Genomic DNA, 263,558 nt, shown 5'->3' with positions numbered 1-263,558 from the left:
CCTGCACTTTTCAGTTGTTAGTGCATTGAGAATGTGCTGGTCCCCTCACTCATCTGCAGGAGATGTCCTTGGGATGGCTTCTATCAGAAAGCCTGGTTAAAAATGAGGCACATGAAGAGGATTAAGGTGGACTCGGACACCTCCCTTTTTAATATATCAAAGCCCTGACAGAGTATATATCTGTTCCTTTAACATAGCTGGGAAGATGCAGCCCAGAGGCAGACTATGCAGGGAAACTTTCAAGCCAACAGGAATCTAATCATATGTATTTATGTTCCTGCTCTTACTTGTCTCAGCTGTACGTTTATTGATGTAGTTTCACAGGAGTGCAGAGCTTTGCTGATGTATGTCATTGTCTACCGCTGTCAACCAAATCTCACTGTGAAGCACAGGCCATTGGGTAAGGAGGGACGTGTGGTAATTCTGGTCCATCTTGCAGCCATCCACAGTGACTAGAAATACTTACGAGTGCAAAGCATAGATTTTCACAGTGCCTCACAGCAAATAGAAAAAGTGCTGCTGTTCTCTATAAATATTTCCAGGTGATATAACAGGGTTGCACACAAAGCGAGGCCCATGGGCTACTTCCAGGAACATTCATGAGATCAGATTAGCTGGTAGGACTTGCTGGATTTTGGGATATTTCCTTATCCAGCCAGCCTGGATACGAAGATTTTTATGGGAGATGACTGTGATGCTGCTGCACAGGTATTAGTTCCCTGTCTGTTTTGGGTGAAGGAGCCTAGGTGTGTAATGCTGAAAACAGGAGGAGGAGATGACTTCATAAGCTCTGTTTCCCCATGTGCAAAATTAGTTGTGCAAAACACTAAAAATACATTTTGTTTACCTGTACACAGTTGTCAGGGAGGATGATAAACTCAGGTAATTTAGTTATAGGTGGACCGAGTGGCCCTTTGCAAGATCTTGGATATTTAGATTATTTAACTGAATTCTTTACTCTTTTTGTTCATTACAAGGCATGAGAATGTCTGGAAGAACCAATGTTTGCATTTGGTCACAATCAAATAGAGGAAGGAACCATCCGAGAATATCAATGGGCAGCAAACCTTACAGAGTTTATAGTATGAGCTTGTCAAAACGACTCTGTGAGGAATTCTGACAGTCTACAAGTTTTGAACAGGAAGAATTTTCATTGCTTTAAACCATCCCAGAGTTGTTTGTATTGAGGAATATGGTTTTTTTCTTTGGATGGTTTAGAATTTTCTGGGGTTTGCCTCTCCATCCAGGAAGTAAAGGAGGAGGGAAAACCCCCAAACTTGGTGCAAAATCCTTTCTCTGTGTTTGGTTTCTCTTGGAAAACAATACCAACCAGTTAGAATGCGGTGGGAGGACAGCTCTCTGGAGAGGCAGGATGGGGTTTCACGAAATTTCTACCAGATTTAAAAGCCGAGGTTGGAAACAAGCCCATGGAAGGCAGCGAGACCATCATGATGTCTTTCCCAGCATAAACAAACTGGGAACTGATGTATTTGCAAAACTGCATGACATATCCAAAAGCAAACTTATAACACTGCTTTTCCTCTCTTGCACCAAGAAACCACCTTCACCATGTTCCAGCATCATCTTTAGGGAAAATGGGGGGTCTCTAGTTGAGGCAGGGGGGTACCTCATTGCCCTGTGCTTCACCAGCAGTGTGTTGGGGGAGCAGGAGCTGCTCTCTGCCTGTGTTTGTTCGTGCTGCTCATCTGTGATACAGTCACCTACGGCAGTCCCTAACAACAGGCTGAGAAGTTGAAACAGGCACCAGAGGCAAGAGAGGGTTGTAACTGCTGGTTTAATGCCTCTTTTGTAGTCTTTTCTGCCCGTATTAAAGGTATCTGTTTAATACCAAGTGATGACTGCCCCAACTGTCACTCTCTGGGAGATATTGTGTCTCGGTGCCTTCCTGGGCTTTTCAGGCAATCACATGGTGGCATATGGCGATGATAAACAAATGCCTTTAAAGATTCTCCGCGTTGCTATTGAAGTGCCGATCCTGCTGGACGCGTGACCCATCAGACAGTGGAACAGGGAGAGCTTTTCACCTAGCACTGTCATTCTCACAGCCAGGAGCTTTTGTGTGGCTCAGAGCTGTGGTAGAGCCCCAGACAATGGGAAAACGATGTTTTAATAATAACCCTTTCTGCAATCGACCTGCTGCTGATGGGAGCTGCCAGGAAGGGCCCTGAGGCTTAGAGCTGGAAAAAGACCAGGTTTTTTTTCTGGATCTTGGTTGCACAGCAAGTGCTGCTCATCAGAAATAATGCTTGGCTGGGGATGGAAGAAGCTGGGGAATGAGGAAGAGAGCCAGATCCTGGGCTTGGAATGAATTAATACTCATGATGCGGGTGAGAGGGTACTGGACTTCTTCCCCAGCTACCCAAACGGGCCTGCGAAGAAATGAGATCAGGCCTTTCCTTGTGCCAAGTTTAGCTATTGCCATTGATGATGAGGTGGCAGGATTATTCCCAAACCTTGGGCCTGTTAACAAGCATAAGCTAAATCTTCATTTAGTGGAGAGAATTGGTTCATAATGCTAAAGCTGATGGGATAAGTCAGAGCTAAAAGTGGGGCATTAGTTATTCCTCAGTGCACATGACAGCTGTTACCACCACATAGGTGATGGACACAGGACCTTCATGCAGCCTGGTGTGGGGACCCAGCTGTGTATTAGACCCCAAGAAATTACCCGTGTTACTTTGTCTCTTGCCCATGAGTGAAAACATCCCCTATTTCCCTACCCTGCCATAGCTATAAAGCAACCAGTGAAGAAAATCGCTGCAGTTCTGTATGTCTAAAGGGTAAAAAACAACTCTTGAGAAGCAAGCAAGCTCGAAGGTGTGAGACACTGTCTTGCCAGGGTTCAAAAACACCAGTGAAGAGGGAGATGGCAACCTTTGGCCGATTTGCATGATGCTCCTTGCATGCACAATTCAAGGCATCCCATGGCTCTGCTGAGGAGAGTAGGGTAGCGGGAAGAAGATGGATCAGATATCTTTTTCATTATTAATATAACCATAAAATATCTTACAAATAATACCATGTGTAGACATTTTCATAACTAATGCTGAGACCTAAGAGAAACATAGCTTGTGTAAGCAAGTAGGTGCTGTTAAGCATGGGGATGCCTGGCTGGTTGGACAGGAGACAGAGGGATGGAGACTTCAGATTTGTTGTGCAATGGAGGCACATTAGGTAGGGACAAGCTCAGAAAGATGTAAGTTAAGGTGCTGGACCACACCAAGTGCACGTGAAGGCTCCTGCTCCAGCTTGGATTTTCTTCATTCAGCACCCTGCCTGTTTTCTTCTCTTAATTTCCTCTCTCTTTCTCATTTCCTCCTCCTCAGATTAGTTATCACTGCAGCTCCCCTAGCATCTTCTCTCCCTTCCCATCATGAAGAACTTTTCAAGAAAGGCTCAGAGCCCTGCTAGGATTTCTGTGCTGTTTTTGTCCTTTTTATACCCCCCCAGTTCACCTAGGAGATGGGCTGCAGAACGGACAGGTCACTAGCAGTGCTTTTTCTTGGCAGCAATGAATCTCTTCTCGTTCAGTTCTCCCTTCACAAAGCACGAGTCAGCTTCAGAGACAAGCTTTCCGTTTCTGTGTATGTGATAGTTTTTAGAGTAAATCTCAAATGTGCGAGTGTGTTTGATTTATTGCAACGTCTTAAAAGGGATCTCATGCCTTTACCTTATCTTTCCCTTCAAAATTAACTCTGTTAGCATGGCCCTGCTGTTGGGGGCTTGTATGGTTCTCTGGGGGAGAAAAGAGATGTTATTAGTTGCATTATGTATTGCAGGCACACCTTTGAGGCTATGCAGCCCGCAAGGATTACATACTTCAAAACAGTGAAATTAATTCTGATTTTAAAATAACATTGTGTTAAAGTGGAAATGGAAAGGGTTTGCTTTCTTCTTTTGAGGCAGCTTTTGTGGGGGAAGGTAGGAGAGAGGAGGGAGTGAATGGAGTCAGTCCTCTGTTTCAGCTAGTCCAGAGTAATATCTCATTCTTATAAATATTTCAGCAGTTCTCAGCTACTCTGAGAGTATTACGTTTTGGCCAGGTAGTCCAGATTTATATGGGATGTAACATCAATTAATTTGCAGCCACTGTCATCTATATTATGTCACCTACTCAATCATAGATGCAGTGGAGCTCCTGGCCCAGGGCTCCAGCGTCTTCTTTCCAAGGCAAGCCGCAAGTCACTTCTAAATCTTTCAAACCTCTTTCCCTTTCCAGTTGGTTTGGGGATTAACTTCTCATCTGAAAGCCCTTTCCTGTGCTGTGAGATCTCATTTTGGTTTCTGGTATGTAAAGTCCATTTACTTACTGAAAGAAATGCAGTGTATGTTCTGGTGATTTTCATGAATTCGCTTTGAAAAATAAAATAAAATAAAAAAATAGCCTTTTAGTAAAACCCATTTTGGTAGGTAGGTAACAGGTGGAGGACTCAGTTCCTCTGTCCCTGGGTGAGGTAGTGGTACCTGGAAGATGGGTAGAGGGTGCTTTGGAGATGATATTGTTAATGAGAACATGTTCTTGGAAGACTAGGATGTGTCCTGCCAGGAACGGCCCAAAACAAGGACCACTGTGTTGTGTATAGTGCATTTTATTTGCTTTCTCCTGCATTAAATGCAGGAATGTGTTTGGCTGAAGGATGTCTCCCAGTGATAATTCCAAGTGTCTTAAAAGTTTTAATTCGAAGGCATGGAGAGAGGGGAAAAAAAACCCAAAAAACCTGTCCTTTCTTCCTGTTCCTCGCTGTTGCAAATGTGTTCACCTGGCTTTGTTTCAGTTGTTGTTGGTTCTTGTTATGCCTTTTCCTGTGTGAGCAGAAACTTCTCCCATATTTGAGATCTTGGCTGCTGGAAGTTGCCAAGTTGCTATCCCCCACTACTATTTATTTTTGATAAAGCAAATTGAGCTCCTCTTAGCCTGTCACAGCAAGGTATTTTCCCTTTGCATCTGGTATTTTTTTTGTAATTCTCTCCAGCACAATCTCTAAGGGCTTCTCAGAACCTTTGAAAAAAGTATTTGTGAAAGCTGTTATCAGCACGCTAGCATCAGTCTGTGCAGTCTGAAGTTACAAGCCACATTCTCCATCCCTTTTGCATATGACTAAAGACTGTATAAGACACTACTGACTATATCCTTCTCTGGGAGCTCACAGTCAGTTATTTTATTAGGCAGTAACTTCCCTTTTTTGTGTCTGTGCATTGCCTTCTTTTCTTGTTCTCACTGCACAGAGACTCCCTGGCACTTCTCTGAAGCTTTCCACCCACAGTTCAGAGGTAGATCTGTCCTACTTTGTTTGTTCCCTGATGCACACCTCTGTGTTTACCTCTATTAAGGTGTTTGGTTTGAACAGGGCCAGCATACCAGGAGGTCTGCAAAGCTTTGTGGGACCTCCTGCTGAATTTCTCTATGCTGCTCGGCCAGCTATTGTGTTGCCTGCAGGTCTTAGTGGCAGGGTTTTTACACTGCCTTGCTGAACAGCAACGGAAAGGCTGACTGGCATTGGGCAATACCAGTCTCCCTGGAACCCTACAGAAATTGGTCTTTTTGGATGCTAATTTCCCCACACTTCCATCTGTCCAGTTTTATGATTTCAGCTCTTTGATTTATTCCGTTTTCCTTTCTCAGTCTAAGATTGCTTTATGGCAATTGTGGAGAAAGTGGGGTGAAGTAGGGTGAGAAAAGCCAGGTAATGAGGGGGATGAATAGGGAAAATGACAGATTTGCAGGTGCCAGGCACGAATCTGTGTGTGCCTATGTGTACGTATTACAATGCAGAGCAGAAAAGCCTGAAGTCTCCTTTAGCACAGCCTGTAATCCTATTAGAAGGATTACTCTGTTGTCCTAGGCTATCTGATCATGGTAAGAACTCATTTAGGTCAGCTGTTTAGGAAATTTACACACACAAGGAAAAAAAAAATTAAATAAGCCTCTTGCTCTATTTCATAGGGATCGACAAGCTCCTGTCAGACTTTCTCTATGCTACTGATTACATCCCTGCTCTTGTAGTTTCTCTGCATCCCTCTTAAACCCTCATGTAAATGACTTGCTTTCAGGTTTTTACTTCTAACAGCAGATGTTGGATAGACGGCATGGTAGCTAGACCCTAGGTATTTCCACCTTGAAAGGATTAGAATTTTGAACACTAAAGTACTTTGGTTTTTTGCCCTCCTGCTGTGTGTTTGTGCACGTTATAACTTTGAGAGTAAGGGTATGGGCAAGCCTGATTTGTGGGCAGAACTTAAAGAAAGCTAAATCTAGTCTGGCAGGGCCCCAATCAGTTTAATCCCTGGTCTGCTGATTATCAGCAATGTTATAATTTAATTTGAAACCTCTGTATTTAGAAGGTCGGTGAAGCACTACCATGCTTTCATTTATGGAGGGAGAAAGCAGGGTGGCAGTTGGTACAACTGCCTGTCTCCGTCAGTGCTCCAGCAAAGCCAGGTATTAAACAGAGGAAAGCTTAAAACAAGCAACCAAACGAAACAGCTGGACAAAGAAAAGTTATTATGCAGCCAGGTAGGAGACCCTTCATGTTAAGAAAAGCATGGTTGTTGCCTTCACCTCCTGAACTGGAATAAAGCCATGGCCATCCTGAGCTTTGAATTGTATTTCACAGCCCTCTCACACAAACACCCCCTCCCCTCCAGTCTTTGTTGCAGAGCTGGGAGAGAAGTGTGTGTCAAAATCTCAACTTTTGCTGCCAAAACACAGCACTCACAAGCTCTGTTGAGTTGTTCCTTTCCATCCAGAAGGAAATGTTGCCAATTCAAAGGTATGAATCCCTGGTTTTACCCAGCATTTTGGTAAATTAAGCTCTGCAGCATCTCCAGTTAGAGGAATCTGCCTGAAGTCTGACAGGGCTTTGAGGAGATCCACCTGGCTGGCAGGTCAGTGTTGATGATGCCTACCCAAGCTACCATACACTCCGTAATCCCAGTCTTTTCTGCAGGAAGCAACTAGATCAATCATGCAACATATATTTGTGAAGTGGAGACCCTTCCAGAAAGCATCAGATATAGTGTGAATGTGCTGCCATGGACTGAACATCTGGTCTGGCATATATAGGCTACGTCTGGAGCAAGCTCTCTCTTCCTCAAGCATCTTGCCTCTCCGTGTCCCTCAGTGTATGGATCTTATTGAGAGTCAGCTAGGGGTTTGTCCAAAGTTTTCTACTCCTCCCATGCTGGTATGAGAGCAGGTTGAGATCTTGTCAAAGTTACTCTCCTCTTAAACTGGCATAGGGGTTTGGAGTAGAAGTGTGTTTGGCAAGGTGAAGGGAAGTGAAAGACTTCTGTGAGCATGGAAGTCAAGGTGCCAAGGTATATCGGTAGGTTTTCTTCATTTGGGAGGTGTCAGAGTATGGTGGCAGGTATTTCTTGTTTGTACTGGCAAGCAGCGCCCTTCTGGAGAACCTTTAAGGCATCCTGGTACACAGGATTTGCAGCGGAAGGGGTGGCCTCCCCCATCCCATCATCTTTTTTTACTTGGCAGCTGTTAAGTCTTGTGAACTGTTGGATATCTGGGAGATTCTTACACCATCCTTGGTGTTTTCAAGCTATCAAAGCTAGGATAGCAACCTCCTTTCGTCATTTCCTTCACCTCCTCACTTGGGTCTCTTTTGCTGGATTTATTCTGGTTCAAGGGTACATTAGAGGATCATTGTTAATTCATGCCCAGCCAACACATCTTCTTTTAGCTAACCTTTCTGCTTGCTTTAAGAGTGGAGGTTTTTACTGCCAGATACCTGCTCCCTCCTCCGTGTTTCCAGTGGAGTGCTGGTGACATCCAGTGTCTAGTTTGGCTTATCACTGGCACGCATGTGTGTCCTATGCCAACATCCCCAGGGGATGCTATAGATATAAAGACTAGCTTTCCCCCTCAGCTAGTCTGCATTTGAATGAGGAATCACGCACCATGTCGGAGGTGTTTGTGACATCTGTAATTCGCACACGAAGAGAAAGGAACCTTTGAGGCCAGAGCTCCCAGGAAAAGCTGCCTTTAAAAGAAGAGGCAACTGTGTACAAAGAGAAATGAGAATGGAGAAACAAATCACAGCTTCCATTGGAGATAATGAAAATCTCAGATAGTAACACAACGTGCAACTTACTGAGGCCAAGAGCGGTCCTGTCTCTCTGTTCCCCAGAGAAAGGCTTAGCAGTTTGTAATACTCACAGGGTCACTGCTTGCATTCCCTCTCTGAAATCAACACTGGCCTTGCAGGAAAAAGGCTGGAAAAAAGGTGCAGAAGAAAAGCCAAGGGCCAGTGGCACAAGCAGTTCTCCATTCACTGCTTTGTTGCTCACTGGGGCACATATAGAGGGACTACATTTTCACAGGTTGGCAGTGAAAGAGGCAAGTTCCCATGACCCAGAAGATGAGCTCTCAGTTGAGACTCACACTGGCAAGAAGGACTTTGATGAAGCACTGATGGTGGAAGCACTGATGATACAAGCCAGCTCCAAGTACTCCAGAGGTGCAGCACAGGGTCAAGGCAATATTTGTCCTCATCCACACTTTCCACCCCACTTAGTTAACTGGGGCAAACACAGGATGTGCCTCTGAGGTTTCTTCCTATGAAGATTCCTGAAGCTGCAGTGTTGTTCCCTAAGAGTAAATAGAAGCCCTGGTTGCTTGGGTCATTAAACTCAGGACAAAGCACCAAGGAGTAATTTGCTACCACTGAGCTAGGAGAGAGAGCAAATGGATCTTTCCAACCCTAAATGCTGTGATTTTCCTCACTATTCATTTCCTTAGAGAAATCCATCCCCAAAGGTAGTTGCTGCTTCCATAGCTGTGTGCCCAGCCTTGGGGGCAGAACATGCTACTGCTCTCTATCCCAGCGTCTTCTCTCTCGTTTCACACATGCTATTAGAAAGTAGCCCTTCTTTAGCAGAGCTCGAGAGCCCAAGTTTGGTGTGAGTGCAAGCGAAGCCTCTAAATGTTAGCTTTATATTCCAGAATTTTACAGATATCCAAACTAGAAATGGTGGAACTAGACTTCAAAGAAACAGAACTTTGCTGCACATTAATGAACTTGGGTTGAACTGTGCTTCTCCTTGTTTTGAACAAACCTTGAGATTTAGACAGATGTTTTGGTCACTGAAGGGAGTGAAGGGGCCCTGGACTGAGCTGCCAAGCTCACTTGCTGCAGGACCTATTCTGTGACCACCTCACAAGTGGTCCTGTTCTCTCAGACACTTTCTTGTGCAAGAAGTATAGAGGAGTAATATGCTGTCCTGCCCAAGGCCAGAGGCAGCTGCCTCCCAGTAGGATAGTTTCCCTGTCATCTAGCTCTGATGATCTTAGTTTATACTGTTTGTTTTCTTTAATTGAATATTTTATAAATTAACATGATTTCCGCATAGTGTTTATCTTTCTCTCTGTGAGTCTTTATGGCCAAGATAGCCTGGAGTAGGCTAATTAAAACACTGAACCATGACTGTGCCCCCAGCTAAAGAGTAAGAAGACCATATAATGTATGTGATGTTGATACAGATCTGGGAGCTGGTGAAGCAGAGCACCAGAGGATCTGTCTGTGCCCATCAGTCTTACTTAAGAAGCCTTTTCTATTCATTGCTGTTGAGGCCTGTCTCTTCTCTGCCTTAAGTGGATGCTAAGATTAGGAGCCTCTGGGTGAACATCATCCTTCCAGATACCGGTGCTGCCAACAGTGCAGGCAGGTACTTCTGCAGATGTTAGTAGAAACCTCTCAAAATGCAGAGAAAAGCTGTACACGGTTACTGCCTGGAAGGACTTTTCCTCTGCACTTTATTGGTGAGCGTTGCCATAAGAAGCAGCTGCAGTTGTCTTCCTGCCCCTTAAGAGGAGTTGCTGAAAATGGCATGTTCATCCTTATCTCACTAACCACAGACAAGGCTGAACTGTAGCTTTTCTAACCCTACGTGCATTGAAGAACCAGGGGGAGGGCTGCCACGGTGGGGCTGGAGGCATAGGAGTTAAGTCTCCTATGTTCAGCTCTGAGGCAGTCTTAAAGGGACTTTTCAGACGACTGCCTCCATCCTTTACAGGCCTTTTTTTCACCATTGTTCTTTCAAGATAAAGAACTTGGCTCTGTAAAGGAGTAAGCCAAGTACTGTTTTATTGCCACCAGCTGAATAGTAAAAAGCCAAGTACAACCCATTTGCTGTTGTGCAGCGGTTAAAATGCAGCTCAGTATTTTGCATTCCAAGACATTCTGCCTCATCCTTTTTCATAGATTCCCTCACAAGCAGTAAAAATATCTTGCAAACAACTTACTCCCAACCACAAAAGCCCCCATGTAAAAATGCTGGTGCTCAATTACAGAGGGGAAGAAACTGCACAACAGCAGCTACAAGGATCCTTGTTTAATATAAATGAGGAAATCGCTTTCCACATCTGTAAAGACATTTTAATGTTAACCTCAAACCGCAAGCTGGTTACCTGCACAAGCAAATTCCTATCATAGCCAGGCTGGTGCTAATGCCTTAAGTCCTTATGCTGTATATCTGTTAGTATCTGGCTTCTCGATTACATAACCAGACACAGGGTCCAGAGTAGGTGGCTATCAAAGCTTGTTTTGATGAATTAGTTCTCTTCCTTTCTGTCTGTGGTCATCTTTACCTTTGTAACCCACGTTCCTGCGCTGAATGTTGTCATTGTGGCAGCAAGCACCTTCCTCTGTAGGACAGCAAGCCATGCTCTACATTCACACTTGCGTTGAGAGGATAGACAAATTGGGGGCCTGGAGGAGATTGGAGGCAGAAGATCTGCAGGGAAGCAAGTAGACACTGCTGGGACAGATGCCCTGAACCTAACTTCTACAAAGCTTTAAACTTGGAACAAGAGAAGCCAACCAGAGCTGTGATGGATGAACAGTTTCCACTGAATCAGGGCAGTGGAAGCAGCTCTATTTAAACATATTCCTTCCCCTTTACAGTGCCCTTAGTGTCTCTCTTGAAGAATCTTAACATAGATTGATAAGTACAAATCTGTTCTCTCACAATACCCTCTTTTCTCATTTGGCTTAATGTCCAGTGACAATCCAGTGTATTTACTATATATTCCAGTGACTACAAGTGATTCTCCTTGTAAAAGCAGTAAATCCAGTCCCCTTTCCTGCTTGTTCTTTCTCTCGACCATTTCTGTATAACAGTTTGAGCTGAATTTTCATTACCTCTGACTGCTAGAGTTGTGGTCTCTGCAGAATGGCTTCCCCAACCCATGTAAGCTCTCTGCCAATATTAGCTAGCTGTTCTCAGACTTAAAAGCCCTCTGGTTCCAAACATTTTCAGTATCCCTGGCTCAACACTCATTCAGGCCAGAGCTCACCTTGTCAGCACCAAAAGCAACCTAATACTCATTGTCTTAATTGGACCCCATTCTCTGCTTTAGAAAAAACTAACCTTCTAAGATGCCACCAGTGCCACCACCTGTGAGCGAGGCTAATGGTAGGAAAATAAGATCACCAGGCTGTTTTCAGATATTTTTTTCTACATGAGGGACTTGAAATGCTTTTGTAGTTTTACAATTCATGTAAAAGAAAGAGGAAGAAATGGAATAGTGACTGTAAACAGGGAAATGGCAGTTCAGTTCCTCACAGCGTGAACCCAGCAAGACATATTTCTGATTGTTGTGCTTCTTGTAGGGACTCTGAGAGCCAGCAGGACAGGGCTTATGGGACCAAGTCCCTTCTCCAGTGGGAGCAGAGGTAGTCAGGATGTCTTCATGAAGTGTGTGGAGATAACTGCTGAGCCCCTCAGACTCTATTCAACCCCAAAGTTTTGGCTGTAGCTGCATCAAGTAAGGGTTAAAGCTGTTGGTAAGATCTCAACCTCTTTGGTGTTCACTGCTTCCTTGCTCAGACGGGGAAAGTTTGGGCAATCTTGCTGTGATGTCGTCATTAACATACATTCATTTCAAATTAATTAAAAGTGAAGATGAGATTCCCAAACTCATTTAACTTCCTAAGCTTGGTTCTCCAGGGACTGATAGTGGAAAAACAGCTGGGGACCTAACATGCCCTTTAGAAGGGGCTAAAATGCAGTAAATCCTGGTTATATCAAAGGGAACGGAAATGCAAAGTAGATCCCCATTTGGAAAGAGGTTTATTTTCCCCGAGCATTTTCCCCATTCTGTTTTTCCATACTAGAACTTTCTTGTCCAGGGAGGTTGGAAGATATTTGTAGCCTTGATTGTTTAAATATTAATCTGTAGTTTAAGATTCATTTGTGTGTGTGAAAGAGGAAGACAAGTGCAATGAAAAAATTTCACAAATGTACTGTCTGTCTGCTGGATAGAGCTGCTTCAGAGTGTGCAGTGATGTTAGTCAAAGCCAGAGATGTTATATGCTTTGACAGGACCAGTCTATTATGGGTTTCAGAAGGACTAACCTGCAGCAGCCCCACAATATTAGATGGGGTGCATGGGGACTGAGTTTGCCTAAAATCATTCATTATTGTTCCTAACCTGGAAAAACTCTTCTGAGCTGAAAGTCTTCACAGAAGTGATATCTGTGTTACATAAGAGGAGGGTGTTTTATCCATAAAGAGAAGAAGCAGAGGTCAGGCTGAGAGGGTGGGCTCCCAAGGTGCTAGCTCTGAAGAAAGACATGTAAGCACACTTTACTCTGCAAATGAAATGTGTGAATTGAGAGTTATGTAAATCTAGAGTAAAACTCTGTTCTTTCCTTCTCCAAATAGCGCTCCACGTAGCTCGTTATTATTTTGAAGCAATTTTGCTCTCTGATGATTCAGTGAGGAAAGCTGCTGAAACAAAACAGAAGCGGATTGCAGAATAGTTAATATTGCAGAACAGCATAGAAGGTACACACAATATTTAATTTTGGGGTCTCATCCTTGTTTAAGGCAGTTAATCCTCATTGAACCAGAGAAGAGTTGCAGTATCTGTGAACTTAGCTGTTTACTTATGCTCAGGCACTAAATATGGAGGATACATAATAAACTACTTGCAAACAAGCTCAGTCCAAAAAGGTAAAAATTCATTAACAGGTTGGTGTAAACATTTGAATAATGAATAAATAAGAGAGAGATGACAATTTATGTCAAGGAGCAAATTTTTTTCACTACATGCTTACACTTCTTCCCTTAATTGGCGTTTTCCACTAGGTAGAAGGTAGGACTGGAGAGCCAAGACCATGAACTTGAGGTCTGTGATGTCCCACTGGCAGTGGTTTTGGAGGTAGGCTTTTCAACTAAGTACAGCAAGAGGGTGTTGCTCTGGCAGCATCGGTCTGATGCCATATAATGTGATGGAGCTGTACTGAAGCTCTGTATAAGGAAGTTTTCATAGCACCTGCCCACAGTTTGCTTGGCTACATCCCACAGAAATCTCACTTTTACACAGAGCATTTGTGGGTCTGCAGTTCTTCTAAGTAGACATGAATGATGGAGAGACCAAGTGTTTCCTCAGAGAGCAGCAAGTTAGTTAATGGCTCCAAAGCACATTACCATAGCAATGAGCTGATGTATTAGAAATCACTTCAAGCCAGATCCTATCCATGTGCCATGGACCTTGCGTATACGAGCACACTTTTCCTCATCTGTAGTGAATATGGTACATCCTTAGATGAAATTGTTATTCAGACCTTTAAGAAGAGTGGGCATAGAAACCACGCTCCTGAAGTGTTTAAAATAAACCCTGCGGCTACTGCATGTCTGAGCTGTGCATCTAAATAGGTTCTGGGGAGGCCTCTAGGGCTTTGGAGGATCCTTTCCAAAGGGATATGAGTCATATACAACTTAATCATTTAGATACTGATTGTTTGCTTATGAGTACTTCTCCTTTTTCTGTAAATCGAGTTGACTTTTTTGGGGAAAGGCAAGGGTTGGCTTTGCTGTGAGATGTAACTGGTCCATACCTGCTTGTTAAAACAGAGCTGTTCTTTCTTGTATCTCTGAGAATCACTAGTAGACTTTGCTTCCTGCGATGGAAGTGGCTTCCATTTAAGACAACTCATGAGGTGCATAGAGACTGAGGGAAGGGAAAAGTAGAGAGGAAGCGTGTCCTAATTTTGGCTGCTAAATGGATTTATGCATCTGTTTGAATGAGAGCACAAATTTGCTGATCAGATTCACTATTTCCCTGGTTTAACTGCATCATCCTCCCGCTCAGCTGTTGCATGTTGCTGAGGGAGTTAGGAAGGTTCACAGGCATTACGTCTCCTTTGAATATTTGTGTTTCATTCTGCCCTACTTATGATATTTTCCTTGGAAATAACTTTATTTCCACTGAGTAGGCTTTTGCTTTTGCCTTCTCTGTTTAACAAACATTAATTTTATACTCTCTATGAATCCTGTGGAGAATGCCAGTCCACCTGAAGTTTGAGGTGACTTGAAAATTGTGTTAATGAGCAGTTGCCTTCCGTTCACCTGCACAGCTAGAACTTCCAGACAATTTCTTGAGACCAAATATATCACAATGCCTGATTCTACTTATTCCAAATAAAAGTAGGCTCCTTTTTCAAAGCTAAAGGGGGCTTGGAAATATTCCTGAAATGTAAGAAGGAATAGATCAAACTAAAATCTAGATTTCTGTTTTGGGTAAGCTGAACTGGGAACATACTAGAAAAAGGGAGAGAAAAAAGCAGTGCCAAAAGGCAGTGGGATCATCTGAAAACTGGCAGCTGGGTCCAGAGGCTTCTCCAGAAGGCAAACTTCAGGGGAATAAGAAACAAAGTAGCCACACTGCAATTAGAGGGAACCCTGAGAACCTGCTTGAGGCTCTAAAGGATGAGGCTCATCGCATGTCTCAGTTTTCATCTCTTGCGACTAAGATTTACCACACTGACGTTTTCATCTCTTGAGATGAAGCTGTCTGCACTTTTAGACCTCCAGGACCTTCTGTACCTTTTATCTTTGATTTGATTCCATCTTGTCTTTCTAGCAGCCTTTGATTTCCCAAGTGAATTAAAGTTCCAAATGTCATATATCCGAGGACTGGCATAAATGGGAGTTTAAAAGGACTCATTTTGGAGCAGTAGGAACCACATGCATCCAGCATTGAACAGCTCCCAGATGTTGCAGCTTCATTTGATTGCTGAAATCAGAGATGTTGGGAATGGATTTCATCTGAAAGTCTGATCTCCTAAACTAAAAGGCATAGGACAGCATTTGCTCATCCCCTGGAGATGCTGCCAGAAGTCTGTCTCTGATTAGCAATGTTAATGGAGTATTAACATAAGCCACGCCAGCTAGGGAAACTGTAGAACACATTATCATCAGGAGAGCCAGCTGTGTAAAGGCATGTAAAGATGATAATAAATGTACTTTGTGACTTGGGGAGCCGGCTGCTGAACTGCTCCATCACCTAATCCAGAAGGAGCAGAGCAGGGATGGACAAGTCAGCCTGCTGTCCTCCATGACATCTTACCAAAGAGGGATAGAGCAGGGAAAAAGTAGAACAGATGTTACCTTCATAGGAACAGGAAGATGAAGGGGGCTTTACAGCTGAGTCAAGACTTTTGCTGTCGCAGGCTGAGTACTTTTGGCTCAGCTCCATCTTTCTGTTGTTTAGGATCTTGCCTTTTGCAACTTATATGGAAGATTAATCCAGGGTCTAAATATTGTGATGACACTGATTTCCACTCTAAACATCTCCAGTGATACTTTGTACTATTTGTTCTTGTTTTGGTTTTCCCCCCCTTGGCTCAGACTCTGTGAATAGTCTGGTTTGGGAGTAAAGCTTGGAGATACTGTAAAGCTATTCATTTATGTTATTGCCTTGGATCCCTCATAGCAACACATTGGCCATACACGTCCTACAAATCCTCACATGCTTGCCCCATCACATCCCTCACGGTGTTAATATTTCCAGCTGAACAAAGTCTGTTTCTCTGAGTTTTGCTTGAAATCCAGAAACTTCAACTGGGCAGACTTGGTACATCAGCTCCTTCATCTATAAACTGTGATGCTTTCTACTTTGCCGTGTGAAGAGAGCAGTGAGCTCTAGATCAGTAATACAGAGCAATAGAGCAAAATGTTTATGCTTTAATGTCACAGGACCTACAGACACTTTGCAAGGTGGTGCTAAATCCTACTGGCACATGCTTGTTTGCATAGATTCCTGATGGAGCTACACATTTCACCCATTGACCTTTTTGACATTTTCCTGGTTTCCCTCCTGTAGGAGCACTTCAGCAGTAAAGTGCCATACTCTGCTGAGCAAACTTGGCATCTCGTCAAGCTGACTTATTTGGTATGTATTTACACTTGTAGACTTTAGTACTCTCCTGGCAATTGAGCTTCCTTCCTGCCTACATAAATATGATTTCATTATTAGCTTTGTTTAGTTGTTGTTCTGCATCTGCGTGCTTCCCTTTCCAAAGCTGCCAAAGAGAATTGCAGGTGTTGATCTTGATTTGCGCCTGAAGCATCCTGAACTCTCTGCCTCACCTGCCAACTCTAATAATGAGCAGAACTCTTGACCTCCTACCTAAAACAAACAATAAAAACTCTCCCCAATATTTTTTTACATTGAGGAGACTGTACGTTCTGTTACAACTAAGGGCCTGTGTTTTCATTTGGTTTTGCTTAGAAAAAAGCATCGTTTCTCTCAAAGGTACCTTTCCGCCTTTTCCATCTTGTACTTAGACCTATAATGTTTACACAAGGCACAATATAAGCCAGAGAAGCTGCCTTTGCACAAATGGTCCCAAAGTATGTGGGATTTATCTTGTTTAAGTTCTTGTGAGCTGCAGGAGAAGGTGCTATGAGCATGATCTGGACAGGAAATAAAGATCTTATTCCCACTATAAATTCTGCCAGTTCGAGCAGGTCATATGAAAGGTCTCATGCAACTGAGGAAAGCTGTATGGAAGGTGGCATTCACTGCATGTTCAGCCTTTCCTGGGCAGGAATACTGCAGGTGACTGTCACTTTGAATGACTGTTCTAGATTTCCTTGTAAGATTTTTACGGTTTTCCTGCAGATTTCTTGGAATTAATTTCTACTTTGAGTCCCAGAGCTATGTTTGAATCAAAGCATTTCTGCTAGAGAAAAAAAACCACAAATCTCACTTTACCAGGCTGGGACCTGGCTCTGTAGCGTATAGAGAAGCTGCTGGAATAAGGGTAGATTTGCTTCTCTCCTGGGTAGGGGCCGACAGGAAAGGTTTCATGAGATGGAGGAGAGCCTAAGAAAGAAAGTGAAACCAAGCAGTCAATTTGCTAGCTGCAGGCTTTGATCTGGGCTGTCTGCAAACAGAATTGCAGCTCTGTGATTAGATGTACATGCTCATTATGTGCTGTACTCTCCAAGCCGGCATTGTACATACAGCACAATGTATTCTGCTTCTTTCTGCCCAAATATCTTTTTTCATCTATATTGCATTAAGACCTTGAGGCCTATCATTGGGGAGAGGAGAAAAAATACAATTTTCTTATTGTACAACGCATTTCATTCCCGGCTGCTGTATTAAATTTATTCCTATTTGAAGTGGTGTCTGCAAGTATAAATCATTTAAGTTTATATGTTTTTGTTGCTGTGGCAACTGTTTGACTAATTGAATTCCAAAGTGTCTCTCTCTATTTCAAAGCCATGATAAAGGGCACACATATTTTTAGCAGCAGGAGTCCGAAATGGGGGGGAAGGACAGGCAGCCTTCTCAGAATGACATGTCCTCAAACCTCCTGTGTGCAGCAGGACCTTTGGCAACTGGTGGCTAGAACAGCAAGGGCTGTGGAGGAGTCACAGCTACCTGCAAGTTTTCCCCTGTAAGAAATGCGTTAAGGCCTTAGTAAGATGGAGAAGACAGGGAAGACCAATGACTGAGGCATTGGGAAGGTCGTGTTTCACCTCTGTGTCTGTTTTCCTCATCAGTCCTTAGTGGCCCTGACCTGCCAGAGTACTTCATGATTATAAACAAGCCAAAGTTATTATAAGTCCCATCTTCTTTCTACAGGAACTACATGTGAGCTCTTGGGTCTTGTCTGCTAGATGGGATCATGCATGTATTCCCAAGGGATTTCTTGCCCTGTCAGTTTTTAGGAGAAAGATAGAACAGTAGGAAATACTGGTGTGTCCTGAATCTGCCCAGGGTGACTTGCAGGGACAATTTCTATGCTGCTCTTTCATCCAGCTGCAAAGTAGAGTTAGATGTCCTCCTAGAGTGAGGCAGGAGGACAGAAACACTAATGCTTAACTTTTGCAAGGGAATTTGTCCCAGGAGGATGGAAGGAGCACTTCATTTGCAAGCAGAAATTTCCAGGCAAGGAACCAGCCTGCCTGTGTTATTCACAGCTTGTTCTGGCCACTTCTGTTAGCCTAGAGAGAGCTTGGTTTTGTGTTAATTATGTAGGTGTTTATTACAGCCACAAAATGTTAATAGACAGCCTAATGGAAATCATGCTGACTAATGAGAAGCTCCTGAATACCTGCTGCTTTTCTCTGGGAATAACAGCAGCCACAGTTCAACAGGACCCCATTCCTGACCTGTACTTTTACCTTGTGATTACATCCTGCTGTTAAACTTCTGTCTGTCTGTCTCTCTCTGCAACCTGGGAGGGGGAAGACCAGGACCTCACCCTTTCCTCCACCCAAAATGGATGCAGGAGTCTGCTTGCCTCTCCTGCTTTCTAAAGGGTAATTTGTGAAGGGTTTTATGGAGCTTGAAAAGGTTAACTGTGTGCACCTAAGCTGACCCAGGGTGGCTGTAGCAGGAAGGAAGTACAGGGAACCCTAAGCAATCCAGTCCTTCCTTCACCCGCTTGTTCGCAAAGATGCTCTTTGGTCTGGGGCATGTGCCTGTAGACTGAAAGCCCGGTTACAGGCAACCTCAACTGCTCTTTATTTTGGTGTGGTTTTTTTCCCAGCTCATATGCTCCTCCAGCCACTGTATGTTCATGTAATCACCTCATCTCAGGTAGGCAAAGACAAATAGCAACAGATACTGGAGAGTGGAAAGAACAAGGTGACTCTTAGGGAACTCGGTCTTATTGTGAGGGTTTCTTTTTTCTTCTTTGTTGTATTTTTAATGAATTTCCAGGGGTTTCTATCACATAAATGCTTTAACACAATAATAAAAGGGAACCCTGTCCATCAGGATGCCTGGCCAGAACTAATGTGGCTTCAATGCATATCATCAGCTTCTGGTTTGTTATTCTGATGTAGGGAAAGGAAAGGGAGCTGTGTTTGGTGAGGGGTGAGAATGCAGCCTCGTTTAGGGGCTCAGAAAACAGCAGGAAAAGCTAGCTAGTGCAGCATTTATGGGGAGAAGAACAGGGTCTTGTTGAACAAGAGTTGGAGTAGGCAGAAGAGTGGGTTGGAGGAGTGGAGTATATGCGTGCGGTGGGTTGGGAGGGGTGTTACACTGGAAGACTGTTGGTGAGAAGGTGGGTGTGTACTGGATTAAGTGGGTCATGTGTAGGCTTATGGGAGAATAATGGGTTTGGCTATGACCAAGGGATGCTTGTGTGTACAACTGCTAGAGGAAATGACCTGGATGAAGGCATTGAGTGCACCCTTAGCAAGTTTGCAGGTGACACTAAGCTGGGTGGAAGCGTGGATCTGATGGAGGATAGGGAGGCTCTGCAAAGGGACCTGAACAGGCTGGACCACTGGGCTGAGACCAACGGCATGAGGTTTAACAAGGCCAAATGCCGGGTACTGCACTTGGTGGATAACAACCCTATGCAGTGCTACAGACTAGGAGAAGTCTGGCTAGAAAGCTGCCTGGAGGAGAAGGACCTGGAGGTGTTGCTTGACAGCCGACTGAACATGAGCCAGCAGTGTGCCCAGGTGGCCAATAAGGCCAATGGCATCTTGGCTTGGATCAGAAACGGAGTGACCAGCAGGTCCAGGGAGGTTATTCTCCCTCTGTACTGGTGAGGCCGCACCTTGAGTACTGTGTTCACTTCTGGGCCCCTCACCACAAGAAGGATGTTGAGGCTCTGGAGTGTGTCCAGAGAAAAGCAACGAAGCTGGTGAGGGGGCTGGAGAACAAGTCTTATGAGGAACGGCTGAGAGAGCTGGAGTTATTTAGCCTGGAAAGGAGGTTGTGGAGAGGAGGGAGCTGGCCTCTTCTCCCAAGTGACAGAGGACAGGACAAGAGGGAATGGCCTCAAACTCCACCGGGGGAGGTTCAGGCTGGACATCAGGAAAAATTTTTTTACAGAAAGGGTCATTGGGCACTGGAATGGCTGCCCAGGGAGGTGGTTGAGTCACCTTCCCTGGAGGTGTTTAAGGGGTGGGTGGATGAGGTGCTGAGGGTCATGGTTTAGGGAATGTTAGGAATTGTTGGACTCAACAACCCAGTGGGTCCCTTCCAACCTAGTGATTCTATGATTCTATGAAAGCACACACCTCTGATTTCCACAGGGGAGCAAAGGTCTACCTTAGCAAAAAGAAATTCCAGCTCACCAACCAAAGAACAACGAACAAACCAATGAAATAAAACCAAAAAAATTTCATCTCAGGAGGCCAAGTCCATTGGAGATATTGGAAAGCATAATGGAAGCTGCGAATGAAATAAGAGACTCTCTTCATAGTGGTAATATTGCAACTCCCAGCTGGGACCAAATTTCACATTTTTTCCCCTGTGGGCAGAAATTTTATGTTTGTGTCTTTGTCTGCCAAAAATAATTAAAAAAAAAAAAAAGGTGGTCTTACTGCTGCAGAAGGAGCCAAACATTTCCCTCGTGGTTTGTCTTAGTGAACAGTTGTGAAAACACCAGATTTCATTGTAAAGGTGGGGTTTCTCAATGGTGAGGAGCTGCAAATGAGGCATGTTGCAGGGTCCATATGGAGTGGCTGGTAGGAACTCAACACCAGGCTCTTGGAAGCATTTCAGAACAGGCTTTTAGGAAACAGAAGAAAAGCTGTTCAAAAGGTTAGCTCTCAGTAATACACAATGCTGTAAAACCAGCATCTGAGCATCTTCTGTTACCTGGGTACTGGTACCCAGATCCTGCCTAGTGATTTTTCTGGCATCTGTTCTCCCTGCCTTTACTTCAGCAGGTTGTGCAGATTGTTTTATGATCAATAAATATCCAGGCAGACACTGTGAAATTCCAATCACAAAAATTTATAACATTAAGGCAGATATTGTATAGCAGGATATAAATAAATAGAAATTGTCAGTCAAATTTCTGGCAGTTGTAGTCTGGTGTCACTTGCAGTAAATTAAGCGTTACTTCACAAATCACCTTTATGATTTTCCTTAGTAAGTGTATCTGTGCAAAAGCTTTTTTTCAACTTGCAATGGTAAATATCCTCTGGTTCCTGTGATTTCAGTTGAAGCCAGTGTTGAGAATCAAGGGGAACGGAGTGACAGCAGTGGATTTTGCTGTAATCCTGAGTCTTGTTCCCAGCCTCAAGATTTGCTCGGAGGAGTTGATTTTAGGTGCTAAGCAATCCAGGCAACAACAAACCAACAACATGACAGGGAAGTGACTGGATCCTTTTAAGTCAAGGAGAGCTTTCTACACCGTAGGAGGGTTGCTTATGTAACGGTTTGGAGACGTGTACTGACAGACAGGAGGAGCAGCATGGACTCCTGCCATCTCTACTAGGAGGAAGTGAACTATGGTTGGTGTAGGCTGTTCCTCAGGGTAGGTGGCAAGAATGAATCAGGTCTTCATTTATTGCAGTTGGGACAACATTTCACCTACAGATTACCATATTTCATTAAAAACCATTAAACTTCATGGCCTGACCAACAAAACACTAGTGCTAAAGCATCACGTGGAGCTTCCTGCACTGTTGAGATAGCTGGAAACGGCAATCATTTTCATCATAGACTTTTATAAATTGAAGTTCAATGTTCAGCATGGAACAAAAAGGAGAGCAGAAGCTGCTAGTGGTAGTTTTGTCCTTTATTTGAGAAGAGAGAACTACATAAACTATGTCAGGAAGGTACAGGTTTACACGCAGTTTCTTCAATCAGTAAATGGAGTTGTTAACATAACACTGAAGATATGATACTTTGAAGAAGACATAGACACATGACCAAGGAATATTTACAGCTCTAACATACAATATATTTATAATTGAGAGAGAGTTTCATGTGCATCTGTGCACGCAGATACCACTGTGTACATGTTGTGCACGCACGCACACATGTAAGTAGGTATAAAAGGCTTTAAAAAAAATTACATAATTCGAGAAATGAGTCTGCCTTTCATTTGCAGCAACTGACTATTTTCAAGGTGGAAACAGTTCTGGTTTGTGGTGGTCTGGAGTGAAGATTTCAGTTTGAAATCTTTGTTCTCCAGTGATTGTTGGCTGAACCTGAAGTAGGTTTCTGGTGTCTGGTACACTGGTGGGATGGTGACAGGAGATGTGTGAGGTGAATGAAAGGGAGGGCAGTGGAGTTGTGGGGAAGAAGGGAGCCTCTGAGGCTGGGGCAGTAATAGAGAGATGAAAAAAAATGACCTTTGGTGATGCCATTAAATCATCCTTTATACTAAACATAAATTATCAACACAGTTCTAAAAAAATAATTTTCTGTTTCATTTCAAGGCTGGGGAGAGAGGAAGGGACAAAGTGGGACAGGAAGGAAGGGAAGTTCTGGGGAAAGTAAGTACCTCAGCACTTTAAAAGGTCCTTTGACCTCACTGCAAATCCTTAGTTTAAAAAGTCTTCTTGCAAGTCTGACTAACACTGTATCAGTCATCCCCTTCCAGGGTAGCAGCACGCTCGATGCACGTGATGTGGCAGGTAGGGGAGAAGCAGGCACCCTACTTTGGCCAATACCCATATCAGGGTTCCTCATCCTCTGAGTTGGAGCCAGTGGAGGTGGGAAGGGCAGGCAGAGATCATAACCACCTTGCTCTCACCAGGTCCTCCCATAATGAGTAGCCTAGGTTGTTCCCAGCAGGGGATAATACTGAGTTTTGAGTTGGAGAAGGGGAGACTGCAGGATGGAGAAGGTTGAGAACCAGCAATTCAGTTGCAAAATGGCAAATAGGATTCAAATGATGCAAAAGAAGCCCCAGACAAAGCAAACACATGGATTGTTGCATGGGGTAAAAAAAAAAAGTCTGCCCAAATAATCAATTCAGCAAACATAACCACAGGATTTGTTTTCTGCTCATGCAGACTTTCAGTGACATTAAGTAAAGTTAAAATAAGCTGGTTTAAATAATAGTAACAACAAAAAGGCCATCAAAATGTCTTTTCTCTGAGGTGTAGCCCCATCCTCCTCTCAGTGCCATCTCACAGCTAGAGTGAGCTGCAGACCAGCACCTTCTAGGGGCCAAGTCTGCCTGCCTGGTTGAAAGGCAGTTCAGCTTCCAGTTTCCTGGAAGACAAGTCCACTTTTGCAGTTTATCTTGAGGGTAGATGTTTTTCCTTGTGGCACGAATGCAAGCATGGTTTCTCTATCTAGTTCATGGAATGCAAGCATGGTTTCTCCACCTAGGCCATCACACTGCTACACAAGCCACTAATGGACAATACTGCTTCAACAGATGTCTTGCAGAAATCGCTGGAGGCAAATGCACAAAGCAGCTCCTAAACAGCACCCTAAACACAGCCTGAAGGCCCAAATTTCTTCATCCAAGGATGTTGAGTATCCCCAACCTTTACCTGAGGAAACTGATTCTTTGTCTAACCCAGAAGAGGCAGAGGAAGCTGTGACACTCACTGAACACTAAATCAATGCCTATCATTAGCCTGCACAAAATTCCTTCATTTCTATTGAAAAAACTTACGTAAAATGTCATTTTGTTAAGACAATGTGGGGACGGGGGATGTAAATTAGTGTACTTATTCATTTATTTTTGTTATGTTTTAAGCCTATCTCTATGAAGCTCTCATGCAAGAAATTGCCTCCCAGTTTAGCTGAAAACTTAAAGGACATTTCTGGGGAGAAAAAAAAAAAGAGGCAGTTCTTCATGGTGGGTGTAGGGACTGAGCAGGGGGGAGTGAGGGGTACTAAAACAATCTCACCTACTTGTACTGAAACCAGAGCCATCAGAAAGCAGGATAAAACCAGTGAAAATTATGGTATTTCTAAGGATTTGAAGCAGAGAAAGTGGGCTTAGAAAAATCTTCAGGACTTGTTTAGATGAGCACACAACATTTTGTAGTGACTCCTTCCTCACATCCATAGTTATTCCCTGACCAGAACTCTCTCCTGCCTCACCACAGCTCACATTGGGCTTGCACTATCCTCACAATTGCTGCACCCTCCCTGAGAAATAAGTCCACACCCACTTCCTCCATCTCCCTGTGTTCCAAAAGGGTTTCCTTGCCCCTTTCCTTACACCATTTACTCTCTCGGCTCCTTGTTAAATCATCTTTGTCATCCCCTGCAAGATCATTTTTTCTTAGTTCCAGATGGCCCCTACACATCAGAAGTCTGGCCTCAATTTTTCATTTTCAGTGTTATTACCAACAAGTTATGAGGTTGTGTGTCTCAAGTACTTTAGAGCCCTCACTCTGAGTGTCAGTCCAAATATCCCATAGTAGTAACTGCCAATTACAGCTGGGGAGTGTGTCGAAGGTGGGATATAGAGGAAACTGCTTCTATGAAGCAGCATGTGTTGGGGCATGGGGAGCCAGAATAATCTGACTTTTCTTCCTCGCAATTTTTCTTGGGATGCAATGCTCCTGCCCAACAGCTTCTCACCACAGTGATGAGGTTCAGGAGATGTTCAGCCCTAATTTGAGAGCATCTCTTCCTTAGTATGATCCAGGAAATCCCAAGTATGAAGGTTGAGCAAGCTGTATATTGAAATACTCACCTTTTTCTGTATGTGAAGTATGACTACTTCTCAGTTTGGAGCGTTGCCTGTTGATGCCTGCTTTTCTCTGCATGGCTCCTCCTCTTTGGCTGACTGTTTTCTGACAATTCTCCATTATATAGTGATGTGGGTTTTTTTTGTGGATTGATGTTAAACTAACTTTCAGAGCCTGTCATTTATACGTTCCCTACTTTGAATTTTCCAGGAGATTTATTTGTTTACCATTTCCCAACAGGAAATTCAGTTGATGGGCAAAGCTGAGTCACAGGAAGCTTCCAATAAAATTAATACTCTGTTTCTAAAGGCCTAGCAGTATAGTATTTCTCCATTTGTAAAACTGCCCCAATACACAGGGAGACAGGAACATTTCACAGTCCAAATAAGTGATGGAGCCTTCATAGGTGGAACACCGGTGCAGGGAGAGTTTGAACAGAGGCTTTAATTCAGAAGGATAAATAATTATCTCTCAAATTGAATTGATTGTTTTGCATTTTAAACCATCCCATCTCTATCAGATCCATTAGACTGGATATTAGGAAGAATTTCTTCCCCAAAAGGATTGTTATCAAGCATTGGAACAGGCTGCCCAGGGAAGTGGTTGAGTCACCATCCCTGGAGGAATTAAAAAGACATGTTGACACAGCACTTAGGGACATGGTTCAGTGGTGGACTTCGCAGTGTTAGGTTAATGGTTAGACTCTACGATCTTAAAAGTCTTTTCCAACCTAAACGATTCTACGATTGCTTGAAAACAAGATACTAACAATTTCACACTAGAAAAAAGAATGGGAGGGAAGAGCGAAGGGCGAGACGGCTGTGTGCTGACCAGTGTGGACATGAGGGCCCCTGCTCCTCTAAAAGCGGGGTTCCTTTTGTGGAAGCGGGGTTCCTTTTGTGGAAGCGGGGTTCCTTTGGGAAGGGGGTTCCTTTGCGAAGCGGAGTTCCTCCGAGAGCCGGGAGGGAGCGGCGCGGGCGGCTCCGGGCGCGGCGGGCGGTGCCGCTGTCCGCGGTGCTGATCCGCAGGGACGCGGCTCCCGGCGTCCGCCGCTCCGCTGAAACCCACGGCTTACTGGGAGCTTCTTAATTACTATTCCCAGGGACTGCACTGTTCTATTCTCGTTGTGAACTTTACTTGCAGCAAACAGGGGGCATGTAAAGAAAAAATACAAAGAAGGGGCACATCAGAAACTTGCTATTGAAAAGGCACAAGACTACAAATCTGTTCTATCACCCAGCCAGGATCTGGTCTCTCTCTTCCTCTCCCAAATCTGCCTCTTATCTTAATTTCAGTTTTCAAGAAAGCCATAAGCCAGGATTTGTTCTGTATTAGCAGAAGAAGGAGAAAAAGGAAATTAAAAGTGAGAGGAGGTTTGCAGGAATGAGAGCTCCTCCTGTCTTGATGGCCAATGTTCTTGGTTGCCAGGGTGAATATTCTGAGTCTTTTCTCATGTACAGCAGTGGATTTTCTTGTATGATAAACTAACCAATGTCTTTTCTGATATATGTTTGGTTTTCTTCTTGTTGCATTTCTCTTCCTCCCTCCTGCTGTTCTGTCCCTAACATCACAGCAAACTTTGGTGCCTTTCAGTATCCAGAGTTTTACTGACTTCAGACAAAGTTGTGGGTGTTCTATCCCTTCAAGGTTTAGCCTGGTGTTGCACAAGGTTTAGTTACACAGGATCAACAATTCAGTCCCTTGCTGATTATTTCTATTGTCTCAATCTAGCTACATAAGAATGAGGCTGGACTCAAACACATCACAGCCGGAATCAATCCCAGCCATCTCTCCAGCAATCAGAACAACCTGCTGGGAGCTGAGTAACAGCTGAGTTCTCCATGAGAGAAATTACAGGCATAAAAACAAAATCAAATAGACTTCTTGTGCTCATTCAACATTTCAAGGCTTATTTATAGGTACTGCTGCATGGCATCTTAAATATTAGGGTTTTTTTAAAAGATGGATCACTCTTGTTGGGGAAAAGATTTTTTTCTCTTTTGTTGCTTTAACTATCTTTGCTCTGGATGAAGAATGGGTGTGACACTGAGTTGCACACCCATTCAGTCCCTGTTATTTCTTCTTTGAGCTGTTTGGATACCCCTGAGATGGATCTTCAACTGTAAAATTGAAGAGATGTGAAGGTCATTCCTCAGAATTGGAGTAGGAACAAGAGAGCTGGGCAGGAAACTACTCATGAAAAGCTGGGGATTCTTGCTGTATGAAGCTGGCAAAGGCCTAGCAGGTGAAGAGATGACCTTGCCGTCTAGGTCCTAGTTGAGTGCCTTCCTTTAAACTGCTCCACTGTATCCCTCTCCCCTTGCTCGTAAGACTTGTTGCCACTAGATGGAAAAGCTGAAAAGAAATCTTACCACTGATGAAAATCCCTACATAAGGAAGATAGTTCCACCCTATTTTTTCACTTTTACTTTCAAGAAGACAGAAGACCAGGGAAGAGAATTTTTTAGATTTTAAGATTTTTAAGAGGGAGAATGTTCTTCCAAAAGGTTCACAGGAGAATTGAACAATGGATCAGCAGTTGTTATAGAGAGGTGAGGCAGAAACGATATGGCTGCCAAGACCAGTGCTCTTTAATGATCTGGGAGAAAAAAAACCCTGAGTAGCTAATAGTATGTTCCTTGGGAACTGTAGTCAGTGAGTCTTGGGTGGGACGAGTGTAGGAACCAGAACCAGAATGAGCTAAAACTTCTCTGTTGCATGCCTTAGACTCAAGTGCTGCATCACCTCTGTGGCACAGACATCTAAGAACCATTGTTGATAGCAGATGGCTGCTGAATAGTGAAAGCAGATGAAAGACTCTGGGCCAGAAGACCTCAAATCTTGACTACAAGTCAGTTCTTGAGATTAAATCAAATCAACCACCTGAGCAGAAGGGAGTCCCACAGCATTGCACAAAGCCAAAATGCTACCAGACATGGAAGGGTTCTTGTAGAAGTCTCCACATCCCTTCCCCCCAACACACATGCACACACACTGACACATATAGCAAAAAAAATATCAAGGTTATGTGTTTCCTGAAATATGGCTGGCTGAATAAATACACTTATAGAGAACTCTTTGTAAAGCAATAGCAGAAAGAGCAACAGATCATCGCTACCATGGGAAATAAAAAGAAAAGTAACCCAACTGCAATTCAGCCAGAATCATTCCAAACCCCAAAGGTTGGCCTCTTTTTTTTTTTCTTTAATGTGTCTGACATTTTATGGCATCAATAATGCAAACAAAGAGGAAATCATATTTGCAGAACACTAATGCACGGATGTCTAAAGCGAAATACAATACTGATTACTTTTTAAACGAAGCCACCAGGTTTTGATGTGCTGTGGTGGTTAAATTGGTCCATCAAATTCCTTCCAAAGCAAATTCCAGTCCAAAGCAACAGCTTGACCTTCTCTGTAACCTTGGGTAGCCTTTTCAGCTGTATTCTGATTGAGGGTAGTAAATGTTAGTTTCAAGCAATATTTCTGATGGGCCTGATTACAGAAATGCCAGGGGCACACAACTCCATATGAAGATGAGGGGAAACTATAGGTATGTCCCCCTTCATAGGCGACCCAAGGCCTTTGACAAATATAACAGTAAGCCTTATATGAAGAGGTGTGAGTGAGAGGGTGGGTGGGCTCTGAAAGAGATTTCTGGAAGTACTATTGAGATTTTGTCCTTAAGGTTAATGGATGTTTGGCACCTAATAGCTCATCTCTTGACTAGAATCTCCTGCATACAATGGCAGAGCAATGTTTGAGTATGAAAATAAATGTATGAACAAGATGTGGCAAGAACACACAAACAAAAATAATCTTCCTTTCCTCTTCCTTTTTTTCTTAGATGCTAGTGGTTTTTTTACAAAGAAGCGCATCTCAGAGATGCATCTTGAGAACCCCAGACAGGATTGTCCCTACTCACACAAGAGTGAAGAAGTTGTTCTGCACCCGCCTAGGAACCCTTGCTGTCTGACCTGCTCTTACAGCAAAAGACTAAAGGGCTTGGGGTCTTGCCTGTGCTTCTGAGTTTACAGTAGGAACATTGATATCAGAAGTTAAGAGAATTCTTTCGCAATGTTCTCTGATTTGCACTGAGTGAACTGCGTGAACCTTAATTCATGCACTTTTGGTTTGGTAGACATAGTGTTCCTGTTGGCTGGTGGGTAAGATTGAATTCTGTCGTCTCACATCAGTTGGGAGTTTGTCTGTCATTTAGTCCTGGATCACGTCTGATCAGAGCACTGTGTGTGGGGATTGTATGTCTTGGAGTTAATCAGTGCAAGCAGCTAATTGCCACTGGTTAACTAGTGCCTTTTAATTAGGACTGTGTTGCTGGGTAGATACATAAAGGGAGTTTGTCATTGGCAAAAAATGTCAGCCTTGTGATGTAAACCTCTTTGGGGAATTTAAAAAAAAAAAAAAAAGAAAAAAAAAAAGAGGACAGGCTGAAGCTACTGTCACTTCAGCACAGTAGAAAATCAGTTTCAGCAGAACTGGCCTGGACGAGGTTAGAGTCACGCTCTGCTGGGGTCAAAAATGATAGCAGCTGCTCCCCGACCCTTTCTCCTGTGCAGAAGGGTGGGACACTGGGTTTCAGCTGGGATTTACAGGAGACACCCCACATGCATTACAATGAGCTTTGCTGTAAAATTCACTGCACAGAGGTTAATCTAGATGTCAACACTGCCTGACAGCAGTGAAATTACTCCGGGGCAGTGCTCCTTCTGAAGTCTTAATATAACAGTCAATTCCATCCTGCCTGCAGGAAATGAAAGTTTTCTGCTTTGTGTGCGGAATCATTCGGCGCAAATTTTCTCACTGTTTGAAGTCCAAACTGTTTGTGGTCTTGGGATTCACCTCACATTAAGACTTTCGCTTCATTTAAAAACTCTGCTAGTCAAGTCCTGAGAACTGCAAGGACAGGAGCTGTGCAGGGAGAAAAAGAAGAGGGCAGGGAGGAAAAAATTTATCTCACCTACCACATCAAAATCAAACAGCTTCACCAGTTCTCTGTGCTCTGAAAAGGGCGTGAATGTAGAAACACAGTTATTTAAGTATCAAGCAGCAAAGATTCAGGAGGTTGAAAGCCAGCAGAGAGCAGGAGAAAGCATGCAAGAAGACACTGGGGCCTCCCAGAGTTACTATTTTCTTTAGAGATATTTCAGTCTTTCCCTGCTGGGACCTTGTCCTAAGCAGCCAGTAGTTCAGCAGTTAAACATCCCCTCAGAACAACTGCTCAAGTTTCAAGCTGTAGGATCAGTCGCTTGTGCTGGGCAGGAGATCAGCTCCCACTGAGGACTCCTGACACTGCAGTAGCTATGGTTAGGCTTGTTGCACCTCCTTTACCCTTGGAGAGAGATGCTACAATTGTGGGACTAGCAGAAGGGAGAAGAAACCAGTGGTCATTCCTCTAGTCTGAAAAGACTTGTCAGGTTGCATCTGTGAGAAACTCAAGCCATTGAGATGAAACCAACCTATCAGCTCGCTTCGCTCAGCCCCTGAAGAAAGCTGTAAGATTGTGTCCTTCTTTCTCTTTAGTTTCTTATATCTTACCACGGTTCAGTTTTTCAAGGTTGTAAGCAATGGGACTCCTATCACTTCTCACTGAGAGCTCTTTCATGGCTCAGTAGTATAGTAGAAGGGAATAACAGGCACAGGAGAGTCAGAATGCTCCTGCATTCCTCTTGGAGCAGCAAATGATGTCTTTGCCTGTGTCATTTATGACGCTGCCAGGAAGAACGGATGTTTTGAAAACATCTGATTTCTCCAGGCTTGAAACACAATATCTGTGATTGTAGGGAGAGAAGTAAAGGGGAAATAAGCAGCTATTTAAAGAAATACTAAATGCATACTGATGTAAGAGACGCCTTTGAGCAGGGGTGGGGATAGCACCTAGATTTTGTCCACTCCTGGAAAGCAGTGCTGAGAGAGCAATTTTCTCATTTTCTATTTTTGATACTCATTTCAAGACGGTACTGTTATGCCAAGTTTTCATGATCTTACCACCCATCACAAAGTCACTGTATCTGAATGGAGAGCAAGTCTTTTGGGTTGTGCCAAAGCATTCCTTAGCCTGCTGAGTCTCCTAGCAGAGCAGCCCTGTTAATACCCATAGCCTTCCAGCTATTAGAGGAGCCATTGCAGCATAGTATCACAGCCAGGACCCCATTTATTCAGCTTGCTTGCCCTCACCATTGTCTTCCGACCAGAGAACGCTTACACTGGGTACAAGCCACGGCTGTAGTGGTTCAGCTGACTCTCAAGTAGATCAGGAAGCAAAGATGGACATACGAAGCACCAAAAATTCAGCTATTTGCTTTACCTTTTCATTAACCATTGAGAGTTACAGTTGGACAAAGGATGTAGATGCTCCCTGGGGGCAGGGAAATGAGAAAGTTTCAGAAAAACTTCTTAAGATGACATGAGGAACAGAATACTGTCTCCACGCAGACAAGCACGTAAAAGCCCGCTGATCAAGTGTTCAGAACTACTTCTGGTTTCATGGGCTCGCAGCAACCTAGGTCTGCATTTTTCAACCCATATCCCGAATTTAAGGGAACTAATGCATTTGACTTCTGGGAAGTAAGAGCCTTTCACACAAAAGGAAACAGCTCATGCAGTATTATACTTCTGTCTGTGGCCTTGAAAATACATCACTTTTCCAGGCCTCCTTTTAGTTGTATTTTCTCATAGGAGAAAAAAAAAAATAAATCAGAACCACAAACCCTAGTGATTTTGTTTTCTGCCTGCATAAGTGGTCCCTTGCATTTATTGGTTTACATCTGCTTTTCAAACCAGTATTTGCCCAGCCTTATGGCTGACTTTTTCTGGAGCTCCAGTACATTGCCATTTGATTTCTGCTTGTATCCAGTGTGCTACTTAAAATTCTGCACCACGCTTCTGAAACCAGTCTCAATTTCTCAGCCCAGGATACTCCCTTGCCTTCTAAAACCAGCCTTTCCCTTTCCTTGGCTTTTTTATTTCCCCATGTATTTTCTCAACTTGCTCCACCCACTCCTGGGGACAAGTGGACAGCTCGAACCTAACAGTGTCTCTCAAGCTAGCAGCCTCTCTAAAGGCATTCCAGGTTTTCCACATTTGTCTATGTAGCATGCGTTCCAGAGTCATCTGTCTGCAGTTCAGCACTCTGTGGACTCAAGGACAGGCCTGAAATGAGGCAGCTCAGGCTCTTTTTCACCCCAAAACCACATGCATTGAGGACCATTTAAAAAGACCAGCTGGGCAAGCTTTGTGGGAGAGAGGATGGACTTTCAGTCTGGCAGATCATTGGGTATCTTCCCTTTGCTACATTTCAGCTTTCATCTTACAACCTGACAGACCAGGGGTGGAAGGAAAAGTAATGTCTGGAGAAGAAAAGACAGGTCATTGGTGAAACCCTAAGGCTGAAGCCACATTTGCTGCCCACAGTTTACCGCCCTGGCACAAAATTCTGCACTGTGCATCAAAATAGTACCTTCACTTCTAAGAAAGGCTCACTTCAGTGATACCCTTGAGTGACCGAGTTGGTGCTAACAATTTCCATTTTTAGGGAGTAGGATGCAGCCAGGACAGGGAAGACCCCATGGCCCCTTCTCAGCAGTGCTCAGACTGGTGTTCCTCTCAGCTCCCCTTCACAAGCCCCTTAAGAAGCCTGCAGATGGAAGAGGCTGTCTGGTGGGAATGTCTGCCTTGACACGCTAGGAATTAGGCCTGGCTTGCCCCAGAGCAAGGTGAGACCTGTCACCATTCATAGGCAGCAGGGATAGCTCTATGCTCTTAGTAGAGATGGGACAATGGGAAGTATCTCTCCTGGAAATGGAGAAGGAGCATGGACTTATTTCTCTGCATCCAAAATCAGCCCCCATGCTCAGATTTATGGCACTCAGATCTGGATCTCCACCACAAATCTGCTCTTCTTCCTCCCCTCACACACAGCACGGCTAGCCCAGACCATGTCTTCCTACAGGGAAGAGCACCATCATCCATGCAGATGGGAAGCTCCACTTCTGGCCCAGGGAAGGTGCTTCTGAAAATGAGGTTTTAGGGTGTTCACCAAGAACTCAGCACAGCTATTTTCCCCCTTTCCCTCCAAAAATGTCATGCCAAAAGGGATGCTGCAGTTTCCATCACATCTTCAAACACAAAACAATCTCCTCCTCCCCCACAACAACCCTCCATCCAGCACCAACAGGCCAAAGGGCATAAAGCAGCAGCAGGAGCCAGGGAGATGTCATGCTGCAGAACTGCATCTTATCCTGCTCCTCTGAGCAATTAGTCACAATTAACTTTGACAAAAGGACCTTTTTCTGAAGCAGTCACTGCCCTTGGTGGGGCCAGCAGTAAAGCAGTCAGAGAGCATGAGCCTTGGTCTCAGCCACTTCACATCTTCTGGGGACCAATCTCCTTGCACCTCATAGAACACTTACTCCCAACCATGTGGCACCAAGGTTCAGTGTCATTCTCAGCTTATGAGCTTGCTTCACTGTCATGACTATATAAAAAGGTGGCAAAAGGGACAGGGTGGTGGTGCTGCAGATGAAGGAAAGGAGGAAAGAAGAAAGGAAATGAGAACGTAACTGCTGTGCAGAATAGTGACAGGGGTATCTCGGGTATCTCATCAGATATGGAAACACAGTGTCTGTAGGTGATACGATGGTGTAAAAGCCCATGACATTGCCCAAAAGCAAAATGAGAGCATGAGAGTGAGAGAGAGAGAGAGGGGTGGATGAAACGGTGGCCTTGCACAATCTGGCACAGTGCCTGGAAGCCACAAAAGCAAGAAGCCATTGGGAACAAGAGATAGGCAACCCCTGGGAAGGGTTTTTCTTGGAGACACTGGGCCACTAACAGCCATCACTTGTTTTCCTCTTGTACAGAATCTCCAGTCCTTTTAGCCAAAGCAACCTTCATGCAAAGGGAGTCAGGCCAGGGTTAACAATCTTTCAACCAATCTTTTTTACTTCCAAAGATGGACGTAAGTAGGCAGATGAGGAAAACTAGATGTCCTTTCCCAAAGGAGCAAGATCTTGCTACTGAGATGTGGCATGGTATGCAGTTCCTGTACGTGGACTCCTGGTGCTGGTCCACACCCTTGTCCCTGACCGTCTTTGATGCCCGTGCTGTGAGCTGCTAGTGCCTGCTCGGTGGCAGTCCGTCTCACTAGCCCAGATCTCTCCAACACGCAGAGGAAGGTTACACCCTTATTCCTAAATGCTTACTGCCCCACCCATCACCTCCCACCTCAAGCTTGCACTGCTCTACACAAGCAGAGAATAAACCCGCAGCCACTGCTGCAACGACAAAACTTCTTGTAGCAGCATCCCCTGACCCCATCAGAAATCATAAGCTAGGTCATGCCAGAACCATGGGTGGGAGGCAGAGATTAGAAAGAGACAAGGAGGATGAAGAGAGCATGAAAAATCTTTCCCTTTCAGTAGCTGGCCATAACTAGCTCTCAGTCAGAGTCACTCATCTCCCCTGGGCATGAATCCCGGCCATGACTACTTCTCTGGCCATGGGGAAGGAGCCAAGATCCCTTCTCCACCTCTTCTTCCCCCATATGTATTCCCTTCCAGGCAAGAGTAGGCTATTTTTGTGCTAGCGGTTGTTGCCTTCTCAAAATTGCCTTGACAATGCCTGTGGCGCCCACTCCCTGCTTCCTGAGAGCAGTTGCCAAGCTGAGATTCCCCTCACCCTTGATTAGCCACAGGAGAAAAATGACCCAGAAAGCTTTTATATTCTCAGCCCGGTATGGAGACAGGATTTAGCGTCTGACTCAGCCTTTTGCCAGGTCAGGATTGTTTCCTGCTCGAGGGTGATGGTCTTTAGGGAGGATACTTCTGTTTCTCTCTCACTGTCCCCACCAACCCCTGTTGCTGCCTGTCATGCTTTTATCCTCATTGAGATGCAAGGCTGGCCGCTGCGGCCATCCGCTGAGCCGTCTGCTCCTGAAGGCACCTTCCCCCCCTTCTCCCGGGGCTGCCTGTGGAGCTATTCTTCAGCCTCTGCATTTCACAACAGCTCAAAGGCAGATGCATCAATCCTTTCAGGGGATGGGGACGTGAGGAGAATGGCAAGGGGCCTGCAGGCAGGTGTTGGTAGGTTCCCAGCCATCTCACAAGCCTCGTCTCCCTTCTAGTTCCCTGCTGGCTTGTGCCTGAGGCTTGGACTGAGGCATGGGGCAGGAATGGGGAAGGGAAGAGGATGAGGAGGAAGAGCACTGGGATAACGCTGACCCCATAGCTATACCCAGCTGGAATGCAGATGTGCTCCCAGCCTTCTGCACACTGCAGCCTTTCCCTCATGAAGGGAGCAGGGATCCAATCCTGTCTGATTAAAGTTTACACCAAGGACCAATTTGGTGCAGACAGCTGAAGGAGGAGAACAATCCCATGGCTGCTAGCAAAGGTGAAAGGTAGGGAGAAAAAGGAGGAGTGTGGATAGTGTGTTGTTCCTCCCATAGTCACTGCCTGTATTGGGCACCCTGGACAAGCAGCACTCCTGTCGTGCACACGAAAATGGGTTGGGGATGATTCAGGACCGGGTCTCCATGACCCCCCCCCTCAACTCCCTCACACAGTCCCTTTGGTCCCACTGCTCTCCCAGTCCTGGGAGCAGCCAGCGTGGGGCAGGAGGGAGGTTTGGGTCTGGCCGGCTCGTGGTCTGTGAGAGGGTGGCTGGTTCCTGGTGTGTGTTTTACCCGTAGGTGCCACAATCCTTTGACTGTGTGTTCGAAAGCCTTGAGTCTATACATTTAAGAATCAGCAAATTAGAAAAACTGTCCTGAAATGTTGGAGGCAGGAAAAAGGCAGGAAGGTAAAAAGGGATGGGGAAGGGCTGAGAGGGACGGAGAGAAAGGGTTGGTAAGAGTTCATCCAGGGGCAATACCCTGGCTTTGTGCCCATCACCTGTGGGCTGGGAAGGAGGCAAGGATGAAAAGGGAGGACTGATTTCACACATTCAGTGCATATCATACAAGCAAGGCAAGGCTTTCCCCCCAGGACTCCTACCCACGATGGCATTGCTGCTATGGACAGTCTAGAGCCCTGCCCAGCAGCCTGAACCATACTTGCAGCAAGGTTACAATTCACTGCTTCATTGCTCAGGGGAAGATACCTTCTCCTTTCTTTCTCTTTTTTTTTTTTTTTAATTCTATATTTTTTTTAGTACTTTTTTCTCCCTTTTTTTGTTTCTGATTTTTTTAAAGTCTCATAATTTTCTGTAACAGCAGCTTCTTTCTGTATTGGTTTGGAAGTTATATATAGAGAGATATCTATAAATATATATAAGCCAAACTGCCTTACAGGTTGTTGTTTTGTGAGATTTTTGTTGGTTCGCTTTTTGTTTTGTTTTTTTCAGTGTTGTATGTGTAGCAGGCACTTGAGTTTATATGAAGATGTTTGCTTGGGAGCTGAGGGGCAAAGGACTTGGGAAGGGGAGAGGGAAGGAAGGAAGGAGGAAAGGAAGGAAGAAAGGAAGGAAGGAACAGGGACTTTCGACAAGTGGCCACTGTTAGCCAAGGATGTCCAGGTAGATTGGTGTGGCCTTGCCCAGAGCATGAAGGATCTTGTAGATCTCTTTGATATTGAGCCGTTGCTGAGGTTCTCTCTGCCAGCAGCCCAACATGATGTCATAAACCTCCTTGGGGCAGACTCGAGGCCTTTCCAAAACTCGGCCTTGGGTAATGCACTCAATGACCTGAAAGAAAGAAAACAAAGAGACATTGCACACCAGTCAAGCAGCTACTTCTTGACTTACATGGTACTGTTTAGTGAATGGGAGTGCTGAGAAGCCAAGAGGTCTGCAGATCCTCAGCACTCACCTGTTTGTGTGGTATTAATGATAATTTTACAGTGAAAAGTTTGTCTCTAGCTGCAGTCTTGCAGTTCCCAAAAACCTGCATTTGACACCTACCTACCTCAACGCACCCTCCAAACAGGAGGCCACTAGTAAATGAAATGAAATATGAAGTTTAAATTTATGATGCAGTATTTCCTGTCAGTTGAAAAAGAAAAAAATGCCTTAATATCCTCAGAGAAAAGTAATCCTTTGCACAGCTGAAATGATACTTTTTCCCTGAAAATCAAGAATCCTTTCCATTGCAAAGCCAAGGAGAATTCTACAAGGGACAGTTCAGAGCATCTTTTCATACCTCCATCTTCAAGGACAACTTTGCCTCATTTTGACATAGCAAAGCATCTGAAAGGATGCAATTCCATGTCAAATCACATCTCTGATGAATAAAAAGAAATTGTGGTACTAACACTTTCTTCTGGGTCAGGTCAGTGCTGCAAATGAGAGAAATGTGAGCTCTCGGATAGAATTAAAGTATCTTCAGAGAGATGCCATTGGAAAGGACGCCCCTAAGTGTCTGTGTTTTGTTCACCAGAAAAATGGACGCAAAGAGAAGGGAGGTATGGTTTGTTAGAGAGCTGCTATTACTGTCTGGCCTCCTTGGTTGGAGTTGATGAGTCCCAGCATTGCAGTGTGCAAGTGACCTGCCACGCTCTGCAGATAAACACAGATCCCAAGCAGTGTGCTGAGGGAAGCCACTCAGCAAGGGGTGTTTGGAATTTATCATTTATGAATAGTAATGGGCTCGCCACACAGCTCAAGGGATACTAATCACCTTGCTGTTTGCATATAAATATAGAGGGGAGAGATTAGGACCTGCTGAAAGCACAGGGAGGAAAACGCACACAGAGAGAAGCCTGCAATGCCATAAAGCTACTGGCAGTGATGACTTGTGGGAGGACATTAGTTATGGTGTCTGACAGGACATCCTGAAGGCGCACAAGAGGCCTGTGCTGGGCCCTTTCTCTCCAGGGCAAAGGAAGGGCACAGACAGGTGTCAATGGTAGGCCTCAAGCTTTCTCTCAAGGTGGTGCCCTGCCTCAGTTGTCTTTTCAAATAGGGTGTCTTCTAGCCTTGAAAAAAAACCTGCTGAAAGTGCTCTCGGGGTATGAGGCCATGCAGATGCCACCGGGGGGAGTGGGCATCCCAACCTTGACAGTGCCTGCACTCAGCAGCAGCAATGCTCAGCCAGCCTGGAGTGATAACACGGTCCAGTCCTGGCAGCCTGGAGCTCAGCACAGGCTCATTTAACCTGCCCCTCCACGGTGCTCTGCAGCCGGGGCCAGGCTGCTGTTGAGACTTGCTTTGCTGTCTCACCATCCAGGAGCTGGTGGACGTGTCAGTACTCCGCAGCTACTCAGGTTCTGCCCACCCCTCCACAAACTGTGAAAAATGAGCCAGATGAGAGTTAATGTAGCTTCTTCCCATCAGAATAGTGTGGTCTAATGTGTAAGTCTTCAGCTCTCAGAAAGAAGTGAATACAGAAAAAGGAGAGGAAAGGGTTAGAGTTTTACACAGATGGTAGAAAAGCCAACACAGCTGTATCTGTGCAGATTTTAGCTAGCCCTCCTCCCTGAAGATTAGGGGTGACTATTTTCATTTCAGTTGCCCTGCAAAGGAAACTGAGGCAGAAAGCACAAGGCCAACTGAGCTGTCATATTCCAGCATGTCTATCACCCATGCACAAGCTGTATGTGCTCATTTGTGTGTGTTTGTATTTACCCTCCCAGGGAAATGCAAGAGCAGCTCATTAAATGGCATGACAAATAACTTCTGTCGCTGTCAATTCCACTGTTTGTGTCTCTAAAATGTTTGCGTGTGCTACTTTGGGATATATAGTCAGGCCCCATTGAGCACACGAATGGGCAAGTATTAGAGCTGTAAAGCAACACCTTGGATTTGCCATCTCTGCAACTAACTTAATTAAGGGATCTGTATCCAGAAAGCAGAAAATGCACATTTCTCATTACAAAAGGTGAAATTTCTGAAATCCATTAGATACACAGTAGGATAAAAATGTGCAAGGTTCCCACACATTGCTATGTCAATGCATCTTGTTCCTCGACTATAATACCCCCTGCTATTCTGAGCAAAAATCTTCCAATGCATTTCTGCTGATGTACTTCAAACTTCAGCTCTGACACTCTGCTAATCCCAGCCAGCCTTCCCTCAACATTTTTACACTACAGCTCTATACTGATGGGCTGCAACTTTTGCTATTCAAAGAAATAACAAGGACAGACCAGTTCCTTGGGTCCCACCCTCAAAGAACTGAGGCAAACCATTTAATAGATATCCCTATAGAAAAAAGCCCCACAGAAATGCCATGTGCTATATAATAGACTTCAAATACTTTCTCATAAACTGAAGATTGCAGTAAGACCCCCAGCTATAAAGTAAGGAGGAAGAAAGCAGAGGAAATGCAGGACATGACAACAGTTTAGATTCCAGCAATAATTCAGGTATCTTCAGTTCTGGCAGCACCCCAAGAGATTATCAGATGTGGCTGTTATGGAGGAATGTCAGGAACTTAAAAGGGAGAGACTGGGAGTGAGACAGTACATGGCTTTGACAGAACCCTTTGATTCCTGCGCCTCAGTTTCCCTAGCTCTTAAGTGGAAATAATGAGACTTCTCCCATGGCTTCGCCTTGGGAGTGCCAAGGTGGGCACCACCTCTCTATGAACTGCTTTGCAAGCAATATGAAAAGGAGACATGGTAAAAAGTACAGTTTCCAGCTGAGGTGTCTCAGTACTGTGGTACCTCTGTGTTTGAGAGCTGAAACCAGGGCTGCTTCCCATATGTGAAGATCTCCCAGAGTATCACCCCAAAGCTCCAGACGTCACTCTCTGTTGTGAACTTCCTGTACATGATGCTCTCCGGAGGCATCCAGCGGATAGGCAGCATAGTGTGTCCTCCAACCTAGGTGAGGGCAAAGACATAAGGAAAACTGAGTCATGAGAGCCCTAAGGAAGCGGTCAGCCCTGATGTTATGTGGACAAACTTAGGGGCTCCCTGAGAGCTGCATCAACAAGGAGCTATTCAAAAAACCTGGGCTGGCTACTGCCTCCCTGACTGCCTATGAGCTTACCCACCAAGCCCACCTGGTTATCATGATGAAAAGTGAAATGTTTCAAGATAAATGACGTCCTCTCCTCCCAAAATAGCTTGTAAAGAAATCAAATGACAAAATGCCAAGAGTGTACTCCAGCCCTACAGTCTGATGAATCAGGAAGCAAGGAAAGGAATAGCGTCCAGCAAAGTATTGTTCTCAGTTTTGCAGGGCCTCAGTGCACTGAGGCACCTACCAGAAATACAGCATGAGGTTTGTTCCTCTTCAGTAAGGTTTTCTAAAACCCATACACAAGCATCTACACGTCATCTAATCACGTGAAATATTTTGTGCTCATAAAACTGTGCTACAGGCCTTTTGAAATAGTGCTTTGAATATGTAAATGACTGCAGGACCGCACTGCAAAAAGGCGGTCTGCTTATAAAGAACAGGCTCTTACAGGCAGGGATATGCCCAGCATTTAACGGAGGGAGGAAAACCAGCCCCATGGGAGAGTTTGGAAACGGAAGAACACAGGGGTGAAGTCCCATTGTATGCCAAGCCAGGCAAAGGCACTTTCTCAGTCAGGATCCACCCTTCTCTAGGACACATGAAATTAGCAGGTATACAGCAGGTTTGAAGGATACATGCAAACAGTTTGAAAGCAGATGGATTTACCTTTGGATTCACTAGAGATTTCTAAACAAGTGTCTCTGAGCAGGACAAGTTTTTCACTGTTCTGTTCTTCTACATAAGAAGCACCATCTGTGGGGAAATAGCTAATTGATAAGAGCAGCCGGTGCTAGAAGCAGTTTGGCTGCAAGTCTCCAGCACTTGTTTCTGCGACTAGTAAAGTGTCCAAGGTTTTAGTAGTGATGAGAAAGAGTGCTTTTGCGGTGCTGTTTGGAAGACTTCTTGTCTCATTACAGATACCAAAAAAAGTAAGTGCTAATAACTTTGTAGTACTGCAACTGAATCGAACAGGCAGAAATCTCTCTGGTCCTATGAAGGATTAGGGGAGAAGGTATCTGATAGGTTTCTGCTATATGTGTGGCTATTCAAAATAATTAGATTGTTGTGCTTGCTTGAATGAAAATGTTTCTTGTACAAACAAAAGCTCTTCTCTGAGTTGCCAGTTTTCCTTAGCTCCCACAGGTTTCTCTGTCTGATTAAGCAGAACTAGCATGTAGAAGGGTCAGTACAAAGACACACTGTAGTGTCTGGAAGCTAGAGGGACAGTGCTAGGGAGGTGTGTTGGAATACAGCGTGAAATAGTTATGATGCTTAGCAGGCTTTCTGCATGGAGGGTGCAGGACAGACTTATCTGGAGTTGAACACAATTTGGACTCGGGCTTGCAGTGTTGTAATCAGAGGTCTGCGGACCAGCCTTTTTTTTCTAAATCTGAAACAGACCCTCCCTCAAAAAAGTGAAAGATCTTTAAAAGTCTCAGGAACATCCTTCTTTCCTAAGTGCTCAGAACTGCGATGCATGAAGAGAAAAAGTTTGTCACAGCTCTACAACTCCTATTTACTCAGCTTGCTTGTCTGAATTCCCAAGAACGTCCTCTCAGAAGGGAAATGGAAATATGCTTTTCTTTGTTTGTTCCTTTGAAATCCTGGCTGCAATTTTAGCTCTTTCCTGCATTCTCAGCTTTTATAAGTTGCTTTTCCTTCTTGTGGAGGTCTCTGAGGAAATGTTATTGACAGAAGAGGACATACATCAAACTTGACTGTTGCAAAAATTGTTTTGTGCTAATGCTTATTTTGTTCTTCTTAAAGTAGCACTAACTCTTCAGCTTTCCAGCAATCTCAGAATGATTATTTATTGCAAAGCTCTCTAGATTTGCAATATCCTGAATCTTGCAGAATCATTTGAGACTACCAGTAGTACAGTGTGTTGAGAAGACTTATTTCCCCTTTGCATAGACCTTACGGCAGTTCAGGATCTATGAACCAGGTCCTCAGCCTACACATACACAAAGAGTATTACAACAGTTTTGCTTAATGGGAGGGCTCTGATTTACACCACTTGAGAATATGGACTTGAAAGCAGAGCAGAGAAACCAGTAGGCCCACCCCAGTTTTAAAAAGCTAAAATAACACTGAGGTCTTTGGTCTCTCCTAGACACATCTTGGTAAAGGACTGATGGTCAAGTGACATACATAGTCAATGGCTGGCCCAAGAACGTGATGACACAGTCTTGGCTTATCTTATATGGTGGAGTCCAGGGACAGCCAAAGCATTAATCTCAGTCCCGTATGTCATATGAGATGTATATTTTACTAAAAATTAATCAAGTAATAAGTAATAATCAAATTACTTTTGAGTGGAAGAAAAAAAACCAAATAATGCTCAGAAACATGTGGATTCCAAAATACAGTTCAGCTATGCTTGTAGGTGAGGAGGTATTCTTTGCATCTCAAACAGTGTGCCACATTTCTGAGCACAAATGTTAAGTCTTGCATTTACTAGCTAACTATAAGCAGAACAGGCATCAATTAAACTGCACCATAAAACCACTCCAATGTCTCGCCTAGTACATAAGGCTGACTATTACATTTTAAAGAATCACCTTTGACTGTCCCTTACTGCTTCTCTCGCAAACTGATTAGGATTAAAATTCCCATTTCACAGATGAGAAAACAGATGCAGGAAGGCAGGGAAAGGCCCTGTTCTGAAGCAGTGTAGCAAATGAACACTAAGTCAAGTTTTCCTGGTCTGCAGCCAGCTGTACCCTGTTATTTGCTGATGTAGCAAAATGATTTAGAGCTGAGCATAGATGGATTGTGCTACTGATGCTATAGGAAGCAGACTGTGTCTAGGGTGACAGAAATCCTTTATATAATGTGTAGTGGCTCTGATCTGTGTTACGCCAGTGTAGATCTGCACATGATTCCCATGGCTACATACTTCTTCTACAGGACTAGCTGTTGCCAAAAGCTTAAGAGCAAAATGATGCTATTAAATCAGGCTAAAAAAAGAAGGGTTCTATTTCTTTCTTTTGCAAAGCGACTTTACATAGCACGTCCTTGGCTCTGGAAAGAACTGTTATCATGTCTTTAGAGAGAAGCCGAAAGCCTCCATTTGCTCAGAGCTGGGTCTGTCAGGTTTCAGAAATTAGTGACCATGCAGGACCGATGCTTGTCAGGAGCATGCTACTTCTGAGTCTTTTCTAAAGCAGTCATGTCATTCTCCCACCCTCCTACCCTGCCTTCCTCCTTTCCCCAAGAGGCCAGGGATGGGGAGCCCAGCTATCATGCAAGCTCATCTTCTAAAGGCCTCTGAGGGTGAAATATCCTCAAACAGTGGCATTGCAACATCTCCTCTGGATGAAGTCCAGAGCCTGGAAGAGGGATTTGCTTTCAAGCAATAAGGCAAGTAAATCCTCTTCTGTTCCTCCCTTTATGTTGTATGATTTTGCCAAGCTCACCCATTCTCCTTGTTACATTAATGCTTCATAGACCTGCAGACTGGCCTCTTTATCCCATTGCCATGGCTGTCTAGCTTTGCTTGACATTTTTAGCTTTCTGACTTTCTCCCCCTAAACCAACTCCTCATGCCAACACTGACACATTATTCCCACTGCTTTGCTCATTCAGTTTGCAGTACTATCTTGGTAATATATAGAGCAACTAGTAAATATTCTCTGAGTGGCCAAAGTTTCCTTCTTCTGCCTCCATTTCAATGAGTAGGTGCAATATCACCTACTCATTTCTGGCTCTTTCTACTGGATAATCCCAAGTGCATGACCTGGTCTACATCCACATTTCTGACACTCCAGTGTACCTGGCCTCTGTTCTGAAGCCTCAATACACATCCAAGGCCATAGACTTGCAAGATAACCAGCCACTCCTTTTGAGCAGCTTATTGCAGTATTAGATATGAACCTTGGGGAGCTGGGGGAGATTCATGAAAGGCCAGCATTAATGGCCATTAGGGAGAGAGATAATTACTTAATGCTAGTAAAGCACTTCGACGATGTAAAGCTATGTAAGTGCTGTGTATGACTAGTATTATAAGGCTCGAGGTTTATCTGCTACCAAGGAAAGCTAGTGTCTAGGGAAAAAATTCTCCTTGTCCCAGCTTTCTGAATGACATCCAGCTGATTAGGAAGGAAAAGGATGACATATTATTCCCAATGAGTTCAACAGTACAGGTGAGTAGCAGTGTCTGGTGAAGGCTGTGCAATATACCCACAGTTTGGGCCACTAACAGAGACAGCATGGAAATCAAAACCAGAGTAGGGCTGAAAAGCCTCATGAGGACTGCGGACTGGTGGGAATCCAGATCCTAACATGTTAAAAGTAGCTCTTGGTGGGCAGCACTGTTTTTCCCCTTCTGGCTCACATACTAGCTCCAGGGATGTAGCCCAAAGCAGCATTCAGAGGGGAGCTATTGAGCCACCCCCTCCATGCTCCCAGCTGAAAGTTTCTTCATAGATGTCAGCTGAGAATGGAATTTGGACTCTGTCATATACTAAGGCTGTGGTTTATTTTCTTTTTTTGTGCAGTTTCCTTCACAACTTTGAAACGAAATAAAAAAATACATTAGTGCTTTTATTTTTCTTGGTCATTTGGCATTTACTTTCTAATAGTCATTAGACAGCTTTCTTCCTGTTTCTGGCATACTTCAGGGAGGTTCTACCCCTGCTCCTGCCTTGAAAAGTCACAAAAAACACTGTAGGACTCTTCATATGGTGCAGCATTATCGGCATTATTTGAATTTCCCTTTAATTCACAGGAAGCTGAGACATTTGAGTTTATACAGAATCACGTAGTAGTAGTGGAGACCTTGCCACAATTTCTCTAGGAAAATGCACTCAGCACTCATGACCTAGGGGTAAGACATGCATTCTCTGATTGCTCTCTCTGTTCCTGGTGCTGTAGGTAGCAATGACCTAGGATTCTCTTTAATTGACTTGGCTGTCAAACCAGGCTGGGCTGCACAAGAACATACATCCTTTAGACCTCAACTCTAGGAGCTGGGTGATCCTAGGAAGATACTTAGCTCTGGACCTTCCCCCAGCAGCCAGATGCATGTCCCCATCAGGACATGTTAGTTCCTGCTGTGGGCAGGATGTGATATTCAGCAGTTCTGGACAGCCTTGTATGAATAGAGCCACAGGTGGCCGGGTCACCTAGGAGGACACAAGGACACAAAACCACAATGCAAGCAAGAGGCAGAAGAAGCTTCTCTGTTTGGCTAAGTTGAACTCTTGGAGAAAAACAAACAACAAACAGAAGTGCTGTAGATCATGCCTTTGTGAGCTGATGTTTGATAGATCAGGTTGGAGGATGAGAAAGTGTCTTCTCGGGGGCGAGGCAAAGGGCAGTACATGCTCATGAGCCTTCAGTGCTGGGTCCAGCAGCATTGAGAAACATTTATCCATCAGACGTGCCAGTATTCTGCCTGTGTAGATTCCTGGGCACCTTTGGAAATGAGAGGGATTAACTCTGTCATGCCCAACAAAGCTGAGCTTTGCTGAACATTAGCTGTGCCACTCTTCATAGTTTTAACTGTTGCCTTACTAGACTTCTAACTGCTCAAGTAGTTTACGTCAGAGTTAGCTGAATTTAGCTGTAAATTGGGATTGGATACAGTTCCCAAGTACTTAATGTGTAATTTCGCTTCAGTTTATCCAGAAAGAAAGGTGCTAGCTATAACTGAGACTGCACCATTGCCAGAATTAGTCTGGCCTCAAAAAAATCCCCAAGATGTTCTCCTGACAGAAAGTCATCATATGTTATGGCCATACTAGGCCCCAGGCTAAGCTTCTTCTAAGTGATTTAAAAGCCATCACTACAAACTCTCAGCACAGCCCTGTCAGGTCTTGTGCCTTTGCTGTCCCTGCTGTCATAGCCAGTGCTGAATGTGAGCTTAAAATCAGTCAACAAAAAACCAAAATGCTTCCACCAAACGTTTTGACTCACTTGGCTTATTGCATCCTCACTATGCAGCACTCTGCACGCATCTGCCCCACCTTCTGGGAATGACAGATCTGATCCTCTCCTAATTCTCACTCTGCACCTAACCTTCTCTTCCCTTGCAGGCTCTGGCAGTGCCACAGCGCGGGGCTTGCTGCTCCCCTGGCACGCCACTGACTGGAGGCATCTCGCAGCAGTTTGCAAGGGATCACACAGGGTTTTCAGAGATGTACAGAGCACACAAAACAACCTGTAGCTGTTTCTCCTTCTTGCCTGGAGCTGTACTGGGTGGCCCAGCCTTGCCCAAAGCAGAGGAGATGCAGGTCGCCTGCTGCTGGAGGAGAAAGAGTTGGACTTACCCTGGAAGAGAGCAATGGGGAAAGGAACACAATGTCCCTATTGGGAGGTGATGTAAGGAGCCAGATGGACTTGCTCAGGAGCAGGAAGGACTGACCAGGCAGGGTTAATGCAAAGCTGAGAAGGGGATGAGACCTTCCTGCTGTCAGTAGGACTGTTTGGCAAGGGACTGTTGGTTCCCCCCAGATGCACATACTGTGTTTAAACATGAGTCCAAAAATAAAACCTGCCATTGACATTGTTTTTCCTTACTTCATTTAACAATCTAGTTGCTTTACGACCTGTAATTCTGAATCACGTTGAAGCAAGCAGTGTAATTGGCAAGCAGGGACAGTGGCCTTTCTCCCCCTTTCCCTCATCTCTGCTCCACCGAGTGTGTTTTAATCCCACGGTTTTCAGCATTCCTAATGAGCCAGTAACAAGCTGCCAATTACTTATGCAAATGAGGGGGGGCAGACATGGAGGGGTGGCTGTAGCTAGAGGTAAATTCTGCTACCTCAAAATGGCCTGAGATAAATCACTGCAGCTCTAAGAGCTGCCTGTACCCAAGAGTCCTCTCAGTTATATTATCTGCCATCTAAAAATGCCAGCGGTAATGCAGAGGATGGTTAAGAAAAGGGAAACAGAGGAGTAATGGCACATATATTTTTAATTATGTTTGCCAATAATCTATTTGGTGTGCTCCTTAACACAGTTCACCCCTCCCCTTCTCTTTCCAGAACCCAAAGCAGCAGCACCCACTGCTAGGAAATGGCTGCAAAACCAACCTGCAGAGGAACATAGGCCATTTTCTCATTCTCCTATAAGTAAATGCTCCAAAAGCCATGACCTCCAGTACCAGGATATAAACTGAGAGGAACACCACCCATGCCTTATTCAGCTGGGGAGATGTGGAAGCACAGCAGCTCTAGTTTGCAAAGCAATAAGAGGTCAGTGAGGCCACCACCATGTCCCAGTAGGTCCTAAGCCCCCATCCTAACAGTTGCTGCTATAGCATTCCAAGGTGACCAGCCTCCTGATCCCCTGGGCTACCTACTGAAAGTTTCCCGTGGCCCAGAATGACAAGAGCCCACACTAGGATCTCAGACAGTAGAGTAAAGTGGCAGCACTGCAGAAGGATTCACTGGTGGGAGACCTAGTGGCTCAGGAGTTCCACTGGCACTGGGCAGCTCTGGAGAGGGGTGCGTGCAGATGGTGGCTTCTGTGGTCTTCTGCACCACAGCCACAACATGGGCACCACATCTGGGTTGTTCAAAAGCTACCAACTAAGCCACCTTTCTCCTGCTCCCTGTACAGATAACAGCATAGGCTGGGAAGGCCACTAAACATATTCAAACTACAGCCACCAGATAGTCAGTTTATCAGGAACCATACGGATTTACCAATTTACCTTCACCAGGCTGGAGATCCTTGTACCACACTACAGCCTTTTTATTAGGGCAGGCCTACTCAGAGACATGCAATACCCACGAAACAGCACAGCTGTCAGCTAGTTCCAACTTCAAAGGGATCTGTAGCCTACAAAGACTGCAAGTATCAACAGAAATTGTCCATGACTGATCTGCATTATCATTTTGCAGTGAGCTGGTAATGCTACAAGAAGTGTTTAATAGCTCAAAAGCTAATCAGATAGAGGCTAAGTTAAAGTATCATGATGCAAGAAATATGTCCATCAGGATTCTGCTCTTCTGGTGATGCAGAGAATGAAAATCAGCTCAGTTTCTGGCTTTGGAAAGTAGGAAGAAGATTTGACCAATAAATCTTAACTTGAGAAACACAGCTTAGGAAATAGGACCACTAAAGCACTCGCATGTGTGATCACACTATGCTAAAATGCTCTCAGATTAGTATCTCATAAACTTACCTTCCACCGTCCCTCTCTCTCTCTCTCTCTCTCTCTCTCTCTCTCTCTGTCCTGACAGTGACTCCCCTCTGGATAACCAATAATGCTCTATCTTTGTCTGCAGTCAGAGCCATTCCTGACTGACAACTATACGTGATTTAAAGAAGGCTCCATTACTTAACTTCAGGATGCTGGATAATCAGTTCAACTGCCTTGGCATTAATCATAATAATACTCAAAATTAAATATGCTAGATTGTTTGGATATCTATTTCTTGTTAATGTCAGATTCACTGAGCATAGGCCTGGCTCCATACAGACAAATTTAATACAACACAGGGTACAGAAACTCCCTATAGAAGTGGTTCCTTTCATTACATGCAGCTGAACTGTGATCTGGCAGCTCCTGCCTGGTTTGTCATTTGTGAAACTGTTGGTTGATCAAGGGACATCTACAGAAATATATAGCTGAGTATGGAGTTTTTAAGGGGTAAGGTTAGATGCTCAGCTCTGCATCTAAAAATCTTAATAGGAACTTTTGTGTCTAAAAACTGGGCAAGCAACCATGAGACTTTTATGCACAATCATGATATAGACATACAAATATCAAAAGTATTTTTAAGATAGAAATCCATTCCTTGCTTTCCTGAAAAATTACAGTACTTCAGATTGGAGCATGAGACCTCAACGCTTTATAAAGACAAAAAAAACTTGCAGCAATAAAACAGCTGGATTGTTCTTTCCAGCCAGCTTCCTGCAGGCCGATTGAGGACCATTCCCAATGGTGTGCTTCCCAATGGTTTACTTGCACTGTCTACGCATTTTGGGTGACAGTGCTTTCCTTCAGGTATGAGTTCTCACCCTCTATCTGAACAGTGGTTTCTCGGCAGGGAAACATCACAGAAACATAGAACAACTTCAGAAGATGCATAGGCTTTCTTTCCTAATGAAGGCAGTGCAGGCACAGATGGCATCTCAGACAAACACGTTGCAAGCCGTGTTAAAATAAAGAGCTCATCATCGGAGGCTGCAGTGTCACACCTACTAATGATGTGATTAAACTCATCAGTGCCGGTGGGAAAGCTGTGCCAGCTCTGGCACTGCTGAATGGAGAGCTGTATTTCACCGCAGAGACAAACCCCACTACCCGCTGATGTGAGTTAGGCCACCACAGAAACATAGCAATTATGTGATGTTAACAGATAAAATTCCTGAGACCTCAATTAGGAGAAGTTGCTCTGGACACGTCCTTTCCATGCACCCCTGTGAAAAAGTGCTGTGGCACGCAAAGAAGGTGACAATGGCCAAAGATAGACAGGCACAGGAGAAGAGAGTAACTGCACCCACCTAAGCATGGCTGCGATCAGGGAGCAGCAGCATTAGGAAGTGGCAGAACTAAAACCAGCGACAGCCAAAATGATGGCACACGCAGCAGCTGAGGCTGGGATTTGGCTGAAAGATTCTGTTGGGAAAAAAAGCTAAATTTGAAAATTTGAAGCAATCAAGCATTGCATCCTCTTCTACTCTATTCTTCCACCTGAGCCTTCCTGTGCAGTGAAGTCTCCTCCAATCTTTTTCAAGTTTTCAGGATGTCCTTGAGTAGGACAGAGTTGCTGGAGTCCCATGCATTTTAACCGCTGTTTTAGAATTCTTCCTCCCTACTTTATGTAGCCAGGAGCATAAATAAATAAGCAAACCCACAAACACAGGAACCTGATTCCCAGATGCCATTAGAGCCCTCAAGCACTTAGTGGCCATCGCAGATATCACTAGCTGCCTTCTGCTCCCCTTCCTGCAGCCAGCCAGATACTCCACCCCAGTGAGCCGCACTGGGACCATTTCATAAATCCAGCCCCCGGCAGGACACATCTGACTGCTTTTGCCATAATACAGGACTGCTTCTAGATGGTCAGCTCTCTGAACCAGGCGAGTTTTCTTAGAGGAGTCTCTAACCACCAGCTCTCCATTAGGGGTAGCCACAAGAGGAAGGACGGAAAGAGAAAGTGAGTCTAAAGAAACCACTAGTGTTCTGCAGTGTCTGATAGGATGAATGACCCCTGCAGACATATGCTGAGCAGACAGGACAGTCCTCAATTATGTCATTGCTGGAGCATTTACTCCAAGGAGAAACGTGACAATAAATGTCGGGCTTAAAGCCTTTGGCTGGTTTCACTGCTTCTGGATGAGCCGCTCTAGTCCAAGAGTGTTAGGTGTGTGTATGCAGCATGTCTGCATATGAAACAGCTTTACAGCCCAAAAACTAGAGCTGAAAAAAACTCTATTAAATTCCATTCTGGCCTCTTTCCTTTGTGAGAGATGGCCCTAAAGGATTTGCTATAGTATTGATGAGTGCCAATCCAAATATCCCAGTGGGCAACCCACAGTCTCCCTCAGGAAATCACAAGCAAATCTTGCCTACATGATGGAAATTTCCTGCTTGCCACACTGATTTTCCCCAGCCTTGTCCCCACTACATTATCCCTGTGCTAACTTCCATGTGTTTCTCTCAATGTTTTCTAACCTTCAGACTCACAGCTTTGTAAATATTTGAAATCAGGCAGCACATCTCCCCACTCCGGCCCTTCTTTTGACAAACTATTTACATACAGTTCTTTCTATCCTCAGTAATCAATTGCTCCACACTGTCTTCATTTCTGTGGCACGTCTCCAGAAGCTGTTGACCTCATGGATACTCTTTGTGGGGCTGAGCCAGGGACATGTAATGAGAGAGTATTTTAAATAATGATTGCTGTAGTGGCTCACTCTTTGCTCTTTGACTTGGGTTTTTACACAGATGACTTCAGAAGAGGCACTTGTTTCACACACACACACTGAAAGCCACAAGCTTGCTGAGGAGCTGCCACAAGTCCCACAAGGGACTATGTTTGGTTTGAAGAGGACAAAGTTTATAAAGACTAAATGCAACATGGCCTGGGGCGGGCACAATCTCACTTTACAGCAGTACTGCTGTATATTGATTAGAACTGGCTCAATGCTTTATTAGCCACCCGAGAGGTGTGATGAGTTGCTACTGGAATTTGTGCGTGATAATCAAAGGCATTTGTCATTCTTCAAAATGCTCTGTGAGTAGGCGTTTGATTTGGGTGCATGTGAAAAACGGAGGATGGCAATCTGGAGCAAGAGGCAGAGAGGTGGAGCTTACTGTTGCCCACCCCTCGTCCCAACCTATGGGTCATCCCCATTAGGGCATCCCACCTGGCCTCACATACACCATCCCATGGGCCAGGACTCAGCGGCTGTGCAGCTCTGCAGCTCAGCAAAGTCCTCCACTGGTGGCAAAGCTCCCCCTGACAAAGACTGAAAAGCAGCAGCCTTTACTGCCATTCAGCCCCAGCTGCCTGGCACACACCGCTCCCTCAAAACCCTCCTGTCTGTTTTGGCTTTCCCACATTTCCTAGACAAACTGCTCTGTTTTTTTATTCTCCCTCTCACTGACAGGTACAAGTGGCCTTGCTGCCCTCTCATTTCACCCCCCCTAGCTTGAATTTTAAACTATTTAACAGCTTTAAATGCTCCTAATGAGGTTTCAGACTGCACTTCACTGCCATCCCTCTGCTTCTCTGACATGGGGAAGAAGAGAGGTTTGGATACCTGTTGCGGACTTCCCTGAGTCGGAGATCTAATTACATGGTAACTGGTGACCTTCTAAGTACAGGGTAATCTGCTGTGTAATACCAGGGTATATTTTCCCAGTACCTCTGTCTTTTCTACTGCAGCCTTTTGGAGAGATGGAAATACGGCTGGTTAAATGGTAATTAATCTGTGAACCACTTGACATTTGCCCAAGCCAGTGAGAAGTAATCAGCAGGAGCCCATTGGCTGTACACAGAGCAAAGGACTGGCTCAGAAGCCACCTCTCTGGGAGTGTTTGGTGTCTCCTGGCCAAAGCAGGGGCTACTTTGGCACCCAGTCTCTCCGGGTGCTTGCTGCCCTAGGGTATGGGCAGCCTTCTCGGAGCCGGATACGGCTGCCGCCTGCCTGTCCTGCATTAGGTGTCGCTTATTCAGAAAGACACATCCCAATGAATCTGCAGGAGGAAGGGGGCACCGGGGGCATGTGGATGCCGAAGCGGAACAGGCACTTGCCCTGTCTTCATTAGCAAGATGGGGCCAGAGGTTTAGAGCAGCTCATCTGTGATGAGTGAGCCATCTGGAGCACTTCCTTACCCTCACTGTGAGGGAGGTGCCTGAGAACAGCATTGATGTTTTCCTATGAAACCATCCAAACCAGCCAGGCGCAGCCCCGGGCATTTACCCTGGAAAACTCCAGGAAAATCAGCCACGAGATCCGCTTTCTCCCTCCCCACCATGAGATGTGCTTTGTTCCCTCCCACACTAAAAGCCTGTCTGACCCCTGGCACCTTTATGGCAATGAAATATATTTGCATACATTTTAGACCTGCTGACATCGTTCCCTCTGGAGAGCTTCAGGTTTTTATAGTAATCACGGTAATGATTTTCAGATTATAGACTAATAAAATATTTTAATTTGTTGGGAACATTAAAGTGGGCACTGTATGATTCTTATGACATTTAAAAAGTGCTTAAAAAAAAAAGGAGGGGTTTCTGAGAGTATTTCTTTTCCAAACAGGAGCACTGAAATAGAAGTAAAAATCCCACACACTGGTACCAAGATCAGATCTGACACCTCCCCTCCACGCCTGTTTCACTTGAATACCTGCCAAGTTAAACAAGCAAACACGGGATTGGCGTCCTAGTTGCAAACCTGTTTTTGCCAAGTGAGCCCTCCTCCTTAGTCACTCTGGTTGTGCTGCAGGGCTGTGACCCAATCTAGGCACATATAAGCCACTGCCTTCTATAGGCTGGGTCACAATTTATGGGTGCTGCAATGGGCAACACAGCATTTTTGCACCTCTGCCTATATTTACTGATTTCTCCTCTCTTGCCCATTCGTTGTGCACTCTGATTAAGTAACCAGACAAGACTGTAAAGCAAATAAGTCACGAGTCTAGATCATCCCATCATTTCTATGGCATGCAATGTACATGGTGCCACAAGGCAGGCTGCTGCACCAGCCCCATTCCTCTGGCTGGGTAGCAACGGCATGGTTTGGGGTGAGCAACAGAGTACACTGAATGAAGCAGGAGCATTTTGGAGGAGGAGTGTCACCCTTGCAGCTTTATGGGTTGACACGGCTGATAGCTCTGTGCTTTGTTTCCTAACCCGTAAAATGGGGCAATGCAATTCACTGACTTCTCAAAGATGCTGTGCAGGTAATGGCTTGTAATAAATAGCACAGAAAAGCCTGCCAGGAAAGGGAAAAATAGTCAAATGTTTAGCTCAGGGTTAGCTATACCTGGCAAAAGAGACAGACGGTTACACAATGAACATTACGGAGAAGAATAGCAAAGAAGTTCCTCTGTTCTGTGAGTACTTTTGCCTTGTACCTCAACTGGATCACACAAGATTAAAGGCAAGTGATTATGTAAAGTCTGTATTACAAGGCAGAGGCAAGTGAGAGCTCAGGCCTCCCCATTATCATTACCTGACCTTGACTGTTCCCTGTCGCAACCTCAGCACTTTTTTGTGGATAGGATTTCTGGGTGGTTATTTTAAGAAAACTGTGTTAAATTTCTTGGTTCTGCGCCAGGTACCTGCTGTTTAACAAACGGGCCATGACTAAGCACAGACTGGAAATTAGAAACATCTACGAGTTAAAGCAATGAGATTGTGGGACTGCCTTCCCTTAGGACCACATTTAATAGTGATGCTTGATTATGAAAAGGATAAATCTGATAAAATCAATGCAACAGGGGACTGGATTTGATGATCTAGGGAATCCCTTTCAGCCATCTCTACACCTAATGAATTTATTTTTTTAAGGGCGAGGGGATGCGGTGTTCTACTGATGGCAAACAACACCAAAGCATGTAGATAACCTGCTGATAGGTAGTGGGTCTCCATCACCAGATTTAAACCACTTCTCATCACCAAGAAGATGGAGCAGGTCTCTCTCCTAGTTCTGCCCATCCTGAACGTACCATACCAAGCAGAGGTGGGTGCAAGAATCCTACCTGCTGCTCTCTTTGCATTTTTGAACTACTGAGGACTTCCAAAATTCACTCTTCTTGAACCAATGCCACAAATGTCACAGCTCAAACATTTCCTATGTACTTCTAATGTACTTACCTGCCTCCCAACACCATAATTGACTACATCCCTTGCAATCTCTTTTTCATGTAAACCCCCTCCGTGAAAATGAGCAGGGATCACCTTTTAGAAACAGGAACCTGAGGCATAGACAGACTAACTGAATTTCCCATGGTGACAGAGGTCATTAGTAGCATGGAAGGGACTTGGAGCCCAGTTCAAGGCTGTTATCTAACTGCTGGACTCTTCTTCTCCATATACTTAACCAGGGTCTCCCTTTCACAACAGAAAAAGCAGAACAGAAAGTATTTTTTGACCCAAAGCATCCCTCTTCTCTGTCAAGCCAAGAGGGCAGAGTTAGGAGTTTCTAAGGGCACAGTGCAAGGTTGTTTCAGAAGAGATGTGCAGAGAAAGTGACTATGTTTCTTCCCCCCCCCCCGATTAGTTTTAATTCTTTAATTCCTATTTGCTAATAAGATAAAACGTTGTGATTTCTGCAAGATCAAATGGCGCAGGATAAGCTAAAGGAGTTTATTAATTAGCACGCTTTCAAGGCTGAGAAAAAATAATAAAAAGAAGCAACAGGTTGTAGATGATATCTATAAATATAACTCAAGCATTATCTGCCATGACATTTTAGCCAAGGGGAGGCTGTCATGTTAGCGCTGGGCATGGCACTCTGATAGTGAATAACAATCATAAATGAGCAGGCAAGTTTTTATCTTTCCAAAATGTGGCTATTCACAGACGCGCTACATTTCTCCAGGGCCTGATCCTGCAAATAATACCAAGGTATGTCACTTCTGAGCATAAGTGCTCCTCTGGCTTCCCCAGGGATTGCTTGGAGCAGCGAGTGCTAAGCCCAGTGGTAAGCAGTTGCAGGATCAGATTCATAGTGTGCCAAGCACTTTGGATGAAAAGAGCTATAAAGAAGTCACATATTATTATGTCACACTGCAAAGGTCAAATCCAGTATTTGTTCTGTCATAAGGACATGATTGAAAGGCAAAAAAATAGTGTCAGGGCACAGGGGAAAATCATTTTTTAAAAACTACCTTCAGGGCCGAGGATACAAAATTACATCAGTGCTTAGAACTAAATTCCCATCCACACCTCGCAATTCAATTTTGCCTCAGAAAGGCATAAACGTAACAAAATCACCTTTCGGTAGCACATCTTCTTATCTGCTGACATATCCCCTGTAAAATCAGCACTATCTAAACTCGGACTCCCATGTGATTCTGGCAACAGTCAGGAACTGCCAGAGTCCTGCTTCACCACAGAACCTAGAAGGGCTTTGCCAGATCCACTCAGCTGCTCAAATCTGCACAGGTATTTGCTTAATCCCCATCACTGCCAGGGCAGAAGGAGTAGCAGTGACCCTGGGAGGAGGCTGGGCAGTGGGACAGCCAATCCTTCATCATCCAGACAGGAGCAGACCCTTCATTTAGCAATGCCATAGGGAGGTTTGGGTAGTTGGACCCCAGTATTTTGTCCCAGTCATGGACACTATGCAAATATTTATCCCCATTTCTCTGGGATTGCTGGTGCAGGAAAGCTACCAAGAAGAGTGTAAGCCATCACATTCCTGCCTTAACTCATGAGGGGTCACAACTGCTCTGCACAGACAGTGTCTTTAGGTGGGTTAGCTCAATACACTTCCAAAACACACTAAAGCAAAGGCTCCAAAACTTTCTGGATCAAGCACTTCCTTGTGTGCCAGCAGCAAAGCCACACAGGATGATCAATTCAATGTTTACCTCTCTCACAGGCTTCTGCAGCCAACCCCCAGAAGCCTTGAAGCTCGCTGGTGGTGGCTTCTGGGACGCTGTGACAGGTGGGGAACCTCGGGTTAAAATGGTCTAGTTTTAGTCCATGCCAATTTGACAGTGTCCAAACAACTGCTGAGAGGACAACACAAGTCAAGGATGGCTCCCGGTGAGCAGTGCATATGCTACCCTGCTTGGAGGCACGGAACAGTTTAGCTGCATGGAGGCAAACGATGCTGCGCTCACCGCCATCAGAGCCAGTGGACAGCCCACGCTCTCCCCTAGTGCAGACACAGCATGAACACCCATCGAGGAAGATTGCACTGAGGAGTTTTGCATTCATCCCTTATTATGTCACTGTACAGACAAGCCCCACAGAGTTGCTAGAACTCTAGTACTAGAAACTAGGGTGCAGGTTTCATCACATACAGGAGCCCCTTTGCTGCCAAATGCACTAGACCCGACCTAGTCCCAAAGCCACTCAACCCCACATGTCATTTCATGCCCAAGCAGCATCAGTTCACCGCTTCCAGCTGTCCCAGGGGTCAAGATCCACTCACTGTTGCAGCTGCCGGCGGTGCCAGTCTCTGTCGCTGCCACGCTGCGCTGAACTGGCCCTTCGGACGCGGCCCTTCCTGACAGTGAATGGGTGAAAACAAGGGAAGGAGACAAACAAAAGAGAAGGGAAGGGTGAGAGAGGGAGGGAGGGATGTGGGGGATGAAGCAAGGGGACAAGAAGGGAAAGGGTATGTCTTTAACTGAACAGTATGTCTTTCACTGCTGTAATATCCCAACACTACACACCCTTTGCTGCAAGGGCACAGGGCAGATGAGACCCCCTGTCCCTGGTCACCACCACCTTGCACCCCACACTGTCACCTGCACCAGTGCAGAGGGAGGGGGAGATGGGCAACAGTCAAATGGGGCTCAGCCTCCTGAAACTCCTTGGACTGTGAAGCCACATCTCTTGGGGGACCCAGAATCCTTCTCCAGACAGGAGAATTCTGAGGAGACATAATCCTCTGTGTCTGGTACTTAAGCATTCTGCTCCTCGCCCATTGCCAGCCTTCCTGGGCACAGTGCAGGGACCCATCTGCCTCTGCCAGCAGAATAAGACCCAGGCCTAACATCTTCACTCAAGCAAGCTCAGACTAGGCAGAGTTAAGGGCATCTTTGGCCGTCTGTCTCAGTGAAGAACATTGTACATCACCTTACACTTCCCCAAAAGTCTTCGGTCCATCTGTACTGCTACAGGTTGGGAAAGAAAGAAAAAAAACTCATCCCACAGCTTCTGATCACCCGCAAACCTGCCACTGCCTGAAAAACTGAAGTTTAGGAGGGGACAAGAGAAGCAAAGTGGTGGAACAGGAAATACAGCACTACTTTTCCCCAAGTATTCAAGTAGGACAGATTTGGGGAATGGGAGGGAGAAGGAGGGAGGACCTCAGTGTGCAAATTAAGAGTGAATGACAAGCATGAGGTCCACCGACTTTCTAGTAAGGTGTTCATGTTCCCATCAGGACAAAAAGGAGACAAAATCCCAAGTCAAAAGGGTCATTGGTGAGCACGGTGGCTTGGGGCAGATTTCTGGGTCTGCTACTTAGGAGCTCAGGCTGACGGCTGTCCAGGGAATACCAAAAATATGGCCTCAGAGTGTGTCCAGTTATCCATCGCCCTGGGTGCCTTCCCACTCTGCACCAAAGGTGAAAATTGAGCTGCTAAATGTAGCCGTAGGCTCATTCTGCTTGGGGAACTGCCCAGTGAACAACTGACACCTCCCTTCCCAAAAATTGGAGGTACAAAATGGGTAGGGTAGAGTCTTAGAAAATTGTTTCATGACGGTTGCTTAAATTGTCTCTACATTACAATGTACAGTTAGGGAAAAAGAAAAGAGAGATCTGCTGCATAAAGCCACATTCTAAAACCAGCTGTGGCAGAGGTACAAACATCGGAAAGAAGCAGAGCAAATGAAGTCATCTGGCAGTGGAAAAAAAAATATCAATATCATATAGTGCAGAACAAAGCAAATTCTACCTCAAACACAGACTTGAAACAGAAACATCTTCCTCTGTCAGATCTATTACCATGCATTTATTCCAATAACAAATAACTAACCCAGAGAGTAACCCAAACCTGATTTATTCCTCCATCTAAGTAAATATGAAGAGACAGCCGAATCTGAATGTAAAAACCACTGATCTCATATGTTTTCTTTGTATATATTGGAAAAAAAGGAGTGGAGTTTCTTCCTTGCTACCAGGGGATGCTGGCAAAGCATTTGGGCTATAGATATTGTATCTTGTCACTAATGACTGCAGGGAACTAAAAGGGATTTGGATTTTTTAATGCTTCACATTAATTGATAATTTGGTCTCAGAATCCACAGTGGAACACAGGATTTGCTATATTGGATCAGTCTAGTCGCCCATAAAATCTGGCATCTTGCCTCTGTGATGCTCAGAAAATCATCATCCAGTGTCTTTGCTTATAAGGTCGATGGCCATTCCTGTAAGGCCATACAACTGAAACAGAAGAAAAGGTCTTTCTGGCCTGCATAGCCTCTTTAAAAACCTGAAATGTGATTTTGGCAGGGCTGCATTACATCTTTTCTTTTTTTTTTTTTTTCAACGCAAGGAAGAAATTCTGTAACTACATTTTCAACAGACGCTGCTGGTTTTCCTCTTTGTCACCACAGCCCAAAGATTAAGAAGGTGAACTTGTGTTTTCAGAGGGCAAAGGAGAACACAACTGAGGCCAGAGGGGGGGGAAGATGCTTTGTATTGAGCAGAACAATATTGATTAGGCAGTGTAAAGATTTCCGTCACTAATTCTATAGCAATCTAATCATGTGTTGCTTGCATAATTGGATGGAGAAGAGAGAGGTGGAATCACTTAAGCGTTCAAAGCTCAACATACACCGAGAAAAGATTCCTATTTTTGTATGTGTGCAATTTTGTGCATCGTTGCCTCTTGATTGTACATTGAACATGCTCTCTTTGACAGCCTAGCCCTAAACAGCCTGTTTATTAAAGACAGCTGCTTGCAAACAGGGGCTTTCTCCATCCAGCTGGCGTGGAGAAGCAGCTCGCTGTGGCTGTGAGAGAGGCAGGACTACGAAACAGAGGGGGACCTGGGGGGAAAGCCTGTGGAAACTCTGACCATGCAGGAATCAGGAGATAAAAAGAAAGGCAATGGTTTCTTTCCATACAAATATCTTAATTAAGGAGGAAGAAGCAGTTATTGGCATCTTAATTTTTCTAGGGAGGTCTTCAGTTTTCCTTGTAGCAGGGCATTTCACGCTAGGGAAGATCTCACTCAAAAAGACACTACTGCACTGCAGAAATCAGAAAGGAAAAAAAAAAAAAAAAGAAAGCAATGTAATTTATCCACTAAACTAGCTTATAACTCTTCTGCCTCCACCTTTTTCACCACTCCTAATGAGGTTTGGGGCTGCTCCCCACCCTTCCCAACCACCTTGTGATCTCATGGCTACCCCCATGGTACAGGAGAGCCCAGACCATGGTCCTGCAGGTGGGAAGGCCACTGGCCAGCTGGGATGCAATGGAGAAATGAGTCTAACAACCTAGAGACAGTGCGGGGGGCTTACACATCCAAGTCTGCCTCCATTTTAAGTGGCAGTGCTCTTTCTGAAGTGTGAATGGTTCACTTCCATGTGCTCAGGAGTGCACACACTGTTTCTGGTCCACTTAGGACTAGAATAATGAAGCTTGCTGGCATATGGATCTTCACTGCCTTCTGCTCTAGCTACAGTTTTAATCAGGCCACAGTGGTAAAACCCAGGAACTATCAATTTTTCTGGCCTGCTCTGTATGAACTCCTTCCTTCTTTCTGGTAACACCAGAGAGGAACAGGTTTAGGATGGATCTGCACCATGGGAGAGTCTCACTAGCTCCAAACTAGGCACTGTGTTCTTTTCCATGTATTTCACAGTTTTCAGGCTAATGGGATGTTCAGAGTAGGGACAGCAGGAGGATGGGAGCACATTGCACGCAGGCAATCTCTAGCAGGTGGCTGAGAACCACACTTGGACAACACAAATTAGAACAGAGGAAAAGAACAGTTTCACAGTCAAGGGGTGGGAAAACCACTCAAGGATGGGTGGGGGGTCACAAGTAGTTTCTCTCGCCTCTCTGGAGCTGTTGGCCGCACCCAGGGAACACTGGAAAAGTCCTGCCATCCCTAGTTAAGTTTTATGGGGAGGGAATCGCTTTGGAGGAAAGGGCTTTTGAAATCCCTGCAGGAAACTCGTTTTCACAGCAGAGGTGAACAGGCTTGGGTAGTCTGGCTACAATGACAAACAATTCCAGCTTCCTGAACTGAATCTCTGACTTCTTAAGCATGGTGCCACTACCCCTCACTGGGGTCCAACAGCTCACTGGTGTCTCCCAGCAATCTCCCCAGCTTCCAGAAAAGCAGAGATCAGCCTGGACAGCTTTTAAGAGCAGACAAAGTCCAGTCAGTGGTGACCCTGATCTGTCAGAGATGCATAGTAGAGCGTATGGAAACAGAAGAGCTCACAGCGTATGTCTCACAATACCTTCCAGTCCTCAGTTAGCGGTAGCACAGAGATTTCCTGAAACAGAGGAGGTATTTTGCGTCTGGCAGCCCCTGATAGATTACTTTGCTCTTACAATTCTGTGCAATCACTTTTTCAACGCATCTCAGCTGTTGGCACCTACCACCTCCTAAGACAAAGAGTCCCACCACTTTACTACCAACTATATACTTTCGTTGGATCCAAACCTGCCATGTACATCACCAGGTGTTTTAGGTCTTGAAAAACTGAACAACAAACAATTCCTCCCTAGCTGGCTACACCTATGAGCTCCACAAATGGAAGATCATGGAGTTAAAACCATCACAAAGCTAAACTGAAAGGCTTTGAACTCACAGCTCTCTGCAGCTCAGTCCAGTGTTTGGCAGAAAGCAAAGCCTCAAACCAAATTCCTGGGAATGGGCCTGAGCTTTGACTGAAAGACCATAACTTTGATTAGCTCTCAGTAAGTTTGTGAGGGTTTGGGTGATTTGGAGGGAACACAATGGAGTTAAGCATGGAGATCAGTGTTTGGGTGGATACTGAGACTATATTAAACAAAAAAAGTGAGTCAAACAACTTGCAACAGCAGTGACATATCCTGAGCAGGAGAAGAGGTGAGCATGGAGGTCAAGTACCATAGCAGGGAGTTTTTATTTCCCCAAAACAAACAGCTCTTTTGTGCTTGTGCTTCAAAGAAGATGTCACCAGATTGTGAGAGCTCTTCACCTGCCACATCCCTCTCATTACTGAAATGAAATAAATGGCAACAGCATGAAAACAACAACTCAAGCAGGAGAAAGACAGGTAGACAGTGAGGAAAAGGGGAGGGGGGAAACAGTGCGGGTGGAGGTCTTGGCAGGGAGGAGAATTAGGGCAATTACCATTTCTGAGAAAATGCCAGAAATACAACACAACCTGATTTCCTCAATTAATTCTTCTGCACTTGAGCTGCTTTGTGTGAAGGGCTCTTACTGCTTCAAACAGGAGGAAGGGGAAAAAAAAAGACTCAACATTTGTTTTTCCCTCAGTGTAGAAATGGGGAAGGTGTTGAGGAAAAATGTCTGTCTAAAACACAAGATGATGCTGTTACATCTTCCTTTCAGGAGATAAGGAACCGTGCCACGAATTCAATTTGCAGAGGTTTTTACAGGAGCCACAGAGATATCAAAGACCAGCACGTTCAATATCACACTGACTTTTCCTGCACACAGAACACACCAGGACAGGCACAGAAACACTTAACCCTCACACCCACATTAGGCGATTCCCTCACCTTCTCTGTTTCCAGCCTTACTGCAAGTCAGGGGAAAATTGGTTCTTTTGCCCCAAACCACCAGTCAAGCCAGTTCTGAGGCACCATGGCATGAACCATCCATACCATCATGGCCCACAGAGGTGCCATCTAGGGGGAACAATGGCAATGAAAATAAGGAAAGAAATAAAAAATCAGGAGTTGGGGTGAGCAGACACATAGGAAGACTATGGTTCTGCCTGACTGGCCCCTCTGTACCAGTACTAGAGGCCTCCAGGTCATTTGAGACTTCTCTGTCCTTACTTATGTAGGCATGATGAAGCAAGACATGTTCTCCAGGATCCCTTAACACAGGAGAAAATTAAAGTACTTTCCACTTCTAAGTCCTTTCCTTAGTGCAACATATATTTACACGTACGAAACCCTCCCAACACCACAGCAGAAGACAATGGAGAGTAGCACACCATAGTCTTCATGTCAGAGAAGAGGCAGAAGAGACAAAAGGCAATGCTCAGCTGCATAGTATGTACGCAGCACTTAAGCGCTGGAAACAGTCCCAATGTTGGAAGTGGAATGTAGCACACACATTGTACCATCTACACAAGATTACACATAACAGTCAGCACAGCCAGGGATGAACTTGCTTCTCCCCACCGACATTGAAACGGAGCCTGAGCACACCGTCTGGGTGCACAGAGCCTGGCTCGCCCTCTGCCCAGAGCCGACTAATCCTACCTACCAGTGTACACCCAGTTTACAGTGAAATCTAAGAGCAGCAGCATTTCCACAGATACCCCTACCACTCCCAGCACGAGTCAGTCTCAGATTTCAGATAAAAATTCAGAAGGAGTTTTCCTTCCTTCTGCCTGATGGCATTCCCCTTCATAGGTGATGGTGCCGAGCCCTCGCACACTCATCACAGACCTCCTTCATGGGGCTGGTCAGCAATTTCCCTCTGCTAGGCTCCATCTCCCACACTGTTAATGTGCCGCCAAGATGGACAGCAAAGCAACAAAATCCGGGGACATATGCAAGTGGGTGTTGTACAGCTGAAGGATACACATGGACATTAAGGAGCCCTGGTAAGGGTGTACAAAAAAATGCCGGTGGGAGAGTATCGCTAAACCTCTGTAGTGAGTTCAAAGCTGCTGGGAACAGAGCACCATTCAATGATGGTTTGATCATTTAGGGACCCTCTATCTAGGAGAGTGTGGGTTAGACTAAATTTATTTTCAATGTATGGCTTGTCTATTAGTCTTATCTACCTTGCTGAATGAGCCTCCAAAAAAGCACCACACAGGCAGTTGCTAAATCTCCGTGATCTATTACTCGCGTGGAAACCTCATTGGAAAAACAACTGACTGTATCCAGGAGAAAGAAAACAATTTCGAACTCCAGAGAAAAACTAAAGTAAGAGACGGTCTAGATGGGAGATGGTCATCAGACAGCAACCTGACAATGGGTACTGAAAATAATGAAGAATATGGGGTTTTCACTAGCCATTTTAAAGAAAGAGAAGAAAGAAACTGTTTACACAGTAAACCCTCATGCTTTGGAGGAGGAGGAAGCTGCCAGAAGGATCCTAGATGTTTTAAAGAACACTGACCTAAGGCCAAAGACATAGCAGAAATGTTGGTTTGGTTCTGATGGTCTAAGGATGCGAGAGGCAAGGTTCATAGGAAAAGGGATTAATCTTTTATTAAACCAACTGATGCTACTGAAGGCAGGGGGAAAGAAAGACAAATAAAGAGCTTAGAGAGGGCTCACATGTCTAAAATTCATTCTTTTTTCCCCCTCCAACAATATTGTATGTTCTAATAAAAGATATTATTTCTTCCTGCAAACCTTGTCTGTCCCAAATCTAAACAATGCTTCAGAGGGGTGAGGACACAGAAACAGGGAACATTTTTTTGTTATTATGTTTAGCTCTGTGTTCCTAGAAATAGGAATATATTTTCAGAGCACTTTGCAAATCCTGCATGTGTCTTTTTTGGACAAGTAAACGTCCTCTGTGCGACGAACTGTGACCTGGAGTACACTCAGAACAGACGCCTGGATGCTCAATCCCTTAGAAGTTTCAAGTCCAGCCCAGCATTTGGGGAAGGATGCCAGAAGCGTAGGACACAGAAGACAGGCACAGAGGGATGTCTTAATGAGGTTTAATACCTACATAAATCCTTCCTCTACACAACATGTGCCTTCGTTGCTGATGTCCCACCCATGTCAGGATATTACCTTGTCAGTTATTAAGGACTGTTGACTACGATTTAAGACTGTTCTCTTCTAAAGATGAAGAAATACTGCCTTTTCCCTGGGCAGCTGCCACATGATTTTGTTTTGGAGTTGAATTACACATTTCGGGGGATGAAAGGAAAAATTTCTGGATTATACTGGAGCATAAGTGAGTTCAGAGCCACAGAAGAGCTCTGAGAGCAACCAAACCCCAGTCTGCTGGTGGAGGGAGCAGATGGGTATCTTATATCCAGCCATGGTGATGCCCCTAGCTCTGGACAGCCTCCTCAGATACCGTGACAACCTCCATCTTCTCAGGCAGCACTGGGCAGGCACCACGTGCCTGACTTGCTGCAGTCTCCATGCCACATTCAGCTTAGCTGAGGCACAACGCCCCTAACCTGCAGTGTCCCACCACCTGCTGTCACAGTCCTGAGTCATACCTAAAAAAATCACTTACTCACACATTTTTTTTTAAAGAAAACAACAAGGAAAATGAAATCCGCCCAAATTTTTTCTCTCCAATATGGATATATTCCATCCTGCCGTCCCACAGAGACCCACATCAAAGATTGCACAGCACATTACACAACACATCACAGAAATGCTTCTTCAGCATCCCTGCCTTTACTCTTCACACAGATGCTGAGCTACTTCTCCCTGTCTCCCCAGTCCTTCCACTTTCTTTCACTTTCTAATCAGATACTACTTCACTTCTCCCCACCACCTACATTTTCCCAACCATCTTCTCTCCATCCTGTCTTGTGGAAAGAAGGTTTAACTGCCACAGCTCATGGGATCTCTACGTGATGCACAAGGAAAAGGATACATCTGTCTTCAGGCAGAACATGGAGAGCCTTACGGAGAGGGGAAACAAGCCTCTCTGCTGCTTTTGTTACGCAAATGTTTATTTTCTGTATCCAAATGTGTAACAGAAAATTAAGCAGTTGACCTTTGTTAAAACACTTTTGCATCTCACAAATGCAGAAGCCAGATGGTGTTCTTTCTTTGTTTGAAGAGATTAAAAATGGGAAAGAAATTAAATGGCTAGGAGCTAATCCTCAGCCTAGAACACACTCACATATCCAGATGCCCAGCTATCCGTGCTCTTGGGCTTGGGCAGGAGCAAACACGGGGACCCAGCAGACTGAAGTGAGTCTGCTTGCAGAGAGCTCCAGACCTGTCACTTTGCTTCAGCTTCAAGGTGGAATCATTCACTGTATTCCCAGAAAATGACAAATTACAATTTCCTATTTGGGTTCTCATATGCTAGGAGGAGAGTGACTGGGTTGTGGCTGGAGGAAGGATGATGGACACTTGGCCCTGGATTTCTGCTCTTTGCTGGGGGAACAGATGGCCTGGATGGGCTTCCCAGCTCTGCCACTGAATCCTGTTGACCAATGTCATGTCACCAATGTAAATACGGGCAATCAGAACATTATTTTGCTGAGACCCTTCTTTAGACTGTAACGAAGGAAACGTCTCCATGCCTGCAGAGCATGGACTTACTCATCAAGAGTTTTTAAAGTACCAAAATCCAGTGAAAACAGAGAAAGGAAAATCAATTAAGAACAAAAGCCTGCGTTGGTCTGAAGCTTAGCTCTTACTCTGGTAAATAGGTGATAACTAATTATTACCTTGGTCATGCACAGCAATTTGTGTTAGCAGAGAAAGGTCAATTAAAAAGTCTTATGACACTGCATGAGATAGCATGGAGCAATCCTCAGCAAAGCATTTTGCACAGACAGGATGAGGTCTACAAGACACCACTACAGAGAAGACAAAAAAATCCCACAACAGTGAAAATGGCCTACAGCGATCTTCTCAATTCTCACATTCTGGGGGCCCTCTCAGTCTTTGCATGGCAATGGCAGCAAATTCTGTCATTGCAGAGAGAGCTCTTGGTGCCACAAGAACACAAGCTTGGCTGGGATTGTTGCAAGCAGTGTGACACTGACTGTGGTTGAGGTAGGTTTATCATGGCTGAAGGAAAGAAGCCAGGCAAGAATGCCAGTAATCTCACAGGCTGCTTCTCATCCTCCCCTGGGCTGTTCTCTTCCCTGCTTGCTCCTTCCTGTAGTTTAAACAGTGATGGGACCATAGCCACCTTTCTCTTAGTTCATCACTGCCCAGGAACTGCACCAAGATCTTTACCCAACGTGGGCTTTTTGCGCTGCTTAGTGAAGTCTGGTTCCCTCACTGGTAATTAAACTTAGTGATAAGCCAATGTCCTGGGCTGGGAGAGGTGATGTGTCTCAGTAGAAATCTGATCACATTTTTCCTTGGCCACAACACAGTAACTCCAGTTGGTGACTGCCTATCACAAAAAGAAAACTTTTCCAATCAGATCAAGACCATAGGTCAAACCTTTCTCAGGCAGCTGATAGAAATCATCCTCAAAGCCAAACATCCATGTTGTAATCAGAAGTAAACCACTCTTAGTCCAAGTACCAGGCTAGAAACCACTGTTCTTTAGCCTGAAAAGCCCTTCCCTGCTGGTGGACGGCCCAGCTACAAACACCTACTTCAGTGTGCTTCAAACTCTGCACATCACAGCTTATCCTGTAGTTGAGGAAGGGCGAGAAACACGCTGTTCCCCCAGGGAGGCTGCTATCCAGTGCAGACAAGGCAGTGCAGACAGGTACAAAAGGAGTGTGCAAGACAAGAGGACAGTGAGAGCACAAATCACAGAAGAAAAGACTGAAAAGTCATCCTGACTGATTGAGTCTGTCCCCAGAGACAAGTGCAGGATTAGCCTCTGCACTAAACCCAGGCATTTTTATCTAGTTGCTTCCTGAACTTCTTTAATGACAGGCTCTCTGCAATGTACCTCTGGAAAATTATTCCATTGTCTAAATGATGACCCTGCTGGAAAAAAGTGTTTTGAGGTTGAACCAAAATTGCCTATTATTTCCTCTTTCATATTTTATGCACTTATCAGTCAGTCTTTCAGCCGCCTTTTCTCTAGGTCCCTGTATTAAGTTTCTTTAATCCAACACCAGAGGTCACAGCCTGCAGTCTTTGTCATTTCTTCAGATTAACTTAAATTTATCAATGTCTTCAAAAAAGAGAGAGAAAAATAGGAAGGAAGGAAGAATGGGATGACTTTGGAGCCATCCTAGAACATGTGACTGTGTGCTGGGGTATCACAGAGAGGTCTCCATGTAGGCACCTGCATGGATGTCTGAACTACAAGCATGCTCAGAACTGAAAAGAGGTAAAGACAGCGGTTTAGGGATGCCTAACGGACATCTGTGCACATGTTTCAATGAGGGAACAACCAAGCGAGAGCAAGAGCTCCAAAACCTGATTTACTGTAACATTTCCTAGTCTCCCTTTGCTCTGAGCATCACACTGCTGCTGGATCTGCCTTACCCTGTAGTAATCAGTGCTGTAGACATCTCTTGACATCCCAAAGTCTCCAATCTTCACCAGCAGGTTGGCTCCGACCAAGCAGTTCCTGGTGGCCAGGTCTCTATGGACAAAGTGCTGGGAGGCAAGGTACACCATTCCAGAGGCGATCTGGCTAGCGATGTGGAGCATCTGGGATAGCCCTAGCTCCCCTTTGGCTTGTCGAGGCTGCCCATCCACGAGGATCATAGCATCTGGGCCATGTGCCCTATAGGGAGGAAGAAGCAAAAAGCATAGAGTTGGGTCTCAAACATGACCAGGAGATAGGAATCCCACACGGTCGCTGTTCCCTTTGGGGTGAGGACTAGCCTTCGACTCTGCACTGCGAGGATGTACACACAGCTCCAGTGGAAAGAAAAAAAGAAAAGCTTAAGAGAATAGGAGGTTGGGGAAACGTTGATAGGTACATGGGTGACACACATCCTTCTCCTATCCGTACTCTATCACAAGCAACCTCTTATGGCCACAGATGGAGATTTACTGTCAGGACAAAGGGACTGTTGGCTTGATGCAACATGGACATTATTCTCTGGTGCAAAACTAATGAGCCTCCAGATATTTACATGTTTGCTGCGGTTAATTATTACATCTTCAAAACCTTCCCAGAGGCAGAGATACCACCCCCTTTCCTTCCGCAGTCAGCATATTCTTGCTACCTAGTCTCTTTATTAATCCCAAACAACCTGCTCTATTTCCTCCAAACACCACATCACCAAACATCCACCCCGATTGATATTAATAAAGCCAATGATCACAGAGACATTTCAGAGGAGCACCAGCAGCTTCATCCCCAGAAAACACCTTTTATACCCCAATCCATCCCAGAGGTAACACAGGTACTGTGAATAGTGAAGGTACGAGCACAGGTACAGAGGTAAGACCAGGATGTCAGCAGCTGCAAAGAACATCTTGGGCAACAAAAGGAAATATTTTGCTGAACAGAGCGCATTGTAAATGCAGAACTTAAGGTCAGTCTTTTTAGTCCCCTTTCAAGCTGTGTACCAAGCCTGCCTTTGCCGTGCTCCCTCTGTGATGTCTCTTCCCCCGGTAGAGCTCACCCTGTGGTGGCGTGTGTGAAAGTGGAACAACAAAATCCCTCATATTTAGGGAAACACAACAGATTTTGCCATGACCTTCCTCCTTGTGACTAAGATACAGTACAGCATTTCCTCCAAGACTTTCATACTGTTCTCTTTGAAATGATTCTTGGCATTTCACCCCGTCATCAGCAGTAACGCCACAGAGAGAGAGCAAACTGCAGTTGCACATACAGAGCTTTCTCTCCTTCTTGATGTGGGACTGAACAACCCACAACAAGATCTAATTATTTTCCTTCCTTTGTCTTCGTTTCCTAACTGCTCTGTTGGGCTTGAGGGTGCACCATTAGCACCCAGGCATTTGGGGTTCAACCGATAGTTTTACAAACACCCCTCTCTTCAGGTACCTCCTGCTGCCCTACCACTGGAAACATGGTTCTGAAGTTCCACTCCTGGTAGAAAGGACAGCTGGAAGATGAAAGGAAGTTCAAAAACAAGTGCAGAGGAGCCAGGAGTGGTCTTTGGGAGCCAAGAGTAGGTGATGCTGCAGTGAATGTGGGATGAGCTGGCTGGGAGCAGCACTGTGGGTGGCAGGGCTGCTGGAGGCATCTTAGAGACTCATGGGCATGGTGGGAGCAGTAGCACACTGGAAGAACTGCTGAGGGCAAGGAGGAGCTGCAGAACAGTGTATACAGAAACGACTGCTTGACATCTTATTTAAAGAGCCCACTTGATGGGTTTACCCTATAAAATTAGCTGTTGGTGGCAACTGATGTTGACAGCAGGTGAAGTTGAGCCAGGACTGAGCAGGTTAGCCAAAACCAGCAAAGCAACAGAAACAATAGCTTCTAAAACTGTGCTGGGCAGTTTGTAGCAGTTATGCTTTGCAGTTATACCATATTTAGCTGCAGCTGATATCTGTTGTCATCAAAGGTAAACATTCCTATGTGAGAAGGGAAGTATATGTTACTGTCTCATTACTGCCACCTTTTTCAAATACTAACAAAAGGTCTGTGAAGGAACGGGTTATGTTTAAAAAATGGTCAGCCAACACCTTTATTTCACTGGCTCTTTGTACATCCTACAATATAGGACACATCTCACTATATCCTATATAAAACCTACACCTCCCTCCTTCCCCTTCTCCATTCTACGTGGTCATAGTCGGGAAGAAAGATGTATCAACATATTTACAAGGTTAAGAGGAGGGATATTAGTACATTCAGCTGCGTCAAGAATTCTACAGGGAATACGAGAGGGGTCTGCCCCTCTCTTCTTGGAGAAATTGTTTAATTCAGCTTTAAACAAAGGTCATAAAATTGTGTGGAACCCATGATAAAGAACTGCTGGAGGTTTTTTTTTATTATGGAGTGATGAAGGCTTTTTCCAACACGGGGAAGAAAATAACCCCTCTGGCTTCCTCTGCTGAAACGCCTCTTTCTGTCCCAACACAGTCTGACTGTGGGTCTGCTCACAAAGGATAATAGACACAAAGACATTAGAACTATGCAACTTTTCTGACAAAATCTATTGTCCTTCTGAGTTAACAGCAAATGGCAACAACTTCCTATGGAATGCAAAGAGCGTCAGTAATAGCAAATATCCCTCCTTCAAATTCACTGCTGTCACAGACAGAAAACAAAAGCTAGAAAACTGGTGATGGAAGGAAAGGGAAAAACCAACGGAGATATTTGGCCAGCAGAGATAGAAGGTGGTTCTGTGTGCCAGGAGAGCTCTCAGTCTTGCCATGCACACAACCTGAAGGCAGTCTCCAGTCCCTGCATTTACTGGTCGTAGGGATGCCACGTTCTCTGAAGAGTAATGTCTGTATTTCTTCACAGCAGGATCTTTTCACTACCCCTTTCCTAATAGCCAGAAAACCATGATCACAGTCACCACTGGTAAGTTGTTGCACCACCAGTAATGCTCTTATGTGCAGGGCCTCTGGGAGGTGGGTAGAAACATCGCAATACAATCCACCTCATGCCCATCTGGTAGGTGTTAATCCTACTTCTCCCCTTGCCACATCAGTTAATTTTACAGACCAGTAAAATACTCTTTTTTCTGGGAAGCCCACAAAAGTCTAAGAATACTTAGGGGAATTTATTTATTGTGCTTTTCTCTACGAAACTGTGTCTAAAGTGAGCCTCTTCCATTTTACTGCTTTTCCAATTTCTGCAATTAAACTGGGAAAAGTCCATGTAAGAGTCTCTTACAGACTCCCAGTGTCTTTGGCCTCCAGTGCCTGGGAGCCAACATCCTCTGCTGTAGGCTGGGTGAATCATGCCACAATAAAACCTGCTGCTTGCTGAGGGATGCCAGGCATGCCTACACCACCAGCCCTCTCTAATACCCTTGTAACTCCTGTCCCTCAGAATTTACCACTAGCAGACAGCTCACAAAAAAAGCCCAAGTCTCTCTTTCCACACGCTCCCTACGGCATTGTGAGTTTCTGTTTGCTGAGTATAAGCTCCTTTGTCCCCAACGCCAGCTTTCTTTGGGATACAAAGGGGTTTCACAGCCTAGAACATACCAATACACAGAGAAGGGAGCTCATAGCTGCTTGCTCTGTAGCTGCATGAGAATGAAAAGCTGGCAGCTAAATGCAGCTGGAGGTTGCAATCCCAGGGACCACACATCTGGAAAGTTTATTTTCCTTCACAAAAGCCAAAGATAATATAACAACAAGCTTTCTTCTCCAGTGACACCAGGACAGGCCCTGGCCTCCCAGGGCATGAGTCCTTCTCAAATATGTCCCAGGGCAGGGCTGGGATGTGGGGATGAGGGGGTGCACAGCATCAGCATATGAGCATTAGGACCGCGCTATTGCGTGAAGCTGTTATGCAAGGCACTGGCAGTGGGCATGAGACATCGCTCTGAGACAGCCGGAGAGCCTGGTTTGGGAGGTCAATTACAGCGGAGAGGGAGGCTACGTCTCAGCTGTAATGTCTTCCTCTGCTAAGGAGAATAATGTTGCTGGTTCTGCCAGGAAAAAAAGATGGCTCAACTTTGTGCTCTTCCTTCTCAAGTACTTCAAAACCACTTTTTTAGACTGCCTTCTTCCAGTCGTGAGGCTGAGGCACTATCCTTAAAACTGCATCTCCAATCTGCACTAAAGCATTTCAGTCCAACACATGGTTCCATACCACTAGGCAGAGTTCAGTCTGCTGCTCTGCGAGACCACCAGATCCCTGCAAGAGAGGGTACCGCAAAAGAGGGTCCCAGGGTAACCAGGGCTTCTCCCCCTTCAACGTGGGTATGAAGAGCTCTGCAAAGCTAATGTATCATCAGCCCTTACTTCCAAAGGATGTCATCGATCCAGAGCATTAGTCGGGGACTGAGCTATAAAGTCATATTCAATCTACCCACAGCTATGCTAAAATGAGAAGGGAAACCAATGCGGGGATGTTCCCAGCTCAACCACTGCCTGGCAACTGACCAAAGGGAGCTGCAGACAGGTTGGAACTGCTCGCCGAGAAAAGAAGAAACCTTTGAGTTCTTCCCTCTTCTGGTGTAGGTGATCGGTTAGAAATTAAATCCTCAGAGAAGGATCTGTGTTTCCTGGTTAGAAACTGACTGCAAAGGTGGAAAAATCATTACTGAGTGTATCCCAACCCCAGATCTAGGCCTGCTGTGCTCAAGCTTCTTGTTCCTGCTGCAATCATGTTCACACTTAGCAGTCAAAACAGGGAAATATCAAGGGTCCAATTTTCTAAATACTGGGAAATAAAACTACTAATTATTTCAAAAGGTAAGTACCACTCCACTTCCACACAGGTTGCAGAGTGTAATTTCTTTATCATGGGAGAACAGCACCGCAAACATCCTTCACAGTTGCTCCCTGCCCCTTGCCGCTGGCAGATTCAGGGCACATAAACGATCTGCCTCTTGCTGATGAAATGGTTGAATGATGACTGGGAAGGGGGGCTCAGCAATTTGGGTCTCTCTAGAGACAGAGAAGGCAATTAGCACACTTTGTTAGGCCTCGCTTAGCATGGCGTCACAGGTTAGGATATTTTGTACCTTAGTCAGCATCTCTGCCTGATGAGGACAGACTTCACAGGTACTGCCTGAGGTCCTCCAGCCTTTCTCAGCTCTCTTCTGAGTACAGGAACGAGAACCAGAGATCAGATTGGACCAGGATACCAATCATACCTAGGACTCTTGGAAGTTTCTCAAAGGAATATTTTGGTTCTGCTGCTATTAAAGCAGAAGTTAGGTGACAAGTGGAGCAATCACTAGTGGCTTTTCTGCTTCAGCAGGACATGGCTTTGTTAGGGGCATGGGACTCGGAGCTGCTGACAGCCATGGCTTCACACTCTGCCCGCACAAGGCAGAGAGGGATGGCAGCCACGCTTCCCGCAGCTTCAAAATTGCTGGGGCAGAAGAAGAAAAGTCTGGTTTTCATAGCCTGAGACTACGTAAGAGGAAACATTGGTGTAGGCCTAAAAAACCACCAAATCTAGTGAGGACCATCACGTCCTACAAGCTGCCCCTGGAACAACCAACTCTTGTTACACAGCCCACCGGCATCCAGTAAGGTCACTGGTGCACCACAGATCTATAACAAGCCACACTGAGACCGCAGAGCACATACAGAGCATCGCCCATGCCCTCCTTTGCACATACCTCAGGAACTTGTTCAGGTCCCCATGCTTCATGTACTCGAAGACCATGATGAGCGGGTCACCATCACCACACACACCATAAAACTTGACGATGTGCTCATGCTGCAGGTTGGTGAGCAGCTCTGCTTCCCTCTGGAAATCCTTGCGGGCTGCCAAGGTGGGGTCTTTCAGCGCCTGAAAGAAGGGGCACAGATACACAAAGGGTGGGCTCAGGTTGGGGTACAAGCCAGAATAAACTGGTCACAGCACTGCAGAGGAGCTAATGAGGAAGAGATGGGCCCACTTGCATTGGCAAGGCTGGTTGTGGGTGCCAGTGGCACCAGCTTGGCATTTTGCTCATGTAGTTACCAGCCCAGCGGGTTCCCCAACTCATTTCCCAGGCAGCAGCAAACATGCCTCAGAGGGTAATAGCTTCCAATTATTCCCAGCTTGGGTAGGATTTGTACTGGCGACCTAGGGGTGGATGGCTTCATATCTCATTATTATTAAATTCCTGAGCCAGCCAGTCCTTGCTATCTGTCTTTTATTTTGAAATAGCTGACTGCACTGCCTTTATTCAGAAGATGGATTTGCCTGGCTGTGCAGTTATTGTGTGGATTTTTCAAACTGCCTCTGAAGAAGGACACTGTCAAGTCTTTTCTCATAATTTTTAAAATCATGTTTTTATTCCCTGCTGTTTAGAACAGCTCCCTTGGCAGACTGATGCTGAAATCCGTATCCTTATTGAGAATATCTCATCCTCCACATTGCCATGGCAGGGTAGCTTGCAGGCTCCAGGCTCTGTGTACCAGCCCAATGTCACCGAATTGCTACAAAGATGATGTTGTGGGTGCAGACAGCGACTGGGGAGGGTTCCCCACAGCTGGAGGCCACTGGTCCAGGCATGATCATGCAGTTGTATCAGAGAGGAGTTTGAAAGCAGAATGTTGTCATCCCAGGGTATCATGGGAGGGCTCTTCCATGAGCACTTTGTAAAAAAAGTTGAAGTCTGGAACATTTGACAAGATGGGATGGGCAGGAGATACAGCATGGTCTTTGCAAAGATTTAAGGAAATAAAGAGGTAATTCTGGTTTTGAGTTGCTGAGTCTCAGTTATATTCCTTTCATCCTCCACTGTTTAGTATCAGTTTTGGCTTTAACTGTGCAGCCTGACAGGAGTCAAAAAGGATTCAAGGCAACTTGTTCCAGTTATTCCCAGATTCAACCTGGTTCCCCCTCGGTGGTGGGTGACACTAGATAGCTCTCCCCTTACCTACACACAAATACACTTACACCCTTATCCCCGTGCTTGACAAGAGAGGTTGCATCAACAGGTGCAGGCTCCAATTTATGTCCGAAAAGGGATGTTAAACATCAGAATGCTGTGCATAAATGAAGAGGCAGAGCACACTGCTACTGCAATTCCAATCATCCATGGCACTACTGGGTGCAAAGTAGTGAGCTCTCCAGAGGAGATGCTTTTCCTCTTGGAAAAGATGTACTGCAAAGTTTTTACCCAAGCCTTAGGACACTGCTTCATCTCCTTCTACCCCCAAATGGCTAATCACATGGCATAATTTTATTTTAATTCTATGTCCTCTGGGATAGCTAGACTAGAGATACTTAGATGGATGTTAGTTACATGGTGCAGATGGCGAAGCATCCATCCTTATCTCAGGCACCCAATTATTTTTAGTCACTTAATATCTTCATAATGTTGATGCTATGCTATTTTTTCCACAGGAGAACAGTCCCTTTCCCCATCATTCTTTTCTTCCCCTTTTTCCTTTGTAGTTGCATGTAATATTTCAAGCTTTACTGAGTTTAGGTTTCCTCTCCTTCACACACAATCATTTCTACAAGGTGTCAGGACTGTAAGTCTGTAAATATCACACACCACCAACAAAAAAAATATTAACCCCCCCACATTACTAAGATTGCACATCCAAGCATTTAGAAACGAGGGAAAAAGGAACTGGAAGTGGCAGAATAGGGAACGAAGACCAGGATCAGAGGAAGGGGCAGACGTATCAGCAAAACCACTGAAATGCCTTTCCTAGGAAGGTTTGGAGTAGATTGTATTCATACGTCTATCACACGATTCCTACGTGACAGCTGGCAAGTCACTCATCATCTGCAGGTTGCAGCTGTTGTCACAAAGTGACAGTTGTTCCAATATTGCCAAGGAAATCCCCTCTCATGTGGCAAAAGGGTCAGGTCTGCACAAGTGTCACACGTTTGTTGCTGCAGCAGGGCTCAGTGTGAGTCTGGTACCTGCTGTCCACAGGGCTGGAAATGCATGTCAGTAACTCCATCTTCCACCTAACTGGATCCTTTCAGCTCAGTCTCCCTGCTTCTCCATCTGCCCTCTACAACGTGAGGATAATACAACCCCAGCACCTCACTGGGAGGTTGTGAAAAAGAATACACTCATATCTAGGGAGCTCTCAGACACAGGAGTGATCATCAAAATGAAGCAGCCCATAGAGAAATGAAGAATACGTGTTGGGAGGACACGTCCTGAACACCGGCCCCTCCAGCATTTCTAGTACTTGACTTTGTAACCTCAACACTCTTCACCGAGTACAGTTTGCGTGCATTGCTTATGATGTTTTTAGAAGCAAGCTGAATAAAACAGGAAGCTTGTCCATGCCATCACATCAAAATTCAACTCATTTGTGGAGCTGCAGTCTTTAGATCCGCTGAAAATCTGAGTTCATTTAACTGAGTGAGTAACATAGCCACTTTCTTTGGCCTGGGGAGGGAGTTCCTGCAAGCACAGCAGAGGCAGACTCCAGGCTGCGGACTGAGCTGCTCCAAACAGCGTGTCCTGCTCCTGCCCTCCGCTGCAGTGGCCGGGGAGGTAGTTCTCAACCTCCGTCGGGAGCATGAGATCTTCAGGAAATGCAGCCAAATCTCAACCTAATATGTAAAGACTTTCTTTCTTTCCATTTCCCCTCACACCCCTAAGACTTATAATATGGCCCAAATTAGAGGGATTTTTCCCTGCCTCCCCTCAGAGCTGGCAAGAAGCCAGATTTCAAGGCCCTGCTCCAAAGCTGGATCTGTATGATCTTGCAGGATGAAAAGCACTCTGGAGATGTAAGCTCATAGTAGCAATTAACAGAAACAAGTTCGGATGCTGTTTCTGCCTACATGCAAATGATACTCAGCAGAGACTTGAGAGGCAGGATCGCATAAGGGATGGCTGACACTGATAGGCAGGTACCAGCCATATAATCAGGCAATTAGTCATACGAGTAGCTGTGCTACCTCAGCTTTAACCAATCTCAGAGGTGAAAGGTGCAATCTTGCAGTTCACTCAAGAGCATAAGGGGACAAAACCGGCTTGAACTGCCAATGATTAAAACAACTTTCAAGTAACTGGATGCCTCCAGCATCCTGGAGAGAGTGTTGGAACCTTTTTTTCATGTACAGTGTCAGTTCCAATGCAGGTCGTCTTCCAAGGAGTTAGAAGGCATCAATTAACTCCCAGGGATTAGACGACATATATTTGCTAACCGGTACCACTTGAGAGGAGAGTGCTTTTCTGCAGTGAGTGGTCTCTTCTGCCCAGAGCGACACTAATGGGGCACAGCTCACATGAGGGCCCTCTCAAGGATGCAAACAGCACAAGCCAAGCTGAACTTGTGCTGGCTCAAAATCACCAAAACAGGAGCAATCTGTGTCTAGGCAAGCAGTAGCTGAGTGGATTTGAGCTGGGTTGCTTCGCCCATCTTGCAGCAAATTGATCCTAGAAAATTGGTTAGTCGTGCTTAGTTTTTAAGTGCTCTTTTTTTGCGGAGGCCTTTTGTTTCAGCTTCTGCACGTTCCACAGAGAGGTAAAATCCAAAGAGAGAAGAGGCCCTGTCCCTCACAGAGGGAAGGTAGACTCCACACTGCGCTGCTGCAGCTGCACGGGAGCTTACGGCTTCCAGACCAGCTTCTCCTCCCCAACTGTCTCCTGGCCGCCTCAGCAGGAAGAGAGGCTTTGGCATTGGTGAGGATACACGACCTTGAAGCGAAACACTGAAACTTTGTGTGACTAAGTGGATTTACCGCAACCTCCGGCATCAGATAAATCTCCGCCCCTGGCCCCCAGCCCTCCTCTGCTTCCCTTTCCCACACAAGCTCATCCAGCCTTGCATTGCCGGCCAGACCCTCCCCTACTCTCTGCCATTTGCCCTTGGGGTTTACCTTCACTGCCACCAGCATTTTGTCGTTGGTGGGGCTGAGGTTGTAACACTCGGCCAAGAACACCTTCCCAAAGGCACCTTCTCCCAGCTCCCTCTTCAAAACGATGTCTCTCCTCTTAATATGCTGGACATCTGTTGGAGGGAGGGGAGGAAGAGGGAGACGGTTGAGGAAAGAATGAATCAGGGTTAATTCAGGGAATGGAAAACAACTAATTCAATTTTCTAGCAAGTTGCAAAGGATCTGAAATTGCTTTGCAAAAATATCTACAGGGATCTTTTTACCCACCCACGGTACGCAGTCATCTCTGGGATGGAGCTAGTCTCATGCAAAACATCTGCAAGGAAAGCACTTGAGGTTTATCACATTTTCACTAAAAGCTCATGGCAACCTGGTTCTCAGGGAGAGGAACATTTGGGGCAAAATCTTGTTACAAAGACCTCTCTTTGGAATGTTTCTGGAAACAATTCATCTCCCGCAAAGCACAGCAAAGGTCAAATGCTTCCAGTGCCAGGCTAGGTGAGATTAGAAGGTCTTATTGAGTTTTGCATGTCAATTGGATCAGTTTAAACCCAAACTCAGGCAGGTTTTTGAGGCTAAACCTTGGCAAGTTAGAGCATTCCCAAGGGAAGCAGCACCACATACACCTCTGGGCATGTGCAGGAGCTGTCTGGACAAGCAAAGCACTGCCCTGCAGCAAGACTATGACCCTGCAGCCATCTCCTAAGCATGTTCCAGCAGAAACAAGGTCATCCCAGGATAAAGTCACTGGCGCAACAAACTCAACCCATTAGTTTCAATGATCCTTTCCACTGACATTTACAATGGTGACGACTGACAGAGAATAGCAACTGAGGTTTCAGGAAGGATCAAAAGAGCAACAGCTATTAATTTAACAAAGGTACAGAGGCCTATGAAGATTGTTCTGCTCAGCTAACAGGGTCATTCATAAGGGCTAGATCTACCCACATACTAGGTTAGATAAGTGACTAGCGGGATCTCCACAAACGACGGGTCATTATTAAACGTCACTGTTTGCTTGAAGAGCTTGGTGGTCTCATATTCTCCTTCGGGGACAACACCAGGGCACAGCTACTTGTTGCCAAACCTCTAAGCACCATTCTAGCATCACAGAACCCATACAGCTCCCCTGCCAATACAACGCGGCCTTTTTAATGCCTGGAATGAATTTTGGAAGCAGCTAGAGATGTACAGCCACCATAGCTTTTTCTGGAGGCACATTACTGAGGACTTTTTCTCTCCTAAACTGCCCTTCACTGGAGCTTACTGCCTCCCTTGAGAACTGTGGTACCAGAGACAACCGCCAGCTTCAGCCAGATGGTCATGGCAGGGCAGTGAGAGTTACACACTCTTCTACAGTGCTTGGTGAGCAATAGCTGATGCATTAGATGTCTCCTCAGCAGAAACATTATTTAAGACAGTGCCCTCTTCCCACTCCTACCCTGGGGCATTCACAACTTGGCTTTGTGTGTGCTTGCTCACAAGCTGGACTGCTTTTGAGTCTCGTCTCTCTCTTCTATGTGCCACAGGAGCTGCACAGGTATACACCTTTCAGCTCAAATGCATTTCCCTTGGGGCACCGCAGATGAAGGAAGTGGAGGTTCAAATTGGCTGCAGGAAAGCACATAACAGCAACCACAACTTGCCACCATCTCATATCACCCAGACACCCAAGTAAGCACTCGCATAGACCCTAGACAGCGTATGTCCCACAACAACACAAGTACCATTTAATGCATAAAAAAGTCAATGGATTGGATGACTAAGATCCTAATGGCTTTCATACAATTAAGTTTTCTAATTAGGACATCACAGGCAGGTTTAAGGAGCTGCCATCTCTGGCCCTTTTTATTGTTTGGGAAGATGGATGCTGCAAGACTGCAAAAGCAATGGGCCTCATAATGAATGATACCTCTACAGAGAATACACGTTGACCTTTTCATTAATTGTTCAGTAGACTGAAAACTATTAGTTACCAATGTTAATAATATTAGTAACATTAAGGCACAGGACAGTAGGTACATCCACAATGACTTTGGTTTTAAACCTGCAGTGACAGCCAGGGAGAACAAATCACATGTGGACCTTGCCTTCTTCACCTGGTTTAGCTGAGTGTTTAAGGAGTAACTTGAGTAATCTGAAATACTATGTGTTGAAATGTTAAGTGATGCACTTGGGTTAGAGAAGTCCTAATCTAAGAAAAGCTCAAACGACACCAATTTACTTAACAAGCGTAGAGGAAAAGGGTTCTTTCCTCTTTCCATTGGCAAGCATTTCTATAGCACTCATCACTACAGTATCTAGGATATGTTGTATTGACAAACCATGTATTTGCATTCTTGGTCTTCTGAATAGCAGCAGTCAAAAACACTGCAGGGAAATGATCTTGCATTAAGATGAGCCCAAGGACACTTTAAAAAATTCAGAATCCCAACAGAAATGTAGCAATCCAGTTGCCCCATTTGACGTGAGACAAAGTTAAAAAGGAAACTGTCTCAGAATAACCAGTGATACTATTTGAGATTATTTACACTTCTGATGAGTAAGTGGTAACACCATGAGAACTGAAGCAAACCTCTTTCTGAACTCCCCAGGGTCTTGCTTGAAATTTTCAGCTCCAAATTTTTCCTCCCAACAACATCTTAATAAATGATGAGACGTTCCTGAGAGCTGGCATCCAGACTGTATAATTATGTCTACATTACTAAAATAATATCCCATCTGTCTTCAAGACCAGATTTCACAGCAAGTTGTTAGGGTCACCTGAGAAGCTTCAGAGGAAATTTATATAAAGAATTTAAGGAGATATTGTAGCAGACCGAGTTGAAATGAAGGAAAAGCAATTCTTTTGAAGTAGTGGACTCGCATAGCACTACTGGATTTAAAGTAAACTTGGATGGCTACTAAAAAAAAAGAGTTCATTAAGTTAAGCTGTTTGACAGAAACTGGACAATCTTAATGTAGAGTCAGAAAAACACTTTTGCTGATCATAATTTTTCTCAACAGCAAATATCCACAAATTTTGCTCCATAGTATTTTAAGCACAAATAGAATAATAAGTGAGTTAAAATAAATTGCTTTTTTGCATGCCTTAGGCTTAAAATACTGAAGTTTACATCAAATTCTTCCATTCATGGTGAGAACAACACTATGATTAATTCCACATTACTGTTAAATATGGGCTTTAAACATAAAGCAATGACAAACCACCCTGGTACTGTGTGAATGGCTGTGTTATTGTGCTAACCTTGCATCTCTTTGCTCATCTGTCCTGGCTGTAACTCATAAGGAAGGCCGAGTAGCCATGAAAGATGCTGTGCTGCAAGGGCACCTGGGAGGTTCATCTGCATAAATCTGTTTACCTCCTCCTGGAGAAAGCCGAGCCCTGTCTGATAAACAGCTGGTGTTTATTTGTTTTAGGCAGACAGTGGTGTGCTAATCTGTCTCCGCTGTGTTGCAGTCAGCCCTACCGACAAGGTGTATGCAAACTGTCTTCCCAGAAGTATCACACACTTGTTTTTTTTTCTCCCCTCTGTACCATTAACTTATAAAAACAAGCCAACAAGACAATTCAAAAGGAGTATATGTGCAAGAGCCACAGCAAGACCTGACAGGAAAATAACCAGACTTGACAGCATGATGGGAATTCATTCAAGGCCGTGTTGTATCTACAGGAAGGATGTGAGTGCACAACACTGAAGTAACGCCAGTTTTAAATGAAATATCTTGCAGTCCTTGTTTTGGGATTACTATGTCACTGCACGACACAGAAGAAGAGTTGGACAGATCCCCCACCTTCCTTCTTGTCCATCAAGCTTTGACACACAGAGAACATGTTTTAAGCTCTTGCCTTCACTGTTGTTCTGAATAACACATGAACCACACCAAAAAATATCTGACCTGCAGCTGGTTGGAAGTGCCCCACGACTTCAGTTGAATGATGGTAGTACGTGGGTAAGCTAGAGCACTAACAAGAGGGTAAGACTGGGACACTGCACTCACCTTTACAAACTGCCTCCAGAGCAGAAAGTTTTCATTTTCTCTGGATGAGCCAAGGCAGAAGGGTTGCAGCTCTGGATCTGTGACAGGATCTTACCCAACCTCCTCTGAATCTTTTGCAGGATGGCTGACTTGATCTGTACTTAAAGTGCACTCAGTCAGAAAAGTGGCTGTCTAAACCCAGCAACTTCTTCCTCCTTGTATTCGTTCCCATGTGTCCCTTAGTCATGTCTGCTTCTCTCCTCAACACATATTCCAGTTTGCTAACCGTGCAAACACAGCACAGCCATGGGATACAGGGGAAGAAGAGGGAACAAGGTTAATTCTGCTTTTCTCATACATCAATCTACCATGTTGCGATGGGTCATGTCTGCATTGGCCCTTGGTTTAAACTCCGGAAAATACAGAACTTTTTTGCTTAAATCACTGATTCAATGGCTCTTCATCCATCTTTTACACTCATATTGCAGAATCTCTCTTGCTTGTGACAAGGTCAAGGCAAAAAGACCCAGACTCAACTTCCCAGTCCCAGGTAGAGCATATACAGCTGGTAACAGACTGTGCGCAATGAAAACACCCTTCTTCTAATAACCACCACATTTCAATCACATGAACAGAAAGCAGAAAGTTGCAGGGCTACATTTCATGAATCTAATTTGCCAATTATTGTCTCATTTCCAAATGAGTCCTGGGGGTCAGATGAAGAAGAGATAGGTTCAGTGGCACTGCAAATTCTGCATTTCAGATTCCCATCACAGCCAGCATCCTTAAAACCATGGTTTGATAATACTCCTGAAACCTGGATGCACATGATTGTGTTTGGACACAGATGACTACAGTGGGAGGTAAATGGACAAATCAAACTCCAAACAGAATAAACCACGGGCAGTGCCAGTACCTAATTTACAACAAAATGCAAAACTTCAGCTGGATCATTTACACCAGGTCTAAAATTAATTCCTCACATCTCCTTCTTTCAAACTGCCGAACAGCAGTCTGTCTGGTTGCTGCATTTCTAGCAGGTTTTCTGTCCTTGGACACTTAATTCACAAACAACATGTAGCTCACTGGGGAAACAGTGCAGAATTATGGAAATATCTCTTTTTATTTTTGCCACCTTTTAACCAGCAGCTTTCTCTTCCTGCCTGGAAAAGACCAGTATCAATTTTCTATTGGTTTCTTCTCCTCCACACATGTGGCTCTGTTTTCCCTAGAGGTAGGTCCTTTCCTGCACCTCTCCATCACCAAATTCTTCCTCTCTTAGCTTTGTCGTGTCATGGGATTTCTTCTCTCTTTTTCTACTTTTCTATTTCTTGCTCCTCTTGCTGTTCAATCCCTGGTTTTAAACTGACTTCTTTTAGATGTGTTTCTAGGGTCTGATCTGAGTCTGATCCTGGGCTTTTTGTGGTAATGGCCTTGATTTTCATAAGCTTCTAAAGCCTCATTTGCATCAACAGGACTTTGTAAATGATAACAACACTGACATTATTCAGTAGTGGCTGAGTCATTTGCTATAACAACTAACTTATGCCAAAGTATTGTCTCTTCTTTCTTTATTCATGTTGCCCTCAAAAAGGTAGCTTAATTCTTAGTCAATATGATTCATTCATTTCTTTCCTGACTCATTGCTAAAATAATTCTTATGAATAAATCCTGTATAACTTCCCTGCTCTGCGACAATTAAAATGAAATAAACAAAGCTTACAATTTACACTGGGAATCTCATCATTAAGACAAGCAACTACCAAACAGAGTGCCTTTCATGTCAAGCAGTCAATTGCAACCTGGATGTCAACCAAATGTATTGATGAGTTACCCTATGTACCTGATCAAAGGGAAGTGTGCAGATAGGGTAGGACCAGATCAAAAAGCCTTGCCACTGGAGGGCTGATAAGTCATTCTCTCGCATTGTCTTGTCTTGTAGTGAGAGAAGATAATGTATAGGCTAGCTGCACAAAGTCTGAGTTTCCCTCCTGGCCAGGTGCAAATCCATCAAAGTCAACGAAGAATATTGATTTAAATGGTGGACTGCTGTGAAGTACACATAAACAAAGGGAGAATCAGTCCCACATCCTTTAAAGAAATGAAGACACAAACAGACTGTTTCTTATCTCTGAGTATGGACTCTGAGTAGCTAGCCCTCCACTTCCACCACTTCTGGTGACTTGTCTCCCAGCTCTGACGTAAGCCACCTCTGCAAAAAGGCAGCTCGGTGCTGTGCCCAGACACCGGTTCTTTGCCAAGTTCTTCTGTTAAAGCACCTTTCAAGGACTCAGATACAAGAGAACTGTGATTATAAGGACCAAGCAGATTTGACATTCAAAAATACCTCACATCATGGAGGTTTATGTAAAGCATATCTGAATCTCTGGGAACAAGCACAATCCTTGGCTGACCCGCCTGGGCTCCAACACATGGGTACACCAGGGTCCTTCCCACACACTTTGTAGACCCGTGGACAAAAACATTTCACTCAGACCTTTCTCTTCACTTTGAGGGCAGTCTTTAAATCTTACTAGTTCTGCATGACAGCTTTCACAGTCACTCGTGTGTGTCAACACAGCAAAAATAGTTACATAGAGACCTTCTCGCATCTTCCATCCACCTCTCCTTTGGCCTTGATGAAACAACCTGAAATGCAAAGGATGCTCTCCCTTTTACTGTTACTCTTCTGTCTGCATCACTTCTCAGGTTTTTCCATCTCCAGCAAACCAATATGTGTCATTGGCTTCACAGCCTCTCTTCAGACTATTTCTAATCTCTTGTACCCTACCAAGATGCTGGCAACTTTCTGCCAGACAGCCCCTGGTGCCTGACGATATAATACATTATCAAACAGTCATCCTTCACAAAGACCTTAAAAGAAAACTACTTTATTTTTCTGCAGTTCTTTGCATTTTCTTACCACCCCTTTCATTCCTTGGGAGCACATTTAGTTGGACGATCTGGCCTAAAAAAATTATCCAGAAATACCAATCTGCAGTAGGAGCTGAGGTTCAATGTAATCTAGCTCAAGGAAACAGAAGAGCTAGTTCTTCTTCAAGCCAGATCTCTGATGCTTTGAAAACACCTTACATCCACCACTTCCAAGCATACCTTTTGCAATGAGGACATCATCAGCTCCTCCAGCTTTTGCTGTTGCAAGAGCAAGTGGAAAGGAAGCCCTGACCCGAAGGGCTGCTTTCACTCGCCAGCTAACTCCAGGCAGTTTTGATTCAAGGGAGAGCTGCAGTTCTGCAAAACAGCCCTTAAGTTCCACAGAGTGATTTGATTAGTGACAGAGAGCAACTGGATTAGCACCTGCTGAGCTACCATAACTTGAGCTGCTGCATCTCTGCTGCAGCACTAGCTCCGATCTCAGCCGCACGGCAACAGTCAGCAACGGCATTCTACAGGTACAATGCTCTCAGAGCTAAAGGAGACTGTAAAATGAGTGTATGCGTAAGGGGGCTGACAGATAGGCAAAGCACAATCACCCCTTAAACCAACAATTCATCAGATGCCCGCCCAGAGCCTTCCAGACTCCCTCGCCACATCATGCTGAAAACTATTTGGAAGCAGGTGACATTTGATTTGAGTTTAAACTCAAATCAAAGCAAACTCTCATTTTCTTCATGAAATAATCTGAAAAAAATAATTATGTTAGAACGTGTTTGGCGCTACAGAAATGCTTTTTAAGCAAGAAGTTCTGTCTCAGCTTAAACCATCTGACACTCCTATAAAAATAAAACATGTTTTCAAGCTCTTCTCATCCATTTCAGTTCCATAAATCTGAGTACAAACCACTTAGTAATTATTTTATGAAGAGAGCAATATAAAGCGTCGCATGGCTACTGGCTGCTGAGCAGCTTCATCTGGGATGCCCAACACTGCAGAGTCCTGCAGAAGCACAACCATCCTGGGGAGATCCTAAAGTAGATGAACTACAGCAAAACGAAGGCTCCTGTGCAACAACCCCAGCAAATATTTGGTGATGACTGGAGCAACAAGGAAGCCTCCAGCACATCTGGGCCTTGCACGGCATCTACCACCTCCTCCTTCTGCTGGACTGTGACACTGAAATTAACACAACCTGAGAGTTCATTGTATCAACAGGATCATTCCTTGATCCAAGAAGATAAATCCCTTAACCTATGCTGTTGTCAATGGTTAAAATATCCTTTTTTCTGGAGAATGGGAAGATTTCCCAAAGGAAATCTAGAGATCACGAGGCTCCTTGAAGCCACTGGGGTTGGGGTTCGGGAACAGGCATATAGCAGTAAGTAGGTTCCCAAATGCACCCCAATCCAGTCTCTGCCTCCGTCCAACTGCTTATGCCCAAGGCACATGTCAAGATCCCGTCAGGTTAGGACAGACCTGCTGGCACCCTTTGCTGCTGTCACTTCTATAAAGCCTGGGTGCAGGTTCACCCCACGCCCCCATGCCTCTGTACACACCAATTCCTCCTCAGCTGGCTCGCAGGGGGACACAAAATGCTGCTGATGGCAACAAAACCTCCTTAAAATCCAAGACAAACTACTTTAAAAACAACCAATGATTCCCATCATCTCCAGCACCTTCTCAAATAATTTTTGGCTGATGCTAGGCTGCAAAGCCAAACCACCTACCTCTCCAGCTTCAGAAGTCTGTCTCCTCAGACATCCAGCACCAACTTCACATCCAGAGAGGACACTCAAGCTCTGCCTTTAGTGAACAAGGGTTAACTACACAACTGGGCTCTTCTGAGGAGGAAGGCTACGTCCAAGAGGAAGCAGGTAAAGGAGGAACCAGAGTGCACTGCAGAGGTCTGCACTGGGTGAAAAGCCCAAGAGCCCCATGACAATGTTTCATAAAAGGGCCCTTACACAGAGCATTGTCCTTCACCAACCCGCTGGTAAACTCCAGCAGTTCTTGGAAACAGGAACTGGGATTCTTGGCAGAGTGGGAGGTAAAGGGAATGAGAGAAGGGAAGGGAGTCTTTCTGGTGAACGTGTTTTCTTTCCACCAGCCAGGCCCCTACGTCCCCAGCTGCCAAGGCACTCAGAATAAAACATTAATTCAATACCACACATTTAATTACACATTATTTGAAAGTGAATTTATTTAACGGAGGAAAATAGTCTTCAGAGAGCATCTGCCTCCCTCAGACTCGGGCGTCTGCAGGGAAGGGGCTTGGAGAAGAGATAGGAGGAATAATGGCTTGGTTTACATCAGCAGCTATTGCCGTTCAGTTCATCTCTTCAAAAGGAGAGATTTTAAAGAGATAGAGTTGTGTTTTGAAGGAACTTACTGGCTGATTTGATTTCCCAGCTAGTTTTCACTTGATTGGAAAGTGCTGCTGCAGACAGATATCACTTGATTTTCTTTTTTATTATTTTTCTGAGGGAAGGGAGGGATTACCGGTGGAGAGATGGAGGAGGATTGGCTGCCCCTCAAGGGACCATGCAGTAGTCAGATTTCAGGCTTAAGACTTTAACAACACAGTAATCAGACACTTAACAGCATCTTATTGCCAAGATGGATAATCACAAGAAAGCTGGAAGCAACCAGGTCTCAGCAGCAGCCTCACAACTTTGAGACTGTCTCAGACCAGGAATGCAGAGACTTACCTTCTGCCTCTGAGGTCTCAGAGGCTCTTGGCTATCAGTTCCATAGCTCGTGACTTCACTGCCATGGCTCTGCCTGCTCCAGCGGGACCAGAGGCATGGCAGTGCCTTCTTTCAGGCAGCGTCATGCCTCACGCCTTCCCGGTGGAGTCAAAGCTCCACCACAGAGAAATGGGAACCGACTCCAGTACCCGGCACAGGCAGCCTCTCCTAGGCTGAGCGTGAATCATGCTGAGCTTCTGCAAGGCCAGCAAACAGCTGCCAGGCCCTTTGTAGAAAGCATTTTGCTCTCAGTAAACTCGGCCTGAGCTTTTACCTTTGCTGTCCCCTGAGTTTTGGAACCCTTGCAACATCCTAGCAGGAGGATGTCACTCAGGACTTGGTTAATTACCTCGTGCCACAACACGAGCCTCTCCCCTAGTCCTCACCCCTGCACTGCATGTTCCTCCCACTCCTTTATTTGGGATTAGCATGAAAAAACTCCCGCATCTCTGCAACAGCCTTGATTAGACTGCGACCTGGAGCGACAGACAGACACAAAAGTGTGCCATGCATCACTGCTGCTAGAACCCACCCACTCCACCCTCCAATGGTTAACAGGAGAGCTCGCCCAGCCAGGACTTACCCTCACAGCAGGGTATGCCTCTGCCAACTGGTGTCCCATGATCCACCTTTTTGGCCTCACCATCCAGATCCTGCTGGTGCCATCCCAGTCCCAGCTGTGAACTTCAGAACCATGCTGCAGTCTGCTTGCACACCCTGGCAGATATTGCAGCTCTGGGTTCAGTTCACAGTGTTAAGCTTTTCCTTGCAATTTTGAGGCTTTAAGGTTTTTTTTATACTTCTGTCTCAATGCTGTTCAGTTTCTGGTTTGAAGAATCTCGCCACAGGCATATGCTGCTTCTGCCTAATCCAAATCTGCTGTCATTGTCTTCCTAAAAGCTTCTGATCTTACCGTGCCCCCACCATAAATGCTAAAAAAATCCAGTTGTACTGAATATGTTTTGGGGAGCATTTGACTGCTAGAAGGGTGGCATTAAAGAAAGAAGTATGGTTTAGAAGTGGTTCAAGCACCAATCCACAGCTGTAAACTCAATCTGAAAAGAGAAAGAACTAGCCCCAAAGTTTGGTGCAAAATGGAGACGTATTTTTAGAAGAAGCACAGTTCCCTCCAGATGTGGAAGTGTGAAAAGGCTCTCAGAAAAATCTGTTGTGACGGAATATCTGGATTGACTCAAAGCAGGAAATTTGATGAAAGGGACCGGTCTTCTGCATTTTCCAGTTAGAGCTCCAGGAAGTTTGGAAATGCTTCTAATTTTTCCCAGCCTTACCATCATCACAAAGGAAGAGGATAATTTTGGACAAAATATAGCATCTTCTGCTTTCTCTTTTCCTTTTTTTCTTCTGAGATCGCTGGGTTCCTATGTCTTTTCTTGCTCCAAGTGCAGTCATTCTCTCACCAACAACTTCCTTTGGTGGTCATTACACGAGTGGCTAATGCAGCCTAACTCAGAACAAGAAAATTCCAGAAGTAAGGCTATATGAAGTGAAAACATGAGGTGCTGAAAGACAGACCTCAGGCTCAAGTTATGATTTCATTAGAAAGCTCCTCTCCAATTTGCCCAATTTCCATCTCTCCCTTTTTTTCCCCACCTCCTCCGACCCCCTTTCTCACAGGACCAACACAGGACGTGCTCTTACTTCTATGGCTTAATGAGGTGTTCCCTCAGACTCATGTTTTCCTAACACCCCAAACGGACCTTACTCCATCTTTCTGCCCGAGGTTTCCTTGGCTTTCTCCCTACTTATTCTGCCTGCACAGCCCCATCTCTTTTTTCATCTTGCCAACTTCTCCTGCAGAAGGAAACCCCTGAAGGAGGAGTAATGTGAGACAGCTCTGTCTGCTCGGCTCTAAAATCGCTGCGGTTTGGGTGATTTCAGCAATTGTTATACGGCAGCAAATCACGCAGAGAGGAATAAAGAGAAGGACAGATTGTACAAAGGAATTAGCTAATCTGATGGCAATAGCAGCTGGTCCTTGTTATCTAGGTCTGTGTATACTTCAGGCTTCCCATACTCCTTTGGCCTGTGGTAGAATGCAATAAATACTGAACTGGTGCTCCTCTGATGCTTTACACAAAGAGATGTCCACCCTTTCCTCTCAGGTCCTCTTCACTGCTGAAAAATAAGCAGCATAATGGCAGGGCAGCTCTATACAAGAGAAAGGAGCATCGGGTCCATCCTGCAGAAGGGGGACTCCGACAGGCAACAGCTCAGCCATGCATCAACTCCAGAGCTGCTCCATGGTGCAACCTGACTGGTTTCACAGACATTGGCTGAGTGGAGGCACCATTGCGCCAACACCACCTTCCTTTCCTTGGCAAAACCAGAGCGTTCTGAGGAGTGAGAAGTGAACCACAAAAAGATCTCCTTGGACAAAGTTTTGGAAATCTCTAATCACCAGGAGATCGGGACTATTTAAGAAACTACATGTGCTTGTTACGACACTGCCCTTCTTTCCCTGATGGTACTGCTTTATCATATCCCCCCCCATGTCCTGCCTTTATTATGCTTATAAGTGAGAATCCATCTCGGTTTATTGTCTCTGACACTCCCAGCACAGGGAGAGCATGGGGTAATAAAACACTACATCTTTGTCCACTTGTCTGTCATCTTCCAGTGATGTCTCCTGCCATTATAAGCCAGACAGTTGGGGTGAATTTTCACAGAAAAACATCACAAACCTCAGTGCGTGCAAGAAAGAAAAAAATATATCCTACAGTTTTCTCCTGTGGCAAAACATCAGTGTCTGCACCAGGGGAGAAATACCCAGTTAATTCTTCTTAAGGGCCCTGGTGAGACTCGAGAAAACATTCTGCAGTGCTGGTAGCCTCAAAAGACATGATTAATTGCAGATGGCAAAAAGGTGCGTGTTCAGCTTTAACTGAACCATGTGTGAGAACTGGATGATTGCTAAGTTGGTATTCAAGACATATTGGGAAGGCAACCTACCACAATCTTCAGCTACAAAACAAGATTATATATATTTTTATATATATATCATCTCATATATGGCTTAAAAGCTTAAATTTCAATGTGTATACTGGAGTTTTACAGCAAGAACATACTGCTAATGGAAAGGACCAAAACGAGCAAGATTACTGAGAAAGTAGGAAAAGGGAAATAATGTTTTGCAGTTAGCTGAGGATGCAGAGGCATAAAAAGAACCTCTCAAAGCTGGCAACAGCAATCTGTAGATGAATATATGTGGGTGATGCTGCAGAGCACAGAGTGGGGTATAATGGTGGAAAGATCTCTGATGTGCTATTAGCTCTTCCTCCTTGCTAGCCTTGGACGGGTCTCATTTAATCGGAAAATGTCTTGAACAAGAACGTATATCTTGCTTTCCTGAATTGTCTTAATCGGAGGGCTAGCATCAGATATTAGGATGGTAACATGGAAAAATCAGAGGCCAGTTTCCACTAATCTAATCCATCAGTCTGCCTCCAAATCCCGCTTCATTATTGCAATCTGAGCTGGGAAAGCGACCCCAAATTCAGCTTGTATTATAAAGGTCACCTTGATGTCTTTTCTTTATCAATTAGAGTTTAAATCAAGTCCCTTAACTTTTTCCAAGGGCAGAGATTTTTCAAGCTGCTAACAGGCAAACCTACCCAGATCAATATCTGAGTGCAGATGAGCACCCAAAGTTCAAAACTTTACTCAGACTTCTTGCATTCACACTGCCAGGCTGCGATTCTCCTGCAAAGAGAGTTCACATCAAGTCATCCAAGGTCTCCAGATTAGGAACTGAATTGCAGAGAAAGTAGACAAAATTAAAAAAATAATGAAGGAAAAAATAATTACCAAGTTGTTCAAAATCACATCTTCATTCCTGGAAGGGATTCAATGAAGGAGGATTCGTGTGCTGTCCAGCCTGCTTCATTTATCCTTTCTTCATAGACAGCACTGTGTCTCCACTGCAGAGATCGCAGTCTCTTCATGCCACATCTCCTCTGGCACAGGTATATTCCCAGTGCTATTCATGGTATTGTAGGATGGATAGACATCCTCTCTCTCTGTCTCTATTCTCTAACTTGGGATTCCTCTCTCAAACACATCCCAAATCAGGAGAGGCACTGTGCATGTTTGGGACCTCAGTCACTGTCGGCACTGGTGAAAAATCATTCACACCCATGAAGTCACAGCAGGGATGACTCTGGCTCCTGCTTTCAGTGTTTCCTTGTGGGTAATTAGCAGACATCATGAAAAACACAGGTGATTAAGAGTGACCTCCAAGGACACATCACTTCCAATTTCTTTCCAATTGGAAACTCTTTCAGCAATAGCTCCTTTCTGTCACATACTCTTAAGCCAGATTTCTACACAGCCTATTCTTTTAAATCCTACACCAATGCTTCTACCCTCAGTCATTTATCTCTGATGCTGCTCCTTGTCAAATACATGCTGAAAATCTCAGTGTACTATATCCACTGAATTTCCTTTATTTATAGTGGCAGTTCACTCCTTGGGGAACACCAGCAGATTAGTCAAGTGTGACTTCCCACTACTTCAAGCCATGTAAGTTTGGCCTTCACAGAGCGTTGCTTTTCCAGGTGTTCTCCCACAACATCCCTTAAAGTTTAAGAAGATTTCCAAGAATTTCTCAGAGCAAATATTAAACTTGCTGGTTTGTCTCTTGTCCCCATTACATCCATACACCTTCCAACTCTCATCCACTTGCCTGATTTTAAACACGCAATTTAAAAAGTCAGTGAGGAGCTTGGCAAGTGGTATGCACTCCCACAGGTGTGTACATTATGGGATGTGCTCTCCACCTGCAGAGGATGTTCACCTTGTCTCGTGCCTTTGAACAGCTGGCCACTGATACAGGGAGATCTTTCTCTTCATCCTCCATAAAATTGGATGCAATTTTGGAAGATTAAAAATATTTAATAATCTTTCTCTCCTCTTATCACTGATATAAGCTGACTTTCATTCCCTGTGGCCAGTCTAAGTTCTCCATATATCTCTCTCAAGATAAGCACTTTCTTCTCTGTATCCTCCATACCAGCTCATTGTTCTCCTTGAAACTTCCTCGCTGTGAGGCCAGTTTCATTGTGTCTCAGAGACATTTACATGGAAAAGGACCTTGTCTGAAATACACCCTCAGCATCCTGTATGGCTTTTTCCCTTTCTTTTCTCCTGCTTTCTTCTTCCTCCATTCTCCTTTCACTGTGATACTGCAGCAGTGCCCCATCACCATCTCTGTCTCTTGTTTAGCCAGCCTGGCATACATCAGTCCTTCCATTCCTTCTTTCATTGTTTTTATTTTTAATAGACTGAATGTTTAGGGCAGCCCTCCCCATTGTATCTTTAAGATCTCCACTAAAGCCCAGCCAGCTTTCTTCAACTCATTTTGTATTCCCCATAAGCCTGCTTGCCAGAAGGCCAGTGGTTTTGTACGGCTGTCCTCTCTGCAGACCCTCCGCAGCACTTCAGCTCTGCAGGGAATATAATCACCCTATCCTAGATGCTCTTCAATTTCAAGTGTATTTATTACAGCTGCTCAATTTCCTTTAATCCATCATTTCTCCTCCTCCTCCCCCCAACGACTGCCTTCTTTTCACCAACCGCTAAGTGCACTGAAGGAGGCTTTTACCTCTGACCCTCACTGGCTGCTCCAGCCCCATCCCTGCACTGACTCAGGCTGGGTGCCTTGTGCACTGATGATAGCTCGTTACCCATGCGGTTTAACGAATGCGCCAGGCCCTTTGCAAACAAGTACAAATGTCAAAGACAGCATACTCTCACTGGTGACACCTCAGAACTAATTGAGGGAGAGAGGACAACACTGTCATGTACAAACTGCCTGTATCATCACCACCGAGATGGAAATAAAGTCTGAGAAACTCTCCCAGGCCTGTCTGAGAGAAGGAAACCTTAATAACCGAGTGTGCCCATGTCTGCCAGAGTCTTGCAAAATAATGTGCTTCTCGGGGAGGTTGAACTATGTTTTCATGTAGAGGATGCATGTCCCTATGCATGAGCATAAAACCACAAGCATCCCTTCGGAGCTGGTGCTGGAACAGCAAGAGAAGCCCCAGCTGATATGAAAAACATCAACAAGCCTTTCTGTACGTTAAGTTGTGTGAGCACGCACGCACCCCAAGGTTTAATTTGTGTATTAATGCAATGACACAAACAAACAGGGACTGCTTTCATAAGCTACAAAATCCTTGAGTACACTGTAATTAGCTGGGCATGTTAAACCACTTAATAAGCAATAGATAGCACGTGCCTGATGCTCCGGTGTCTTGGCTCAGTGGGAAAGACACACAACTGCTTAAATATGAAACGAGTTCAGTTCTTAGGTGAGCCCTTAAGAAATATCATTTCATTCCCTGTTACAGGGAGTGTCTGCTTGGGGTAGACAGAGCTGAGACCAGTGCCAGGCTCACAGGCCACAGTCTCTAGCCTTCCCCTCGCATCCTGTTCCCTGTCTGACCATGCTTTCCCACATGCTTCTTTATGAACTGCAACAGCCTGGGGAAGGTAACTCACTTGCCTCAGTTTCCCTTCCTGAAAATGGCCTTCAACCTATATCCTTAGCAAGTCTTATTGACTATTGAATGCAAAAGTGCTCTAAAATCCTTCAAATAGGACAGATACAGAAAAAGGGAAGCAACATAGGAGGATAAAAAAAATCACACAGATCCTGTTTCACAGCAAATCCCAAAGCTTTACAAACTAACTGCAGATTCATAGGAGTCCTTTCTCTTTTGCAATCCTGTCCTCTCTACTCACTACACAACAATTCACAGGAGCAATCTTACCCTTCAGACTTGACTGGAAGCACGCATATTCCTGTGCTTACTCAGCCCCCTTATTTGGGTACCAGATTTGGAACCTTCTGGACTAGAAGCAGTATGAAGCTCCCCGAGGATATGCCTAATCTGGTTAGACAAGACAAATGAGCTGCCACGTGCTCTTTCCATGATCGGGCAGCTCCCAGGCTGTGTCTAGTAGTTTCGAAGGAAAGACAGAAAGGGCTGGCACTGGGAGCATGCGGAGAGAGCACATTATTGGGCTTGAGGGGAGTTACTTTTTCAAATGTTGGGCTACTTTTCTTGTGACATCTCATTTTTTTGTGCACTCTGGGGAGCAAATACGTGGTTTCTGAACCAGGTAACTAAGGCCTGTGAAGCAAATGGCTGTATCTTAGCATCCAGTATGTTGATTTGGATGGCGTAAGGAGAAAGGAATACATTCGTATGACTCCATATGACACAGTGGCACTACCATGACTTTCACCAGCTCACAAAGTGGACCCACGTAGCAAAAGACAGGAAACCCTCCAAAACACAGCCCAAAAGCTTTCTCTCCAGTGAGTCATTACCAGGACTCGTATTGAGATCACTCTTTTCTCACTCCCAAAGGGGTTCCACGAAAGGGAGAAAGTCAGCACGGACACAACCAGAGCAGGCAAGATGTCTCTAGGGTTACTCAGAATTTCTGAATCTGGAATGGGCAGGCAGTGCCTTAATTTTATCCCACATTCCAGCTTACACCCACAACGATACCACCAATCCACAAGCTTAACAATTTAACTATCCTAGCACATCACCACTCGCAACACCAGCTTTCAGAAAGTGGGCAGAAAAGTTCCCTTAAACACCGCCTCCACTCAAGTCCACCACGGGCACTTACAGCTCTGCAGCTATTCCTAGATCCCAACCGGATTCTTCTTTTCATCTTTGTTCTGCCTCCTATTCTAGTGCTGAACCCCAGGCCTGCTGCCTTGGAGCTTCCTCCAAACGCTGCATTCATCCATTTTTAAAGGTGACCTTCCAACTTTAAAGGAAGTTAGCAAGCCTCACTGTCTTCATTTGCCCTCTCCTTCTTTTCAACCTGCTCTTTATTATGAATTAAAAAGGGCCCTGAAAGCTTTCCCTATTAAAAAATAAAATCTTTAGAAAGAGCACAGGTTTCCATATCATTTCTCTCCCAGTTTTTGCAGCAGCCTTCTTGGGTGTCACAGCACTTGCTTGCTGCAACCTGTCAGCTGCCAGCTTTGATGGTGAAACCTGTGTGTTTTTTTGGCCTCCTCGTATCCCTGGGGATGCTTGCCATTCCAACCCTACCACTGGCATCCCCCTCCCTTGTGCTGTTGCTGTTGTTTGGCAAAGCAGCACCCTGAAATGTGAAAAACAACCTCTGAGGGAGTAGGGGTGGAAGCGGGGCTATTTTTAACTTGGATCATACTAGACAACCAGTAAGACCGTGGTCTCATAAGCTCTTGTGCTGGCACAAATAAATAGCAACAAATAAATGAAGTTCTCTTTACCTCACCTTACTGCCAAAGCTGCATCTTACAAGCCCTGGGGCCATGTAGCAATGGAAACAGAAGGTGTCTCCAGCCCTTAGCAGTAATAATATTAATCTTGCCAATGAATTGGTCACAGTAATTAAAAAGGCAGTAACAAAGCAACGTGATAGTTTCCTGTTGTTGTGGTACAACATTTTGCTGTTTAACCGGGACATGCAGGACCTGAATTTTTACTGCAATACAACTGAAACAAGAAAGAAAACTATGATTTTATAAAATAAAAGCTCAACTCGCAGCCCTTCTCTTAGATTACAGAATCAAACCAAAGAAAAAACAACCAACTTCTCTTCCACCAATGTTTTCACTTATTTGACTGTGAGTTCTAGTGCTATTCAGACTGGTTATGCCAAATATTTCTTTTTGCTAGGAGGTCAGGACATCACAAACCAGTGTCATACAGCCACACTCTGGATTTAGTCGGCGGCATCAACCTCCACCCCAGGAATCACAGACGTTTTCTGTGCAATGGACTTCTGGCTGCCAGGAATGAGGCTGACACCCACAAACTCACTTCATGCTGACCACCAAGTGACCCCAAATGAGCAGGAATCCTAATTCATAGCTAGTTTGTGCTACACTGAGCCTGCAAGTGTTGTTTTGCTTGGCACAGTCTGAAAGCAGCCAGCCTCTCTTTACAAACCACTCAATTGCACTTTTCTCTGCTGCTGTTTGCCAGACCCAGTGTTAACCCTTCAGCCCTGCTTGACCCCCGAGCACATCTAGGACTCTTTCACTCTCCATCCAAGCCAACGTGTCTGCCTTTCCGGGCAGCCCGGCTGTGCTCTCACATGCTTACTACTACATATCTTTTACTCCTTTAAAGGCCACCCATTGTGCTGCACATCATGGGAAGCAGCTGATTAGGTTCTTGCTACAATTATCTACTGAAAGTAGCAGAGTACTTCAGATTTTTAGGAGAAAAGAGGGCTTCCCAGAGCAAAGGCAAGATCGCAAGAAGAAGGTGCTAGCAGGTCAAGATTTAGTACAATAAATAATGGAATGTTCCTCGCCTCACCCCCTCAGCCTTTCCTTAGCTCTGATGCTCAGTTTCATCTTTGGGCTACGAATGATTCATAGAGCCTTAAAATATATATAATCTATATCTCCTAGAACAAAGAGTCTTTATTCAGGCTGTTGTGAGGGAGCAGGAAATAGCATGCGCAATGCCTGCACTTGGGCTGAAATGTCCCTTGGGAAAGGACCCATGTGGCTCCCTCCTTCTTTCCAGACTCAAAAGCTGCTCTGAGTTTGAAGCTCAGCTCTGCAAGAGACCCCAGCCCAGTCTCTACAACACAGGGATGTGCTTGCTGCTGAGGGCATCAAGATTTGCTTTCTTGAATCAGACCCAGGACCAGTTCAGAGCCACGCTCTTCTCACCCATCCCTGGCACACGGGATGTACAAATTCCATTGGAGCACTGCAGGGGACTTAAATCATTTATGCCGGATTACAGACAGGGCAACTACAGCAAAAACTTACCTCCATTTCACAGCCTAATCCACTGAGGACAGTGCCATCCTGACTTCCAGTTCTCTGCCTTGGGCAGTAGATCACATTTAATGATGGTGTTTCTTCCCTTTAAAATTCAGCACCACCTTTCCACCATTAGTATTTGATTCCTACTGTGCAGACAAACACAGACATACACACATCCCTGCACCATGACCAGCAAACATCTACTTACTTCTCCAAGAACGTCACTTCAGCCAGTTCCAAGAATGTTATGTCAAAGTAACCTCCTTTCCAACCGAAGAGGGCCATCCTCTGATCTCTTGTTGGGGAACCTAAGCATGGACCTGGGTAAGATCTGGTGAAAGCTCCAACCTTGTGATGAACCATCCTTACTCAGAAGGGAGCACAGGCAAACACAGGCAAAAGATGGAGAGGTCTCAGATAGGGCAGACTTGGCAGCAAAGTGCTCTGCGGCTCATTTCCAGCCAGCTATGGGATGCCTCCATCCCTGTGCTGGCAGGCCAACAGCCCAGGTTGCTGGGAAATCTGAGCTTCACAGTGCTACAAACTAATAGCACAGACATTCCACAAAAGGTTGAACCATCCCTTCAAGGGATCACCTATTCCTGTATAGCCCATTTGTTTTCAGTGGTCCTTTCAAGATCAAAGAGCCAGGTTTCAGTCTATGCTGCATCTACAGCTCATGATCATCACAATTCCTTGCTCTCGGAGCCTTAGACTTTTCTTCCTTAGAAAGAACATTGCTGATCCTTACCCATTTGGGTGTACCTGACAGTACCTTTTATGCTCAGGTGTCTTCTTTATTTCCTAAAAGTGACTCTGTTTTTCTGATGAAAGATATTCTTCTTCCTTTGTAAGATTCCATTGATATCAATCTGTCCATTTTCTTTGAGGCTCAGGCCAGCACCACTGAATCCAGGGGAGTAAATTTGGCACAAGATTAGATGCTTCACACATTACAGACATGCAGAGGAGCTTTAGGACCTAGACAGAACAGTACCCAACTCCCAAGAGTTCCCTCTGAGGTTAACTGGTTTAAGCTGAACTTTAAGTCTAGTCACAGGACAGTATTTTCATCCAAGATACACTGTCAGGGATTCTGTTGCCTTCTTCTGAAGCTGTGGCTAATCAGATCTTCTATCAGGATCAAGTGGCAAGCGATTCATATGGCTGCAAAAGAGGCAATGTGTCTGTAATGCACAATCTGCTGGCACCAGGCAAAAGGGAGATTAAGGTACACTAGAGCCTTTTTTGCTTATTATTGATGCAACTGAGAGACTTGTACTATCATCAAGCAGCCACCCTCGCAGTTCTTTGCTCCTGAGCTTTCTAAGGTAGGGAACAGCCATGCTGAACACCTCTCACAGCTCTGCCAAACCTGCTGGCACCCTGGCTGCATCCCTCTGCCACCAGCCCTGACCTGGGCAGTGAAATAGGAGTGACAGGAGGAGCTAAACCCTGGCTCCAGCAGCACTTGGCTCTTCTGGTTTTTAGCTCTGATATAGTGCCAGATCTGCAGCATTTCCAGCCAGAAGAGCCCCAGCTAGTTCCTGAGCAGGGACTGACAGTTTCTCATGGATACTGTCTAACGCAGACAGTCACCCTTTTTGCATTTAGAGCAGATCCATCAAAATAATTCCTGCAAGAAATCTGCATTCAGCATATTACACACAATAGCTCCCTGGAAGGAGAAAAATGACACTTACCTGTCTTTAAGCGAGTCTTTTCTCAGTTGCCTGCAACATCTGTGCACTGTGAGATGTGATGGCTTTGGGGGACGTGTACCTCTGGAGTTGTTCAGCGCTGAGCATATGACTAGAGCTTAAATGCCCTTAAACTTGCAACCCCCTCTGGCACCATTCGATGAATATATGTGTCTCAGGAAACATAAAGCAAACCTGCAGCCACCTTTAACAGTCTACAGGGGACAGGAGCAGGCACTACCAAGGAAGGAGTGACTATGTGCAGCTGCTCTTATCACCCCCAAATATTGCTTGGCACTCATGTAGCAAAACCAAAATGCTGTTTATCCAGAATATCTCTGAAATTGCCAAGCAACAAGTCCTCATGAGAAAATCTGAGCAGAGGTACAAACTCTTTGGTCTGGCAAGACAAACTCGCAGCAGTGGTATTTGAAATGTTCACTCTGCATTATCATGACACCACCTTACATCCCTGTTATTGGCAGCAGGGACTGAATCCCTGCAGGACTGGGCCTTCAACACACGCAGAACATCAACTTGCAAGACCATGAGCTCCTTGTCTCTTGTATCAGATGTTGCAATACACTCCACCGCCTCACCAATCAAGTCTACAGACTGCAGACATCTCTCTCTCTTTCCCTCCCTCCCCTCTCCCAATTATCTTAATAAACAGCCTGGACACATCTCTGACTCACTTAAGATAATGATGACCTGACTATGGCATATTCAGACATCCTGGCAGTTTATTGAGTCTAATGCAACTCCAGCCTGGCTCTTTCTGACTTCTCATGAAGGAGGCTGACCACCCACTGAGCTGTGATCAGCAGATAGGGATCCACATAAATATCAGACTTGGGCTGCTCCCAGAACTCAGGCTGGAGCCATGAAGACTACCAGCTCTGAAAATAAGCTCTAAGGTACTCCAAAGGGTCTGGGGACCAGTGGTTTGTTTGGATTTTTACCAGCAGACAGACCTGGTAGGGTGGTATCAGTCCCAAGATATGAAGTAGAAACATGGGGTTAAGGACAAACCCAAATACCAAATTACTGAAGACCATCTCTGCATATCACATTTCTGGCTGCCTGTCTGAAATATTCACTTACCCAACCTGTAAGCAAGAGCAGCACCAGTCAGCCAGTCACACAACATGAATATTTGAAGCAAACTCTCAGAGGAAAAAGGCCAAATAGTCTGAAATCACAGGCAAACCCTTACAAAAAGTCAACTTATCTACAGGAATCGAGTACAGGTCACAAATGACTCACTTACAGCAGCACAAATAATTTAACCAGTGCTTGGAATGAATCCCCCCACTTTGTAGAGAACAACCAAAATTTATTCCTGATGATTAGTCAGCAGTCACAAGTTCAAAATTAGTATCAAAGTTCAAATATAATTGCCTTGTTTGGCACACTGCTTTACTGTAGGAGATACCATCATCTTGATTTAGCAAAGGAATCATCCTGCATTTGTTTACCAGAGCTGGGAGTGTGGGTTGGGATTTATTCTAGCTTTTAATTTGACAAATTTAAAGTCTGAAGTCCACCTCAAAGCACCGTCTGGCAAAAGCTCAGTTAACATTCTTTTGAATCTCTGTACCAACTTCAATAAAAACAGGCACTTACCACTTCTCTGGAAACTAATTACCAAATCTCAGTAAGGAACACAGATGAACAAACCCCAAAACTCCAGTGGTGTATTCAAGAAGCTGAAATTTGGAGCTAAAGAATGATGTCAGGAACTGATACAACCAAACTGAGCTCCCAGCAGAAGCAGAGAGGTGTCGCATCTGCACCCTTAAGCCCTCTGTGTCTTCCCCACATGTCAATTTACAAGAAACACAAAGGAAAGCACCCTCGGCAAATTAACTTAGTTTTATCATTGGGCTTCATATGCTGAGTTTTAGGGGTCAAGGCAAAGCAGGATCTATGCGATCCCCATGGTGTGGACACACGGTAGGATGTCCTACAGCCTGCAGTGCACCCCTGTGGCACAACAAGCTCAGGCCACCAGAGATGTAGGGCCAGCAGCTGATGCTCTGCGGCATCAGCCCACCAAAGAGCCTGCCTGTTGAGAACAGAGTAGAGGCACACATCAGAGAAACCACAAAAGATACACACAAAGCAACATGCACCACAACAGCAGAGGAAGATATGTTGTTTCCCCATCAGGTAAAGCACCTTTTCCAGCTCTTTGTGTGCTGCTCTCCCACCACGCTCTTTCCCCTTCAAAGCAGCTATATGCACTCTCCCACAGCTTGTTAAACTTTCCTGCCAATTGATTAGGGTCTGCAGGCACTGCTAAATACACAACTAATAGGGACTCTTTGACTTATTGCATAAACCACACAAGATACACTGGAAAACGTTAAGCAAAAATGAAGTCGCTCAGCATTGATTTCTTGCGTGCTATTTTCCTGCTATTCCTCCAGACCTGTGGTTTTTAGCTTCACTACTGTGTCTAGGCCTCTTTATCCTCTGCTAATGCCAGGGCTTAACCCTGAGCACCTGCAGCTTGTTCTGGGTACTAATCAGAGAAGAGCGGTGATGCACTGCTGCAGTTTGCTGAAGCAGCAGGAGCATCTTCTTCTGACTGTCCACATCTCCTGGGACTTCTACCCCACCGCCCTGGTCACAGACACAAGCTAGAAAAGTCAAAGACCTGATTGTAGAGAAAAATATCACCTTCAAAAAAACACTCCACTATCTATAGAAAAAATGGGTTGACTCCTTAAAAGCACATCCAAATAAACAAAAGAGCAGCAAAACCATCAAGACACATCCTGTGCAATTTGGATAAGCAGCTATAGAGACTCAATATAGCCCAATTGTGACCCACAGCATCACACACATCAAACGCTTGCCTGCAGCAAGTCCCACCAGACCATGTGTTGTTTCCATCATCCAGAGAAGTATTGTGCCAGAATCATACGGTGCTCATCACACTCACTCCAGGCACAAACTACAAGAAACGTGACTCCATCTTTTTAGAGTCAAGACACAAGGAAACAAAACGTTGCTTCTCTGCTTGTTCACACGCAGGCTTCACACTACAAGAACCAAGAAGGCAGGGTTGTGATTTTCAGAAGGAGCTGATACATACCACTGCCTACGTCCTACCAAACCAGTACCCCAGGCTCCTTCAGTAATAAGTTCTGTAAATAGCTCAAGAGCCATTTGAAGCCAGCGTGGGAAGGGAGAGCAGGACAGCAGTATCAGTTCATTGTCCAGCTGTCCAAAAGAGCACAGAGCCTTCACGTGGGTACATCAGGCAACAGAACCAACCAAGAAGCAAGCACAAGGACAAGTAAGCATCCAACCCCTATGAGCACATCAGAGATCACAGGCATAGCGATCTCTGAATCCTTGGGAACTAGAAGCAGCAGGTAATATCATGGGAACTCATACAAAAGGAATCAGTTGTCCTAAAATACAAAGCAAGGTAGACTAAGGCCGACCATAGCAGCAGTCTAAATATTTGGCTAATCAACACCCTGTTTGCAACGTTTCTGGGCTGATAACAGACCCTGGAGTAGTGGGGAGGAAAACACAGAGTTTCCAACACCTATGTTTGCTTCCCACATCTCAGAAAGGAAAGGGAAATAGGGATGAAATTCAATGCAGCTGAGCTGCCCATCTTCTGTGCAAGGTTCTATGTCAGTAGACAATTATTTGACTCAGGAATCACAGAAATCCCTGGAAAGATCTCAGCCATCACTTAATCCTGTGAACTGCAGCACCCAATCACTTCTAGAGGCATACTCATTAGAGAGAAATAGCATGCAAAAATTCACTCTTAGCACTGTTTTGAGACATTTGCTTGAAAATCATGCCAGGATGTCACAGGAACAGAAGGTTGCTGAAAAACATGTTTCTATTTTGCTCATCAAAACTCTCACCAGGTTCTCTAAGATGGTTACAGCACCAATCCACCAGTATCAGCTCAAACACACCCCCAGCCTCATGCCCACAGTCACCTGCAGGTTGGCACAGATTTAAGTCACATAAATCACATCTCCCATTAACGTTACTAAGACACAGCCACAAAAACACATCCTCGTGCCAAGCCCCGCATGCTGCAGAGTGGCTCCTCTCTACTCCTGGAGCAACCAACCACCCTTAGACAAATTCCTGATGAGCCACCCAAGCACAACACTCGTGTACCCCACTGCCTCTATATCACACACATCTTCACTAGCTTAATAGAAGGTTAATTGCCCCTGATGAAGGGACAACAGCGCAACACCCAACAGGAAAGAAATTTGCACAGCCAAGCAGGGAGACCTGTAGCAACAGCATATTCTGAAACAAGAGCACTGCAAATAGAACAAATCTTTCAGTATCAAGTTGCCCGAGAGAAAAGAGTCCAAGTAAAACTCCCTCCCCTAAGTACAGAAACTTGTCTTGGCAAGTTCTGACACCATCTCCCAGCAGCACTACCTAGTCCCTGAGAATACAACCATTTCGAGCTACAAAAACCAACAGGTCATCTACTGATAGCAGCAGCAGCTACGCTCGTGGACAAGAAAACATCTTTACGCCTGATGAGAGTGACAGAAGCAAGAGCTACACCTGAGCAACATTCACATCACAACTGTAAATCCCACCCTCCACAGCCCCCAAAGAAGCAAACAAACCAGACTCCCCACACATGGACCATCTCATGAAGAAGTAGACTATAGGATGTCATTCTGAACATTTATTTATTTTGTCTTCAAAGAAGAGACCTGATGCAGCTGTTTCGTTAGAAAATAAAGTGTTTATTAAGAAACTAGACATTGAACACCCCTATAGTCTCTGTGAAAAGGGACCGTCCCATTTCCCATTAGCACAGGATGATAGTTATGGCAAGATAAGAATGCTCAAAGATGGAGGAGTCTCATTGACAGAAAATGAGGTAATGATTTACAATAATTAAAAATAAAATAAAATTTTAAAAAAACATCCTTAGACTTGCTACTTAAAGCCACCAATTGCAAACAGCCATGACTGGCTTTCTTTTTCAGCAGTGAGGAACCAGAGACTTTAATTGGTGTTAAACAAATTGAGACATTGATCACAGTGGGGAGAACTGTTTAAATTATGCTGTACGGTCCGGAGGATTTCTTCTAAGCAGAGACGGACCTGAGCTGCAAAATTCAACCTTTCCTCTGCTAGGGTGTTTGGATATAGGCTTCTGGTCCAGGCCCACAGATGTATCTCTATGACTGATACACACAGTTGAGAGCAGAGTGCCCTGAACAGTGCTAAGGAGAGGAGATAGTTCAGACAGACAAGACATCCCCAGGTCAGGTGGGCGACTTCCAGGAAATGAGGAAATTCAGTTCAGACAAGCACCCAGTGATTCACACGCTTGGCAAAGCTCCTCCTCACTCTGTGAATCTGCAGAATTGAGGTGTCAATAACACATGGCCGCAGGTCCTCTCTGGTGGTGCACCTCTTGCATTTCCAGCTCCGATGCGGGCAGGAAACATTGTTGGGAGTTTTGGTCATGGTTTCTGAAGCCATCCAACCTGAGCCAGGCCTCCTCATCCTAACGCAGATGCCCCCTAAGGCATGTCCATTAACTTAAAGCAATCTGCTACCATTTTTCCTGTACTTTTCTATTGCACTTTACCTTTATATGTGAATGAACCAGGAGAAGAAGCAAGAGAATGGAATATTCCCAGGGACATCCCTATGGGAAAGCTGATAATAAAACCTCCTGGCAATCTCCAGGGTGGTTCATGCAGGTCACCCATGAAGGCAGGATGAAGCAGAACATTCCATTCTGAGGCTTCTGCTCTGTTCTGGTGGAGTGCGACCGTGACTCTTTCCAGTGGCAGTGACCCGTTAGGGCTGGTGATTTAGAGACATCCCTGATGTGATAAGGTCGTCTCGGGCCACCAAGAAGGCAAGCAAAGCTGAGTGGCTGGTGAGCAAGCTCCGGGTTCAATACTCCTCTCAGAAAAGGATCTGGCCACACCTGAAGCTTTTGGAAGGTTTTTCTCCCTCTAGAGAAAATCTGCCTTGCTTATAGGTTATCACTGATATGTGTGAGCAAATCTGTATTTCCCATACAGGTGAAATCCAGAAAGTCCAAAGAAAGCCCTACAAGTTGCCACGAGGGCAGCTGGCTTCTCTTGAGGACGGGATCAAAGGGTTTATTTTTCCATCTGAGAGGCTTTGGATGAAGTAAGACAAAAGTGGGAAGGGAGAGGGGGAGAGAATATGAATATCAGCCAGAGAACAGGATCAATATTCCTGTTTATGCCAGAGAAGAAGCAACAGAATACTTAATTTTTCCTCCTCTTCAGTCAGCCTCAAGCTGATGGTTCTGGGTACGCGACTAGGTTACAATCAATCTCTAGTTGGGTGGGAATACAGGGGAGAGCAAAGGAGGCTAGAAAAGGCCCAGCAACTGGGACCTGCGTGCATCTGATATGCTTTTTCCACTTTGCTTACTACCCTAGTCCTGGCAAGGACCCTCCTGTTCTATGGATTCTTCATCCATGAGGGAAGTCCAGGGAACTCCTCAAATAAAGCTCATCGTTCAAGCAGCAGGGAGAGACCAGAGTACGACAACGATATAGTCAGATCCAACGAGCCGCTCTAACACAGACAGACAGACAGACAGAAAAAGCCTCCTAGAGTATGCACAGTTCAAAGATAAGCACATTCTCTTCCTGTCAAAGTAAGAATTCTTTTTTCTTTCCATTATTATTCCTTCCAACATTACTTTCTGTGCAAGAACTGGGAGCGGGGCTGCCTTTGTTCTTACCAAAAGTCTTCGTTCTGCTTTAGTTTCTTCCAGGCTCTCCGCCTCAGCTCGCTCTGGGAGACCTCCCATGGCGGTGCCACATAAGAGGTGATGGCGGCATTCACTGGGTGTTGCGAAGACACAAGCTTACAAGGAAAACTCCAAGCAGGGAGGACATGACTAAAGATGTCAGTTTGGTTGGCTTGGTTGGTTTTGTTTTGTGTTTTATTTTAAAGCAAAAGTACAATTATTTACTGTGTTATTAGGATGACTCCTTTCAATTGGGTTTTAATTCTCTTTATTTGCTCTCATTGCTGCTGTTGTGCCTTGCAGGAATATTTAACGAACACAGCGACCATTGGAGGAAAAGAACAACCCTGTTATCTGGTGACAGAAAACCACAGTTTCAGTAGGCTTTAACGTGTGTACAGGCAGGGCTGTAGAGTCCTATTAGGAGGAGACCTCAATCCATATAGACCACGCTTACTGCTTCCCACCATTTTGAGGGCACAGCCTATAAACTTGACATCAGAACAGGGACTTTTAAGGAGTTTTTAAAAGCCATGACGTCCTTTGCTGAAATAAACACTGACATCCTCAACATAAATGCCTTGGTTAAGAGGTTTGGAATGTCCAGGGAGGCTTATTGGATTCAACATAATTTCTCTGAAACCTAAAGGGGAAAAAAAAACAGAAAAAAGAAAAAAGCAAAATAAAGTAAACGAAAAAACAAAAAAGAGCAAAACTAGAAAAAAAGAGAGAGATATCGACACACATGTAATTATTAAAAAAGAACCAAATGAATAACCAGCAAATGGCTGCCGTTAAATTAAAGCCAAAATGCCCTCTCTGGGCAGGGCTACCTCACTCTGTCTCTCCATAAAGAACAGGCAATTATTTCACATGGTCTGTGCATACAAGTGCTTTGAGGACAAGGGGCATGCAAGCAGTCTGGACAGAGAACCAGGAACAACTCTTTTCTAGAGGTTCCCACTAATGAGGGGTGGAAAAGTCCTAATTCCTACCTAGTCCATCTTTCCCTTAGGCAGTGAGTGAGGGAAATGGAGAATCCTTCCTATGTCTATGTTTCTTTTATAATTTATTTAGTCTGGCTTAACATTTCTGAAGCAGAAGTGTGCCACTGCAAGGCTGGGGAGACCTGACTGTCATAACCCCACAGACCTCCTTAACCCCAAGTTGTCCCATCTATGCCAAAATCTGCACACTGCAGGTATCTTCTCCTTACACAATCCCACCACTCTAAAAGTACTTTGAAGGTTTAGGATTTGCCAGAAATACTGGCCAGATAAAAAGGAAAAATAAGTGGAATAGAGAACATAGGCATACTCCTTCCTTCAGTCCCAGTGAACTTTTAGGGCAAATATAACATTTTCAAGAGCTGCATAATTCTTCATAATGCTCCTGCCTTGGGATGCCTCAGCCAGGGAAATGCACTACTAGCACGTTTCTAGTATAGAAATTATTAGATGTTAATAACTATTAAGGATGAACAATATTATCTGAAGCTAAATAAGTGCAAATAATCAGGACTTGTCAGAGAGTAGTTTTCTGGACTGGAGGGACCAAACCTTTTGCGGAGCCCTGGATCTAAGTTCCAGGAGGGAATCCTTCTGCTGAGACATCCAGTCCTTCATCCTTCTCCTAAAAGTCCTACCAAAGGAGGGCACATCCTGGTTCACTGTTAGAACACATCCTGAAGTTTAACCTCTATTTCCCTTCTTCCTGACTTGAACTCCTCTTTTATATCAGCTTTTGTGCCAAGTCCTCCAAGTTCTTGCACAAAAACCCCATGCATTTGTCTTCAGGCATCAGCTCATGATTACTTTCTCAGACACCCGTTTGTAACAGTATTTCTACAACTAAGGCCATCCCAATGGACTGGAAAGAGACATGGCAGGAATAGGCATAGGCCATTGAAGGCAGCTGCTAAGACTGCAGTGAAGCTGCTCTTAGATCAAGTATGTGGACATAAAAAGCTTTTTCTCCAGCTTACCAAAATCCCCAATACAGATCCACCAAGTTGCCAGAACCAAGACATGCACGGCAGTGTCCTGGGGATTGCTCTAACCTGCCCTGCTCCTCATGGGCCCAAAGAGTTTCTCCAAGAAAATTACTGTGAAGTCTTAACTAAACAACTGATCTAAGGCTAGGAAAAAGCTTCTGCTCCTCCTACAGTCACAGGATGCTTAATAAACCAGATAACATAGCTTAAGTCTGGCATCACTAGAGCAGCATGGAGCAGCTCAGATGCCCCTATGAATTGATCTCCATAGGAAAGGTACTTTCCACCAGGCTAGGAACAGGAAGTTTCTCATGTCAAATCTACACCAGTCAGAAGATGTTTTCTTTCTATTACTTCTTTCTTTTTTTTTTCTTTTATATTTATTTATATTTCTTCCCTGCACTATTTTATTTTATCTGCTCAAACACATGCATCTTTTGATGAACGTGAGCATGCAGAAAAAAGCTGTTTGTTTGGTTTGGAACTGTTTAAACTTGTTTGGGGGAAACTATGTATTATCCTCAGTGGCCCTGAAGGGCTGATCCACATGGGAGAGTAAGCCAAACTCAGCTTTGCCTCATGTGTCATAAACAAAATTCATAGGCAAATTCCAAGTGTTGAAATATCACTAGTAGTGAGAAAGTGCCTAGTCCAACACTCAGAGCCAAAGCGGAGTTTAAAGTGCTGATGCTTGGAAATGCATATGTAAACCGAGTCCACTTCTTACCAAAGTTACTGGGAGACAAATAAACATGGCATCCCTGAACATCACTATTTATCGTGTTTTGTTTTTCATAATATAAATATTTTTTATGGCCACCAAAGGATAGCTGGGAAAGTCTATACTGAACAATACCAAGTATCTCCAAGGAGCACTTCTGTCTGTTTTATTTTCTTTGCATTTCTTAGCTCTGCTAAATTAAGGCAATTCCACTTCTATCGGACCACATCCAACAGAGCTAAAAACCAACTGGGGACACACAGCCTCAGCAAAGGGACATGTGAAAGATCAGCAAGACTTAACGCTGGGGATGTTGAGGGCTTTGTCGTCAGCACTATGCCGTGAGTGCCAACTGCAGAGACCTCCAGTGACAGGAGGGTCTTTGCAGAATGGGGCTGCAGTAAGAGTTACACCATAACTGACATGCAGTCACTACTGAGGGACAATGAGGAATGTGGTGGCAGGACAGCCTACGTTTCTGAAGCTTCAGGCTGAACACACATACCACTGGCTTGTGAAAGCAACACCAGCATCAGTCACTTTGGCATTCTTTCCTTTTAATATACTAAATTCCCCAAAGAATTTGAAATAAACCCCATGCTTCTCTCCTGACTGGTTTTCTCTCTTTCCTTATTGCTGTCTCCCACATTGAACTACTACCTTCAACCCCATTCTCTTGTATGGAGCAGAAACCAATAAGGCTTTTGCTAGGTTTATGTCTTTGCTGTCAGATGTGAGATGGATCATGTTCACTGAGATGTCCAGGGTTAAAACGGGTGAATCTCAACAGGTTCAGAGTTTGGATGCTGCTATGACAAATGCCTTCTTTCTACCACCAAAGATATCAGCTCTTGAAAAACTAGCTTGGAAATGCCTTAAGGAATATGGGGGTTTTGGCTTACTGCCCTCTTGCCTTTCCCCCAGAAAATCAAAAAAGTGAAAGAACAATATTCATCACTTTAGAAGGAGTTGGGGAAATTTTAAAAACAATCCCTATTGTGAAGTTTCACACTTGTTACTGCTAGCTGGAAACTAGGAAGAAAAATTCTATCTTTGACATTTGTTGCAGATTTGGAGGGAAACTCCAATATGCAAGCCTGAAAATTGTAAGGAGGTAAAAAAACCACCCTGTAGAAACAAATCAAAAGCATCTCCAAAGGCCTACAAAATTGGGAAGGATCTGACAGATTAAACTTCGTGCTTCTTCCTGTTCTAGTGAGACCACATTTTAAAGTAAAACATAATACTGTCTGTACGAATAGCCATGGTATGGTAGGGAATAAATGTATGGAGAGTGTTGGAGAACAGGGAAGGAGGAATGAACTGAGATTTGCTGTGCAGCTCTAACAGCTTGAGATGGAGGAGAACGATGGGGCATTTCTTTAAGCAGACTGGGAGGACGTGGCAATGAAAGGACAAAAAAGTTGAAGGCAACCAAACCATGCAATCAGTTTTTGTCTCAACCCTGGCCATCCGCTTAGTCCTCCAGAGCTGTCTCATGGTTCCCAGCATCCTGGCTAGTGGGTCTCCGCTACTCTGCCCCTTGCAGACACCCAATCCAGCCTACAGACAGTGCCCTGAAGGGAACATCCTTCCTCCACTGACAGAGAGCAAGACTAAGGAGAAAAACTAGATAACTTCACCTCGCCTTCACTGTTTGCCTTCTAGTAAAACTGAAATCATTCAAATATACCATGTTTCTAGGGCTTTTGAGATGTGAGGCTGCTCCAGGTCATCTGAGAAGAGCAGCAGGGAATTTGACACAGGGAGGTGAGGGAAAGAAGCACAATTCCTAACGGCAGCCCCATCCACCACAGGAGTGGTGCAGCCCAGTTTCGAAACCCAGGGCTGGAAATTGCTTCTAAAAGAGCAGCATAAATTGCTGTGGGAATGAATGAGAAAAGCAATGGGATGCCATGTAACACCTGGCAAAAATGGGTTAAACAAAAATACTAAATTAGGGACAACAAGCTGGCCAAACATAACATTGCTATCCACTCAGCCCACATCTTTGATCTCTCTTCTGTGTTACAACAGAATTTATGATATAAAGGAAAAGCAATAGGAGACTCCAACAACACTGTATATTTTCTCTATGCACAGATATGAAGTACGAATAGCATCAAAGAAGGCATGAAAGCCATCCAGCCTGGCCTGCATCCAAAGCAAAGGAAATAGCCATCCATCCAGTCAAAGCCTGGACCGATACGTCTATATCTGAGTGGAAAACAACACAGCAATCCAGTTTTCCTGTCATGGATGAATTCATTTGCAGGGCTATGATACAAACCCCTCTTTCTTTTCTCTGCCCCTACAACATATAGCTGGGTGAGATGGAACCCAGCCTGAGGCTCCACTTGCCACAACAAAGCAGGTCACAGAAGCTCAGAAGAAGCACACCTCGAGGTTCTCCCTGACGCTTTCAGCTGCATATCGCACCCTGTACCACCCAAGGTAAAGTCAAAAGAGCCTAGACCACCTCTTATTTACACCAACTCAACACTGTTGACCACAAGGGAGAACTGCAAGAAAATCCAGCCCACAGATGAATTTCACACCGATACACAGACCTCAAACAGATCTTCTAGTATATAACAGTTCATTTAAGATTCCAGAATGGCTCTGAAAGCTACAGAAATGCTTACGATTGTTCATTTTCATGGAAACAGGGTCCTTATTCCCCTCTATAGCATCTCTCACCTTGTACCTTTGTTCATTTTCTATGGTTTAACCTCAAGCATGTCTCTTGCTTTAGTCAATGAGTCTTGACATCACTGGAAACCTCTCGGCGATGTGTTAGATGGAGCTCTAGCTACAGTTTTTGGTATCTTCATCTTCTCCAAAACCAGAAAATCATGACCAGAGGACTGCAGCACTGCATGCATTTTTGAGAGTAGGAAAGGGAAGAGATGGGCAGAGAGCAAGAGAAACAGCAGAAGCAAATGGGTCCAGAAGATCCCATTTCACCACAAATTTCTCTCAGGCTTAACTAGAGCAGAGGATGGAGTAGGAGAATACCGCAGGCACTCAGCAGCTGAACAATGTTCTTTAAGAAAAGGATAGAATTTGCAGCAGTGAACTCTTAAGACAATGTAAGATTCATTAAATCTTTGGTCAGAGGAATTTCAGTATCTGTTGCGTTTCTGCTGCTGCCGCCGTTATTGTGGCCATGTCTGTATTAGCTGGGATCACAAGTTTGTTTTCTCTGGAACTCTTTCATGAATGGAGTAGTTCCAAGATACTAAATGATGTAGCCTGATAGCTCAGGAGGCAGAGCTCCAAGATTCCCCACCGACTCCCCTTAGGAAAAGCCCCAAAGTAGGAAAGCATGTACCAGGGTATAAAATAAAAATAAGAAGGAAAAAAGTAATTTAAAAAAATCTATTTAAGTCCAAGGACAGAATAAATAGGCTATTTTCAGGTCTGAGGTGCCCTATGATTGAGTTAAAGCTACCCTTCCTGTCCAGAGGCACAGCCAATGCTTTCCTCCAGACTGTGCAGAGGTGCAGCTATTTAAAGCCACCCAGAGGCCCACTACGTGATGGAAAGCAGCCAGATCAGTTGGGCCTCATCGGTCTTGTTTTCGTTAGATTGAAGCCAGAGTATGCAGAACGACTCATAAGAGGACCAGGGAAGGGGGGAAGGACTGGGCATCCAGCAGTTTCATCCACAACATTCAGAGCCTCTGCCTCATTTAAATCATACTGGGTCAGAGAAAAGGTAACTTAGCAAAGACAATGGCTGGTTTGTCCCTTGCAACACCCATAGCCATCTAAAGTTGTGTGACAAAACTCTTGGCATTTATAGGTCAGCCATGAGAACAAGCTGCAGGAAAGTGCTTGCAAAACGCCTGAGAGTGTTGTGCTACGTGATACCCTGGGCATCATCAAGCTGTTGCCCTGCCTCTGTCCCTCCATGTGCTTGCACAGCTATGTCCAGAAGCCTTCTCCTTTGCAATTCCCACTGCCTGGAGGAACAACCGCATTCCCCTGCCTCCGCAAGTCCCCGTTTCTCACTGCCTTTCACTGCCTCTGCACTCCACAAAGCCCATGGGACCTAGCACGACAGATCCCCATCCCAACAAGTAATACATCATTTTCATCACTTTGTTTTTCAAATATATTCTTTTGTTAATTTTAATTTTTTCTTTTCTTCAAGTCAGCCCTCAGAGTGCTGCCAATTTAAGCACTATGTACATTGTTACAAGAGCTTCTCATTTCCACTTTGCCTGACAGGTACCCGCACCCCTCTGACACCGCCTCTGCTCCCCAGCTGCTTCAGGCAGCAATAGTTACCCTAAGCATTTTACACAGTTATTGAAACCACTAACTAATCTGCCCAGAAATGAATATCCACTGGGAAAGAATCTGGTTGGGCTCATGTTCCTTAATTGCTGATTAATTCCAATTATGGTACAGCTGATCTACCAGTACCACAGATCACCACATCAAAGAGCCAACCAGCAAAGGAAGCCCCTAAGTTAGAACAGCAAAAGCCCTGTCACACACTTCTGTTTAGCTGGAGAGCGCTTCATAAACATTAATTTGTTACACCTCACTCATTCCCTGGGGAGGCAAGAGCTGTCATATTCATTACGCAGATGGCAAAACGGTGGCGTGGAGCAGAGAACACAGTTTCTCCAAAGTGTGCAAAGGAATCTTTGCCAGTCAGGGGGTACTTCAACAGGGAATAGACGCCACTCCTGTCCTCCCCAGGAGCTCAGAGGTCTAGAAGGGGACAGAAGTGCTTAATAAAGCCAAACAGCTGGGATATGAGAGCAGATGCCAAAAAGAGACACGCACAGTGGATAGGAAAGCATACGAATGCTGCAGTCTGTAGTTGGCACCTGCCCTGCCCAGGCAGTCCCACTGATGCTTCCTGCTCTTCTGAGGACAGGAGGTTCGTGGAGGAGCTGATCAAGGCTCAGGATAAATCCTTGCTTGCTCAAGTCTCTTTACTCTGCCACCTGCTTCAGCAATACCTTATGTTGTCTAGAAAGGCCAGAGTTGCCCTCCAGGAAGCCCAGCGGCGGTACAAGCCCAAGAGCCTGGAGTGTCAGGAAGAGCATCCTGTAGGGAAATGTGATTTTGTGACGTTTACAAGCTGAGGATGGAAACTGAGGAGTGTACGAGATCTCAGCAGGCAAGGAGACACCAAGCACTACAGAGGAGCTGTAAATGGGAACAGGAAGAGCTGAGGGCAAAACCACAGTAAGAGCAGCAGGAAGCCTTGAGGAACAAGATTTTGTTCATTTTTTTTAGGCTGTTCGGATGCTGCGTTGTCTGGAATTATTGTCTTTTCTCTGCATGTCTCCAGAGCTTCTCATCAATTGTTTTTGAAACAAAGGCAGCCACCACAGCTCTTCTTCTCTTAACAATTGCCCCACTAGATGGTTCTCAAAATAAGTTGCCTTCTGCACCAAAATACATGAGAAGACTGTCATTAATCTTCCCAGGAGAAAGCTCCCAGCTCCAGATTTTGTTTCAAGACCATGCTTTGGTACCTGCCAGTATGTGGCAAGCTCTAAAACACACACCCCAGGGCACAAGGAAAGCTGTACTTTCCCTGGGGAAAGAAGGGACTGAAAGCAGGGGAACGTAGGTTTGTGCTGGGATCGTACTGGTCCTAGGAGAAGAATCTGGGTAGCACCAACCAAGTGAGCGGCAAATATTTGCGGTGGACTTCACTCTGCAGCAGGGGAGAAAGAGCTCTGCTCCCAGAAAACACACATGAAACAGTACGTTTTTGCAAATGAAGATAAGGAATGCCTGGGAAGATTCTTGCAGCCTTCAAAGCAGAGATGAGGTGACCAGGGAGGGCTGCCGATACGCAATGAGACCCTCACTCCACCCCGCAGCGGAGAGTGAGCCTTGCAGAGCCGGAAAGGTCTGGCACATCACAACAGGGCAGCAAATGAAGACCTAAGCCCAAAACGCATGTCTGCTATTGATTAGGAGTCTTCATCCAAAGGAGGAAGGAAGGACTAGGGTTTCTTTCCTACAAATTATTTTACAGTAAGTGGTCTAGCTGTGAATTTTCGCTCCAGCAGTCAGTTCCAAGCTTAATGAACTACATGACCGCCAGACCCTTCTCTGACCCAGTTTCATTTACAGGTCTGAAGATAAGTCTTTCTCTCTCCCTTCTCCCTCTCACATCAAGCCACCTAAATGCACAAGGCACTTAAAGCACTTCAGCCCAATCTTATTTCACACCATGTAACTCTGTGCAAGCCTTTGTGTGTTCGCCCTATTTGTGTCACTGTCATGGGCTGATCAAATACCAGTAGGGATGAGGGACGGGGAAGGGGCTGCACTCCCAGGTCTCCAGATCGGGAGGCACTGGAACACGGAAACTCCCTGATACACAACTGTCCAAAACCCAGTTTCCTTCTGCCAGAGGATTTTACTCTTGAGAAAAAAAAGAAACAGCTTTACTTAAAATATAAGTTCTTTCCTCTTCTCCATCAACTATCACCAGAAGTTCTGTCTGCTACCACAGCCAGGACACATCCTCCTCTATGTACGCTGCTTCTCGAAGCACGAGTTGCCCACACAGGGGAAAAAGCATGCAAAAACATAGCACTTCCATATTTGCACGTGCAACTAAATGTAAGAGATGACAGTTCACAGCCATGAATTCAACCTCAGTGTCAAAACCAGCCCATGCAGAGAGGAGACTGAGCTGTGTGATACCAAAATTACCAGCAGAAAGCAGTGAGAGTGTGTGCACAACGTGCTGCATGTGGTACACGTGGGATGGCCAGTGGGGAAGCGTGTGAGAAAAAAAGCAGAGAGTGATGCTGCAGCACAGAGCACATGGCAGGGAGCAGAGGAGCACCGGAGAGGGGCTGTAGAGCGCACGAGCGCACACGTGTGGGGCTGAGAGCATAATGCTTCTGAACATTTACTCTCACTTTACATTACAGATTTAATGGCTTTTAAAAGGAGACTTTGTAAGCGATCAGGAATTGGAACAAAAGGAGCTGGGGGAATAATTATTCTAACCAGGGGAGCTAAAGAACATGGCAAAATCGCGTGCTGAGCAATCATGCTAATTAAAGGCACCCAGAAGAATCAGGATAGAGACACCAAATGGTTTTCACTCTGCTGCCCTAATCCACTAACTGCCTCGTCACTTTGACTCCCACCAGCTGTGGGAAGGACTGCTCTGGGTGAGGCCATTTGTAACAACACAGGATGAAGCTAAACAAGAAACATGGGGGTGATGGTCCCCTCCACTGTGGGCTGGAGCAATGCTTGGCCTGCCAGACTGAACAACAGTGGCTTTGCACCAGCAGCCTGCAGGGAACCAAATGCACCCACAGACTCCAGCTGAGCAGCAAGGATCTAAACACACTTATCAGAAAGCAGAACAGTTGCTGGCCACTACCAGCAAGAGGCTAAACACAACCCACAGACACAACCCTGGTCCTTTGGGGCCAGTCAGACCTGCTGTGACTACCTCTCTGCCATAAGCCGCTCAACACAGCGGTCTGTCCTGGACTGTATCTGGAGAGCGTGTTTCCAGTGCCACACAAGAGCTCTGGCAGCTCTCAACATGCTGCTTTGATGTCTCCATAGCTTTAGTCATCACTGAGTTGGTCCACGGGCTTTAAAGGGTAAGGAGCCCTACTCAGCCGGCATCATCCCGATCTTCTACTGCTTGAAATGCCAGCTGAAGTTCATGCCATGCTAGCATCAGAAAAGGAATAACTAACACTGAAAAAAGGGCAAATTTTCACCCAGAAAAAATGGAGACTAGAAAGATGCCCATGTTGCAGGGAAAGGAAATGAACACAATATTCCTCCAACCAACTAGAGGCTTTACAGACCCAAATAAAAACTCCCATGTACTTAGCTTAGTGTAAAATCCAAGACAGGCTCCTCAAGGAGCTGCTGAGACGCAACTTGTTGGGAGTGTCAGGGTAAGATCTTCCTCGGACATTGCTGGAGTCCAACAGGGAATTACATACAGGCAGATGGGTGCAGAAAACATGATTAACAGAAAAACACACAGTGGTGAAATCACACACTGAGTACAAGAAGACTCTCTCTGTCCTTTACAACCTCCCAAATAAGGTCCACCACCTCTGATAATGGCTCGGGTGAGAAGCAAGTACCTTTATCTCCAGCAGCGCAGATCTGGGTTTTGTTGCAGCTGGTGGCTGCATTGGCACAGAGTGAGGGCTGTAGGTAGGGGAGGTGGGGCAGCACAAAAGCAAATGCTAACAATTGCCATCAAGTAACAGCGTTCCTTCTGAAAACAATGGCTTGTTTGTTAATCAACAGGTCCATTAACACAGAACAAATGCCTCTGTAACGGATACCCAGAGGATCACAGGCTGAACTATTTGTGTGGGGCATCTTTTGATTGATTCACCCTAAAGATCACCAAGTAAATGAGAGAGGATGTAATATTTCTGCAGGAAACATTCCACAGCGGATACATTGATTGCAACACTCAGCCAGCTGCTGTGTGCCAGTCTCATCTTAAAGAGACTTCATATTTGATTCTCTAATTAAATACTACGAAACTAAGAATGAATCAGGGACATTGGCTCGACTGTGCCAGGTGCTTGGTCCATGGAGACCTGGTAGCCTGCCAAGGAGTGGCCAGTGCTTCCTCTCTTCCTGCCCTCAGTCCTGTTCCCTTAGCCCTTGCCCAGCCACACAGGTTGCCGTCACTCCTCTGCCTGGCCTCTTCCTGCCACCATTAAATCCTTGAACCAAGCCGAGGGAAGCTGCTTGGTATCACATCAGGTTTTCTATAACTAAAGCTGCAAAATCATGGCTTGTTTTTCTCCTGCCAATGACTCCAACTCCCACCACAACTCCAACTGTCACCACAACAGATCCATTTTAATCAAAATACCCGTGAACACTCAACAGAACAGGACAGGCAGAGTTGAGAATGAGGAATACCCTAAGAATAAAGGAAGAAAGTCTAGACCCATAAGGAAAATAGCAATTCAACCATCAGCTGAATGATTTGCCACAGCAGCAATCCCAGCTGGCAGAGACAGCCCACGAGCCAGAGCTAAACCCTTGCGGCAATCTTTAATTCGTAAAAGCAGGTTCTTTTCCCCACAGACCAAACACTGGGCTGACACCTCTTTTATGAGCTGCTGAAAAAACACGGTCTTCTGAACAAGCTCTGCAAAACCACAGTGACAGGTCCAGTTTATGAGCAAGTCCTGCCACAGCTCACCAAGCCACAGCCTTGGAGCTCTCGAAGCCGCCCTGAATGAGACCAGTGGGTGCAGGAATCCCAGGCTGCTTGCCACTACCTTCTGAAATGACATGCTTATTTTACATGCAAATGAGCCACAAAATGAAAACAGACCCTCCTTTTCTCCTCTGATGTGCTCATAAATAACAGAGGCTTAAGGCGGGTTAAGGGGCTTTGAGGCAGGTGGAACAGATGGGTACAAAAGACAGAACATCTAACTGGAGACAAAAGGAGAAAACTAAACACTCACCCAGGTCCCACAGGGAGACAGAGCTAACCTCCCCTCTGGACATAAGCTCCACAGAGAGGGCATTCAGCTTGTTGGAATGCTGACTTCTTGAGACAAACAAGGAGGTGCTAGCAGCTATTCCTGCTGTAGCTTCCACCCTTTCTCACCTTCAGTACAGGCAGGAAAAAAAAAAAACAACCAACCAAAAAAGAGCCTGCAGGTCCCATTCAGGCTGAACTACACGTGCCATCGCAGCCTCAGAGTCAGGCAAGCAGGTAAAAGCTGCAGGTATAAGCTTGGCCATGGGTGCTGGGCTCCTGCCCTGCTTCCTTTCTTTTCAAAGAAAATAAAATTGAGTTTGTATCGACTATTTAGAAAATGAGACAACATTATACAGGCCATGACCCTCCACAATTAAATCAGGTCATTGCATCATAACCAGCATGCAATATGTAGCCCTGATAGCGTATAGGATCAAGAAGAATGATTTTATGCAGCAAACATTAGAAGACAAAAGGAAAACAAGCCGTATCAGGACATCAAGTAAGACTGGAGTGCAAGATAAGTTTGGAGTGGCAGGGACAAGCAGTACTCCTGTCTCAGGGCTTCCCTCCCTGTGCCCCCATTCAAACTGGCCTGCCACTTCTCAGAGTTGGTCATTAAAAACATGGCAAGTTCGAGGAAATATCTTTGCCATTTTCTACACAGCTTCCTCGCTTTCCCATCCCCATAGCTCTCATTGTTTCCAAAAGAGTCAAGCTGCTATTCATATAGCAGTTTTACCAGCCATGACCCTCCTTGTGTCAGGAAAATGTCCTACAGCAACACGCTCAAGGTGCCCAGGAGTGCCGAGATCTGTTTAGATAGGAGACTTAACATCCTGCTTTTGCTGTAAGTCACCACTTCTGTGTCTATATATACATTGCACACAGAACACCAGAAAATAAAAACCAAATGCATGGTTCAGTTGTGCAGACTTTCACCATCGCGACCGATACTCTGCTTTCCTTCCATCTCTCTCCCCCAGCTCACATCTCTCAAATATCCAATCCGTGCCTTCTACCTCAGCGTACCCTTAACCAAGTGATTCCATGTCCCAGCTCTCTCATCCCCTCTGCTGAGCCCTCAATTTCCTCATCACCCAACTGCTGAGCCATCACCAGCAGAGACAAATCCATAAGGCTGCTTTGACTCACACACCCAGCTACAAGAGGGGAGGGAGGTTGCCAGCACTTCAGGTGCACACATCGGTAGGTATTTATGGTGATCTGGAGGCCACCACGTGTTTCTGGAAAGACGAAGGTGGGTTAGCATCAAATGGAGCAGTAGTGCTGCTCATCGCTACACCAAGACTGTGAGGATCTAGATGTGCAGCCTGGGCTCTGCACAAGCTGGGAGGTCAGTACTGCTATCCCAGGCAGCTCAAAACTCAGCACAATTCCCCCAAGTGCCTGCTTCACCCCATCAAGTGGAGGAATATGCACCCAATATATTCATCCTGCTACATGCAGGAAGGACACAAACCTTCCTAAAGCCTAAGATTTACATAGCAGTCTGTGGCAGTGGTTTCCCAACTACATAATGAGTACATTAACTTTAGCTGAGTTGATTCTCTAGAGATGAGACTCTGGAAAAGAATAATCGAAGCAAACTGTGATAGAGTTTTTGATTAAGCAGCTGATGATCAATAAAAGTTATCTGCAGGGCACAGGGTGTTAATGAGCTACCATTCTTGTAGCAAAGAAACACCTGAGCCCACAGTCCCTACTCAACACAGTCCACAGGGGTCAGCAAGACCTGGCCCTCCAAGACAGACAAGTCTAACATGAGCCGCAGAGTCCACAGGTCTCCCCTGCTCTCATTCCTATTAAAAGGGCAATGGTTAAAGAAGGAGAAGAAACAACCTTAAAGAGGAACATAGATAGAGAGAGAAGAATGAAAAAGGTTAACAGACTGATTCAAGGCTTGAGATGCTATGTTTGGGGGAGAAAAATTAAATTGAAAAGGCATTCATGACCTTCTCAGACAGCTCCATTAATTTAAAGAGTCCTCAGAGCTCTGCAGCAGGGAGTGGGAAGGACCAGCCAGCCAGGCTACCAGCTCTCTGTAAAGAGTGAAGCCGGCGGGGCTACCAGTTTTCTGCAAACAGCAATGCAAGGCACAGAACGACCCAAAGCACATCCTGCAATTACTATCTCGTTATCCCTTCCTCTGCAGTGATGTCACTGCAAAGAATTATTAGGTGTTAAATCTTAATAATTATTAATATCTTAAATTCATCCCCAAAGATTCTAAGGCATTAAAGAGTGGACTTTATAGATTATTTCTCATAATAATGTAGCCACCTGTTTAACAGGCTGCACAAGGGTTTCAGAGAGCAAGTGGAAAGCAGAGCTTCAAATTAAAGCTACAGAGAAGAGACAAGACAAGACACATCAGCACGACATAGAATATCATTACCTCTGCCCAAATTTATCAATTTCACTGTAACTAATCATTTTACTCTTCCAGAAATGTCCAGAGAACTGTTAGTGACCACTGGGAGCTGCTAGGATCTTTGTATTACATTTCCTCCCAAAGTTCCCTCCTCTGACAGCTCATCCCAGCCTGCCTACAAAAGGGATTTATTTTCCCTTAGCTCACTTAGCTTTCCCATCCTCAGAGGTTCTAGGGAAAGCTGAGAAAAAATCAGCAGACAGGATACTCTTTCTAGAGTGTCCCAAAGGGAACGGAAGGGATGAACAGCACATTAGGATTTCTCCCTCAATTTCTCAAATTCTCACGGAACCGGGGTTTGCAATTGCCCTCTGTAGAGACCACGTCAAGACAGATCATTAATACTACTTGACACTGAGGATCTCTTGTATTAAAAAAGCATCGCAATTACTTAGTTCAAATCTCTATATTACTCATAAGATCCATATCTATCAGGGATATAGTATTTACACTGCTATGGGGAAATGCAATAAATAAGGCAATAAGCGCTTCCTTCCTCCAGGTCAAGATTAAAGTCTGCATCTTAGAGAGTGGTGCTTTCCTTGGGCAACCAAGGCTTGTATCCCAGGCTCCCCACTCAGTTCCTTTAGCCAGGAACTGCAGCCAAGGTAAAAAATAACCGCTCTTCCTTCGAGCCCAGAATTCGGTCTCCAACCAACTCCAGCTCCAAACAAGCAGGCCAGGAGTCAATGTCTAGGTGGAATGAGGTCAGCAGAGAGCCTAGGAGGTCAACAAGGAAAGGTCTCTTCAAAATTAGTTTAGAGAGCAAAGTGGAAACATGTTAGACTGTAGCATGGCCCCCATGAATGTGGAAAGGGAAAATTTGACCTAACCTATCTGGAAACAAGCAAGAAAAGCCGAGAATTGCGTTTTTGTGGGATTGTAATATACAGCTGACAGTTCCAAGAACTTATTTGTCCGTCTAAAATCCTGACGCCAAAAGATGGGCTGTGAAAGGACTTCAGGTGGCAACTCATAAACACGCAACACAGTCCAGTGGGTTGAACACAGGCCACACTGCTAGCAGTCAACAACCTGATATGACCTTGAGCAAATTGATGTCTTTCAAGCTGCCTCTCCTCATCCATAAAATGGAGATAAAGAGGCTTGGCAGACCCTTTATGGGCTGGAAGGAGAAATGCCTCTTTTCACGAAACAGTGGAGGTGCAGCACACCAGGTTACTTCTCCCTGTTAAGAAGAGGATAAAATATACCCCATCCCTCAAATACTCAGCTACCTGCTGTGATCTGAAAGTTCCCCTGACATGTGGGCTCTGCTGAGATCTGGCAAAAGAACAGGTCAGTCCCATCCTGTCTCTGGAATTTGCCCAGGAGTTATTTTTAACACAGCTCTCTATGTGAACATTGGTGATAGGATGCGTACAACTTCATGCTGATCTCTGACTCTGAGCTAGCCTCTCCCTGGCTACACCAGTTGCCAGGACCATCAAAAGAACAGGTGGCATGATCTCCCTCTTCCTGAACACAGTGTCTCACAGAGCAGACTTAGAGCATCTTATCTCTTTCCACATGTTGGAAGGAGGCTTTGGGCAATGGAGCTTCTCCTGCTCTCCAGGAATAACTAACTTGTCCTAGAGCACAAGACACATCAAACAGGCTCCTAAGCTGGGCTTAAAATGACCCTTCAAAACCATGGACCCTTTTGCCAAGCTCTGTCTTTTGTTTGTTTGTTTTGGATTGTAAGCCATGGGATAGAGCAGAAGCTGTGGCCCATCTGAGAGTAGAAGACTGGGCTGCAATTTTCTGGTCTTGATCTCAGGTATGGCTTGAAGCACAAGGTCCTTTGCTTTAGTAAATACCTGATGGCCATCATCTCCCCTTGCTCAATCCTCCACATCAATTGTAGTGCAGAGATGTAAAATGACTGAGACTTTTAATACAAAGGGCCTGTCATTTATTTATTAGCTGGCGACAGGCCCTGCAGTCCAGGATGGATGCATTATAAATCAACTGCATTTCTAACCATTAAAAATTCATCCAATTCATAATGTAGGATGCCCATAATTTCCTTATTAGTGTTGAGTGTGAAGGATTTTTCTTTCTCCTCCCTCGGTTTTACTTTGCTTCTTTGCTTTCCCAAAGATCTTGCTCATCTGAGGATTAGCTCAGCTTAATCCTGCAAGAGGGAGGTGGAGGGGTGGGAAGGGCTGGGGGAAGGGAGACAAGGACTGAAGTAATTTTGTTCCCGTGTTTTCTTCTAATTGCAAATTTGCCATGTATACTTCGGAGACTTAGCTGCCTTCTCTCCTACCCACAATTACAGGAGTCAGAGAGACTGCTCGTCCAGAATTTAAGAGATGCTTGTAAGGGAAAAAAATTAAGTAGATCCCTTTTTGCTCGCAAAGGGGAAAAAAAAGGAGGTATGGTGGTGGGACAGGGAAGGATGTTGTAAAATCTGTTGAAATGTCTTACCAAGATAAGAACAGGCGTCCAAGCATTATGAAACAGTACATTTCAAGTAGATCAGACATATATCTATCTACGAGATCATATATATATAAATAGGTACATATAGTAACCTTCAGACACAGCACTCAAATTCATTGAGGAAAAATAGGTTAGCAGGGCTGCAAGAAAGGTGTGACATTTTTTCAGACACATGACTGTGTCAGAGAATGGCAGATACTGCTGCAACATCAGCAACAAACAGGAACTTCAAACTAACATCAGGAAAAGCTGAGTCTACACAAAACTGTAAGTCATCACTAGTTCAAGTACTGCGTCCTGTATTGACTACACTTAGCTGCAGAAGGCAAGACAGCCTGATTGGTGATGTACATACAGAAATTTTCATGCTTTTCCTGAGCCTCTGTTTGTTCCTGTCCCTTAAACAAATCTATCCAGCCTAGGGGCAGGGGGACGGAGCCCAAAAACCAGATTCAAGCAGGATTCAGCATTAGGAAACTAGCAGTCTGTTTAGGAATAAGCATGCAGGAATCTAAAAATGGATTATACAATAAACTCTGCCTTAATGGGAGACAAGCCTGGACACTGAGAGCAACGTTACGTGCTGTGAATTCAATGTACTTTCCACCTTGAGACACTTGCATTCAAATCTCACACCAGTTACACACAGACATGGGTTTGCCATGTTCTCAGCCCAGTCTGTTCACTTCAGTAAATTACATTGAGTTCAACAAGGCTAGTGCTTTCTGCTCAACTGCAGTGCAAGACAGCTGCTTCAGGAGCACACCAGCAGAACTGGTGCTTCCCTTAGCAGCAGCATCTTCCTCCATCCCATCAACTACACTGGCAGTGAACCCACTCTGTCCTCACTCAGGACCAGCAAAAGCCAAAAGGATGCTGAGGCAGACTGGAAATGTTCAGCAACCAAGAATGACAATGTCTGTGTTTTTATTACATTACACAGGAAGCAACCAAGCTCTGTCCTACAGAGAACAGCATTGCTCCACCTGGACTCCTGGGAAGGAAAAACCATCACTGCCTCTGCACACAACCTCCCCAGAGCTAGCCACCACTCCAGGCCAGGAAACAAAAGCCCCCTTTGACATGAGAATCTCTTTAGGCAGAATATCTTTTTACAAGGGTCATCAGGCACTGGAACGGCTGCCCAGGGAGGTGGTGGAGTCCCCATCCCTGGAAGTATTTAAAAGACAGGTAGACGAGCTGCTCAGGAACATGGTTTAGTGGCAGATGGGAATGGCTGGACTCGATTATCCAAGAGGTCTTTTCCAACCCTGGCGATTCTATGATTCTATGATTTTGGGCGGTCTTGCCCAAAAGCAGCACTCAAGGTAGGTTTTTAATTGTTTTAAACTCTATAGATGCACAGCTTCTCTGCTAGATTCTGGGCTGTACTTCTTGTCCCATAGGGTCACACTAATAATAATGTTCCTGCTGTGTGTGCAGTCGTGCAAAACTGCTCCAGCTCTTAAACAATAGTGGCTATTTTTAATTAGGAAACGTAATTTAACTGGACAATGAACAAAAAATAATAGCCTGTGATCTTCTAACCAGAGAGACAACTCCCATCTGACCACAATAAGTCTGCACACGCTTCTAAGAGCTTGATTTAAATCTGAGAAACAGCCCAGTTAGACTAAAAAGTCACAATACATTATCCTTGCAAACTCTGGGAGCTCCTGGTGCCTTCAGGGGTACCCACAGCCAGGTCCCACATCCCCCTTGTGCCAGGAACACAGAGGTACCCTAGCATACAGATATTTTCCCAACAGCCAAGTATCATAAGCCACAGTGAACTCAGTGAAAAGCAAGACAAATGTTTAAAGGGTGGCCAAAAGAAATTCATATAACTCTACCCACACACACACCAGCTATTTATAAAGCAACTCAGAGCAAAATTCACACAATCAATGAGCCATTAGGAAAACACTCCTGATCTCCATTGTTGCCCCTGACACCAGGGCTGCCTAGGTTTGCAGTGGCCTCAGGTCATGTACTATGTTGATACCTCTTGTCTTGCAGGAAAAAGCCTCAGGCATGAGGTGCATCGGCTAATCGGCTGGATGCAAGATGAAGTAACAAGAGTGAATATATACACCCTCCATGAGATGCTGCATGCCTTGGGCAGCCTGGTCCAACCCAGGGATGCTGCAGGAAGGAGGCTGCCAGGCAGCGAGAGCAGCCTGCAGTGCTAGAGTAAATCCAAATTCAGGAAGAAACCAACCCAGGGCCTCCCCACATCTAGCATGTTCAGCGCTTGACAGTTCATACACCACGGTCTCTCCTTCTGAAATCACCCAAGCAAGCCAAACCTGCTTGCTGGCCCCACAGACACTGGGATTAAACAGTCCAGAGGAGTCTCTTCCAGGCCGCGGGAGCAGGCAGGGTCCTGCATGAGAAAATTCTTCCCTGTCTGCTCTTTGATGACTGTATCCAGGAGTATTTCCATCACCAGCGCAGCCTCTCTGGAGGCAGGTCAACATTGGCAGCCCAAAGCCACGTTCTATTCTCCAAACTGGATCTCTAACCACCAGGAACATCCCTGACCTACACGTTGTTACCTTCCACAGCTACGCTGCCAGCATCGCTTTCCCACTCCAGGGCCGAAGCCTGCTCAGCCTGCTTTGATCTCAGGTGTCGCCACAAATATCTTCAATAAACACACATTAAAGTAACAGAGATAGGACTGAAACCTCAAGCAGCTGCAGCAAGTGACCAGATTGTATGCACACCAAGTTGCATGCACATCACATCTGGAGCACGGCAGGGCTGCACTCCTGGCTGAAGCAGCTCCTTCTAAAGCAGGTAGGGACAGGTAGATCCACATGTCCCACCTGACATTGTTGCTTTTCCCTCATTTCCATAGCACCATCATGGCAGGAAGGTTTGAGCATGGGATGGCAACTCAAAGTACAGGTGCAATAGGTGGGATGGGCGCTCTGCCTCTGCAAACGCAGGCTGGACTTCTCGATTCTGGAAAATATGGATATTTCTTCCACTTGCTCTTTCTGAGCTGAATGAAATAACACAGAGCATAAAACAGCCGCAGGTAAGAAAAATCATCTGAGAGGGCTGGTAAGAACTGAGCAGGTTAAATCAAGTCCCATTGGCCATTGGATCTCTCCTGTAAGTCAGATATTCCAGCTTGGGCAAGAGGATGAAAAGGCAAGGCTACGCACAAGGGAAATTCAGTTCTGCTCCGACGGGGGAAAAGAAGTAGTAGTTTAGGTTGCTCACATTTTTTATTCAGATACCTGCAACATCTGCTCCGGAAGCAGCCAGCCAGAGCCTGGGGGGTTTCTTCAACATCCAAATCATTTGCAGGATGTTCACATTGGCATTTGGAGCTCAGAGTAGTTTCCATGAGAGGCAGTCATACACCAGAAAGAAGGGAAATTTGAAGGCAGAAGGTCACTGCATGAACCTATAATGCCTTCTACCTGCTAGCAGCTTAACATTGAGGTCAGGGCTTTTCCACAGACCCAAGTGAGAAAGCCAGGCTTTGCTAGAACAAATAAGGTAACACAGAACAGAGTAGCAAAACACACATAAATAAGTATATAGCTACTCACAGGTCCTCATTAAATCTTCTAAAAGTATCCCATATGGGTTGACTGAGAAGGACAAGACTTTAAGGCAGTGAGGAGTTCCAGTGCAGGAGAATATTGACCCATAAATGCCTACTTCAGAGAAGTAATGGGCACTGGGTCCTGCTGGAGAAGAGCCTGGGGCTTTAGCATTAGAGGAGCGAAGAGGAAAAGAGAAGTTTAGAGAAACTGAAGAAACAGCAGAGACCTGTGGGAGGGACTGAGACCAATACAGCTTGGCCCAAGGCTGGGCACTGGCCACCAGAGTGCTGCTGTCATTTCACACTTGGCTCCACATTTATATTGCATGAAAATAATAGTTGAGAAATCCTCTTAGCCCTGAGGTGAGGCGGGGGGAGAAGGAAAAGTTTCTCTTTTCCACTACCAGCAGGTTCAGTTATGTTGTTTAGCCAAATGAAACTGCAAGCATTTACAGATCTATTTTTATGCTGTTGTTGTTTTGGCAAAAATGGGAACATGAACTGACCAAAAATAGAAATGCTGCATACTTTTTAGCTTTCTATGCTCAGGATGGAAAGTGTGCTCCTATTATACTGAAAAACAAAATGAGTTTACAGTGGCAAAGGTAAATATTCTTCCCATTTTTGTTCTCAAGACCCATCAGAAGCAGAGGTAAGGCAATCTACTTGTCTTAAAAATATTATTTTTGAAATGACCACAATGTTCCTTTTAAACTGCACTGCAATACAAGATAAAGACAGGGTACTGAGTGAAAGAGTGCTGATGGTGCTTTTATTGTGTGATTTGCCTTGTTTTTTTTCGAAGTACTTCTTTTTAGACGATTACCATGTATTTACAGTTAGTGTAATTATATCTAATTACTTAATTAGCATGAATACGTGTAATTACTAACTTCGAATATGTAATTATGTCAGGGCAGCCTATAATAAATGAGGTTGAAAAAAACCCTCATTAGGACTCTATGGAAGGACGGCTGCTCCACCCTTGTGGAGAATGCATCCCAGTCCTCAGACTGCGCCAGTCCTGGAAAACACAGCCAGCTCTGGTCGTGTCTGGCAACCACCTCCACCAAAATCAAACTACTTGCACCAAAAGTCTAGCTTCACAGCGCTGGCAGGAATTGAGCATTCACTGCCGGGAGACAGACAAGGAACTGCAAAGGATCTGCCTGCCAGATTCAGTTTCTCCATCGAGGTTTGAATTTTTTTCTGATTTGTGTAATTTTTGAGAAGACCTTTTTGATCAGACAAGAAACATGAGGTAACAGAGCATCTGCAAAACTGTGCTGTGTCATTTGAGTAAAGCTTCAGAGATCAGATTCAAGAACTAATCTTCATCTAATGCGCTGTGCTGATAATAAATTACTAATATTAAAGCAAAACAATCTTCCAAAATGTTTCTTCTGAAACATCACCAGTCTCTCCCCACAAAAACCTCCAGCTACTCATAATTACCCATTCTGCAAATCTGAATCCTGAATATCAGGAGATGGAGCTAAGGTTAAAAATTGCTGTCACTGCCAGGGAGCATATGTATGAAAATGAAGTCCTACCAACAGTCTTACGAACTTATTTCAAGCTGATGCTCCTTTTTTTTCCACTGGTCAGGAGCTATCTGTTGTCATGAGCTGACTTTTCCTACTCAGAAGAACTGAGAGCCATTTTCTGGACACAAATGAGGGTAGACTGGATGATGTTTTGCATTGCCAAAACCCCTGACTATAGGTTGTAGGACCACATAGCTTCAGTCTATCTCCTCATCACGTATTCTGTCCACAGTGCTTGTTCCACAGCAAGTCCTGTTCTTCTCCTCTCATCTCTTGATTTCCAAATATAGAGAGGTGAAAACTCTTCACAAACTGTTGCTCCTCCTGCTGACATCTATCAAGCAGACACAGCACTTGATTTCTCTTCCATCTGTGCAAAAGATGAGGAGAAAACACCTACTTTATCTTCTTCTGAAATCGATCGGTGGTTGGACTGTCCCCCATTGCCAATTCTTTGCTTAACCCTCCAGATAGGGTTCAGAATGGTTGAAACAAGGACTGGTTGCAAAGCCTAGTGCTGCCCAGCATGCCATGCAGTTACAGCATTAAGAACGGGGGAGCACCTTCTCAAAGACTCAATGCTTCATCACAAGAGAGCAGAGTGCTGCAGTTTCTCCCATGGTTCTTTGAGAAGCCCTCAGCCAAAAAGGAAAAGAGAATCCCGAGCCAAGTTTGTTCCTCCTCTAAATCAGGCAGTAGCAGAATGGGATAAGAGACAAACCTCAAGAAGTCATAGGTGAAAGCTGACTCCTGCACCCTTCATCACATTGACAGGAGGACAGCACATTCCCAGGGAGGAACACATCTCTATCTCCTTGAGGACACATTAACACGAAGAGCCTATAGGACAGCATTGCACAGCGGGAGTGAGAGGGGCTGCAGCTCTGCGGGCAGTGAACTGTTCTCCATATTTCAGCTGCAATTCCATTATGCAGAGCTAAGTGGCTGGGAATAAACATCCGTCATCCCTGCATGATAAGCGATGTTTGCTAGTATAGAGGGTGACAGAAATCTATATCACATCAATGTACTATTAATACTGCATTAAGCATATAGAGTTTGCTCTCCTCATTGCAGCGCAGTAATGGGTATCGGCATGTCCTCAACCCAGACAATATCCAAGAGCACAGAGATGCTTGTAGGAGGAAGGAAGAAAAGTTTCATGATGGAGAGAGAAATTGCTTGCTGAAGATGTTGCTCTAGCAACACCTCAGAGCAAAGGAGAGATGCTGGGTGCCACCGAGCACCTCCACTCACAGCAGGACAGCAGCTCTGTGGGAGGTGAGTAGTAGGAGAGAGATGACAGCTTGCATCGCTACAGGCTCAGCTGGGCACTGAGGTACTCCCCAACCCAGAGGAGCCCTCCTCCCTACAAGCGATAGCAAATGAAGAAGTGTTTGTGTCCAAGCTCTTCACAGGGGGAAAGAAAAACCCTCCAGCTGGAAAACCACAGGGAAAATAGGAGCGACAAATATTCTCCAACTCAGGTTTAAGTTGAGCAGAGCACATCACAACAAACAAAGCAGCCCTTATAGTTAAAGCTCCCCAAAGCATGCTTAATTTAAAAGGTGAATTATGAAATTTTCCAGCCTTAAACAAAGCCACCAGCAAACTCAGAAGTTTTGTCCAAGTCAAGTCTTGGGGACTAAAATACAAAACACACACCAAATTTCACACTGCTTAAGGTCTCAAAGCCTGGGTTTTGCCCTGTGAATGATAAGCAAATGTAAAACATACAAGAGCTTTTAGCCTGCCAGAATCCAGCTGTGGTTCACCTCTTGTCAGCACCCAAAGGGAGAATCTGTCAGGGAGGCTCGTTCTTAGTCCCACTGCCTCACAGCCCCAGGAAACCTGGAGCTCAGAGCTGGTGCTTTACCATGGATTTCCAGGTGTGAACACTTGTCACTACTGCTGCATTTTCCCCAACAGCACCTTCCATAGGAGAAGCAGCTCCAGGTGCCACCCCCAAGCATCCCTGAGAGCTCTTCAAATCCTGATGAAACACTGAGGCCAAATCCTACTGCAAGTGACTTCCCTTACAATCCACCCAGCTCTGACAAGCCCCACAGGCAAACGCTCAGAGCAAAACTTAATCCTTTGAGGTTTAAGCTCTGCTACTGCACAGCTGCAACAGCACCCACATCTTGAACTGGTCGGCGCATAGACTGAAGAAAGAGATCCAAGAGAGCACAGGAGAGGAGGGAAAAAAATAAAGCGGGGGAGCCCCACCCTCCCAAGTCATCACAGTTTGTAAATCATTTTGAGATGAGGTGCTATAAGAAATGTAAAATATATAATTAACAACACAGAAAAAACACGCTACATTCAGCTTCTTCGCTCCTGCCTAATCACCACCCTCCTCCTCCCCTGTCTACAAACAGACCAAATTTAGCACATTAAAATGAAAATCAAAAGGGAAAGCCAGGCACATTCATTGCATACACTCCATTGCTCCGGCAAGTGAAGCACAGCAATAACTGCTCAGGAGGGTGCATGGCAGCAGCTGCCCAAGGGACCCCTCTACGGAAACAGTGGCTGCAGCTCCCCTTCCCCTGATGGGAAGAGCAGTGGCCAGGGAGCAGCACGCTCCTGCCAAGTGCTTAATGCTGAATGAGTTTCCGCAAGCTGGGAGAAAGGCCTCCTCCCTGTTACCAAGGGCTGAGTTATGTCTCCTGCGCTTATGAGTCAGCAGCAGCCAAGGGGAGAGCAGAGGCAACTTCAATGCAGCGCTCCCTGCTTCTGGCTGGGCCACAGAGACAGCACCAGTTGGGGTTCCCCCCAGTTTTTTGCAAGCTTTTTATTTTTCCAGTTCTGCCTGAAACCAAGAGACACCAAAGGATGAGCAATAGCAGAAGAAGAACATTATCCAAACCTCTTGCATTGCTCGCTTGCATCTCAGAGCTGATAAAAGTCCTGGAAGAACCCAACTACTGGCTGCGAGACACATGTTAGGGAGAGATGCATCTCACCACTTGCATGGGAAGCAGTGAGGGACTCCCAGAAAAGCATCTTTTTACCCAGAGCTTTTCTTTCACACTCAGAATTTAGGAGTGCAAACCAGAGAGGAACATTTGATCACACTTGCTGTTCTAACAAGTCCAGTTTACAACATAAATTTACATTGGAAAGCTGCAAGGGCTTTACAAAAGCCCATGAAAGTAAGACAACCAGCATCTAAGCCTCCTATTCCTCATCTCCACCATCTGCCCCATCTATGGCCACGTGTCCTAGGCGTCTCCCAGGCCCATCAGGGAGCCAAGGAGGCAGCTCCATAGCTGGGAAACTGCTGGAGGAGGAAGGGGAGGCAGGTCCTCTCCCCAGCCAGGCAGGGGCCACTTCCATCCTGGCACTTCCACGTGGCTCATGGCTGGCACCTCTCAGATGGAGCTGGTGAGGCAAAGCCTGGCTTCAAATGGCACTTTCAGGCAAGGGGGGAAGGTGACTGGTGGGTGGCGGAGGAAAGGTGAAGGAAGGTGAAGGTGAGGGTGGAAAGTCTTCTCTGGAAGCACCTACATGTATGTTGTGATTTCTGAGACCTGAGATTCACTTTGGTTTCTGGACCATACCAAGAACCACTCTCCTCAAAAACTTTCTCTTCTTCCTCACCCTCTTAATCTCTTTCTCCACTCCCTCCTTTCCCCATCCCCTCAAACCCATTCCCCTGGTCCTTGCAGGGATCGGGCACTCACACGTGTCTGGCTTGTGGCAGTTGTGACCTTGTCGGAAGTACTGTGGGTTCTCGATGACAGGAATGCGGGTCATGCCGATTACCACCGTGTCCGGTCCAGCATCCAGAGACGAAGGCGTTGTGATGCCATGGTTGATGTGGTGGAGGGGACTGGCTGAATCCTCCTCTCCGCTGATCACTGCGACAGGACCTGCAAACACCACACACATCTGTCAGGCACAACAGGGTAAAGTGGACCTGCGAGACCTGCTGACCATGTGGGCATGGATCACTGTGGGTTGGCAGCCCATGGACACAATGCTTGTCCCAACACTCCTGGCAGTTATCCCATTCCCAGGGCTCGTTTCTCCAGGCCGCTCACAGGGCAGGAGTGACACCTTAAGTTTTCTTTCCTGGTTTTGAGATACAAGGCTAACGATCCTGCAGGGGCTGAAGTAGCTACAGGTGACACCACAGCAGAGACGAGTCCTGCACAGAGTCCTTTTCTAGTGTTGTCACAAGATAGATCAGTCACTGTGGTGCCTGCATAGCCTCATATCATGAGCTTGGCAGAGTACATAACCGAGCTCAGACTGCAGAAACATTACACCCAAAGATCTGTTTCACCCCAAACCCATGTTCACACCATTTCTTTTACCCACTGTGTTGCCTGTCTTGATTCCCCTCCTCCTGTTTCACCCAGGTACACACACAGAACTCTTTGGTCAGGCTGATACCTGCAGGGAACCACAATGTACTGGAGCAGATTCTGCTCAGCTCATGCTGCCTACCACCACAATGACAAATGGCAACGACTCTTCTGACCCCGAAGATATGGCAGCACCATTAGACAGGCAAGGAAATGGGGCAAAGTAGTCAGACCTCCAAGACGGGAACAATGGAAGTCTCCTATTCCTCTACAGCCTCTCTGTTTTACATGAATTGCTCTCAGCAGAGTGAAAGCACAGAGGCAGTTTCCCACAGAAAAACCCTCTGCCGCAGTGGCACTCCTTGGAGGTCACAAGTATCTGAGGATTGCAGACAGGAGAGACCCCAGCAAGATATGGAGAAGACAGTCCCACAACCTTTAGACTGGGCTGCAACAAACCCAGAAGGTGCCCCCACGCTTGTCTCCTCTGATCTGCCAACCTCTCAAATACTTAACTCCTGATTCCCTGTCTGCTGTTGGTTCACAGGACCTATTATCAACCCCCACCAGGCCGAGGGACATGGCAGAGAGCTCAAAGTGGTCCCTCCACACAGATCCCCATGCAAAGTCCTGAAGTTGCTTTTCTGTGAGCACAGAGCCCTCAGAATGGTCCATGTGCCTTCCCCTTGTCCCTCAGCACCCACTTATGCATCCTTGTCCATCTCTATGAAGCAAGTTCCCCAAACACAAAAGCAAAATTCGGCTCCTGCTGCAAGAAGCTTCTGTTGGGACCATGCACACTGTATTTCTTCAACCACAAAAAGCAAAACAGGCAATTTTCATTTGAACGACTTTTGTTCTTTAGCATTTTCAAGTCTTTGTACGCAAAGCAGGAGGATGGGGTTTTCGATGGTGTGCACGGTCATTTGGCTATACTCTGCGTCACTGGCCAGGGCATTTGTGGTGGGAAGGGGCAACCTCTTTCAAGGGGCAGTTTGCAAAAAGAAGTCAAAGATACGATTGGTGTAAATAATTTGAGGAGAGACCATAAAGATCTCTCTTGCAGCAGAGCAGCTGGGAAGGCTGAGGGTTTATTGCTGTCCCTAAGCAGCCAAGTTGTGGCTTCAAAGGAAGGTACCTAATCACACGGTGGGATGTGAAAGGCCTCCCTAGTGAGCGACATGAAGGAAGTCTTCAACGTCCTCTGCCGTGAGATCAGAAATCACATTTTTGTGACAAGGAGTAAAGAGGACATCTCCTACAGCATCAGTGCTGGAGGGAGATGGTTGTTTTTACAACTACCATGGGAGATATGCCAAGCCGGCACAGACCCTGCTGGGGACGCAGTTCTTGAAGGCTCACAAAGTCCTGCCAGCGCATAACCCTTGCTGCCACTGACTGCACAGCATCTTCTCAGTTTTAAGGAACACGGATCACAGCGGCGTTCCACTGGCACAAGCAGGTTAGAAGGACATGGTTACATCTAAAAGAATAGAGCAAGATGAAGGAGCTCAGGTACTTGCTAAGCACAGCCAGCATCTATTACTTGACATTCTGATGGCAATTTCCTTGCCCGTAAAAAGAACCAGAGTCTGATCTTCTTTACACTGGTAAGGGTTTGGGTTTTTTTCTGCAGCTCACTTCTTAGCAGGACTTTCATGTGCTATCCCTAGTTTCAGCCCCCAAACCTGTTCAAGACCTATGGGGTAAGAAGTAAACATTTCAGCTGACCCACAGTTGCACTTCCAGTCCCCAGCGAACACTGGGTAATGTGAACTCAGCTGTTTAGTCATCCAGCTCAAGTCGACGCTGCCAATCTTAGATCTTTACAAGATCAACTAACCTTCAAAAGCCTCAGAGCCGAACTTTGATTATCCATGACCATCTCAGCCCTTCCTGTTTCTACAAAAGCAGGAAACCACAAGAACTGCCAAGACAGTTACAGCCAGGGCACCACTGGGATAGTACACCTCATATATAGTATATTCTACCCTTGCAATAATCCAGGGACAGTTTACTGCTTCTGACTATTTCCAGGTCTTGGAAAAAATCACATCCTCAAGACACCTAAGGAACACACTGATGGACACAATGCTTTCAAGCTTTCTGAAACATTTCTGATGACAGTAGGCACTGAGCTGGCATGGACTACAACATATCACCTGGCCAATTCATCCCAATGTACTCAACAGGATACAACTGGATTAAAGATGTAATTAACAGCTGAGGACTTCTTCAGGTTTCCCCTATTAACTTGGGTGACGGCAAGGGGTTGAAATCTGGACATTAATTCCTACCACACAGTCACTGGCTCTTTATCACTTTCATTCTTTCATCAATATCCTTACTAGTTTCTTCTAACTCAAGATATTCTATGATTCCCATTTCTTCTGGATGGTGAGTGCTGAGATCCTTCGTCCAGATCTACATGGACACTCTCTTGCACCTCTGAGACTTGGATGAGTGCTGAACTTGCTGTACAAGCTTGAGACAAACTTTAAATAAACATCATTTATATCAAGCAGTCACCAATCACTTTTATGGGTTTGACTATTGCTCCGACACTCAAAATATGTACTGCCATTATTAACTCCTGGGAATAAAACAGCTACCTAGACTTCAACTTTTTTAATCTATCTTGGCAATAACACACATTTTTTGATGTTAAATAGGTAAAAAGGTTGAGGTTCTGATGTATAATGCTGATGAATGGCTTTATTTGGAATAATTCTCACTGGTTTCAGCACTGCACTTTTCAGGTAAGGTTGAAGAAAAAAATGGAGTAAAAAAAAAATATTTAAGTTTACCTTCTACTTGACAAGAGGAATGGGCAGACACACAGAGGAATGGAGCCAGTTTGGTACTATAAAAATGCAGAATAATAGTCAAGCGTAGCCTGGAGTAACTCCTGATATACCATCCTATGATCTTAAATCACAATATAAAATATTTCAGATCTCCCCTGAAATTTAAAACCTGTAACAGCATTGCAGCTGATTTTTCTGCAAGTAACTCAAGTCTGTGCTACGGACAAACATACTGTGGCTATTAACTATAAAAAGATTTTATTCATTAACACTGTAAGAAGCCTTCATACACTCTGGGCATTGAGCATGTCATGTCTATACTTTGAAAGTTTTTCAGTGGCTCTCTTCCACTCAAGCACAGGGCTCACCAGCCAGCAGGATCCACACTGCCTGCAAGACAGAGTTTAACTGTTCTCCATGCTAATCCTATGCAGTTTTCCTGTCAGGGAAACAATGTCAGCAGCAGTGACAGAGCCACAGAACCGTGGGAAAAGGCTGGGGAAATATTAAGGATGTCCCGGGGCTACCTCTGAGTCAAGAGGTGGTCACAGCCCCTGCTCCAGCCCAGCAGCCCCCAACCAGCCCCTTTGCAACGCTCTAACGGGAGAGTCAACCATGACAACCAGAAAATTAGGGTCAGAATAAATCTGATGTTATGCAAAGAGCAGCAAGGCAGCCTAAAATCACTGCATTTGAAAATATCATGGGGAGCCACACTGCTCTCCCTTCCCTTCCACAACCCCTCCAAAGCTAACTCCTCCTTCCCAAGAAAGACACCTTATTCAAACATCACCATTCCTGGCCTCATCTCTGCCCTCTTTTCTCCCCCAGCCTCCTTGTTAGGCTATGCTCAATCCAACCCAGCAATGCTCCCGCTCTTCTTTGCCTCCATCCTGATATTATCACTTCTGCCTATACTGAACAAATACATTTCCAGGTTGCTCCAAAAGCTCTGATTTTCAGACATCTCCTATCATTCTCTATTCAACACTCTTCCCTGTGGTTAAACTGGAGTTTGGCTTGGTGTTTTCCTTCATCCTCTTGTTTATCTGGAAGCTCTATGAACTAGGATATACCTGTTAGTCCATGCCTGTGAATCACCCAGTTCATTCACAGTGTTATATGGACAATTTGTTGCTTAAGAAAAATAAAACAAATAATAATAAATAGCTTCGGGAGCCCCTGTTCGCATGATCATATCATAATGGTAAATTATTTATTGAGGCTTAGAGCTATACTTTTGATAAAACACAGGCTCAGAAATATAGGGTGCTCTACAAATAACCACAGATTAGAGAAGATAATGGTCACTCCATACACATCCATAACATAATGAATGCTTGAAGTAAACAGGTGAAGAACAACAAAAACTCCAGCTTGCTATCACAGTAACCTCCTCAAAGCAACATAAATGATCAAAGGTGTAGCAAACATAACCTCCAAGGGAAAAGTGAAAAAATTACGCTTTGTGTTGAGAGAAGAAGACTGAAGGGACATGTGATAACAGCCTTCAAATATGTAAAAGGTTGCAGCAAAGAGAAATATAATAGCTGTTCTCCATGTCCACTGGGGATAAAACAAAAAATAATAGGTTTAAATTGCACTGAGGGAGATTAGGGTTTGAGTGTTTTCCCTAACGCCCGGTAGTACAGATGGTTGAGCACTGGAACAGATAACCCAGGGACACTGCGGGGGCTCAGCTACTGCTGGGCTGGGAAGGGAAAGGTTAAAGAAACTTCTTTCAAGGACAGTTTAGCTACAGGGCCCAAGTCTGCTCTGAGCCCTCCCCAGCTGCAGCACTTTTTAGCTGCAACTAAACAGCCCTCAGAAAGGGGTATTCTTTCCTTTTTGATGCTTGCAAAGGAACGCCAAGCAGGGACATCACCAGTGCTGCAGACCAGGTTTGGGCAGCCCCTGAGGCACCACAGGTGCAGCACTGAACCAGGATGGAGCTGTCATCTCTCCACGTTTCAGAGGGGACAACTCTATCCACATCCCAGGCCATGTACTCAGGACAGAAATCAAATTTGCTGAAGCAGAGCATGATGAGGTGAGTGCTCAGGGCTGCAGGACAATCCCCCTCTCACCACTCTGGCCTCTGGGATATGTCACTCAGAACATCATTTTTCAACCAAAAATGATCACTGCAAGAGCTAATTGTGCCATCCACATTTGCCTGTGTAATATAAAGAAGCCATATAATTAACCTACTTAATTAGGGACCGTATGTGACCCATAACTAGAAAAGAAAATGCTCTCCTAGTAAAGTGGGTCACCATGCTTTGCATAGCAAGCACTGTAGCAGACCTCATTAAACTTCAATATATGTTACATACAAAATCCCTCCTCCTCTGACTTCAAACCTCTATTGGCACTTCCATATTTCCCCAATCTTAATCTTAAATGTTGTTCTTCAAAGGTCTGTATCACTAACTAGCAAGTAGATAATTCCAAGGCAGGATCTCTCAGCCTAGCTTTACAACTCAGAGCTATACATACGCACATACATGTTTATTTTCAATGCAGATAGAAAAATAATCCCAAACTTCAGCTTATCAGGAAAACAAATTAAAAAAAAATGTTTAAAAACATTCCAACCTTTTGCTGGGGCTGAAATCAAACCATCCCCCAGGGCTGATCTCTGCAGCATCAAGGAAGGGAACTGAAACTCATAAAACAATAAGCAAAAGCACAACAAATAATTAAAAATGTAGCCATGCTTAGAGTGAGATTGCATTTACTGTCTCATAAAGAGAGCCCTGTCCTGTCAGGCAAACAAAAGGAAATCAATTTCTTAATTTTTATTGGCAGATGTGGGCATGAGGCCAAGCCAGCGCTTGGTGCCTGCATAGGACCTGCTTGGTGCCAGACTGCCGAGGCCTCCAGCCCATCCCCTGCCCTCCTGCAGTGGGAAGCAGTCACTCCTCATCTCTGGGGTCACCAATCCCAACTGCAGGGCGGTCTATCACAAAGCACCTCTCCTCAAGCCACAGCAGACCCCTCACTTGTACAAAACACTGGGCTTTAACCAGAGACCTCCCTAATTCCATTTCTGTGCTTTATCATCACCACTGTAACAAGGTCCAAGCAGCTTTTCCCACTCTCCTACAGGTCAGTTCTATCACCCTACCCCAAATTCATCCCGGGATATCCTCAAATCCTCGCACGACTCCTGCAATACAACACGTGAGCTGGAGGGCATTGCTGCAGAGGCTGTCCCGTATAGCACAACTCTGGCTTGAACCAGAGCACAACCGGCTGCAGAGCCTGCAAAGGTGCCAACCCCTCCTCTGCCATGGCCTATGGCATGCAGACTATTCCATTGGTTTTTTAGGGAAACAGCACATATGAGAAGCCATATTCTTGAGCTTTGCAGATGGATGAAGACTCCAAAACCATACATTTTAACTCCTGAAGAAGCCTACTTCAAGTACTTGGCTTCCAGCTCCTCAAGATCAAAGGCAGAAAAAAAAATGGACAAGCAGCAATCAATCAAGACCATCTCAAGGACCTGAAAATCCCACTGCACTTCAGGATGAAACGGAATGAGGGGCAGGCCCAGGTGCCCTGAACCCACTACCGCTTAGGTTGGATACATGGTCCTTCCACAACCCTGCAGCCACCTTCCACCTTCTTATAAATTGCAGATACATTAGTGTATAAAAAAGGGCTGTCAGATCTATTGTCAGTAGGTGATCCCTAAATCACATTTCAGGATCTTTCCTGATGTAACAGTTTGCCAAAATGCTGCTGTTTACAAAAGCCCATTTCCTTCTTTACATAGTGGCATTTCTTTTTCCTCTAATTTTTTCAGGTGTTCACAGGGGAAAAAGACAGCTCTTGCTGCAAAGGAAGACACAGCAGCCCTGCATATTCCACCCCTTACACCCAGGCAGTCCCAGCATGGAACAAACATCACTCCAGACCCATTAGGGCATAGAGGATGCCCAAACCTCTCCCAATCCTCTCATGTGCTTTCCCCTCTGCCTTTCTCAGGTTTATTTATTGAGTTTAGATATGAATCCCATAAGCACTCACACTCACAAATGGAAGCATTCAGATCAAATCATATAAAATATAAAGTCAATGCATATGACAGCACAAATGCATAAATCCTTATGCTTACAGTAATAATGACGAGACAATCTGATAATTAAAAAGAGAGGGATCTGACAAGCCAGGGTCATGTGTGACAGCAAAGCCAGTCTGCACTCACAGGAAGGCAAAGTAGGGATTTTTACATCTAGGTTTAAAGCTCCCAGCCCAGTGGTACCAAGCCTCTTCAGCTCAGAAAGCATATAACCAGGAAAGGGACAGCAAACAGGGCACGGGGGTCAGCAGGAGAATATTTCAGATCCTGCAACGCAAGGATCTGCTGCATCAAAGTATTGGCAAATCAACATCAAAACAAGGTCCCCACTGACTTACCTCCCCAACACAAGGCTTCCATTTCCACCCACTTTTATGGGATCAGCTACGTTTGAAGCTAAAACCTCATTTTCCTCCCCCAGGTCTCCATCATCCCACTGCAAACAGCCCCCAGTTCTAGAGCCAGGCACCATCCTGCCTGCTCAAAATCCTCTGCTTATTACCATTTACCTTTTTCCCCACCGTTCTTCCTCCTGACTAGAGATTTACCTCTTGTTTTTTTCCAAACAAAGTCACCAAGCTGTCACCTCAGGGGCACCTTGAACTCAAGATCAGCGCAGGGTTTACAAGGCAAGGTCTGGGCAGGGGCTAGGTAAAGGCCTTAGCAGTGCCTATTAATCTCTTGGCTCACTCATCCCTATCACAGACACACCGTAAAAATGATAAAAGTATTTCATTCAAACAGCACTACACAGGCAGTAGGGAAGAGCATGGGGCCAATTGATTTCCAGTACGCCTGCTCTTTACCTCCAGGTATAAATACAACAGCAAAATCAATCGGAATAACATCATATCAGATTTCTAATCTCTTCTGTTCGCAAAACGCACTTTATATACTGCGGCGTTTCCTACAGCTTGTCTACAGGAGATCCCAGCACCTTCACAGCTCCTAACCTGCCAGCATGCAGCTGCTTCATCGCTCTCAGCCCCTCCAGTGGAAAGCTTCAAGATCTGCAGGTGCAAACCATGGCTCTTCCCCTGCTCTGTACAGGAGATGTGGAGTTATCTCCCAAAGGAACGCTCCTCATTCATGTACGAGCAGTGCTAACTCACACTTGCTGAGCCCTGGGTCATGTTAGCACTTGCTAAAAGGGAGATGCTTGCTCACTCACACCCCTTCCCAAGGGGACGTTGGTTTGCTCAGGGCTGATGGGCATCCAGCCGTGCTCAGATCTGCTGCCAAGCACACCGACATGGGCAAGGCAGCAGCAGTACAGGCTTTCCTCAAACCCTCAGGACCCCATGGCTGTATTCACCCAGGGGCTTGCACATAGTGGCCCTAAAGGCATTTTGCTTCTTCATGAGCATCCAGCATCGTGGTGCCCAGTGACCCCAGGCAAACGCCCAAGAGGAGAGCAGAGCTGTCTGCTCAGCAATAAGCAGATTCATTTCCTTCCTACATTTCAAATTTATCATCAGCCCAAGGCTTTTATCCTCTCTCCTGGCCCCCAGCCACCAAAAAGTGCGACTGTGACAAACTGATAAACATTTTCCCAGAGCCCTTGCTCCGGTGAATGTTTGAACACAGCATGAGGCTGCTGAAAGGGCTCCCTGGTGAGCCATCTTCTGCAAACTCCAGCTCAGCACCTAGGCAATGCTCTCCTCCAGCTCAAACCAGACCCTGGCTGGACAACTGCAAGATGGAGAGGAAAGAAGAGATGGTTTAAATAGCGGCTCAGTCTTACACTCAATTTAGCCAGCAAAGAACATGCACACAGTGTGTAATAAAGCTACAGCAAGTGCATCAACTTCCACATGGTGGCCAGCTTGGGTGAAAGCTTTGGGATATGGCATCTAACCCACTTGGTGTGGAGCTCCCTTAATGCAGGGGGGGCACCAGTTACATCCTGGGGAGGGGCTCCACTGGCATGCTTAGCCTGCTGCTGGGTTGCTGACCTGAACCAAGAGCTTGATGCTGCAGGAACCTGTATCTGTGCCAGAAAACACCCAAAACAGCAAGAACCATGGAAGGTCTCGGAGGCAACAGCTGAGACCACTACTGCCCTCCTGGCTCAAGGGTTTTTCGGACCGTTGCAGAGACTGGTTCCTTATGGTGCTTAATAAACACATCCATGGAGAGAAAAACCCGACAGCAGCTGCTCTACAGTGCAAGCCAGAGTAGCAGCACACACATCCAATCAGTCAGGACCATCACGCGCAGAGGGCAGGCATCAGACATGTTTCTCATTAGCTCCTTGCCCGGGTCCACCAGCTGCCTCTGTTCCTCTCCCTTCATCCCTCTTCCTTGGCCACTGCAAGATCAGTTTTGGGTCATCTTGATCTACTTGGAAGGCTTAGCCGCCATGAAAGCAAACCGCTTGTCCCCTGGCTTGAGTCTCTTACTGCAATTAGTGCCAACAGAAGTGTCAGTATCAATTTCATAATGTTATTGGATGGACATAAAACTGGGCCAATTCCCATATTCCTGACAGGCCATCAAAGGGATGGGGATTATGGGTAAGGAGACAGGCAGCCCTAGCAGGAAAGGCAAAGGCTCCAGATCAATTAGCCTGACGAGGCTATCTTCCAGCCACATCACTTCATGCTGACACCAGCGCCTTCTCCCCTGAGCCCAGTCACCCCTGCGCCGAGAAGGTTTATTTTCTCCAGTGGTAACCGGAGCCTCTCCAAGCCAAGGGAGCTGTGCATCCCCTCTCCAAATATCCAATTTATGAGACTCCTGAGACACTGAAGGATTTTGCCGTCATTACAGCACATTAATTTTCAGGCCTCCTTATTTTGGTTTAATATTCTGTCAAGATAAAAAAAAAAAAAGTCACACTGAAAGAGATAAATAAGTGTCCCGCTCTGTATTGCTCTGAGGTTTCAAATGGAAGGAGCACTCAACATGTGAAGTACCCGACACAACACATGGTTTGTCTTTGCTCTGTGTTTTTCTTCTTGAGTTTTTGTTCCAAGGTCTTGCTTGGACCATGAAACTAAACTGGTCAGTACCACCATCTGGTTCTCATGCAGTAATTAATAGTGCTTGTAATTTTTCAAACAAAAACAGTTTTCAGTCATGGCTTTTTTAGTCAACTTTTGACCTTTTTGTTTTTAAATGGAATTTTTATGAAAATATCAAGCAGGCACTGAAGCTGCAGATGCCAATGGATTGGGTTCACTTCCAGGAGAGGCCTCACGTGCCCATTCCCTGCCAGCAACTGAGCGACTGCATTCGCTCAGGGTGCGAATTTGCAGACCCAAACTTAAAATCTGCCCCATGATGTTTACTTTCAGGCCAACAGATAAATCCTTACATGGTCAACAAATAATAAGAAAATCCTTGCAACCGTAGTTTGGCTTAGCTCATGCAGAAGAGCAATGAAAATATAAAACTTCTGCCTCTCAGAAAGTGAATTTTTTATTTTTTTTTTTAACCTTCACAGCTCTCTTTGAGATGATCTCTGGCAGTGATATCAGTCTCAGATTTATTCTATCCCAAGATAAATAGCATGTTGCTTACAAAATCAAAACGTATTTAACTTGTATAATGGTTTAAAACCTGAAACTGCTCCTGCAATTTTATGAGACTCTTATGGAATATGAAGTCCATGTCAGAAATATCCACAAACAAATAAAAGTCCTTTTTCCTTCATGCTGAGCAATTAGGAGTCGGAGTGGGGCCAGGGTGCTCCCCAGCCCATGTTGCTTACATCAATAATGGCGCTGGAGTTGTCAAGCTTTGCTGCAAGTCCAGGAATTAACATTTAGTGAAAGAAAAATCATTAAAGATATGAAGTTTAGAAGCTTTTCAAGAGCCTCCTGTAGATTTAAAGGATAGGGGAAAAAGCCCTGAACGTTCTCAAGGCAGAAATGATCAGAAAGTGACTGATGCTTTTTGGGTCAACTGCAACTGCAGCATAACTGGTGTCATACCTTACTCCAAAATTTACAACCCTTAATTATAAAGTTGATGGTTTGGCTTAAAAGTCTCAGAAGTGGTCCCTAGAGATAGGCTCCAAAAGTACAGTTTTCTGGGAGCTGACAGCTCATTTGAAACGAATATCAGTGGTTAGGGGTTTCTACCTGCCTTGCTGGGACCCTCACCAAGTTTGAGAGGGGTGCTGTGAACAGGGAGATAAAACAAGTAGGGGATAAAAGGCTGGGAGATGAGGAGGGGGACAGAAAACAACTCCCCATTTGGAGAACTCACTGCATTGCCAGTCCACTAGCCCGAACAACCGCTTTAGTAAATTAGAGAGCTAGTCATTGAAATGGCTTCCTCTGTCCCCATGCTGCCAGTGAATCTGTAATTCAGATAGATCAGACAGAAGGCAAGAATCCAGAATATAAAATGATTAGTTCCTCCAAGGCCTGGGAAATTTCCCTTTCTAAACAGCGCAGCTCCCCTCCTCACTGCCGAGTTACAGGCATGGATGCGGCTCCCATCAGAGGTCAGTGAGGAACGTCGCTCGCATCTCGATACAGGCACTAGCAAATACATCGCCTGTCACCACGTTGCCGGGTTGGCAGTCCCAGTGTGGGGGATCTGCCATAGCCCTTGCAAGGGGCTTGCCTTGCACTTCCACGCTCTGCAAGTCCTCAAGCACCCAGCTAGAAACGCTTGGCCTTTCACCACGCTGTCAGCCCAACACCAAAGCTTTCTGAGAGGAGAATTATGTAGCAAGACTGTAAATTGTCAATTAAAGCAAGCTGGCCAGCAGAAATGCACAATCTACCAATTTCTATCAAGAACAACCAGCTGGTGATTCAACACAAACATGGAGGTTGTGGCAGAGCATTTCTTATCTCCCAGCTCCCCTGGTGGTATAGCCCCTAGTTCCACCTCTGTCCTCTAAAAAATCAGGAGCTAACCATGCCACTGGCCTCCGTCTGGAAGACACCAATGATGAACTCATACAAACGGAGCAGCTTCGGAAACAAAATGAAGTGTGGGAGCTAAACAGATGGACACGCTGCAGCGAGGGGCCAGAGAATGGTGACAACTCCTATGAAGCTCCACGTGAAACCAAGGGCACCTGAATGTGGTGCCAGCCATGGAAGCTACAAAATCAAAACAAGCAGCTTCCTGTTGTCAGAAGAAAGACACGAAGAATGGGAAAACCCTGTTTAAAAGAACACTTGAAAGGATGCAAGAGACTGGGCATCAAAACAGTTGCCCAGGCATGGCAGGCACCAGTAATGTCCTGAAAATATAAAGGGACAATTAAGGCAGGAACTTCAGAGTTTATTTTTGACTCTGCTGCTTCTTGCAACCTCAGTTGCCAGCTTTGAAAGCATAAGAGCCACCACCAGCTAAATCCCTGTCTCCCTATATTTATTCCACCTCCTACCCCCAAGCTACTTCATCAACATCCTGAAGGCAGGTGGGAGGGAAGCTGCCTCATGTTAGCTTGCAAGCCACAAGGGCAGAAGAAGATGTGGCATTCAGAATTTACCACCATGACTAAGAGCTGTCTCCCTGCCCCACACTCCATGCCTCCGAAACACATGCCTTGCTTGATGGCTTTGTAGCTCTTGACAAGAGACACAATAACACATCCACGCTGGGAAGCCAAACCTGAAGATGCATGGAGGTTGTGTGACTTCTCCATCTGCACCACCCAGGGAGCAGGAAGGAGTGAGTGGGATAAACAGCATCCTTACCCACGGCATGGTGATGAGGGGAAAAGAAAGGAAAAATTTAAAATAAAAATAAAAAGAAAAAATGGAGCTTGCACAAGGCTGGTGGCTTTCTAGTTGGGAGTAGCACGTCTGCTAAGCATCAGACCAAGCATCCCTTCCACAAAGCTCACTTCTGACTGCCAAATCCTCTCCCAGATTCACCTGCCTGGAGGCACCCATTGGGCTGGTAGCACCGTATGGACCACAGCTTGAATATGCAGGCAGGACAAGCATGGGACCAGAAAGCAGGACAGGGCAAGGAAAGCTGCAGTGGTAGAGGCACCTGGAACACACCACAACCGCTTTCTAGAAGTGGCTACCAAGCCTCTACAGAAGTAGTGGAACAGAGCCACTTTTCATTCTGCCTCTCAAGGAAATTATCACTGCTGTTATGCAGACACAATTATGTCTCCAGAGCCTTTTAACTGCAGCTCTTCAGGGGTGAGTGGGTTGACAGAAATCTATTCACAAGGCTGACATCACTTGGCTGGGTAGTGACACTGCCACCAACTCAGTGGCCGGAGAGGGATCACAAAATAAGGCTGGTAATGGGGGAAGTCCTAGGCAATACCAAGGCAACAGCCCTCCGGGGACTGATCCCTATTCCCTGGACAATATACCACAAACACCTGGCCAACTTCTCATCTTATTCTTCTAGAACTTCCTTTTAAAGAAAAAACAACAACAAAAAAATATATGGAGACTGTCTGATTTTGCACTCCCCTTCTAGAGGGAAGAGCCACTCAGAGCTGGATGGCTGCATGTGCACGTCAGCCACAGCGAGGCCATGCAGAGCAACACAAGGTTGTCTCGTCCCCAGCACTCCCAGTCTCCAGTTGCCCTAAGCAACGCCAGGATCTGAGCACCAGGCAAATGAGAGCACAGGAAAAAGGCTTGCCCGTCAGTCTCTTGGACACCTTGCCAAATCTACGTCCGGAGCAGAGGGATGGAGGAAGCTCTTGCTGTGGGACCCTTGAACTGCATCACCGAATCCTCTCTGAGCTTGGCAGAGCCAGCCAGGGGCTGCTTTATCATATCTGCCATCTGCTTGTTTGCTTTGCAATCCTCTGCTCCTCCTGGCTATACTCAAAGACTCCTACCTGTTCTCCAAAAGCTTTGCTGGGTTTCAGTAAACAAACCACAGGCAGGGATGAGAGTGGGGAGAGAGAAGGGAAGGGAGGGGGGGGAAAAGAGGAGAAAGAATCAAAATTTAATTAAAGACACTTTTTCTTCAGGGCCTCTGAAAACTACAAACTCATAAATCTCTTAGTAAATGCCCTGAGCAGTTGGTATGCCAGGCCACCTACCAGTCCCACCAGGAGGGCCATAAAACACGAGCATGCAGCTCACCGGCTCCCTCCCTTCACTTCCACCCTGCAACATCAGGCAACCTTGAGCAGCCTGTCAAACCGCTGACAAGTGTTTCTGCAAACAGGAGCTATCAATCTGCAGCCCCATTAGCAGTGCAATGCAGGGAGCTGCTCGTTTCATTTGTAGCCACGGCACAATGAGAGATGGGAGAAGGGTGGGAGATGTAGGGCAAGATAAGTCATGGCAAGATAGCACCAGAAGACCCTCAAGACATATTGCTGGAAGCATGAAGAATTTTTCAAAAGCACATTTTTTTTTAATGAGAATGGCCAAAGAACAGGCATAAACCAGGACATGGATCTAGAAGGACTTCTGTGGCCATCTGAGGGCACTAAAGAGAAAACCCATCTTCTGGTAATTCCCCAATGAATCAGCCCAATATTTAATTCTGTGACTGAGATGATTCTTCACCAGGGGATGCATGCATGCTGTCCACCCCAAATGTACTTCTCACTAGTACAACACAGAAAGATACTTTGCATCTTACACCTAATGGCAGCAAGTACAAGCTGTTTAACCATGTTCCTCAATCAGCACGTGGCGAGAAACAGACTGAACATCGAGCACGTGGGGGCGTTGCACAGCTCTGCTATATTTAACAGAGCCTCTCAGTACAATCTCTGGTAGTGCTATGAAGCAACACGTCTTTGCCAGTAGCCTGTTGTAGGAAAGCTTGAAAAGGAGGGACATGGAGCATCTTTCATCCTTTACTCACAACCAGTCACAGCTTTGAAGGTGGGAGTAGAGCCTATTCTTGTTGCCATGGTCAAGATTTGGACGTTCTCTGCTAAGAAGCAGTTGATTGGTAAACAGGTAATGAAATTTGGCTGGCTTTCCTTTAAGGCAGGTATCAGTGGGTGAGAATGGAAAGTTTCTTGCTTAGGAAGAAACTGGCAAATAGTAAAATCATTTGCTGAGCTATACAATTGGATAAATTGCAACTAGGAAAAAATAATAAAGAGATTAAGAGAAGCTTTCAGAATCACCATTGGCTACACTTTAAACCATATCACCTATTAACCCACCTAGTGATGCCTATTTTCCAAGAAATGGAGTCAAGTGGAATAGACAGATGTTGGTTATACCAGGAATCAGGGCAGATAAAGTAAAAAGTTATCTGCCAGAAAGGAGAAGATATAGCTGCTCTGAAAAAGCACACACCAACTTTTTGTCATTCCTGCAGCCCAGAATGTCCAAGAAGTCTTTCCAGGAAACCACAAAACTCTCACATCCCTCCATCTAAGCAACTACTTTGTTTCTGCTGTAGGTCACAAGTAGAAGCATAAGAGCGGAAAACTGAGGCAGGCGTATGTGTAACGCGAAAGCTTTGGAAGTCAGCCAGTTCTCCAGACCTTCCCAGCCAAGTTCTCCAAAGCAGGGTTTGAAACATTCAGGACAAATATAGACTATTGGAATCAAATTCTGAACAGCTTACAAAGGAAAGATGTCAACAGTCCACTCTGAAACTTTGTTTTGCATTTCTATACCATCTGCTAAAGGATGAAACCCTGCTAGGCAGAGGAGGCAACACAACAGATGCCATCACTTCCAGCAGGTACTTGAGCACTGGAGGGGCACAGGCAACCACCAAGGCTGGTTTCCCCATAACTCAGCTCCCCCTCATCCTACTGGATCAGGAACCCACAAGAGAAGAACTGGAGGTGGGTCCAAGATAGGCGTTTTTCATAAATATATTTTCCTGGCTTTATTAAGCTCTCTCTTCCAAGGCTGCTCTCCAAATTGGAGACTAAATGCTTGGAAAGCTACAGAGTTGGAGACGACAAATCAAGTCTTCCCAAAAGCAAGCAAGCAGCTCACCATGCAAATGACTGCTCTGGCAGGAGCATCAGTGAAGGGGCCAAACGGTTGAGAGAAAGAACGGAGCAATATAAGTAGCGTAAGTCTCTCCTATACTACAAGAGCATCCTAATATTATCCACATCCATCGACCAGTTGTGCACCCATACATCTCCATCATTATTTACAGTATCTAAGTATTTATCCACAACACTTATTTATCTCCACAGTGCGCCACCTTGTTCTATTTATCTTCCTATAAAGCTATAACATTTGTCTCTATTTTAAGACAAAAGTGCTTCTTTTTTCCCCTCCAAATTCCCAAAGTAGGACAGTTCTCAGGGTAGGTGGCTTTTTTCCTCCTGTGTCCTTACTGCAATTCAGGGAGGATTGTGTGGGGATAGTGGATTGAGATGTGTGCCCTACAGGGCAGCAGTGGCGGGGGGACGGTGGACAGGCAGGCAAGAGGACACATCCCTGCTTGCGTGGGGGTGTGCATGACAGCAGACATGCAGGCAGGGTTCGAGCTTAGAAGTGTGGAATATGCTGCCACAGGGTATTTCTTACTCAGTGTAAGTCAGGGTGGCAGCTGACCCAGCTTTCTCGTTCTACCTGCCTAGTCAAATCTCCCTCTTTCCTCAGCACTCTGTACACACAAAACCACACAGATCTGACAACACTCTGCTCTCACACTCTGATAACTTTGCTGGAGATGACCATGCCCAGTACCTCTCAAGGTTGAGCCCCTGGGTTGTTTTTTCTTTTTAACAGACATGCTCGTAGCTCATATCCTCACTCCTTGAGTGGGCAGCAAGGGCAAACCTTTATGGAGTCAGAAGTGGAGACCAGCCCCATTTCCAGAACAAGCAACGAGCATACTCAGACTCCACAGACAAGAGAGATGGTGCTCAGCTCTGCATCCCCCATGTTTCTTTACTTGTGGCATTACCTCCGCTTTATCCTTCTCTTTTTTTCCCCTTGAACAGTGAAAAAGGCAAACAAGAGCTTATAAATTATCAATTCCTGATTGATTTTGCTGAGAAAAGCACATAAAACAATTGCACAACAGAGGAGAAGAATAATTTAGCATTTCAAGCGGGGAATGGTGATGCTGCTGAGACAGCTCTATATAGGCAGAGCACTACTGAGCTGCTCAGCAGGATCTCTCTGCTCCAGCCTCTTCATTCTGCCCTTTTAAAACACTCAAGCAGAAGCATAACCTTTTCTAGCAGCTGCCTGAAACCACAGAACCCTGTACTTCCATTAACAGGACAGTCCCCTTCCACCACAGTTATCTGACAGTACACACACACAGAGCCCCATGCACACAGGCTTCCACCGAGAGGATCCCATGGTGTGATGGTCCAGGACCAACTCACAGCCTAGGAGGCTACCTGCAGCAGAGAAAAACTTCTGCATAAAAAAACTATGATGCCCACTCCAAAAGCTGCATCTCAAGTTAGGTGAGGCTATCAAGCACAGGTCTGTTAAATTAGTCTGCACTGACAACTTGCCACTGCAGATAAGTCACGGTAACTGTGGTCCTCCTGTTCACAGTAACTGCGTACTAGCAGACAGTTTGGAGCTCTTTTCCATCTGTGGATTCCTTAAAAAAAAGTTCCACCAAGTGTTCACAGCTCCAGAGTTTCTCTAGCGTCACATGCAAACTTTCTTTCCTGAGTTTATGTGGGAAATGCTATGAGGCTGCACGTTCAACCATTTCATTGAGTCTACAATGACACCATAAAACATTCCTTAGCCACATATGCAGCTTTTAGCTTCTGTTTATGGAATTGGGACAATACTGTAGCTACAATGCTTCCCAAGGTAGTTAACGAAACCACGCAGGGATTACCTACAAAGTCAGCAGCAGGTGAGAGTAAAACAAACCACCCCACATCCCTCAAAGTGCTATCGGGGGACTGAGATGTCCAGAGCGCTGCAGACTGGCTGAAACCCAGTGCTAGACCAGATGCAAGATGTGCAATACAGAAAGCAGCTACCTGTGTCTTAAGCCAGACAGCCACCACACACTGTTATAGCAGCAAAGGTATGGGGGTTTTATACATTTTGGGGGTTTTTTTTAGATACATTTACTTCTTCACATCTCTTCTGGTTTGTAGCCTTTGGCCACAAATAGGCCATCATGCTAAACAGACAGACACACAAGCCTGGCAGCTGGATTCTGGATTCAGAGGAATATTATTTGGCTGGCAGCAAAAACGTTTATGCACGTGTCCATCTCAGCATTGGATTTCAAATTGTTTGAGGTCTTTGTGTGTCTGGGTTTAATTCTGAAGAAAAGAGCATTTTCCACGCTGTCTAAACCTGGCTTACTTCTCCTCCTGCCTTTTACACAGAGTGGTTTCATTTTTGATCACACAGCAAAAAACCTCAAATATATATATTATTAGAAATAAATACAGAAGATGCTGAAAGAGGTGGCGGCTCATGGATGTGAGATTATATTCCCTCACTGCTGCAGTAAAGATCTGATTAGGATCCTTATCCTACCACATCCTTCATGCGCTAAATCATCTTTACAGAGTTGAAGTTGCCTAAGGGTGGAAGGTTGGAAAAAGGGGGTGTGCAGGAGGCTCTGGTACAATGTGGTACTGAAGGGACTGTGCATTCGCCCTCTGGTCATCTTACAGAAACAGAAATTTCCTTGGGCACTGAAACACCTTTTCTGGAGATCTTGGCAGCAATGTCTTTTTTAAAACTATAGTTTCATCCCTCCAAAATAATTTATGTGCATATTTGCATACTCTGCATGAGCTGGAAATCCATCCATCCTTTTCAGTCTGTTATTCCCACCCTCTCCCGCAGACTTATCACCTTTCTTGCAAATCTGCCGTTCACCTCTCTTTCCTGCTCCTGTTTCCAAGCTGCGTAGGCAACCAAAAAAGTGTGCCAGCACTGCTCCACCAAGCCCTATTCTGGCTGCTTCTGGCTAGATAGTTAGAATATAGTCAGAATATCCAAGTTTTTCCTTTCCCCTTTTCAGAAGTTAATTTCCTCTGATCCAGATGACACTCGCAGCCTAGATAAACTGCTGAGAAATTTCCCACCATTAGCTGCCTTCCTCCAGCCTTCACACTTACAGTGATCTAGGATAGATCCCCCCTAAAGCAGCCTGAAACCCAGCTAAGCTCTTCACGCAGCAACGCCTGCACACGTGTGCCAAGCCTGGAATGAGACACGAGACAAAGTCCAAAGGTGTAAAACCACAGCTACTTGATCACCCTCCAGGAATGACAAACCGACAGAACATCAGTTCCCTGCCAGCTTCTGGGAACCAGCCCTGTCCTGGGAAGCTCTGACCATGACAGAGGTAGCTACGCCTCCAAAGGGCTCTGCAGCTTGCTCTGGACTCAGAATATGACCCTTCCACATCTGCCAGGGTTTTGCCAAGCTGTCACAGGGTCTCAGAACATGCTCCAGAGATTTTCAACAGCAGGATGTCCACAGGCACAACCTGCAATCCTATATTGACCTACGCCCATACAGCTGCCCCACAAACATCTCCTCTCCCAGTCCAAAGCACAGCAGATACCACAGACGTCAGGAGTAAATAGTCCCCACTCCTTGTGCAATCGGAAATATCTCTGATCCACAAACAGGGTTCATGACTTCTTGATGAAACGCTGTTATTACTACTGGTATTACTCTATTTACCACTACAAAAAATAAATCCTGGGGTTTTTTTCTGCCCTGCCTTCTTTCTTTCATATTGACTTTTCTTTTGTGGCCAAGGAAATGCAGCTCTAAAGACAATGCAAGGACAGAGGAAGTGGAGCAAAGGAGACCAAAGATTCCAATTTACTGTCCCCCATTCCTTGCATGAAATGGAGATCGATCAACAGTAAAGCATTAACAACAGGGATTAAAGGGCAAATAAAGGGGTTTTTTTTCCTAATGAAAGATGTGATTAACCTGCAAAAAACACATAGGCAGGACCCTGCCTTGTTGGCACTCAAAAGGAAGTTTCTGCAGGGTAGGGCATATATATACCCTTTTGCTTCTACCACAAACGGGTAACAAGAGGGACAGGAAGACCTGGAGCCTGGGTCAGCTGCAGAGCCAGGGGCACAACTCAGGTCCTTTAATTCCCCACTGGCCATGTATGCTTAGACATGGGACTTCCCTGGCCAGAAACCTCAGCCACACTCAGCTCCAGTATTGCCAACTGCCATGGGATACCAAGATGACTCCATTCCTTCCCCACTTCACCCGGGCACAAATGTTATCACACAAGCTCAGAAATAACCAACAAAGGACCATTAATCTGTTCCTGCAATTTAGAAACTGGAATAATGAACCAACGGGAACTCCAGGCTGGTTTGCGGACTTACGCGTGTCCAAGCTAACGCGGCAGAGCACAGCTGTGATTTGTCATATGCCACCTAGAACACGGCTCACACAGTCAAAATCAGTACTTTTTTTATGGGCACTGACACTGAGAAAACGAGCTCAGGCTCAAGTGACTTCATGGCCAGAGATGACGGGCTGCAGCCTGCCCCAGTCTGTGCGCCCCACCTTGGTAATCCTGGAGTGCTGGGCGTAATGCTGCGTATACAAGCACAGCATATTCTCTGCACACAGTTCAGTCTCCTTAATCAGAGTCATTTTGTTCCAGCAGATCTAAAGACCAATTCAAATACCACAACTGTAGCTTTACATCAGGGGAGTGCAGGTCAGGGCTGCATGAGGCTATCACCACAAAGGCTGCAGCCTGGGAACAGTATTGGCTCCAAATACCTCCAAATGCTGCTTGTGTTGTCCGTCAACACAGAAATAAATCATCGCCTGTGCCTCTATCTACACACCATCTTTCTTATTTTCTTCCACTTGGCAGTTCAAATTCAAGAAAATTCATTAGTTTAGGTCACGTTTATGGATGACACATGCTGTACAGACATGAAAAAAAAAGCAAGCTTGGCTCTTGGGCGCAAAATATTCTTGCTGTGTCCATTGCAACTGAGGTCACAAGAAAAACAAATTCACTAGGACTTAGCTGGTGCATACTACAGCTCTGTTTCCAACCACAAAACATTCCTCAACAACAATGGCCAAGGAAGTGCTGTTGCTTTTTAAATGTTACGTTTCCCAGGGGCACGCTTGGGTTATTGAATGTAGGGAAGATGGGGGGAAAGCTTTCGTTCCTGTTTGGGGATTCATTTGGCTGCATTTCTTTTCTCATCATAAGTTATGTTTTTACTTATATTTTATTAAAGCATCTAGAGGCCTTTTGGGAATGGATGCCCAGGATTTAAAAAAAATAAAAAATAAAATGAAATTAAAAAAAAACCCTGTGGGATTAAGATTACTACTTTCTCCACATGGATTCTGTCCAGACTGGAGACAGCGCTCAGCCTGATCACTCTAGTCACCCTAACCCCACCACCTTTACCTGAGCTGCCGACCATCTGCAAATTGGTGTTCTCACTCACACACTGCCCCTCTCCTCCAAGCTGGTGGCTCCTGCTGTTCCTACGCCTCTTGGACTTGTTGCACAGTACCAGTCCGAGCATTTAGACAACGCAAGCCCTCACGCCTCATGGCTCAACCTGCCGTGCCAGCAGCACCTCGTGCTCATGCATACATCAAAAGGTACTTTATGTGTTCAGATGCTCTCTTTAACAAAGCAATGAGAAAAAACACCTCCTCTGACGCTGCTGAACACAGCTCCCTCCTCCTGCCCTCTCTACAAATTACTGGGATATTGTCACTAATTATGAGGCTCAACAAGTGAAATTTGCAATTTGCTACAGACACACTAGAGAACCAACGCGAGGAGGAGGGGGGATCAGCGCAAGGAGGAGAGGGGAGCGTGGAGATGCCCTTTGGGCATGGTGCTGTGGGGCAGCCCCACAGGTGCTGGGTCACAGAACAGGAAAGGGTCTCACCAGAGGTGGTGTTGTGTTTGCATTTCAGAGTGTTTGCTTTTTTTTTTTGCCTGATGTTTACTTCAAGCACCACACTCTGAGGGCTTATAAAGAGGATTAAGTGGTGAGGAGGTCTCGCAGAGTTAGAAGGAATTAATCAAGCAGTAATCAGAAAGGAAATTAATCTGAAGAGTTAATTAATCAGCCAAGGCAGGGAGACTGCAGCCAGTCATCCCTATCATGCCTTCCAGGTTGCTATCTCATGCACCGACACAGCAGTAGGGAGGAGAGAAGGCAGTCTGGGGTGGAGAAATGCCCAGCCACCCCCTCCACAATTTCTAAGGAGAAAGCAGAAGCTCAAAAAGGCCAGGTAGTTTCCACGCTGCCATCCTACCACACACAGACTTCTGCGTGGACATCCCCACCCAAGCGCCGCGGGGCAAGCACTCATCATCTGCCCCCTCAGCCTGGCTCGAAAGTTTCCAAAGACCGAGGCATCCATTCCAGAGACTCTTCCACACTCCTCTTACCTCTTCCCTTTGGAAGAGGGATCTAGATATGCAGCCCACGGGTTTTTGATTGCTTAATTGATTCTATACACCCAATGTTCTTCTTCCAGCATCCTAAATAGGTCTTTTTATTTCTCCATTGTTCAACTCTTCTAAATATGCATCACTGGGGATCACTTCCCCTTCACTCTGGTCTAGCTGCATTTTATATATTAGCTTTTCTTTTTCTTAATCTTGTCTTACAATACATTCCCTGCAGAACCTTAATCATTTTAGTTGCTCTTCTCTGAATTCCTTCCAAAAGGCGTCAGGCAGAATGTTTTGCAAATTTGCCCTCATCTCTTCCGGACTGCATTTTGACTAATGCCTGTTTCCCTTGGGATAAGACATACCCCATGCAAGCTGCCTGATCTGGAACGCTCAACCTTCATTACAGCCTGAAGCACTTAGGGGAACAAAACTCCCCAGTTCACAGGGGCTGCAACATGACGCATCTTTGAACTTACAAAAGCTAGGCCAGTTTGCAAAGACATCTGAAATCTCATTAACTTCACCATTATTATTATTATTAGACTCTTTTTTATGCACAGAGTAGACATTTTAATTGTCTGGATGAAGAAAACAGCTTCTATTGTGTGTTTCATAGACTGCAAGCAAAGATTCATTTCTACGTGCTGCCTACAACCTGCCTCCAAGGAGGTGCAGCTGGCCTGGAGCCAAGCTCAGGGTGTGAGGGGTTATCCAGCAGCCCCAAATCAGCCCCTTCTTCACAGGGCAGTAGGGCTCATCCCCCCACATGGTCACCCTGCGATCAGCAAGAGGTGCTCCTTGGGGCTCCTGCCTTCTGTGAGATGTTAGATGAAACCCAAGTCAGCTCAGCGCTGGCAGGTTGCATCATTCTGCAAAGCAGCAGTATCTTCCACAGCATCAGCAGCCTTTGGTGACCAAGAAAACAACAGACAGACCAAGGTTCACCTCGCTGAACCAGGGCCATCTCAGTGGCTAAGAGGGAGGAAGACATCTCCATCTGCCACATCTGGGTAGCACAGGGAAAGAGACCTGCTTGGTGCAGGTGGTATCATTGCCAGAGGATTTGGGACATGAAGGACACACGCACTGCAATGCACCATCAGCATTAAACATCATATTTGATATACAACCTTCTCCTATCCAACCTGTGTCGAAATAAATGCTAAAGAGGTGCATTTCACAAGAAAGGACTTGTGAAACTGAAAGCTGGCCAGGGTGTCATGCAGAGGTGATGAATGACTGGAGGGAAACCAGCTGCAGCAAGAATGCTTGGGTAGGGGCTAGCTGGCCACTCGCAAGCAATGTTCTCCATCAGCAGAAGGCCCCATAAGGTACCTACTGCAGCCTCAAAGGAAACCACAACCAATTCACAGCTTCAACAGCCATGTGAGCCCCTAAAGCATTCACTCTCATTATCAATCCATTCCCTTCACATTAGTTTTATTTCCAAGGGAGACAGGAAAGAGCTGCCTTCTCTCCTTGAGCAAATGCCATCCTCAAAAACTCCCACATCACCCAAAGCCGTCCCCCTAAGCCAAGAACTTCGCCTTTCTTCCTGTTGACAAATAAATGCTATTTTCACATATCCTCTAGAAAGAAAAGAGACCTCGAAAAAAGGGGAGAAAGGAAAAAAAAAACCTGCTGCTGTTGCCTAAAAAAAAAGCTAATCTCTGCAGAGTCCAGAGGGAATGGTGAGGTTCCCCCAACACACACAAATTTCTGGATAACCTGACCCAGAGAAGCAGCTTCCCCATGGGTGCTTTGGTACAGGGAAAACCCTGCCCTTCTCCCACCTCCTCTACACCGCCTCTCTGTAAACTACTGGATCCATTTCATTATAACTCACTTCTACTGGGACAGACAACTATAAAAAAAATCTACTTTAATAATCGATAACCTACCCAAGATCACAGCACTCTGACCACAAACAGGTATCCAAAATGCTGGTTCTGATCTGGAAATCTCTCCATTCAGAGCCAGCGCCTTGGATACCTCAGTAATCAATGCTTCTCGGTATGGTACCCCAACAGTGAGATAAAAGAGATGCTGTTGCTCTTCTCCACACTAATAGTGCCACAAAGAGGGTGCATCAACAGATAGCAGCTCCTTCCTTTGAAATATCTCCCCCTTCTATCTCCAATGGAGACTAAGGGAGAAGATCTGGTCCCCAGGGGAGAGTTTCCACTGTGTTCTGACTCTTAAGGGTGCAACGCTTTTGATTTAGGCTTTTGAGGTGGCAGTTCAAAGAAGGCATTAACCCCTTGCGGATTATCTGAACCCTCTGTGGGAGGATCCCACGGTGTCGCCTGCAACACATCCCTGGGTCACACAGAGCTGGAGATGAAAAGATAAGACACACCGGGATAAACTGAAAGAACAAACATCATTCACGTACACACAAATACATAAGCTTGGATATAAACATGCACAGATAGCTAGATGAGGCTATCAAACGCATTACTCCCCCAATCCTTGCAGAACTGCAGAACATCTCCAAGGTCACATTAGCATGGAAGCAATGTAATTCCATCACCCAGACTCCTCCCTCCTTTAGTTTCTATGTTGATGTTTGGTCTCTTAAACACCAGCCCTGTATCTTGTGGCCCAGCCTGGGACCATTTGGCTCAAGTGGCAGTGAACACGTGGCTTAATTCACTCATCCTCCAGTAAAAAAAAAAAAAAGAAATCTTTTCCCACATGAAATACACGCATCCGTCAGCACGATGATCAACAGAGGGTGTGCTGAAAGCTGCCATAACTAACTTGGGCTTGGGGAAAAAAACAGAGCGTGCAGGGCAGTAAGCGGAAAATCCGCGCATACCGCTCTTGTCGGGAGAAAAATATCGAAGTGGCACATAACTCAGCTGCAAACAACCCACCGCGTGAGCCTCCCTGGTGCTGGGGATGCAGCTCAGTGCTTGTGCTAAAGGGTATTTGCAAATTCCCAAGGAAAGGAACAGGGGTCATTAAGAGTTAAGCACTTTGTGCAGCTTTCCACCAAGGGAAGCAGGGAGAGAGGGCAAAGCAGCAAAACCAGGTCCCAAGAGAGAGGATGGAGGATAGGGCAGGCAGAGGCCAACACAGCCCCTCTTGCCCTCTCACCAGCAATACTGGTCTACACAAGCCCTTCAGTAGCTTCTCCAGGGAGTTTATCCTTCAGAGCACAGAAAACTAGAGAGCTGAGCCCTTAGCATCATCTTTTAGAAACCTGTCTCTGCTTCACCAAACCAAACCATCAATCCCCTCCATGCTGGACACCATAGTTCTCCACTCTGCCAGAACTTTCCTACCCATCCTCCAAATCTTCCTGAAGTTCATGCCATTGCTTTTTGTCTATTCACCTTCCGAAAAGATCTCCGATCTCCTTGTTTTTATCTTTTGCTGCCTGCAGAAGGCTGTGATAATGTATCCTCCTTCAAACCTCATCTCTTCTAGCTGACACAGTAACAAAAAAGTTTAATAATAGCAATCTCCAACAAAGAGCACAGTGAAAGGCAGGGAAAGCACTTATCAGCAGATGCCAGAGAAATCTGCCAGGAACATGTATCTCAGTGAGTGTACACATAGACATCTCCCAAAACCCACACGTGCATTTTCGTGGCACGCTCATGCTGCACTAATGCCACAAGGGTGGTCAATGCATACAGCCACTCTTCAAGGAAGATGATCAGGACAACATTTCAGGATGCTTTTACTCTTAAGTGTGCTGTCATCTTAGAGTCCCATAGCCTTTAACCAAGTCTGATGGATGTCCCTGAGGCTCACTCTGCAAACAGCGGTGAGAGAGATACCGCTCAAAACGTTTCTGCATCTGCCTAATGAGGAACGCATCACTCCTGAGTGGCTGTGGAGGGTGTCTGCAGTGATTAGTCTCATTAAGCCTCTGCAAAAGCTACTCCAACATCAAACTGATGAACTATCCAAGGCAGACTTGTTAGCAGAGGGTAAATGAAAATCCAGCCTTGGTATTTTAACAGTCTACAAGGCTTCATTTCTGCTTGGATGGCCCTTAACCCTTGCACGCTCTGGATGGCTCATTTGGCTGCCGATCACAGCAGGGAGCCTGTCTCTGTCCCAGTCTCCTCATTGAGACCATACAAACTTACCTGCTCTGAGTTACAGTGAGTAAAGCCCTTTTTCTCTAGTTAACGAAACACTTTATTAAGTACCACACCTTGCTCCCTTCATGCATACTTCAGCACTCATTAGACATTAAACCCGGGATCGGTGAAGGATGTTAGAGGAATTTCAGTAGGATTTGTCTATTAATTCCCTTTGCTACTTTTTAAACTCCCATGCTTAGAAAAATGCTGGCACACGTCCTTCTCAACAGGTAGCTCCTAATGGCATTATCCACCAGCTGCTTATACGGTAAAGCTCAGCTGATCTGGTAGAAGGAGCCCCCCCCACCACCAAAAAAGCACCACCAAGATGGTGGGGATTGGAGCTGCTGTCACAACTGATGAGGTCGGAATAGAGGTGCATCACCAGGTCCTCCAGAAGCACACAGACAGCATCCCCCCATCTCCCAGCCCGCAGTTCCTGTGTCTGCAGCACAAGGAAAGCACAGCTGCTTCAAAAGCCTAATCTGTTCATTTGTGATACACCCCAGAAAGAGGGATAAACAACCTCAAACAGATGAGGACTGCTCATTTCTTTTTCCTCTAGCAGCCAAGATTTAGTAGAAACATTTTTCTCAGTCTATGACTTCTAAGAGATTATATCTTGATATCCTGGAGACTTTCTTTGGTACCAAGATACATTTGACCCCCTGCGCATCAGCAGCTGCAGCACAAGGCATAAACACAGGCAACGTTCGCTGCAGTGTTTCTGCTCACTCAATACACAAGCACACGCACAACTATTTCCAGGCTCAGGACTGATGAGCTAAAACTCAAATCTTCAGTCTTGTAGTAATTTAGGAAGCTGCTGAGATAATTTTGTTGAACCTGATCTGAGTGTGAGGGAGACATGAGGTTAATAACTGCAGGCTGTCGCACAGTTCCCCCTGCTCTGCATGAGCATAGGACAGCCTTTGGCTCTAGAGAGAGAGGCTTGTGTATTTTGCTTCGGTTTTGTTGCTACCTGATGGAAACGGCCATATGTGCCTTCTCAATAATTTAAACTGACAGAGCTGTGCTGGACCCTTTGCCAAGAGTCAAACCTCTTTACCAAGGCAACATCCTTCAGCAGAAAGACTGCAGGATATTCAACAGAGCCAGATTCATGGGTCACACATCTCCTACAGCTACTGTGCTTACCAGTCAAATAAAAGAAATTAAGATTCAACCACCAACTTCCTATCTCCCACATCACTAACCAAAATGGGAAACACTTGCTGCTCCCTCCTCCCTTCCAGCCTCCTCCTGCCTTCCCCATTCACACCCCAAAATAAAACACAAGCACTGCCTTTCCTCCTTCTCCACTGCTCAAGACACACCAGCATACTTCAGAAATTATTAGCACAAATTCCAGCCAAGATTATTTATCCTTAAAGAGCCTGCCGGACAGCAAATCTCTCTCCAGCCGCTCCCAGGCTCTGCAGCTCAGTGCAGATAAAAAGGCACTAACTGCCAGCTATTAAAAACTTCATAAAACGTCTTCCTACCTTTATTCCCTGCGATGCCTGCACGCACGCATGTGCACATGTGTGCTTGCACTCTGAGCACACAAAGCACTCAGAGATAGGAGTTTCCTTCTTCCATACTTGCTTTGGTAGAGGGTGACATGAAGAATTCATCTGTAAAGTAAGTGCCTGGGCTGCTGCATCGCGTCTCCCTCATCCTTCCACATCCTCATTTCTTCTTATCTTCCAACTGCAAACCTCACAACTCCTTTGCACATTGAGAAGCACCATGCTATCCAAAATGTGCTGCAGATAGTGATGGTGCAGAGGCTATAAATGTGTATTTGTGTTATTACACATGGTACAAGGGCAATGGTTTTAAACTGAAAGAGGGTAGATTTAGACTAGATATAAAGAAGACTTTTTTTTTATGAGGGTGGTAGAACATTGGAATAGGTTGCCCGGAGAGGCTGTAGATGCCCCATCCCTGGAAACATTCAAGGTCAGGTTGGACAGGGCTCTGAGCAGTCTGTTCTAGTAGAAAATGTCCTTGCTCATTGCAGTGGGGTTGGACTAGATGAGTCTTAAAGGTCCCTTCCAACCTGAACCATTCTATGATTCCATGATGAAGTTTTCAGATGTGTATCACAGAAGAGTTCAGAGATCCCAAAATATGCAGGAGTTTGTATATACACACTGGCTTAACAGTGATATCTGAAAGTAAAATACTTTGAAACAGCTCCTAGCAAAAGCTCTCAGGTGCCGGTTTCAAGACTGAAAGTTTCTCTGCTAAGAATGGAGGAGGCCAAAACACCTGTGAGTTACCACAAATTTGCACAAAAGCCTCACAGCTTTGAGAACCACGTATGTGTTTTAAAAAAAAAAAACAAAAAAAACCTCAAGGTGACGCCTGATACAGCAAAAACTTATAGATTTTTCCCACTGGTTAGAAATCAAGATTTGTCCTCAAGGCAGTTTCAGGCAGCATGCTGCCTCCTTGCCTGCATCCAGGAGGGTTTTGAAAGGCCAGTATCAAAGCAAGTCACTGCACTGTAATTCAGCTGAGCAAACAGGAATTTGAACTAAGGTATCTTTTGCAAAAAGAGAGCTTACCCAGTTTTCTGCAAACTGTCTAGTAGCAGGTACAAAATACTAGTTTGTGTCTCATCCAAATAATGTAAAAAAAAAAAAAAAAGGAATAAAAGAGAGAGGCATCTGGCAGACAATCAAAGGCCCAGCAGCACATATCAGTAAAAGACTCAAATCAACAAAATTTAATAGTTCTTCTCCAAAAAGCAAAGCCTCATACCTTTTTGGTAGATTAACAAAAAGCCTGCCCATATGACGGGTCCCAAAACCACCTGCTGTAGCCCTAACAGAACAGCCCTGCAGAGAAGGACTTGTGGGTGCTCATCGATGATCTTTAAGGTCCCTTCCAACCTAAACCATTCTATGATTCTACGATTAAGAATCATCCAGTTCCAATCCCTTGGCAATAGCAGGGTCACCTTCCACGAGATCAGGTTACTGAAAACCTCATCCAAACTTGAATACTTTCAGGGATGGGGCATCTGCAACTTCTCTGGGCAACCTGTGCCGGATATCTCAGCTAAATCTCCCCTCTTTCAGCTTAAAATCACTACCCCTCATCCTATCACTGTACCTCCCGATAATGAGTCTCTCCCCAGCTTTCCTGTAGCCCCCTTTAAGTACTGGAAAGCTCCTAGAAGGTCACTCCAGAGCTTTCTCTTCTCCAGGCTGAACAACCCCAAATCCCTCAGCTTGTTCTCACAGGCAAGGTGCTCCAGCCCACTGATCATCTTCATAGCCCTCCTCTGGGCTTCCTCCAACATATCCATGACCTTCCTATGCTAGAGTGGAATATATGTGCTTTACTAATGAGGGGTTTTGGCACGTGCTGACATCCCATTACCTTCAACAGCATGTTAATAAATAGCAGAAGCCAAGAAGCATTACTTCAAATCTTTAAGCAGAGAGAACAAGTCCAAATCACTCCTAAATACACCAGTAGCATAATAAACTTAGACAGAAAAGAAACATAGTGAAGACTATATGTTTTGTTATTAAGAACTAGATAACACTGTAAAAAAGGAGAGAAAAAACTAAAATCCATCTGCCCTACAGTAGCAGAGTGGAAGGGGATTTGTGCACACACCCAGAAATGAAATCAGCCTGTATCTAATTTCAATTTCTATCATGATACTTTAGATGAAGGGAGATTGAGAGCAAACAAGAGATAAAAGTATTAATACTCTGTAAGAAACAAATGGAGAGAGAAATTGAATAACGGTCAAAACGGCTAAGCAAAATCCTAGAAATATTTCCTCTCTTGGCCACACGCGCCATGGGGACAAGGCCTGCAGCAGTTTATAGCACGATACTCAGCAGAAGCACTCAGCAGCTCAAAAGGCATGAAGTCTCATTACTGGATACTGCCACCAATTTAATTCTAAGCAGAGAAACTTGTCAAGAAGGCAGATGTACTGTAAATCAGTAAAGACATTTCCCTTTATATACACATATACGCACACAACTTGCATTTATTCTCCCAGCTGATGTGCAGAAGAAATTAATAAGCCCAACTTTAAATTTATAGTAAAAAATCAAAGGAAATATTAAGAAAAAATATTTAAGAGCCTAAATGATAGCAGAATCAAGAAGATGAAGCAGTTGGTCTATAAAAACAAATCACGCTGAACTACCTTCCATGTCTTATTTTCCCCCAATTGAATTACAAAATTAGTCAATAAAGGCTGTAATATATTTGGGCTTCGTAAAATATTTGATAGTGTCTCAGAATAAACTTCCTTGAAAAATTAATTCAAACTGGCTTGGATATGAGCACTGTCATACAACAGTATTAATAATAACAGTAAATCTGATTTACATGGCTATTTCCTGCTGGAGCTGGTCTGGGTGACAAATATGGCAAAGCTTAAAGCTGGAGAGGCTCACCACAGGGACCGGTGTTAAGGCTGGGTTTATCTAACATCTTTATTAATTATTTGGAAATGAAACCAACCCACTGAATTAGCTAAGCTATTGATACGTGTCTGTTTAGGGGGCAGGGTGGGACCACAATAATTTCTAAAGCCACCACTAACGCAGTGGCTCAATGACTGAGCAGAGCTGGTCCCTTCTCACCAGCTCCACTACCTTCTTGTGAGTTGATTGGCACCAGAGAGACAGAAAATCCTACAGGCAGTGCATCCCTTAGCCAGTAAAAACAGGCAGAAGTAAGAAAAATATAACGCAAGCTTCAAAAATGTTAAAGAAAAACAAATTTGGGCGATAAATCACCAATTTAGTGAGAGGCAAAACCCTGGAAAAGAGTTAATGTCCAAATGGGCTGGTGGTGACAGCAGGCTGCAACGGGTTATGAGCCTGCAAGGAAGCAGGACCGCACCCCACACAGGGAGGAGATGTCTCTGCGGAGCGCTGGCGGAACTGAACATAGGGTAATCCCCATATTTGCCAGGCATGGGGCCAGGAGCCTCCCCACACCAAGAAAACTCAGAAAAGAGCAACAACAAAACGAACACAATGATGATGGAATGACTGAGCTGTAATGAAAGACAATTTGCATCAACATCCTTGCTTAGTGCTTCAGGAAGAGCCAGCTGCAACGACCTCGGGGATGACTATGACTATGAGTAGTGATGCTGAAGCCAGGAGGATGGAGTGTAAAAGTATGTAATGAATTAACTTAAATAGAGACAGAGTAGTTCTCCAGGGCTGCAAACTTGCCCTGCCCGTGGGTCCGCCCCAGAGCTCCTCTGGTGACCAGCACAGGGACCCTGCACATCACACATCATCCTTCCATCTCTCGGCAACTGGTTCCCCAGCATTACACCCCACCAGTGGAAGGGGGGTCCACCCTGCCCCACAGCCCCTCATCAGCTGGTGCATGCACAGGGATGAGCATGTGAATTGACCCAACACCCAAGTGAAAAAAAAAATAAATCAGAGATATCATTTAAGAAATCAGAAAGAATAAATATTGATCCTAAACCACTGTTACCTCAAAATTATGGGGGAGTCTTTCCTTTTTATAATATCAGACATCTCTCCTTCACAAAAAGTATATCATGACTTAATATATAAGACCACGCTCATTATTACCCCTAACATCAATTAGAAAAAAAGCCTAAGCAATTTGAACAAAGACACGCTCTGCTTATTCACACAGAATGTGCAACTGCTGATAGGGGTCCTTATTCACACAGAATGTGCAACTGCTTCTATTTTCCTCTTCCCAAAGCAGGACTGAAGCTGGAGCCCAGTGGAAGGACTGCAGTCCCTGGGCCAGATCCAGGAGCATCACTGGACTCCTGGGAGAGAGGGTGCCAAGGGGCTTCTAGATAAGATTTAAGTGGACCCAGCTGGCAGCTCCCACAGACCCCAACAGCCTGGGAGGAGAAGAGGCAGAAATCAGCCCATCAGGACATGGCCCCACAGCCACGATCTGCATCTCTGCACTGCATGGCAAGAAAGGCATCTCAGCCCCAGGGCAGCAGCAGCTTTGCCTGCCTCCCTGAGTGCCAGTTCCACTTACTGTAATGATTATTAAGCCCTGTCAGCAGATATGAAACCAATGGATGCAGATCCACAGGCAAGCGCTTCAAAAGCCACCGAGACACCCCTGCTCACAGGTTTTTGTTATCCATCTGGAAAATTGCGGATGTCACAAGAGCTTTTAGAGCATCAAGATAAAATCGTCTTGTCAGCAACAAAAGGGCCAGTTCTCCCCTGCCCCAGTCCCAGCAGCTGTCTCAATGCCGCAGGCTTCGGCACGAGCGGCCGGCGGTGCATCAGGACTCCAATGCCACCAGTACCAGGGGGCCCTGCTGGCACACTGCCTGCCCCAGAGCTATCGCAGCACCAGTATATCTCAGCTTGCACAAGAATCCTACTCTGAAGGAAAACCAAGGTGAAGGAAAGTAACGTGTTTCCCTTTCACACTAATTCATAGCCTTTTGTCTGACTCTTCACTGCATTAGGCTGGGAAAAATGTGCGGTTTGCTGGGGAGGATGAAGCACTTTCTGGGACAGAGAGAAGATGGAGATTCGAGTTTCCTGGCACCAGCTCCTGCTATAGCTGATTCAAATAGAATGAGCAGCAAGTCAAAGAGCTTTTAATCCAAAATTCAAGGAGACCCATCTACTTTCTCTGCCATATTTGTGTGGGTTTTCACCCTCCGAAGTTTTTGAAGCTACTGCATCGCTTTGGCCTGGGTAGCATCAAAGGCAGATGTGGCAAAATAACCTTCCCAGAGGCCATACTCTCAGGGCTCTCACCAAAAATGGCTTTTTCCTCTTCGGTATAGAAAAACCCTCACTGGTGACAAAGTGAGGTGTTTCAGCAAGATGAGAGAATATCCAGTAGAGCCACAAGACCACCCCAGCATCAGACTGCGTAGGATGCCGGGCTGCAGTACAATGGCCCTGATGTGAAACAGCACCTTCCAGAAGAGGCTGGTAACTCCTGCAGATGCTGGGCTGCGGTGAAGTAAGTCAACGAAGAAAAACTTTTCTGCAGCTAGCAGGTTCCAGCAGATACAGGGAGTGAAGAGGCTGGAGACACACAAGACAGCATGGGACATGTTTTAGTAGGCACAGTGGTGGTGGTGGGCTGACAGTTGAACTTGAAGATTTTAGAGGTCTTTTCCAACTTTAATGATTCTACAGCCGTAAGCACCAGCTCCACACTCTCCCCATGCTGCAAGCCTAAGAGCAGAGAGCGAGATCCTGCAATATGGCCCAAGTCTAGAACAAAGCACCTTGAAGGCTGATGATTGGGCTAGGGTGAGTTTTTGTGGGCGCACCGAGCATCATTCCCCACACGATGCTGCTCAATGCACCCTGATATCAGCAGTGCCTCATACACAGAGCCCAAACGGAGACCTGTAGCCAGCTCAATGAAATCTCTTGGGACCCTTTCCTGAACCACAAGCCAGGTTTAAGGTTGAACAGAGCATCCTATCCCTCTATCCTTCACTACCCAGGACCATGGCACCAACTAGAGACCACTCTCCCAGACAGAAACTGGATTATTACACTGCCCCTCAGACACAAAATATGATAATCCAAATGCAATTTATTCCCACTGTGCACAAAATAGTATCAAAGTAGCTGCCTTGCGTACAGGCATTATCTCTGGTCCATTGATTTTTAATAGCATAGTTACAGACAAAAAATTAGGTTCCTGAGCATCACAGGGTTCTGCACTGCTCCCACCTTCATCAACTGGCACTGATGACTGAGTTTCTTGGGTCTGTCCAGGACACAGGCAGGCTCGTTACTGCACCACAAGAAATAGAAGGTGGAGATGGAAAAAGCCCATTAGATCATCAGATGCTTCAGTGCTTTCTACAATTTACTTCCTCAGTGCTTTCACCATTGAAGCTTGAACAACCCAAGTGATAGCTCCCGTCTCTTCCCTTGGAAGGTCATTCCCCACTGTCTCCACATTTCTAGGCACTTCTTCAAGCATGTTCAGCCCAGGTTCAAAATCAAGCAGCACCATTCTCTGCCTTTTCCACATTTGCCATCACAGCTCCCAAATGCTTCTCTTGTAAATCCTGCTGTTGAATTCACAGTTACCTGCCCCTTGACCAAAAGTGAAGCTCTCTTGCTCCAGGGTTTAAGGAAAGAGTGTCAGATCTCAGCATCCCTAAGCAAACACTGTGCAAACAAATGACAATTCTACAGCAAGTCTCGAGGAGGAAGAGGTGATGAACTCACCAGGGATATCCTCCCACAGGACCATTTATCAGCATTAACAGTAGCAAAATAATTTTCAAATAATAATTGGACAACTGCAGTACAGACAAACTACAATTAAAATATTAATTAAAGCCCTTCGCTTCTTCCCACACTGCCCTGCACCTTATTAAAGCCACATCAAAGCTGACACTTAGTTTTCTGGTTGTTGGTTGCCTTCAAAGAGGCAGAGCAGAGGACACGGGAGGTAAGGCTTGTGGAGATGTCTCTTCATCAGATTAATGACATCGGTTTGGAAAAAAAAAAAACCCACAGCCTGTCCTACTGCTGTATGTTGTACCTGTTCTGGAGATAAACAGAATTACTCTGGCTCTGCGCTGTCAATCCTGCATCTTTCGCTATGGCAAAGGCATCTGAAAACAGATGGACAAACAACCAGCAGACCACGAAGCAGACATGGGTTGGCTCTGTGGAGGCAAGGAGCAGGCAGGAGCAGCACTGCCATGGAGAGACTAGCATCTTCCGCATGGTCCTTGGGAGAGGCTGCTCAGGTGACTGAGCCTAAGTAGTTTCACAACTGCAGAAAAGATTCGTGCAGCTGGCTGAAGAATTGGGGCGACTCAGTTGTTCCTGAAGAGCAAGTGGATGAAAGATATCTTCTTAGCCTTGCACTGTGAGAGAAGCAGCCACGGCTCATTCTCACCCTCTCCATCCTTAAGGCTCTGCCCACCACACAGGCAAAGAGACTGAAGCCAGCACAGTGCCACACACAGCAAGATCCCACCCAGCACTGTCAGTTATCAATGCTTTGCTGGTGAAAAGCTGATGCGCTGAGCCTAGAACAGGGATGGCTTCAAAAGAATTATTAAAATTAAATAAATTTCAATATCTTTCCACCACCTCAGCTGAGAGTTCACATCACGCTACACCACAGGTAAGATGAGGGTCACTCACAGACCTTTTGGCACCACAGCATGAGAACTGCTTCAGAAGGTCAGCAGCAAGACACTTGTTAACGCTGCCCCAAGCAAACACTGACTGTGTGATGGGGCTCCTTTGGGGTGAGCGATGCACCCAGGGTCCAGCACCCAGATGGTGAATGGAGCAAATGGATGCACCTGCGAGTAAGGGAGGTCACGCAGGCGGAAGAGCAACCTGCAGGAATGTGATGTGAAGGAGGCACGAGAATTCTCAGGGCAACTGAAAAATACTGACATGGCTTTTTTTTTTTTTTAAACTGCTTTTAGTTGTTGCCTAAAATAGACATCTTTGATTTGGAAAAGCAACTGAAAGATAATGGCTAGTCAGTGCATTTTATATTTCTGGGAGTAGGTAAATGTTTTATTTCTAGGTCTAAATAAATCCTGATCTTCTGCTAACCACTTCTCCTCCAGGGTCATTTGATGCATCCATCCAGCACCCCAGACGCATCCTCCCCTGCCAAGGGTGGCTCCCAGCTCCTTCAGGAGGCAACAAGCAAGGCACCACTCAATCTTTCAAGGCCTTCACTGTACCAACACCATCTGGGACTGAAGGACAAGGGATATGAACATTAGCTGCCAGCAGACAGCAGAGCTAGAAGCAGGTGCCTTGTCACAGCACCCCTGGGGAGAAGTAGCATCTCTCGAAGGTTTACCAAAGACCCCAGAGCTGCACAGCAGCTTTCCCTTGCTGCCACCACACCGGTTACAGACTGCATGGCTTAACAGAGGATAAGACACTTAGCAGTCTGAAGAGCTTTATGCTTTATCACCTTGAAGGTACCACATAAATAAATAAATAGCAGTCTGCACTTCAGCAAAGTATAAACAGTCATTTATAGAAAGAAGCCCCAGTGAAACCACATGCCCTTTCAATCCGCTTTCCAGGCAAATAAAACCAAGTAATATCAAGTGCAGGAGGTATATCAAGGGGCTTTTCAAACAAACAGAAAGATACCAACAAGAAAGAGTCCCAACCTCCCAACAGTCCCGTGCAGTTGCTCTGCCCACACCTTTCAGGGGCCTCAGTCCCCCAGCACTGCTGAGCTCTAGACATCGCATTCGGGCTCAAAGAAAGCAGTCGGTTCCCTTTCCAATGTGTTAGCATTGCTCACCATACATCCCTGAGCCACCACAGTCAGCCTTGAGTTTTAATGTATGGCTGTTTCTTTCTGTAGTCATGCCAAGCTGGCTGATGCTACTTTGTGCTCTCTTTTTTCCTGCTCCCGTTACATGGCAGGCTCCCAGGAGGATGAAATGAAAGGGGCCTGATCACAGATCTCTCCTGAGCAACTAACCCTTAAGGTGCAGGCTCTTCAAGCTGCAGAGTGTTTGTTCATTCCTATACAGCTGCAAACAAATAATCAAGGAAAAACAACTAGTGCATGATTATTTATAGTCAGACTTGGCCAAGGCAACACAAGTCAGAATTAAGCTTCATCTGAAAGGCAAGTCATGGTTCTTGTATATTATCCCCCCCTCCCCTTTAAAAATCTGCAGCAATAATTGCATGATGGAGGAGGGAAGCAAATAAAAAAAAGAAAAACAAGGAAAACAAATCAACAAAAGCAAAAAGCCAGGCACCCAAGATATCTTTGCAGGAGCTGGTCCTCTTGAATCAGAACTCTGGAATTGTTCTGCAATCAACTCAGCGGACAGTTACCATCTGTTTACGGAAAAAAATGTTAATAACCCCCAATCATAATCAAATAGGCAACCACTTTACTTTAAGTACCTATTAACTAATGCTAAATTACAATGGAACAGCTCTGCAAGTACTTCTGACATCCACATGCACATCAGCAGTGCCAGCACTTTGATCAGGGCTATTAGAACAAACACCAAATGAACTGATAGTGATGTGATTCCTCAAACATTACAGAAGGCGTGGGCTGTATTTATTTACTGTTCTTTCATTTCTCCCCCATCTCTTTGTTGTTTCTGCCTATTCAGAAAGAAAACATGTATATGCCTGTGTACAGACATATGCACCAACTATCACAGCAGACTTCACAAAAGCTTGGTCCCCTGTGTTTTGTTTTTCTGTCCAAGGCTGAGATTCTCTGTGGATTCTCTGATAACCAGAAAGGCTCAAGGCATTTCCATTAGTGGGGTATCACCCAAGTTGTGATCTTCTATTTAGCCTCCCTAGTCCCATGATGCCTGTAAAGGCATCTCCAAGTCCTCGCCCTTCTCCTCTGAGTGGAACTGGCTGGCACATACAAAAGCTGCAGCAGAGAAAGGAAAAAAACAGGCAAACAGTGCTGTACACACACGCTTGCACGCATGCAGTGAGGCAGCACGATCACAAGCCTTATTTCTTTAAGAAATTCAATTAAAAAGCAATCGACTCTTTACCAACCGTAACCAAGTCCGAACCATTATCTGGCACTATCTCCCCCCGATGAAGAAAACCACACTTAGAGAACTCAAGTAGGTTTTAATCTCGGAGTCTGAAAAATAGTTCGTCTCAGCCAAACGACAAGTGGTCATATCTCTGGAATTTCTCTAGCATCTTTCTCCCCACATCTCTGCAAACTCAATTTTTGGTTTTATTTTTTTTCTTTTTAAAGTTGTGCAGAACCAGAAATACATCACACACACATGCACAAGGTCTTTATTCCTAAGCATCTGTAAATGTACCATAAGACAAGCAAAAGGAGCATATATTTCAGTCCATCAACCTAAGCATTTACATGGCCTCCATCGGTGTGCCATCCAAATGTTTTGTTATTCTCAGGACTTTTCTGTGCCATTATTATTGCCTTATGAAATTCTGCTTCAGTCAGTTCTGGACCCGCCAGCGGCTTTTTTTTATTGTTCTAGGAAATTCCATTTCCTGTCATCTGCTGGGATTAAACTTTGATGGGAAAAGGCAGGTTTGCGGTGACAAGCCTTATCCCAGAAGGCAAGATGCAAAACCCTCCACCACCAGTGTGCAGTCAAGGAACATGGGACAAAGAGCCAGGCAATGACTGATGATGGGATGCCAGGCTCCTTACCTTCCATGTGGTTTGTTCCACCTGTAAAACCCACTCCCCTGACACACGGCAGTACATCGAAGGGCTCTGACTCCCAGTTTCTTATTCTCTAAGATCCTATTCTTCTTCGCACACTAATGCAAGGTTTTAAATAGCATTTCAGCTCCCCCTTTGGATACGCTGCCCTTCAGCAAACAGTTGCAGCCCATATCTACAACTTCAATGCTTGTCAGCTTCTGCATTAGCTTTCCTGGCCGTTTCCACTCTGCTGCCTCCATGTTGCCCATGTACTGCCACGTTTCACAAAAAGGCATTTTGTTTGCCATTTCCCTGCTGCCTCTGCTACTCCAGCTCCAGTGATTCCCCAGCCTTCAGACCACTCCCATTTCACCCCCAGCTATAGGAGCCAAAGTCGACAGGCAGCCACAAAAAGGATCTGACCTCCGCTGTCCTGTGTAAGTGAATTCCCTCTCCGGAGGGAGCAGGGAAAAGCAAAGAAGATGGCACAGAGCCAGCCTGCGCAAGCTCAGTCAAGGGACGCCAAGGAGCCGGGAGCACAGTGTGTCAGAGTCTCCTTCACAAGGAGCTTTTGTTGATGCCACCACTCCAAGCCCATTGACAGTGTGTTTGGCACGGCAGGCTTTTCCACTGCTCAGCTGTTGGCTGTATCAGTACCCCGGTCGCAACCAGAGCAGTGGCTCTGCCAGGACTCTCACACAATGCTCCAAGGGTGTGCCAGCAGCCAGGAGAGGACAACTGTGGATATACCATACTGTCATAGTCCTTCCCTAGCCATGTGCCCTAAGACACAGCGACTTTCTTTTCAGCAAAGGCCAATATTGGACACTTCGCAGCCCATTAGTCCACTTTTAAGACTGGCATGCAACCTAGAACACTCACCCAAGGGGACTTTCCATCCCAATGTAACATCCAATCCTGTCAGTCTAAGTCCACCTCTCCTTCTCTCTAGGAGATAAACCATCTGCTTAATGCTAGGAAACGCAGAAGGAAAAAGATGTGCTCAGAGAGACTCGTGAGGTGCTTTGGGTAATGTGTCCAACATGAGCACGCTATGTTCTGCATTCATGACAAAAACAACAGGAAAAACCTGCTCCTGCAAGCCTGCCAAGCTGGGATTTCAACAACAAGTGGCAACATATCAGCTGGCAATGAACACCTCCTGATTCAGGGAATAATGCACTTTCCCAAAAAGAGTCAGGGTTTGGATTTTTTTTTTTTTCCTTAGTAAATGATAACATGATGGATGCTGCACAGGATGGCTCCTGCCCAAGAATGAACTGATAATGAGGGATCCAGAGGAAAGCGAGATGTGTGGTCCTGTACAAGATGTCAGAATAAGGTAGGACCTGTTTATGGGCCCCAGCTCAGGACCACACAGTAAAGACACTTGATTTCAACAAGGGCATCACCTCATGAGCAGAAAGCCTCAAGGAAAGAGGAAAAGAACAGTGGAGACACTGGAGAAAGAGACATCAAACACAAACACAAGTTTCAGGGTATCGGTGCCAAATGGGGACCAACCGCAATAGCTCAGCTGCGACCCTAAAGCAACCAAGGGAGAGCGTAAGGCTTTGGAGTCGTGGACCTACAGAGCAGCAAGGAAGACGAGTTGAAAAACTGCATTTTGGAAAGCACACAGAGGACTGACATTTCTTATGAGGACGAGAAATAAAGCAGCTTCAGGGCAAGCCATAGCCAGGGTACCACCAAGCATTCCAGTTACTGCAGGTGAATGGAAAGTTGTCTTTGTGTTGTGGATGAAAATGGTGAGGTTTGGTAGCAAGCCTAATGCAAAGAACGGAGATACAGGATAAAGACGCAAAGCCTGGTGGCATGGCAGCTGACAATGGCACCATGGCTAAAGAAAAAAGTGTAGGCAGAAGAGACGCTGGGGAAAAGCAGGAGGCTCAGAGCAGGCAAGGCCATGTGCTTGGGAGGCTGTTCACAGGGCAAGAGGATCTGCAGCCTCCAACAGGGAGCAGAGCTTAGGTAGTACGAGTAGGCTGCCTACGATGGTTCCTATGACGCTTGTGACTCATTAAAGAGCTATCTTCCTGGTTTTAAAGACTTATATAATTTCTATCAACTCTAACTCTTCAAGCAACGTCATCAGTAAAACTTTTATAAACTCTGCCGTACTGCGGTGTCATATCAGATTTGGAAGAAATACAGCATGATGAAGAGGAAATCAGGATTTTCTGGCTAAACATTTTTGTCTTTCAAAAACTGCAGACACAGAAGCCCATCACAGCACCTCTCTTGTTTCTAGGAATGCAGAATATCTACTAATGCACTTATCCAAACACCTCTGAACATAACACACATCTGTTCACCAAGACTGGTTACCCACCTAAGGTTCAACTCTTCTTCGATTCTTCCATTAGAGTCAGAAGTTACTTCTCCTTTTTAAATTTGTATGTCTAAGCCCCAACAGCGGCAAATGCCCAAGCACTTCCGAGGCGTTCTGACACATCCCTCCAAAAGACACGTAATATCATCCCAATTTTACAGATGGGGAAATTAAAGCAGAGACAGAGGTTAAGACAGCTAATTGCCTACGGACACTAAGTGAGTCAGTGGAAGAGCTGGGAATTGATCCCAGGAACCATGTCTTCCATTCCTCTACTCCACCCACCAGATAGTAAACCCTAGCAGATGGTTTTTATCATTGGACATATGGACTAAATATTGCTAAGTTGGTGTAGAAGATTTGCTGTTTAATTAAATGTCCTGTCTTGCATCTCCATAGGGTGCATAGGCGAAACTCCAGCCAGAATCCCATCTGGACCCACTCAGGAAATGTCTCCATAAAGCAAACAAAGCGCTAGGCAAGCACAAGACACATTCCCAAATCTATCAACCTGCCCTGCAACATAGACCCCAGCAAGGCTAGGAAATCAGCTGTGACTCAGGAGCCTACTGGGAGAAGCTCATGTTTTTCAAAGTATGGCTTCAAATTGTGTATGCATGAGCCACCAATTAGGCTGTGAACTATTTTGTCATGCGAAGGCTCTTTCTCCAGCCTTCACTGGGCACCACCAACGCTGCCCAACTGGAGATTATAGCAGAGTCACAAAAAGCAGATGGCACAGAGTCATCTGCTTCTGGCATTAGCTCTATCACATCACTGGTGTCGGGAGGACAGAGGGATCAGTTCTGACTAGTGAACATCAGACGCCTTCTCGCTTTGCAGTCACTAACAAGGACACTCAAGATAGCTCCTAACGTGGTTATTCATGATGCGGAGGAGGAAACCTTGCAACAGAGAAGCAGCAGAAAGAGACCTTCCACATCATTGAAAGATAAGTCAGCAACTGATTTCCCAGCATGGACATCACAAACTTACAGCAGCATCTCAGTCCCAATTCAGACAGGCACAGAATGGGTGCCCCCATCTTTCCAACAGAACCCAAACCAACTTTACATCCTTCTGTTCTTCCTTGACATGCTGTGCTCTAAACCCGGTGCAATACAAGGAGAAATTCATGCATCAGCAAGCCTACAAAAATTATTTTACCCAAGAACATGCTCTCCTGAGCACAACTCCCTCAAGACATGGCTAGAGGGAGCAGGCTCAAAGCTCTGCTGGGCAATCTGTAGATGTAGTTATATACCGATAAGGAAAACAAATGCACCCTTCCACCCAGTGAGAAACACATACAGGTAAGAACCACCAGCCTGTGTACCTCCATTACTCTCTCAACAAACAGAAGAGGACCGGACAACATTCTCTTTAGAAGGCTTTGCACCAATACTGACAATGTAGGCATAAAACCACAACACCTGTCCATGTGCGCTCTAAGAACCACGCAATCCTGGAAAGTGCCTCCTGCTAGAGGAAAGCAACTGCACGTACCTTTCATCCCAAACTTGGACCGCCGGCCATATTTGTTGATCATAATAAAGAGGACGACCAAGAGGACACAAGCAAAAGCTGCCAGCCCAACCGCTATGGAAACCTGAAAGGAAAAAGCCTTAGAGTCAAGACACAGGAACTTAAGAGTCTGGAGTGGAAATACAGCACCTCCTTGCCCAGGTAACCTTTGTGTAGGCTCCTACCATCTGCTGCAGCCCAGTGGGTATCAGCTGTGGAGGAAAATACAAGCAAAAGTGAAGGGCTCTGGCACAGCTTGGAAGCATCATAGGCTGTTTTCAGGACTGGGAGGTTTGGGATCTCCCTATGAGCAATGCTGTTCTCCTCAGCCTCTCGCTCCATACATCTGCAGGGAAGCAGGATCTCTGCTCCAGTGCCTGGGATCTCCCTTTACTGCATCACACCATGATCCTCCATTTCTGATAACACCACTGTCGTGATGTCACAACGCTAAAGGTATACCTGGGCTTGGAATGCATAGAAGCAGCAGAAAATTCTTTAGAAAAATCAACTCTGTCTCCACCTAAACATCCCTCAGGACTAAGACTGAGGGAAAATAACACACCACAAAAAGAAATTGGAAGAAATTAAATAGAACTGGGTGGGTTGGTTTTCTTTTTTTTTTTCCACAAAACCATTTTGTTTTCCTAAAGCCTGTAATGGTTCCTTATTTATTGTAATTTTTAGTAGTAAATATTTATACTACAGCAGTGTCCAAAGTCCTTCACTGGAACTGTAGTTCTACTGTGTCAGTGTACAAGCATAGGAAAGAAAACCACCTTGCCCTGAAGGGTTTACAATCCCAGGCTTATTTTAATATTTATGAATATTTATTCCTTCAAGTCTTAGCTCAAGATACTTTTATTGCATTGATGTAAACAACAATTTATTTGGCATTTGTCCAATTGTTCTCCTGTACTGGGTCTTGTGATGCATTTAGACTTCACTTCCTTCTACAAAACTGCATTCTGCTATAATAGAAAATACATCATTTAACCAAGAAAAAGTAATTTCATTTTGCAGCCCTTTTCCCTGCCCTTGATATATTAGCTACAATATTTTTAAATTTTTTATTTTACCACACTATTTTCATCCTCCAGCTTGTTTTCCGTGCTTTCTATTTAATAATCAGTGCACATTATTACTCCAGCCTCACTGTTCAAAGCTTTCACTGCAGTTATAGGAGATTTTCAGTTGGATGAGAAATGAAACCAAGGCAGACTGAGTTTTGTCTGTTCTCTTAATACCTAATGGGTTTCAAAATCTTGAAACTTTCATAGAATTAGACCAATTGTGTACCATGCTAATTTTTTTTCCCCCCAATACTTATATATTTTTTTTCTTTTTCTATTGGGATTCTACAGAAGACAGATAGTGTTGAGATCTGACACGCTGTATGCTTTCTTTCCTTTTTTATTTTTGGCACGCCCTGCAGAGCAGTAGAGAGGGCAAACTGTCATTGACAAAACTGAACGAAGCTAAATCCGAGTTTCTCACAGGGCTAAACTTAACAGCTCAATAATAGTGTGAAATACACAACTGCCTGTTTGTTTGTTCTCTGGGTGCTACTTTTTTAGAGAGAGAATTTCTGACCATGTCAGCAGCAACTTCACAGGATGCCTTATTTTCAAAGGCCTCCCTGGTTCCACACTGCAGACCCAAGACGATCAGATGGTTCGAGTCAGTATTTGACTTGCCCGACACAAGCCACAAAGCCTTCTCATTGTTGTCTTGAGTCATAAAGGAAGAGACTTTCCTTGCAAACATCTCAAAACAGCACAGGAATGTAAATACTAAGTCATCAATAACAAGAAACGCATGCAAAACCGTTCTGTAGAGAAGAGGACAAGACTTACCCCAAAAGTGTCCTCCTCCGGTTTGTGGGTCACAGTGATCGGTGGGGTGGGACTCACTTCATAATCACCAACTGAAACCAAAACATCAATAGAGGAGATTCAACATGTCTCTCATGGTACTCCTAAGGCATCAGCACATCCCCAGTGGCAGTGCCTACCCTAATGACATCCAGTTGACATCAGACTGCAGCTTTCTATTTCACAAGGCATCAAAATCAACCCTCAAAGTTCCCTGCACACATCAGCAGAGAAACCACAAACCAGGACAATGCTGATGTCACTTCTGCCTTACAAATGAGAAACATCTGAGTGCCTAATGTCCTAGGGGTGGGTGGCCTCCATTTCCTAGAGTTTTCAGAAATCTACTGGGCTAAGTAGGACAAGATCGACTCCAGAGAACTTGATCCAAAGAAACAGTTACTTGGATGAGGGTTTGGGGGGCAAGGAAGAGAAAGAATCTGTTGAGAAAAAACAACAGAAGTTGAGTCCTACTTTTCATCCCAATCCACACCACAGAGCACATTGTAAATGTACCACACAGCTGCTTTGGGGATAGACCAGCCTGCATCTAGTTAAGACCCCTTCTGCTACACCACAACCAACTCTAACTAGAGTTTCAGTGACATTTATGTCCACCCCTGCCATTTAAGACCTCAAAGACTGTCATTTCCACTATAAGATGTTCTTCAGGATGGCACTAGATGCAAACAAACATCTCCTGAGTTCTAAAGATTGCCCAGCTGATCAAAAGCTCTCCAGGCATCTTGTTCATGTGTGGGGACGCCAGGGCTTTGTGCTGCCTCCACCAACGTGCTTTTGGCTTCCTGATTTTTCCCCTAGGAGCACACAACCCACAGGGGCAGGAGGAACTACAAAAACAAAACACCCACAGCATATAAAGGGCAAGGAGACACTTACTTGAGACAAAGTTGTCCGTACTCTCTGTGGAAAGGACAAAAAGAGAAGCAACAGAGTTAGCAGCACAGCAAAAAGAGAATGGTTTCATTTCTAGACACACTCCCAACACTCCAAAGAGCTCAGGAAACCAAAACATTTCATATTTCATCCTGTATGGACAACGGTAACTGGAAATCGCTGCACATGTGCCAGCAAGACGTGCTGAAGGTCAGGATTGAGAGCATAGGGCTAACTGTGCGGGGCTGAAACAGGCAGACAGGGATGCTACTGCTGAAACAGAGAACAACAAATAGCACTCTGTACAGAGACTTTTGAATGGCTCTTAAAAAAAACCTGCTTTCAGCAGCAGAGCAAGGCTCAACAGTCACATGGGTTCAGCAGGATGAAGGTGGAAGGGAGAGAAACAGATTTTGCCTATGGATAAAATCCTTTGGGGATGAGGACAGCTCCCAGAAAGGACAGCCCACATTGGGGCAATGGGTTGAAGACCTCTTCTGGTCTCCCTCACTAGTTTACTGAGCTACTCATGAAAGTTAATAGCGTCTGAACTAGATGTGGAGGCTTTAGCTGTCCTAGAACTGCCTCTTGCCCAAAACAGCTGCACCAATCCCTGTTTTCAGCCTCTTGACTGCTCCAGTCTATTCAAGTAAAGATCCTTCAGCTCTGAAGGCAGACGAGGCCCCAGACAATGAGGTCTAAAGCTCTCAGTGACACTCAGTTTACATAGCATGAGAACAACGTCAGCTTTCAATTCACTCGCCCATGTAAGAAACTGAGCCCGATATTAACTAGAGTTTACACAGCTTTGCTGGCAGAGAGCTCCTGGAAGGTCGCTGAAACGTTCACACTGAAGTATGGGTGAGGTTTGGAAGGGAAGTGTAAAACAACTCCCAGGTGACAAACACTGCTTTCCAAACCAGGGGAAAAAAACCTGAAAAAATATTTTTGTTTCAAGTCAAGCAGAAGAGCAACTTTCTTTGGCTTTCTCTAGCGAGAGGGAGAAAAGAGGGAAAAAAAAAAGAGAAAGAAATATTTCATTTGGAGACTCTTTTTTCCCCTATTAAAGCAGACAGTCTGGTCATAAAACTCTCGCTGCTTCTACGTTTTCCCCTTTCCATTTTTCTCCGCTGGATGAAAAATTCAACAGAAATCCACAAAATCTTTTCCCACTGAACCCTATTTTTCATAGCATAAAACATAGCCAACAAATTTCAACTAACTTGAATTATGCAAGAAGTTCCCAAAGAACCGAATGCTCATCAGGAATGGAAGGTAGGTACATTTACCTTTGTGGATTAAAGAAGGAAACAGCAGCCTATGGTAAAGATGTCAATGACAACATGCAATCAGATTTTTATCAGGAGATGACACAGATCTGTCCTGGGATGACACAACCACTGCCCTGGCTCCTAGAGTCACAACATTGCAGAGAAACAGGATATGGCATGGGGCATATCTCCCAGCTCCCATCTAAATGCAGCTTTCTCCTCTCAACATGGAAAGCACTAATCCGGCACAGCACCAACGAGAGATTGGAGACCAGCGGTTTCAAAAAAAGTCATGGTCACAGATCCTTTTCTAAGCTGATAGGAAGTTTTCCAGTCACTACATTTTCATTAATTAAGACTAATATAATCTCATCCTCGACAGCGACAGCAAAACCCTCGCACGTGTGAAGAGCTATAGGCAATAAGCTTCTTCAATGAACCACAACGGGGAACCTTCAGTTTGTAAGCATTCTGTGGAGGAATCTACCTTCAAATGTGAAAACACTGCATTGACTGTTAATGTCAGCTGTGGCAGTGGACAGCACAACAAATTTCAAGGAAAGTAAATTACATCCTACATTGAGCTGACAGGGTCTGTCAGGGAGAGGAACAGCCTCGGACTTTGGATCAGAAGAAATAAAAGAAATGGGTCAGTTCCTGCTGAGAGATGATTCAGGGTCTGCAACTACTCCACACTGACAACACATGAAAGGCGCAGGTGAAGATGCACTCACAAGGGCACTATTTTACATATATTTCACACAAATGGCTTGTCCCAGAGCCTTTGACACAAGTGGCTCTTCAAACATCAATGTATCATCCCACAGCACAGCTCAGATCCATTTCCAAAATCAGCTCTCCAGAGCAGCAGATCTGACCCCTTTTCCAGAGGTCCAGCACCTACTCAAGATCCGTTCCCATTTCACAGATGGGGAAATTGAGTCACAAAGGTGGGACATGACAAAGCTGAGATTGCAAACCTATGCCTCTCCACACCCACCCACATTTGGTAAGCTGCTCTTCTGCCCTGACAGCAGGAAACATAAATAGGTCAGATAGCCAAACAGAGCATCATCCTTGAAGCCTGAACGTAAGTTTTCCACTTCCATCCATATCAGCTCATTTGTTCAATTGTCAGATCTTTGAGGTGGAGATCTGGGATTGCATTTACAATGTTTGACCTGCAGGAAAAGTCTATGTACATATATGGTGTGATATAAATAATAAATGAGAGTACCATTGGTATTTTTCTATATTTAGCAAACGCCCTATTTTGCTGGATTTTCTTGGGCTGCTGGGGCCAATTTAGAGCTGCTACTTTCTCATGGCATCATTCCTGAAGGCAGCAGCAAGCACAGATCTTAACTCCGTGATGGCCAGTATAGTGTTACAATGACAGAGAGCAGACCAAGATGCTCCATGCTCCTACAGAGCAGACAGTTCACCACAAAAGTCTCTACTACGCTCTCCAGAGCTGGATCTTCATGTCCTCAAATGTTTCTTTTTTTTTGCACAGTTAAGCCCTGAATCACTAGGGAGTACAACAGGGAATTCCAAACAATCAGTTGAGAAATCCCAGCAAACTGATGCTAAGCGACTAATTGAGCTGTCGCATCTTTGTAGACCTGTCATCCTGGAATTGCACATGTCATATTTAGAAAGAAAACAATCCTGACACTGTTGCATCAAGCTATAATCATTTTGCAAATGCAAGCTGGAAGAAAAAAAAAAAAGGAATAGCTGCATCGCTTTAAAGAGCTTTCCTTTCTTTAGTTTATAACTAGCAACCAAATAGAAGAATACTTTCTCTCAAAAAACCGGGCAACCTCTTTGGGGCACTCCAGAGGAAATCCAAAATAATTGACCACACTTTTATCCCATTCCCATTGAAATCCCAAAAGACTTTTTAAAAAACCAACAACACTACAGAATACACTGCACAAAAATATCTAAAACGGATAGTCTCTCTGCATTACAGACTTGTTATGACACCAAGACACATTTGAGTACATTAATCGTAACTGGTCAGAAGAGGCCTCCAGAGGTCCTGTCCTCCAACCCATTGCTCAAAGGCCAGCTTGGGTAGTCCAGGCCTTCTCTACGTGCAATTTACTGGTGGGACCACAGTAAGATCTTTGGATTAGAAGCAACCCTAATAAGATAAACTGAATATCCTACCTGGAAAGGGCTTTTCAAGGAAGTGTCCTTTGATGGTTTGGTTGGCTGAGCCCAGCTGGTTGGTAGCCACGATAGTGTAGTTGCCATTGTTGTAGTGAGTGGGTTTGTTGAAGAGCAGGCAACCCTCAGATACTTCCCCTTGTTGGTAAAACTCCATGTGGATGATCTCTGTCTCCCGGAGGACCTGGCCATTGTGCAGCCAGTGAAGGGTGGGAGCTGGGTTCCCATGCACTGCAAATGCAATGCAGTGCTCCAGGTGTAGCACTGGCTCCTCCAGGGTTAGGATGCGAGGGGGATCTAGCAGAGAGAAACATGGTAGGCTCACAGCACACTTCCACCCACATAATGTCTCTGTCCACCATGGGAATTAAGGTTATTGAAAATAGAAGGAACAAGGGATTTTGGAGGTTCTATTCTTCCCACGGATGTCTGCAAAGAAGCAGCACTAAGTCAAAGGAATCATACCACACTCCCAGGAAGGAGGATCTGAACCATAGTCTATTCTCTTCAGCTGGTGGATAAGGGGTACAAATTAACAACTAGGACGGTCCTTTTACCATCCCAGAAACAATTAAGCTTTGAGTTGCCCTGTCTACACACCTACTGATGCTTCCCTCAAGGGATCATGTGAAGGCTGCATATCCCCGTTAAGGAGGACACTGCAACATAGCACTCTTACATCACACATGTGCAAGGTGACCCTTGGGGACTCTCCAGTCACACTGAGCAATTTCGGATTGCATAGCTGTGGAAGAAAACATCCCTCGGTGGCTGCCTGTCCTTGAGGGTTTCGACTGCCTGAATACCCCAAAGGAGTTCTCACCCACTGAACACTCTCCAGGGCTGTTTTAATTAAAGGGACTAGAGTGGGAAAGGAAAAAAAAAAAGTGTTACTTTTATTCTTCAGAAGTATTTATCTTGTCTTCATCAGAGTACTTCTTGGACTTCAGTGTTTTTATTTCTCTGTTGTTGTTGAGGGTAAGGAAAGCTATCCTCCTTTAAAGTGAAAGTGAGAAACAATTGCTAAGGGATCTTTGTGACTATAAGCGGTTCTGAAACTAGGCTTTCCTTGGAAGAGAGACACAGACATTGCCTTAGAGGTTTCCCTAAGGTGAGCTGTAAAGCAGTTGCTTTGTCTCCCAAAAGGAGATTAATTTCATCGTGGAACTTAAATTAGCTACTCAGAAATACCCTTTGGACAAGTCTTCCTTTTCTCATTAAAGAAGTGACCAAAACAAAACCTGGGAGAGAAGCTTTTGATCCAAATTATTCTTCATGATTACCTCCTGTGTGTCACTATGGGCAGTTTTACCTGATGCCTGTGATAACTTGGAGTTTTCAATTCAGCTCTGCCATGCCCTATGATAATGCGCTTTTCGCTCTTGAGTTTGGCATTGGTTGGACCTGTGAGCACAGGACTGCTTTCCGTTGATAGGAGGTGAAGTTTCTTTAAACATCAGAAATATTTAGCACTGAGTGGAGTCTGTTACTTCTTATTCTCTGATTTAGACTTACATGGGTTTGTATCCTACTTATTCAGTTAAGTATTTTATATGATGTCATATGTAAAAGTTTATTTAACAAATGTTAAGAATTGAAGCATAATTTTATTTTTGAATGAAAATCTAAGTTTAGCTTAATCTAATAGAAAAGCTTCATCTGGAGCTGCAAGTCCAATGTTCTCCTAATTAATAGTGTTTTCAAGAATTACTTATTTTGAGAGCTAATATACTAAATGAAGTAATAAAACAGGTTGGTTTTTTTTTCTTAGGAACAATTGCTAAAACCGGCTGTAATAAACAAGTGCTGGATAAACTGCAAGTGGAACGTGAAAGAGGAATTACAGTTAAAGCACAATCTGCATCTCTCTTTTACAATCATAATGAGCAGAGACTCCACCTGCAATTTACTGCATATGCATTGTCTTCCCCCTGGGACACCCCAAGAATCCAAATGTTGTTCTGCCATCACTTCTGAAACTCAATTTACCACGCCTACATGTAAGGTCCCAAACCCCAAGGCTGGTAAGGTCTGAACTAGAAGAACAAAGTTCTGTTCAAAGACAAAGGACACAAAAAGATGTAGGTCTTCCCTATAACTCTCCTTTTCCCGATACCATCCAGCTTCAAAGACAATACACAGGGCATCCAACTTTGACCATTCTTTGGAAAAAAAGACCATGAATTTTTCAGGCAGTGAAGGTGGTAGAAAAAAGGTGCAGAGCTGCTTGGAGCTGAATATAATTCTCCCACCAGTAACCAGCTACCCTGGACCACAAAGCCATGCACCAGCCACCTTGTTTCGCTCACAAGCCTAGATCTGCGCGTGGCTTGCTCACGTCTTCCTGGCAAGGAGGATTAAAACCAGGCAGCCACCTACACATGCACAAACCCAGATCTTTTCAGCATGAAATTACAGCCCAAGTGATGGATCCGGGCAAAAAGAGCAGAGGTAGCAGAAATTGTCAGCAGCTTAGAAGATTACATGGGTGAAAACAGGCATTGGCATGATGGTGTTCGAGGTGTTGAGGAAAAGATGCCAAAATGCAGTGCAGAAAACACCTTCAACCGATCAATAGTACTTATTGGGAGGAAGATGAAAGTAGTAGAGCATTTGCTCTCTTCTTCCCAGTCCCCTATGACCTCTTGTCCTTGCAGTGACCTCTATGCTGTATTGGACATGCAACATGCATGAGTTCTCCAAGACTCAGAGAATGGGTCTCCGCTCTGCCTGGCAGGGTTGAAGGTGGGGGGACAGACTTTCAAACTATTAAGTAAGGGCAAATATTACAGACCCAGCAACATACAGTAAATCTCAGCTACCTGAGAGTGCAAAGCTGTGTAAACTTCCTCTTAAGGTCAGGTTTGTGTTAAGTCATATTAGAAAGCACAGAGAAAGTTTAGCTACCCGCAGGTAAAAGCGAACAGTTCAAATTTGACATGTGCACATTTACATGGTGTTTGCCACTTAACTTTATAGGAACAGATCTGGGAGAAAGCACCAGCATCCCTGAATTCAGTGGCAAGATTTACCCCGGCTTTAGTAGAGATGACGTTTAACCACACGTGCGGCATCAGGGTGAGCAACTCTGTGTTTGTACACAGAGCCTTAGCCTCTCTATCGTTTTTCCTTACTTTGCTGGATCTTCTAAGAGACGAGTGGAGATATGTCCACCACCAGTGTGGCACTGCTGCTCCTCCCCTGCTCTAGGGCTCATTTCTGTATTAACGGAAGCAACAGGAAAGATATTGACACTTGAGAGCTATGTGACGATTCACCTTTTCCTCACTGTGCTCAGCTCCTAATCTTCATCCACAAAACCTGGTGTGTCACAGGTAGCAAGCGATTATGCATTCACGCGGTACCCAGGGCAGCCCTTCAGTCTCAGTACAGTCAAGGTATCTCTCCACTGCTACTTACAGTAGACGGTGAGCAGCACACTGGCATTGCTCATCCCCACCACATTCTCAGCGATGCAGGTAAGTAGGAACCCGTTGTCCTCGCTGGTGACATTCACCAAGGTCAAATTGATGGCATGAACATTGGTCCAGTTGAGGTTGGTCTAAAAATCCCAGAATGAAATATAGACAGAAGTCAGTGTCTGTTGGCTTCTCTCCTCCCTACTCCTACCACCAGAAGCTGAAGATCCCAGCTTCCATGTAAGATGCAAGGCCTCCGAAATCCAAGGAGAACTAGGACCTGGGTGAGAGGAAGCGTTTCCTGTAGAATACCTACTGGGAGGGGGAGAGCTGCAGCACCGTAGCCCTGCACTGCTAACCATGGCTGCCTCTAGAAAAGCTTGCCTATTTCAGCTACAGCTATTGCAGACACCTCTGTAAGACAGCTTGTTTCATTAAAGACGACACAAGTTAATTGGGGAGCACTGAGAGCTATCTCATCTTTACCTTACGGCCCTTACAGAGGAAAGGTTTAGTTGCCTTCAAGTAGTTCCTAGTTGCTCATGTGGATACAGTACAGCCTCAATTTTCCTTTGGATACAGCCCTTTTACATTTCTCACAGCAGTCCCCACCACCTACCTGACCCTCTGCCCTGCATGCACAGACCTGGGGAACCCACGGCAGCTTCCTTGTCACTTCAGGTACATGCAGAACTGAAGCCTCATCGCCCCTACCTGGTGTGTGTTGATGGAGTGGAGATCAGCTACTGTCCAGTCAACGTCCGGCAGCGGCGAACCTGAACCATTGCAGGTGATGACAGCATTCTCCCCTTCCCGAACCGTCAAGTTCACATGGCTCACGCTGATCTCAGGTAGGTCTAGGAGAACCAGACACCGAGGCACTCAGGTGCGGAGCAGTGTTTGCTACAGCCAGCTGCAGCTGCACATTTGTGCACCCACATTTTGCCAAGCTGTCTCCCAAAATCAGCCTCCAGCACCCCAGGATTAGTAGCAGGAGGCAACAGCATGGCCTTGCCCTACCAAGGGAAGGATGAGGCAAGCAGACAAGGGAAATTATGGACGCTGGAGACGTGCCAGCTGAAGAGACCCTCACATCACACTCAAATCCATAAGTTGGGTGTCCAGTTCTGGCTGATCTACCCTTCACAAAACCCCCCTTCCTCATCTCTCCTGTTCCCAGAGAAGTTGCTCTTGAGGGCAGTCACCTGGAACAGAAAAGCTGCATGTGCTGGGAGAGGATCCAAAGAGTTCCTATCTCCAGAGACAAGTCAAAGCACACCCAGCACTCCAGGCAGGAAGATCGTCCCTCTAATTTATAACAATCAAGAGAGGATGACCAAGGATATGTCCTCATATTAACCACAGCTCTCCTAATAAAAGGTGTCCTTGTTCTTCCTTGGTGGTAGCAGAGGGATTCACTGATTTATGGTGGCCCTGATTTACATCACTTCCTTACTTACTGTCATGGGCATCAAATACCCTTGCAACACAAAACAAGATGGTGTTGGTTGCAAGAAGAAGGGCAAAGAGCCTTCTTGCATGAGGAAGGCTTTCTGGGCTCGTGCAGAGCAGAAGCAAATTGGGAAGGCAAGGCAAGGGGAGACTGACCAGTGGTCATCTCCCATTATAGGGCAACAGAATCCATCACACTGATCGAAAGCCACAGATGGGGACACACATCCTTGCATTGCCATCGAGGAGTGATACCAGGAGGGAAGCAACATTGCACTGGTTTGGAGCAGGAGGGAAGGAGGGATGCCAGAAGAAAGGAGGCAGCGTTTGAGGCTTGACAAAGTTGCACAGGTGGACCTGCTGGGGTAGCAGGAATCAGTAGAGGGAGACAGGAGGGACACATATGGCATGACCAGATTAAGCTAGTATGAAACGTGGCCTGAGGATTTTTTTTTCCCCCCTAATCCTTGCAGATTATTCTTCCCATTGGGAGAGGAAATTACAGTGGTCTCTCAAATCTTTTTAGTTCATCCACAAGCAGGCACACTTTGGCCAATTTCCAGAGCTTAATAAAGGAACCTTATGAGCTTAAAAAAAAAAAAATCATGCAAACCAAACGCGCATGCTCTTTGTCTACTACCACGACAAGACTTAAGTTCCTAGAACAGAGGACAACGGTCAGAAAAAAATAAAACATCTGGTTTTCCTCCTTTTTTTCAGCCTGTGTTTGACAGATGCTTGGGTATAGACAGTTTAATTGTTTTGTTGAAGGTACACCTCCTTCTCCTTCCTCTGCAAGGGATGTTTTCTAGTAATGGCAACAGCAGAACAAAAACTGATCAGGCAGCTGATATGTGAATAAGGTGAAGGAAAAACGAATAACTGTTAAATGTGCCTCATGTTGCTCCTGGGGCCATTTTAAACAGCAGCGGGACACAGAAAGAGATATAAAGCCACTCCTGCCTCTTCCCTACAGACAAAGGCTTTGAATTCAAAAAAGAAAAGAAAATTAATAGAGAAGTACATTCCTAAGGGTAATGAAAGATGCAGTGGCAGTATCTTTTAACAATATGCTGTTCCTAGGATTTAGACAGAAGAAGAGTAACACAAAATGTAGCCCTTATTAGGACATCATGTAGACTCACGACGGACACTGTGTGAAGGAACATTACGGTGCAGGAAGTGCTGCAAATCAGCCGATACCTTCACACAGACAGAATCAACAGCCCTACATTTACCCAGATACTCTATTCTTAATCCACTGACTACCCTCAATCAACTTCTATTGCCCTGTTCTTGACCATGTGGTGGGTTCCTGCGGCACCCTGTTCTCCAAGCGAATGGCTGAGAAAGGGGTGCCCTATAGGGCAGGAGTCCCTTCTGGTACCTCCTGGCCTCCCTCCTCATGCCCAGGCCCCGTGAGTCCTTACCACACTGGGTGATGTTCATCTCCTGCAAACGGATGATGGCTGCATCCATGTTCATGCAGTTGAGATCCTGGTACTGCAGATTTGCCTCGCCCTTCTCCTGCCAGAGCTGGATCCAGCGGATATCACAGCTGCAGTTGAAAAGGTTCCTCTCTAGTCTCCTACGAGCAGAGAAAGCGTGAGGAAAGACAATGGGGTGGGGATGGATGACTAGGGACATTGCCTGGCTCCAGGTTCCCCAAGGAGAACAGCCATCATGCAGGTGCAAGGTTAGGGGACAATCTCCACTGCGTTATTTGCCTGTGATCTTCTGGTACACATTGTTCTTGTCTCTCCCAACTCTGAAGATCAAGGCTATGCGTTCATGCATTCGCATAGTGTCCTTCACACATGCAAATAAGGTTATATATCTCCCTGGGCAGCATGTGGATACAGGCAACGTCTTTCACCACAAGACCTGCACATCTGTAGCTCAGTTCCACAGCCGTGCAGATACCCAAAACATTCATCCCTCAGTAAAGGAGAAGGCAGATCCCCACTACCCTAAAATATTGATTCACATCTTCAAATCCCAATTCAGTGGGGGACCAAGACCCTGCTGGGCAAAGCACGCCTCCAGACACCACAAGTGCTCAGTGAAGCTGGCAGCTCTTCTCTCAAGTACCTTGTACAAACACAGCCTCCTGGTGACCCAGGACACCAGCTAATGCACAGGGTATCATGCATTTTAATCAAATCAAACAGCACTGTGCTGAGACCTTGCTGACCTGGGCCAGGAGAAATGAAAAAAAAGCACTGTCTTTAATGTACTTCATTTAAAACACACTTACATAAAGTTTATGCACCTGGAATGTTTATTATAATTGATTTTCCAACCTATTAACCATTTTATTTACATTTTTAAAGCCCTGCAGCTCTTTGCAGAGATGTGAGGAGGACCAGTCCCAGTAGGGAATGCTCAGCCAGGACAGACTGAGTAACCAGCATGGGTTGCAACAATAACTCCAGTAAAACAAGAGACAGACTAAAAGAGAATTTCTGCCCACATAACTGCAGAGAAAAAGCAAGTATGGAGCAGAAGAGCCAGGACTGCAAAAAGTGAGTTCAGTCATCCCAAAGCACAGGGGCACCTCTAAAGGTCAAACCACTGCTTCATACAATATCTAGATCCCCTGTCATGGAGGGGGAAGTTGTTTTGCTGGTCTGTTCCATGTGTTACTGCAAAATTCATGCTTCCTTTACAAAATTAATTCCATCAACTAACAGAATTTGGAAACAACCTTTCACACATGCACAGCTGCTGTTTTGCTGTTTCGTCAATACAGTACTGCAAAAGGAGGAGAAAGGATCTTCTGGTAGCACCCACATGTGTTAAACCTGAACCCTAACGATGCCACTTTGAATATTCTCATAGAACAAGATATCATCTGACTTTTTTTCCCTGAACAAATACTGAGTTAAACTTCACTCTGTGGCTTTTCATCAGTTCACTCCTTTCCTGTCAAAAGCACATAAATCTTTTTAAGACAGGTACAAGGCTCAGACAAGTGACTTAAAGGCCAAAGGACTAAATTTAACAGACCAGAGGAGATTAGCGTAGTGATTTTTTGGGATTCAAACGACGAGGCATTACCTTCATGCTACAACAGGTACTACCAGTGCCTCTCACAGAACTTTGCACCCTCTTCAGTGCAGCCACAAATCCACGTTCTGCTCGAGATATTCCTAATGTCACCCCTACCTGCAGCACATGGGATGCCACACTGGTAAGAGCTGTGGGCATAGCTAAGAGCAGAGCAGGTGACAGCAGTTGTATGCTGGGATCCAGCAGGGAGCTGATGGAGCTCAGAGCCAACAGGGGAGAAATTCTGCTCTGTTGCAAATATCCTCGCAAAACGAGGCTGCCTGGGCAAGCTGCTGTCCTAGCACTTAAGGGCAGCTCTGTAAGTACAACCGCAGCCTGCCTAAATCCATTGTTAATTCATGAAGGTCTATGAATAATACAGCAGCAGCATGCTTCAGGGCAGAACTTGCCCACAACCTGCCCCAACATCAGTGACGTAACTCATTCTAATCAAGACTCCCACAGGGATTTTTGCACAAATTAACTCCCATCACCAGCTGGATATGCCAAGTGCCAATGGCAGCTGGCATGGCACCGTGGGTATAAAGGGGCACAGATGCGTGCAACCATTTTCCCTAACATGCATTGCAAAAGCACTCTTGACACATGAGAGGTGCCCTGCCTCCTTGCTTGGTGCTTGCCCTGCCAGCTCTCCAAAAACCTGAACATCCAACTCTCTCCTCAGACCCCATGAGGGCCCCAGCCTCAGGGCTTGCAGGGATCGTGAGGATCCGCAGCTCCTTCCAAGTCTTCCTCCCATGACTTCTTTAACAACATGTCCCCACTACTTACAACCCTCTGCTTCCTTTCTTTTCGAGGGGGAAAAGTACCTCAGCTCACACAAGTGCCCTTTGGCCAAAACCCTCATTCCTTTGGCCAGAAGGAATTGCCATGTGCTGTGGAGATGTCTCCCATCACACCAGGAGAGACAAAAACTGGCACTGAAAGGCATGGTGGGGCAGCCAAGAGGTCTTCATTGCTGTCACATGCTTAATGGGCAAGATATATCCGGCACAGCTAACTCCAGAGAGGACAACTAAACCCAAGGGGCATTTTTGCACATAGCCTTAGCCTGGAAACATTGCCAAAGCATCATTTGGTTATAGGCACTCAGGAACTGTGCACACTCCCACACCTTCTGAATGCCTCGTTAAAACAGAAAATGCCTGTGAGAAATAGCAAGTGTCACAGCCACAAGCAAGCTGAGCTCTCTCTGCACCAAGGAGTTGGCCCAAAAAGGGACTAAACCTGCACATGAGCCAAAGCCATTTGCCAGCCCCAGGCAAAGCAGAGGCTTACAGCAGGGTGTGCTCCAGGCACAGCCTCTTCGTGAAGCAGGCACACTGCAGGGCTTGTGTTTGGGATGGAGGAAAATAGGGATACTCATGCACTGCACTGTCATTCAAGGGGACAGTGACAGAGCTGAAATCCTAGAGCCGTGCAGGCATCAAGTCAACTTGATGAGACAGGGATGTTGCAAGTGCCTGGCTGATGTCAGATGGGTACTGCACAACGCTGTACCCATCACCTCCCAAAACTGCCTGGACAGCCTACACCAGGGTGAACCAGTGCAGCAGAGGGATGCCACAAGAACCCCAGTATGTAGTGGGGCAGACAGGACCTCACACACACAGAGCAGGGTTTGCAGTTAAAAGAGATACATGTCCTGTCTCATGCCCCCTCAACTACCAGCTGAAATAAAGTCTGCAGCTAACGCCTCTCAGAAGGCAGTGGAGACCTTTGCCACACTTCTCCTGTCCATTTTGATTCACATAAACTACTGCTAAGGTTTCAGACACTTGCAATTAAAACACTGTCCTTACCTCAGGGCTGAGGCCACTTCCCTTAGCTGGAGAACAAAAGAGCATCCAGCAGACAACACAAAACCTATTTTTGTTTTTCACTTCTATTTATTTCCCAGAACCAGGGCTTCTCTTGGCAGTCCATCCAGAACTGTTACTTCCAAACCCCTGCCAGAGAAGGATGGGATAGAAAGGAAAGAACTCTGGGAGCGACACGTGGTGTCTAATGGCTGGATTAGCTAATGCAGAGAGCAGGCAAGTACTCACTGTCTAGTTACAACTCTATTAGTGTGACTGTTGGCGGCAATAAGTTTTTAAGCTAGAGGCACAGACAATGTGAAGTTGGACTCATAACATTAGCAGAGATGCTGCTGTGTCCCATGCCCAAAAAGCCTCTTGCTGTAGGCATGATAGAAATCTACTACAGGGCAAGCTGGCAGGGAGTGCTTGTATTAGAAATGCCGACAGGCCAAGCGGAGCGGCAAGATGTTCAGGACTACAAGGTTTTACACAACCAAAGATGTAATTGGATCCAGAGTCTTAGGTCTTTCTGGGAAGAAATTTCTTGAAATGTCAGCCCTTAGCTCTCTGAGGACACAACAAAGGAAGCCAAGGACATGACAGAGCAAACCAGCTGTGACTTCTGGATAAGAAAGGCTCTAAGTCTAATGTTTACGAGCTGTTGCATGTGTCAGATACTTCCCTGTGCATGCTCAGCTTCAGACTTAGGAGGGCTGTGCACACATTAGCTTGAGCCCTGTTGGTCAAGGTCAGTCCGTGCTGTGGGAATTAGGGCTGGAGTTACTGGAAACCATTCCAAGCCTTGCTTCTGGCCAGGAGGAGGAAGATAATATTCTTTGGAAGTGAGCCTCATTTTTGCCATCCTTTCTTCAGTGAGTCAGCAGAGGGAAAGCTCAGCTCTGCTGAACAAGAAACTCTGCTGTAAAGCAATATCATCTTCCCGAGCTTGTGATGCCCTGAATGCAGCCAAGCAGCTGTTTCAAGTCTCAAGCTTCCATCCACCTGCCTGCTCACATAGCGTGGCATGACCGTCCCATCAGTCTTCTGCTCTTTCCTCCTCTGTGTTCACTGTGAGTGGCTTTGTCACATCTCATGTTCCGTGGCAATATCCACATCATGTCAGTTGTAGTTCCTCTCATCCTAATACTCTCATGGAGACAATCCTTGGGTCACTTCCTCACATGTTCCAAAGCTCTGAGCCGCCTTGCTGCAAATCATGGTTTTGCCTTCTACGACTACCCACCCTCCAGATCCACAATTCCCTGAAAGCATCGGGGCACTGGTACTCTATAGGGTGCCTCTGGTGAACCACTGCACACCCATACCTGCTTGCCTCACCAACCCTCCTCACAGACCTAACTCTCTTGAGAAGTGCAGACCCTTGCCAGCATCTACGCATCCCCAAGGTCTCCTGGCTTCTCCACAACCATGGGCAAGTGTTGCTGCCCAGCCTGCCTCCCTCAGGTTTGCTGCCTCTGCATCAGTCTCTACTGCTCACCACCTTCTCTCTTTCCAGAGAGTTTTGGCTCAACCTCAAATCCTTGGCTGATGTCAGTCTGCAACTCCCTTTTCTGGTTTTCACCAGTGCTTCACACTCACTTTACGTGGGCCATGTATTCTGTCTCCCTCACAGATTCTGGAAGCCTTCTTGGAGCAATGTGTGCCAAAGACTGCCTTCTACTCATTCATCCTCTGCATTTCTAAAAAAGGTACAGTATTTCCCACTTTTGCACACCCATTGCTGATTTCTCTCCACCTTGGGGATCTACTTTTCATCATCAATAGGTTGCATCCTTCTAGCTCTTTGCACCATGACCACCCCACCACAGATAGGTTATCTCCTTACACCTTAACTCCCAACATCTTTATGTGAATTATTTATTCAAAGCCTATAGCCCAGGCTACACCGCCATGCTGTGTTCTCTCAAACAAATCCAAAGTTCAGCAGGAAATTTTTCATAGCCCTGAAAGAACACTGCAGGCAAATCCCCCTGTCTCATTAATATCAACATCCCAGTGGGTATCAGCTAAAATATCCCTATCCAGTCACACTTTGGGGAATAGCATCATCATGTTAGTCTGGTACTGTTCTACCTGTGCTCATGTGGATTGAGGATCCTTAGTGATACGATAAAATTTGCCAAGAAGCACCAGTGATAAAGCAATGCCTCAGAAAACATGTATTTGACCAGGATCTTACTCCAGCCCAGCAAAGAGCAAGCCAGACCCTGCAGGCATGCACATTTGCAGGTCTAAATTGATCACTGGAGTGCGGTTTGCCAAGACCTCTTTCACAGTATGGTAGCAGGAGAGGTTTAGCAGAGGCTCCAGCACCATGTGGTACCAAGCTTCCCCACAGGACATCATGGATCACATCAGTGCTGCTTTCCTACCCTTTCCTTTTTCTACCAACCAGTCCCACAGCCTCCCACATCTCTACCCATATCTCTTTCTTCATCAATCAGGGCTTGTTATCTCTGAGAAAATTGTTCTGAGCACGGCTCCAACTGGAGGCAGGTAATTCAGATCCTTCCCATTTGCCAGGCTGCAGAGCTCTGGCTCCAAATGACTCTGCCGAGACTGACCAAAGCCACCCCAAGCACACCAGCATCCCTGTCACGATCATAGCAGGATAACAGATGTATTCTTCATCAGGTGGGGATAAGTACACTTTGCTGCCCAAACAGCAGCACCTCAATTCCCTTTGTGGATTGTATCGATCTTCTGAGCCTGACTTGGGCTGGTAGATCTGGGGCATGGCTGAAGAAACAAAATATGACCAAATGAAACAAAACCATATAAAAAATGAGCCCTGTTGGAAGTATCCCCATTAATCTGCAGGCTCACCATTACCCCAGGCCCTGCCAGCGTCTCTAGCTCAGGACTGCAGCCCTATTTGCTCCTTCAGTCTCAGGTCTCTCTTGGGTAACAACCATCAATCTGAGTTTTGCCAGACGGTGCAATGACAATAAGTAAAGGTCTAAGAATACAAATGACTCATGCTATTAAACATGAAACCTGAGCCAGGCTTGAAAAATATTTAAAGCTGTAATCAGCAAAGAGACAAATTCCAAATTCAGCATTTTAACTCTGCAAGCCAGATTCCCCATCAGAAGGGCGTTTCTCTATTTTCTAATATCACTATTAGTATTTTTCATTTAAAAATTTGACAGAAATAAAATACACCGCAGTAACAGTGGTGATAACACACTTACTCCCACTTGAAAGACTGTCTTTATTCTTTCATAAGTCACTTCTAGCTTACAGCTCTATTGATCATCAGTAAGGATGAATGGAGCTTCCCAGGATCCTTTGGGACAAATCCTATATATATATATTTTTATATCCACCAAACAACTATTTCTAAAATTCAACAAAACAGGTCATCAGGGCAATGCTCCATTGATTTCGCGTCCACTTATTCTTCAAGCACAGCACTGAATGCCCTATCAATAATTCAGCAGGCTGAAGGCCACCAGTGCCCCAGGAGACACTATCTCATCTCCCACATAGGAGCTGGGAGGTTCCTTGATTGCCAGAGAGCAAGGGAGTCATCAGCCTAAAAAGCAAGGGTGTCTTATAAAGCTTGTCCATAAGCTAAAGAAAAATAGGTAGCCCTACATTGCAACAGGTGACTATTTCAGAAGATTCACTCAAAATCTGGTTTAGTAAGTATTCTTAAGTATGCGTTCCCAGAGTTAGTGAACCATTTACTACCCCAAGCATGACTTGTTCATCATCCCAACATTAATTAGCCAGCTGCCGCAAAATTAAAAGAAAAGCAGTTCTGCTTTGGTGCTCCCATACCCAGGAAACCCTCTCAAGGATGGTACTGCCCACTGGAGTTAGAGGTAATTATTCACCGGCTTCAAAACAGCTTTATTTGGAAATTGTTCCTCCTCTTAGCCTCCCCTCTTTTCCCAGGAAATACCTCCAGGGTGGGACTTACAGTTCAAAGAGTCGCAGGGTCTGGAAGAGTTGCCATGACAGAGTGGTGAGCCGGTTCCCAGAGAGGTCTCTGAAAATTAACAAGGAAAAAAAAAAAAGAATTCACAGTAAATAATTCCTCCTGCACATGGCCCTGTTGCCTCCACAGAGCTCATTGTCCTTCTCTACCGGGAGGCTGTCAAATAGTTTAGGACCCAAGTTTGGATTTCATAATGAGAGATTTTAATGAGGATTAACGCAAATGGAAGTTTCTCATTTTACCTATTTTTTTCCAAGGGGGGAAATTGTTTCTATACTACTGTCATGCTAAGAACAAAAAAAAAAATCAAAATAGAGCAAGATGCATCCAATTCTTTCCCGTGAATCTGGAGCTCAACCAACCATAAGCAGAAAGAACAAGTCTAATTTCACACCTTGAACAAAAAAAATTTAAGTACAAGCATCGCGTTAAAAAAAGGAACAGCCAGGTTCAAATGACAGCATGATGATTACCCAAGGTGTCATTATATGACCCACACTAGCTGTGCACTCAAAATGTCCCAGTATGCATGTTGTTTGCACCCAGGGGTACCACCGCTGCTGCAGCTAACGGCTCCCCATTCCTCCCTCCATCTGCCCAAACTTGCAAAAACATAAATCTCATCTACTTGGGAGAGCTTTGCAACCCAACAGACATCGTCTCTTCAGTTGAAAGCCAGAAAGGGTGAAAGAGTATAAAAGCAACCTAAGTGCTAAAAACATGAGGAAGAAATGAGTTTGGAGCAAACTAAGCAGAAAGATAAAATCCCCAGGTTTCTAATAAGATGGTAATGAAGTTATTTCTGTAGTGAACAGCCTTTCCAGGAATGCCTGGCCAGCCTGAGAGCTACCAAGGAGCAGAGGGATGGGTGGTCACAAGCTCTGGCAGAAACCCAAATCCTCCCATATTTTTGCTGGCCTACAGAAAAAATAGGAGATGTTGCCTCATATCCTTTGCCGAACCCAGCCCTATCCCCACCGCTTCCCTCATCATTGTGAGCCACCCAGGCGGTCTACAAGTAGGAAGGGAAGCTTAGTAGGAGGCTGCAGGCACCCTCTTGCCACAGCCCCGCTTGCTTGCTGGGAAGGGTGGTGGAGGGCCAGAGACATGAACCACCCATGCTTTCCTAAAGCCCTCAGCTGGCCAGAGAGGAGATACAGGACAGGGTGGCACAGAGGTGACAGTAGGCAGCCCAGTCATGCACAGCTCAGCCCATGATCCCATTTGATCTGCAGAAATAAGCTAAAACTAAGGCAGCAAATCCCAGAATGGCTTTTGCCACTGCAGGTTTGATGCACCAGGATTTGGGATGAAAGAATCATTTGCCTTACGCTAGGGAAACACAAGCTGGACAAGTACAGAGAGAGCACAGCACAGCAGCTCAGGGACTAACGTGGGAAAACTAACTCTGGATCTGTCCCACCTACCACAAAGCAATGCTGCAAAGCCCAAAACCCTGCAATCTACAAGTGGGGAAGCTGCTGCAGCTCACAAAGCAAACCACCATCCCAAAGGCTCTCTGTGAGCCTGGCAGAAGAATAAGCCTGAACACCAGAATGGCACAGCGCTGCATCATTAAATTCTGCTTCACATCAGACTATCCTGCTGTGGAAACCACAGGTATCTCATTGCACATGACCGAGATTCCACCATTTCTATGGCTGTAGACAAACTGCTTCCAGTCTCCAATAAAGTTTATAAAGGTGGCAAAAATAGCTGGTGAAGCTAAGCGGGGGCTGGGGTGATGTGGGGGGAATATTGTGAAACTCCCTCTTTTATCCACCCCGGAGCACTGAGCACCTGGAAACTTTGCAAAGACAGATGAAAAGTAGGAGGGGAAGGAGCAGCTCGCTGCTACTGAAAAGCAAGACAGTAAAATCCCTCCCCCAATCCAGGGAGAAGAAGGAAGCTTAAGAGGGGGATGCATGAGAGACAGCAAGATGTGGGAGAGAGGCAGAGATGCAGAGGAGGGAGTGAATCTTGCTGGAATGTCCTTTCTCAAAGGTCATGTTTTGCTACATTAGGCAGAAATGTCAAGAGAAAATTGGATTCTGAAAGAGAAGAGAAAAAACAACAGGCTTTCCACGCAAATAGGGGCATCAAAAATAGCATGATCGTGTTATTACAATTTAGGACACAGAGAGATGGAGAAAGGAAACATCCTCACTAATGCAGGGAGCTTTGCCAGGCAGATGTGCTCCGCTTCTCCTGCAGTCTCTGGAAACCAACTACTACCACCTCCTCCCTCCCCCAGACAACAAACCACAGCAAGTATTAGGCAAAGAGGAGATAGGTCTTCAATTGCACACACCTGACAGGAGACTCTGCTCTCAAAGGGCAAAGCTGGCATCCAATCTGACCCAACCATCAGTTTTGGCAGGGTTGGTCAGGGGGACACGCACCAGCAGCTCCATTTCAGATCAACCAGGACATACACAGGGCACAATGTGTTTGTTGTTTGAAACAGACATCGCGGACACTTTAAAACATCAGAAAGGTCCTTGCAATGGACCCTTGCAAAGGTCGCTGATCTCAGCACAGAGACATAAACGGGCTGTACACATAAACACACACTGAAAATACACCATTTTGGTCACAAAATGCTCAAAGGTCAGAGATGCCAGGATTGGGTTTCCACGTGCAAGGAATACATCTGCTAACTTCTGCCACAAAAGACAGAGCACTCCTCCAGAAAAACCTCACTGCACAGCACTGATTTCTCCCCAGAATAGATCCATCCTGCATGCTGGATGGGGCAAGTTTCCCAGGGAAGATAGCATGGGATTGTATAATCAGAGACTGTACCACAGCACATGCACACAGATTAAATTACAGCTCCACAGGTGAAGCTCTGAGCTCCAGATCTTTATAATTCTTGTTCAGCACTAGCAAGATTCCCCTTGCAAGGTTCATGCTTGAACCTTGGCTGTGTACATAGAGTTTCCCAGTCTTCAGTAGAGCATAAATGGGAAGGACCGGGTTAAAAACAAAGGCTTCTCAGCCAGGACTAGTCCTCTCTTGGCTCCAGCTGCTGTTCTGCCTTCCTGCCACTGTTTCCAAGATTGAATGTCTGTTGTCACCTCCAGATCCCCATCATTTGCAGTAAGCAGAACACCCACCCTCCTCTTGTGCCAGTGGCTGGGCAGTGCCAGGTCTCTCCTCCCTGACCTGTTTGCTTTCCTCCCCACCTGGTTGCTTTTCCCCAGCAGACTCAATCACACCACCTATTGCTCTCCAGCCACTCCCAAATACTTCTCAGTCCCAGTATCTCTATCCATGCAGAAATTTCCTATGGCCTTCTCCACTTTTACATGCCCCCATCCCAACCCCAGTTTCCCAACAAGAGCTGCCACTCCTTGTCTCCCCAACCTACTCCCAAACAACCTTTGCAAAACTTCTTCCCTCCAAGTGGATCAAAAAACATTCTGCCTATGTAGGGAGACATCCCAGAGCAAAATCAAGTCTTCCAATGAAAATCTACCCTTTGACAAACTTTCTTCCCCTCCACAAAAAGGAGGGTGCAGGTGCTCTGTAACAGGAGCACCACCAGCATCTCCACAGCACATCAGGCATCAAGGAAATACAGCGAGAGAGAAGCTTGAGCAAAACAGCCAGTTTTCCCCCAGCTCCATCCACCACCTCAAACATCTGAGCCAGTTTTTATTTTAAACTAGAAAGAAATAATTCAAAACAAAAAAAAAAAAAGAACACATTCAGGAACAGACACCCAACACAGAAAACTTCAGCCTAAGCAATTAAAATTTGGCAGAGTTATAGGAAAGTGGAAGCAGTCCTGTAGCGGAGTGTGCCAGACAACCTTTATAACAGCTCATGCATCAGCTCCACCTGTAATGAAATATAGCACATCACACATCGAGGAAACACAGCAGGAGAGAAGCAAAACGCCTTTCCTGCATATTTCACAGCAGCAAAGAGGAGCCTGTCTCTCTTTTAGGACAGACCTGCCATCAGTGCTCCTGGAACACACTCAAACTGCTTCTTTGCTACAGGACATTTTCTCCATCACTCACAAGATATTATTTTCCACAGAGACAGTCTTTAGAAATAGCTGCCAGGGTCCTTTTAGCCTCCAGAGCAGGAGGCAAAGGAACTGGGGAGGTAGAAAGGGCTGGATTGAGCAAACCTGCACCAGGTTCAGGGCAGCGAACGCTCAACCCACTCATGACTCAGGCTCAACACCACTGTGCTCTCCTCCTACCACAGCAGGCATGCTCCTAAGCCTCATAGCCCCATCAGCAATCACACACCTCAAGGGTGGGATATTATCACAGAGTCACAGCAAAGTCCTAGTTCCTCCTCTCTCCCTCCACCCATCATTCTCTGTGTTTCAGGAGGGGATGGGCTGTGCCCAGCATGCTCTCTTGCAGGAACTGTGGAGACCTTGCAGCCCAGAACAAGTGGACTTCAGTGCAAGAGGACACAGCACATTTTCTTTTCCTTCCATTACCCAGCAGCCAAAAGTGTTTCCACTATTAAAGCCATTTTTATTCAGCTAAATTAAGCCAGATGCCGCATTAATGACACCACCAAGCAGGAGTCCCTGTAATTAAACTGTAAGCTATATTATGCAGTTCAGCCCAACGCAATGGCTGAAATGCTGCTGCTGGGGAGGGACCCTCCTCGCCTGTCCCTCTGCCACGCATCTCCTTCCTCCACTTGCCCTTACTTCCAGCCTGACACTTTTACTTCTGCATGGGAGAAGTTTTTCACACGTTTTAATAACATGGTACCACTCTGAAAACCCTGATCATGGGGGATTAACTGTGCAGAACAGCTGGGGCTGAGAGAACATGAGCAACTGCATGAAAGAAATGAGACAAGAGATACACATCTTCAGCTGTGGTCTCCAGCACTGGATATGCTAGTAGAATTGTGTGGGACTCCATTGATATCCCCTGCACTCTGAGCACAGTGGTGCTTCCTATCATCTCACAGCTCGCCGCAGCCTTGGCTGGGTGCTGGTGGCCACAGGAGAGGGCAATGCTGGCAGCCTCACATACTGCCGTAGGCTTAAGGTTTCATTTCCATACAGGCTTCATTTCTGCAGCAAGTAAGCTGCTGAAGCTCTGGGTTTGAATGAGAGAAACACTGGAAAGTCACTCTGGGGCTTGTTCATCCTGGCCAGATAACTCCAGTGACCTCTAAAAGCAATGTTACACTCCTCAGTGCCCGCTCTGCCCTCCCTCCCTGTCTTGTTTAGTAAGCAGCTTTGCTCATTAAGGGAAAAAACTTACTGTCGTCCCTTAATGAATGTGCTAAAATTACCCCAGCAAGTCCCAGAAGCTATGGCAGCATAGGCCTCCCCACAAATCAGGCTCTGCAAATATTAGACTCAACTGAAGTGTCCAATAGCTCAGCACAAAGCCCCAGTAGGACACACTTGAGATAGAGCCTGCGAAAGCACGGGGCAATGCCAAGTGCCTGCAAGCCCCACACACCCTGAAAGCAGAGTTGGCGGAACAGGATGTGGTGTTAAACTGGTCAGCCTAAGATTTCATTTCTTCCAGCAGTTCTCCCATTTGTGCTCCACAACTGGACTCAGCACCAGCATGTATTGGTGCTCTGGAAGAGTAAGACAGTTTACAGAGGTCCTCCAGCCATGATGGGGCATTACCTACAGTTCCATTCTGCTCCTGAAGCAACTCCTCAGCAATATCCAGGTATTGACTGATCCCAAACACAACAGAATAAGAAAAGCCCCCGAGGTTCAATCTTCCTTTGTGAGTTTGGAAAGAGTAACTAACTCTTTCCTCACGCCCATAGGTATTGTCCTGTGCCTTGTAAGGCACCTGTTGCACAGCACATCCCATCATATTATCATCTCATTCCTCCACAATTACTTCTTATTCTAGGGCTTGAACCAGAATTTGCAATAATTTCCCAAACAGAGTCCTGCATTGGTGGAGAACAAGAGACCATCACTGATGATACAAAAGAAGAGACCCTGTCACTCCATGTGCACACCCACTAACTCTGGAGGTGAGATGCTGGAGGAGGAGCCACCAACCACTCTGTATTTCCCAGTTGCACAACCTCAATTTGTAAAATCCCAACTGTCAATGAAAGAGAGCTGAAGGAGGTGGAAGGGGATGGTCTCTTGCATTGTTCTTTAAACAATAGCATTACAAAACACAAGTTGCAGCGCAAGTAAGAAGGCGTAAGGCACCACGCCTCCATCACAGGGCTGCTGTGGCTGGCGCCAACAGCACATCTGTCCCACGCCTCTCCTCCCACTGCCTTTGCCAACACAGCAAGTGGTCTCCTGCTGCTGCCTTTATCTCAGCCAATCACAAAACACTTTAAAGGCCACCACCAACACCATGACACTTCCACATCCTCCAAGTCATCTCTTCTGAGCCATCTCCCAGCTGTGTGAAGCTCTGTTTGGAGACAAATCGCTCTTAAGAGCTCGTTGTGCACAGTTTTGGTTCAGTATGGTACAGATGGGAAGCCATCACCAGATGCGGGTAATACTGTCCCTTATGCTTCAGGATAGATTAGATGCAGGGGTTTGGTGCTCTGGACTACAATCATCTCTCCTCTGTTATGTGCAGTCTCTACTGCTCTTTTCCAAAGACATCTGGGCTGTCAGAGGACTCAAGGAAAGGTTAAAAGCTGGATCAGCCCTGCAGTTGCTTTCCCTTTGTCTGCCAGCTTCCCTGCAGGGCAGAGTCCAGCAGCATCCACAGAACATACCAGTCTTCTGCTTAAAGAAAAGAAAATGAGCTTGCAAAGAGCCCTACGCCACAACTGACCTCCTGCAGTTGAGAAGTCCTCAGGACTGCTCTGTCCCATCTCTTTTCTCCCAAACTATAGTACTTTTAAATCCATTAGGCTTAGAATGTAACTGTACACTGGGCTTTTCTCCTGCTTCAGCGCACAGAAATACTACTGAAGATGCACGTTGATTGAGAACAAGGGTTGCCAGCCAATAACTCCAGCAAGGGGCTGGGTTTATCCTGCCTGTTTGCTTCAAATTACATGTTTCTTCAAGCTAGGAACAGACAATGACTGAGGAATGCCTCCTACTCACAGGTTTCCAGTGGACCCAGAGCAAACACAATCACTTTGTGCAAAAAAAAAGAGAGCTCTTCGCCGTGGTGAGGCACAGCTCAAAGAGACAATGTGGGAAGGAGATTAGTACCCAAGGAGCACTTCCCAGCATCTCCAAGTACATGGTGACATCAGACCCCAAACACATGACCTCTCAGACTCTCCTATGCTTCCCACCACCTCCCCCTTGAATATACTAAAGCAGCAAGGATAGGTGCTCAGGAGGCACCACTCCAGGTGGGAGGTCACCTCAAATGCACAGGCAGATATTGGGAATGCTGAACAAGGTCCACACAAGAGCCTCAACTTCCACACATTAAGCACAGATATGCCCGGACAGAGTCTGGTTCTCCCTCTCCCACGCTGAACTAGGGCTGTGCTCTCAGCTGTTAGAGGGCTCTTGCATGGAATTTATGTTGGAAAAAAAAAAATCCCCACTTATTTGGATGCCCAGAAATCAATAGGCCCTAAATAATCTCAATCACTGCTCCTGTAGGGGGGTAGTAAAAAGAAAAGTAACAGCCACATCTGAGCCCTGACTTGCCTGCCTCAGGGAGGGGTGCCAGAGCCTATAAGGAGCTGGGACAGTACTGAGCGCTCTGCAGAGCCTCTGAAAAAAGGAAGGAGTATAAATATGAATATATATATATACACACACATATATATATACCAGCAATAGCAAAACAACAGGGCATAAGGCAGGCTAAGCTCTCGGCAGACTCTGCTAAATAGTTTCCAATTAATTAACTGATTACATGATAGAACAGAAGGGGATTCAAGTGAGTGCTGTTGACCTTTAAGAATAATTAATATCATCAGGATCGCAAAACTCATCCAAGAAAAATAATTAGGAAGATTCTAATATTGCCTCCAAAGCCACACCGAAGGGGGAAAGAAAGGTTCTGGTTAACTCAGAGCCACAGTTCCCAAGTATTTGCTAGCAAATCCATTTCTCTTGCACTTGCTTCCCATTGCAAAGCTCCCACACACACACCCTTCTTTCCTACCCCAGTTAACCCTCGCTCTCATCTCCAGATTCTTTTTCCCCCATCGCCTTTTCTACACCCCATCCCCCTTCTTCTGCTCCAGTTCAACCTTCTTTCCTAATGATTCCTTGCTTCGATCCCTTCTTGCAACCTTCTCTCTTCAGACTGGTCCCCGTCCCTCTCACAACCACATGCCACATCTTAGATCAGCCCCGAGCTCCACTCTCTGTCTTCCTGCACCCAAGGAAGGTGCCCTTATCCTTCCATATGACGTGGATCCACGTTTTATCTCTAGTCACCAGTGGCAGCTTCATAGGCTGACAGAAGGCAAGCGCTGCATGTAATCCCAAAAAAAGCCCTTCCTGCTTTTCCTCAGCAGCTTTTCCATCACAGAGGCTGGTCTGGGAAGCAGATGTAAGCAATGCACAGCAATAGGAGAAAGTGAAAGACGAGGAACTTGTTAATCCCTTTTCTCCCATTACATCTCATCAAGCACATGAATACTCCCACCTCACTATACGAGTAGTTTCCTTGTTTCTCATTTCCCATTTCACTTGGCCCACAGGTCCTTTGTGGGAGAGGGGCTGGAAAGCCACTGAGCCGAGCAGGAACTGCAGTGGAGAGCTTTGCAGGGAAGGTTGCTTGAACACACTGGAAAGGAGGTTGCATGAGCAGGCCACATTTCTTGTGAGGGAAGTGTAAAAGAAAAACCTCACAGCGCTGGAATGAAACCCACCTTTGCATTGAATAAATAAGTTTCTTCTACTGCTTATTATCGTTAAAACTTCCGTGGCTTGACACTTCACTGAATTATAGATAAAAGGAAAAATGGTCTTCCTGGGCTCAGAAAAGCAGGCTGCTGCCAAAAAAGCTGTGTTTACACCAGTTAATGAAAAGAAAGACTGCCATTAGCCTACAGCACTCATCTCACCTCAGCAAGGGGCAGACTACCTGCACCCACACCACAAGGCACCTGGAAGCAGCAGCTGGACACCACAAGGGACCAGAGTTGGGGAGCATACAGGGGCAGTGGGCTGAAAAGGTGCACACGTGGGGAACAGCAGACCAAAGGGACCACAACATCAGCCAGCAGAGATGGCAGCTGCCACCTCTCATGCTGTGTGGAGGTTTCTGGCCGCAGCAGGAGACGAGGCTGACGTGCTCCAGCAATGCCTCATCAAATGGCAAGAAAAAGACTCAGCCTAGGAGATAGACAGCATCAAGCAGGGAGCTGCCTTGCACCAGGCTGCAGTTTCCCCTCAGGGGCCCATGAGGTGGAGATGGGAAGCAGGGAGGCAGCAGACGCCTGGAGCACACCTGAGCATTGGACATAGTCTTTTCGGGAGAAATTATCCTGCTTGCAGCAGCTGAGCATACAGGGAGGAGGAATGCTCTGAGCAGAGACCTGCCTGCAGCTACACCTGAGCCGTGGCACTACATGCCTCTTCAAAGCCCCAGGCATGCTTAGCTGCGGGACACAGCGGAATGTTGGTGACTTAATACAGCTGGAGTCCAGTAAAGCCCATTTGCTACGCTCTTCACTTATAACCATCCCAAAAGCAAAAACATGTTTTGTCTTTGGCAATTAGCTGTGTCAAAAAACACAAGAATTTCTGGACACGGCAGTAACACTTTCCCTACTCCTCTTAAAACATGTTGTACTTAAAAAAGAGAGTACCTTTCACCCACCCTGTATCTTCTCAGATATCAGTCAGTGTGAGGAATATTCTCAAATGAAATGACTAATCACCATGAAGTACCGTGTGCTTCAGACTGTAGCAGGCATTCCTTCATTATTCTGAGACAGCAAATTACCTACAATTATCAACATGCACAACTGCATACAACAAACATTTAGCCAAAGCCCACGGGTTGCGGTTGCAATGAGGTTGGACGGCAGTTCTCCTAGAAAACTACTCATGTGAGAAACCCACAGACAGCAGCAGGGTAGCGGTGCTGCAAGACAACTCCATTTATGCTGCAGAACAAAGCCAGTGCCAGAAGCCACTGCAGTTCAGAAAGTTTATATTGCATCTGTCAAACAAGCATCTCAGCAGACTGTCTTCATAGTAGGAGAGATGGAAGAATAAAGGTGCAGCTGGTAATGAAATCAGGCTAATCATCCCCCAGGTGGGCTGGATACAGCTTGCACCTGCAACCAGATATGCACAGCTACTTCTCTATTCACTGTCCTGGGTTGCATAGCTGGGGCTGGAAGGGGAATGAGGGTATTTCAAGAGAAGGGCAAAAGGAGGCAGCACTGGCAGGCACGGAGGTCAAGCTGCAGGTTGGGGCTTCAGTGCAGGCAGGGAGGCTGTCAGAGGCCAGGCTGCAAGCAGAGAGGGCCAAGAGGCCGAGCAAGACTAGAGGCAGACAACTCAGAGCCGATTTGGAAGCAGGAAGAGAAGACAGAAGGCTGGAGAGCTAGGCTGGAGGCAAGGAGGTGAGGAAATCTGGGAGGCAGAGAGATCCAGCCACCGGGAAGGAAGCTGGGTCCGGCCCGGGGCGGCGGGGAAGCTCGGCTGCAGGCACGAAGCGGGCGGGAAGGCAGGGGCTGAGGCTGCGGGCGGAGGGAGCGGCCCTGTCCGTGGTGCTGAAGCGCGGGGCGCTGCCCCACCCGACGGGGCACCCGTGGGCACCAGCAGGGCTGCATGGGGAGAGACCCGGGACAGGCGTGGCATGACCTCACGGCATGCCAGAGGACGGCAGGCATCAAACATGCTCACCCTCTGTCACTAGCAAGTCTACACACGCGATTACCCACCACTCCTGGGGAGGACAAACTTCTGGCTCTTAGCGGCAGCCTTGTAACAAATACAGAATCACAGAATGGTTTTGGTTGGAAGTGACCTTAAAGACCCCCTGCCATCGGCAGGGACACCTCCCATCAGACCAGGCTGCCAAAGGCCCCATCCTGCCTGGCCTTGAACACTTCACACCACCCTCATCATGAAAAATTTCTTCCTAATGTCTAACCTAAATCTTCCCCCCTCCAATTCAAAGCCATTCCCTCTAGTCCTTTCACTCCATGCCCTTGCAAAAAGTCCCTCCCCAGCTTTCTTGTACGCCCCCTTCAGGTACCAGAAGGTCACTATAAGGTCTCCCTGAAGCCTTCTCCAGGCTGAACAACCTCTACTCTCTCAGACTGTTCTCATAGCAGAGGTGCTCCATGATCATCTTCATGGCCCTCCTCTGGACCCATTCCAAGAGTTCCATTTCCTTCTTGTGTTGGAGAAATATCCCATCGTCTATTGCATCCACCATAAGCCACAGCTCACTCCTTCACAAAGATAAATGAGGGGAAGGGGTTGGTGGGAAGCTCCACCCCCTCGCCCAGATTTCTAATAAAATTTTATAATTCCAATAAAACACATGACTGACTAACTCATGACATTTAAATTCTTGCCTAGTCACGCACCATCATGAATTAATGTCCCATCATTCATGCCCTATCATATCTTATTGCTCAAATAACATATGATTTTAATGTTTCTATTTTTCTGCCCTCATGCTCATTGCCTATGTATCAAAAAAGGAGAAAAATCAAGCCTGCAATCACACTGTTAGTAAACCAGTATCATGGAAATAAAAATCGCAGGTGACAACTTGTGCAGTCACTTAATTTTCACTGATCTTGCCGTGATTGTTTACTGTCTCCACCAGCAACTTTCAAGCAGGTTTCCATATCCTCAGGTCCCTTTTGCCTAGGGTCCTCATTCCTGTGCTGCCACTCTTCCACTGGCACAGGCAGGTAAGACATGCCTTACACCACATCTAATCAACTCAGTCACAGGCTTTGGGGTGCAAGCAGAACGGACAACCAAAGGCTGTTTCTGGAGTACCTTCACGTTACAGTGACCCCACAAGCCTATCAACAAGGTCTTTGTCATGTCCAAATCTCCAAAAATCAGCTCATTTCTGTGTTGCTGGTGATCTCAGAGATGTGGTGAGATTTAACAAAGGCACAACTACACTTCTGTTTCAGGAGCACATTCAAGAGGAAAATTTGGCTGCTCCTTGAGGGGAAGCTCATAATAAGGCATCCATCAAGCAATCATTGCACAAAGACTACAACACAGAGGATGAGCCCCTCAGAAAACCCAACTTGTCTAAAAATTACATTTTATCTGAATCCTGAAATAAAGCTTGTAAAAAGAACACTGACCCCACTTAAGAACAGCCAGGTAGCCTCATTGAAAACATCCCCAGCATTGTCTGAAGCCTTACCTAAGGAGAGGATGGGAGAAAACAGGACCTTCGCAGAACCACCGTTGCCCGTTTTACATGTCTGCCAAGAGACAACTGGTCAAACTTCAAGAAGGGAAATAAATAAGTCTCATAGCCACACAATGGAAAGGTGATCTCAAAACTTCCAAGGAAGGAAAGAGAGATAAAGCCACAGCACAATCCTTAGAGGCCAGGTACCAGAGTGACAGGCATAACATAAGAATCGGAGCAGGCAGCAAATATTTGTGATGGCATTATTGTAACTCATCTTACACTGCAACACCATCCCACAATTTAAGGCTAGGTTTCACTAGAAACCATACAGCGTGTTACACTGCAAATAGATGAAATACAAGCAGAGAAAGCAAACGTCGTTATTCCAGGTTTCCAGATGGGTAACCAAGGCAGGACAAGTCTTGCCGCAAGGTGCACAGTGCTTGAATAAGAAACTTTCTTTCTCAGGTCCCACTAGAGTACATCGGTCACAAACTCACCACTCCAACTCCTATTACAATACAATAAACCTCCACAACCGAGCAAAGCAGCCTGCAGTCAGGAATTAGTCAACCCAGCCCTCCGAATGCAGGTCAAACGATTTCAACCCAGCCTAAATGAAAGCCACAGTCCTGCAGGGAACCAGTCTCTCCTCTGGCCTCATGCACAACGGCTGTTAAAACATAGGATGTACATCTGCTGCTGCAGAAAATGGAATAGCTGCAGTTAACTGGTTATCACTCAACCTGCTGTAATGACTGGGAATAAACATGCCATCAAATTACTGCTGCTGATTAGCATATCAGCCAGGACCTGCACACTACACTGGCATCCAGAGGACAAAGCAGATGGGGGCAGAACAGGAAGTTTATGAAAGCAGAGGAGAAGTTACTGCTGTTTATTTTAGTGACTGTGCTATAAGCATGCCCAACATTTTCTAGAAGAATTATAGACACGTGGGGGAAAATGTCTGCGTGAGTAAATCACAGCAGAAGTTTGCTCCTACATAGAAGGGGATGGAGCAGGAACATCCTTAGAGTGCAAATGGGAATCAAAGGGTACCCAAGCTGCCTGCCTAATTAGGGATAGTAAAGAAATATTCACCTAAAGGAAATGAAAAGCCTCTTAAATCTTTCTCCTATTTCTTATATTTTGCCTATACTCATGTAGAAAATCAGTGCCTATTTAGTCCTTTGCAAATGCAAAATAAAACACATTAAACTATCAGGGAGGTCGTCTTGATAAACGCATTGTGCTTCACCCTCCCCATGAGCTAAGAGCTTATATATTTACTGTTCCTTAGCTGATACACGGACTTGTTAAGCTGCACCGACTCAAGATGGAAAATCAAGAGCCATTAACACCTGACACTTTGGGTTAGGAGGAGATTGCCAAGATGGGTATGACAGCAGTGCAGTGATGAAAGGAAGCACGGAGAAATCATCAGGAAGGAGGAGGAAGGGTAGGGGTAATAGGACATCCAGAATCAAGTCAGAGAGTTGCAGGCAGTCACAGGGCTTGGAGCTGGCTACCAGAGGAGAGCAATAGAGAGAGTTTAACCCTGCTTTATATATAAGAATGCCTCATTTAGAGCAAGGCAATAGATCATTAACCACAAAGCAGGGGAGAATGACCCTCAAGCCGTGACAAAGAGGGAACAGTGCTATATTTGCAATAATTCAGAGGCTGATATTTTATTTCTTTATTTAGTGTAAGATATCGATCAAGCTCCTAGACACACAGCAAAGAAGCCGATCCTTGCCAGACTCTCACGATGGTTGCCTGCAGCCCTTCGAAAGTGCACAAGCCTCAGTTGCTGTAAGGCTTTGAGTGCCGTCTTGAAATCACTGAAGAGGGCAGAGAGCTATTCACCAACCATGGGCTGTCTCAGCCACCTCAGTTCTCAGGGAATGCAGTTTCCTTCCTATCAAAGCCTAAAACCATAAACTCTGGCAACTCCCATCTCAAAGCTACAAGCTGCATCCAATACCAGGATATGAGTTCATGTGACACTCCAGAGCTGTCACAAACCCAACCAGAATACTGAGATTAGCCCCATCTTCACAAAATAACCTACGGAAGAGGTTCTGGGAGGCTCCAAATTAATCACAGCTCAGGTCTGCCTGTGCAAACAAGCCCACAGATTAATCAGCTCAGACTTTCATCAGGCAGAGCATGTCCCTGCACACTCCTACTAGCAACTACCAGTTCCTTCTCAATCTTCATTTTTGGGACAAAAAGACGACAGAATGTCCATGGAGCAGAAGGTGATCTGACCATACCATACTCAAAACCCACTTGCACTCAGCACAAAGCACTCGTGAATCCCACTCTGGCTTTATCCAAGGTTGCCTAATACCCCTAGGTGAAGACTAGAACAAAAGGCTTGATCTTCAATCCCATCCTTGCTCTGGCAGCTAGTGCTAAAAGAGCTCTTTGACAAGAGCTGTGTCTTGGCCAGCCCACAAACCACTTTAAAGCATGTATAAACCTGCAGAAGACAGTTTAAGAGCAGCCTCTGAATGCAGACAGAACTGGCAATTATTAATTTTCTAAATAGAAATCTGACTACTTGAGCCTTATTTAAAAGTGTTCGTGTCTCTATAATTACACAGCCTTAATTTGTTTTCTTTACTACACAATAAATAAGGTGTGCACAATTACCCTCTGCAAATACAAGGCAGTGTCTCCTGACTGGCTGGCTGAGTACACAGCAGCCCAGGAAAGCATTTAAAGGGAATCACAGTCTCTTAAGTACCTGCTTCCCAGTGAAGGGGGACTCAGTTGCTGCAAATGTCAGTTCTTCTAGCTCTAGGCAGAACCCACTGGGATCCTTCTCTCCAACACGCATAGCTATACTGTCCTACAGCCAAGAAAGGCTGGACACTTTGGCCAGCAGCAAGCAGATCCTGTCCTCTCCTGTGCACCGATTCCTAATTCATTGTAAAGCTGAGCTCTTCTCAGCTGGGGGAAGCTGAGGGCTTCCCAGTACCTAATGAAGATTGTGATAATGTTGTATTCTTCCCCCAAGGCACTACAACAACCTCTCCTTCCTATTCTCCTCTGCCTATTTTCACGATATATGTAGGAACTCTATATCCTCACAGCCTGTAATCCTCTATTAAGTTCAAATAAATTGGCCAGAGCATTCCTATGTTATTAAGAGAAGGACAGGGAGAGCGAGAGCATGCAAGACGTTTTCCTTAACAAGCTGTGCTAAACACAGGGACATAGTACATATTCAGATGAGGTTTATGTCTCAAATTTAGAAAATGTATCATCCTAAAGCTTTTTTTTGTATAGCCTCAAGCCAAAGACTGAGGTTTTCTGTCAACACCAAACATTTCCCACATTCCCCTGCATCGCCTGCTAACAGTAACTTCCACAAGTCTTGGCTACAAGGGCTCAGTTTTCCACGATATCTGCTAGTCCTCACACCCTGTGCATGGTGTTCTCCAGGACCATTCACATATTAGTCAAAGGGCTGCCAAGGCTTCACAGAAATGGAACCGAGAACCCACCAACGCAACTTTACCCAGCGAGAAGATCTCCAGAGTGAGGGCACAAAAAGACACTGGGTGCCAAACAATTTAGTTTAGTCAAACCCACATCCGTCTGCATTCAACATCCAGCAAGTACCTGTCCTGGAAGGTGTCAACTCCCTCAAGTCTGGTGGCCAACAGGAGATGGGAGATATACACTGCAAAATCTACTGTTATTTTTTGGGATAAGTGCCTTCATAGCAGTGGTAGGAACGATAGGACAAATCATCAGAGAATCCACGAGGCCTTAACTCTCCTTCAAGGAAAGGGATCCAAAGCTATTTCTAAATCCACACCTTTGGCTCCCTGTCACTCACTGCTCCTCCACTGATAAGGTTGGCCTCAAGCCACTTACACTTACTCAACTGATTTCAAACCTTAAAAGGACGGGCATGATCCTGCCAGGCTGCACTTGGGAGCACTTTCAGGCCTATCACTCAGGCAGCTGAATGCTGAAAGAAAACCTTCATGGGTTTCTCAGCTTTCCTCCCTGACTCCGTGAAGCAGTCGGGGGAGAGGGGGAAAGTCAAACTTTATCCAGAACCATTATCTTAAATGAACCACCACAAACCGAGCTCCTGCAATTAGAGCTGTGATAAGTGATCTGCTTGTGATTGCACAGCTGGGGTCTGAAGACAACTGCGTGCACCGAGGAAGGGACAGAAATAGAAGTTGCTGGGAGAAGGCAGAGCTATCTGGCCCATCTGAGAGGAGGAAACCTTGATGAAAGGCACTGGGAAAAAACTCACTTCAGCACGAGACTGGAATTTAAGCCAGGATGGGGTAGGAGATGGGCTGGGGAGGGGGAGAACACCACTGCTTTTTAGTCCTCAGAATTAGCACACAAGTTTCATGTGCAAAAATGCCTGCTGCTGGTCAGACCCAGCTTGTAGCAGTCTGCAAAGGTCCAGCTCAGGGTCCCCACTGCTTCGTGTCAGCCCTCCCTGGCAGTTAAACCTCTGTCACTTATTAGACATGTTTGCTGTCTATTCACTCAAGTCCACCTGCAACCATCCAAACAGCCAGCAAAGGAAAAGCAATTCCAGGGTAATAGCAATAACACACAGCAGCAACTCACCAAGCCTTAAGCACACCAACCCACAGTCTCCAGCACCGCATGCATCCAACTGCAGCCAGCCTTGTCACAAGGGGATTGGGACAGTATCCCCCGCTCCTGACAGCTACTGTACCTGGTTACAGCAGCCCAGGACTTACAGCAGAGTGACATTTCCATTAATCCTTTTATCCCCAGCTCCTACGTGCAGCGGTTACAAAAAATGTCAGGTCTTTGCAGCCGTTGCCTCCCAGGGAGCTCAGCTCACCAGAGCCGCTGAGGAGGCATCCCAATGCTGTGGCACATTTGGGACCACGGATGGCACCAGGTACCTGCCAGATTGTGCAAACCCTCAGGAGCAACCAAACACCCCTTGTCAGGTGAGACAGACCCACAAAAAGCAGCCTTGGCTGCAAGAGATCAGCAGCACCATGGCCTGAGAGCCTTGGGGAGCAGGAGGGAGTTGCCATTGCTGCAAGCACCAGGTCTCCATCCCCAGGTACCCAGCATCCACCTTGGGGGACCATCCACCTTGCAAACATCCACACCGCTGGGTCCCAAGAACAGCACCAAATGCCACCAGCAAACACAAACCTAGTAATATACTTGCTTGCCTCGAGCTTCAAAAGGCAAGGAAGGAAAGATGTTAAGAACATGATCAATCTTAAATGACCTAAGCAGTAAACAAACACATATTTCATCACCGCATACCAACCTTAGATCTTGACACAAGATGGATGTGCAGTTTTTTCCATCTTTTTCCATCTCAAAAGTAATCTCAAAAGACAAAATCAAACACTTCTGGAAAAAAAGCAGCAACGACTGCATGTGTACACATTAACAACATATTGAGTCCCAAAAAGAGCACACATGGCCTTTTAAACTCCTACAATATCCAAACTAATTTCATCAGGAATCAAATGTTATTCGTTTTATCCGCTATATACATAAACAGCAACTGCACAATTGACAAACAATCCCCCTAGACAAATCAATTGGAAGGTGTTTTCAGAGAGAACACTTCCTGGTAACAAACAGCTACAAAAAAACCCAGAAAACAAACACTACAAAACAAAATAATAAAGCATGGAAATCAGGAAAATCCCAGTGGTCAGCATTAAAGAGGGCCTATGACAACAAAATAAGCACTTCTTTAAACTCAAAAAGGCTCTGTGCTTGTTCTTAAGGCCCTTAACTATTCGTGCCCTTTGGTACTGTAGAGCTCCTACTTAGCCAGTACTTTACTGTCACTTAGCAACTGTAACTCGTTCTCCAAAAAAGATGCTTTTGGGGTTTTTCAGTTCACATCATCTCCAAGCAGACATCAAAAGACAAATCTATCCTTCTCTGCAGGTCGCATCTATATCCCCCCACCAGGAACATGTCCATATTGATGGCCCCATGCATCTGCAGACTCAAACGGATGTGCGCTACAGCCGTTTTTCATCAAAGAAGCCACTAAACATCAGTTTCCAAAAAGCAGGGACACACACACTCTCCATATAGCCCATCAGTTCAATCCTAAGGCCAGTGGCCTCTCACCAGCCACTTTTCACCTTTTGTATCCCTGCTGGAGCCCTGAGAAGGTTTTGTCTCAGTCCCAGTCACTTTAACAAGATATTATAAGCCTATGGAGCACCTTGCACAGTGGCCTGAAATTCAGGCTTTCCTTTATCACTGTGGGAAAGGTAGATACATATCCAGAAAATAAACCAGTGCCCTGGGCCTCAAGGACAAGAAAATTCCCCAGGAGACTGTATGTTGGTAGCCAACAATGCCCCTACAGCTGGATACTCATGCAATGTCCCATGATAATAGGCCTCCAATCTCTCTGGCACAAAACATCTCTGCCCCAGGCCCACTGCAGACGCCAGCTGAAGAAGTCAAGAATAACATGCACAGCTGGCAGCCCCATGCTCCAGGATTTGTGCTTGAAAAGCAGCCTTTGGTTAAAAGCTAACGAGCAGGGCAGGTTCTGGCTGTATGCTGGGGAGTACAGCCATCCCCTGAACTCTGCACAATGGAAAATGCGCACCACAAGGCTGCTAATGAAGCAAGCACTCTTCAGACCACCGATCAAATCTTGGTGTCCAATAACTGGCCCGAATCCATCAGCTGCCCAGCAGGAGCTCGCTGCATCTTCAACCTTTCCTTCTCCCCTGTTTTACTACCTCTCCTTCCCGTTCCCCATCGTCATCCCCCATGCCCTCCGGTGCTTTCCTCACTAGGCACTCTGCGAATTTGCTTTGGGAATCACCTTTGCACAGGGAGGAGAGGGAAAAGGGGGCAGGAGCTACTGGCACTCACATGTAGCGCAGGTGAGGGTTCTTGGCAAAGGCGCGTGGTTGGATGTTTCGTAGTCCTGAGTTCCTGATTGTCCTGCAAAGAGATGCAGAAGGGCAGTGATGGAGCCAAGGGTGATGACCACTCTAAAACCCTGCACTCAGCACCTGAGGCGCACTCACAGGCACATCTCTCCCCTGACAACCTCTGAGTCAGAAGCAAAGAGGAAGGAAATTGGGCTTTTCAGCTTCATCTGATATGGTGACAGCACAGGCGCAGCACAGAGTGGCTGCTGGGTGGGATTCTCCCCCACATCCACCAAGGCTTGTTGGGGTGTCCCGGAGCATCTCCTGCTCCTCTCATCTCCCTTCATATTCACAAGCAGCACTGTCTGGCCCCACAGCAAACCTAAACCCCAGCACCACCATTCTCCCCTCCTTCAATCCCAAGAGAAAACTCAGCTACTTGAAGCTCTGATGAGTATTTTGCACAGAGAGTTATGGACATTGGAAGAAGAATCCCATTCCATTCTGTTTTGGAGAAGCTGTATCACTATTATGACCATGATTTATTAATAGCTGCCACAGAAAACAAAAGCACGCTGAACTCCATTGCTGCTTTCCTAGGTGAAATGAGAACAGCAGCCAGCCCACTTATAAGGCAGGTATGTGTGTTCTTTAAATTATAGCTTGCTGGGGTCTGGTTATTGAGTGCTCAGAAATGTACACCTCTCCTCCAGCCTGCGGGCAATCTGTATTTAATGTAAAGCTCCCAGTGAAACACATTAGTAGAGTCTCCCATTAACCCTGAGCAGCACCATACATCTCATGCAAGCTCCAGGCAGGAGAATAAAGAGATGGAGCGGTATCCTTACTTGGCCAGGCTTCCCAAGCACCTGGCAAGTCCCTTCAATCTCATGGATCTCAGTTTCCCCTCTGTGATGCAAAAAGTCAACCTTTCCTAATGCACAGAGGGTTGTGCAGGGAGATGCAGTTCTCTTATTGCGCAGCACTACTGTGGTGGCCACTGCACTAAATGAAGACCAACAGCCTGGCAAATGAAGGACTGGTGGATATAGCTGAAATTTTGCACTGTAGGGCTGAAACGAGTCCAAACAACACAAACCCAAAACCAGAACAGCAGAGAAGAGAGGTCAGGGCTGATACGTGCTGACAGCTGTCAGGAGATAGCAATCTTCCTCCTTGCAGACCCATCAAGGACCAAAATGCACTTCATCTCCATTTTGCAGAGTCTTGTAGCAAACTACAGCAGAGCCAGTAGCTTAAAAAGGCTCCAAACATTGTGGCGTGGAGACTGCAGATGAAGGGAAGCTGCAGCTCTTTTCTGGAATGAAGGGGCTGCCCAGTGCTGTTCTCCTCCCCAACATGCAGGTCATACTCACAGCCTCTGGAGTCCCGTGTACAGCTCCATGTCAACAGCATTCAGCGTCTGCAAGTTCTTCCAGTTCTCTATGTGTCTGTGGAGAAGAAGGAAAGGTTCAGCTGTAGCACAAGGACATGGGCAATCTGTCCATGCAGGGCACACGCAGCAAAAGCACATCATGCCCTACCACATGGCCCCACACCTCTTTCCTCCTTCCTTACACCAAAACATTCTTTCAACAGGTTCTTCAGCATACGTACCCTCAGACACATACAGCACACATCACACTACCAAAACAAGCAGTTTTTCATGCTGCTTTTTATTCAGTTTTCCCAGTATTTTGGAAAATCCAAGTAACATGGGTTTGCCCACAGTTTGAGCATGGAACATACAATCAATCTATTGAACATCCTTGGCCAAGTCATTGCCCCTCTCTGTGCGCATCAAAAAGACATGATTGAGATGGCTCATGACAAAAGGATCAGAAGTAAATAAAACCTCTCAACAAAAGCTTGGCATCTAAATGGGGGGGGGGGGGGAAGTCATACATTTATCCAGTCTCTTACTGAAGTAGACAAACATAGTCCTAGTCTATGCTGGCTGGAAGTACTGCCGGCAGGAAAGCACCAGCTTGGTTTGGAAACCTTGCCTTTATTATAAATTCCGCAGTTGCCTGGGGCACTCAGGCAGGTATGTTACAGAGAACAAAAACAGAAATAGATCTGTCACCACAGGATCATTATTCAGTAAATATTAGAGCTGAGGGAAGGTGACAGCCCTAGAGAACAGGGTCCCCTGTTATCAGCAGCACAGGAGCGATGCTGGCAGCTGCCTGACCAGCTGGCTACAGCCACAGGCCTCTGCTAGCCAGCTGCAACGCTGAGTCGTGGGGAAGGAGCTCAGTCCTCATCCCCAAAGCAGCCTTTGGCCAATTCAGGCTTTCTCCCAAACTGAACTCAGACAACTTACCACCAGAAATCACAAACATTTTAGAAAGGGTCCTTGCTGGGGAGAGGGTGGAAGTTGTCCTCTCTCAAAGAGAACTGAGTGGGAGAAACATCTGGCTGGTCCCCTTAGACAATATATCAAAAGCCCAACCTCAAAGTTTATGAACACGTGCACCCCAGCTCACATCTGCCCTGATGCAATAGTTGGCTTTAGGCTCAGCCCCGGAAAGAGGGAACATTACCGAACAATGTAGGGTTGATGTGATAGACCAACGCTGAGAAACATCCCTTCTAGGCAAGAAGTTTGCAGGACCTCACATTGTGGTTCACAGGGTAAGCAAAAGAGGGACATTTAACCACTTCCAGAGCAGTCACATGAGCCATACATTCCTCCTCCAGCACTCGCTACACCTTGCACTTGGCTCAAGAGCAGCCAAATTAGCACGACAGAAGTATACACACCCATTTGAGCCATATCCCCAAAACCATCCAGCACAAGGGAAAAAAACACAAAGCCTCGACTAAACCTAAAAATGTCTCTGCTCTCACCATGCAGATGCAAGAAAAGCAGAGACGCACAAGAGTCACCTCTGCTTTCTGCATGTTCCATAATTGCCTGCATACCCTAAGGGGTTAGCGTAGGGATGCAGCATAAGCTCCAAACCGGCTGCTGCATGACAGTGTAAGTTACAGTTCATCCTCAATGACCTGCTCATTGGCTGGATCGCCTCTGTCCCAGACAGAATGAGAATCAGGACGTTATTATAGCCATTTTGTATTCCCTGCCAACATCTAAGGCCCCAGCAAACACTTGCAGAACAAAACACAGACTGGGAGGCATCAGTCAAGAAATCTGACAGCTCACTGAAACCCTTCCAAGACAGGGTAGGACTGCAAGTTCAGGTACTGGGACAGAAGATAGCAAGAGAAAGCAAGGCTAGAAACACAAGTCAAAGTCATTTCCCACCTGCGGTTCCTATAACCCAATAAAGATGGTCCTCCAAGAAAATGAAAGAATATGGGAAGCAGCAGGAATACCATGATTTGGGTTTACCACCAGGGCATGCTGAAACTGCAGCATCCAAGCAATGACCTTCAGGGAGGGATGGAGCAGCCCCAAGCCAGGAGCTGTGGAGCAACCACAGCCAAGAAGGAGGCAGAGTCAAGTTCATTTTTGACCTGACACTTAAAGCCACATGGGCAGGAATCTCAAAGAAGCAGAGAGAGACTCAAGCTTGCTGCCAACAATATGCACAGACCTGACTTTCTGATGGCTCAGCAGTGGTGTACGGAGATCTGGGGGACCCCTCATAGCCAAGCCCCCCGAGAATTGACATTACACTAGACTGTAAATATAACACCACAACATGTTCCAGTCTCTCAAAAGAAGCTCATGAGTTTTTTGAGCCAGATTGGCTTTGGTATGTTATTTAACATAGACACACAACACCCATAAAGGGAGAGACAAGACAAGCAACAATGGAAATAAACACATACATACACACATACTTATGCATAGGACAATTCCCCAACCCAGCAGCTGCTGTACATAGAATACAATATAAGGAAATAGCATCATCTTGAATTAGGTGCACAGGTCAGCAAGAGACTTTGAGTCCTTTAAGGTACACAGATGCTTCCCTTCTCAGGCACTCCTAGAAATGGCTCTTCCCCTTTTTCCTCTGATTTTTCAACTTAGCAGGAGTTTCAACCTTGCTGCCAGAAGTGACAGGTTCTCAGGCACCCTGTATATACACTGGGAAAAGCATTTTCATTGGTTCCCTATTGCTTTGGAAAGAAATGCGTACACTTCGCGCTGGCTGGGTTCACTGGAATTAACTTTAAAAACAAACCAGAAATGTATCTTATTCTGAAAGCTCAAGGAGTCAAGCAGTGATTGCAAAATTGGCAGTGATTTCACAGGAAAGCAAACCAATCAAGCAAAGAAACCCCACCCCTAGAATTTAAGTCCCTCTTCACATCCTTCACTATCACAACTAGTTTTCCTTCTTTTCTTTCCAGGATTTCACTTGCCCTACAAATATTATATCCTCCCAACTGCTGCTGAAGACTGAGACATTCCCTTCTCTTCTGCCTCAGTTCACTAACCTGGCAAGAACTCAGGTGCTGGGTTCATGCCAAATACAGATGTGACAACTCCCAACTTCACCAAGATTGGTCTCTGCAATCAGGCTCTGAGGTACAAATTACAGTTAGATAGTTACTACCTCCTCCCTGCAAACATCTCTAAATATATATTCCTGTAGCATTCCTCAGTTATTATTAAGCTAAGTTGCTCTTCTGCAAGAAGCAATAGCTTCAAGACCAATACCATATTTTGCAAATCCGAAGTGCTCACTATATTACACACCCACCTAGACTCATTTCCAACTTCTAATAGAGACCATATGAGATGGATCACTAACACAGATGAGATTGATCACTTTTTTGGGGTGGGGATGTAGGAAAACAGGTGTTTGTTTAAATACTCACTCTTTTCTCATGCTTCTTGTCTGTTTTGAGGGTCCCGCTGGACCAGGTCTCTTTGCACTGCAGAGCTCCCTTCATACCACACCTTCTACAGACCAATGAAAACCCAACTAAAGAGCAGCTATGGCTTTGCCCTCCCAACTCATTCTGAAACACTACACTAGAACTCCCCTGCTCTTCTTATTTCTTACCCACAAGCATTTTACATCCATCTTCTCTTGCGTCAAAACTGTCTTTGCTTAAGCAGCCCTTTTGCTTTCCTGGCATTTCCTCCTCCCTCCTTTACACGCAAGAGCCAGACCCACCCTGCTATCATTTATAAGTTACACGAGCCCAACTCTTCTAAGACAGCATGTCTGTACCAAGCAGTGAAGTGCAAGGCAAATTGTCTCAAGTGCCTTGAAGAGGTACTAACTCAAGTCCAAGAAGTGATGCAGATATATTGCTCAGGCAAAGTCCTGAAGTTATTTTGCTTCAGGTTTCAGACTCAGCACAAATGGCACTCATGCTTGGTAAACTCTGCAAGAAGGAGCACTATACTAGACACTATCATAGAAAATGGCTCTCTGTTTTATTAATCAGCCTATTTAACCCCCTTTTTCTCGAATAAGGGTGACCAGGACCACAGTGCAGTCTTCAGGAGATTTCACTTGTACAGCAGCATAAGCAAATCCCCTGTTACACTGGAAATGACTTGCAGTCTGAGATGACATTGGCCTTTCTCACAGCTTGGCAGCTTGTTTTCACCCCATAATCAAGCACGGCACCAGTTACTTCTACCAACCAGGTCATTTCCAAATGGATGATTTCCTAGCTGGAAGCAATAGTCCCTGTTACATCCACATTCACGTTCATCCCACTTTGCATTACATACTCTCTCTCTCGGTTATGCTGCTGCAGCTCTTCCCCTCAGCCATTCTCATCCCACTATTCACTCCCACAACCCCAGCACTGTGCCAGCAGCAAAGCCTGCAAATATGCTCGTCTTTTGTGCCAACATCCACAACAAAAGCAGAAGCCAATATCAAATCCACAGGTTATCTCCTTTTTCAGCACCTCCTACCACTTCTTTACCCAGCTCTTCACCTAAAACAGCTGGGCTATACTGCCTCCTCCAGAAAAACAAACCACTTATAATGCAGGGCAGCATCATATTATTTTCTTACCATGAAGTCATCTCTTTGCTGAGGAAATCAGTTTACCTTTCCACAGAAAGATAACAGCATTAGCCTGATAAACGCTAGCTTTAGGAGGCCAGCCCTGCAAAGTACCACAGCCTCCATATACCTACAGCCACACGTTCACAACTTGTTGAAAGCCTTGTAGGTCACTGAAGTCAGATCAATGGTCAATCTGCAGCTGTGTGCTGTGTCCCAGTTAACAGCAAACTTTTGAAACATGAAGTCCTGTTTGCCAGATCCACAGCTTGTAGGCATAGTGTCTCACTCTTAGATCCCAGGACTCCAAGTGAAGTCAGTAAGGAGGTAGGTGTCCTCTCCCTTGCATCACAAAGACAATCTTGTTAAGCACATGGCCACCAAGTCACAGGGTTAAGGTTTTGGCTGGTCTCCAAACCTGCCAGGAGCTTGCCTCACTTGCTGGAAGGGTATCAACTGGAACAGCGGTTCCCATTAGTCACCCAGAAGGACACCATGCAAGGTGTTTGACAACACAACATAGTGTCACCTTCTTAGGGCCACACAGCTCGCCTGCACAGCTCCATGTACTCCCCTTCCAGTGCAGCACCAATGCAGGAGGAAGATGATAATATCCACTGGGATTTAAGCACAACCAGGCTTGTTTCATCCCACATGCACGGAGCAGAGGTGAAAAACAGCCTCTTATGCCAATTTACCAAGTGATTAGCTTGAGGCTACTTAATGTGTCTGGCCTTTCTTCACTCTCCTCATGCAACAAGAATAATATTTATCTAATCTCTCACAGCTTTTCAAGCACTGTAGTCAATAGCTAAAAAGGTACTCAATAAGCAGCAAGTATTATATAGCACGTGTACAGACATGCTACCCAAATCTATATCTAGCCCAGACCAGAGGGGAGCAACTTTTCATCAGGATGCCATCACCCTCATTCACTGCTGGAGCAGCTGACATGTCTCTATTAGAGCCGCGTTGTGCAACTGCCACTGCTTATGTTTGGACACTGGGCAGTGAATAAATTGCACGTCAGCAAGCAGGCAGCACCCCAACACATACAAAATTATGTATATATACACGCATTGGGAAGGCAAGCAGAGTGGCTGGCGCTTCTCCCTTGTAGGGCAACAGGAAAATTGATTCGTCATCCAGGCATATTATACCTCGCAATCCAGACAGCAGCATTAGCTTTCAATTACCTGACATGTTTAGCATTATAAACAAACCTCCTGGTATGCCAGCTCCAGACCATGCAAATATTAACTTGATTGCAGGAGAGGAAGAGAGGGAAGATGTCTCTTAAAACCCTTGGCCAGTAAGACCTGTCTACTCCAAGGAGAGGTGCTGCAGATGTTGATGGGAAGCCCCATAGCCTGGGAAACCCATGGCACTGGGTCAGGTCCCACACTTCAGGACAAAGCATAACCAGTGTGGGGACCGCCAGCTCCTTTTATCCATCCCTCAACACCCCACAAGGGGCTGATGAAGTCATAAAGGAATCAGTCATCTTTCACAGTATTATAAGGTACTTATTGCACACATTCAATAAGCAGAGGCATGAAAGACTTGATTCTCTTAATATGGAAGTTATAAAAGTCAATTGGTAACTAAACATTAAAGGCAAGTGAAGATGAATAAAGACTTATGAGGGCAGTATTTTCCCCATTTGAAGAGTGGGCTTTCCCATTCCCAAATGGCACGCAGAAGTCAGACAGCTGCAGAGAACTTTGCATCATTAAGGATAATTTGAGGTCAGTGGGGAAAGTGGGAAAGAGGGGAAGGGGAGAGCAAACCTAGCTTTATAGAAACAATTATGAGCATAACTCCAGAGTAATTGTGATTCGTCCAGGTAACAACCATAAACCACACCACTGCAACACAGCTACCTCTGCACTAGCAGACCATAGGGATAGTGGCTGCTGCAGAAGATGCAAGGGGGATGAACCCAGTCCCCATCCCATGGGCCCAGCCACATCCATCCCAATGATCCAAACCAGCCTACCCAGAAAGGCTGAGCAAAGGAAAAAAAGCCCTGATCTTTCATTGGCTGGGGAGGGTATAGGAGTGATACAGCCATGTACTAGCCACTGCAGTGTCGTGTCTCAACAGTCTTCCTGAAGAAACCCGACTGCTACAGACAAAAAGCAACTTGCAGGGCACCAGACATTCAGAAGATGACTCCTCTGCAGGATATCTTTCAGATGAGCCCAGGCGAGCTTCACACTTACCCCAAAAGCATCTGTCTGGCCCCAGGCTGACTAGGAGCGACTGCTAGGTGCAGAAGTGCTGCTGCAGCTGCACTGCCTAACACAACTGCCACATAAGCACACCGTACTGTGGAAGATACCCTAACAAACAGCTTTGTTTAAGCTCTGCCGAGCATGTGTTTTTCCCAGGCACTGCAATTAAGCCATGCTGCTTGGCACCCATAAGGATATACAGGAGCTGTAGCTAAAGGAGAAGGGGAAAGTTCATGTGTTTAAAAAAAAAAACTGACAGCAGTGCCAACATGACCAGGACCTCACCCTTTGCTATCATCCCTAAGGGCATGAGGTCCTCTCAGGCACAGAGTGCACAGTGCTCTATTTTTGTGTCTTCACCCGTTTTCCTTCTATGATCTCCACGAACCTCCAGCTCATCCCAGGGCAGCCTCCACAACCTGAATCAGCTCCGGCTGTTGACTTCTGCAGCAGAGAGCATCCCTTCCAGGGATAATGTGTCAGTATTACTAGAGGACAGCAGGATGCCTGGACCCAGCATGGATAGATTGCTGCAGCACACAGGAAGCAGTACATTCCCATTATCGCACACTATATCCAAGGCTTTTCAGTGCAGGAAGTTATGCCCAGTCACTTGCTTTCAGAAAGAAAGAAATCAGTTCAAGTGGAATGGCAGAGTTAAAGAAGTGCTGTGGGCAGCAGTGCAACTGCCATCACAATAAATACCCTCCTTAATACCCATCACTATTACCCAGCTAGTGCTGAGAGAAAGCAGCCTTACTGTCCAAAGCAAAAACTGAGGTGTCCAAAATCATCCCAGTGCTGAAGAAACCTCATTTACGAGAGACGAGCAACAGTGCAAAAGCTTCAAGAGAAAACTCTCAAAGGCTGCAGTAACTCCTGCATTGGAAGTAGGGTTGGGGGACAGTGCCTCTGAACCCCTCTGCATAAGGGCTGGGCATTTATTTCATTAACCTCCAGCAAGAGAGCCTGCAAAGCCAATCCTCTGTGCTTGGAGAGGTGCTTCCCACTATTCCCACTATGGGAAGCAGACCTGGGGCTCCTGCTCAGGATCACGAACATCAACCTGTACATCTAACCAAACTGCATCTCAAAACAACCAGGTGGGACAAGATGGCAATCTGAGGGGAGGAAAAACAATTCTCCTGGGAGTTTTACACCAAGCACAAAACTCAAGGTGATGCAGCACCTTGCTTTACAGGGTACAAGAGACCAAAAGAGTTCCCATTTTTAAGCAGCTCCCCAGGCACCTGCCATAGCAAAGGAAAGAATGGTTTTATCCATAGAATTTCATACACAGTGAGAGCCAGCAGTGTGCAGCGTTTTGTGGTCTTTAAAGATCAAACAGCACTTTAGAGAAAAAGCAGCACTCTGGTCAAAATCAGCTTCAGTAATCATATTCTGCCTTATTAAACCCTCCCTGCAACTTCAAACTGGAGGTCAGATTCCCTCACACTCCCATCTCTGAACAGGTCCACTACTTTTCAGCAATTTATATATGTACATATAAAAAAATTAATACAGGCCGACAGAGCTGCCAAGCTCTGCTCCAAAGGCAGCTGCATTTCTCTCCTGAAGTGTACTGTGCCTACACACTAAGACAAGGAGACGTGCTAAACGTATGGGATCACTAGAGTTCCCTTTGGCAGGAATAATGGCACAAAGTAGCACCAAAGAGTGTGTGGTAAAAGGAGCCCCCCCCCAAAAAAAAGTTGCAGTGCCTTGGTAATGGCAAAGAAACATTTTCTGACAGACCATACCAGCTCAGCTAGGACCCAAAGAAACATTTTCTGACAGACCATACTAGCTCAGCTAGGACCCAAAGGGGAGTTGCTGCCAGCCACACGCACGCATCGCGCTACGTTCTGTGCTTGAAGACAGGAGAATGAATGGAGGATGGAAAGAAGAAAATAACATCTCCCACAAACAGGCTGTTACTGTGATATATGCTGCTGGGAGTGAGGAGGCAGGAGCAAAAGTCCAGCAAGAGTAGATGCAAGAGTCAGGGATGTGGCTGCACAAACACCACAGTGGGAGGGGGCTGCAGTCCTTAATCCAGACCCTCTGCCTTTCCTGGTCCTGCCTGCTGCCACCCGCCCCTGCAAACCCACAAGCATGCTTTCTATAACCACAGCCTCCACGGGAGTCTAAATTCAGGAGCTTTTTACATCCACATCAGTTTCATCTCAAAGCCTGTTTCAATGTAGCTGCACATTTTTGGGCAGATACTTCCCACTGCTCCCATTCCTGGGCCCCAACGTGGTACAGAAACCAGAGCTTGGAGCCGCACGCTGCAGATGCCAAAGTGTTCCTCTACTTCTGCACAGTTACGGCTATTTAGCAGCCAAATCCAGTGCCCTCCCTCACTCCTCCATCCCACTTTATCCTCCTCCATTCCCTCACAGCTCCACTGGCCCCCATAGCACAGCTCATCCCACTTCCAGCTTTCCCACACACCCTGAACACCAGCAAAGCTGTTGCCCAAGCAAGCAGAGAACGCCAATCTGTCTTGGACTTGGATCCCACTCCCATGAAGCGTTTGTTTTCCCAAAGAGCTCCCAAGGAGCCTGAACTTTGATCCTCCAGCTTTTGGCTCTTCAGATGTTTATGAAGCTCAAGCAAGCGGGCAGCAATGCCCAGCTGGGCTGGCCACAGGCCAGGTTCCCAGCCACTCTGCTCGGATGGCCACGGGCAGAGCAGCTCCAACCTGCAAGAAGACTTGCCAGGATCCCCGTTACCTCCACAGCACAGCAAGTCTGCCTGCCCAGCTTGCCAGCTGCTCCCCTAAAAGCCAAAGGGCCAGGCAAGCTCTCCATGGAGTTTATTTTGAGCCAACTGCCACGGCCCCCCCAGGCTTATATCTGCATTGCAAATAAATCACAGCCAGCTCTGCCCACCCTCACTAGCAGCGATGGTTGGGCTCCACCATCCCCCTCCAGAAGAGCTCAGTCCCCTTCTCCCCAACTAGGAAAAAAACTCCCTCCTTACCCCACCCCCAAGCTTTTCCCACACATTGGCTTGCTCTTCCTGCAGAGATGTAAGAGCAGAAGCATCACGTAGGAGCCGGGAGGTGCATGCATAAAGACACAGTGACTCGGAGTGCTAGGCTTCCCGAGATAGCAGATATTTTGTGGGAAATCAGCTGGCTCTGAAAAGGAAAAGCCAACTAGCACGCCTGCTAACATGACATAGGCAGGAGGAAGCAGGGAAGGGAAGAAAGGAGAGCAGGGAGAGAACAGACACTTTAAAAGCTCCTCTCCCGACACTCCACTTTGTTCGTATAAACGTGAGAAAAAGCACCCTGCAAAAAAGTCGTAGGAGAACACTCTGACAGCTAGAGACACTGCTAACCATGTGGTTGTGTTTGAGCTGATCCAGCTACACAAACAGCAAATGTGGGAATGGTTTCTATCTTCTATCACAGCTCAGTCTGCCATTCCTCTAGATAAAGGCATAACTGAATTATGGAGAAGCCTCTGCTCGCCTGGCACCTCAACAGAGAGCAGCACTCACAGCCAAGGCTTGCCAGCACTCTGAAACCATCCACCCTAATCAAGCCACTGCCCTTCTCATCCACCAAGCCATCCACCCTAACCAAGTCACTGCCCTTCGCTCCTCACGGGCATCTCCTTCACTGCACAGGGCCAAAGCTGGGGTGAAATCCTTGAGCTCACACTACCCAAGCATGCCGATGTTGAGCTGCACTAGCTGTTAAGCAAATACACTTTGCTTTACACCAAGAGCAAGGCAGGAGCACACAACCTGAGTTACTGCAACTCATTAATCCAGCGCTGACATCTCTACCTTTTGGTAGCGGGCTCTCCTCGCATCGTTTGAAGATGTCCTTCATCACCGCAGCTTGGGGGTTTGAGCAGAAGTTTAAGGCCATAGCAGTGAGAAGTGATAACACCCAGTCCCAGCCGGACCATAGCAGCCCACGTGTGCCCCTCTCCATAACACAAGGCCACGTTCCTTCATACAAGACAAGAGCATAGACACGACAAGCCTGATAGCCTGGTACTCCTGAAAACAAGCCTCCCGTTTCTGAAGCATTCCCAAGAGGATGGCATTAAACTGACAGGTATAAGTTCTTGCAGGAGCATTTGAGGGATCTAGAATTCCTGCTCAGTTGTAATTGTGGAGAGGCAGCAAGTGGGGAAGCCAGACTCCACCTCCCGATGGCACCTTCCCTTTCACAACTTAGGTCAAAGATTTATTTAATGGGACACATGTCTTTTTGGCTTTTAGGGTCACAGAGACAGAAAACGGATCATTGGACAAAGTCAGGACTTTGCTGTTGCTGCTAGATCTTTTTTATTTTTCTTTTTTTTTTTTGGTCAAGAATCGTTTAAACTTTGTTTCTGCTCCTGGGCAGCTGCAGAGCCAGGAGAGTCCCAGCAGCAGCCCAACCTTGGAGCAAACTTCAGGAACCCAGGGCTTTATCAGCAAAGGGAAGCTCATTCTGCACAAAGAATACAGACATTGTCTGCCGCTGGCCCCAGGCAGCCCTCCAGGGAGCAGGTTGGCTCGCTCACAGCCTGTAGCAGCTGCAGCCCAAGAGCCCGCACCGTGTGCCAGGCTGGGGCTTACCGGGGACAGCAGCTGGCGGGGGACAGCCCTCCTGCATGCCAGCTCCTTCTCCCTCTGTGGATATTGCAGTGCGATGAAGAAAGGCTGCCTTCGTACTTCCTCCTCCTCTGCAACAGGAGGGCTGAGACGAGGTGTCACCAACCTACACAGCTGGTATCAACTCACCAATATGTCATTATCCACAGCCTCTCTGCATCAGCCTTGTGCCAAGCTTGCAGGATGCCCACCAGCTCCCAAGCCACCTTTGAGCTGGCCCAGCAGCCAGCAGACCTGCACAAAGTCCTACTGGTGGCCCCCAAACACAAGCCACCATCAAACCACGGATAATCCCCAACAGCTCTGGGTCAAGCTGCTCTCTGACCTCTCCCACAAGAATGCCACGGCTTGGATTCAGCCTCTGGGACAGGACACAGTGTCATCAGGGCAGGCTTGTGCCTGTCACCATATTCCCAAAGCTTTTTGTCCCCAAAGCACCACTGATGGCCCTTCTAGCTGTTTCTCTGCCCCCCAGCAAGGGTAGGAGGCAGAGAAGTAAGATGCAGGATGAGAACGGAGAGGAAGGCAGAGCCCTGAACCAAGGCAGCACTGGGATTCTCCAAGGCCAAACGCTGCCCCTCCCTCCCCCAGAAATCTGGACCATGCTGGAAAGCAGGGGCAGGTGAAAGGCATCTCCAGCTCCCACTTGATTTGAAACAGGTGGAATTGCCTCAGCAACAAGCAGCACAGCAATGTCACCAGCTTGGGAAACCACACTGTGCATTGGCAGCTGCAGCATCCTCCATGGATCCCCCAAGAGCTGCCACACATCCTGCCCACACGCTTTGGTCCATTCCCTAGCCCCAAAACCCCAGTAGGGCTGCCCCACAAGGGCATTCCAGCCCTCCCAAGCAGTATGATGCAAGCACCAACCATGGTTTCCATGTTTTGGATGGTGAGAGCATCAGGGCTTGTAGGCTGCCCAGCCATGAGGTCCCATACAAATGCACCAAGACAGGGAAATTCTCCTGGTTAAGAGGCAATACACAATCCCCTGGAGCCCCTGCATACTGACCAAGAGCTTTTCCTCAAGACTGTTTTCAGCAGGGTTGGTTTTGGTTTTTCACATTTTCTCATATCTCCCTTTTGAAAAAGCCTGTAGTTGCTATGGAAATAAGTCTCATCAGTATGGATGGAGTGTAGCTGTACCAGCCATAACTCCCTGTGGCTCCCAGTTAACACCAGTGCCTAGGAACTGGCAGCGCCAGAGGTCTTTGTGAACTTCACAGGGAATACCCTGAGCTTAAAGCAGCGCTTAGCACCAATAGGTGCGTGAGACTCATCTGGGAGTCAAGGGCAGGGATCTGCAATTCACCTAGGGATAAACTAGGAAAAAAAATAATTGAGACATCCTCACACTGAATGAGAGGGTTATAAACAGTAAAAAGTCACAGCATCCCCCAGTGATACCCTCATCAGAAGCAGGAGGCGGCCCAAGACAAGGGTAGCAGAAGCAGAGCTGAGCTTTGTCACTGTCCCTGCCACCAGTTTGATGCACCCCTCTAGGTGCTCCAGGGAAGCTTCTGCTGCCCTCTCTGTAGCCCCACTTCCCCACCTACGATGAAAAGCTAATAAGCAAGCAGAATGCAAACAGAAACCATCAAGTGCTGTGAAGAGGTTTGGAGAGCAGAACAAGTCTCTCCCATCTGGCAAAGAGACCAGCATGTTGCACTATTGCTATGTGCTCCAATGGACCCCATTTCACACACTGAGTCACCCTCTCTGCAGGTGAAGAAGCATCCTTTACCACTAGATCTTGGAGCAAAATCCCCATGCACCGGAGACCAGCCAGGTGGGAAACACAGCATCTCCACAGGAGTGCTCAGCACTGCTCAGTGCGTGGGGCTGCTACTGCCATGCTGCCACAGGTAGGGCATTTGTCATTAAAACTGGATTTAGGGCAAGTGCTAGGGACCCCCATCTCCATCACCTCAGCCAGCTAGAAGAGAGGGAGAGTGTGATGCCCTACCAACAGCACAGACGCCTCCTGCCACTGGCCATGCTGAGTAGCAGTATTTGAGCTGCTAATGTCTGTCACCTTGTCACCAGTTACAGCCCATGACAAACAGCAGCTCCCCTAGCAATAACAGCAGAAGGCTCTCCCAGCTGCAGGATGCAAACACAGGTCTCCACCACTACCAAAGGTTGTCCCCAGACATTCCCAAGATGCAATTACTTCACAAATAGCAGTTCAACTCTGATGCATCCTGGTGCCACAGCAAAGAGCTTCTGAGTTATGTGGTGGATAGTCACATCACCAAATCCTTGTCAGCACTCACCACAGACTACCACACATGAAACTCCTTTCACAGCATCACAGCATGCTTGACGATTAGCAGGCTATAGATGTATTCCCAACCATTTGTCTCCTGGAGTTTTTCCTACCTTCAGTGTTGATGTCACCATACAAACCTCACCAAGCTTCACCATCCTCCCCCATCAGCCCTACATGAAGCCACTAGGGCTGTCACACAGCACATCCCACCCTCTGCTCTCGGTCCTGCCTGCAAAGGGGGAAGCATATAAGCAGCACCACCACGACATTTGAGGCACTATGGCACGTCCATTGGACTGACAGGTTACTGGTGCCAGTGTGGATTTGAGAACAGCACGGAGCACTGTTGGACCCTGCCAGTCCTTGCAGGTGCACAACCCTAACTAAAGGTCCACACAACAATTTGCAACATCAGACTGCAAGGGATGCATCTACCTCAGGAGCTATCTGCATCTTCAGCCTTGCCAGAGCTCAGATGCTTTCCCAAAAGGGTACAATCAAAGAGGACAAGCTCAAGCTGTTACTGAGCCATCCAGGTACTGCAAACAGGAGCCTGCACTCCTGCAACTGTCCTTTCCCACCCAGATTGAGCAGGTTCAATACCTAAAGTGTAAAGTAACAGCTGAAATGCTTCCAACTTCTATTGTTTTGTCCCATGCTTGGGAACACAGTCTCTCTTGCTCCCCACTGGCAAAAATCTCATTGCACCAACCCAAAACATTTTGCTCCACATTTCTGGAGAGGTGTCACTGGAAGAAGTTGCAAGCAAAGCTGTCTGCAAAGCAAAAAAGACTCTACAAAAGCAACAGAGTGGCCAGAATCAGCCCTGCCTGGACCAGGGACAGTAAATCCAGGCTTGAGCCAGGAGAGCAGCCAGCCACCTGTGACACTGCCACCTCCATCTTGCGATGCTATACCAATGCACATCACTATCCCTTACGCAACATCTTCAAAGGCCTGGGTGACATGCTGTGCAGTCCAAGCTCCTGCAGTCCCTTTATCTCCTGTGACCAAAAAAGGCACTCTCAGTGACAGAGCAACATCCATCCTGTAAAACTGAAACCTAAAGCACAGACTGAGACAACTTACCCTTCATCATAAAGCAAACCTTTCAGGACACTAAGATGCAAATCTCACAACATTCACCTTTTTGGCATTCTTTACCCCAGCCTGGGGGTCCCCATCAAAACCTCAGCAGCAGGAATGCTTTGGCAGCCCTCGGGATACTGCTTCCAGGCAGCATTGTGGGGCTGGTTCCTGGAGAGGGCACTTGGGTGGCTGCCTGGGCGCACTCTAGCTGCACTCCACATCACCCCAAAACACCTAGCGGAGAGCCTCCAGCTGTGCCCAGCGCCTGCATAGCAGCACAGTGTCTCAAATAAAAACTCCCCACAGCCAACACAGCGAATAAGATTACAACAAATATAAACTAATGATACAGCTGTCAAGACAGATTAGACTGCACAGTGTAAAAAATTGCAGGGCTGTTTAGTCACAACAATATAAGATTAATTTATCAATACAGCTTATGTGGCACTGGAGAGATAGCAAATTGAATAAGTGAATCTTTTCTACACCTTGCACAATGAGGGAATCTCAGACCCGATGGGCGCACAGGTCTGGATGCCTGTGAGGATCCGCAGGCTGGGACCAACATCACAGGGCTGGTTGTTATAGCCCAGGGGTCTGCACCCCCACCGCAGGCACGGGGCACTGGCATGCATGCCACCCACATGCCTGGCTCTGCACCCACAGATCCTAAAAGGTGCCCACCCTTCTGCAGTACCAGGCTGGACACAAATGCTGCTAAATCAAGACACCCAGAAGCTGCTGCAGGCAGTAACTATCCCAGACCCCTTTCTACAATCTTCAAGTCCAGCACTACAGGACTCGAACAATTTGTGTCATCTCACCTTTAAGTCCTGTTCCATTTACAGCATGTGCATGTTTCATCGAACCCAGCAATCAGAGGCAGCAATCCACCGTGCTAACGTATGCAAAAATATGCACAGCCACCTCCACCCTTTAGAGGCTAAGCCCTGGCAGACACGAGCAAGCTTGAAGACATGAGAATATCTCTCAAAGGGTGTCAAAAAGCAAGAATCCAACCAGCAGGTCCTTAGGAGATGCTTCCCTATGCATCCCGCAGCTTCTGCCCAAAGACTACAACATCCTTGGTGGGCCCATATCATTCCAGATCTCTCGTACGTTGCCATCTGCGGGTTAAAAATGTGCAAGTAAATAAATAGCTGCAGCGATAATGAGCTAAGGTTTCGATCTGTGAAGGTGAGAGCACAGTAGCAGCCGCCAATACGAAGGAAGCGCCCGTTTCTATAAATATTGAAATCCGGTAATTATCATCATTAGAACTAGTTGTGATTTAGCTGTAGCTCAATCCCAACAAGTAAGAATGGCATTTATTTGCCACAATTAGAACAGCTAAAAATACCTCCCAAACTTCGCCTGGTTCAGCCTCATCCCACTGCTCCCCCAGCAGGCTCAGCCTTGGGCAGGGAGCAATGCAAAGGGGGGAACCACCTAAAAGACCATGGCAGGAGTGTGAAGAAACCCTTTGCTCCCCCAGGGAGACCAGAGCGCCAACACAAGGCCACACGTTCCAGGAGCCCTTCCCAGCTCCACTCCATGGCTTTCTCCCTGACTCTGGTTCAGCCCAGCTAACTCCTGCCCAGCCACACCGGCTCGTTGGTGCAAGGTAGCTGTTCACTATGCAAAGCAACGCACCCTCTATCAAGATGCCTTTCCTGTACTGGAAGTTTCTTTTCATTTGTATAAAGAGGCACAGAATTGCTTTAAAACACAAATGGAAAGGCCTGGTTCACCTAAGCCATCCCACTGGGAGTGGCACACGACAACACTGGTAGCACTCAAGCGTTCAAAGAGCCATCACTGATGGACACACGTTTCCTCACCTCATCGGAGCACTACAGTTATGCCAAGAACTTCCACATGCTCAACATTTCTTCTAGGCTCCAAACAAATGCTAAAGAACTCAAAGATCTCACTCAGCATGCCAGATAAGACACCCTCACGGGTGAGCTTCCTAGAAGGCTTCATCCTTCCTGACCTCTAGAGACAGAGATCAATCTCTTGTCTAAAATCCCGCAAGGGGCATCAAGCTATCTTGCCACACCTCTGCAACCATCACCTCACCACGAGCCTTTAAACATTCAGGGACTCAGCCATCCTTCACGGAGGACACATCAGAATGCCAGCTGCCACCAGCAGCTTCCCAGCCTTTTCCCTGACAAGTAAATTCCCGTGGGATGCAGCCTCAAAGCAGCTACTACCACTTCTTGGTTTCCGACCGAAGCCTGTGACCCAGGAAAATCCCTATCCACCGACCCAAAACGTCCAGGGCCATATCTCCTTGTGCTTGCTCTGAGACTCAAGATTTTCCCCAAGGAAACATGCCCAGCTCCCCCCATTAGGGATGTTCTTTCCGACAGTCATGGTGAATATTTTCCCCTGCTTATTCGATAATATCTGGAAAGAGCCGTGAAATGGACAGCTCAGCGATTCTCCGCTGCGCGGGGGCGAAGGCACCGAGGTGCTCGCTGCCAGGTCCCAACAACAGCCCAAATATTCATCCTGGCCCCACAGACCACCACCTGCTTCTCCCCAAAATGCCTCCAGCCCTGGGACTTTCTCGGCTCCAACCTTCCCTCCAAGGGTAATCTGACCCCTTCAACACCTCCCCCCCCAGCCCTGTCTGCTTCTGAACTCTCTCCAGTTTGCCAATATTCCTGTAAAAAGGTGCCGCAAACTGAAGCCACATTCCTGGCGGGGGTCATTTAGGTTTTTTTTTCATAAGAAAAGTCAGCTTGTAGCTCTGCTCCCACAGTTCCCCCCTCTCCCCAAACAGCCCATCACTATTTGCTTAGGAACCTAAGCCAGTTTTCAGTCCATTTGGCAGCATCATATCCAAAGCAAACTGAACTAATTTTAAGAGTAAGATTTGGTGAGACACTATATCAAATGCTTTGCTAAATCCAAATATATTAGGATTTCCACGTTCTGCTCAGCCACTAATTTTGTGATTCCATCAAAAAGAAAAAGCAATCAGGTTTGTCTGGCAAGATTTATTCTTTCTAAATCCCTGCTGTTATTGCTCATGCTTTCCTTATCCTCTAGTGCTTCACTTTCTTAATACTGCAGGACTGGAAGCGTTTGCTGGAAATTTATTTTTGCTATTTATATGGATTTTGAAAATCTGCCTCTGCTCTCCTTCGCTGCCCCCTGCCTTCCCCAGTGCTGTTAGCATCCCTGTGCTGCCACCAAACATCTCCGCTGTCCTCCTCCCAAAGCCAGAGCACAGCAGTATCGTAAGCCACTGTTAATACACAACCGGCCTCAGACACAAGACAGAGAAGAAAAACTAATCCAAAAGAAAAGGATGTTTGGCAGCTGGAGAAAGGTCTAAAGGAAACACCCAGCCGAGTCAAGCCTAGGTCCACTGCAGAGTACACCAACAGTGTAAGCAGTTAACATTAATGCCCAAATTAGCCATCCCCAAGTATTGCCTCACTTTTCTTGCATGTCTTCTGGCAACCAACCTCCGGGCGATCGCCACAAGTGACACTGGTAGGTGCCTTTCCAGAGGACACCACCTTTGGTCCATAGTTGGTCAGGTCCGGCACCACTATAAACCAAACTCCAAACCACTTTGGCAGTTGAGGAGCTTCTCCAGGCTTGAGGCTTGTAGAGATAGGTCAGAAAGGCTGTGCTCCCCTGCCTTAGGCTGACACCTAGCACCTCAGCTTCCCATTCACACCTTGGGGATTTGAGGCACCCAGAAAGCAACATTTCAAGGCAGTCCGATCTCCCAGCAGCACTCTCTTCCACAGGAGCCAAGCAGAAGTCACTAAACTGCATGCACACAGCAGCTTTGCAGACAGCACCATCCCAAAATGCTCCAGTGACCCCATCTTGGCTCTGACTGAGTGTCTTCTGCTGTGCACTCCACTGACCTCCGTGGGAGTAGGGCAGAGCTGCTCACAGATTTCAGGGTAATGCTCACTCCTGCTCATTAGGAGGAAAAAGGCAGCTCTGTCTGAGCATAATCAGCTTCTGCTTGCGAAGTCCACGGACACAGCAAAGCTCAGTATTTTGCACACCAAACACTCCTCCACATCCAAGCCTCCCTTCGGGGTGCCTTGATGTGTGTGCACCCTTTGGAGATCCCTTCCATTGCAGAGCAGCAGCAGTACCAGCCCAGATCAAGGCTGAGCCATCTATGACTCTAGCCACAGCTTTTCCCCAAAAAGCACTAACACCTTCTTGCACACCGGCACAGCCCAGCACGCTCAGGCTTAGCAGCAAAGCAGGGTTTGTGTTACTGATAACACAGCACTGAGCTGGCACCCCCATGCTTGGCTTCCCACATCTCCCTTGGGTCAGGTCTCTGCCACATCCATTGCTCCCACTCCTACAAGCTATCCAAGCATCACCATAAGGGGAAAAAGCACAACATGGTCACCCCTGCAGCTCAGGACCTCAGAAACAGGGCACCAGCACCTGGCAGAAGCTCAGGTGATGGTTCCCCATTACCACAGGGGACCTCTGCTGAACACAGCTCTCCAGTGCTCCCTGAAGGCAGCTCAGAGGACACAGAGGAGCTCGGCTATGGCATGACCCCAAGAACTCAAGGGATAAATGAAGATTTCCTCTTTGCTGTAGCTATTTTACATTTCAGAAATGTGTCCTGGGTGAACTCTCTTGAGGGCTGGGATGCCTGTGGTTACACATAGGCTCCAGCAGCACCCTCCAGTTTGCACCCAAGCTGGCTGCAGCCCGGAGGCTGAACATACCAGCTCAGCCCCATCCTGCTTCCAGCACAAGGCTGACCTCCCCCGCAGGCAGCTGGCCAGAATGTCCTCTACCAGCTCCTGCCGTCAAATGAGTCCCAGGGGAGCTATTGAGAGTGGATTAACCCTCCATCATCCCATCACTGCACCCTACAATCCCCCCCCAGCCTCACCGGGGCTCAGAATTTACAGCAGAGGCAGAGCGAGGGAGCTGGCAGCAGAAAACTGATGGGGACAGAGGATTTACAGGAAAAGGCCATTTTCAGGGGATGTAGAGGGTGATTTACAGGGTCAGCAGCAATTTACACAGCAGGTAGCACCAAGGAGGCAGGGATTTACAGAGGCAGGGGAGAAGTACTTTACGGATGTTTCTTAGGAAATTAGTGTCTCCTTGCCCTGACCGCTGTGACCCAGGGAGGGGCGCAGGAGGAGATGGATTTGCAACAGCCTCCTCCTTGCTCTGGAGGTCACACAAAGGCCAGCATCGGGTCCCTCCCATCCCAGCATGGCTGCAACTGGCTTCTACTTGGCCACAGCACCCTCAGGGTCATTTCAGTGTGTCCCTGTCCTGCCACCACCCTGAGGCAGTGCTCCAAGGCCAGGCTTGGTGGTCAGTCCCTCTGGTAAAGCTACAAATAGCAAATCCTCAGGCATCTCCTGGTCAGGATGGAGGCTCTTCTTCCTGGCAGGCATCACTGCCCCTCCTCGCTAGGGTCTGATCCAGCCCATCTGCTGGCAACGAGGCAGCACTTCTCCTGATGCCAAGGCTACTCGCTGCCACCTGGATGGGGCTTCCAGGCTGGCAACAGGCAAGCAGGGGTCAAAGTCTGCCATCCCTCTATTTTGGGGCTGCCAGCACAGACACACAAGTCACATCACCCAGTCCACAGTCCCATTTTTCCTGTGGCTTCTGGCATCCAGCAGGAGGCTGGGTTGGGGGTCAGCCCCACAGCTGATACCCTCAGCACATCCATTCGGGCATGCAGGTCTTTTTGCTGTCATGCTGCATCTTACTCCACTCTCAAACTGCAGGATGGATGCATACCTCGAGCACATGGTGCAAACGCAAGCAGTGGCAGCATGTTTCGCCCTTCAGCTGTTGCAAACCTCCCAGCCCAGGTCCATACTAGCAGCATCCAACCTTCACAATGCCCCTGAATAAAAACCTGTACATCTTCACCTGAACCACAGGCAGCAGCAACACCATTGCCCCCACCTCTCTACCCCGAAGTTTGACTAAAGCTCAGGAGTATCTTTGCTTTTATAAATCTCTGCCTTTTAATGATGGCTTCAAGGCTCAGAGAAAAAAAGGCCCATTAAACTCACTGAATAAGTTAATGGGGCAGAGAGAATCCATTTCAAAGCCACCCCAGGCTATTTTCCTCTGGAGCTAAAGCCTGAATAAGCAAAAAGGAAAAATTAAAACTGTACAATGCTTTGCCAATAAATAACCCCCAGTGTAATCCACTACCAGGCAGACCTCTATTTGCAGAGATAATAAAATGCAGATCAGTTGCAAACCACCTCCCCTTGCTGGGACCACCACTTTTTGATTGTAATTAGCTGTGCCATGCCAGGAACCTCCATCTCCTGCCTGTCTCACTCACCTGGCTGGGAGGGGAATAGCACATCCTGCAGGGAAGTACCAAAATCTCGCACTTGGCTCTGCAATTCCCCAGTACCCATGCTCTACGCACACACACCTGCTTCTCTGCCCCCTTTCTTCCCAGCCCTCCTGCCTGTTCATGCCCCTTCACCCCTGTCTTCTCCAGCGGTGCTGTGGGTTTATCCCTTGCCGATCAACCAGAGCCCGCACGCAGCCGCTTCTCCCCAAACACTTAAAAAACCAAGTACACGTCCCGGAGAGAGAAAAGAAAATTAAGAAATCCCTGTTTGTAAATGTTGATCCCTCTAGACGAAGTTTGTTTACTATTTAATATTTAAAGATGCTAATTAAGTCTCTGAATAAATAAATCTATGCTACCCGTGCCTTTCAGAAGGCAGGGATCCTTCCCCGGGGCCAGGGCAGCCCAGAGCACACCAGGGAATAAGCCTGGAACAAAACCTGAGGATCCCACTACCATCCCTCCTGGAAAGAAGAGCTTATATGCAACACGAAGCATAACCAAGCATAGCTCAGGCTGGGGACATCAGGGACTTCAGCCATCGAGACCTGAAGGAGAGCACATGCAGCACAGAGGACTTCCAGGCAGGGGTGCCCCTTGGCCCTGAGATGGGATCTCAGCTACAACCGAGTGCCACAGAACCAATCCACAAAACACTGGGGAACACAGACAGACACCACCACATATCACTGCAGCCCACCAGAGCTGCTACAGGGACCAACCACAGACACCCACCTCCCACCCGGCTGCCCAGAGTCAGGGCAGGCACCCCACACCGCTTCAGACCTGAGAGCATCCCAGCTTCAGCTCTCCTCTTCCCAGAATTGCTGTGCAGCACCTTGCTAGGAGCAGTGCAACTGCCGGCCTTCCTCACCCCTCAGCTCTCACCTGATACCTCTTCAGCCTCACTAAGCTTTGTCTCTCTCCCAAACCCATTCCAGCTGTACCATGCACCTTGCCATTAACCCCCCAGGTGCCAGGCCCTGCAGAGCTGCTTTTTGCATGGGCTCCCTCCTTGCCTAGCCAGCAGCCTTGCCCTGCATGCACGCCTCAACCTCAGGTTTTGCTCTGATGCTCCCAAGGACGCTCTCCATCACCTACCTCAATCTGAAATGAGAGGTACAGCACTTGCCAGTAGAGCACTACACTGCTGCTCTGACACTGACCCAACTCTGTCGTATCCTGCACTCCCCACTCCAGAGCCTGGGACAGGCCATGAGACGGCTGGCAGTGCACATGTCCAGAGCCCCTGCAAGGCTCACATGAGGAAACAGTCCCCAGTAAAACTCAGCTGGCACAGGGAGAAACCCAGGAGGACAGGGATATTCTTGGCAGGCTGGGAAACTAAGAACACTGAGCATCATTGACCCAGTGTCCCAATGAACTTCGCTCGCTCCCCAGGCTGCTGAGCAACAGCCACCAAGTGATTTGATGGCTTTCAGCTCACTTTTCCTGGTGTGTATTTTGGCTGGGAGGGCATGGGCAAGGCAGGAAAATGACCAAAACCACACATCATTGCCCCAGGAACACCTTCCTGGAAGGAAAAGGCTTGAGGGCAAGAGATCTTTCCAGCCACACGAGCCACAGAGCTCCCCAAAGGCAATCCCACCTGTACGGGGATGGACATGAGGGATGCCCAAGCCAGTCTTGCCTGCCAGGGTTAGAAGCAGGCAGGAGGAGGGCTATGGTCCAGGACAACGGCAGGTTGCCCAAGGGAGCTTTTGCACAGCTGGATCTGACCAGAAAGCCAGTTCCCAGGCCAGGCCACTGCACAGCATTTCCACGGAGAGCATGGGATGGGGGATGAGGCTAGAGCTGCTCCAGAAGCAGAAGGAAGGTCAGCACTATAAGGCACTCAGGGGCTCCCACACGTGGCTTCATGGCCAGATAGGATCAGGGGTTAGTAGAGCCTGGCATCACTGCAGCTCAGCTAGCACTCATGCTCCTAATTTATCCTGGCAAAACCCCGAGCATGCAGGGTCCTCAGCAGCACTCAGATTCCCAGCATCTGTTTGAGTATTTCCACATTAACATTTTCTAGTGGGAACCACCATGAAGGGAGCTCCAGGAGAGCTAGTTAAGGGACAAGCTTGCACAATCTAGGAGGATGGGGACTTCACCAGGCTCACATTTGCTCCTACCCACTTCTCAGTCTCCCAGGTTGACAAAGGGCAGCCAGCAAAGGCAGCAGTGCCTTGTGCCCTCCCTGGCACAACTGAGCCCAGCAGAGTTATAGGACAGCTGCAGGAAAGGATTTGCATGGGGAACGGCACTTGGGCTCAGGATCTCCCTGCATCCTTCCCTGGAGCCCTGGGATCCTCAGGCCAACTAGTTGTCATTGGAACAAGCACCCCACATAACCCATCTGTGCTGTCTTGCCATCACAGTCCCTTGGGAACCTCTCCTGACCTCTCTGCTCCACTGCAGAGACTTTTGGTTTTAATTAAAAAAAAAAAGTTTTCCTTTCCATTTACCCAGATTGAAGCTGAAAGAAGAGGAAGATGGGGGTGATTGCACATGTTGGAGGACCGGACAGGATAGGGACAGTCACTAACAAGCTCCGTTATCTCCTTCATCGGAGCACTGGGTGGCCGCTGGAGGAAGCCTGGCTGCACACATGATTCTGGCTTCTCCTTTGGCTCCCCAGCTGCTACGGCAGATGAAAACAAGCTGAAAATACAGCACATATTTTCCTGGTACTACTCTTCCAAGCAAGCAGGGGCCAGGTCTCACAAAGAGGGGAACAGGGCAGGACCCACAGTCCAATGGGGTCTGGAAAGCAGATGGGACATAGAATATGGAAATGCACAAGGACACATGCAGCAAGGCTCAGGGAGGAGCACTGCTAGCTGAGCACCGACTCCAGTGCAGCCTTCCAAGGGGAGTCCAGATAGATTTTCATCTCCTTTTCTTCACATGAAGAGAGGCCCATGTGCTGAGCAACATCACAGCTCTAACCCATGGCCATCACCCACATCCCAACACACACTGCCCCCAAACGTCACCCCTGCCATGATGCTGGGGACCCATTTGCTGGTGCATTGAGGGACCTCTGAGTGCCAGTCCTTCCACCATGCTGGCAGCACATGGCAATAGCCGCCAGGGAAATAACCAGCCCATCTCTGGCCCAGCTGCCAGGGAAGATGAGCTATGTCCCAGGAGCTGCACATGGAGGATGCTACAGGGTCAAAGCCAGCTTCCTATCACTGCTTACCCTTGTCCTATGCCACACAAGGCTCCTCTCGGTCTTCTCTCCTTGAGGAAGCACACGGCCTCTTTAGCCCTCTAACCTTCATCCAGTCCCTGCAGCAGAGGGTTAATCAGAGGAGCAAAGAGCATTGCACCTACCCAAGAGACCTCTAAAGACCCTCTCAGCCTGTGCCCTCTTGCCTTTACCTTGAGGGGTTCTCTGGCGACATCTCTCAATGCTGCTAGGTACAACAGGACCAATATAGCAGCCTTGTTTATCCCTTCCTCTATGCATGGCTTCTCCTTAAACCCTGGCTGGGCTGAAGGGTCTCCATTCCCTGATGCTTGCAGGACAGTTGCTGTGTGCCTCTGTTTTCCCATCAGTAAAATGAGCAGAACTATTAGGGGCTTCCTTGCAGAACACACACAGCCAGAAGCCGGTCACAAACAGCAGCACACCTTCCTGACCAGGCACCTAAAACATCCCAGAAACACCTCTCCCACAGCGCCTGGTTGGATCAACACCCTCCAAAAGACTGCAAAATCACCTCAATTCACAGACGGACTAGAGCCGTATCCCTCGCAGCACCGGCGTGAGAGCTATCAGTACATGGCAGCGCACCAAGCGCATCCTCCCACAGCGGCACAGAGACGGCACCCAGCCACATCCCATGGGGGCATCTGACACGCCTGGGCGCCCACACAGGGGCTGGGATGCTGAGCCCGGCAGCGGGGGAGGGTCCAAGCAGCACTGGGCACCCCGGAGCAAAGGCTCTTCTGCGCAGCATCCATCAGCGTGACAGCAAGAGGAGCCCTGACCCCCTCTAGCAGCCCCCAGCCCTGGCTGGGCTCCATCCCCGCCGGTGCATCCCGGCTGTCTCAGGCTGCCGCTTGCCCTCTAGCGGCACAGCCACCCTCACACGGCGGCAAGAGAAGAGACGAGGAGCCGGCTGAGCCAGGCAAAGCGTGCCCGGAGATGAGCGAGGCTCCGGCTGCTCCGGGGAGGCACTGGGCAGAGCCTCGGCTTGGGGGGTTACAGCGCATCCGCCGCGCTGCTCATCTGTGAGAGCTCCCACACAAAGAGTCTCCCTCGAGCAGCCTCGCAACGCCGAGGGATGGACACGGGGACCATCCCGGTGCCGCGTCCCGGGGACCTGGAGCATCACGGATAGCGAGCAGGACTGCTGGTCCTCATCTCTTCCTGCAATATCCAACCACCGCAGGTGAGCTGCAGTTGGCAAACAAGGAACTCACCCCAAGCAGCAGGGAGTTTGCTGGGTGCAGAGGAGAGACCAAGAGAATTTGAGGGAGACCAGAGCCCACAAGCTGCTGTCAAATGCACCTGCTTAGAAAGCACCCACACAGCCTCTGTCTTTTCTAACCTAAATGATTCAGTGATTCTGTGAACCACCCCTCCTCTCCCGCTGCAGAAAACCCAAAGCTCAAAATTCCTGTTATTGCACTGCGCCCAGTAAATCGCATGCCAAGTTACAAGCAGTATTAGCATTCACTTCCAGAAGCCTGGCAGGCTCAGAGGTTGGTTGACTCTCCACTTGACTGCACCCCCTCTGAATGAGATGCACCAAATCCAACCCTAAACTCACAAGCAATACCTGCCATGGGCATTGCACCCAGCAGGACAAGCCAGTGCACCAGGGTAGCACTGGGCAGCATCGCCAAGCACAACCTACCTGCACGGCTCCCCAAGGGTGACCTCATGGGACATCCCATAGTCTGTTTGGGGGGTTCACCACGTAAGCCCAGCATTGCTGGGTGCATAGATGATCACAGACCTTTGGGAGACAATGACCAGCCTCATGGCAAAGCACATGAATGTGTCATACCCACAGGGGTGAGCTGATGGAGTAGAGGAGACCCAGAGAGTTCTCCTTAACTGAGCTCTACAAAAACCCTTAGCTAGAAGCAATACATCTTCAAGCCTCCAAGGGCAGCAAGACAGCTCCCTCCTCAATGCTCTTCCCCTCCACCTCTGCTTCTCCTCTCCATGAAACACCTGTCCTACACCCAAAGCATCACCATCCCATCTCTCCAAGCCCAGGGAAACAAGACAGCAGGCAGAGCTGACTTAGACCTTCCCAAACCCTGCAGAAGATGAGGGCTGAGGAAACATCACATGCATCCTGAAACCATCTGGGCCTTCAGTTCCTTCTGTCCAGACAAAAGCTCAGAACTTAAACTTGGCTCAAAAAAAAAGCCTGGAAAGTCCTGGCATTCATCAAAATTGTCTCCTCCCCAGAGAAACATCCGATGCGGACCATCAGCAGAGGTAGACAACGCAGACATGGCTGAGGAGCACTTGGGGACGCCAGTGGTATTGGGCACAAAGTGGGCAGACACCAGCAGACTATAGCATGAAAAGGCAAGTGACTCAACCCAGCAGAAAACCCCATGTCTCAGACAAAGTCTGGTTGTAACCCCTCAGTGCCTGATGTCTTCTGCTTAGCATTATCTCAGATGTTGCTAGAAAGCCGAGCTGAGACCTCACCCCAACAGCAGGCTCCTCCAAAACTCAGCTACCCTAGATCCTTCTGCTACAAAAGTACTGGAGGTGCCAGACATTGCACAGGTCAGGAAAGCGCCTCCCTCCAGATGGGTCAGCAGGGTGAGAGGCCATAAGAACAGGGCAAGGAGCCAGCAGCCATCCCAGGGAATGCACCCAACCTTGCCAGTTTAGCCACTCTGCTGCACAGGGCAGCACCCAGCCCAATCCCCTGATGCAAGGCAGACAATGAGGACTGGTGCTCCCTGCTTAAGATGCCAATAGAGCTTCAAAACCATATCTCCTCATGCCAAACACCTCCGCACTCTCTTCTGTCCTCACAGCCTCATGTTACACCCACCTCCCCCTTTCTAACATGTTTGGGGACAGTCACTCTGCATAAAAGAAAGCCCAGCAAAACAAAGCTGGATTAAATTAGGGACATTTTGAATGGTCTCTGCAGCAGCCAAAGCCTCTGAGACCAGGATATAGGAAGAACAAGCAGGATGGGAGGCTTTGGGAACACAGAGCCCGTCTCCAGAGCAGCAGCAGTACATGAGGCACACTGGGTACACTGTGGCTAATTCACAGAGGGAGGGGAAGTTTGTCCCCTATTGTCTGAAGCAGAGCAATTACCAACAAGAGCATCACAGGATCCCTTTCCCAGCTGTCTGGGCCATCAAAGCAAGTTCTGCTCTCTCCAGCCCTTCCAGGAAGATGCTTGCCTTCTCATCCCTCCTTCTCAGACACAGGCACACATGAACATCACCAGTGCCTTGACTTTACCGGTACTGGCAGTGAAGGGGTGCTGCCATTCTGTGCACCCCCTCCTTCTCCCCCACATCATGTGCTCCTGCAAGTGGGGGCTGCGCTGCCACTCACCCCCCACCAGCACCCAGCTCTGACGTGGCTCTCCCGCCCCCGACCAGTCCCACGGGATGCAGCGGATGCTACTGTGGGCTAGTGGGACAGCCCAGCATGAAAGGATGGGGCTGCTCTCCTTGTCCATGGCTGGGGGGGAGAAGGTGCTTCCCCTTGGCCCTGTGAGACCTCAAAATCCTGCAATCTCATGGTGCTCTGCAACAACCCACCCCCTCTTGAGTTCCTCTGAATTCATCCCACCTGGCTGAAGGCAGCTACAAGCTGTATAAATAAATCCTGCAAATCCACCTGTTGGGGTATTTTATCATAACAAACTCCATCCTTTCCAGTGAGGTTGGGTAAGGGAAAAAGGCTCTCATACCAGGGACATCTGCCTACCTTAAGGGAGCCCAGGGGTGACAAACACAGGCCACCACCGCCTGCCTGGCAGCATCTCTGCAGTGCCATAGCAACAGCTGAGAAGTAGGGAGGCCCAGATGGCAAAACTCCTCCATCCGTCCTTCCCCACACGCCATGCCGGTGCATGCAGGCACTGCCCACGCTGCCAGAAGGGTAACTCCCCAGCCCGCCCCCAGCACACAGTGCCCACCGTCACCCCAACACGTGGCAGCACAGGCAAGCCCAGCCACCCCATGAGCCAGCCAGACCCCCACAGTGCCAAGGGGGTCCCAGAGCGGCAAACGCTCCAGCTGCTTGGTACACAGTGGCAGGAGGGGGTTTGTGCTGCAGCACCCCCGGACTGAAGTTCTTCCTGTGAGTTTGGTCTCACAAAGGATAGGACCCCATACTACAGGGGTGAGACTGGGTTAGAGGAAGCCTGAGTATCCTCACAAGTCACACATGGCTGAGAACACAGCAAAGGCCACCCAGCTGGCACAAGGAAAAGCAATGGCATGAACATACCTCAGCCCCATGGTCATCCTGTCCTCAAACTGGAAGGGGTAACTCCAGCAGCCTGACTCCAAACTGGAACCATCTCAGCTGGGGTCCAAACTGTCCCTTCAGCTAGACAGGACCCTTGGCAGCTCTTGCGGGAATCTGTGTGCAGAGCCATATCCCCAGGGATGCGATCCAAAATTGAATATATTTCTGGGCAGGCTGGGAAAGGTCAGAGAGACAGCAACCAACCCAACCTCCACTTCAGGACAGGAACCATCTGCCCTTCCCATGCTCCGCCATTAACCTGGCACTGTCTGGACTTGCACAAAGGTGGTGTGTCACCATCTCCTCCAGCCCAGCCAGGGCAGGAGCCGCTCTGGTCTCCCTGAAAAACAGGAGGTTGTATGGGAAACCAGAAGAAGCAATCAGAGGAAGGGCCATTTCTGTGAGGGCGCAGCAGGGGGCTCAGTGACGGGGTACCACATTGCAGGCACCCACAGGGCTGGCCTACCCTGCCAGCCTCCATGGGCAGCGCTGCCGGCTGGGCGTCTCCTGTCCTCCTTCTGTCATCCTTGCCTCAGGGGTCTCCTCAGCCACTGAGATATGAAATAACCCAAAGCTCCAGATAGCTTGGCCCCCCAGTGCCTGGCTGGCATGGGCTGGCATGGAGGGGTCTCTGCACCCTGGCTCAGTGGGGGAAGATGGACAAGCCCACCAAGCCAGCTCATACCACTTTTTCAGCCCTCCAAATGGGCCACAGCAGCCTTTTGTCAGTACCATCCAAGCTCAGATTGCCAAGCTGAGCTCATCTTTCAGACATGAGTAAGGCCCACATCCCATCACCTTTAACACCAGCAGCAGGACAGAGCAGAGATCACCTCCTGCCCCACGGCCTGCAGGGAGGATCCAGATAAAACATCACATCCCATGGCCATGGGGATAGGGCTGAGCCTCCCCTACTTGCCCCCAGCCCCGTGGAAAAGCTGCTTTTGCCCACTCATTGCCCACAAATGAGGCAAGCTGCCTAACGAAGCCAAGCCTTCAGTGAGCTTGGCAAGCAGGGGGAAGCGCTGCTCAGTGCCCAGCTGAATCAGACCCGCGTGCCGGGAGTGATTCAGCGGTGACCAGGCTGGGCTTCAACGCACCCCTCGCCCCTGCATCCATGATGTGGTGGCTGGCAAGGAGAGGCCTGACATTAACCTGGGAAGGTGTAGCACCTAGTGCCTCCCACGCAAGAGCAGGAACATGGCTTCAATCCTGGCTCCCAGCAGCGACTCCTTTGCAAGAAAGCAGCCCCACCAACCAAACCATCCCTCTGCTCCCGTAAGCATCCTCTACAAAACACCGCTGTCATCCCAGTAAGCAGAGGCCCCTGGGGAAAGTTTTCACTTATTCTCTGTTTCAGCAGCTCACAGCATTTCAGGGTTCATCCCAGTCCTGTGCCTCACCCCTCCAGGCCCAAGGAGGAAGGCACGCGGCCAGCAGTGATGCAGGGAGCAAGAGTACGTGCTTTGCTTAGCATGGAGCAGAGATGCATACAACATCCAGCAAACACTGGCATCTTCTCCTTCCCCAACTTAAGAGAAGCTCCTCTCCAAAAAAAATACCAAACACTGCTGTTTCTGGAGCTGTCCGGTTTTCTTTGGGGTTTTTTTTTTGCTTTGTTTTCTTTTTCCCACTCCTTTTTACAGACTGCTTATCAGCATTTTTCAATTTCAAAGCAGTAAAGACATTTTCTGGGCACAAAAGACCCACGTAATACTACCTCTCACAGCAGTTCAGATATATGCGTGCATCTGCCAACACACACTCCCTCATAGTGGCAGCTTCTAAACCCTTCACAGCCTTTCCTGCTGCTCCCTGCTCCCTAAAGGGTTAAAATCAAACCACAACAAACAGCAAGCACGGGAAAAAAAAAATAACACGAGTTTCTCCGACTTCTCCAGCATCATCCACATCCCTCTGGCATCACAGAGAATACACTCCATAGCACCGCGACACAGGATAAATACGGAGCAATTGGAAGGGGAGTGTTGCATTAGTCTTCCCCCTTTACTTTCCCCATTCCTGATGGGTTTGCAGAAGAGGTTTGTTGGCAAGGCAAAGGCAGGGCTGGGGGTTCAGGGTCAGTGGTACCTGCTGAAAACCTGCTTGGGCATCGTATGAACCTGTAAGCAAGCAGGAAAAGCAGCTCCCGTCATCTTTACCCACCAAAGGTGACAAGCAGAGCTGTGAAAGAGGCACTGCAATTTTTCCATGGCTCTGCTGCAATTGCACTGTAACCAAACAAGACAGCTTCGGGAAGAGACCCAGCAAAGCCCTCTCCCTCCATGCAACTATGCCGTCGAGGTGAAAAAAAATAAATAACCCTCCATTACTCATTTAAAACCTTGCTGCATTTAACTGCCAGAATAAAGGATTCCACCTCTTCTCTGCTCAACTCCCACTGGCAACTTGCTCTGGGGGCTACATTTCCCTAAATGCTCACATTTCAATTAGCATTAGAATAATGAAATGGCTCAGAGTTCATCTCGCCCAAAAATGTACTGGAAAATAAAGAACAGAGATTGGAAGTGATGAGGATTTTTTTTCTTTTTCACACACACACAGCATGATGGAATCAGAAGGAAATATATTCCTTTCTCAACTCCACGCTGATGAGATTAACATGGGCTTTCCTAACTGCCTCTCCAAACAAGGATAATGCAACTTCAAGTTGATTTTCCAGATAAACAAGCATGCAAACAAACGCAAAGTGCTCAACTAAAAATATCTCCCTGCTCCGATGCTTCTCGCCACCACCCCGAGACGAAAACACACAAATCCTATCGCAGCACCCCATCGAGTTGCAAAATTATAACAATGGAAGCTAAATAAGCTACTTAAGGGACATCTCGTGTCCTATTTGTTTTCCTCTCCTTAAAAAGGCGAAACCACAGACCCCCAGATACACTCAGCCAGGGCAGGGAAGGAGCATTTTCTGTTGCAGGGACGAAAAAAAAAATGACATTCTAATCGGATCCGAAGTCTCGAAAAAGAAGCAGCAGCTCAAAACTTGCTTTTCTTGTCCAATTTGGGTACATATGTGGCTATGGCATTCCCTCCCCCTCCCTTGCAGTTAACAGTTAAAGGAAGCAGCAGCTTTAGCATCTTTGCCTGCTCCTCTCTCTCCTGCTAAGGAACCAAATCTCATTTACTTTATTCCTCCTAAGCCTCGGCCAAACTGTTGCTGGTCGCGTTTTGGGGGGGCGGGAGGTAAAGGGGGAAGCTAGATCTGCGTCTTCTGCCAGGGAAGCGGGGCTGAGCCCTGTCAGGCAAGCGCAGCAATGCCGAAGGCACCTGAGCCCGGCGCAGGCAGCCCTGCCCGCACCCTGCCACCGGGAGGGCACCCGCACTTACATGGAAGTGATGTTCCTTGAGATGTCCGTGATATTGATGCTCGTGTTGCCATTACTGCTGCCTGAATCCTGCCCTTCCAAGAGAGGGAAGAGGTTCCCATCATCCGGTTTCTTGCAATTGATGTCTGTCTTGCTGCAAAGACAATTAGCAGGGCAAGCCAGCACCGAAAGCAGATAGTCTCCCCAAATGCTCCAGAGCAAAAATACCCTCCAGAAAGTGCACTTGGTAGGGCAAAGAGAGACATCCATCTCCGATTGCTGCTTCTAAAAATGAGGAGGAGGAGGAAAAGGGGGGATGGAGGGAGGGGAAGGGGGGTAAAGGGGGAAGGAAACAAAGACGGGGGGGGGAACAAAAAAAAAAAAAAAAAACAAAAAAAACCAACAACCAAAAAAAAAAAACCTCAAGCGATCAGATGCAAAAATCCTCCAGCAGATGAAATCATGCTGGCAGCTGGCTCGGAGAGGCTGTAATTCCCGCTAGGGCAGCGGCAGCGGGCGGGGATGCATGCTGGCCCGGCCGCCCTGCGCCCGCCGCTCCGGAGGATTGGGGAGGCAGCCGGGGAAATAAATAAATAACAAAAACGGTGCGAAAGTCACCAAGTCCCACCTACTGGGCAGAATTAAAATTGACACACCTGCAAAAAAAACACACAGAGGGAGAGGAGGGGGCGACCTCCCCTTCCCATCGCTTCCCTCCCCCGGTTTGGCCAGCCCTGCTGCGGCGGGTGCAAAAAACAGGGGAGGAGGAGGAGGAGAGGGAGGAGGAAGGCTTGCAAAGCCAGCCTGGCTCTGCAATAAAAAGGATTCCCCACCCCCCTCCCTCTCCGCTAAAATCAATCTAGTGGAGGGGGGGGAGAAGAGGGGGAAAGCCCACCCCAGCACTGCTGGAGCCCCAGCCCAGCCCGCCAGCAAAAAGGAAAAGTTGCAGCTGGGGTTAAATTTGTGCTGGGGGAGAGCAGAGGGGCTCTGGCTCGGATCCGGCTTTCTCGAGCTCTTTCGTCTTTTGGAGGAAGAGGATGCTGCCTTTCTCTTGGTTGTTGGGTGGGTTCCCCCCACCTCCCCCGCTGCAATCCGGACACAAGGCTGGAGAGGAAAGAAAGATTAAACTGAACTGGAAGAAGAGGGGGGGGGGGGGGGAAACCAGTGTGGATTACAGCAATTTATTTTTTTTTTCTTTAGAGGAACCTAGCGAGAGGCTGATCAGATGCCTGGGTGGGAAAAAAGCGACTGGAGATCACCCAGGAAGGACTTTCTAGAAAGACACAAACGCACACCCCGCGCCTTCCCCCCCTCCAAAATGCAACGGGGACTCAGCCGGCTGCCGGGAAGCGCAGGCAGGAGCATCCAGGGTCGGGGCTCCCGTCCTCCCTCCCCTGGCTTCCCCTTTCCCTCCTGCAGCAGATTCTGCAATCAGACATGCAAAGGAAAAAAAAAAAAAATCCTGAAAGAGGAAGACTGAAGTGTTGAAAAGGCTGAGCTCAGAGCGCCGAAATGGCATCAGGAGAGCAGTGAGCGCGAGCTGAACAGCAGAGCGAATTAAGATGCATGGTGCATTTTTGGCAAGCACAAACCCAAGCAGATCAGAGCTCTCCTTAATTTGCTCTGCTTTTCTACAGCGCTTTTCTACACGCTCCCCCCCCCCCCCAGTAGTTTCATGTCTTTGCTCCTCCACTCACACACACACTGATAAAGGGACACTTGCAGACAGGAGCACAGGTGAAGGCAGGAATTACAGGTGTAGGACTCCCAAATATTTTAAGGGTCTGCTTCTGTCCAGCTTCTGCACAGAGAAGAGAGAGGAGTTTGAACCAACACCTCAGGGCTGTGCTATACACCCCAAATCATCATAGCCCAGAACAACAAGCAAGAGGATTTGGGAGTAAAAAGAAGAAGAGGAAAAAAAGAAAAAGCAGCTGCAGGCAGGATTTGCAACTACAATTCATGCACACATACCCCTCAGCACGGAGCAGGCTGCCCACAGCCACGCTCACCAGGAGCCCATCCCAGCAGGGCACAGGCATGGCTCGTGCTGGGGTGACTCCTGCTGCACAACTGCATCACAGGCTGTGGGAACAGCAGCGGTGCCGCACGCACCAGGGCGTCAGTCCTGCTCCCACAGGGACTCCTGAAGTACCAGACAGCTTCATCATAGCTCCCCTGAGGAAAGTGGAGGGTGCTCATCTAGTGAATAAATAGGGAGGTGGGAGGGCTGGTTTCTCCCTGAGACACACCCGCTTACAGATTACTGAAGTGAAACACCTGGATGCAGAGAGGTCACTGAAGTGCCGCACTCCAAGGAAGAGAAGCACAGGTGGAATTGGCAGGTCCTCACTCCCATGAGAAGTAGCTTTCATCCCCAGGCACCTGAATGGAGACTGGCTGGGCAGGCACGGGAGGGGAAAATGCCCAGGTATATTTTTGGCTCCTTGCCTCAGTTTCCCCATTCATGTCAGTGAGACACTGTTCTTGTGGCTCAGAACTGCGACTGGACTGAAGAAAGCACTGAAGGAAGGCACGATGTTGTGTACCTCAGCTCCTGGGGAACACTGCACCCCAAGAATGCTCCTCAAGCATGTGGGTTCATCCCTCAGCAGCGCAGGGGAAAGAAATGTCACACTACCCACAAACCCAGTGGCCAGCGTGAGACCAGGGCTTTCTTTATACCAGAGCTAGCGCAAGGTCACAGCCTGCTTGTTGCACTTGACATCAATCACACCATCGTATGTGAGGCCATCAGCCTGCCCCGGCATGTCACCGCGGGGCTGGTCACAGGATGGGGACACACTCAGGGGCACACACCTGCCTCAGGGGCTCACTGCAGTCCCGCAGCACGGCAGGGCTCTCTCCTCTGGGCAGATCAGCGCCAGGACTTGGGGGAAACCACTGTCACCTGGAGGTGGCACTGCTTGGCGTGGGGCTGCATGTCCGAGCACCCTGCACCCTTCTCACCCACCCACATGGCAGCCCTCCCCGTGTCCCTCCATCCCCCAGGGTGAGGGCTTGACTCCTTGCCCGGAGCAGAGCGCAACTGCTAATGAAGCAGAAACCCATCCACGGAGGCTTTGGGGTCCTCTTCTGTAACCCGAGGGAGTTATGTACTTTGCGCTCTCCTTGCAAAGATGAAGTTTAACCTACAGAATGTTAGGGACGTCTCAGGTCGGCTGTCCGGGTTTGGGGGGATGCGGAGCCCACGCGCCCTGGCAACGTGCACACCCCAGTCTGCCACACGGTGCCAAGGCAGGCCCCGCTTCAGCAGCTGATGAGGAGGTTTGGTGCCAAGCCACGGCTTCCTCTGCCGCTAGGAGATAAAGCCACTGCTCATGGAGGAAACGTGGCCGGGAAATGCGGGGGGAATGGGAGGAGCGGGAGCATCCAGCTGGGTGCCCGGAGGGCAGGCGGAAGGTAAGCGGGAAAAGAAAGAAAACGGGGGCTGTTCATCCTCCCTATTGCAGGCTGCCAGAGGAGGACTGGAGAGTTCTCTGGCGGAAGAGGCTGCAGCGACAGCAAAGTCCCTTCCACAGAGAGCAAACGGCCCACCAGCCTTCACCCAGTGCCAGGTTGGGGTAGCCCCTGGTCCTTCTTCCCACACTTGAACCCACCACCTGTCACTCAGCCAGGGCAGCGCTACCTCTAGCATACCCAGACCCAAGAGGAGTATTTGGGAGCTGCAGGTGGTGGGAACTTGGCATCCCTGCCTCCATCCCTCACTCCTGTCCCCATAGAAGAGCAGGGTGTGAGTGATGGGGCTGTCAGAAAACCAAGATGGTATCTCAAGCAGAGGCCTTGCCGTTATTGCTCTAAGGGATGCTGGCAAATTGCTCTTTCAAGAAGCATCTCCGTGAAGGATGAAATCAGTGCCTCCTGCAAGAACTCTCTCCCATAGGGGCTCGGAGGCTGGGTTCCCTCTAGCCTTTGAGGGTCTCCAGAAATTCCATGGGATGGAAGCAGCCAAGACTAAACCCCAGCTCCTCTGCAGAGAGGTTCCCATTGCCCCCAACCCAGCTGCCCTCTGCATGGGGACACTAGTGGCTACCAAAACACCCAGCCCAGAAGAAGGAGCAGGGCTGGGACATGCCTGAGGTGTCCCAGCCACAGACAGAGGTGAAGACAGCTGTTTTGTTTGCATTTCTGCTCTTCCCACCTACATGGCTACCTTTAGCATCATGCTCACAGGCTGACCATCTCCTCGGGGACAGTCCTGTCCTCCTCCTGCCACCTTGCTTCCCAGGTAAAGGCTCCACAGTGCCTCCTGGGGCCAGCAAACACCACAGCCCTTTGGGGCATGACCAGAAAGAGATCTGTGGTCCAGTATCTGCTCAGTCATCATAAGCTCCGATGTCCACTCCTGCCTCTGATCTCTGTATCGATCTGATGGGTCCGCACTGAGGCATGCACCGCCCCGCTCGCTATTACCAGAACAGCACTTGCTGCTCACTGAAAATGATGAGCTGACATTTTTCTAACCCCTCTCTCGTCCAGAAGCATCTGCAAATCTGCCTGCAGCAGGACCACTTTGCACACCTCTGAAACACAGCCAGCCCCAGCGCGGACAGAGCTGCTGTTGGGCAGCATACAGTGATGCTGGGCAGCAGCACAGGGTGTGAGCTCTGATGGGAGAGGTGGGAAGATGGCTTTTATCCCCTGCCTTGGGAATTTCGCTGCAGGTTCTCATCCCCCTTTGCAGAGAGACCCCAGGAAGTACAATTATGGAGAAGGTCCAGCTTGCAGGGTAAATATCCCAAAGCTGCTGCCAGCTTTGGGTCAGGGTTGGTTTGGGTGCACAGCACCACTGGCATGGGCTGCAGGAGGAAAGCATCAGCCCTTGCAGAACCAAAAGGCATTTGCCTCTCGGCTAAGCCGTGCAGGCACACAAGCATCAAAAGTGTTCCTCCTTGAAGCAGAGCTCCTTGTTCCCACCACCCTGGGAAGAGCTTGGAAGCAGCTTTTGATCTGACGTCTTTATTGCTTCTCAGGTGCTTGGGAGGAGGAAATCCCTTGCAGAAGGGAAGGTTGCATCACAGATCATCCTAGCCCCAGGAACCTGCAGAGAGAGGGGCAGGGAGAGGCACGTGAGGCGATGACATTTGGGCAGCAAAAGTCAAGTGATGAAAGGAGAATGTCTCAGCTAGGCGAGGTGGATGGAGAACATCCAGTAGTAGGAGACTGCAACCTTGGATTGTCCATGCTGAAGCTCTGAGCATGCGGGGGAAAGGGCAGGGTGAAGCTGTTCTGGCAGATGTGCTGTTCATAAACTCTCTGAGGCTGTTAAGAAAGTTTAGAGAAAAGCAGTTAACCAGGAACCGTTTGCTCAAATAAACAGGAACAAAAAAAATCAGGAGAAAACATATTCAAGTGAGGTCTAAAAAAACAGCCCTGTCACAAAGATAACGAATATTGCTGTGCTTGCATTCATTGCTAGGACCTGAACCAGTCTCCCACCTAGGCAGCTCCTGAATTAATGTGTCTAGCCAGGGAAAAGGACTGGTCTTGGCTGTAACATCTAAGGGATGGTCCACGGAGGATGTCTGCAATGGTCAAAAAAATCCAAACAACGAATAAAACTGAAATGGAGGTCTTCGAAAGCCCAAGGAATAAGAAGGACAATAATGCAGAGCAGATTATACCCGCAGTCAAGAAATCAAGGCAGTGCTTTGATCTGCTAGCAATGCTCTGTACAGAGCTGGTGTGTCTCTCACTGAGAGGAAAGTGGAGCAATTCTGAGATCCGGTGGGGAAGCTCTACCAGGGGTGAGGCTGCAAAGCCTGAGGGCGGCTGGGCAAGGGGCTGCAAAGGAGTCTCAGGAGGCACTTGAGATGCCTGTGCTGCAGGCAGATAACGGGAATTATAGTTCTGGCATTGTTCCTCTAGTGACCTGCCATCTGCATGTCTCTTGGGGCATTTTATGTGCTCAGTTGTGGGCACAAGTCAAGAAATTCCCAATGAGAGCAATCAGGCCACACAGTCAGGGAGACAAACTTTGCCAGGACAAAGGAGCGGAGGTCTCTGCTGTGTTCCCCAATGATTTTCCCTAAACCAAGCCTGTACTTTAAAAAATCCCATGTTTCTAATTCAGTCTGTCAATGCACAAGTGCAGCAAGTGTGACTACGGGGACAGGCTGTCAGAGAGAGTCTTGAGTATTCCGCAACACAGGACCTTGGTGCCGGAAAAATCACTTTCGATTTAAAAATAATCAAAATGAACACCCCAAACCACCCCAAACCTTCAGCTTATTTTCATGCATGCTTTTAAGAACAAAAGAGTGAGCTACACCCATGCTAAGCCCTGTTTTCTCGCATTGCAGTGCACCATTCGAGCGTCCCTGTCCTCCAGCCGGGCACCCACACCAGCAGCAGCATCCTTCCCGCACTGCTGCGTGGTTTGCAGAAACTTAGGCTGTTGCTGAGATGCTCAGAAGGAAATTGTGCGAAAAGAATAGTGGTTGTGACACACGCCTCATCAGAGAAGTAACAACGCTCGTCTTGGGCCCCTACCAAGCCTCCAAGTTGAATCACAACTCAGTGGAGAATCAATTCCTCCTCGCCCTGAGCTCTTCCCTCCACACATGCATGGAAACATGTTCCGCAAACCTCATCTGCCCTTGCAAGGAAATCAAATTGCTTTAGAAAAACTCCCCAGCCTGTTTATGCCTCCAAATCTTACACTGATCTTCCTTCCTGGGGCACTGCGATGACTTCAGGCAGAGGTGCCGGAGCAGGGTTAAGCAGGGAAAATTAAATAGCCTACTTTTCATAAAATGATTTACTAAAATCTTTTTGTAGAGTGCTGCGTCCCCAAATAGATCTGGTGAAGTTGCTATTACCTACAGAAGGATAGGGAAGACAGCTTTCAGCTGTGTGTCAAGTCTCTGATGTAGACAGGATGTATAGTTCCATCTCATCATCTTGTGCATCTACTGTGCTTCCCAGCTGTCAGGGGATGAGGGACTTTCAGCCCCTACAGTCTACTGGGGTCCCTAGAGGGCATAGTTTCAGAAATGTATGCTACCTCTCTTGTCCCAAGGTTGAGGTGAGTCAACAGCTGCTTGAAGTGATTTTCTCATCCATCAGGAAAATCTTGAAATCCTGAATTACTTAAAATTACTGAAAACCTGAATTACTGCCCATCCTGTGAGGAGTGCAAGTGAGACAGCTGGTCCCTCTCTCAACCCACCATGCAGGGAGAAGTGACCATGATGAACCGAAGGGGATCATGATCCACAAAGCCTGGCTTAGCCAGGAGCTCCCTGACCCAGCCGCCTCACCCCACTCCTGAGAAAAGCAAGCAAATGCAGGCAGCTGGTGGCATCTGTGTTTTCCTACTTTGATGCCTCTCTGGCATCACCTGAAAGCCAGAGCTCGCAGAGCATAGAGTGACAGGCTGACAGCAGCCCCAGTAGCAGGGCTATGCCTCTGAGCCCTCCTCTCCAGGCACTGCCACGCTTGTTTCTCAACATTAGTCTTAGAGTCGTTAACAATCCTGCTAATGCACAGCATCTAATGTCTCCCCATCCGGAGAATGACAGCAGCTGGGTCTTAGTGGCATAATTGTGTTTTGATTCCTTGTGCCAGACTTCCTAGACACACGCTGGGAGTTGATACCACCTTACAGGAGGGGACCTTGCCATGGGAAACAGCTATCATGGGCTCTGCTGACTTGGGGAGCAAGACGGGGGGCTTAGAGGGGAGCTCTGGCTCTGCAGGAAAGCCCTTTGCCATTCCCATCAGGGCTAGCCTAACAGGGGGTGAACCTAGGAGGCACCTGAGTGCACTGGTGAGGACAGAGGGGTGTTCTCTTCAAGCCACAGCAAGATGGTCCCCAGGTCACCCCTCTAGCGCTGCCCTCAGCTTCCATGAGCTGCAAAGGGAACTGAAGGCAGGAGCCTGATGTGTGAGCTGTGGCAAATGTCCTGCCAAAGTGTCTGCAATAAACGAATCAATAATTAAGGGAGGATGTACATTAGCCTTTGAACACACTCCAGGTAGAGCTTATTTTAGCCCTTCCAAGGAAAGTGTGCAGGGTGTGTAAGGGAGAGGAAGGGGATGTGCAAAGGACCAAGGTGCTGCAGGAGGATGAGGTGCAGATTAGGGATGAAGGCGGACAATCAGGAGGAGGAGGGTGAGATTTATGAGGCAGGCTAATTGCAGGGTTAGGGGCATGTGCAGGAAGCAGCCAGCTGGGGGAACTGTTGGGGGACTAAGGAGAAGAGGGATGTGGGCATTTGCAGGGGCTGGAGGTGATGTGCATGAGCATGCCTGCAGGTGTGATGGGTACAAAGTCCACACGCTGAAGCTGAGAAGTGGGGATGTGTCATGAGAGACCATCACAGAGAAGCTATGCAGAGAGAGCATGTCACCAGCTCCCCAATGCACTACCCCTTCCAGTGTGATATGTCGCTACAAAGTCTTCTGCCCTTCCAGAAAAGGTGGTGCTCAGGGCCTGCTCCAGCTCCTGGTGGACTGGCTAGTGGCCACTGGCTAGAGGCTGGGCATTGTATAGAAGAAGTGCTTATCTGAGCCCCAGTCTGTGCTCACCGACTCAGGATCACCAAAAGAAGATTGTGCATCGTGGCTCAGTTCAACTGTGGCTGTTGATGATCATAGCAGTTTTTCTTGCCTACTCCTGCCTGGCTCCTTCTCCAGCCATGTCCCTTGCTAAAGATCATTGCCTTCCCAAAAGCAGCATTACCAACCTCACGCTTGCCTGTACGAAGCTCAAGATGCTAAAAACTTGCCAATCTCCTGTCTAGCCAACTCCAGACCTACAGTCCCAGCGAGCAACGTGCAGTGGGAAACAATCTCTCAGGTCATTTTGGTTGGTGACAGGCACCAGCCAGTCAAGCTCTGAGGTCCCCATGCTCGTCTAGGACATGCTGCCAGGGTAGAGAGGTGGAGGAGGACACCAGGAAGCCCTGAAGATGTCTGGGCAGCAGTGCCATGTTGTTTTCCCCATTGGTACCCATATCAACTCTGCCCTGTCACTGTTAAAACAGACAGGGAGAACCCAAAGCCCAAGATCTTACAGTGCAGATTTGTTCTACTAAAAAGGACAAGTTCCCCACGTCTCTTAGCCCATTGATGAGCAATTCTTGACACTGAGCAATTCCTCCTATCACCCCACCAGTCTGAAAAGAGGCTTTCCCCATCCTTACAGAGAAAGACCTGGCTGACGTGATTTATGCATACTGCATATCCGAGCTGGCTTGCCACAAGTCTCTGCATTTGGGCGAGTGCTGGAAACCACACAGGAGCATCAGCTAATGTGAAACACAACCCACCTTCTCAGCGGGATGGGGTCCCCAGAGCCCATCTTCCCATCCTCCCCCCCAGACCTCCCCCCATGCTCAGATTCTGCTCCCCTTGCCAGGCAGGGCTGTGGTTTATGATAGCCAAATGCATCAACAGCTGATGGTAGAGCAGTATTAACCAGAACCTTGCCAGCCCTGCTCCTCCCAGGGAGCTGGGGAGGCTCTGGGAGAGCCCCGGGGAGGGACAGAGACAGACCTGTGCCAGCCGGAGGTGCACAGCCACCCACTGCAGAGCTTCCAGGGGAGCCTGAGTTGATCCAAAATCTCAGTGAGTTTTCCTCCAGCAAAGAGCTTCCACTGTGAAGAGCTATCAGTGAAATACTTGTGATGCAGTTCAGCTGCATAAAATAAATAAAAGTGACTAATGACTCTGATTAAATATTAAAAGATCACTTTATTTTTGCAAATACACGGAACATTGCACACAGCTGAAATCTGGACATGGCTCCTACAGCTGAAATGACCAAGGCTAGTTAAAATGACACCAAGTTTTTCCTTGTGCTGTAACAAGGATCATCCAGATAGAGATCTTCGTATCCCACCAAGACAGAGGTAGGTCCAGCAACCATCTCATGTTCAGATTGCCCAAACAGTACTTTTACAACTGAGACAGATAAGCTGAGCCTCTAGACCATGCTGTGCCAGTCTGACCTGTCTGTGTGTATAGACATTGCTGCCCTGAGCAGGCAGGCAGCAGCAGTTGCTTCATGACCTCCCTCAGATCCATCTAATGAAGTTAAAATAAATAATTCTTCCTAGTGCTTGTTAGCACTGGCTAAAGCAGCGCTCCTTCTCCTGTGGTTCTGCCACAAGACCACACCATTTCACTGGCCCCGGCAGCCCATCCCCATTCGTTCCTCTTGGGGCAGTTTTCCCCCTATCCTCCTGGAGGTCCCCCAGGTGCTCCTTGTGAAATTTGTCTCCTCTCCTGCAGCACAATTGGTTACTATGCTTCTGTTGGGCCTGGAGATATGTTGGAGAGGATAGAACAGGTTGTGCTGGAGGTCTGGCAGCTTTGGATAATCTGGACTCCAAACCTGCAGGAAGAAAAGGTAAAACACACCACCACGTACTAGCTGTAGCAGCCTTTGTGCAGGATCCAGGGGATAAGGTATGGAGGAAAATAAGGTATTGCACAGTGCAATGTCGAAGTCCCATGGCTCGGACATGGGACCTCTGGGCTGAGCAGCCAGCACGCCTCCATATAGCAGATACATGTCACCAGCGCGTGGTTGCTTCACAGGCAGTTTGCACTGGGAGGAAGAGACACATTTTGTTATGAAATCATTCCCTCAGCACCATCTGGTTGTTTGCTCCATCCCCAAAAGCCAGCAGGAGAGAGCCATGCTGACCCTAAACACAACTTCCTTCAGAGATTTTCGCAACTGAGCAAGGATAATTTGTCTCCATGCTAATTTTATTTTCTCTGGTAAAGAGGAGTCCAAGAGGCACTGCAGCATCATATGTGAACCAGCCCCATCTCTGGACTACCCCAAGAAAACTACTGTCCCACAACCATCCTTTCCCCTGCCATCTCTGTCTGACCACAACCACTGTCCAAATACAAAGAGGGCACTGCTGAATTAAAATCTTGGTTATTAGGAATTTGAAAGGAAAGGAATGAACGACTGCCAAATGGCGAAAGATAAAATCAATATGGGGAGAGCTGTTATTTAAGCTTCTGAGCTCCGGGGTATTGCAAACGTTGGAGAGCAATGAAATAAAAATGATACATAAAGTGACAACATCATCATGTCTGTATAACTGACGCCCTTAGCAGCTGTTTGGTCTGAACAACAGAAGTAAATCCAAATCTGCGCCTGCTGCCCAGGGCTGTCTGGCACTCCTAAGGGGGCACTTTGTGATCAGAGAGAGAGGAAATTACTGGGTATTTTTGCCAACAGGATCATTTTAACCTCCTTTGGTTACTGTGCCCTGGAAGCCTGAAGGAACACACTGTCAGCAACCTGCTCCACAGACCAGCACACCAGCACTCCTAGAAGAGGTTCAGTGTTTGCTGCAGGTGGAGAAGACGCCACAGGCCACTCGTGCAGCTTCAGGGTTATAGGGTAGCAGTGGCACTCCCTGGGCTCAGCAGCTAACCTGCTGCCTTGGCCAGGACACGCCTTCACAGGGCACCAATCTCTTGACCATCCACGAGCCAAACAGCACTGCATGGGTAATGCTGGGGGAAGATCCTGCAAACCAGGAGTGAAAATACTAGGCTGGTGTGCAAACCGTCCTTTTCTTGCCTCCAAGGGTTTCTGACACCCTCTTATCACCCTTTAAAGCTTCCTCACACCAACACAAAGCAGTAACAGTTTTATTTCTCTCTATTGGCTGAAAATCGAGATTTTTTTTCCCAACTTTCTCTACCTCTCCACCATCCTATTGACAAGAGCCCAGCAGTTTGTCAGCCCTCCCAGCTCTGCCTGCAAGCTGCCCCCAGCACATCCTCCTGCCCAGGCCTGCACGTTGGACAGCTTGGATGAGAAACGAGGCACAGAACACTGCGCTGGGCACTACAGAAGGCAGATTGATGCCTTGGAAGATGCAGAGGTTAAATACTGGGTTGCAGGAGGATGCTGCAGCGAGGGGATTCGTACTGCCACCTTAGGGATAGCAAAAGAAATGCTTAACCTGAGAGTGGAAAGCAATGTCACTCTCGCCTTGGGTTTAAGACCAGCTTCTGCAAGGCCAAGACAAGAGTTTAACCTCCTCAGCAGCACCAGGAGCTGGGGGAGAGCGAGCGTGTTAACCCCGCTTATGGCTGCACTTTACAGCTGCCACTGCATTAACCCGGCTCCGGGAAAGTGCCCAGCCCCAGTCCAGTGTGGGCAGAGGCTTTTAGCTCAGCTCAGTCATTATGCCACGATGCGTTATGGGTTTGCTGGAGGGAGAGGAGCAGCCTCTGGCTCCCAGAGTACGGTTTAACCTCTTGGAGATGCTCAGGGATGCACTGGCAGGACACGCTGGCAGAGAGCAAAGCAGCACCAGAGCTGAACAAGGCAGCATAGCCGTGACTGCTGGCACTGGGGCAATGGGGACCAACCCAGCAGGAGGCTGGGAATGGAGTGGCCAAGCTGGGCAGGGACACAGAGAGGACAGATGCTCTTTTCTCCTTTCTTGCCTTGGCATGCTGGTCCTGAGCCTGGGGAAACCCAGTATGGCCCTCAGCCCTTCTCTGCCCAGATGTCCTTCCGTGGGCTTGTCCCCTGGGCTTTCCCCATCTTCTCGCACCCCCGCAGACCATCCTGCAGCCCCAGCATGAGCTCAAAGGCACTCAGATCCACCTCATGGGGCTATGGTTGTCTCCTATGTTCCTGCCTGCACCCAGCTCCCAAGCAGCAGAGGAAATGGGGAAGGGAAGGAAAGGGGGAGGGAGGTTGGACGGTGAGCTTTCTGAAGGAGAACTGAGATCAGTGCTGCTTTGAGGGAGGAAACAGGACAACAAGGACAAAGCAGGGGGGGCAAGGATGCAGGATGGGGGATGCTGACAGCATCACATGGGATGGGATTGGATGGGGTGGATGGGCTGGGTTCAGGTGCTGTGGGACAGGACAGAGAGCTGCACTCTTAAGAGATACGCTATCTGAATCACAAAATCACAGACTGATTTAGGTTGGAAAAGACCTTTAAGATCATCAAGTCCAACCATAAACCTAACACTGCTGAGTCCGCCACTAACCCATGTCCCTAAATCCCACACCTACGTATCTTTTAAATACCTCCAAGGACGATCCGGGAAGGATCAGGGCTCCAAAATATCTTGGCAGGACAAGGAGCTGCTGACAGCCACATCCAGAGAGTGAACATGGGCCAGTGGAAGAGAAAGTGTCTAGAGAAACCTGAGAGCATTTCTTGCTCTCTGCTCTCCCTGATGCTTGCAGCCTTCCCTGCTTTGGGGGAAGAGGTAGAAGGTCCTGGCTGCAACCACAGACACTGTCTAACCCACAGGTTTCTCCCAGCCTTTCCTGGGTTTTGCTTCTTCCCACCCCCTCCCGAACCCTCATTCACACCTCTCCCGATGTTGCTCAGCTCCCGCACATGGCCCCACCTAGAAATGCACTGCAGAGCATCTCAGCGGTGGGTGGTTACACTGCACTTTGCCCACTGCGAATGTTTGGAGTAGGGAAGAATAAGAAAGGAAAAAGAAATAGAAGCAGAAAGACAGCCTCCAGGCTCTGCCTCCATTTTTGTGAAACTGCAAATAAGTGCCAATAAATTGGGGAAATTGGGGCTTTTCTCATTTTGCTCTTCACAGGCTCAGTTCCCAAAGCAGGGGGAGCATAAGAGGCTGGGAGGGTAAGAACAACCAGGTGCATCTCTGCCTACAGACCTCCCAAAATCTTAACGTGGGAGCATCAACGAAAGCTGAGAGAAACTTGTAGAACTGAAGCCTTCCTGTAAGCAGCAGGTTATGGTGGGTTTCCTTGGATACAGGGAGCACTCCAGCTGTTTAGCAAATGGCCAAAAGAAAACTCCATCCTTGCTTTACGGAACAGCAGGGATTGATGCCACCCTTTTCTGGGTGTCGGAGAGTTCAGAAGGGAATGCTCTGGGGCTGATGGCAGAGATGGGTGCTGATTGCTGGCCAAGGGTACACCAGCTGTGGGATGGGTGCTGATGCCCTCTAGGCTGGTAAGTAGGCAATGTGGGGCTGGGCTCTTATCCTACACTGATTTTGGGGCTGGTCCTTTGCAAAGTTCTCGCCTCTAATGACTGGATGAGGAAGGTCTGGCTTTAGCCCAGCGGATAATCCATCCATGCTGATGAGCAAGGTTCCTTACGGGTAATCCAGTGCTGAGGAGGGCACACCTGACTGTCCTGAGGGATGCTTTTGTGTCTGCATTCGCAGCTGTGTCCTACAAGCAGGCAGGCATCCTGCCTAGCTGCCCAGCCAGGAGGGCAGCTGCGTGCAAAGTACGCTTGCTAGAGGTGTCCCTGCTCAGAGATGTAGAAGGGTTGTTCCAAATAATTAAGCAAGCAATGAGGGCTGGGAAAGGCATTATTGGGAGGCATGACATGCAGCTCTGTTCATTGATGAAATCATTGCAAACAACTCCCACAGCAAACACAAGATGGTAGAAACTCGTGTAAGAGGAGAGCGCAGGTCTTCTGTCCTTCAAACCCACCCTACAGTCTGGCCTCCAAAATCAGAAGATGTCAAGAGACACAATCCCAGTGGGAAGGTGTTGAGACAGTGGTGGCAGTTCTGGGAAAAGTCTCACGTGTCCCTGTCTGTCTGAAGCAATGCAGCAAAGTAAAGAGGGCTGGCTGGAAAAAACAGAAGGTGAAGTGCAAGGAGTGTCCTGTTGACTTGGTAAGGCATTTTCTTCTGTTTTAAGCAAATTATTTTTTGGAGATTGTTAAGCTGAGGCAATGACAGTCTGCACAGGAGATGAGACCGTCACTAGGGCAACTGCCCTAGAAATCAGTGGAGTAAAATTTGGCTGGCCTTCAAAATAAAGCCAATGTGGCTACTTAAATTGGAAGGGAAGGTGTACTACTGTGCCTGTCCCTGCTAGATGCTTGGTGAACACAGTGAGGTGATTCCTAGGATGGTGACAGAGGGCCCTGGTTGGGCTCCCCCAGCCATTTTTTAATTCTGCTGCATCTTTCCCTTCGCTATGTCAAGTCATCATTAGGCAAACGCTCAAAGATGACACCAGCAGCAACACAAGGGAAAGTAAAGCTTCCACGTCAATGCACATGACTTGACAATGCAAATAGCTTGGGATACACAGTGCATAAGTATATATTATTAAGCAGTAATAAATGAATGAATTTCCTGTACTCGCCTGGTGGGTAGAGGAAAGAGGATGCAGGAAAGACCAGGGAACCGACAGTCTGAATTTCTCCCTTCTCAGCTTCTCTCTATTCAGTGGCTCATTTGCCCTGAGTGTTTGAAATTGATTCAATTAAGATTCTTTTTGCATTCAGGTATAATAAAATCAGGACAATTAAATGTAATGAAACTCAGATACTTGTGTCCTATCCTCCATGTGCCCTGTTGTTCCTCTTACAGCCTCCCATGAGAGGCCAGGGCATGCTTGATGGATTCAAACAGGGCACTGTGAGGGGTCTGCCAACACAGCCCTGCTCTGGATAGTCTCAGATGTCCAAAATCCCACAAAGGAGATGAGATAGACAAGCTCCCGTTTCTGCATTGGTCCAGACATCAGCCCAGGTACAGAGATGACCCAGGATGGATGAGTTGGCACAGTTGGAGGACTAATAATAGGAAGCATGGGGAAAGTGTTAAATACAGTCTCCTCAGGTACAGATGGGCCCAAGCTGAACAGATGAAGCTGTACGGGAGGTAAACATTTGGCTCCACTGAAGAAAACGTGGCAGTCCACCGTGTCTCTGAAGGCCATATGACACAGAGAAATCCCAGTGTCCTTCTGAAGACTGACCCTGGTGTTAGTTGATAACAAGGTATTCCCAGTACTATCACTGAAGAAGTGGGAGAAACAAAGGTACTCAACAGGCACTGCCACAGACAGACCCCATAGAGACCTGGGTCCAGTGGCTTCTAGCAGCTTCAGCCTGGTCCAGGCTTCTAGCAGCTGCAGTGGTGGGAGGAAGGAGCAGACCCTTGGATGATCTTCTTGCAAGGTCCAGCCATCTCTCACCAACAAGATCTCCTGTGCACACAGCGAAGGGTCCAAGGCCACATGATGTTAGAGGTAGGGCTTTGGACCTGAGAAGTTAGATGGAGAGCCCTGCATTTCTTCCCCAGAACTGGATGAAGAGTCTGTGGTTATGAGCATGGCCATCAATGAACCACAAAGCCTTTTAGCATCCATTATTTGCAACTGCTGCTGAGCAAACAAATGCGACCACATCAGTCACTGGACCCATTCCCTGATGAAAGCTCTTCACATCAGCCAATGCTCGCTCTGCAGGAAAGAACAGCTGACCCTGAGGGATCATTATGCAAACCCATCCCCCTTTCCTTTCTGCAGACATGTCAGGAAGAGACAAAAAGGGGGTATCTCAGCCCTTGCTCCCTCTATCATACCCCCCTTCAAGAGGGTCACCAGCGTCCTTGAATGATCACTGTGGGCCACGTCTTTCATTTCCATAACAGAGTAACTCCCACTTGTGGGTAGGTTTGGGAGATGTGTGCACATCCCAAACAGACTCCAATTTGCAGCCAGTAGAAGCCGACACGGAAGAACTGCAGCCCTCAACACTTAGAACATCAGCCCTAGGCACCAACACTTAGAGGTCAGGTCCATGTGAGGACCTTCTCTTGGTCCTTCATCACCTGTCCTCACGCAGAAGCGGTCCAAGGCTGGGTGTCAGCCCAGCAGGGGTCAAAAAGAGGAGCCATTCCTGGACAGCAGAGGGGATTTGGCTGTCATCCTGAGGGCTGGTTTCACTGAGCAGATATTGGGCTCCCTTGGCAAAGCAGGCAGTGAAGAGCACTGCAGACGCTTCTTCACAACCACGGACTTGCCCTGACTTCGGAGCAAAGGCTTCTGCCAGCATGCTGGGGCCCCTGTGCCCCTCCACCTGCTTACCTGTTTATTTTCAGGCTGCCAGCTTAACAGGATGGATTATTTATTTATTTTATTGGTCTTTCTTTTCTCCCCCTTCTATCCCTCTCTCTTTTCCCTTTTGTCTTTTCTTTTTTTTTTCTTTTGTAAGTTGTACCGCACTTCTTGGTAAAGCACTTTAATCCATTTTAATGCCCCAGTTCTGCTCCTCAGTGACAGCCCGGTGGTTAGTCTAATGCGTCCCGCTCACCTCGGGGTTACTAATGAGGTCACGGCGAAGGCAATCTCCAAACTGAATAATTCACTAATCAGATGCTGCAGACTCCAGTGGTAAAATTTATTTCTGACACCTAAACAGCAAATGGGTTTGTGGACACACACACACACACGCACGCCTGCAAGAGCGATTCTCCTCTTCTTCTTTCTTTGGAGCTATTTTTGGTGAATTGGTGCTGTGCCATACTTGTAACGATGGGGCTCACCACCAGGAAAACTG

At 46.5% G+C, this 263,558-nt stretch overlaps 1 protein-coding gene across 4 annotated transcripts; it reads right to left on the bottom strand.

Annotated features, from left to right (window-relative positions):
* Positions 1-35,854: 35,854 nt before the first annotated feature.
* On the bottom strand, positions 35,855-246,585 carry NTRK3 (neurotrophic receptor tyrosine kinase 3). Of its 4 annotated transcripts, XM_009561403.2 has the most exons (18): positions 246,251-246,585; positions 214,239-214,313; positions 212,861-212,932; positions 193,659-193,727; positions 186,266-186,423; positions 184,098-184,240; positions 183,385-183,526; positions 179,965-180,261; positions 176,519-176,542; positions 175,601-175,671; positions 173,727-173,829; positions 130,773-130,961; positions 76,921-77,051; positions 72,746-72,918; positions 67,044-67,287; positions 56,187-56,261; positions 39,314-39,472; positions 35,855-36,395 (listed from the first exon to the last, which is right to left on the bottom strand). In XM_009561403.2, exons 1-18 carry the CDS (start codon positions 246,496-246,498, stop codon positions 36,210-36,212), a joined length of 2,559 nt encoding a protein of 852 aa, XP_009559698.1. In that variant the 5' UTR covers positions 246,499-246,585; the 3' UTR covers positions 35,855-36,209. The 4 variants fall into 4 exon arrangements, 3 of the variants coding, with proteins under 3 accessions (XP_009559698.1, XP_009559700.1, XP_053933509.1); XM_009561405.2 differs by lacking the exon at positions 56,187-56,261 and having other exon boundaries at positions 35,856-36,395; XR_008451836.1 differs by lacking the exons at positions 56,187-56,261; positions 67,044-67,287 and having other exon boundaries at positions 36,267-36,395.
* Between the last annotated feature and the right edge of the window lie 16,973 nt (positions 246,586-263,558).

This window comes from Cuculus canorus, chromosome 12 (assembly GCF_017976375.1).
Source record: "Cuculus canorus isolate bCucCan1 chromosome 12, bCucCan1.pri, whole genome shotgun sequence".
NCBI classification, from domain to species: Eukaryota; Metazoa; Chordata; class Aves; order Cuculiformes; family Cuculidae; genus Cuculus; species Cuculus canorus.
The sequence above is the reverse complement of the archived record's forward strand: the minus strand, read 5'-3'. Positions and strand labels throughout refer to the sequence as shown.

Bases quoted from the DNA above. Each gene is read 5' to 3' on its own strand.
- NTRK3 (XM_009561403.2), bottom strand. From the start codon at position 246,498: ATGGATGTCTCTCTTTGCCCTACCAAGTGCACTTTCTGGAGGGTATTT. The intron at 184,241-186,265 runs GTAAGGACTCAC...TGGTTCTCCTAG, and splicing joins GATGAACATCACCCAGTGTG to ACCTACCTGAGATCAGCGTG. The intron at 36,396-39,313 runs GTACCACAGTAC...TCTTTCTTTCAG, and splicing joins TTCAGCTCTCAAACACAGAG to GTCATTGAGTGCATTACCCA.